Raw genomic sequence first — 288,358 nt, forward strand, 5'->3', positions numbered from 1 at the left:
AAATCCATGCTGACTATTGGTGATCACAGCATTCCTTTCTAGGTGCTCAAAGACTGTTTGCTTAATGATCTGCTCCAGAATCTTCCCTGGTATTGATGTCAGACTGACTGGGCGATAATTATTTGGGTCCTCTCTTTCCCCCTTTTTGAAAATAGGGACAACATTTGCCCTCCTCCAGTCTGCCGGGACTTCGCCTGTTCTCCAGGAATTCTCAAAGATGACTGCCAGTGGTTCTGAGATCACAGCTGCCAGTTCTTTTAATACTCTTGGATGCAGTTCATCTGGCCCTGGAGACATGAATACATCTAAAATAGCCAAGTATTCTTGTACTATCTCCTTAGTTATTCTGGGCTGTGTTTCCTTTGCTGAATCATTTGCTCCAAATTCTTCAGGTCGGGCATTGTTTTCTTTATCGGAGAAGACTGAGGCAAAGAAGGCATTGAGGAGTTCAGCCCTTTCTGTGTCCCCTGTTTGCATTTCACCATCTTCTCCTCTGAGTGACCCCACTGTTTCTTTGTTCCTCCTTTTGCTATGGACATACCCATAAAAGCCTTTTTTGTTGCTTTTAACCTCTCTAGCAAGCCTGAGTTCATTCTGTGCTTTAGCTTTTCGGACTTTGTGTCTACATGTGCTGGCTATTTGTTTGAATTCCTCTTTGGTGGCTTCCCCCCTTTTCCATTTTTTGTACACATCCTTTTTTTTTATCTTAACTCAGTTAAAAGTTCTTTAGATAGCCACCCTGGCTTCTTTAGGCACCTTCCATGTTTCCGTCTCATTGGTATTGCCTGACGTTGTGCTTTTACTATCTCCCTCTTAACAAACTCCCAGCCATCATGAACTCCCTTTCCTTTTAGTATTACTGTCCATGGGATCTCACCCAGCACTTCCCTAAGTTTTATGAAGTCGGCTTTCTTAAAGTCAAGAAATTGAGTCGTAGTATGCTTGGCTGCTACTTTCCGCTGTATAGTAAACTTCAGAAGAGCATGATCACTCGCGCCTAATGATCTTTCCACTTCTACCCCACTAACCAGGTCATCAACATTGGTTAGGACCAGATCTAAAATGGCTGTTCCTCTTGTTGCTTCTCCCACTTTCTGGGACATGTTATTTCTTCAGACTCACCATTTGCTACTTGCATCCTTCCTCTTGTATACTGTGATGTTGGGATTTGCTTAAGGATCTCTGTGGACAAGGCAGCAAGAGGAGAATAGCAAGGATGAGGAAGGTTTCTCTGTATCTGTAGGTCCCAAAGACCAATACCTGAAACAGCTCCTTAAAAGTATTCAACTGTTACTACACTTGTAGTAATAACCATGAGCACTAGGTGGCAGCCTACTAAAGTTCTTGGCTGTTGGGGGGCTTTGCGGTTCCTGAGCAGTTCATATAGATAGATAGATAGATAGATAGATTCTTTATTGTCATTACACTAGTGCAACATTGCACAAGTGCAACGAAATTGGATGCCATCCCTTAAAAACAACAAAAGCAAAACAACAACAACAATCAAACAAACCACCTTCCAACCACACCCACACCCACCCCCAAAAACTCCCAGATCTCACTATCGAGTTACAGCATTCAAAAAGGCCACAGCTCTTGGACAGAAACTGTTTTTCAGTCTATTTGTCCTTGACTTGATGTTTCTATACCTCCTGCCAGAAGGCAGTAGTGCAAACAGACTGTATCCCGGGTGAGATGGATCCTGCAGGATGTTGTTTGCTTTCCTAAGGCAACGGGAACCGTACAGTTCTTCCAAAGGTGGGAGAGGGTGACCAATAATCCTTTGGGCTGTGGTTATGACCTTCTGGAGCACCTTCCTCTCCCTAGCTGTACAACTGGAGAACCAAGCACAAATACAGTATGTAAGTATGCTCTCTATGGAGCCTCGGTAGAAGCACACCAGCAGTCTCTCACTCAGATTGTTCTTTTTTAAAAGTCTGAGGAAATAAATTCTCTGCTGGGCCTTCTTCACCAGAGCAGTGGTATTTGCGCTCCAAGTCATGCCCTGATCCATAGTCACTCCCAAAAACCTGAATTCCGCCACCCTCTCCACCCGTTCCCCGTTGATATACAAGGGCTGAATGTCCGCCTTTTTTTTCCTGTAATCCACCACCAATTCCTTGGTCTTAGCCGTATTAAGAGCCAGATTGTTCTCTCCACACCAAACACAGAGCCGCTCCACCTCGTCCCGATAGGCGGACTCATCCGCTCCTGAAATGAGCCCCACCACCGTAGTGTCATCAGCAAACTTGATGATTTTGTTGCTGGAGTAGATGGCTGTACAGTCATACGTATAGAGAGCATAGAGCAGGGGACTCAACACGCAACCCTGTGGTGAGCCGGTGTTAAGGCTAAGGGCTGTGGACACATGTGACCCTACTCTAACCCTCTGAAAACGTTCTGACAAAAAATCCAAAACCCAGAGACAGGTGGAGTTGGGGAGTCCAATCGTCTCTAGCTTGGACACCAGTCTATGGGGGAGGATAGTGTTAAAAGCAGAGCTAAAATCCACAAACAGCAGCCTCACATAATTCCCCGGCTGCTCCAGATGGGACAGAGCAGCATGGAGAGTGGTGGTGATAGCGTCTTCTGTGGATCTATTTGCCCTGTATGCAAACTGGTAGTTGTCAAAAGTTGATGGAAGACAAGAAATAATATGACGGCGCACCAGTTTCTCAAAACACTTCATGATGATTGGAGTCAGTGCAACTGGTCTGTAGTCATTCAAACTACTGATTGTGGATTTTTTAGGCAGAGGGACAATAGTTGACGACTTCAGGCAGGGTGGGACAATAGACTGGATTTACGTATACGGTAAGCTAAACAAGCTATAGCTTAGGGCCCCACTCTCTTGGGGGGGCAAAAAATGTAAAGGAAAAACAAATATTAATATGCTTCTTCTGAATTGTATTTCAGTTCAACCATTACTTCGATAAAATACATATTTTGTTATGTTCAAATGGCTTTAGATACCTATTAGGTCCATAAATTACAATATAGCACATATTCAACACAAAAAACAGCGACAATTTGTTGTTGACAAAAGACAGCTGGACATATGAAGGGCCCCATTACCTTCAGTAGCTTAGGGCCTCATCAAACCTAAATCCGGCCCTGCTCCTATCCCACCTGAGTGAACTATGCAAGTATAGATGCTTTTGTGGTCTGGGTGGCTATTCCCTGGGAGATGGCTGCATCAATGGGATAATTTCTTTTCTCTGAAGAGAACCAATTAGCATTTGGAAAGCAGGCTACGATGATACTAGTGGGGTATGCAGAGAAGCTGCCGATTTCACCATTCATTTTTGCCTCATTTCCACCACAGTTACATTGAGCCACCCCATTGATAGTCAATGCATATTCTTTCTGGTTTTCTTTCCCTCAATTAATTAAAACTTTTACATTGTATCCCACAGGGACTGGGTTTCTCTATGTCTAAGAAAGGGGAGAAATATCTCTTACATATTTATGACAATTTCAAGTCAATGCATTTAATAATAGTAGCAAAATGACTCACATTCTTACAAGCAGTTCTGCCATTTGATTTTGCAGTTTTCCAGAACTGTTAAAAATTGGAGGAAGTTATAGTCCAAAACAGGGGCATGGGTGGCACTGTGGGCTAAACCACAGAGCCTAGGACTTGCTGATCAGAAGGTCAGCGGTTCGAATCCCCACGACGGGGTAAGCTCCCGTTGCTCGGTTCCTGCTCCTGCCAACCGAGCAGTTCGAAAGCACGTCAAAGTGCAAGTAGATAAATAGGTACCACTCCGGCGGGAAGGTAAACGGCATTTCCGTGCGCTGCTCTGGTTCACCAGAAGTGGCTTAGTCATGCTGGCCACATGACCCGGAAGCTGTACTCCGGTTCCCTCGGCTATAAAGCAAGATGAGCACCACAACCCCAGAGTCGGCCACGACTGGACCTAATAGTCAGGGGTCCCTTTACCTTTTATAGTCCAAAACATCTGGAAGACACCAGTTTGGGGAAGGCTGCAATATGCTCCCATGCAAAGAGGTCCACAATGTTGCAGTGTGAATGCAGATGTCTTAGAATGATAGAATCGTAGAACTGTAGAGTTGGAAGGGACCGGGAGAGTCATCTAGTTCAACCCCCTGAAATGTAGGAATCTTTTGCCCAATGTGGGGCTCAAACCCGTGATCTTGAGATTAAGAGTCCCATGCTCTACTAAGCTATCCCTTTTGCTTCTCTTGCAAGCTTCTACATCCACTTCCATGGAGAGGACAGGTGTTCATACAGAGAGTGTGCTTTGGCACACTGGATTTAACCTGTATATAAGGAACCACCACAACAGGACAATTACATGGAGGTAAGTTCAAGGTAAGTCTACTTAAAAACCTGGCATCTTTTCCTTTACCCACAAATTCCTCAGCAATTGGAACTCACCCATATTACTTCCAGTTCTGTGACACCTGAACAGGCATACCAAACCCTGTTTTATACAATGTCCAGAAGAAACGTTTGGGTGTAAAAGTCTGTATTTCTTTGCCCTGATATTAAGGGCAATGGTTAGTTTGATGCCTTGCTCATTTCCCTCAATGAAGGCTATATACTTGCAGAGGAAAGGTGTATTATATGCAATAAATGTGTTTAAAATAAAGAATTAAGCCACAGCTCTTGCCATCTACCAAAAAGAAACTTCAAAGAAAGTCTTTTTCAAAGAAATGCACTGGCATTTCTCAAAGGAGTATTGGTTGGTTGGTCGATTGCAGAGTGGAAAGTCTGGAAAGTCTGGAAAAACACAAACCACGAGGAATAAATGGCGGTACCTAAGCAGATGATGTGAGGCAAGGCAGGGAATTTCATGGTAGCAGATATTGCTGCATAAAACAAGCAATCAGGCAGTAAGTGGACAACAGGTGTCAAAGAAAACTATAAACACCGACAACTGGGAAGCACTGGCCTGTGAGCGCTCCAACTGGAGAACAGCATTTACCAAAGGTGTCATGGGCTTTGAAGATGCTCGAACTCAGGACAAAAGGGAGAAACGTGCTAAGAGAAAGGCATGTTTGGCAAACCCACACCATGATCAACTCCCGCCCGGAAACCTATGTCCCCACTGTGGAAGGATTTGTGGATTCAGAATTGGCCTACACAGTCACTTACTATTCATGTTAGACAATCTTACTCGGCTAAGAGTGATCACCACAGAAGAAGAATCAGGTGTCAAAGAAAAGTTCTTCTCCTGAGCCACATCTTCATGTTGTTTATTTCAAGGAACAGAGGAATTCACCAGATTTCCAGATTTCACACATTTAAATTCCCCTCCTCCCTTCTCGGCCCATCTAGGCTGCAGCTGATTGCAAAACTGAAATGGAATATACAGTCTGCACAGTCAGTTCCCCACTCATTGATCTGATTGATTTATATGCCACCTTCACACATTGAAATGTGCCCAAAGGGCACTTATCAAAATATTAAGCGGGGGAGGGAGGAGAAAAACACATCAATAAATTCAAAGAGGAGAAAAACCACCATAGGGTAGCTTCAATATTACAAAAGAAACAATAAATATAAAAAGAGTGAAAAGAAAAAAGTTAACAGCCAATAAACCTCCAGTGGCTGATGCTGGTCTTGCTGTAGTCCAAGAAACCTCAGCATCCTGGTCTAAATACAGTTTATAGAGGAGGGGTCTTCTTACCAGGCTAGATGCCTTTCAGCAGTCTTCTTCATCTCTCCTCTAGAGGAGGCTGATAGCAGCAAAAGGAAAAGGCTAGAGAGGACTGCGGTGGTGTCTTCTTCTTCAGCCTCCTGAAGGTTTCAACTGCTGACACTGGTCTTATTGCACTCTAAGGAGCCTCGGCAGCCTGGCTTACAGTTCAGGGGAGTCCCTGTGTACTTTCCCTGAGCCATTTCCCATTGTTCTGGCTGAGCGCTACAATGATGAACCAGCCAGTTGATGTCTCCTCAGTGACTAGGTAAAGGTACCATATGCAAAATAGCCAGGCCAGTTTCAAGGACAGCAAGGCTGGGTGGTGTCACTCAAGTTTCCTCTTATTATTTGTTGGTTGTTGTTCATTCTTCTGGCTGATGTTGCTAGGGATTCTGACTGCTGATTGCCTAAGTGCATTTCATGGACTCCATGCAACTCACAAACTGTTTCTTGGCTGTCAATATACCTGCCTGCCCACACCCGTCCACCACCGTACACAATCCTACATCATTTTAAAACTCATACATAATGTGAAGACCAAAGCCAAGAGAGAGGGGGGAGAGAAATCTAAGCATCAACATGTCTTCAAAGACTAAGAAATATGGAGCCTATTCTCCTAAATGTTGTAGGAGTTTGTTAAATCACTGCTTTGTCACCTAATGAATTGCATCAAAAAGTAACAGTTGGTTGATTATTGGCTGCTGAAAAACTGATTTGTAACTAACAGGAATATAAAGGAAACTCACTTTGACATGTAGGTACAGGCTCTGCAGTTCTCTAACTAGGAGGAGGGGAAATTGTTTCTTTCAATGCGTATTGTTTAAAATTTGCTTCCACTGCAGAGCCAAAGTTGTTAACAAGAATGCACAATTCTGTGCACTTTATTTAATTGGCAAATGCCTTACCATTCACCTAGCAACATACTTCTTTTTGAAGGATTATGAAATTTGCATGAAGCAAGCTGTTGAGGTACAATGTTTGGCAAGTGAAAAATGTCACAGCTAACAGGCTAATCTGTGGTTTCTCAAAGGCAGCCACAAAGGATTTGTTCCCCAAGGTGCTGTTTACCTCCATTGACTTCTGTGCAATATAATGGCACTGAGACAACTACAGTATGTCTCAGACCACATTAATAGCCACTGTGAGAATTAATGAAATCCTTGCTGATTCACTTTCTGAAACTTCAGCACAACTCAATAAAAGCTCAAAGTTATGATTAACAAAAAATCTCCTTCTTCTCCTTCTTCTTCTTCTCCTTCTTCTCCTCTAACAGAGGACAGTATGCCAGTTATCTCTCTCTTATTTTGCAGTATTATTTAATATTGTGCACAATTTTTTGCACTCCAGTGTCTTCCACAAATTATGAAAATATTGTAGTGATTCTGACATATAGAAATCCCATTTAAAGGCCTCTAACAATGTTTAGACCTCATGACAAAAGATTATTGATATCTGCCATGGGTTAAAGATGATGGACTAAGATATTTTTAGGCCAGGGGTTTCTTGGTGCCAGGTCAGAAAATTCTGACAGCTAATTTACTTGGTTCAGTAAAGGCTGAATGAGCAAAGTTGGGCTGGCTTTTGCTGTGGTTATTTCTGCTTCATCTGTAACCTTCCAAGGATAAAATCAGCAGCTGAATACCAATATAGTTTACTGGGCTTTTAACGAGTTCTGATTACAGATATTTCTTAGCCATTTAGCTAGCATCCACTGGCTACTTAGCTAGCAATCTCTTTAACAGATAGGAAGTCTGTAGACCAAATCTGGCCAGTAGGTTTGACCAACTTTTAAGTAGTCTAGGAGGATTGGTAGGTACTTAAAAGACATGGGGCACAAGCTCAATTTGCATATGCTACAAACACTGCCAACCTAGCAGTTTGAAAGCAAGTCGAAGTGCAAGTAGATAAATAGGGACTGCTCCAGTGGGAAGGTAAACAGCGTTTCCGTGTGCTGCTCTGGTTCGCCAGAAGCGGCTTAGTCATGCTGGCTACATGACCCAGAAGTGGTCTGTGGACAAACACCAGCTCCCTCGGCCTATAGAGCGAGATGAGCGCTGCAACCCCAGAGTCGTCTGCGACTGGACCTAATGGTCAAGGGTCCCTTTACCTTTTACAAACACAGTATGTGGATTGGACCTTCCACAAAGTAAGAAGGAGGTTGTTGGGGTCTCCACCAGCCCTTTGCTTTGCAGCATGCCTAACTGACAGCAAAGTAAAACAAAACAAAACAAAAAGTTTATAAATGGGAAGGATGTAAAGCTTGGGCTGCCTGGGTGGCCCCCTAATATTGCCTCTGTTTGACTCCATTAAACTTTTCCTGTTTAAACTCTGCAATCTCACAACATTATAACAACAACAACAACAAGCAAAACAGTTGCCAGTTTTTCTGCACCAGGGACACCTGTTGGTGGTACCCTGAATATCACTCCCTGGTGATTCACAAGTCTCTCTGCCACTCACCTGCACCACTTTGAAGGAGCTACCTGTTTCCAACTACTTTTCTGCTGTTTCCTTTGACAACTGAAGACTTCTAAAAGCGATGCTTGTGTGCTCACTCACCATCTCCAGCAATATTGTGCATAGCCTCCCTGCTGCAGTTTAAAGTGGGGTAGTAACCTCATTATCTCCCAGCAACAAGGCTAGCCCTGCTATTTTCCATTCTGTGGAGATGCTGGTACCTCGTGGTTAGCACAAGGATAGCCAATGCCTTCCAGTTATTGCTGGACTCCAACCCCCATCAGCCCTAGCTAGCATGGCCAATGGTCAGGGATGTTGAGAGCTGTACTCCAACAACATCTGGAGGGCGACAGGGTTAGCCACCCTTGAGTTAGTGCTTTCAGTTAAGTTCTCAGAGATATAGAATCCCTGCAGGTAAAGGACAACGCTCGCCAATCCCCACCAGGATGACTTGAGAATTAATCCTCAAACCTGCGAACTAATTTTAGATCACCTGACAAGGGAAGCAAATTATGCAGGATAAACAGGGCTGCTTGCTAGAAGTTAAATGCAGAAGTCCTTCATGGTACCAAATGAAATTGTCCTAGTTGGGCTCGAGGTGTCAGGCTTTCAGGTGGTTTCGATGACTCTAATAAATCAAATGTTATTTTTGGAAGTGCTGCACATTTAATGAGATTATGATTTAAAAGATTAAGACTCCATTCATCCTCTGTGCCTCTTACCTGGAACCAAGCCCTCCCACCCCACAGGGCCTTGTGAGTAAACATGCATAGAATTGCTCTGGGAAGCATGAAAAATGAATATACTGTTGTATATTATAAGCAATTATGGAACAGAAGCAGTAAGGAGGAAGCTTCTAATTAAAGTTGCAGGAGAGCTTTGTTAAATGGGATTTCTCAGTAAACAATTTAAATAGATCTTGGCAGTGGGAATCGGCACTGTTGATAAGTGCTGTATGAGACACTGTTTTGCTGAACAAACCTGTGTACTGGAAGTGCATCTCATTATTTTCAGTTATGCTTCCTCCAAAATAAGGGTGTTAAGTACTGCAACAGCCGCCTAAAGAAAATGAAAGAGCTGGGCTCTGAGTTATTGTTCATATTGGGAATAAGACAGAAAAGCATATATGAAGTTAGATTCTTAATTTGCCAGAGTGCAAATCTCAAAATATCATATATAAAGAAGTCCAGGGGCAGTATCTACTCATAACTTTTATAAAACTACATGTCTCCAGGTCTTATGCTGAAGGATGATTTAATATTGTACTGCTCCACAGTTTCCAAAATGCACTGCTAAGTCTAACATTTTTCATTGTTTATTTAAGAATCTATTATCTACATGGTGTGGCTATAAAAGGCAGATTGACAGCTACAATACCTACATTCTTTTGTGAACCATATATTAGCATGCTGTAATTAGATTATTCATTGGTGTATAGATATCAGAAAATGCATTTATTTCAGATGATCTAGTCTTTTCAAAAACTCCTCTAAAGATATTAGGAATTGTGTGTCCCAATTAATATATATCCTCTATGCTCTTAACAATTCTCTATGGTCTTGTCATGGAACACAATGTGCCCCTCACAGAAAATACATGTGTTCCACTGAGCTCTCACAAGCAAGAATCAAGGGCACAATTCAACTAAAATAAACATTTTTAAGCCTCACTGATTTCAGTGGGGGAATTATGTATGTGCCTAACAATGTAGTATGGAAATAAAGGATATTAATAAGTGCTAACCTTGACTCTAAACTCTTGTGTTTTTGGTCTAGCAAGAGTGGACACCTACAATAGGAGCACATTGCAATGTGCCATAGTAAGTGCAGGAAGCTGCAAGCAGGTGGTGTGTTAGAAATATGCCTTTCTTCAGACATGGTGCTATCCAGATGTTTTGGATAATATCCCATCAACTCCATGTTGAGGCTGAAGGGAGTCATACTTCAAAACATCTGGAGGGCACCAGGTTAACGAAGACTTGTTTAGACATATTGGCTGCCTCACTCCTCTACGAATCAGAATGAAAGGAAGATTCTCTGAACCCATCGTGTCCTCTAATCTGCCACAAATTATGTTCAGGATTCTTACTGAGCTGCAATGGCTTGCTTGAACCAGTCCCACTGATGCAGATCCTATTTTCATAAACTCTGGAAACTAGCTTTCAATCAAATGTAGCTTTTAATTTAGACTGGAAGCCATATACCGGTAAGCCATGAAAGATGTGGCTAGGGAAGGATGAATCTGTCCATTTCAGTTGTTCTCAGTTTTTCAATCTTAAATACTGTTCTCCACATTTCCAGGTCAATTTGTGATTAATTTTTAAATCATCATTAAAAAAATATGTGAATTTATCCAAAAGTTCATATTTTTGTCTAATATGCACATTTTTGCAAGCAATCTCCTCTAATATGGTGCTTTTTTGTATGTGCTTTTCACTTATTCATGCATTTTTATGGAAATCATTTACCTAATATAGGCATTTTTATATAAATTGCTTGGTTGGAACACTGTGTCACAAAATTTAGAGCAGTGCAAATCCAGAAGGATAGCTTTGTTTTGGTTTGCACAAAGTGAGAATTGGGTGGTTTTTCATTAAAATGCATAGATAGATAGAGATATATCTCTTCCCCAACCCTCAGTGTGGCATTGCTACTTAGTGATGTCTGTTTTCAGAGTTAGAAGTCCAGATACAGAGATGACACTAACTATACCATGAAAATTACAAACAGTTGGTTTTTGCTAGGTCATTGCAAAAAATAAAAATCACCCCAAGACAAAGAGGTAAATGAGAAATATATACAGTATGGGCTTGGGAAATGTAAGAACCAGCAGCAAAACAAGCCTGACTCCAGTAACATGTTATTGTCATAAAATAAAAAATAAGCGAAAATATAATAATTATTAGACTTAGCAGACTACATTTTCATTTGTAGATGTAGGTCTTTGTTTCACCCTCTTGGAACCATCTCCCAAAACTGCAAAGTGTTCATGTGACACGGAACCAGCTGGAGAGCTCTCACTCCTCTTCTCTTTCCTGAGCACTAACCACTAATTTGAAAGAAGCCTGTGGGAGAGAATATCTCTGGCATCTTGCTTTGTCTGCAGAGAAAGAACAACAAGAAGCTGCTCTGGAGCTATGTGTTGTTTTTGCCTTTCTTGAACATTTTAGAATAAGGTTTGCTCAACCCTTTCATTCCCACTTGGAAAAGAATTTTACTTACTCTGTTGAGAGCTGCTTAGTATTCAATAGAACAACCATTTTTGACCAGTTCCCTAACAATCACTTTTAAATAGCCATTTTACTTAACTTTACTTAACAGTTTGTAGGAAAGTGCTGTTTGGTTCCCATTTAATAAAGGAGGGTGCAAGACCTGGGGGACTACAAAAAACCCCACAGTTGTGGAGAGCCAGTGTGGTGTAGTGGTTAAGAGCGGTGGACTCATAATCTGGTGAACCAGGTTCACGTTTCCGCTCCTCCACATGCAGCTGCTGGGTGACCTTGGGCCAGTCACACTTCTCTGAAGTCTCTCAGCCTCACTCACCTCACAGAGTGTTTGTTGTGGGGGAGGAAGGGAAAGGAGAATGTTGGCCGCTTTGAGACTCCTTAAAGGGAGTGAAAGACAGGATATCAAATCCAAACTCTTCTTCTTTATGCACTCCATGACCAGACTTAAGGGAGCAATTCTTACTCTCTACCCCTCAGCCTTTAAGAGTTATGGAGCCATTACATCCACAGCCCTGACACACATGGCTGCAAGGGTAGAAGGCAATCCAGCAACTGGGCCTGATGCTGTCATTCAGTGAGAGCCCTGTTCTTAACATAGAGCAGTAGTTGAATCCAGCAGTTGGTTTAGCAGTGGGGGACTTTGGGCTCTCAAATTTCAGTGGATCCCTATGCAAATGCTAAAATCCAGTGGCACACCTCCCCCCCCGGTACTTCTTGCACTCCATTCTACAGCACTGTTGTGGTGCCCCCTGCAGCGTGACACCTAGTGCGGCCAAACCGGTCAGCCTACCATAAAACCGCCTCTGGGCTTAGGGCACTGTGAGTATTGTGCCACGTTTTGTCCTGTTACACTGCTACTGCTTATGCAAGAAAACTAGCTTGCACAAAAGTGCTAACTCTCCTGCTTCTTATGCTAACGCTAAGTTGGATCTTGACCATATATCTCAGAAGGAAGCCTTTATATCTGGATAATTTTAACCTGACATCTGATAGAGTCTACCTCTTTAGAACTATGAGCTGTCTGGTAGATCCAAAACACTAAAGGTTTGGTACAGTGGTACCTTGGTTTCAGAACAGCTTAGTTTATGAACAACTTGGATTAAGAATGCTGCAAACCTGGAAGTAGGTGTTTTGGTTTGTGAACTTTGCCTTGGAAGCAGAACATGTTCCGCTTCCTGTTGAGTGTGTTTCATCTGTAAATTGAGTCCCCCGCTGCTATGGGAAAGCATGTCTTGGTTATAGAATGCTTTGGTTTAAGAACGGACTTCCGGAACGGATTAAGTTCGTAAACCAAGGTACCACTGTATTTTACTGTTTTATTGTATTGCACTTCAGAGAGTAATAGCAAATGACATATTTCAAAGTTGCAGCACGACTGTAACATTTAGGATGCAATCCTATACACCCTTATCTGGGAATAAGCCTGTAGGGGAAGGCATGATAGCTGGTTGCATTACTGCTGCTTACTGGACAGTAGAGGGGGGAGGGCAAGGCAGTATCAAGGTTGGTAGGGTGCAAATGTGTTGGCAGGGAGAGCACATTGGCTCCACTAGTTTGTTTGCACTGCACTGACTTCACTGCCAACTCGCCCCTCCCCTTCTATCTCCCAGGTAAAAAGCAGCAACACAACCGACAGGTCAACTGACTGGCAGCACCCCACCATGCTCGTATAAACCCCATTAACCTCAATGGGGCATATATTTGAGGGGGAATCAGTGGAGTCTAAAGCTTGGGGCCTCATAGATCAATGAGAGGGAGCACATCAATGTTGGCAAATAATAACTCCAATTCAGAAAAGAATATTCAGCCCCAGGTGTCTTAGATTTTTAACAAATATTCAATGGTTAGAATACTCACTTAGAATAATTTGATCTGTTAAAAATTAATCAAGCAACTTGTTTGATTTTTTAAAAATGCTAACAGTTTTTAATATAATAATAAATATGGGTACTTAGAAAAACTTTGGTGGCAAGTAACTGCTTATAACAAGCATTCCTCCATCTTTCATAAAGACAGCAGCAAATGCTTCTTCTCTGATGATGCATGCAGTCTGAAAAAGGGAAATAAATATACTTTCCCCCTTGAGTATTATCATTAACTGATTCACACTCCACCTTTCAACAAAGTATTAGGCAGTAATGATAAGGAAATAATAGCATACCACAATAAAAGCATAATAATCACCCTGGGGTGTTTTTTTTAAAACCTATTATTTAATTTGTATACAGATTTCTGAAGGTTTGATCAATTAATTAATATTTCTTTTGCCCTGTTTAAAAGACATCTCATGATTGCCACATAGTGCCTACACCAAACTGGTTTTAATAGGTGCCAAATATTTAAAGCTGTTTTCAGAATTGGTTGGGATCTGTAGAAGCTCAGCGTCTGTGAAAAGCACCCTGCAGATGAAAAGGAGCCATCAAAAACTCCTGACTTTAGAACACCCAGCAATGGCGTACCATCAACAAACAACAACACAAGTCTGAGCTTTATCAGCCCTCAAGATCTACAGGACTGAACCTGAAAGAGAAAGCAACACTGGGGATTTTTTTAAAAATCCCAAGGAACCTATTTACTTCCAAGAAGTGATTATAAAACTACATGTATAAAAAGTTTTTTTTTTTAAGTGAACAGTAGGAAAGGATGGAAAACAGAAACTATATCTGCACTCCACCTCAGATTGGATCAAGTTAAGGCCAAACTGAACATGACTATAAGTGCAAGTTGGCACTGAATGTTGTTGGCAGCTGCTATTTGCATTTTGAAAAAGTGCACAGCCAGTGCAAAGATACATTTAATGCCCTGTCTGGCCATTAACTGACATCATACGATTGCTATGAGACTAAGCTGTGAGAAGGTGATTTGCTCACCCTGTGCGTTGCATAGATAAGCAGGGGTCTAAACCTGGGCTTCCCACACTCATAATTATTTCAGCTGATTCATGCTCTACACAGAAAACACATTTGCTGTATGAATTATATTTTTTTGCAGTTGCAAACTTGGGTTGCCATATGTCCTGTTTTTCCAGGACATGTCCTCTTTTTCATGGGTATGTAAAATGAGAGTTGTCATAGCGATCCATAGTTAAAAGCAGAAACTGGCCAATGTGTCCTCCTTTTTGCTCATCAAAATATGGCAGCCATATGGGTACAAACAGTGGGATCATACAATTGGCCGTGGCTTGCATGTAAATTCCATTATATGGTTACAGAGATGCCATTCCCAGTTATACTTTAAAGGAGATGAAGGTGTTTAGCCACGGCATTAGGTGATAAAAAGGAAGCAGATGCATTTGCTCCATGAACCGTGAATCAATGCTAAAGAGCTGTTGCTGGAATGCAGAGCCAGCTGTGTTTACAAACCGGTGACAGAATCAGGCACGACATTCTCATTCTAGCCACAGGTCATTCTTCTCTTTTTGGCCTGCTGGGATCCAGAGCTTTATTCTTCCTCTGCTCTTCCTACATAATTTACGAATTCAGTGTTGATAGTAGAGAGAGTCTGGGAGGCCTGTTATGTATGATTTATTATGAGTGCAATGTTGATTGAAGACTCCCATCCCACAATCTCATCAAGAGGCACATTTTTGTCTGGAACGGAATTGCTGAGATCAGTGAAAAGGTGTGAGTTAAGACAAAATACTTTTCTGCCATGCATTTCTAAACCATCATAGTTTTCTAGCACAAACACAGGATCACAGAGTTGGAAAGGAATCTGCATATCATCTAAGAAGCCACTTTCTTTCTCATTAGGAGAGAGGAGGAGAAGTGCATGTCGGGAGGAAATGAATTCCACACTGAGGAGCGCACACAGCAAAGGTCCAATCCCTCAGTGAAATATGACTCAGCCCTAGGATATCCCAGCAGCAGTTCTGCCTATGATATGTATGTTCATTCTTCATAACTGCAGCCAGGGGTGGTTGAACTGAGTACTCGCCTGGGTTAATGTACTGTTTGCAGTGAGCTAGGGTAGCAGTGTGGGTAAAACCTCAGCACCTAGGACTTGCCGATCGCATGGTCGGCAGTTCGAATCCCCATGGCGGGGTGAGCTCCCGTCCTTCGGTCCCAGCTCCTGCCCACCTAGCAGTTCGAAAGCACCCCTAAGTGCAAGTAGATAAATAGGTACCGCTTTATAGCGGGAAGGTAAACAGCGTTTCCGTGTGTGCTGTGCTGGCTCGCCAGAGCAGCTTCGTCACGCTGCCCACATGACCCGGAAGTGTCTGCGGACAGCGCTGGCTCCCAGCCTCTAGAGTGAGATGAACGCACCACCCTAGAGTCTGTCAAGACTGGCCCGTACGGGCAGGGGTACCTTTACCTTTACTTTACCTTTAGGGTAGCAAAAAGCATCTGTAACATTTTTAAAAGGTTTTTAAAGTTGTTAGGGTAGGGACACAGGTGGCGCTGTAGGTTAAACCTCAGAGCCTAGGGCTTGCCGATCAGAAGGTCGGCGGTTCGAATCCCCGCAACGGGGTGAGTTCCCGTTGCTCGGTCCCTGCTCCTGCCAACCTAGCAGTTCAAAAGCATGTCAAAGTGCAAGTAGATCAATAGGTACCGCTCTGGTTGGCAAGGTAAATGGCATTTCTGTGCGCTGCTCTGGTTTGCCAGAAGCGGCTTAGTCATGCTGGCCACATGACCTGGAAGCTGTACGCTGGCTCCCTCAGCCAATAAAGCGAGATGAGCACCGCAACCCCAGAGGCAGTCAAGACTGGACCTAATGGTCAGGGGTCCCTTTACCTAATGTTGTTGGGGTACTAGCTACGGAAATGACTTTCCTTCAAGTAGCTCTAAATTATCTTTCTTTTTCAATTTCAATTTCGATGTCATCTGTGCTAGGTAAAAATCTCTGGACTGAAGCTTTACTTTGAGGCAATGTTACCAAGAACGTAGCACTTCAAATAACATAAACACTATCTAAATGATAATAAAATAATGATGATAAAAAGTAAAGTCATAAATTGTAAAAGGTAAGCTGGATACCATTTATACTTATACTTATTTTTAATTAAATTTATATTCTGCCCTTCATCCGAAGATCACAGGGCAGTTTACAATATAAAAACAGAAAAATACATACCACAATAACAAACCAAAACAATACTCACACACCCCAGTTTAAAAGGCCTGGAATGTTTCATTGCCTGGTGCCTAGGGTAAATATATTGTTACAAAAGCCCAGTGCCTATCCCTGTCTCTGCCAAGTCGTGGCAAGAGCACATGGGATCTCAGGTGCCTCAGATAATGTTTGCAAGGTCTGGGCCAGTTCATATGGGGAGAGTCGGTGCTTGAGGTATTGCAGTCCTGAGCCATTTAAGGCTTTATAGGTCAAAACCAACACTTTCTGCCTGGAAATGGGCTTATCATTATTATTTTTAAAGATTTTAAAACATGACTTGCAGTGGGTAGGAAACATTCTAATCACCTGAGCTTGCATGAAGCGTTTGAGAATGTCTGTATCTGAACCTGGTCTAAATGTTGAGTGTAGAATCATAGAGTTAGAAAGGACCTCAGATTTAATCTACTCCAACGTTTCCTGACAATCCAGGAAACTCACTTATACAGCTTCCATGACCATCTAGCCTCTGCTTAAAATTCACTAATGAAGGAGAAACTGAGGCTGCCTGTTCTTCTTAATTGCTTCTTCTCCGAGCTAAATGAGTTCCTTCAACCTTCCCTCATAAGAGTAGTTGGTCTCCAAGCCCCTCACCATCTTTATCACCCTCCTCTGGACCTGTTCCAGTTTCCTGATACCCTTCTTAATCAAGTGATGTACATGGATAGGTGAATCAGGCTTAATGGTCTTTCAGAAGGAAAGATCCTTTAGACATATGGGCATCAAACTGGAGGATCAGCTTAACTTTTATTTTTATACGTTTAAGTGTAGCAGTTAAGAGTTGGGATGTGAAGATTATAATATTATTGGCTTCAATGCACGCCAAACACATTACTAATCACGAGAGGATTACTGGTGGGAGGTTTTGAATTTGCATTTTGATCTTAATGGGCAAAGAAAATACACCAGACGTGAATTTCAGTAAGATGCTTTTAATAACCAAAATAATAAACTCTGCTGCTATTTGCTGCTTTTGTTCTGCCTGTTAAGCACCTTCTGTAGTGGTAGGGGAGGGAAAATACATCAGGATACCTTAGAATCAAGGTCCTCTCAGAAGGTCACCTGCTCCTGACTTAACTTTAACAAACATGATTTGAAGCTTCCTGAATTTCCACAGCCTGTGCCCTTTGGCAGAACAAGAGCAGGCTGCTGCCAATGCAGCTCAGTGCCAAGCATGTTAATGAGGCATCTCGGCGTTTTATTTTTTATTTTTTTGTTTGACAGGCAAAAAGATCAAATCAGTGGAAAGCTGTTTTCCAAAACTAAATGGTGGTGGTGGACCCCACAAATGGAGATTATGGTGGGAAAGAGGCCCTGCTTCCCGTTCCCTTAGTAGCTGTGCAGAAAAGGGAGTTGCAGCATGTGTATCTCGCTCACTGGTGTCTGTGCTCAGAATCCGTAAGAACTTTCAAGCAACAGATTCAATGCACCTAAAACATAACTTCTTTGGACTCCAGCACAATGTTCCTGGAAGGATTTTCTCAGAGAACCAAGAACTTGCTTCAATATGGTTGCAGTATGATTACATTTTGCTAAAGGGCGACCCCTGAGAGTGGTTTGGTGTAGGGTTACCAAAGAATGATGTCAAAAATGCTAGAGTGATCAATTCTAGTGCTTTATCGTAACCTGTGCTGCCATTACAGATTCAGGTCGGACATTGAAACATGACTCGTCTGTACCTGAGAAAATGTTTATACATTACTTATACAAAAAAAAAAAATTTAAGCATATGTCAGTTTGGTCAGAACCTCCTATTAGTCCACCTGCAGAGGTGGCAGATTCAGGTAGGTATCCGTGTTGGTCCGATGCAGTCGAAATAAATTTAAAAAAAATAAAAAATTGTCCAGTAGCACCTTAGAGACCAACTAAGTTTCTTCTGGGTATAATCTTTCGTGTGCACACACACTTCTTCAGATACACTGAAACAGAAGTCACCAGACCCTTATATATAGTGGGAGGGTGGGGTGGGGTTTTTCTCAGAAGGGTAGTAGGAATGGGTATGGTAAACCTGTTGATGACTGTTAATGACTGCAATTAGTCCTATAGGAAAAAGCAAGGGATAGTATGCAGATGACCAAAAATAGCTTTAGCATATGTAATGAGACAAGAATCCAATATCTCTGTACAGACAAAGTCTCTCCATAGTTTTCAGTTTAGTAATAAGTTGTAACTGAGCAACTTAGTTTGCACAGGTGGCAAACATCCAATTTTTATGGTCAGAGCCTAGCATCCCAGGCCAACAGATATGCACAGCATCAAAGCAAGCCAATTAGCAAATATCAAAGCAAGTGAATAAACATATATGAGCTCATTCTTGCCACAACTACCAATTGGTCCCGGGGTAACCTTGATGACCAAGATGGAGTTTACAGGCCTTCTGGAACATCTTCACAAGTTTACATTGCATAAGCCTGCCTTCTTATACAGAAAACATCTCTCAGTCAACAAATATTTACACTTAATTAATTTCCTATTGTCCCTTTAATGTGAACACATTGGAAGATAGAAAATTTGTCCGCTGTAGAAAAATGTCAGAAACAGAGAGATGTCTTCCTTGTTTTTAAAAAAGCTTGTTTCTGAGAGTGTTCACACTTCATAAATATTGGATTTCTGCCAAATTCTGGGTGTGCTCATGTAGCTTTGACCTTGCCTCCAGCCTGCCTATCTAGGAAAATGGCAGCACTGCCACTACCAGGAGTGTACACCGTCCTCAAGACACAGGGAGGAATTCAGCATCATACTAAGGCAATCATTCCACCCAACATCGCTTAGCCCAGACACTGAGGTTCTCCTCCGAGGGTCTTCTGGTATTTCCTTCACTGCGAGAAGCAACGTTACAGGGAACCAGGCAGAGGGCCTTCTCACTAGTGAACCACTTTAAGCTTGTTTTCCGCTCAATTGGCGCCAAAGGTCATAACAACTAATAAGTGGAAAGCTGATTTGACAGGAGTGTTTTGACATGCAGCGCTGACAAAAAAAGGACTTGAAGATCCAGCATCCCAAGCAAGCATCACTAGCAGAACTAGCAAGGAGCACAGGATAGACAAGAGAAAGGCGATACCCCAGCACTCTGACTGGAGAGCCTTGGCACAATAATTCCCTCTTATTCACAGCTAGACCTGTCTGCTGCAGAAATCTTCTCTCTATACCCACCCTGGCACTTTCTTTATATGGCAAGCTTGGGAAGAAATGTTTCAGTTTTTGAAGACACACTGCCTTTAGGTGTGTTGTTAATCTGGATATCTGAAGCACCACAAAGTGAACTTTGGTACAGGCAGCATTGGAGAGATCCTGTTTTGGCTTTGATATGCCCCATGTCTGTTTGAACTGGCTGTGCTCCTGCTCTAGGTTTAGGATTGATCCAAATCCTTTGCACACCTCTAGCATATATCTATTTATCCTTCTTCTGAGAACAGTGTGGCATCTATGGCCCTCCGAACGTCGTTGGGCTGCAACTCCCATCGTTCCTATGGGCCATACTGGCTGGGGCTGATGGGAGTTGGGAGTCCAAATCTTCTGGAGGGATGTAGGTTCTCCCTTTTGTTCTAAAGGTTCATAATGGCTGAAGTATTATCACTTTTTATTTGAGATATTGAGAAACATCTTTCCCTTAACCTCAAGCAAATGAAAAGGTGCATTATACAGGGGATGCAGGAGGGTCCTGGGTGTACACCAGTGTTTCCCAAGCTTGGGTCTCCAGCTGTTTTCTGACTACAATTCCCATCATCCCTGCTAGCTAGGGATGATGGAGGTTGTAGTCCAAAAACAGCTGGAGACCCAAGGTTGGGAAACACTGGTGTAGAGTCTTGTGGCAAGAGAAAAGAATGGCAGAGAGGAGCATGCCATTCCTATTAAAGTGCCAGGGGACAGCAAGGAGGGTTCTTTTGAACAAAGGGTTGGGAATGTTCACATTATATATATATTTGAATGAAACTCATACATAGTTGCTTCAGTTTAGCCATGTCTGAAGTCAGAGCAATAGCAGCAAGCCAGTGCTGCTGGGTTATTCAATTAGCCCCACGCTCACAAATATTATGACTCACATTGGCACAAAAATGACCATTGCCAGTAATCAATACTATTTATTACTTTAAAGCCTCTATCCATAAAAAATGGGAATTCAACTGATTCTCAATAAATAGCGTTGGATTAAACGGTTGACGAAATTATTTAATAATATTTTTCAAATCTAGAGCTTGGCAATAAACTATCAAAACACATGCTACAAGGTATAAGGTACAAGGTTCAATAACCATCAGTTCCTGAGAAAGGCTCTTGGGTAGAAGGTTGGGGGGGGGCTGCCTGGTATCTTGGAGTGATAACAGGAAATACTCATCCAGGTGAATGAATTGAAAATGGATGGGGAGTCTATGACCCACCAGATACTGCTGGATTACAACTCGCATAATCCCAGACCATGGACCATGTCATCTGAAATTATGCCTCTGAGTAGCAGTTGCTGGGAAGCACCAGTGAGCAGACTGCAGCTGTGCTCATGTCCAGCTTGCAGGCTTCCTAAAGGCATCTGGTTAGCCAGAGAACGGGATGCTGGACTGGATGGGCCATTGGCCTGATGCAGCAGGCTCTTCTTATGCCCTTATTTATTTGAAAGCATTTATAAACCATTAATATTTTAAAATCTCTAAGAGTTGGAATGCAACAACATCTGGAGAGCCAAAAGCTCTCTGTCCCTTTAGCGGAAATAACTTTTATATTACGTGTAGTATTGTGGCATGCCTCAGCAAAGAAACCACATATGGCTCACTCATCTAAAGAACTGGAGGTGTTGGGCTTGGAGCCTGCAATCCTGTGCACATTTACTTGGAATAGGTCCCAATGAACTCAGTGAGACCTCTCTGAAAAGATCAGGCTGCAATTCTAAATATAAATATTTTATAAGAAGCCTGTCTTGGAAATACAGGTAAGTAGTATTGGTTTCAATAGGACGTTCGTGGCAGTTTGCTTTGGACTGTGTTGCTGTAGCCTTAATTGGGAATCAGGAGTGTTGGATATGAAACTCCTTGACTTTTGCATTAACTATTTTGTATTTCACATGTAAAAAATACATTGGGCATAGTATATCTTCTGTTTTAAAGTAGCTTCCTTTGTCCTGTCCTACATTAATGGCATGCACAGTGCAGAGTAAAAGGAATATACTTAGTCCGTTGTCTTTACTCTGCATATGTACTGCTGAACGTAGGTAAGATGACATAATGCATCTTCTGACACTGGTCTAAGCACATCTAAATTGTCATGCCAATCATACTATCCGCCTCTAGGTTGACTCATTTATTTGGTGAAAAAATGTTTGCTTCCTGGGGAAAACATTGACAAGCCAAAGTGAATGAAGGTGAATGTATTGTAGAACAGGTAGTGTAGTCATAAAGATGAACATGAACAATGCCATTTTCAAAGAAATGCCTCCTTAAAGATCCTGAAGGATAGCCAGATGATTCTGGGCTCCAGAGAAAATATTGATACATAGTGTATTGATAGTTCTTCTGCTGTTTCTTTGAAATACTTACTTTGCAACCATCAAAATAAAACACTAGGTAGAGATCCATCCAGGTCTAAGCGTACCAATTTAGATCTGTGTCATCCCCACCATGTTTATTAACAAGACCAATAACTACAGATTGATCCACCTTCTATTATTTCTGTTTTCACAAGCAAGATGATCAAGACATTACCCCTTGCCTCATACATACTTACATGCTACAAGAAACCTCTAACAATCAAATAAAATAAACCTATCATTAGAGGTTTTTAAACAGAAGCTGAGTGGCTACCTGCCATGGATGCTGGAGCAGATTTCCTGCATTGGCAAGGGGGTTGGAGTAGACGGCCTTTCAGACCCCCCCTGCCAACTCTATGTTTATAGGATCCTTTTAATTTTCCTTCTGAACTGGGCATTTTTGTTGCCCATCAGTTACTCCCGCCCTTCAAGCAGATCACAGTTAATGTGTTCTACAACTTCATCCCCTTGAAATCAGGTAAATGAATCTTTCCAGAGTTAAAATGTAGAACTCTATCCTGCATGACGATGACAAGTTTTGTTGTTTTTCTCCATGTCAGAGGAACAAGACGAACAGAATATGACAGAGATGTGAGCTGAACCAGTGTCTCACTTCACTGCGCCAATTAGTTGTATATACCTCTGTTCATAAGAATGCTGAACCAGGAGAAACTATACACTGCCGGTGGAAAGAACTTACACTTTAGTAGAGGACTCACACAGCCAGGAAAAAGGAAGGGATGGCGCCACATGACGTATCTCTTTACAAGTAAAAATAATAAAAAAATTATCCTCTTCGCCTTCCTGATCTCTTGGTACACACAAGTACCTTGTTGATCAGCTAGACCAGCTAGGCTCCTTTATATCACATCTCCCATTTGAGAGCCAAACTACATGTTATGTTAAATATACAATCATGTTCAATGTAACTGTCTGTCTTATGGGTTTTCTGGTGTCATAGTATGGGAGGGGGATTGGGATGGTGGTGTATGGAGAGAGGGGTATTATTCTGTTCTGCTGGGACATGAGGCCTACAGAGAAAGTGGGAATGACTATTGGAGGCTCCAATGGGTCAGGCCAGGAATATCAGGACCTTGGACAACTCCCAGTGGGCCCTACTAGACAAGTTTGCTGTTTCAGCAAAGATTTACAGGCAAAACCCAAAATAGATATACAGTACAGTGGTACCTCGGGTTAAGAACTTAATTCGTTCTAGAGGTCTGTTCTTAACCTGAAACTGTTCTTAATCTGAGGTGCCACTTTAGCTGATGGGGCCTCCCGCTGCCACTGCGCCACAGTCATGCAACTTCTGTTCTCATCCTGAAGCAAAGTTCTTAACCCGAGGTACTATTTCTGGGTTAGCGGAGTCTGTAAGCTGGAGCGTCTGTAACCAAAGGTACCACTGTACATTAAATGCAATTGCACATTTAATGTAACATGCAGTCTGGCCACTAGATGTGATACATGCATGAATCTTGTCTCATTTTCCGAGTGCTAAGGTCATGTTTGGATGGATTTTGTTTGCCGTTTGCTGGACAGTTAAAAAAAAACCAGAAGTCCTCCGTTAATAAGGAACTGTCAGATGAATATACATTTTGTTCCTCTGTAATGCATCACCAATACGCATGGTGCATTATAGAGGAACAAAAGCAAAAGAAGCAGACGAGGACTCGAATGCCTTTCATAATTTTGCAGAGGGAAGAAATTGGGTGAGTGCTGCCCCCCCCCCACCCAGCAATGTTGTTTTGGCAACCAAGTATCAGGAACGAAGAGGCACAACCCTGTCTCAAGCTCAGCCCCATCTCCACTGAGATGCTTGCCTCTGCTTCAGACCAAGTTCCAGGCTGCTGCTGAAACTGAATTCGAGAGGCTGCTGTATTTGATGGCTATCAGAGACAAACGGGCTGCAGAATGACACTTTAGGGTCATTCTCACCTTCCTCCATGAGCAGCATATCAAGAAGTTGCTATATAGGCTTTCTTGCTTTCACCAGCTTTTTAATCTTTCTGGTGTTATTGATCCCAAAGCAGCAAGGGATGTAAATCACACAGGACCCGGGAGACTGCACTGTTATCAGGAAAACAGAATGCTTATGAGAGACAAGCCATGTTAAAAGATACTACCTGGATCAGCTGCACTTGTTTTGCAAGGGTGTCCACCTCACACACCCCGTTTTTGGTGTAAGCCTGTAATGCTCTAAATGTACTCCTAGAATGCTTAAAACAGTAATGCATTGCTATGGCAAATGTATACCATGCAGGTAACACATTAGTAGACAGGGATCCACCATTGCCTGCAGCTTTTTGCAGCAAATATTTGGAATATTTGGCCCTTTGCATACAAGCTTGTGAATTGGGATTTAAAATGGCCATACCTGCATGGGTGCAGACTTCAGGCTTGTCTGATCGTCTTTGTTCTTTCTAGAACTCCAAGCTCATTCTACCACAGCCATAGTTTAAAAACAAAACAGGATGTCTCTGAATGCATTCTGAATAAATAACACCCTTCCCACAGTATTATAACTGTACTGAGTTCACAGAGTTGTATCCAGTTGCTCCAGCTGAAGTGACTATTAATGGAAGAGGGAGGAGGGAATGTTTGCTGATTCTCTGCCCACCCGCACCCCCACACTGCTGTGTCCCAATCTGTTCTGGATTGCTGGGACTCCCCGGAATAGATGGTGTGGGCATTATGGGAGGGAAGAGTGAATTTGCACCCTCCCCTCCTATTCTTTTGGAAGGTACCTCGGGGGGGGGGGGAGTTGAAGGAGAACCATTTGGTTTCCACTTACAGTCCTTACACACAAGAGTTAACATAGGAAGTTGCCTTATACTGAGTCATACCATTGCTCCATCTAGCCTAGCAATGCCCAAACTGACTGGCAGTGTTTCTCCAGGATTTAAGGCAGGAAGATCACGCAACCCTAACTGGAGATGCCAGGGATTGAAGGTGGGGCGTTCTGCATGCAAACATGTGCTCTGCACCACCAGCCTACAGCCCTTCTCCTATCCAGCTTTCTTCATTTCAGCATCTTACTTTAGGTGGGAAAAGCCATTTTGTTGTAAAACAGCTGGGATTCAGAAACCCTTACCAATTTACTGCACGCTCAGAGATCTGCCAGTAGGTTCCAATCTGTCTTTTGCCTACGCCTGCTGTAAGGCATCCCCATTGAAATTATCCACAGCTAGGGCTGCCATATTTCAAAAAGTAAAAACCAGAACACCCCGAAAGTTGATGAAGACCCAAAAATTGTAGACCATCTGCTTTGCATGCCAAATGTCTCAGCTTCAATCCTCAGCATCTCCAGTTAGGGCTGGGAAAAGATCCCTGGCTGAAACCCTGGAGAGCTCCTCCCAGCCAGTGAGTACTGAGCTAGATGCAGTAGAAGTCAGCTTTCTATGTTCCTAGTTGTGAATATAGCACCACCATGTTCTTGAGCAGCTCACACTAATTTCAGTGGAGACTGGGCAGGAGAACATCACAAAACATTCTGGGTCAGACTTGCCTATATCGGGTTCATTCTGCCTCCTTTAATGGCACAATCGGGAGCTTAGGCAGCTGCCTCACCTTGACTCTTGATGGGGCTTCTGCTTTTGGCTTTGCTGTCATTATTTGTCATGTAATAGAAGAAGCAGTAGAAAGATCCCAAGGTCAAAGCTCCCATTTGGATTTTCACAAAAACTGGCTGATTGAGTAAGCATTCCTGGGCTGATTTCAATTGACCCTCATTTTGAAGATCATTCTCATTCTCCCTCCTTCTCAAGAGGCATGGAGTGGTGGGGGCAGGGGGGACAGGAACATAGGAAACTGCCATTGACCCTTCAGTAGCCCAGTACAGAGTGGCAGTCGCTCTCCAGGGTTTCAGACAGGAGCCCTACCTTACCTGGAGTTTCCAGGTATTGAACTTGGGCCATTTATTTTGCATGCAATAAAGGTGTTCTGCCACCTTGGATGCTCTTTGCTATGACAAATGGCTGAATCACAGAGCAGGTTGGCCCAAGACATTTTGCTGCTTGCAGCAGGACAGCAAATCTCCTCTCTCTGCACCTCCAAGACAAGATGCACAGTACCCAAGGCCAGCCAAGTCAATTTGGCACCTGAGGCCGAAAATCCCACAAGCACCTCTCCGCTCCTGGGTCGTAAAAAACACAATTACAGCTAACTAAATGACTAACCACTTGGTGCCCTTTCCTGACACCCAAAATGCGGCTACCTCACTCAGGGCCGCCACTACTTATGAAGGAGCTCGATCCGTAATATTTCCCTTCTTCCTCCCCCCCCCCCTTTTTCCCCTTCCAAAATCATCCTCATCACCAATAACAAATGTAAGGACTGACTGGTATTGCTGCGCGAGCTAATTCTCCTACCGCTTTGGAAATAAACGCATAAAACCCCCTTTCTCTCTTCAAGAATATACAACCCGCTCCACGCTGAGATCAAATAGAAACTAATCTGAGAAGTGTGTTTCGAGCCTTCGCAGAGGGCGCCTGCCTCCCAGCCGCTGCCTCCTTCCCAAGCCAGGAGGAGGGGCGCCGCTCTCTATGGCGGCCTCGCTCCCTCCCCCTCCCCACGAAGTGCGCACGGGCTCCCCCTGTCGGCCGCCGCGCCACATTCACCGCGCGGAGGGAAAGCGGGAGAAGGGCGAGCGGGTTCCCCCTGAGGGGCGCGCGGCATTTCCCCCCGAGAAGAGGCGAGCGAGAGCGGCGCTTGCCTGCGAGGGGGGCGACGACGAGCGCTGCTTCCCTCCTTCGCTTCACTGCTGGAGAGGTGGCGGCGGCGGCGAGCAGCAGCAGCAAGCAGCAGCGGCAATAGACACGGACAGCAGGTTGCAGCCGGGAGCCGACGCCTCGCCCGCGCTGGGGACTCAGGCAGGCGGACTCTCATGCGGCGGCGGCGGCAGCAGCAGCTCTTCGCCGGCCGCTCCAAACTCCGTGCCTGCGCGGCGGTGGCAGCGGCGGCAAGCGCTAGCTCCGGCTCCGTCCTCCTTCCTCTTCCCGCCTTGGCGACCCGCGCGGGGGCCGCCGCCCCGTCTCTCCAGCCCGCCAGCCCGGGGCGGCTGCACCTTCCTTGAAGCCTGGGAGCCCCCACTCCCCCGCTGCTCTTCCCTATGGGGATTCGGGAGTTCCCCAACGGCACGGCCAGGGGCAAGACCGTCGCCATGTGAGTGGGGGGCGAGGGGGGCGCCGGGGGGCTGGGCGTGGGGGGCGTCGCGCGCAGCAAAGGTTCCCTCACGCAGCCATTCCCCTTCTCCCGGGGGGCCGCCGCTGCGCCTTGGCACCAACCCGGTGAGGGAGGACGAGGGACACCGGGAGCAAAGTTTTCAGCCTCTCCTCCTGCTTGCTGCTCACTTTCTCCCGGCCGCGCTCGTCTTTTCTCCTCCTCGCTGGGTCTGAGAAGCGGAGGAAGCGGCGTGTTTGTGTGGAGAAGGGAGGTGGTGGTTTTGGCGCGGAAAGGCGGAAAGTTCGCCCGGAGCCTTTCCTGGCCAGCTCGGCGGGGAGCGGAGGAGGAAGGCGCGCTCCCTCGCGGCAGCTTCGAGCCCCTCGGGGTGCGCGGAGAGCGGCGTCGCGCTGGGCTCAGTCCGGGCGGGCTCGCAGGAGGAGGGGCTCGGCGCCTATTGACAGAAGACCAAAGTAGACCACGTTTTCTGAGGGGGGGGGGGAAACCCCTCTACAAATCGTTGTACTAAGCGAAATAGTAGTAGAACTCGCCTGAGGTTTGCGCTTTGTGCCCAGTGCCCTCAGCGGGGAAGGACCGCAGCCTTGGCATGCAGAAGGTCCCGGGTTTAATCCCTATCATCTCCAGGTAGGGGTAGCAAGGACGCCTTCTTGAAACCTTGGAGAGTCGCTGCCAGTCCGTGTAGGCAATACTGAGCTAGGTGGACTGGTGGTGGGGCTTGACATAAGGCATTGCAGGGGGTTGGACTAGATGACCCTTGGGGGTCCCTTCCAACTCTACAATTCTGGGATTCTAAGGCAGCTGCCTCTATTCCTCTTTGTTGCATTCTTAACACCTTGTTCCCGGGAGGGTTTGCATTTATTACATTCGCCTTTGCCGTACCTTCTCCTCACCCACCTCTCTTGTCTCTGCCTCTAGTGGCATGAGGAGATCTCCAGACGTCAGCCCCAGGAGGCTGTCAGACATCAGCCCTCAACTCCGGCAGCTGAAATACCTAGTGGTGGATGAGGCGATCAAAGAGGATTTGAAATGGTCCCGATCTGTGGAAGACCTCACCAGTGCGACCGTGGGGCTCACCTCCATTGAGGAAAGGATTCTACGGATTACTGGCTACTACGGCTATCAGCCCTGGGCTGCCAGCTACAAAAGTAAGTCCCTTGTTTATTCCCTGCCTCCTTCACAGCAGCAGTCACCATTCTCTCTATATTGCACATACACACACACACAGTCCTCAACTTTCTGTCACAAGGAACCTTCTCAAACTGCCTGGGGAGGATTCAGGTTGTACTCTGGAATTAACCCCTTGTTTCCTCTTCTAGGAATCAGTGGGTTGTATTATCAAAGTAGATGAGAGATGGCCTTTGTTATTTGGCTAGTTTATTGTCAAGTTCTTTTCCACAGCTGTCTTAGAATAATAGAATTGTAGAGTTGGAAGGGACCCCCAGGGTCGTCTCTTTCAGCTCCCTGCAATCCTGCCCACAGCTGTCCTTGGGTGGGCTCGAACCACCAAACTTTCGGTTAACAGCCAGATGCACTGACCCATTGCACGCTTATGTATATGCCATGCATTTTATATTTTTGTGTCAGTATAGCAAGACTGATAACAGATGGGTGGGTGGGGGTGAACTTGCCCTCTTTCTGTGTGTGTGTTGTTTCAAAAGGATGTGGGGACATGAGGAGTTAAATGCAGATCAACTGAACTTTCCGGTTGTCTTGGGGGGGCACTGTGGTGATTATTATATAAAACATATAATTCTTCAGATTTAGGAAAGGATTTCAGCTTAGTGGTCAAGCTTGGATCAAATGCGAATTTTATGAAATGTCACTGTGGCATAAAGGGCTTCTTTACGAATAAAAATTGTTAGATTAAATGGCAAAAGAAGCTTTTGTCTTCAATACAGGGAACTGATCAGGAAAATGTCATACAGCTGGATGATTTAATGAATTGTTTTCAACTTCTAAACAGATTTGCACATATTGTATTATTATGAGTTTAGGGTGCTAGACTTCCCTAAAACCATGAATCAAGCAATGATTAAAATATAAGTCAGGCCAGCTTCCTTAGGAGAGACAGGCCATTAAAGGGAGAGCAAATGAAATGGGCTGGTAACAAAGTGAAGAATCTGTGTCAGACTCTCCCCCTCCCTGAGCTCTGAGATAATTAGCAGAGACAAAGCAGAGTGGAGAGTTTAGGATTGCAATTGGTGGTGATGTAACCTAGGAGGGAAACGGTTGCAGGCTGTGAAAGGCAGCAAGCTAGAGCAGAGGGTCAGAGAGCCATGGCTGATTTCTGTTTGGATCCAAGGCTGCAACCATGAGAAATACAAGACCTTTTTGGTGTGTTAATGCTGTGAACCCCTCAGTTGTAGGCTCAGGTGGTATATATGTGTAAATAAACCATATATCATAAAGACACCACAGTCTCCGCTGTGCCTCATTTCCAAAAGGAAACACAGACCCTGGGTAGGTGCTTGGACCCCTGGAATCTTTCACTGGTCTGAGATTGGGGTTGCATGTAGCAGTATTCATCAAAGCAAAGTGGACTTTCATGCCTGAATCCTAACCTCACTCACCTGGGAGTAAACACCATTGAAGTTACTCCTGAATAGACATGGTTAGGATGCCGCCATAATGCTACTTACTGTATTGGCTTGAATATAAGCCACACCCGAATATAAGCCGCACCTTTAAAATTGGAGGGGGGGGGAGAAAAAAATCTGGAGTATAAGCTGCTCCACTCCTCACTGCTCCTGGCTGCATAATGGGCGCTGGGGGGGGGGGAGCCACGCTCCATTGCCAGTGGCCTTTCCCCTTCCTCGCTCTCTCCCTTTCTTCCTGACCTTGGGAGGAGAGGATGGGGGACTATGTGAGGGACAGGCACCGCTTTGCTTCGTTCCTGGCACTGTTTGCCCTGTGCTCCTGGCTGCATACTGTAATGTCAAGAATATATGCCACACTTTAACTTTTCACGGTCGGAATTTGAGAAAAAACTGAGGCTTATATTCAGGCCAATACAGTATGTTAATTTTGGTGCTAAGGTATAGTTCTTTATTTCTTAATACCATTAATGTAATAAAGTGATTAGGTTTACTCGTGATGGATGGGGTTAAATCTGTATTTGTGAGAATATATTAAAGAATATATTGAACAGTGGCTGGGGAAACCCAGCCAGATGGGTGGGGAATAAATCATAAATTATTATAATAACAAATTCTTATAGGATTCTTTTAACAACCACCACCACTAGTTAATGCTGGAGTTCCTACCAGGTTGCAGTCCTAGACCCACTTACGAGGAAGTATGCCCCATTGAATTTAATGGGACTTCTGAGAAGAGTTGTATTGGATTGTGCTATAAATGTGTACAATAATCAATACAATGTATTACACTACACTGATCATGATTCATGTTTTCATATTTCCAAAGTCTGACAAAATATTTCTCTAATATCTCAGGGCACTGATGGTTGTTACAGTGTGCCTATTTTGTGTGTTTATCATACAAAAAGACAGGAAGGTTCCCCCTCCTGCTCCATTTTACGAATCATCTGTAAGGGGTGCCAAATTCCATGTTATGAATTTTCTGCATTTGCATGGTGACATCACAATAACATGCCTCCTGAGTTGTCCAGGAGGAAACATATTCATTCTTCTCATTTTCCTTTCTCCAAACATGTTGGTTCAGAAGATGCCATGTTACCAGGAGGTAAGTCTGGAATTTCTGCATTCAATAATGGTGCAGCTTGGTTGTTCAAGAGCCCGCCCTCTCAGCTCTGAAATATGGAAACAGGGCTTTATTCAAATTAAATAACCACTCAATCCCTTGGAAAATGGCTTGTGGAGTGTCACAAGTTTCTGTTTTGATATCTGCATGGAGTCAGTGGCTGAAACTGTTTAATATTTTGGAGTTGGATGTCATTAACATGCTGATGATACCCAGCTCTGTTTTTCTATCAAGATCCAGGAGCTAAAGCTCTCCCGTGAGCCAGTGTCTGGCAACTGCAATGGACTAGATGAGGATGTATAGGTTGCAACTGAATGCAGATGAGGCATAAGTGATGACAGTTGGGGATCCTTGGAGAGAAAAAACCCAGTGATGGGATTTGCCTTCTTTTAATTGAGTAGTTGTGCATTATAGGGGATCTTTTCAACCCTTTCTTAGCTTGGATTCTAAGAATTCTTGGTTACTGCTTCTACCTATCATTTTTACTGCGCCCTTTCCTGATGTACAGGGACCTGCCCAATATCTTACACACTATTTGTAATATGAATGGACCACTATAATGCATCCTGTGGGGCTGACGTCTTGCTAATGCAGCACTTCACTTATTTGAGGGAGTAGGGCAATGGAAACAGATAAGATCTGTGTAATTGCTGTACACTCCTGGCAAAGATGAGTCCATAGGAGAGTCTGAAGCTAGCTAGTATGAGTTTAGAGCAGGGGACTGACCAGCAAGGAGTTTGTACCCACTTGGAAGCCATAGGTCAGAAAACAAAAGTAGTCAGAAACAAGTCTTTCAGTACCTTGGACAGGCCTCAGGGAAGAAACTCTGGTGGAGACAACTTCTTCTTAGAAGGACTAGCTGCTGAGCTCATGTAGTTTTTCAGCTTGACTACCACCTCACCAGGCTCTGCCCCCTTACTGGAAAATGGAGATCCTTTAAGGAGCAAATCTCTGGCCTGGAGCCTGACATTTTGTTGTGTCTCTGTTGCCAAGCACATTGCCTGTGGTGGTGAACAGATGGCACACAAGGCCTTTTGTGTGTGGGTGAGGAGCAAGGATGCTGGTTCTGTGATGGTTCCTGGATCCTGGACTATAGTCTCTGGGCATCCTGGCTGAAGGGTTTTAGACAGGGGTCAACAAACTTTTTCAGCAAGGGGGCCAATCCACTGTCCCTCAGACCTTGTGGGGGGGGCGGACTATATTTTTTTTTAGGGGGTGCATTTCTGAATGAATTTCTATGCCCCACAAATAACCCACAGATGCATTTTAAACAAAAGCACACATTCTATTCATCTAAAAACAGCAGGCAGGCCCCACACATAGCCCAGAGATGCATTTTAAATAAAAGGACACATTCTACTCATGTAAAAACATGCTGACCATCCGCGGCCCAGATTTAGAAGGCGATTTGGCCGGATTTGGCCCCCGGGCCTTAGTTTGCTTACCCATGGTTTTAGGTTCAAAGTGTCAGATTCCTATGGTTGCTGGACTCAGCTTGAGTTTCAGTTCCCAAAACTGGTGTTTGTGTGGGTGATATTCCTGACACATCTGATCTCTAGCCCTCAAAGTCAGTGCCCAAATCACTTTTGGTAATCTGGATCTTGACCATTGCAATGACACTGGAATATTTTTCTTTGAGCCATAATTAAAGGGGGGGGTTCACCTTGGCCTCAGTAGACGTATAAAACCTGTGCCCTACTGGTTGACTTTGATCTTCAAAAGAGGCTTCCCTTGCCGGGTTAATTTTCACTTTTTGAGAGGTGGTAGAATTAAAGTCTTGAGGAATTTTTAGTGGGTTGTTTCAAAATGCTCCTTTCAGAGCTTGAATTTTCTGTGTGTGGCTTTGTTCCTATTGTGCAATAGCCCCTAAGCCCAAGAGAGTACTCACTCCCCTGAGATGTGGCCATTTGTTTTGCATGGTTCTCAAGAAAGGAAGAAGTCTAGAGGCTACTGAGGCCTCTGAAAGACACCTCCCATGACAAGCAGCCCATCACGACCCTTCAAGTCCTCCCTGGAGAAAACCTCAGAACGTTGGGAGCTATGCCCATGTACGTGCTGCCTCCACGAGGGTGTGTAAAATACCACTGGGGATTCCCAATTTGGATGATTGTCATGCAAGGGACTACAGTGCTTTCCACCTCCAATGTTAAAGGTGCTAGAGATCTCTTGGGATTATTGGAGATTAATATCATCCACCACCCCACTTAAACGGGCCCTTCAAACAAAAATATGGTGAAAGTAGATGATAGTGAAACTTTGAATGACAGCTGAGAACCAGCTTGACAGAAATGCCAATCCAGGAGATGCAGGAAGGAAAATACTGGATAATGTCCACCTGAAAATGTGCCATGTTCCCTGCATTCCGCATCTCTCTGCAACAGCAGCATGCTGCAACCAACAGAGCTATCCAGGCTGTTTTGAAACTTAATAAAAATATAGTAAAAGGGGGAGCAATTGTTTACAATTGAAATCTATCTTATCCTAATATCATTCACAGTTTTGGAATTTTGCACTGGAAGGGATGGATATTCTAAAGGATTGTGAGTGGTTGTTTTTACCGAGTGCCTTGATATGTAGCTGTAGCTTGATGCAGCTGATATACTGGTTTTGACCCATTATCGTGAAGGAGGAAGTGTTGAAAGTGTGCTGTGCAGGATTTTATAATTGTTCATAAAGAGTTACAGTTTATTAAAAATGTTGCTGGAAGATACGTAAGAACTTATAACTTCTTGGATAAAGTGTTGTTTGCTTTGTTGGCAAAAACTGGCTTGCTACTTGTACCTCTGCAGTAATTACTGCCTTGCAGGCTTTGTTCTTTCAGTCTTAAAATGAGTGGTACCTTGTCTCATGAATGGCCCTATTGCCCATTAAGAGAAATATCTTTATTGGTGTTTCTGCCAGATTGGACCTTAAGGGAGGGCCAGCTTCTGAGCTAGTTGTTAATGCTCCTTTCTGACACGATGACTAATAGTCCAATTGACTTCATGTTGAGCAACTGTGGGTAGACTTGCTGAAGTAAGAAAGATCACATCCGTGGCTCAATTATAACCTGCTTTCTGGGATTTAAAATTTGTCTTTGAATGCTAATTGTAACCAAAGCTTAATGTGCAATGTTAATTCTCCACAGCAATATTTTAATGGCATCTGTTTCTTGGAATCTGTTTAATTTGGCAGAAGTTATGACTAAAGAAGAGGTAGCAATGCTTTTGAATTTACATAGCTTTGAATTCAAAGCTATGCAAATGTTTCATCATATTGTTGAGATATGTTTTGCATATTACACCTGAAAAGTGCTATGTGTTCTGAGAAAAACAAAGAATCACCTGCACTTTTTCCCCCAAAATTTTTTATTGGTTTTTACAATATTATAAACAAACAAACAAACAAACAAACACACAAGACAAACAAACATAACAAACATAAATCATAGCCTTATTGAAAATTACAGTTATTAACTTTGTTAAATGACTTCCTCGCTTCCCCTTGGTTGAATTTCATTGCATGTCCTTGTAACGGTTTTCCAAATCCCAATTTTTTTGAAATTTAACTTAAACATTAACATCCTTAAATCTTCTCCTTATAGAGTTAAACATATTAATTTATCACTTAACATAAATAAAATCCTAAGCCCATTAAGTATCTGCAAGCTATTTCCGGTTAGTTTAACTTAACAAATTTAACTAAATAATCATTAAATTTATTCCATTCTTCCTGATATTCCTCCTCCTTCTGGTCGCGGACTCTGGTTTCTCTTCAGATCGTATAAATCTTTCACCTTTTAAGAATCACCTGCACTTAACCACAACCATCAGAATTACTATGCAGAAATTAGCTGTGGGAAAAGCAATGTTCACCTTTCTGTGATTACACAGCTATATTGTACAGAGAATATACAGTGGAAATCAGAGGAGGGGAGCACAGAGGGAGGAACATGATTGGGAACAGCTGGCATTGTGGTGCAGTTCTGCAAGTGACCACTAACTTGTCTGTTTTGAGTTGTTGGGAGTTGGATGAACTGTAGACTAGAAAGGGTATATGTGGCGTGCTCAAGTATCAGTTGTTGTTTTTTTACATTAGCTTGGGCTGTAATGAATTCAGTTTGTGAGTTGGGCATAAATAAGTGGCAACATATGTGATTGTTTTTTATATGGGTCTGAGCCATGTGCTTCCAAAACTGGTCAGTCTTCTGCTGGGTTTGAAAAATGTTTTATCATGCTAGTGGTCATTCAGACTATAACTCAAAGAATGCAAATTTTCTCTAAGAAACCACTAGCTTAGTGTAATATACATGGAGGGAAGGTAATTTAAAAAAAATAATGGAATAAATTCAGTCAAGTTTTATAAAGGAATTGGCATGTTATATCATACTTCTTAGGATCCCACCTGTCTGGTTTTTGACCACAATAAAGATAGATTGAAAGGTTGATTGGGATCCACCAAATCAATGAGACTTCCAAGTTAAAATGTTTAAAATTGAGGTATTAAACTAATAGTATTTAATAAGCACAGAACAATCATAGTTCAATTTGTGTTCCTTAACTACTTTCTGTCACATTCCTGGCATGTACTGTGCCCACTATTTTGCATGTAGTAGAACATTAATCTGATTGCTATCTAAGCAAGAAAACATGAAAATGGCATGAATCCTCATAATATGATTCCACGTTAAAACTTTGAAGGCAATTAGAAATTTCTTTATGAAAAAGTTTTTACAGTGTGCATTGAATTCTGGAGATTGTTGTTGTTTAGTCGTTTAGTTGTGTCCGACTCTTCGTGACCCCATGGTCCAGAGCACGCCAGGCACTTCTGTCTTCCACTGCCTCCCGCAGTTTAGTCAAACTAATGCTGGTAGCTTCGAGAACACTATCCAGCCATCTCGTCCTCTGTTGTCCCCTTCTCCTTGTGCCCTCAATCTTTCCCAGCATCAGAGTCTTTTCCAGGGAGTCTTCTCTTCTCATGAGGTGGCCAAAGTATTGGAGTCTCAGCTTCAGGATCTGTCCTTCCAGTGAGCACTCAGGGCTGATTTACTTAAGAATGGACATGTTTGATCTTCTTGCAGTTCATGGGACTCTCAAGAGTCTCCTCCAGCACCATAATTCATAATTCTGGAGATTCCCTATTAGATTGTTTTTAAACTGTAGGTCATGCAGGGATGGAAGTAATCTACACTGGTCTTCTGCCACCTGGGCCTGAGAAGCAAACGGCTTCTCCATCTGCCACCTGTTGGAAAGTAGCCTGCAGGCTGTTGCTGATCTATCTGAGAATCTGATAGTTGTAGGGAATGCAGAAATTCAAGCACTGTGCTTTTGTGTGCTTTTGAATACACTTTGTGTGCTTTTGAATACACTATGGTTTCATTGAGGACCTCTTCAGATAGCAGAAAAAATGTAGCTGCCTCCCTTTCTAGTAATGTTCTGCCATATATGTTTTTCCTGCATATAGCTCAACTGTGTTAGCTTATACTAAACTTAAGGGTTCTTTAGTGTATGTATTGGGAGTTGTCATAAAGATATTACTCACTTTTATTATAGGTTCAATCCTAAATATTGTTCATGCGAATAAGTATTTTAGGTGAGGTATGCCTTTAGCTATGTCAGTATTATGGCTCAGATTATAGACACAATAAAATAAGGATGCAGAGGCTGGAAAATGATGCAGCTGTTTAGAGTAAGCAAGAGGGCAGGGAAGAGCTTTGAACCATCTGTTCCTCTTCTGCATACCTTTGCTTGCTGCTTGGAGATAATGGGCACGCATGGGCTATATTTTTTCACTTGGGGGTTCCACTCTTCTTCATGAGCAGTGTGAGCCTCCGGATGTAAGGCTTCTTATATTGCCAAAATGGCACCATCCATGCACAAGAGGGGAGGTATCAGGAAGTATGAAGTAACTTGGCAGAAGTTTTTAAAAAACCAAAACACTTTGAGAGGGGAGCATAAGGATGGAGAACCCAAAACAGCCAAATTAGACCTTTAAGCTATGGGACACTGGATGAAGGAACAGAAAACCAAGGGAAGAATTCTAAAATCCTGGAAGAGAGCATGGATGGGCGCTTGAATAGTACCACTTCATATTGCAACATTTTCTTGCAGGTCACACCTATACTTGTTTCTAATTGTACAGGTGTTGTGAAGGGCAGGATACAGGATGGCCCAGAAGGAAAAGCAGAGAGCTTTGGATTGGCATGCAGTAACTTGGAGTGTTGTGTTGCCAATCATAGCATCATTGATGGAATATATGAGAGGCCTTGGGATGCTGCAGTCCACATTCAGAGTTCCAGATCATAGCCTTTGATATCCCAAGCCTTATAAGGTATGGTTGATGGAGTTGGATATGTTTAGCCTACAAAAGAGGAAACTGAGGGGAGATAGGATAGCCATCTTCAAATTTCTAAAGGGTTGTCACATGGAAGAATAGAAGCCGGACCAATGATTTTAAGTTACAAGAAAGAAGATTCCAAATAAACACCAGGAAGAACTTTCTGACAGTAAGAGCTGTTTGACAGTGGAACGGACTCTCTTAGAAGGTGCTGGACTCTCCTGCAAAGGTTAGATAGTCATCAGTCATGGATGCTTTAGTTGAGATTCCTGCATTGCAGGATGTTCGACTAAATGACTCTCAGGGTCCCTTCCAACTCTTCAATTCTATTATTTTATCTAGGCTTTCATAACCCCCAGATTTGATTGCTGTAATGCACTGTATGTAGGGCTGCCCTAAGATTGGCCAAGAAGCTGAAGCTAGTGCAAAATTCAATGGCTTGAATACTCACTGGGACAGAGTGTTGCCACCATGTCACAATGCTGCTGAAAGAATTGTACTGGCTGCCAGTTAGCTACTGAGCTTAGTTCAAGGTGCTGGTACTGTTGTATAAAGCCCTACATAGCTTAGGACCAATGGAGACATATAATTTGGATAAGAAAATTGGCTTCCAGGTGGAAAAGTCAAAATTAGAAACAGAACTGTTAGAACCCAAAACTAAGAATTTGTCAAGAATGTATAATTTGCTGTTGAAATGGAATACTCAGGATGAAACGGTGAAATCTGTTATGATTAAATGGGCACAGGATGTTGGATATAATATTATGTTTGCTGACTGGGAACAGTTATGGACCACAGGTATGAAGTTTACGGCATGTAATGCCTTAAGAGAGAATATTATGAAAATGATATACAGGTGGTACATGACCCCAGTCAAGCTCGCAAAAATCTATCATTTGCCCGATAACAAATGTTGGAAATGTAAAGAAACGGAAGGTACATTCTTTCACCTTTGGTGGACGTGCCCAAAGATTAAGGCTTTCTGGGAAATGATATATAATGAACTGAGAAAGGTATTTAAATATACCTTCCTGAAGAAACCAGAGGCCTTTCTCCTGGGCATTGTTGGCCAATTGGTGCCAAAGAAGGACAGAACTTTTTTTATGTATGCAACAACAGCAGCAAGAATACTTATTGCAAAGTATTGGAAGACACAAGATCTACCCACCCTGGAAGAATGGCAGATGAAGGTGATTGACTACATGGAATTGGCAGAAATGACTGGCAGAATCTGAGACCAGGGAGAAGAGTCGGTGAAAGAAGACTGGAAGAAATTCAAAGACTACTTACAGAAACATTGTAAAATTAATGAATGTTAGAAGGATGTTGGATAGAAACTAAGTGGTTTCCAGCTGTAATGTTTTAAGAGATATGAATTTTTTTTACAAATGGGTAAAAGTTTAATGGTAAGGATTTGCTGAACTAACAAATCGAACTGGAATACAAAGAAGGGAGGTATGAGGAGGTCCGAGGAAATAAGTGTATGGAAGATATGTTATTGAAAATCAATGTGTGTTTTTAACTGTTTTTTATTTTGTATGTTTATTTTTCCTTTTTCTTGTTATATCTTAAAAACTTTTAATAAATATCTTTTTTTTAAAAAAAAATACATAGCTTAGGACCAGGACACCTAAATGATCATATCATCTCTTATACACCAATCTGATCACTTCATTCTTCAAGAGAGAGCCTTCTGCAGGTATCTTCTCATCAGGAAATCTGCATGATGTAGGACTTGGGTCTTTTAGAGTTGTGGTACCTACCCTTTGGAAATCTCTTAGTACCTGAGAAGTATCTTCTCTGTTGTCTCTTTGGCACCTACTGAAGGCTTTCCTTTTCTTTTTCTTTTTTAAAATGATATTTATTAGAGGTTTGAAAGTTACAGGAAAAAGAAGAAAGAAACAATAAAAAATTAAACAAAATAAAACAATACCTTACAATACATCAAAAAAGAAAAGAAAAAAGAAAAAACAATACAGAAAAACAACCAGAAAAACAAAAACATTTAAAAACACATCCAATATTTCCGTGTCTTTACCTTTCATTTACTTGTTTCATCGACCTCCTCACACCTCCCTTTTTTGTATTCTAGTTCAATTAGCTATTTCAGCAAATCCTTTCCATCTTTCTCAATTTTCGTTCTATAATTTATCTTAAGACAATGTAACCTTAATTTTTCCACTTTGGTCCATTAACAATCTATTTTTATTTAATTCTTTATAACATTTCTGCTAAAGCCATATAACTTCATTCCAGCATCCTTCTAACATTCATGAATTTTGCAATATTTCTGTAAATATACTTTAAATTTTTTCCAATCTTCTTCCACCGACTCTTCTCCCTGGTCTTGGATTCTGCCAGTCATTTCCGCCATGAAGGCTTTCCTTTTCAACAAGCCTTTTAAGTGCGGATTCTTATCCCAGTCAGTCTCTTTGCTGAATTTTAAATTGTTTTTATATGTGTTTAATTGTTGATGTTTTTATTGTTAGTAGCTTTGGGGTGTTGCATGGATGGAGTTCCTCAGTGAAATGAAATCAATAATAAAGTACTGCCTTTTACTATATTAAAAATGGTAAAACATTTAAAAATAATAATGGTATGAGTTGCAGTTCCTTTTCCTCAGTGAAAGAGAAATGCTTGAAAGCAATCAAGAATGAAATTGTCAGATATACAGTGGTACCTTGTGTTACGTACCATCCCCCTTACAAATGCTTCGGATTACGTTCTCCACTAACCCAGAAGTAGATGCCCCTTGCTGCGAACTTTGCCCCAGGATGCAAGAAGAAATCGCTCTCCGTCGGCGCAGCAGCAGCGGGAGGCGCCATTAGCGAAACCACGCCTCATGTTATAAGCGGTTTCCGGTTACAAACGGACCTCGAGAACGGATTAAGTTCGTAAGTGCTCAAAGCCCATTTATTTTCTAAAACTAGGAACTGCAAAACATATAATCATTCCCAAACTATCCATTTTCCTTATAAACTAACTCAGTGGCTTATTTAGGCTCCTTAACAGTAAGAAGGAGTCCTCATGGAACAGTGTGGGTGGGACTCAGTGGTGGAGCATATGCCCGCGCTGCCCAGGGCGGGTGTGCTCCCGAGGGGGCTGGGGCACGGAGGGTGCCCTCCCAGGTGCAGGATAGACACTCAGGTGCACAGAGTGGTACACGCGCCCTGCAGCTGGGGATGGAGCGAGCCGCACCGCCCGCCCGCAACTCCCAAGCCTCCCCCTCAGCTGTCAAAACGAAGGAGGAAGGGGGGGGAATGTCACCAGCAAAGCGGTGCAGCTCCCCCCGACGGCTTGGGATAGAGTCACGGGTGGGCGGCACACCAAATGTCACCCCCCTCAGCGAAGACACCTGGGGCGATTTACCCCCACCACACACCCCTTCCTCCACCCCTGGTGGGACCTCTAAGTAGAGAGGAGTAGGGTTGCAGTGTTAGTCATTTTGTATTACCGCAGTCCTGATTCCAGCTCAGTAGTGGCACCCCAAGTTTGGAACTTGCTCCCTTCTGAGGGATGAATAGTGCTGATTTGGTTGGGTTTTCTGTTTCAGTTAAAGACCTCACTATTAGCCCAGGGTCTTTACTGGAGTTTAGTTTACTATCAGAATGGATTTCAAGTATTTATCCAGTTGTGATTTGTCCACCTACATTTGATTTCTCCATAATAACTCATAGCAGCTATAAGTCAACAGGGTAGATAGAATATGGTACCGAAGGTTAAAAAACACACACCATGCCACGGAATATTGTATCCATAAAGCAACAGAAATAAATGATCAAGGATATGCAAGCTCCATTGTAATGACTCAAATATGCAAACGAGGCATCTTGATCCCCATCATTTCTGAATTCCTGTTGTTCACATTGCTACCCTTAATATATATGCTTTCCTTGCATCACCTTCAAATTTCCCATGAGACGGGATTCACTGACTTGTTAAAAACTTCTTCACTTTTCACCCTCAACAAGAGAATTGTGAAATAATGTAGGACAGAGCCTCAAATGTTTGTTTAGTGGTGTATGCCTTGTTTAATGTGTCCTAGAAGAAAATGTTGGTGTGCTGTTTCTACAATTCTCTTCCACTTTTTTGTTTGAACTAATATAATTTAATTCAGTTTTGTTGTGTTTTGGATTGAGGTTGCAATCTCAGGATGAGAAAGGGGGAAAGGGAACTTGATTGAGCTAGTGGCAGCCTATCAGTGTACCAAGAGCTGTATAAGCTCTTTAGTCCCATCAAAATTACCCTTGTGGTGAATTAAAACCACTAAAGAATTACGTTATTTCTATGGCCTTTTGCAATTTCTGATCAGGTCAATCAGTTGATTACTTTGGAGAAGAGTGTTAGGTTAGTAATCGGAAATAAGTTTATTAAAACATGTTTAAACAATTTCCCCACAAACTCAAAGCACTTTACACTAAAAACAGCAACACAAAAACAAACAAATCAATATCTGATTGCTTAATGGTTTTGTTTAACTGCTTGGAAGATTCTGGTGTGTGCAGGCATAGGAGTCTTGTTGGGTTTTTTAAAGTTACTTGCCAAAAATGCTGTTAACGCAAAACACTGGAAATCTAATGGTCTGTATCAAAACTCAGTGATTGAAAAAAGCACTCTTGGTAGTCGCAATGGACAAGCTAACTGTATTGTTATGATTCTGGAATGATTTTGCGAATAATGAACTGTTGTAGCAATGGGATGCTTTGGCGACTTATTGGAATAATTACTGTAATTTGCCTCAGCTCAATAAACACCTCTCTTTCTGTCTTGTAACAAATACAGTATGTAAAATAATGATAGTTTTAGATAATGCTCTTTTTGTTTCTTGTTTATTATTTTGTTTTGCTTATTATAATGGCCTCAGACGTGCTTGCTGTTAAAAAAGGGGAATGTAAATGTGCTCAGTGCTTTTTACACATAAAATGAGTCCACCAAGTGATACTAGAACTTTGCCCTTTTTGGAGGGTGGGAGTCTAACTTGTTCTGTTAATAGTATATGGTTGAACATTTAACTTTTCTTTGTTTCCTTTTTGCTAAAAACATTGTGACAAACTGCTGTAGCGAATCTAGTGACCCAAATCTATAAGCAGCTGGACTAACACAGGAACATATCATAGGATGGGGCATGAAGTGCAGTGATGGTTTGTCAGAGGGCCAAACAAGATGTGGCATTAAACATATATTTGAGTTTAATATGCAAGCAGCTGCTAGAGGCGGGCTATTAATTTCTGACATTGCAGTGTGTCAACCTCCTTTTCTCTGTTACCATGGTCCTGACAAAGCTTTGGAGCTACTATTTGTGTTCAGAGAAAATCTCCTACTGGCAGAAACACAGAGCTTTCATGATAATAAGCAAAATGAAATATTTGTGAAATTTGCTGGTGCTCCTCTCAGCAGCCCTGGCTGGCAGCTGACATATTTATGTCCCAGGAAGATGACCCAGTGTCTTTCGAAGGGGCATTCTGTGACATAAGCTTGGCAGCTACCAGCCAGTAGCTGTAGGAAGAAGATCGGCCTTCACCACAAAATATTTGATGGTGGGGGAATCAGAGAAAAATACAGGGCAGGTTGGTTCCTCCTTTTATCCCTAAATCTCCCCCAAGTCCTATGCAAAGACTTCCAGTTACTCAATGAAGCTCTTCCCCCCCCCCATGTGCCCCTATGTCCCCAATTGGCTGGGGGGAAGGTCAGGAGAACAGCACATGGGGGAAGGAGAGAGGGGTTTCGGTGGATCTGGATTCTTGTGCAGCTGGAGCATTCATCATGATGCAACACAGAATTCCACCCAGTGTTTCTAGAAATAGGCAGTACTCTGCAGATAATTCATTCTGGAGATACTCGCTGGTATAACTCTGATCTGTATTAATGTAAAGCTGATTTATTGTCCATAGTCGGCTGCAAAAGTATTAAAAGTGCACCTGCACACCATTATTCTTATTGCTGATGGATTGCAGGAGCTCTGCTTGTTTTGTTGTATGTGGATTATTTTAAATTTTTTAAAAAGTAATCAGTTTTTTAAAAAATGATTTTTTAAAAACGAGACTTCAATGAAGGTTAAGCCACAAAAATAAAATCTTGTGTTCACAACATGAGAGTTCAGTATTCACATCTAATAATAGAGGCTGTACATAGCTATGATTATTAGTTAGCCATTGACAGTCTTAATCACCATAATTAGTCGAATCCCATTGTAAAGCCACCTTTACTGAGTTTATGCCATTGCTATATCTTGTGTTAGAATTCTGTAGGTATGCATTGTGTAATGAAGTTCTCCCTTTTTTTGTCTGTCATGAATCTGCCACCCTCAGTTTCATTGGATGATCCTGAGTACTATATTAATTTCTCCAAACCATGTATAATTTTATATTTTCCTGTCCTTCCCTTCCCTCCCCCCCCAAAAAACCCCCTGTATATTCCCAAATGCTGTGACCTTTCTCATAGTGGAGTTATTCCAGCCCCTTGAGCATGTTGGTTGTCATTTTCCACACCTTTTCCAGCTCTATAAGAAACTTTTCTTTCCAGGAAAGTTTTTTGCTTTTACAAAATATGGCTTGTTTAAAGGAGGCGATCAGCAGAATGGAAGGGGGCTTTTAACTCTTTCTGGGCAGACAGTGGCACTGAGACCCACCTGAAAGTTCCGCAGGTCCACTGGTGCGTCCTGGTCTACTGTTTGAGAAACACTGCACTATTTCCTTAATATGACTTTCATTAGTGGAATATTCATTTAGTGTGGATCCTAGTGCACATTGTAACCAATTCTTTTAAAGGTGCAAAGGGAACTTTTTTTCTCTTCAGAGTGCATATATACAAATGCTTTTTCTAAAATAAATAAAAATCAAAAACCTCCTCTTGAGGACTTTAGCTGTGCATGAGGCCCCATTCTAAATCCAGCTTAAAATCACAAGTTCTTTAGTGAATAGTAGAATGCCAGGATCAACTTTAAAGACAAACAAATGAAACCAAACAGAAAAAAGCTGGGTTGATGTGGCAGCCTTCTGGACCTGCAGCAGGAAGCTGGTGTTTGAGTTTTTATTTTTCTCTGCTGGTTGGTGGGTGAAAGTATAGTTTTGTTTTTTGCTGATGTGCTGCCAGCATTGTTATTGCTGTTAGGGGTAGGGTTTGTTTTTTCTGTTCTATTTATAATTCATTTATGTATATATTCTTCATTGTAAGTTGCTTGGAGACATGTTAGGTGGCAAGGGACAGATAAATTTAATAAAGAAATAAAACTTAAAGCGATATGGAAGTCTCTAAATAATGGAAACTCAGTAAGCTGAATACTTCAATGGGCATGCCTCTCTGATTTCTGCTACTCTATTTTTTATGGTCTCTTTACAAAATTCAAAAGTAACTAAGGAGGATACAAACCTTGGCACACATACCCTGGAGTTAGCCCCGCTGAACACAGCAGAGCTTACTTTTCTTGGTAAACATGCATATGATTGTGCTATTAGAATATTCCTCTTCAACACATTTCCACCAAAGGGAAAATATTATGAATAAATGTAGGTGTACTAGAATTTCCAGGTCTATATCCCTCAGCAGTTTATATGTTCTGGCTGCCTTTCTGCCTGTGCTAGCCATTGAGTTCTTGTTCCTAAGGCAACTGCAGCCAATTATTCCCACCCAAAGTACCTTTAAAATGTCTTGAACTGTGTTGCAGATCAGTCTTCTGAATGTGGAATAGCATCTTTTAATGGATGTGCAAGATAAAAGCAGACTTATCTTCCTGCATACATCAAGGAATCATTTCTACTTGTAAAGAGCAGTAGTGAACAATAGTTTATGCAAAAGAAAATAAAAATGCTTCCCTCCTATTCCTGGCAAGGATGGTTAGACTGGATTTATCTTCGTTCTTTGTGCCAATGATTGGGAAGGTATTTAAGCTCAATTTATCAATATTATTATTATTTGTATTCTTTTACCTGCCCTTCACCAGAGAGTCCTGGGGAGGATTACAGCTTATAAAAACACAATGCAATGAAACAATAAGCAACAACAATGCCACCCATGACCCCAAAAGAATACTCCAATACAACACATTACAAGGAGGACAACAAAACCAATTTTTCAATTTTCAAAGGACAGGGAATAAAGTAGGGCATCTTCAGCAGCTAATAGAAACAGATGTAGCTCTGTGGGGAGTTATCCATTATTTTGGTTCATCACCAAGAAGGCTCTTTCACAAGTCACACACACAAATCTCTGCGGGCTTGGTGGAATTACCAGAAGTGACTCCTCCACTGATCTTAATTCCCTATAGAGAAAGATACTTGGGACCCAATTTTTTTTAAATCCATAAGCACTAATGTGAACACCTTGAATTGGACTTGGAAGCTATTATGCAATCAGTGTGGCTACTTCAGAACAGGTGTTATATGCACTCTTACAGATGCATGTATAATACATAGTGGGAACTATTTATAGAACCATACCTAATCATTCTGAAATCTCAGACCACTATTAAGTCTACCAGTTGGCATACTCACAGTGAGAATCTGGTTTCAATTTTTGAATAATGGATTATTTTTACTATTATCTACTTATACTAAATAGAGGAGGTAAGCTACATTTAATGAATAAACTAGAAAAAAGCATTTCATATTAAGTAAGCTCATGTTACTCACTGAAAAGGCCATGAATGTCTGTTGGGAAATAAAGAGGCAAAAGGGTAAACAGAGGAAATGAATGAAAAAGACAGATGTAGGATAAAATCTAGACTAAAGCAGGGGAAAATAGTTTCGTATACAGTTCTTCTGCCTCTGTTTTATTTTATCTATTATATAAAGTGCAGTACAGGTCTCTGCAGAGTTCACATTACTAAACAGTAACATTGAGTTAATGATTTTAGGTCCTGATCTTAATCTCCCTAATCAGTCAAAATTTACACTGAGATTTTGTAGAAGCAAATGAAACAATGACTTGGGCTCAGTATACATATGTTAGAGGTATGGAAGCTGCAACAGCATGTGTGCAACAGCACATGACCACATGTGCATCTGCATACGCTTGGAACCATGAGGAACACTCCAAAGTCCCCTGTTCCCTTTGGACAGACAGATTACCAGTCTGATCCCTCCAAGAAACGTATGGCAGCATACATGGGATTAACCCCTTTTATTTCTACAACAATTCTTTGAGGTAGGTTCGGCTGAGACATAAATGACTCATAGTCACCTAGTGAGCTTAATGTCTTGAGCAGGGTTTTGGATGTGGTTCGATGGACACAGTTACTACTGTACCACATTGTTAAGAAACAAATATCACAAGGGTCTTTAATTTTTTTTATTTGCAATCTAAAGTAAAAAAAATGGTTTAACTCATTAGATTATCATCCTACAATATGCATTTCTTATGTATTTATTATACATGTATATAACTTCCTTTAAGAAAGTTCTCAGGGCAGCTCAGTGGCACTAGCAAAGCTTTGTCACTCGGCCAAACCATATCTGAGTCAGGAGATCCATGAGTGTGTGTGTCCTTAAAATAACTACAACAAAAATCCTCCTTCTCTCGTAACTGCTTTAAATTTTGTTGCTGTCACAGCACTGAAGGGGATGTATGTTTAACCTTTTCTGCAGCATTTTCCTGATTTAAAGCTCACCCTTTGAAGCTGCTATTAGCCCTGCTGGGGGCAGTTGTGGTTGGCGGAGTGGCATAGACCTGCTTTCTGAACACTGAATTGACAGGAACTAGTGTCTCTTCCCATTCCTGAAAGGGGAAGGTGCAGGAAGCTCAGTGTGATGCTGTTGCAGCAGCAGAGCCATTCTGGCACTCCTACCACCACACCTGCACTGTGCTGAGCTCCCCATACATCACTCCTCTCCCTCTCAGAAACCAGCAGTGACACTTGGTATTTAGAAGGCAGGTAAGCAGTGCTGCCCCACTGATGCTACTGGAAAGGGACATAGTTAAGATAGAAATACTTAAATATTTTCTGCTAGATGACTAATAGCAGCTTGGGAAAGTGTTCTCGTTCTGGAAAATGGCATAGGCAAAAGGGTTAAATACCATCATGGGAAATTTAAACCAATTTTTAACACATTAGGAGACCCATTCATGGATTTCCCACATTGCCTGTGGCTTGAGTCTTTATTGGCAGAATTGCTCTACCTTCAATGAGAGCATTTTGTAATCACAGTCCCAACTGAAGAACTGGCTGATTTCTTTTCCCCATCCTAATTGCTACTTTCTTTCCAAGGTGGAAGAAAAATCAAGTAACTGTGCAGAACAACTACTTCTCTACATGGTACATAAAGTTTCCTTTCCTTGTATAGTTGCTTTTAAATTAGCCTTTTCCTCTAGTCTCAGCAGTGAACAAGACAACTTCAGCGTGAAGTTATTTCAAAACACATTTTAATTTTTGACTGCAGTTTTTATGGGGAAATAAAAACAGACTAGGAGCTGTGATGGAAAAGCCCATGCACTGTGTTTTTAAAACAACCTTTCTTCTCCCACCTTTTTTCATGGAGGGGCTATAGGACAGTGGTAAAATTTGCCTGCTTTGCATGCACGAGGTTCCAGGTTCAGGTGCCCGCCACTTCCAGTTTGTTTGTTTGTTTGTTTGTTTGTTTGTTTGTTTTTAAGGCTCACATACAAGTGATGAGAAATACCCTGTTTCTGGAACCCTGAAGGGCTGCTAGCAGTCAGAGTAGAAAATGTTGCACCCAATGGAGAAATCAAATAACCTGGGTTAAGACACCTCCTTGCATTTGCTGTGTTCACCAGCTCTGTAGAATGGAGATGGACAATCATTGTCATGATGCAAACCACTAGCAGTGACCTAGGCAGTGACTTCAAGGGAGAGATGCCAGCTCAGGAAGGCTGAGATAAAATACGTATTTTTAAGTTAATTTTTAATAATAAAAAATTGAGTTTTAAATATATTTGAATATGAATTGAAATACAGAGTTCCATGGAATTTTTTTTACTTTAAAAATTGCAGATTAATATAGAAACAAGACTTACAAATGAGCACATGCAAAACTGACATGAAATGGAAATACAGTGATCTGTCCATCCCTGTGTCCAGCAAAAGAATGTAACCTAGGAGGAATATGTAAGAACTGTGTTAGCACCAAGCACTCAGAGAAGAAGTAATTTGCTCCCTTGGACCTGTCCAGGGTTCTGAAGGAGCTGTCTTTGATTACTCTTGTTTCCCTGATGTCACACTTTCAGCTTTACAGTGAGCAGACAGTTCTAGCTCATTGGCCTCAGACTGTTTTCTATCCAGTGCCAGACTTTTCCTCCTTCAAACCTCATGGTAGATTCATCTTCAGTAGGACTGGACAATCATAGACCTGCTCTGTATCTCTAGAGTCAGCTCTTCAAGTTATACAAGGACACTTCACAAGTGTTAAAAACTTGTAGGTTCGACAGGGCAGGGGTGCCATCTGTTCACTTGAGTTGTAGTAGTAGAACCAGAAATGTCTAAATTCCTGGGTTAAAATCAAGGTGGTTTCCTTGATGAACAAACATGCCTGTGCTTATGTGAATCTAAGGTCAGGTCAAGGACAAAGGAAGTTCTTTTGGTTGCACAAAAAGTGGGTTGTGAGAGCAGAAAAACAGTGACTGTACTGAACTTCTATGCTCTTATTTGAGGTAGAAGAGATATTTAAACCCTAAGTTCTTGTGGCCTCTCTGGATTGTTGATAGCTTACATTAAATTACTCAGTTAACAAATAAGAATAACATTCTTATTTCCATCATAGGGCCTGAAAAGCTGTGTAGCAAAAAGGAAGAGTGAATTATTGCAGTGACAACCAGTCTTCTTCAGGTTTTGGGGGTTTTTTTTACAAATGGCCTAAAAATATTCACATTAAGTTGTACTAAAACATATACTAAAGAGCAACTACTCTTAATAAAAGGCTTTGTGGCAAAGTTAGTATGATTCTTCACTGAACCTGATGTAATTTCTGTCTGTGTGAATAGCAGTAACCTACAATGGTTCACTGAATATGCTAAGCACTTGCAACAATGGACTTGTTTGTGTGAATTCTTCACATATAATTTCCACTTCTTGGTGGCTGAGTTAGTATTAAACAAATGGAGGGCTTAGGTGTAGCAAATGTTTAATGCCTGCAAGGTCCTTTGGATGTATGCTGAGCACTGATCAGGTTTCTGCTAATCCAAAGAGTACATGAGATATAGCTTGATCAGCATAGTGGTCCAGTCCAAAATGGAGGCTGTAGTTCAGTTCTGTAGTGTCCTGCTTCCAGCTGGTATCTTTCTTTTGAGGAACAATTCTATTCATTTGCAGTTTAGTGCTTCAGCATTAAATCAGCCCTATAGGAAGTTGTGACCAGGAATCAGCTTTGAGGGCTCCCAGCTGCTCCTGAGGAAACAGCATGGGATATGACACAGATGGCCACTTTGGAAGTGTGGAGGCAAATCATCGAAAATTAGGTAGCTTAACTTGTGTGAGTGGAAGTGCTTTGTGCTAGCACAAAGCCACCACCATATACAACTCAATGGTATTTGGCTAGAACTGTGTTGTATAAACAGTAGCTTGATCTATAAGTTTGTTCTGGTATAAGCTTTTGTGTGCATGCACACTTCTTCAGATACACTGAAGCAGAAGTCACCAGACCCTTATATATAGTGGGAGGGTGGGTTATTTTTCAGAAGGGTAGTAGGAGGTGGGTGATTGGCTCAATGGGTATGGTAAAATGGGTATATGGGTATTTTTTTATTTCGACTGTGTCAGGTCAACACAGCTACCTACCTGGATCTTGATCTATAAGCCCTTTCATTTTTATTATAGTTTGTGCTCTTTTAATTATCAGATTAAAAGGTTGGACTATAGATGCAACAGAGATGGGGAGATGCAATACGGGAATCAAAAGGAATCTGTTTTCAAGAAGGACAGCAATAAAGAATGTTTGCCTGTCTTTTTTAAAAAAGGCAGAATGTTTCTAATTATCTAGTTTCTTTATTGAGGAAAATGCAGTATAATCTGCATTTTGATTCTTATATTCCATTCTGTCAAGCACAATCTGGCATAGCATTGAATAAAAACAGCACTCCCCACCCCCATGTTGTAGGAATGCTTGCATGAAAAACGTTGTTTTTGATCACTGAGGCTTATAGGCTAATGAAAGGTCTACTTGGTCTACTTAGCTATGACCACTCTTTTGTCCATAACATACATTAAAACCCAATGAATAGCCCAGTAGACATAAGTCTCCCCAGTGATGCAGTGGGATAGTAAACAATCCAATCCACATGTAACACTAAGCCATGCCATGGCTTAGCATAAACAGGCAAACAAGCAGGTTCCCAGAGAAAAGATCATTACTGATTTCCTCTTTCTTCAGTGTCACTGCCATGCAGCTGTAAAATAACCTATATTACATCTGAGTCTGGGCTTATCTCCAGACAAACCATGAGAGGTGGCCAAGGTTTGTCCTATGACTTACCCTTTGTGGTTTGTTTGGGTGAGAAGATGCTCAGTACTGATTTGAGTCCACCACCACCACCTCAGCAATACAATTGGATCCCTGGATGCTTTAAGCTGAAGTTCAGCATCAGCTGGAAATGTTACTGGAAGTGGGGAATTATCTCAGTCTTCACATAAATTGCACATACTCTAATGATGTTCTGCAACACAAGCAACAAGTATCTTGGCAAAAAAAATGCAGTCTGAAAAATGATCACACCCTACTGAGTGCAACAGAGCTTACTTCCTAGTGAATATGTTTAGGATTGCAGCCAATGCACTACAAGGACCATCTCTGCAATAAGAGCTCTGCACAGTAACAACTAGTGCCAGTTTAGAGAGCTCTAGTCAGGATGAGTCCTTTGTATTTTTCTGTGGCAATGTTAGGAACAGAAAATTAGGAACAATTTTCTGAGAAGTAAAGATTGTGTCTGCCCCATATTGGCAATACCATCACAAGCAGCTCTGCAGTGTAGAGGGTTTTGATGGAGCTAGGGCTTCTGCTACCAGACTACTTCACTTCTTCATTATTTTTCTTTTGGTTGCCTTGGTTACTACAGTTAAACTCATTCTAGGTTTATCAGGCATTCTTACCTCTGTATCTTTTTGTTGCTTTTTTAATCCTTGAAGATTTTGTATGGAACAATCCTATATGGGTTATTCTTGCAATAAAATTGGAACATATGTGAGTAGACAAATAATGTTTACTGATTTTTTCTGATTTCTTGTTTTTCTGTCTTCCCAAACTTGATTTGCCTTTAACAAACTAGTTTTGGAAGAAATAAGCTTCCATTGAGGAATAAAAAGTTTACAAGGCTTTTCTTAAACTACATGTTGCTTAGAATAGGGTGATGCATGGAAATGTTGAGAACTGTAGCTTTGAAGAAAGTATATTTATTTTATTTTAAAATCTTATATCCCACCAATTTTTAAGAAGAAATTCAGGGCAGATAACAACACAAAATCAGCAGTAATACAAAAAATATTTCAAATCTTAATCATTGCTGTGAAAATACACTGGGAGAGATCATAGAATCATAGAATCATAGAGTTGGAAGAGACCACAAGGGCCATCGAGTCCAACCCCCTGCCAAGCAGGAAACACCATCAGAGCACTCCTGACATATGGTTGTCAAGCCTCTGCTTAAAGACCTCCAAAGAAGGAGACTCCACCACACTCCTTGGCAGCAAATTCCACTGTCGAACAGCTCTTACTGTCAGGAAGTTCTTCCTAATGTTTAGATCATATGGAAATTTGGGGTGCGGAGTCAGTCCTCCAACACCACCTTCTAGGTCCTGTCTCTTAGGAACGAATAGAGACAGATTCTCCATTATGGCAACAAAGAGAATTTCCATGCCAAAGACAGACTGAAAAATGCTTGGAGCTGTGCCACCCAAACTCTCTCTCATACCTTACCCCAAAAGGGACATTCAATATTAGGTAAGGTAAAGGGACCCCTGACTGTTAGGTCCAGTTGCGGACGACTCTGGGGTTGTGGCACTCATCTCGCTTTACAGGCTGAGGGAGCCGGTGTTTGTCTGCAGACAGTTTTTCCGGGTCATGTGGCCAGCATAACTAAGCCACTTCTGGTGCAATGGAACACTAAAACCAGAGCAGCGCACGGATACGCCGTTTACCTTCCCGCTGGAGCGGTACCTGTTTATCTACTTGCACTTTATGGCGTGCTTTTGAACTGCTAGGTTGGCAGGAGCTGTGACCGAGCAACGGGAGCTCACCCCATTGCGGGGATTCAAACCGCCAACCTTCTGATTGGCAAGCCCAGGAGGCTCAGTGATTTAGACCACAGTGCCACCCGCGTCCCATCAATATTAGGTTATAGTTATCCAAATCAGAGGAGTCCAAATATGGACCCCCAAATATTATGTGTGTAACAAAATGTATATAATACTTGACAGAGGCCACATCATTGACTCTTTCAATATGTAAGGTACCAAGTCATTGCTTGCAGAAGCATTTGTTACTCTGTACCAATCAAAATAGCTCCAAGCAATTTTACTTGCATGCCGAGAACTCTGATCACCACAGTCCCTTAGCCTGAGGACCAAGATGTGAGAGCTCCACTCTAGGTTTTGTTTTGTTTTTTAAAAAATAAATTATTCTTTGAAGTTTGTGTTTGATAACAAACTGTTTTGTGACACTTGATTTTATGAGTAAGAAGACTAATTTCCATTTGGCTCTTTATCTTACTCAAAGACCCTGGGATTATATGGGCTTAAAATCTAAGTAAATAGATCCTTCACCTCTTAGGTCATGTGGTAAAACTGATTACTTCAGGGAATGCATTAAGCTTCCATTCTTTGTATGTATTTGGAGTTGAGATGCCTCATCTTTTCAGATGGGTGGGCATAACAGAGTCTGCCCTTACTCTCCCACATCTCTCCCCACCCCAACACTTTGAAGTCATACTGCTTCCTTCCTCTCCACCCCCTGCACTTCAGGCACTGACTCTACATATCCAGGTTAATGAAGGAACAGTAGTGTTAAATTCTTGATATACTTCATGCATGAAAATTAATAAAAAACTATGTTACAAGGAGGAGGAGGAGGAGGAGGGAAGCTGATCTGTGTACTCCCAAATGAGAAAAAACTTTTGGAAAGGCAGCTTCTGAATCTTTGGCAGCAATCCATTTTAGAAATTAATTTTTAGGATATTTTCATTTGAAATTCATTTTTTATTAAATGTATAGCCTGGTTAGGGCAAGTTACAGCAATTTCACCAAAGCCAAAGTTTTGCCATGATGCATACTCTAAATTCTTGTGCTTCGCTTCCCCTTCGTTTTAAAGCAAACCTTGCAAGGACTGACTGAAATCAACATCTCAGCATAACTGTTTATATAAGTAACCTGAGGGATGAGGCAGAAGTATCCAGAGCCTCTGAGGAGCATATTCAGTCTTTGCACTACACAAAACAGATACAGTCACTGCAGTGCAACTGTTGAATTCACTGTGTTTTGACATTGTTACTGTACATGTATAAAACTATACTTTTAAAATATAATTCTTAACTGATCATAGATTGTAGGTAGTTTGTAGGCAGGTGTTTAAATGAGTGGAATTGAAACAAAAATACATTTTTTAAAAAATCACAAGTTGTATGAGCTAGCATAAAACAAATAAGCTAAGGGGGCTGAAGGCTTAAGCAATGCAGACATCAGGTAAGGCTCAGGTTCCCAAACATTAGTTGCTTCCACCATCCACTTTCCATTAAATTTAATGAACAATGATGCCTTACCCTTAATAAGAGAATGAAGGTGTACCGCTGTGCCTATCCTCTGTCCTGCTGATGAGACTGATTTATTACTTCATGTTGTGTCTTGCCAAGGTTACAAGAAGTTACCTCAGCACTGAGAAGAAAAGGAGTGAGAGAAGGCAAGGGGAGAGAAAAAATACTACTAAAATTCTGCTGTAAAATCATTTACAATGCAAACTTACATTTGCTGATTGTGCAAATGCAGAAAGACATTTTATACTGCAACACAGAAGCCCAGTAACACACCTTATTTACAAGCTTTGGTTTATCTAGTGTGGCAGTAACAAGACTGGGGAGGAGTGCTGTTTTAGAGGCAGTTCAGAAGGGGAAATCAGAGATGCTCTAAACTATGCTTTAAGATTATGGCTTGTTCCAAACATGGTGTTGTACAACTGCTAGAGTTGGTGTTCAGGATTTGAGTTAGCCAGGAAGTTTTATTAGCAGTTTTATTACCAGTAGAACAACAAAGAACAGCAAAGCAGATTTTATGTCCCTTCATCGTTGGGAAGCCCTTTGTCAGCAATGAACAAGCCCCAGACCACGTTCCTTGGCATACTCTGCAGTCCTGAACAACAGTAAGATTTCATATCAATAATATTAAGCAAGGAATAAACCACAATTTCTCCATTAAAGAAGCCACAATTTTAGCACTTGGAAGAAAGGCACACTTGTTCATATCTCTGCTTATTAAGCCAAAATATAACCATCTTGGTTTTAGAACCAGGCTACTTACAGTTTTGCTACTGCTATGTGCTCAACAATGATTTCAGTCTAAAGCCAACCTCAGCAATACAGTAATTGTATTCAGTTACAATAATCTTTAATTATACCCATCTCAAGAACAGGTGCAGATGAGTCAGACCTTTAACATGTTGGAGATTATAATAACTCAATCTAAATTATTTCTACATTTCAAGGTTTCAAAGTCCTATAGTTGCCTGGCAACTACAGAGGAAAATGCAAGCATGAAAATGCTTTTAATTGTGGAAATGGCACTTAAAATGTTAAGAGTTTCACATGAAATTTTATTTGATTCCCTGATTCTTTCATCTGGATTATTTGCTTTAGAGCTCTGTTAATGCAAACCTATATCCAAAGACAAAAATAAATAAATCTCAGCAATAGGCAAATATGGTAAATTAATATTGTGTGTGCAAAGCTGGGATGGTGCATAGAGTAGCTCATATTGACGTAACTGTAGCAACATCTTAGTATAGAAAATTGTCTTTTTATATGCTGCTATCTGCAGTTTCAAACTGTCCTACCCATCTTTTATCTAATTTTGCTTATAGGCACTGCTGAGCTACAGCATCAATGGCTGCTTCTAATCCCTGCCATTGGGACAGCTAAATCCTCAAGGATCCTGTGGTTGACAAAATGTCTAGGATGCTACATAAGGGAAGTGATACCCCGTCTACTCTCAGTAAAATCACATACAGTGGTGCCTCGCAAGACGAAATTAATTCGTTCCGCAAGTCTCTTCGTCTTGCGGTTTTTTCGTCTTGCGATGCACGGTTTCCCATAGGAATGCATTGAAAATCAATTAATGCGTTCCTAGGGAAACCGCCTTCAGACCAGGTCCGGGGACAGTCTGAAGGCTGGGGGGGGGGACAAGGGCTTTTCTTCTCACCCCCAGCATTTTAAAAAACCCTGGGACAGCGGAGGACTTCTCCGCTGTCCGGGCGATCTTAAAATGCTGGCGGGCGGCATTTTAAAATCGCCCCGGACAGCGGAGGACTTCTCCGCTGTCCGGGGTGATTTAAAAGCCCCTGGGAAGGCAGGCAGGGGGGGACAAAGACTTTCGCCCCCCGCCCGCCTTCAGAAGGTGTCCCCGGGACACGGGGAGATTTTAAAATGCTGGGGGTCGGCAGCGAACGCTTCGCTCCCGACCCCCAGCATTTTTAAATCTCCCCGGGACAGGGGGAGATTTTAAAATGCTGGGGGTCGGCAGCGAACGCTTCGCTCCCGACCCCCAGCATTTTTAAATCTCCCCGGGACAGGGGGAGATTTTAAAATGCTGGGGGTCGGCAGCGAACGCTTCGCTCCCGCCCGCCAGCATTTTAAAATCGCCCGGGGCAGGCGGGGGGAAGGCAGGCGGGGGGGGAGCAAAGACTTTTGCCCTTCGCCGGCCTTCAGAAGAGGTCCTCTTCTGAAGGCCGGCTGTGGGCGAAAGTCTTTGCTCCCGACCGCCAGCATTTCCCTATGGGCTTTCGTCTTGCGATGCAAGCCCATAGGGAAATTCGTCTTGCGAAGCGCCTCCAAAACAGAAAACCCTTTCGTCTTGCTGGTTTTCCGTCTTGCGAGGCATTCGTCTTGCGGGGTACCACTGTATCTTCTCTACTCAATTCTGTGTTCCATGTCACCTTTGAGTAGCATAGCACTACTACACTTAGAGGATGTGGCTGTTACTTCCCTAGAAGAATCAGCATACCATTTCACGACACCAGAACAATGCCACAAATGATTATGTTGTGTTTGTGCAACATCCACTGCACTCCATTCTGAATATGTTTTTATCAGCACTACTGCTTATAGCTCCTCCTTTGGTCAGTAAGTGTGTATAGGGTTTGCCATCAGTAAGGCTCTGCGTTACTGTTATAAATGGAGCTGTTCTTGTCACAGGAACAACACAAATAAATTCAAAAGCATCTGAAGAAATCCTGCCTTTCTGCTTCAGATCACCTAGACAGCTACCAGTAGATCTCAATCTACCATCTACTGCCTCTGGGTTATCAATTTGAAAAGAAAATATCTGATTCATTTATTTGATCTGTGTGGCATGTAAAATCAACGATTAGCCTCACAGAGCTTAATTGATTGATTATCTTCAATTTGGATTTCAAGTAATTGGTTACATGAAATAGTTGGTTACATGAAAGAAAAAAATAGATTTTTTAAAAAGCATGAGCTAAAAATAGACCCTTTCATGTCAGATGCACCTGAACCTACTTATGTTGGGATTACTCTCCAGCCTTGGATATCAGCAATGAAGCTTTGATCCTTCATATAATTTCTGCTTGAAGGTGTAATCATCTTTAGAAGTGCTGCTTTCTTCCAAAAGTGCATATTGTTCACCTCTTCAATAGCTTCATGGAGAATGATTAAAAGGAGGAAACATAAAAATTGATATTAAAGTTTGCCATTGGCTCTGATGGGAGCGATATCTTGAAACCAGTAGTGGTGTGTATTTGAGTCAGACAGATCCATAATCCCAACATCCTTTTTATTTCCTTGTAGTGGTGCCCTGGCTCAGTTGTTGGAGCAATCTGGATCTGTTTGCTCCGACATCACCTGTCTCCTTTGCATATCCTTTCTATTTGTTTTCTGGATTGCATATGTTAATCTGTTATGGGTTGAAATAAAAAATTCCTTCCAGTAGCACCTTAAAGACCAACTAAGTTAGTTCTTGGTATGAGCTTTCGTGTGCATGCACACTTCTTCAGATACACAGATATACTGTGTATCTGAAGAAGTGTGCATGCACACGAAAGCTCCCTTCCCACAGAGGTGCATCCAGAGATATACCTAGGCTCCCTTGTGCCCTAAAGCAAGGAGATGTTTTAGTGCCCACATCCCTTCCAGAGCAGTGGAGGAGCAGCCTGGGGAGCACATAGGAATGTGGGCTCCTAGCCACTCCTAGCCAGATTTAGAGGCATGGTTTTTGCCCGCCCCACCCCCAGCACCTTCATTATACTTCAGAGAATGCTGAAGATGCACCTCTTTTGACTCTTGAGGTCTATATGTTTAGGACCCACCTTTATTTTTTGTAAGTTGCTTTAAACTGTTTTTACTATTGCATTTTAATATTAATGTTATGTTTTAATAGCTGTAATCCACCCTGGGGCCTTAGGGTGAGGGACCTTAGGGTGTAATCATCATCATCATCATCCGGTCTTTTAGACAGGGACTTCGACTAGAGGTCCTGGGTCCTTCAAACTCTTACCTATGACTTTGATGTAGGAAAGAGGGAGTTGTAGGAAGGGACAATGGATGATTGGATTATAAATATTAACTAAACACAACTGTGATTTATTTCATTTCGCCCTTCCAGCTGGTATGAGCTTTTTTTATTAATGATGTTATTAATATTAATGTTTTCAATGTTATACTGCTGTAAAAGCCTGACTTTGGACTTAATGGTCTTGCCAAATAATAGCGTTGATCACATTATTTTAATAGGCAACAGATGTATTCAGAATTCTGATGCAAAGGCAGCAATATTGTTCCTAAAAATGTCAATAGTACAAAACACAGAAGGAATTAAATCAGACCTTTTTTATATAAAAAAACAACAACCCCCCACCCCACCCTAAATCCACGAAAATTGCTAGCAGGGAATTTAATGTTCAGAAAGCAAAATAAAGATTTATAGAAGGGATTTGTGCTTTTATGCCTTTAGGAAAGCATTCAGAGCAAGTCAGAGAAGCAAAAGGCAACAGTTTGCTGCTGCTAATTCCTTCATCCAAACTGACCTTTGTAATCTCTGAATTTAAGCTGTGATTCAAATCTAATGCCTGAGCTTTTGACAAGTGAGGCAAACCCTGGGGATTTGTTGTTATTTCTTTAAAATATTTCTACACAATCTCCTTTATGCTTAAGGTCACTCACAACAGCTTGTGCACCATGTGTTGCTGGTAGAACTGGGTGGAACCATGGATCCCGTATTTATCTTGTGCATGTGTTTTGATTAATTTAAGCAGTAGTGCTGCTCTTCATTCCCCATTTCCTGAAGAATTTGGCTGTCATGCCTGAGTGCTACATATCAGGGTATAGGCAGAAAACAAGTATTGTAGCTCTCATCATAGGCTGAGGAGCAAATACCCGGAAGTCCTCTTCACACATAACTGATGTTGAATATGATAATGATTTTCATCTTGTGTAGGAAGAGACAACTGGACTGATTTCAGTTACTCTCCCTCTTTGTCACTGATCAAACACATGGAGGATAGTATCCAGTCACAGTGGAGACTGGGTGGGGAAATGGTATGACATATCACAGAAGGTACGTGATCATTTAGAGGGGAAAGACTGTTCCATCTTTGGGTGGTTCGAGTGGAGAGTGATTTATTTACATTTATATATGAAAGTTTAGACCGCTGTATCAGAAAATACCTGGGTGGTGTACAACTATAAAACAGCTTTAAAAACAATGCAAAAATCATTAAAGGGACTGGCAAATAATAAGAAGAAGACAGTTCATTTTTTAAAAAAATAGAGTTAAAAATGGTGCATCTTTTGATGAAAGTGAGTTTAATCTTCAGTGAAGTCACAATTGCTATCAAACCAGTCAGTATCACTTAAGATTCCACAAAGCATTGGCATCTTACCTTGGAATTTTTTTATTATTATTAAAGAGAAATACAAATATGTAACTGAATCAGAGGAGAGGAACAAGCTACACAACATGTTACCATACATTCTGTAAACCAGCAAACAATTTTTCTAAAATGAAACAAATGCTCTACATTTATTGTTTTAAACTTCTTTGATTAAATACTGGGCATACTAGCAGAGTAGGTGTGATGTTTTAATAGAAAATTATTTGCCAAATTTTAATCAACCATTTTTTATGGTTAGAACCCATTTCTTATTCTACAGATCCCCCCCCCCAAAAAAAATTAACATTAGCTCTCTTAGGTCATGCATTATGTAAACAGGGGTATAACCTAATAATAACACTTCAGGGGCTTCTAGTTTAGTGTGGGTCATTATTCAGCTGATACCTAAATAATTTCTTTCCAACGTTCAACATCCACACCAGACAGGGATCTATGTACCTTTCTTATTGCTGCCTATCCAAGACAAATCTACACCTGCCATTTTTAAAATACTGATGGTATTAGCAGCCATTTAGATGCTGCTCTTAACTGTGCCTCTCTCAAGATGGGACATTCCCATCATCAAAATATATTGCCAAAAATTACCTTCCACTTCTCCTACTTTAGTATTTAATTGCTCTCATATTTATATATTTATATATTTATTGCCACCAATATCTTACACATTTTCCCAATTTATTTTAGCAATGCTAAGTAGAATGAAATAACTACTTCACTCATAGTTTCTTCAGCAGCAGCAAATGTAACCAAATAAAAGAAAATGGAAACTTGAAAATACTGTACTCACCAGCTCCATGTTAGTTAAACATATCCTCTTTCCTCCGCTTTTCCTCCTCAAGCTTTTCTTTGCACAGTGAAGCACTACTTGCAAGTTGTTGCCTCAGATGCTTTCTGTCTTTTGGATTCGCATGCACTCTGGGCCTCTTCCACTGTGTCTGGTGTTCTTCAACTTCTGTACCTGGAATTGCAGACTCTTTCATTGCATGCCTCATCAGCTCTAGCTCTGGCATATTTTTATCATTTATATGCAACATTAACTCAAAATATTAGCTGCCCTTTTGATTTGTCATCTTGACTTTGCTGAGTCCAAGTGCTTTCTTGTTTTGAACTTGTGGTTGGGTTTTTTTTTACTCAGATCATCTTTTTCACTTTACCTGAGTGACCGGGATTTGGGGGGGGGGCTTGCTAACCCCATAATTTGTTGTGACTGATGATCCATAAGTCCTGTCATCCCATACTTTTGTGCATTTGAGCAGCCTGGTTTAGTTATGATGGCAGGAACATATAAAAACTTCAGCAGGCAATATTCCATGTAGCTAGCATTTTGTTCAAACCAGGTTGCCTCATCTGTGTATGCAGTGTTGTCTAGCAAAGAAGGTCAATAGGTTAGCATTCAAATGCAGCTGGGGGTCTAATTTAACCATGAAGGCAATCTCATGGAAAGCTCCATAGCCAGTATGCCTGTCTAATATAAATGAGCATGATAATTCCTTTACTTCACTCTCTACATGCCCTGTTGTGTCCCAGAATAACCCATAGTCAGAATTAGCCATTCATAACATACACTGTATTTTCCCTTGCTACATTTTGGATGGCTTGAAGCATGAACTAAAGTATACTCTGTCAACAGCAAGCACTGATCAACCAGCTGCAGTATGTTGGATAGCATCTCAATCTTTGCTATTGATTCTGCAAATCTCAGTTGCATTCTGCTTTAAACAATGCTCTCTTTGGCTGTTGGTGCTCATGACCTCATCCGCAGTAGTAGAGGTGAACCCTTTTGACTCAGTAAACATCATCCCATTATGGAGCCAAGTTCGTGATTCACCAGTGCTGGCAGGAAGAGATGAAAAGGCAACTGAGTACCTGCTGTTCAGAACCATTTACTTCCACTCCTGTCTACAAGGAGCCTTCTGTTGAACTTCTTCTGACTGCTTTAAGTCACCCCTTGTTATTTCTCACTGTCACTCTGCTCCTCCTCCTGCTCTTTGTGCTGTGGACTCTTTTTGGATAATATAAATAGCAACTTTTTATATAGCATTTTCTTCAACAGTCAAAGCACTTACGTTTTCTTATGACAATGAAAACATGGACAGCAGCCGCCTTAACTATTCTGAAAATTGGAAGCAGCTAGATCTGTGCAATTGAGAAAGTACGATGGACACAGTGCAACCGTGTATATATATATTAGCTTCCTGTTAGCAAACCGGTAAGCCTGAGAGGTAAAATCAAGTATACTGGCAATGCACAAGTTAAGACAAATATCTTCTTGGATACTGCAGTGTGGTTTAATTTAACTAGGATATGATGGCCTGAAATCCTTGCTGAATGATTATGTACACACTTTGTGCTTTTCAGTTTTTAACTTAGAAATCTGCTGTACACAGAGTCGGAGACCACTTGTCCATCTAGCACAGTGCTATGTGCTGCAAATAACTCCCTGAGGTTCTTTCAACCAACAGAGTCAGATACTAATCTGGATAAAGTTCTTACGTATGCAAGGCATGTACTGTGCTACTATGCTATGTCTGCTCTTCAAGGAAAAAGGAAACCCAGTGAAGTATTTTTGCTAAACGTCTTCTTTCCCTCCAAAAGGGAAGGTATTAACTTAGAAAACCATACTGGGGAAAGGCTTAGGCCATATCTTTTCCTGGTGCTGTGGTCCCAATCTGACTTGCATGTGTATGTATGTGTACAAGTGTGTTTGTGTTTGCTGTTAACTTTGAAAACAACTGCAGAAGGTTTTTGTCATGGATCTCATTCCTCATATCTAGTTGTGCATTTAGTGTTTCAAATATTCTTAAATATTTATATACAGCCCACTCATAAAAAATATCAAGATGATATACAAAAGTATATAGAAATACAATAAAACATAAGACATAAAAAGGACTGGCTCATTTTTTTCCATGAGAGAAACAGTGACAGAGATTATTATTTTTCCCCATTTCTTGTTAGAACTCCTATATTTAATGTATGAATAGGCCCTAGGAAATCTCTAGGAGTCAGCTTGAGACTTAGAATTAATTGTTCTGGAAAATACTTAGTTGAACAAATGTCTGATTTCAGCTGACTCCTGAATGGGCAACAGTCTTAGTAATTATCTCCTGAAATGCAAGGTTGCGCCTCTCAGGTTGCTTTCTTTAATACATAATGTTAAAATAATTTTATTTTAATAATCCACTTTTCCAGTTTTAATTTAACTTCAGATAAATGGTGGCATTCTAGTTTTAAGCTAACAGAAAATTAAAGTTTCTTGAGACATGCAATGAAATTTTAAGTAGCCTACTCCCTATTCTCTATTGCTGGCTCTGTTGAACTGTAGCATCACAAGAGAAAAAGTAAATTCTGACTAGAGTATAACTAGGCTGTTTTACATGACATGCTTTGTATGTGTCAAAAATTTAATGCCCTTTTCAATTGGCTGTGAGTGATGCTCTAACTTACAAATCTGAAAAGATATTTTAGAAACCTTTGTCATTCCTGTTCTTCATCAGAGATGTTAGTGGAGCTTTAACAAGTATTTTAGATGATATTCCTGCAGTGTTTTCTGTGCAGATTTGGCATAATATTTTTTTCTAGAGTCTTTGGGAGCAGTCCTAACAAATTACACTCCAGTAGCAAAAATATCCACTGAATGTAATGACATTAAGGTTGTATCCCATGACACAGTAAATAATGTTCACACTTACTAGTTATTTTCAGATTGATCCCTGGAGACAGGGAGGCCCCACCAAAGTATAGAACAGGATAGTTGTAGATAAGAAAAATACTAAACCAGATGCATGATGATATAACCAATCCAACCTGATCTGGATGCAAGCAGCCTTGTTTAACTACATTTTTCAACTAACCAAGGAAAGTTAAAGAGCGTGCATTAGAATCCTAAATAAGGGTACAATTCAGTGGTTACTGGAAGGGCATCCTAGGGACCATAGGACTGTGTACCTCTCCCTCTCCACAAGTGGTAGACATAGTCAGCCCACCCATGAGGCAAGGTGAGGTGAAGCCTTGGGTGGCAGGATCCATGGGGGGGGGGCAGCAGATCTGGCTTCCAAGGAATGCATTCCACAATGCTGCTGTTGCTGCCAGCTACATCTGCATCCTTCTGGCAGCCCTTCCCACCCAGTGCTACCAATACAGCTGCCTCTTGCCAAATAGGTCTCTGTTTCCTCCCACCCCTAGGGAGGAAATGGCAGGCGCTGCTTTCTGGGGTCTCCTGGAGTCTACATTTGGCTAGCATGATTCAGAATCCCTTCCCCACACCACACCATCCCCTGTGACAGACTATGATTTCCACTTCAGCCGCTTGGGAATGTTGATTTTTTCTACCCCTCCCCAACACTTTGTTCCCAGTGTAGATCTTCATTCACCCCTTCTTCCCTGGCAAGAGGGAGGGGGCACCATTTTGTGGTTTGCCTCAAGCACAAAATTTTTGTTTTCCTCTTTGGGGGAGGAAAATCATTTTCTTTTTTAAAAAAAAATAAAACACTGCAGAAAGAGGGGAATGAAAAATGCAGCTTCCACCAGCAAGGCTTTGGACTTGGCAGTTCATCAGTTTCAGGTTCACCCTCTCCTGCCCCCTTTGGTTTGCCTTCCCCAAGTGATATGTATTCAGAACAAATTGAAACAATGATTTAATCCTTAGTAACTCTGAATTGTTTTCTCGGTGTGCAAGAAAGCAGTGGAATAAATTAACAAGCCTTCAAGGTCCACTTTGAATAAAAAGGTAACATATTTGTCGTGTGTGTGTGTGTGTGTGTGTGTGTGTGTGTGTGTGTGTGTTTTGAAGGATGATCCTACTCAGAGAGAGGCTGTTTAACATTATTTCTTTCTCTCTCTCTCTCTCTCTCTCTCTCTCTCTCTCTCTGTGTGTGTGTGTGTGTGTGCGCGTGTACACACACATAGGTACATATCCTTTCTACCTATTGTGTTCTATTTGAGGCTCCTTGGGAAACAAAGAATGATCCAGGACTTTATACATCACAAATGGAGTATTACTGACACCTATGGTTGAGTTTACCCAAGTGCTATCCCTTACAAAATTATTTTTTCCCCTTGTTTTTCTTGGTCTGAAACTTCCAGATCTGCAAAGGCAGCACCTGGTTCTAAGCGGCAACATTGCACTCGCCTGCTTGGTCACTACCGCCTCCTAGTCAGCCATGCTACTCAGCTGTTCATAGCCCTCCCCAGCCTGCTCCGAGGCTCTCACTTCAGTAAGAAGGTCAGAGGGGAGAGCCAACACCCCTGCTCTCCCCTACAAAGAAGCTAAAGTCAGGGCAAAAAAGGGACACACACACCCCCAGTTACTTCCTCCTGCTGGGTCTGAGCCTTCTGATCCAGGCCTGATTCTGACACTGCAGCAGGGCCAACAACACCCCACAACAACAACTGATTAATTTTAGAAGCCGGATGTTAGATCCCACAGATTTATGGAGTGAAAGGACATTAGTGACTGTGCTGGATTTGAGAGCAGCTCTTCATTGCAATGAAACAGAAATGCAGACACATAGTTTATATAACAGGGATAAAACAACTAACGTAATGTGCATTTGCCACATGATAAATGAGCCACAAAGTACTACTGAACATATGTTTGAGTTCAGAATTAGTAAAAGATCTTGATGGATTATGAAATATTGTCACAATCAGGCACTGGGACTCACAGGAGACCATTTAATTAAATACTGTGATATAAAACTCTTGACTTACACCATATGTTTCTCTGTCCCATGGTGCCCATTGTGACTGGCAGAGGCTCTTTAAGGAAGAGATATTTCCCCGCCCTGCTTTTCTGAAATCCTTTTCTCTGGAAATATAAGACACTGAGCTTGAATGACCATTCTTTTCCTATATGGCATGATTTTATTTCTTATATGAATATTGAGGCACACAGTTGCTCAGTGCCACCAGCATATGCAAATATATGGCTCACCTAGGACTTTACAGAACCTTTATTTGCAGTAATGGAGGAACTCACAAGTGAAGAATGCTTTTATTTTTAGACATATTGTTTGCAAAGTGATTTTTTGTAAATGCTTTATTATCCCTTTGCAGTTGTTCTGCATCTTTGTACTTTAGTCCTTGCAGGCTGTGACGTGTTGTGGTTCACAAATTTTATTTTCTTTATTTTTGTTATGTTTTCAGTTTTTAAAACATCAACAATTTTTTAAAGTGTGAGACATAGAACCTAGAACTTTAAATAAGCAACAGAGTTCCCTTTTCTCCAGCATCCATAGCTCTCCACCCTTTACCCTCCTCTCACTTGTGTCTTCTTCCCTTCTTCCCATCTAAAGTAACTCAACCTCAATATTGTAAACAAAGAAAAATGTCCTATCTCTGAAATGTTAAATTTTATTATCCATTGATCTGCCAGTGCCCTTTTTAAATCTTTCAAGTAGCCCAATGAGAGCTGTTTTCAAGGAAAAGACTACTACTGCTACTACTACTACTACTATTATTATTATTATTACAAACGTCTTCAGTCTGTTTGCATGTTGCAATATCATGTTGCAATAAGAACAATGTGTGCAAAAGGCAATTCTCTCTATTTTGGAGATAAAATGAGGTCACATCTTTGGTTCTCTGGGTAATTGCTCTAACTTCAGTGAACTAGCCCTGAAGGTTCTTCACAAGCCTCCTGCACTTGTGACGATAACAGGAATTTTTTTTAATAGAAAAAAGTATAAGGATACTCTGCTTCTTTCCATGAACGTCCAGGTTAAAGGGGGAATGCACTTTCTTTAATCTGTCCTGACACTTCCTGCTGCATAAGAAGCTCCTGGGAACATGCAGAACTTTCGTGCAAGCTTTTGCCTCATATTTTAGTGACTGATCAGATTTTATCTGTAATTTTAGTAAAGCTTGTGCATTATGTACTCTCTCTGCTTTTGAATAACCAGAAAGGAAATACACAGCTCCATAGATGCGGATGGGATTAGCCAGAGATCTGCAGTGCCATTTTATCAGAAATTCAGATTTCTTCCATTTCTGTTATTGTCAAAAGAGTTTCCTTTTATAGGAATGATTCATTGTATATCTGTCAGTCACAAGTGGCTTTTTTCTTCAGATAACATACCTTGCTTCCTGCTGCAACTTGACAGCTCTGCTTATCTACGCATATTCTTTGCTGCAAAAACAACAGAGTCTTGTGGCACCTTAAAAAGTTAATTAATTATTGGCTAGGCACTTAAAAAAATTCATTTTATCAGATTTCTGAAGTGTCATCCTAAATTAGCAGGTATGCATAAGAGGGAAATGTAAATAGTGAGTGAAAATGAAATGCAAAAAGTACAGAATCTGACAACTTTAATATCTGTAAAATAGGCAGAGTGTCCTTTCCGAAAGCATTGGTGATAACACAAACATCCTGGCATTGTTATGTTAAATATCATTACAGTGGTAACTTGGGTTACAGACGCTTCAGGTTACAGACACTTCAGGTTACAGACTCTGCTAACCCATAAATAGTACCTCGGGTTAAGAACTTTGCTTCAGGATGAGAACAGAAACCGCGTGGTGGCAGCAGCAGCAGCAGCAGGAGGCCCCATTAGCTAAAGTAGTACCTCAGGTTAAGAACAGTTTCAGGTTAAGAACAGACCTCCAGAACGAATTAAGTACTTAACCCAAGGTACCACTGTATCTGGATTCAGGAACCAACCATCCACAGCACCTCCATCTAGCCAAGGTGCAGTTAGTTGACCCTTATCCAGCAGACTACCAAGTCTAGACACCAGTATTCTTGCTTAGTTTTTCAGCCTTTTAACAGCAGCGAGCATTTTCCCTTAATGCCTTTAAAGCCAGTTAAAGGGATGTGAACACTGCATGCTTTTCCTGCAGTGGTACAAATAATGGGTTGTGATATTATAACTAAAACACCAAAATATGCTTGTCAAGTGCAGCAGAAGGTTAGTTTAAACATCAGATTTTAATTCTGCCCTTTTACTAAAATGCCAAAGGATAAATAAATTACAGAAGTAGAAACCCAATCATTTTAACTTGAATCCAAATTGGCCCAAATCAGTAAAATCAAGAGGGGAAGATGCTGGGGCAGTCTAATTTCACATGTGCATGATTTCACTCTGCTTCTTGCTTCTGTTACCTAAGCCAATAGTTCTCCGTTGACTGTTTACCCTCTGCTTTCAATAGGGATCTTAGGTCTCTCTCTTTTTACCCTCTTCTCTCAAAAGGGAGATCTGCCTCTCACACAAATACATTGATAATTGTGGTCCTACTGTCTGTGGCCCTCTAAATGTCATTGGACTCCAACTCCCATCAGCCCCAGCCAACATGGCCAATAATTATGGGAATGATGGGAGTTCTCATCCAACAACATCTGGAGGGCTGCATGTAGTCCATCCCTACCCTAGGGAAACACTTCATTGTAAAAGTTTACCAATGTTGATCTTGTGATAATTCTCTAATGCCATTTGGACTTGAGGAATCGGCACAGCCTGTGTGTGACTTTCTGCTCTAAGCAAATGGAGATCTCTGTTTTATGAGCATATATCAATTTTTAACAGTTTAACTGCCATACCTTACCCCATTCAGGTAAATTTGGGAGAGATGCCGAGAATACAAAAGGCATAATAAGTCCCAGACACTGAAAAATCCCTTTCCTCAAAGGCTCCTAAGTTAAGGTTACCAGACATCCCCGTTTCCCAGGGACAGTCCCCGGATTTACAAATCAGTCCCCTGACAAAATCCATCTGTTTAGTAGGAAGTTGGAAAGTGTCTCTGGATTCATTAAAAAAAATCTGGTAACCTTATCTTAAGTGATAGTAATAGTGCAGTGGATTTCAGTCTAAGTTTGAAATGCTGGATAGCATTGCTGCCAGAAAGATACGTAGTCTGTGCTCAGAAAATCAGCACATGACTTTTGAACACAAGATGGCACCAGAAGACTAGGCTTTCTTGACAGTGTGCTTTTCTCCTACTGTGTGTTCTAATGTATTATTGGTTTGGGGCTTTTTTGTTTGTTTTATTTTTGTACATTATAACATTTTTGAAAGGTTTGTTTTTTGTGTGCCATGTGCATGCTCTTTAGTGGAACTTTGACGCAGGGCAATCATATTTTATGGAATATGGCATATAAGCAGTGCTCTTTTCCCCTGGGAGTACTCAAGGGTACGCAGTACCGGCGCACACCCCAGAAGAAAAGCACTGGTTAAAAATGTGATACTTACTGTACCAACTTCATGGTGAATACAGGCACTCTTTTTTCAAGAAGAAAAGCACTATATACAAACATATTCTAAAAGTCAAGAAAATCAATAGCGGCAACACTGAAACTGTAAAAATAGACACATGGTGTTATATATATATTTCACACAGTGGCTGCTTAGAGTTACAGATATGACTATCTTAAAGTAGCACCACTTAGCTGTGATTTTAACACACACTAATATGCAAGTAATGTTACACAATGTGGCATTTCAGTAGCACTATACACAAGTTAGCCCTATATTGCATCCAGCTTATATAGGTTGGGATATGTGGTCCACCATATTGCATGTATATTTCAATAATAAAAGTAGACAATGTGGGTACAATATAATAATAAATGCATTACCCAAAGTGGAGAAACATTAATGTTAGAAAATCTAGAATAGAGTCTCCAATGTTATTTAGTATTTATATACTCTTCTAGGTACTGGATCCGAAAATAACAAATGGGTGACCAAGCATTCATCCAAAGTGGTTTCAATAAGTCATTTAATAAATGCAGTCATTCAAAACCGAACAAAACAAAATTGGAAACTTAAGTTTTGTCTTGAGGGGAAATGTTCAGATGGAAGAGATCTCAGTGATAGGAGACACAAGACCCAGAACAGAGGCAGTAATAATAATAATAATAATAATAATAATAATAATAATAATAATAATAATAATTTATTATTTATACCCTGCCCATCTGTCTGAGTTTCCCCAGCCACTCTGGGCGGCTCCCAATCAACTGTTAAAAACAGTACAGCATTAAATATTAAACACTTCCCTGAACAGGGCTGCCTTCAGATGTCTTTTAAAGATAGGATAGCTGCCTTTTCCCTTCACATCTGAAGGGTGGGCGCCGCTACCGAGAAGGCCCTCTGTCTGGTTCCCTGTAACCTCACTTCTCGCAATGAGAGAACCGGGATGAGCGATGGGGGTGGAGACACTCCTTCAGGTATACAGGACCGAGGCCGTTTAGTGGCATTTAGAAGAACTTGCACTAGAGATTCTTTGGATCCAAGCCAGTATATGCTTGCCATATACTGTCATAGGAGCCATAGGTCAGCCATAGGATAAAACTCCGAGGGGCCAAGGTCCCCTAAAATATTTGAGTGAGTAGCCTCCCCAAAGTTGATGGGCATTACCATTCATATGGTGTGTGTGTGTTCCTTGTCATGTGATTGATTATGCAGGATGGGGTTTACTTGTCCCCTCTCCAAAGAGAGAGAAAAATACAGCATCCTTAATGTAGTCTACACATTAAGAAGTGACCAGCGGTGACTTAATGGTATTTTAAATCTAGGAACATGCATGCCAGGTAAGTAATATGAGGGTGCCATAATAAACATGCAAGCAGTATTAGATTAACACATTTGTTCAGTTCCACCAGGATTATAAAGTTAAGAAACCACATAGCACCCCTGTCAACCAGAAACAAAATTCAAAATTATAGCAATTTTCCTTGCAAGCACAATCTCCTTCTCCCTCTCAAACTGGTTTCTCTGGCAAGTGGATTGATTTGTTATGTCAGCTTAATGGTTCATTGGTGCTCTCCTTGGTGGCCAAGCTACAGAATGCCTAAAGGAAGTCTCTGCATAATAGGTCTGCATGAAACTTGATCGTATTTTAATTATTCCCAGTGCTCTTTTAATCACATAATTTTCAGTACAAGTACCAATTATGATGGTACTTCAGTACTTAAGACTATTATATTACTTAATGTAGCTGCATTAAGTAGTACAATGTGCATCAGATCCTTCCAGGTTTTACTGGGTACAGATGTGTTGTACCAGCCAGCACCCTTTTTGGATTTCATTTTGCTTTGCTCCTTGTGCCGATCTTTATTTCCCTTTCATGTGTGCTTTTCATTACTTATTCCCTCTTTCACAAATGTATGCAAGTGGGTGTTCTTGAAGTGAGATTGTTAAGTGGCTGGGTATTTGGTGCCTACTAAACAAATCGGAAAAAGAAATTAAATTTTATATAGGATGGCTCAGACTCATTGACTGTGATGTTGCATTAGCAGCATTTCTGAATGAATGGAATTTCAGCAGAAATGGAGAATGCTATGGGACATTGGCTTGAAAAGAGCCATGTCTCTTCATAGGCGTCATAAGAAGGCTTGTCTCTCTTTAACAAAGTGCAGGAAATATTTCTTCATTCTTTCCATAAATACATTTATATGATTTTTACCAAATCAACATATTCAATACCATACTGAGTTTTGTATCTGCTAACTAGGAAAAGAACAAGGTGTTTGCAGAGGTAACTGCTCCCTCATTGCTCAGAGCAGGCAGAGCAGGTAACTGAAAATAGTAGTAAGAAGGAGCTGCAGGATCAAGATGGTCTAGGAGTCAGTAGTTAACTGCTGTCTGTTAGTATATATATATTCCTTCATAAAGAAGAACCCTAGTACACCAAAACTCATGTAGCCTAACAACTCTAGATACTCTGCATGCCTCACTCTCTTTCTTTTTATGGAGCAGCAAAGTAAAAAAAGGTAAAGGTAAAGGACCCCTGGACGGTTAAATCCAGTCAAAGGCGACTATGGGGTTGCGGTGCTCATCTCGCTTTCAGGCCTGCACGGAAACACTGTTTACCTTCTTGCCACAGCAATACCTATTTATCTACTTGCACTGGCATGCTTTCAAACTGCTAGGTAGGCAGGAGCTGGGACAGAGCAACATGAGCTCACTCCATTGCAGGGATTCGAACCACCGACCTTCCGATCGGCAAGCCCAAGAGGCTCAGTGGTTTAGACCACAGTGCCACCCGCGTCCCAACAAGCAGCAAGGTAGTATTATGGTAATACACTTTGCTGTCATAGTGTGTCTTTTGCAAGCAACAATGCAGCCAATGAGCTCCTTCCAGTGGGGCACCATGCTTGACAACATCATCTACCTTGGTTGATTGCCTTCACACAGCAATGGTCCATAACGGGGTGGGCAGAGGCAGTAGTGTCCTCTTGATGACACTATGCTTATTGGGATGGGGCAAGCTAAGGTGGTAGTTGTGAATCTGGGGGGGGGGGAGTGTCACATAGGGAGGGATTATCACAGTACTGTATCTGAAAACAAAAGGAAACCCAGCCAGATGGGTGGGGTGTAAATAATAAACTATTATTATTATTATTATTATTATTATTATTATTATTATTATACGGAATGCCAAAGGTTAAGCATTCTTTTTGTTCTTCTAGCCCAGTATTGTAATTGTATAGTGAATTTACTATATGATGCATAGTTGCCAGGAATACTGGTTTACTGCTGTTCAGGGAATTCTGCTCTTAAGCACTCTTGCTAAATATTCCAAATTACATCTGCTGCAGAGTACAACTGTGCTGTCTCTTATAGACACACTATTTAGGTAATAAAAAGAGCTCAGTCACATTTTTAATTAGAGCTGTCAAAAATGCATCTTAACTACATGCCCTTGGCCTTCTCAAAATATGCTGCAGCAATAAAAGTAAATCCGATATAATGAAATCACTTTTATGAAACCAGGGGCTGGTTCACACAGGTGAGGCAAGAATCCTGTATACATAAGTGGCAGAGCAGTGGACATGTGTGTGCCATGCCCCCAACCACACAGAATGTATGACATGGCACATATTTGCATACATCTATATGCATGTAGATTCAGTCCCATGATCCCTTTAGGATGAAAGGATCATGGGAATCAAGCATACACATACAGTGGTACCTCGGGTTAAGTACTTAATTCGTTCCGGAGGTCCATTCTTAACCTGAAACTGTTCTTAACCTGAAGCACCACTTTAGCTAATGGGGCCTCCTGCTGCCGCCACGCCGCCAGAGCCCGATTTCTGTTCTTATCCTGAAGCAAAGTTCTTAACCTGAAGCACTATTTCTGGGTTAGTGGAGTGTGTAACCTGAAGCGTATGTAATCTGAAGCATATGTAACCCGAGGTACCACTGTATTTGCTCCATAGTTCAGCTTCCATCATATGCACAGGAGGAGCATACGTCTACTGGTCTAGTGCACAACTGAGTACAGGCTTTCTACCAATAGCAGAGTGGTGGTGAGGTTGCATAGATGCACTGGGTCAGTTGTGGCACTCCCACCAGCAGTGCACTACTGCTTTCTGTTTCTTAACCTGACCAGGCTTGGTACACTCTGAGTTAATTGGTTTTAATGTACCTAAGCCTTAACGAGGTTAAAGAGCATTGCATTTCAACATAGCATAGAGGGGGGAGGGGTCTGATCCTGTTGAAATGAATAAGATTGTGTTCTGCATTATTCCTGACGGATTTATCCTCTGTGCCCACATTTAACTTGTGCAAGACCTTGTATCTGGCAAGATGCCCCATGGCAATTGCTGCATCCCAAGTTGCCTGAACCCTAGGCGTTCTACTGCACTAATGCAATTTCAAAGCTGGGTAGGCTGTCAAGTGTTAAAGAGCTCATTCTGCAGCCTCCAATAATAAGTAGAATTAGAGTATCAGCAACACTTAAGGTCTAAGCTACATGCTGCAAGCCTCCCATTAACTGATGCAATGATTATTATGAGATTAGCACATGCAGGTGATTCAGGTGTTGCAAACGGTATATATAGGCAGCAGCTTTGTTAACTTCTCTTTAGAAAGACTTTTATAAATGTACACTGTAGTTAGTCAACGGGACTTTATAATTAGGCTACTAGTCAAATAATGGATCCTTTAATTACTCTGAAGTTCATTTTAAGACGATCAGTGAGATTTCTAATGAACTTCTCTGAAGGTCTTCAATACTAGGAAAGCAGTTGCAGAGGGAGCATGGATTAAGGGATGAATATATGTAATATATAACACTGATCATGTGCTATAATTTTAGAGTTATCACCTGAACATTTTAATACGTTTTTATTTATTAAATTCCAATACTGCCCTTCATCCAATGATATGCCCTCATGTTTAGTGCTTTTGCACTTGCTAATCTGTAGATAGCTTTTTCTCTTTTTTTCATTTGTTTGGTAGTTAAAGCAATGATGTTGCAAAAAAGGTTAAGAATTGCTGATAAGTCATTTTTCTGGAATAACTTGGTTGTGTTTTGCAGTCAAATTAATGTATAACAGGGAGTTAATTGAAGGTATAGTCATGAAATCAAATGTCTTATGCTAGTATACTTTCCTTCACATTCTGGGTGGAGTTGTTTTGTTACAGGAAAAGTAAGTCTCTGATTAAAGAAGTACCTATTTCCCCACAATATTCAGTGTAACGTCTGAATCGACATTGCAAGGAACATTGGATCAGTTTACCATAAAGGATGTATCTAATAGCTGATAAAGGATTTGCTGCATGTAGCTGCCTGCAGTCATCTCTTGAATCTACTCCTCATGAGTAGCCTTCCCAGGTGGAATTCAATTACCAGCAAATTCAGGTTGTACAATTAAAGCTAATTTGGAGTTCTATGATGTATACAAATTAATTGATCAAACAAAATACACAGTTTGGGAATGTATGCACACAGATTTTATAACTACCTTGACATCCAGTTGGGAAGGTATGTGTACATGATTATAATACAACATGTCCTTAAAGGTACCTGGCTGTCTCTAAAATAGATTTTCAGTTTGTCATGCATTGGACAAAAATCTTATTTGAAAACTAAACTGTAACAACCAGCACAGTCCTGAAATAGGCTATGTTCTGCAGTCTGACTGCATTTCGGTAGTAAAAAATATATTAATTCCGGTCTCCCACTGTGGCTTCTGTGGAATGAGCAGTTGGAAATTAAAAATGACGTCTTGTTCTTTCCTAATCAGGCCAGTCTTCAGAATTCAATATTAAACTTAGACATAATGCAATAAAGCTTCTCTGCATAAATTTCATTTCTCAGCAGCTGCTCTTACAAATAATATAGCAGAAACTGTCTCCAAAATAAAAGAGGTGTTCTGGATTTGCACTGTAGGGTTTCCCTAAAGGCTAGAGGTCCAAGGTAAAAAATAATGAAAGCACAGTACTAATGCTTGCCGTTCAGCAGAGGGGAAATGAGAACATACCTGAAACTGCTTCCATGGCTGTTTTTAATATGATGTGTCCATCCTTGATTTGTCAAGGCTTTAAATTGTAGAGAAAGTATGGGCTGTTACACTGAATCTTAGCAACCTTTGCAACAGGAGTACAGTACTTAGTTCTTCAGGTCATTGTGTTTTGTTTGTGGACACCTATATACCTGGTTTGTTTGTTTTATTTATTTATTTTATAGCCCACCCTCCAAAAAGTTCCCAGAATGGCTTACTCAATAAGTTAAATTACAGACCCTCCATGTATATCTGTATTCCAGGGACAGTCCCAGATTTACAGAAGCCATCCCGGTTTCTAATTTGATCCTGGAATGTCCCACTTTTCCTTAGGACGTCTCTATTTTCATCAGAGAAATGTTGGAGGTTATGGAATTATGTGCCCTCCAAGCCAAGGAGATAAGTATATAGCCTTTAGAAGACACCTGAAGGTAACCCTGTATAGGGAAGTTTTTTTTAAAAAAAAAGTTTAATGTTTTATTATGTTCTTATATATGTTGAAAGCCACCCACAGTGGCTGGGGCAACCCAGTCAGGTGGGTGGAGTATAAATAATAAAATTATTGCCACTATCATTATTATTAGTATTGAATAGGATGTCCCTATTTTCATCAGAGAAAGTTGGAGGGTATGAAATTATGATAAAGCAAATGAAACAAAAACATGAAAACATTTAAATATAAAAGAAACGCATGAAAAGAGTAAATGGAATTTTTAAAAAAAACCTAAGCGGCATAGAGAGGATTTTAAAGGCTGGGGAAATAAAAAGGTCATCCAATTTACATTAAGGTGAACCTCCTCAGGGAGAGGGCTCCACAGTCAGGGTGCCACCACTGAGTGGGCCCTTTCCCCTGTAGATAGCTGCCATAATGGGAGCACCCAAAGAAGGGCCTTGGTGTTATAGGTAGACACATATGGAGGCAGCAGCGTAGCATCAGTTGTTGGTGCCCGGGGGGGTGTACCTGGTGGGGGAGGCAGCATCCCAACCCTCGCTGCCAATGCTGGCAGAGCGACCCCACCCCCACTGGAACAAAGCAGGGCGACACAGCAGGGAGCCAAGCGGGCCAACGCAGCCCTTGGCAGGTGGAGAGGAGCACCATGCTGCCCTGGGGACCCCTATGGGGGGGTGCCTGGTTCACACTCCCACAAAAATTTGTGCCAGGGGCCACAGCCTCCTGGCACCTACTCACACGATGCCCCTGTGCACAAGCAAGTGGTCCTTGAGGTTCTATGTCCCAAGCAGTGAAGGGCTTTAAGGGTCAAAACTAGCATTTGAACTGAGCTTGGAAATGAACTGGTAGCCAGTGCAGCTGAAAAAGCGTAGGTGTCATTATGTAGTCCCAGGTCCAGTGAGAGGTGTGGCCTGTAGAAGGGACATGGCTCGGGCAGAGTCCTGAGAGCCAGACAGATATCCCTGGAGGACTACATTCTGACTGAGGTTCCGTACACCAAGCTGAAAATGTCAACAGGCTAAATTTTTAAAGCAACAACTCTTTAGACCTTTTTTTCAATCCTCTGCATGCAAAATGAGTAGAATTTTCTCAGAGATAAATCAACCAAATAATCTGAGCAGAAGAACAGAGAGAGATAGTTTTATATGGAAATTTCAAACTCTAAACCTGTGCAAAATACCAAAATTTAGAGCAGCAGTCCTGTTTTGCTGCATTTAACTCATCTAACTTTTATCCTGAAAAAAGGTGTTTTAAGTGGTAAATACCTAGCTAAAGTGGAACTTTTAAGATCACATGTTGAAGAACAAGAAAGTTCAAGGATAGTAAAATAAGACCTTCATCAGGATGACAGTTCATGATGTGGTATGTGAGCTTCTGAGTGACATGGAATGCTTTCCTCAGGCTCAGTGCAGTTAAAAAAAAATGGGGTTATACATATAGCTATACGTTGATAAACACTTCTGTCTGCAGCCCTTTTCAGTTATCAATACCAGTATTAAAAGTTCAATCTATACCTGGTTTTTAAAAAATAAAGATTGCTATACAGCTTTTTATGTGTAGTCAGAACAATTTCCCAGAGCTATTTGCATGATATATTAATAGATAACGATATCTTATGCAAATATATAGTATCTTATGCAAATTTATAATCAAATGACAAAGCAGTACAAGATTCATTCACTTTTCTCATTATACTGAGACCTGCTGGGCCAGAGTCCTTTGTGGGCAACCACAAATAACAGTTGGCTTCCAAATCAGCTCATGAGGAAGGACCATAGGGCATCTGCTTTATAGAAGGTCCCTAGTTTAAGCCCCAGCTTCTCCTGGTAGAGTTGGCAATGCCCCCCATCTGGAACCCTGGAGAGCTGCTGCCACTCAGTGTAGACAATACACAGCAAGATAGGCCAAAGCAGCTTCCTATGTTGTGAGTTGCATTTGCACATGACATATAGTTGTAGAACTAACAAAAATATGGAATGAATACTAAACTGGTGTGGATGGCTCCCTAGCTCTTGCTAGTTCTATGTATCCAAAATATGGATTTGAATCCACAAAGCAACTTCCTGGTCACAGATGGCTTAGCAAAAACTATTGTGCATTTATTATTATTATTATTATTATTATTATTATTATTATTATTATTAAATTTATATACCACCCTAAACCACAGAGGGCTCAGGGTGGTTCACAGAACAGGTTCAACATAAAACACCACAATATATATAATAAAAATAAATATATAATCAAAATAAAATAATATATAATATTTAATCAAAAAAATTAGACTTATCTAAGTAATAATTAATTTCAGTTGAGTCTGATGGTAAGAAGTTTTAGTATTTAGTGAAAACCCAGGTTTTGACAGCAAAATGTTGTACTATGAAGTATTTGTTTTAAATGTAGCAGGACTTATTGCCTGTATATCCTGCCTTCATTTTATGGATATTATAACCCATCTCCAGTCCTTTTGAATATTTGGCTAATGGTATGGAAACCTCATCCATTCTGTCAGTGCTGGGAACAGTGTAATTTACCATATGCTTAGCACCTAAGGGCAGCTTCCATGCTGGAAAAAAGCTAAGCTGAAATTTCAGATGAATGCAGTATTCAGGTTTATTATTGTTGAATCTAGAATGCCTGATTCTGCTGATGTCTAACATGATAATTCACTGAGCACAACTGAGTCTGGTCCTTAAACAATACATGCATTATGTTGACTGCTTTGCTGATGCAAGTTTTTAAGGAGGTCATGCATAAATCTTTAAGTTAGTATTTTAAAACTCTGTGTTGTTAAGCTTCTCTGCCGGCATTCAAGCAGCATTAAGGCAGCTGTTAATACGTTACAATGCTTCTTACTGAGTCATGCACCAAGCAGCCAAAGCAACAATCATGCTGTCTGTGTGATTCATATTTTCCCACAGTTTTTATGCCATCATTCTGGTATATAAAGCAGGTTTTCAGAGTGACAAGATTCAAATGTATTTTTATATTCCAGTGTATAAAGAGAAAGGAGATTGAGGAGAAGCACAGGAATGTGGCATTAAATGGAGCAATGGGTTGGAGAAGGAGTGGGAGGTGGATGCTTGAAGAAGACAGGACTCCTAGTAGCAGGGTGGAGAGAAAATATAAACTTAGAGATAGCTAGGGAAATGGGCTAGCTGTTGGAGCCTGGTGGTCAGTTTGGTCTTTGCATTCTGCTGCAACTTCTGCATGTCTAAAACCACCATTATGTTCCCAAGTGTGAAACACATTTTCCTATACATCTGGAATATTGTTTCCTTCTCCTCCCATGTGTACGGCTTACTGTGGGAACAAGGATGTACAACCAATCAGTGACTGACGATGCCAGCTTTATAATATTACAGGCAAAATGTGAACCTTTTGTTACTGATCAGGCCATCTTGTGTGACCAGGGCAGGCCCTATGATTAGGCAGAGTGAGGCAGCCACCTCAGGTGGTAGATGCTTAGGAACAGCCCCTGGTAATTCCGTTCTGTTGCCACATGGCCTCCTAGCTTAGCATGCTGCATCAGGTGGGCTGAGGGATGCTATCCCATCCCATAATCAGTGTTGGCATTAGATTCAATTGCCAGTCTGGTAAGCTTCTGAATTAGGAGAGAGTGTCCTCTTGTCCTTCACCTGAGACAAAATGTCTTGGGATGGTCCTGTGTGTGGCTGGCTAATATTTCAACTGTGTATCCATCACACTGAATGTTAATCTTGTATACAGAAGAATGTTTGTGTAACAAATATGATAGTTGGCATATGAAAAGATCTTAAGGTTGTTGTTATATTTTAAAAATGAGAGCACTGTGTTCATTCAATGTGAGTTGTTAAAAGCTTTCTCAGGATCCCTTTTGTCAGGACTTGCATTATAATATACTGTAGAAGAATTGCTGTATTGATGTTGAATAGTAGCTGCGCTTCACTTATTGACTGGCACATGCTTTCTCCATTGCATACTTTGATACAGAAAATAATACAATTTCATTATCCTTTCCCAAAAAATGAATGATTATTCCTATCATCTGTTTGTCTATCCATCCACCCACCCACCTCAGTATTTTTTCACTTAAATAATGCAGCATACCCTTTCTTGATGACAGTGATGCTTGCATGCAATATATCCTGGTATATAATGCAATTCTGAAGAACTAATGATTCAGTACTTGCCATAATCAAAAAGTAAAATTGAAGTGACTGCTAGAGTTAGAGAGGTTGTGAGACTGCAGAAATCATGAATCACTGTGGTACTACAACATTATTTGGGAAGAATAAGGATATGTATGGACAGGACTTGGAGAAAAATCTCTTTACCTTCTTATGTCCAGTCATTTTTTAAATAAGACCAATGTCAAGAATGCAAATCATCATGCTTGATCCTTTTAAGTGGAGATGCCACTGGTAAAATATAAGACCTTTTGTAGTGTAAAGTTTGTGTGCTAACCCTTCCTTTGTCTCCTTCCTTTTATAAATTAATATACATGGACAGCACTAGTTAGCTGAATGAAAATTTGAAATCATAATATAGTGATCTCACAATCAGAAGAGGAGTTAAATAAAAAGTACACTCATTTTTAAAAGAAAGAAAGATTATGGCCATAAGATAATTATCAAATATGTTGGCAACCAACTGTCTCAGAAGACAATGGAGAAGTGTGTCATATCAATATTTTATGTATGATGATCTTATTTAGAAAATGGTGACTACTTCCTGAGTAGTTTACTATTTTTGCATGTAGTTTCCTACTGTTATGTCTACATTGGCGAACAGCCTGAGCCACAGTCCCATTAAAGTGATTTAACTTAGTTTAAGATCATTGTTAATTACTTCAGTGCATCTTGTTCTTCAAAGATGGGGAAGTGGGTTATGTGCTGCACACTCCCAAGACCCATAGCAGCTCCCTGTAAAGCAATGGAAGACAAGCAGAGCCACTAAGGTGGCTTATTGGCTAGCACAGGGAATGGGGCTGGTTTTGCAAAGAGGGGATCCAGAAATTCTGCACAGCATACATTTATCTCACCATATGCATCTCTGCCCTGTGATCAGTGACTAGTCCTATCATTACAACTAACTTCAAAAAAATTAATCTGACATGTCAAGAATTATGAAGTACAGATAAAAATTGGCAATGGTGATAAGTTAGTTGCTGATATTAGACACCCACTCCTTATAATATGGTCTAAACTACTAGTGGAATAGGTGGCAACAGGTGGCTTGGATGCTGGTGCTCACATTCCATAGAGTGCCCTTGTTCCTTTGTACATTGTATTGAGACATATATGTGGAAGGTGATTAAATAAGAAGAATAGTTTAAGCATGCTGCTGCTGCTGTTGCTACCTCAATACCAGTTATGATGTGTTAGCATAGCTGCCAAGTGTCCCTTATTTGAAGGGACAGTCCCTTATTCCAGCGCCATGTCCCACTGCTGTCCCTTATTGATGGATGTCCCTTAAATGTCCCTTAAATGATGTCCCTTAAATTTCAAAGGAAGCAGCTCCTCTCCCTCCCTCCCTGCCAGCCAGGGATGCTCCAGCTGTGTTGCTTGGCTGTGTTGCTCACCCAATAAGAAGTCTAAGAACGACTGGGGGGTGGAGCTTGCATGCCTGGTGTGTGGCTAGTTAATGCAAGCTGAGGGGGTTTTTGAATGCTGGACACCATTTTGTTGCACGTGCTGCTGCAAACTTTGCAGTGCAAAGCCAGGCCGGGGAGCCATCTTAAGGTGAGGCTGCATAGGCCTTGTGGTGCATGTGATTCAGATTGTATTCAGTTGAACCTCTGGTTACAAAGTTGGTTGGACAGTGTTCTTGAGCTACCAGCATGAGTTTGACCAGACTGCAGGAGGACAGGAAGACTGGAGTGCTTGGAACAGGTGAGGCTTCAGGTCCCTTATTTTGGCTGCTGGTCCCTTATTTTCAAATCTGTAAGTTGACAGCTATGTGTGTTAGGAAATACTGATCTTTGCAGTACCAGTAGGAAAAATAGTCCTCCCTGAAAGATCTCCAAGAAAGGATTTTGAACCTTACATACTTCATGAATATCTGTAAATGGATCTGTGCCACTATTCTTGCTCTATAGTGTGAACACATTGGCTTTAAAATTTAGTTGCTGCATGTATAAAGGACTGATCTCCTCACATACCAGCATTTCATTTGCTGGCCACAACCGTTCTGACATGCTGCTGGCTGTGGCTTTACTTCATTTTCTTGCATTTGTTTACTTTAGTTTTTCAGCTGCTATTTGGAAACTCCAACCACAAGGGGGACAGACAGCTGTCTGAAGTAGGAACAGCAGCACAGAGGAATGCAACCAGCAGGCGCCTGGTTAATTGGAGCCCAGTGGAAAAAACTGTTGCTGGATTTTATGTAAAAACAACAACATGGATCCCCCCACCCCACAAAAACAAAAAAAAATTCCTATGGTATCTTTGAAACTGTTAGGTTTGAAGAACGGAGCAATGCTGTAGTTTTTGCTTTCTATTTTGTAATTATATATATTAAAAAAGACTGGATTGCAAAAATAAAAATTCCCAATAAGAAAAGATATACAATTTCAAATAAATTTCAGATTTCTGCTAAGAAATCTTTTTTTCATCCCAGTAGGCTGTTGATCATGTGGAGTCAGGGATCCCACACAGTTCATTCTTCTCACATGATGCTAGTACTGTATAAACAGAGGCACACTGAAGCTGTGGGGAAATCTCACAATGGGGCTCATATGCCCATCTTGCAACAGGTGTGCATGGAAACAAGGCGCGAGTAAAACTGTGTGCTTGTAAATACATGGAAGAAACAGAGGCAGCTATGGGAAACCTTTTTTTTGCAAGCATAATTGCTTCAGAGTTGGATCTAAGTGCAGTAAGTGTGTTGGCTCCACTAAAGTGTTAATTAAACAGCTAGTTACAGAAAAACCGCCTTTATGAACATATTGAATTGCTTAAAGATGATTTCATTTTGGAATGAGAGTGGTCTACTTAGAAACTGGTTGTGCAAATACAGTAAAAGGTTCCATTTTTATTGCGTTCAGAGATAAGGCCACACACTTAAGCAGCTACCGAATATCTCAGCGAAGACTACGCCTACCATACATACGTGAATTGGAAGAACACCAACTATGTACCTTGGATAGTGTTACATTGAGGCATTCTAATGGATTGCAAAGTATCCCTGCCCTCGTGGAACTCAGCTTCTCAGACGAACCTTACAGTTCCTGGATCAGCCTGATAGCAAGGGCTAACCTACTGCAGAGATTAACTGGGTTAACAGGCGAGACAAACTCTAAGCCTCGCAGCTGCCTCTGAGGACTCGTTCTCTTCTGCTGGGCCTGGAAGGAACTCGTCGGTCTTTCTGGGCACTTGCGGGAATACCCAGCCAAGGCTAAACTGCGGCTGTTAACGGGGACAGCCTTTCCCTGAGCGTGTGGAAGAGCCCGGCGCTCCAGCCCCGCCGCCGGTGGAGGGAGGGTGGGCGGAGGGGATGGCTGGGCTGGTGACGTTTTGTTTGCTGCAAGTAAAGGAGAGCGTGCGGGCGAGGAGGCGGCGAGAAGCTGCTGCAGCAGCAGAAGGTACGCGAGGCCGGGCGAGCCAGGCAGGCAGGCAGGCTGCCGCCGAGGCGGGCTGATAGCGGGCCGGGGAGCCGAGCGCTCAGCTCCAGCCGGCGTCAGGATGTAGGCGCTCGGCTGGCGGGCTCTTACTGGCGGAAGGGCTCATCATGAAGAAACACTCGGCCAGGGTCGCCCCTCTCAGCGCCTGCAACAGCCCCGTGCTGACTCTCACCAAAGTGGAAGGTAATTTCGGCGCACCAGCCTCTGCAGCAAAACTAGTGCTCCGAGCGGGCTTCCTCGAGGGCGAGACGAGCCTTGGGAACGCGGCATTCCTGCCGGCGGGAAAGCTCCCGCCGGCGCCGGGCCGCGCCGAGCTCCTTCGGGGAGGGTTGCGCTGGGAAGCTGAACACCTGCTCTGCGGCGGCTGGACGGCGGCGGGCGTGGCGGGGCTGAGGGGACGCGGGGCTGAGCGGCGGGCTGCTTCGCCTGCTGCAGTCTCCGCCGCTGTGCCGGCGAAGGGCTCGGGAGAGGGAGGAGGGGGCGCTGGACTCCCTCAGAAGGGAGCTTTCGCCAATGCGGGCTTTGGGGATGCCCGTCTCCTCCGGCTCTTCTCTCCCTCCCTTCGCCTCTCTCTCGGGAGAAAAGTGAGCGGAGCGGGAGCCCCCTCTCCGCAATAAGTTCTCTCGTCAGGTACGAGGCGTTTCCTCCGGACGGGAAGGAGCCGGGGGCGCCTGAGGGAACTTGGTGCATTGGCAGGGGCGCAGCCCACGTCGCCCGGCGTCACCAGTGGGAGATGGAGCATCATAACGCTCCGCTTCGGGGTTTGGGTGGAGAGAAGATGTGAGGTAATTTTGGCGGGCATCCATTCCGAGGAAGAAACTCCGCGTCCTTCTGTTCGCCGCCAGCCAAAGATGCTGCCCTCAGGCTGCTGCGCTCTCGCCTTTCTTTAAGAACTGTCTCCTCCGGTGTCCTGGTCCTTTTGGGGAGAGGGGAGAGCTTTCTGGAAACGCTTCCGGGCGGAGGATGCGGGTCTGGATATAGGCGAAGCCCAAACTCTGCCCGCAATTGTATGAGAAGGCGTCGGGTCGCCTGGGCTCACCGAAGTGTGTGAAGCAGCTGTGATGCCAGGTAAAAAGGACCCGTTCGAGCCAGGCAGATGGATGATGCCAGTGGTTGGCAGGGGAGCCTTGCCGTATTTCAAGTTGGGCTGCTGCAGCAGTTCCGAGAGATGCTCTGCTGAGCTGAGGCAACCGCACGGCTGAACTTGGAAGTTGGCTTTCAGAGGCTGGCCGGCCTGTGCCGTGGATACAGGGAGCTGGGAGAAGAGGGGCGTCGCGAGAACAGCCCGTGAAAAGCCCGGGCGGGGAGAAGGAGATGCTTTCAAGCCTCGGGCAGGAGGAAGAAGCTGAAGGGCGCCTGTGAAGGGAGGGGGGGAAGGATGCATGGGTGAATCAGGGATGGCGAAGGGAAAGAGAAAGATGGACATTATGAAAGGCGAAGAAGAAGATAGAGGGGCCAAGGGGAAAAGTTAACTGTTGCAACTGTGATGGAAAGTGCTGATTCTGCCGTTAGAAGCATAGGGTGGGGTGAGGTTTGACCTTTTTACTATATGGCTAGACATAGGAGCCAACTCCTAGGGGCCGAGGTCCCTTCTCCCACCCCGCCCCCCCATAAAATATTTGAGGGCGCTGGGCCCCTCCAAAGTTGATGAGCATTGCCATTCAAATGGTGTGTGTGCACTGCATCATGTGATCAACTGTGTGCACGAAGCTGGCACCCCTGTGGCTGGAGGAGCATTTCAAGAAATCTTGTTTACTGTGTTTTTGTTTTTGTTTATTCATTGTTGTTACCTGGCTTTTAACTGCTTTAACTGTTTTGTATTTTTTTCCATGTTCTAAATTGCTTAGAGTCTTCATTTTTCTTTGGTATAAAGTGATGAATAATTGAAACTAGTAATAGTAGACTTTAAGAGTAAGGAAATCAGAAAAAGAGAATGGGTCAGATTATAATGTTGGGGGAGGCAGGGACATGGCTCAGGAGAGAGTAAGAAAAGGTTTGAGCCTTGCAACCCTAACTCTACATGTCTTGAGTCAGAAGTAAGTTTTATTTATTTCACTGTGACTTACTCCTAGCATGAAAAGGTACGCAGGGCTGTAAATGTAATTTGAGTTGCAAGGGACTTGATGGACCCTTTAGTCTGACTCACTCAATTGTCTTTAAACAACAACAACAAAAAACCTCATGTAACTACAGTATTCCCCTCCCCAATGTCTTTCCCATCATTTCCTGAAAATCTCTGAAGAGTATTTTGCAGCCTTACTATACAAGTTATTTATTGATGAAGTGCTTTTGTAGTTAAGAAATGGTTGGTAAAAGAGACAATGACGAAGTGAGAGAATTCAAGAAAGGATAACTTCTTGAAGGAAAAAACTGGAATGTACAGAAACAAGGACAGAGGCAGCTTATATGTAGGTCTTGTACTGCACGGCTAGAGGATGGAATAGAAACCACGATAATTTATCTTTGAGTGTTTAAAGAAGGAAAACTAGATTAGCACGTAGAAAGTAAGTCATTGCTGAAAACAAATAAGGAACATTTGTTAACATTTGTCTATTCAGAAGCAAGTGCTTTTGAGTTCAACAGGGATTATTCCCAGATGCAATCATATACCGTATTTTTCGCTCTATAAAACGCACCAGACCACAAGACGCACCTAGTTTTTGGAGGAGGAAAACAAGAAAAAAAATATTCTGAATCTCAGAAGCCAAAACAGCAAGAGGGATCACTGCTCAGTGAAAGCAGCAATCCCTCTTGCTGTTCTGGCTTCTGGGATAGCTGCGCAGCCTGCATTCACTCCACAAGACGCAAACACATTCCCCCTTACTTTTTAGGAGGGAAAAGTGAGTCTTATAGAGCAAAAAAATACAGTAAATATAACTGGGAATAATTCCCATTGTATTCAGTGGAGATTATTATTTCTGAGTAGACAGGTACAGGACAGTGTTGTAAGAGAGAGAATTTTTAAGCTTCACTGGGCTGGAAACAAGTGTTCTTTTTTGTCTCATCACAATACTAAGAACTCTTCCATGGCCATAGAGATTAAAGGTAAGAAAAATGGGAAGAGTCGTATTGTCACTTTTTGAATGGTCAGCTTCATAGTTATGTCAGAACGTTGTGGTTTTTCTCTGTGTTCTGCAACTTGAATTGTATTCACGTGGCTTTTGTGTGTGTTGGCATTGATTAGTGGCTAACTTTCCAATACCAAACATAGGAAGAGTTCTGCTAGATCAAACCAAAGGCCTGTGTAGTCCAACATGCTAGCCAGATACCAATGAAAAGGCCAAAAGCAGGACAATAACACTCTCTTGCTTGTGGTCCCCAGCAACTGGTATTCAGAGATGTACTACCTCTGATACAGAAGGTAATATAGACATCCATGAATTTGTCTAGTACTGTTTCAACATCCTCCAGGCACTGAACTGAGCTAGTAAGTACCTGACATCTTTAGCTGTTGTAAGTCCAAATCCTGCTGTCATTGTAATCATGGGTAACACTGTAATCATGAGTAAGCGGCCCACCCCCCAGGTTCCAAAGCTAAAAATAGAAACTCAGTAATGAATAACTTCAGGATCTGTGGAATTTAGGCACATTTAATTACTTCAGGCATTTATATACTGCTTAATATGCAGAATTTAAAAGCCTTTTGACAATTTCTTCTATCAATCAGTGTGCTACTCTTGTTATTTCACACAGTGTACAAAATTTTATCAACAGTATATTTTTCTTCCTGGAAAATATGAGTGAAGAGGTTGCTTGAGGGATGATTTGCTTCAAGAGGGAAGAAGGTTCGTGTAAAGGTAAAGGGACCCCTGACCTTAGGTCCAGTCGCAAAAACAACTCTGGGGTTGCGGCGCTCATCTTACTTTATTGACCGAGGGAGCCGGCATACAGCTTCCAGGTCATGTGGCCAGCATGACTAAGCCGCCATTTACCTTCCCGCTGGAGCGGTACCTATTTATCTACTTGCACTTTGACATGCTTTCGAACTGCTAGGTGGGCAGGACCTGGGACCGAACAACAAGAGTTCACCCTGTCATGGGGATTTGAACTGCTGACCTTCCGATCGGCAAGCCCTAGGCTCTGTGGTTTAGACCATAGCGCCACCCATGTCAAATATGAGTGAAGAGGTTGCTTGAGGGATGATTTGCTTCAAGAGGGAAGAAGGTTCATGTACTCTGTCCTATTTCACCTCAGCAAAAGCATGAAGCTATTATGGTGGTGGTTTTTCTCACTAGAATGGTGCTAGAATGGAAATGCTTAGGATTCTGCAGTAGGAACTTATCAGGAAGTCAGCAGCTGCTTCACTGGTTGCCCCTCCCATGGCCATTGTAAGATTGATCCAGTTCTAGACAGAGGAACTGGATCCTGAGTGGATGTGGCACCTACCAGATGGAGTGCCTAGAGGAATCTTTCATTGATATGCATGCCCTTAATGCCTTCAAGCATTTCCCTCTCTTTGCTTGTTCAGTACCTTCTTTGTCCCCAAAGGGAGATGAGAATGTCCTGCTCTTTCCAGTACACAACTGCCATTTCAAATTATTCCTCAATACCCACTGAGCCTGTAAAACCACCACTTCACATACCTGTGCATTATTCTTCAAGGCAGCAAGTATAGTCTTTTTGTGTGTGTGTCTACCTCTGTAGCACATCATATATATATATATATATATATATATATATATATATATATATATATGCTTTCGTAGATTTTCACGGGTACAGGAATGCAGGTTTTGGTGTCTTCGGGTGTCTTCCCGTGTAAGAGTTGGGGTGTCTAGGCGACGTTTCGACGAGGTCTCACTCGTCATCTTCAGGCTGGTGCTTTCGGCTTCTTGTTACTAGAACAGAGCAGGATCTCAGTGTTTGAGTTCCTATAAATACTGTTGAGGGGGTGTGGTGTATAGCCTCCAACGTTCTGGGCAGAGAGGGAGTTCCCAGGTTAGTGTGCCTTTTCTTCTTTTGTTCCTTAATTACTTGAGGGATATCTTGAGTGATTTCTAGAGTGATATTCTGAGTACCACTTAGGAGGGTCATTAGGTGTGGATTAGTTGCTAAAGCTTTCGTGTCTTGACCTCTTGAGCTTGTGAAAAGTTTTTCTGAGAAGATGGCTGTACTGCACTTAGTTGTGCTCTGGCTTGGCTTCGTGTATAGGGGCGAGCTGTGGTTTTGTGCCCTGTGCCAGCCAGATCTGTGTAGGGATTGCAGGGGGGTGCAGCATCCGGAGGTGCCACTATGGTTTGGCTACTGGATGGTGTCTGTACTTTATCTGTGGAGAGGGTCTGGGTTTGGGTCTGGTGTGGTTGATTGGAGATGGCGTTCTGTGTGTCTCTGGTTCTGGTGTCGGTTTTTGTGGGGAGGGCTAATTTCCAGATGTCTGGCAGGCGGGACGTGTCGTCACGCTTGTTCATGTTGTGAGGGTGTTTCTCTATCTCGATGGCTTCCATGATTATTCTCTTGTGGTGATGTTCCATGTTAAAGAGCAGATTCCAAATTGCTCTTTAACATGGAACATCACCACAAGAGAATAATCATGGAAGCCATCGAGATAGAGAAACACCCTCACAACATGAACAAGCGTGACGACACGTCCCGCCTGCCAGACATCTGGAAATTAGCCCTCCCCACAAAAACCGACACCAGAACCAGAGACACACAGAACGCCATCTCCAATCAACCACACCAGACCCAAACCCAGACCCTCTCCACAGATAAAGTACAGACACCATCCAGTAGCCAAACCATAGTGGCACCTCCGGATGCTGCACCCCCCTGCAATCCCTACACAGATCTGGCTGGCACAGGGCACAAAACCACAGCTCGCCCCTATACACGAAGCCAAGCCAGAGCACAACTAAGTGCAGTACAGCCATCTTCTCAGAAAAACTTTTCACAAGCTCAAGAGGTCAAGACACGAAAGCTTTAGCAACTAATCCACACCTAATGACCCTCCTAAGTGGTACTCAGAATATCACTCTAGAAATCACTCAAGATATCCCTCAAGTAATTAAGGAACAAAAGAAGAAAAGGCACACTAACCTGGGAACTCCCTCTCTGCCCAGAACGTTGGAGGCTATACACCACACCCCCTCAACAGTATTTATAGGAACTCAAACACTGAGATCCTGCTCTGTTCTAGTAACAAGAAGCCGAAAGCACCAGCCTGAAGATGACGAGTGAGACCTCGTCGAAACGTCGCCTAGACACCCCAACTCTTACACGGGAAGACACCCGAAGACACCAAAACCTGCATATATATATATATATATATATATATATATATATATATATATACACACACACACACACACACATACACACACACACACACACACACACACACACACACACACTGAAGCTGCTTCAAAATTTAGGCTTGGTGTCCCTTCATGTGGGACACTACATGGGAAGGGGGATGAAACAACTGTCTAAAAGCTTTGTGCTCTCTTACATTTTCCTGCTCATTATTTTCAGATTTCTACTTACTCCACAATGAATATTTGCCCCTAGATCACAGTAGGCGGAAATTCTAAAGCTCCTCAGTCTTTAGTGATTTCTTCCAATTTCTTCCAATGGCCATCAATATTTCTGTCTTGGTGGAAACATTTTCAACATTAGTTTGTCCACCACAGAATTTATATTCATTTTTTTCAGGTATATCCTAAAACACACCCAATGTCTTCTGTGGTGCTTGCACATTGCAGTAGTTGTGGACAAACTGTCCTTCAGAGAAACTCCCCACCATTATTGATATTCTAATTGAGAAACCCTGGGGTTTCCCATAACACAGGCTGGAAATCATTTTTGTACAGCATAATGTCATGCATGTCTACTTGGAAGTAAGCCCCATTGAGTTAAATGGTGCTTACTCCCAGATAATTGTGCATAGATAGAATTGCAGTCTCAGGTGCAGTCACTAGAAAAATGTGAGTAATATACAACCTGCAATTCCTATTGTCTCCCTTACTATCACAACTCAGTTTCCGGCTGCTATGTCTACCAAAAATAATGGTCCTATTGTAGGATTTCTGCACATTGATTTGAAATACCTTTATTTATTTAGCTTGGGATATTTTTTCTTAAAATAGTTTACAAAGATTAAAAACAGCACCAGCAAACAACAGAACTGATTTAAAAGAGGTTTCAAGTTCTTGGTGAAGAATTGCTGTCCTACAGCACCTGCCATCATGCAGTAGCATTAAAATGTGGCATATGAAGACATCCGAACTTTAATTTTAAAAAAAATATTATTAAGGAGGTTTGTCCTCCTTGATTTATCAAAAAGCCATTCCTTTTCTATCATTCTTCTTATCAGTGACAAGTCCTGGGCTTGAAATAAATTATCAATCTTCCTTTTGCTTGGGATATTGCTTCTTTAAGGATTTTCTAAATGTTAAAAAAAAGTTTAAATGAACTTTATTTTATTTATTTATTAAATTTATAGATCATCTTTATCTTCCAAGGAGCCCAAGGTGGCATACATGGTTCTCTCCCCCACCCCCCACTTCATCCTCTCATCAGCCCTGTGAGGCAGGTTAGGCTAAGAGATGGTGACTGCCCCAAGGTCACCCTGTGAGCTTCATGCCTGAGTGGAGATTTGAACCCTAGTCTCCTAGGTCATTGTCCAACACCCTAATCATTACTCCACACTGGCTCTCCTAGTACTTCTAGTACTGAACAATTACCCTCCACTTCTCTATGGCTCATCTGGTACCTTGGAGTATTAATGAAGTCTAGCTATAGGAACTTTAGTTGGGAGATTCTCTTTATCTGACATCTTTGGTTGGTCGGCATCCATATGTCTTGGGAGATAATGGAGAGGGGAGAAGTCAAATTGTTAGTAGGTTACAGCGCTTGCTGTGACTGTAGAGACTAATATGGGAGAGACTTTTTTTGTCGCACCTGGGGCAGATGAAGGCATCTGGTTGTGCTGCTGGAGATGCACAATGGCATTTCTTCTCTCTGCACTCCTTCCAGTTGTCATTACCTGACATTAGATTAGATATTAGATATTTAGCTCCTGGGAAATTTAGCTTTACTACCCATCTGCCTATGGGAATCAGATCAGCATTGACCCAGGAAACCACCTGGTTTGTGAAATTACTCACCACTTTCAAGTGTTGCTGTGTTTAAAATGTCACTGATAGAGAATAACAAGGAGAAAACAAAGTGTAGAAGTTTACTACCTGCTCTTGGTTCTGCCTGTTGTTAGTTGGGGTTATCTCTATGAATAATTAAGTGCCGGTAAATCAGTGCTTCACACTGTTATGAATATTTGAGGGGGCCGTTTGCTGCATGCTAATGGGCACAGGCAGAGAGGCCAGGTTTAGGGCTTCACCTTTGAATGACATAGGCCGTGGGGGAAGTCCTTGGAGTCTGTTAGCAGGGAGAAGGAGGGGCAGAACTCCAACTGAACTGGGGATGACAGGCTGGAACAAAGAGACACAGAATATGGCTTTTTGCTGTCCTTGGAATCTGATGCTGCCCTTATGGGGAAAGCCAGACCCTCATAGGATGTGAATACTCTGCACTCCCTCCATCTAGATGCAGGTTGTACATATGTGTAAATAAAACCATATATCAAAAAGACACCATCGTCTCTGCTGTGCCCTATTTTCCCAAAAGGGAACACAGACTCTGGAAAGTGTGCCTGCAACTCATGGAATCTCTCACCGCTCATGGAGATTGGGGTGACATGTAGTAATACTTTAAATATTTCTACCTTTGGGGTGAGGGCAATATATAGTAGCTCTTTCTCACATGGCAAATGGTTTGGTTGTGCTCCTACTATCTCTTTGTGCCTAAAATACAGCTAGATTTTCTATGCGATTCACTTTTTCACATTGGGCTTGATTCTTGTTAAGAACTTGATGACTGTAAAACAGTCTGAGTTTACTAATGCTTGGGGTTCTGTATGTAAGCCCATAATGGTCAGATGCTGCATTGGAAGGGAAAAAAGAACTGTTATAAATTAACTCTGTGTCTTTTGACATCATCAAAGTAGTTTATGTGGGACTAGCAGTGAGTTACATGTGAATGCATGTAAGAGACCTCAACACCTTTAAAAAAACTTTCAAGAAAGGAGATTTTTAGAGTGGGTAAAATATGGGGAGAGGGGTAATATGGTTCCCCACCACCATCATTTTCCAACTCTAAGCCACTTACCCTCCCACAGGGTTCGAATAGCATGCCTAGCTTTGCATTTTGCATTACTATACCGTTATCAGCAGTGTATTGTAAAATAAATTGCAGTGAGACTTACAATGCTTAGGAAAGCACCTTTGTCAAAAGTTGTTGCTTATTTATAAATCCAGAACTCTGTTTGTACTTCTTTCCCTTAAACAGATACTTTTAAGGTCTTGAAATGGGGTTCTGTGTCAGGATTCACTGGGGAATTGCATCCTGACTGTTAACAGGATCAGAAGCCAAAGTTAGAAAGGAGCCAACCATCAGCTAGGTGGAGGCCAAAGGCAAGCAGCCAAGACTGGCAAAGGTTAGGTTACAGAGACAGCAGCTAACAAGCAGATGTGCCAGAGCAAGCAGAGTAGTAAAAAGAAGGCAGGTGGCCAAGTTGCAAAGGCAGAATATAGGAAAGGGTGCTGAGCAGGTGCTTAGTCTGGCACATTGATCTCACTAGGAACCAAGATGCTCAAAGATCAAGCTGAGGTTTTATACATTGGTTGCCTGGGTCTCCTGATAAGGTGCTGAGTCAACTGCTAGGGCTTGTAATGCTATCCAGGTGTCACCTTTAAACAACACAGGTCAGCCTGCACTCTTTTCAGCAGACATACTGTCTTGGTGAGACAGGCAACAAGACACTAGAGCCTCACTCCTGGGTCACCTGGCTTGAGAGACTCGGCATCCTTACACTGTGTGAAATAAGAAAACTAACTGTTGTCCCCTGAGGCTTAGCATCAGTGAGTGTTCACACATAAGAGAGAGTGTGTGTAAACTTTGGTAACACATATAACTTCCACAAGCAGTTGAAACATATTAAATAAAAAAGAAATTAGTTCTGTTTTTCTTTCCTGACACACAGTCTCTTATTATTTTGTTGTGCATTTGAGCTTCGTGCCAAATATATCCCTTTATCATCATCCAAGTTTCATTATTAGTTCAGTTTTATAGCTGTTTTTCATCCTCATCCTGAAGCTCCCAATTCACTGTGCATCTTTATTTCATCAAACTTTCCACAAAGATTCCATTTTATTTCCCAATAGCATATTGACAAAGCCTTATTTTATTATTCTGAGATACCTACCCGAGTACTTCTCACCCATTGTATTGTCTACAACTGTAAACTTTTTGTATTTTTCCCCAATCTAAAATGAGGGCAATAGGTCCCAGATTTTGTTTATCTCAGCCATAAAAACAAGAAGCTCTACTCTTTGTCTCCAGTGTTCTTTATTCTAAGCTGGAGAGCATTAGTGATATTTAAATCAACTTTGCTTCTTCATAAACACACAGCAGCTATTTAATTAATCCTGGATAATAAGTGCAGATTTATACAATCTCCCATGGGGCTGATCAAGTAACCACTGTTTGATTTATCAAGAGCTAGTACTTCAAGCACTGTTTACAAATGAAACTCGGAACAAGAGAACTCAATTAAATTTTTGTGTTGTACATGTTACACACATACATATTGTAACCAATGACTCTTTCTTTCTGGGAAACCTGTAAAGAGAATGAGAAGTGGCTGGTGTATACTAACCGTTTTTGTCTGCTATTTCTTTGTTCCAAATAGACCTTCCTAAGCTGCCCTTTGAAATTAGTTGCATCAATGCAACTAATGTTTTTCCTTAAATTAGGTAGAGAATCTATTACTGGCCATCAGTATGTATGTTGCTGAGATTGTACTAATTGGGGTTGCCATGCGTTCTCTTTTTCCAGGACACATCCTCTTTTTCAGGGGTAAAATTTGAGACAAATTGCATTTATTTGCTTTGAATGGCCATCACAGTGTCTTCTTTTTTTGCTCTTCAAAATATGGCAATCCTAGTACTTCCTGTTGTCTCTTCTGTTAAAGATGCCACCTGTAGAGTGTTTGAAATTTTTGCTTTCCATGATAAATAAAGATTCAGTCAAATAGATCTTCTGACTGATATGTGGCACCAATTAAAGAATAGTAATAGTGGTGATTTTAGAAAGTATAATGGCAAATACTAAAAGTTTACTTGATGCAGTTTTAATGGTCTCCCTAGTAAGTGATGCTAGATGTCAAATGAAATGTAAAAAGTGTACTTGCATACTGTGTGGAATGTTCTTCAGAAATAGTTGTATTAATGGACATGGGGTTTTTAAAGGCATTCTCAAATTAAAGGCTCACTTAGGGAATCTGGTTTCAAATATTTCTAATATGGGACTGCGTCTTACATTAATAACAAAAACATGATGTTACTAATAACAAACATTAATCATTTTGTTGTTGTTGTTTAGTCGTTTAGTCGTGTCCGACTCTTCGTGACCCCATGGACCAGAGCACGCCAGGCACTCCTGTCTTCCACTGCCTCCCGCAGTTTGGTCAGACTCATGTTTGTAGCTTCGAGAACACTGTCCACCCATCTCGTCCTCTGTCGTTCCCTTCTCCTTGTGCCCTCAATCTTTCCTAACATCAGGGTCTTTTCCAGGGAGTCTTCTCTTCTCATGAGGTGGCCAAAGTACTGGAGCCTCAGCTTCACGATCTGTCCTTCCAGTGAGCACTCAGGGCTAATTTCCTTAAGAATGGAACCGGCAAGCCACTCCAGTATCCCTGCCAAGAAAACTCCATGGACAAGAATACTTAAGAGAGTTCCAATCCAGCTCTTAAGGCAAAATAATATATTTTTTAAAGTTTGCACAGATATGTCAGACTACTCTCTGTGTTCATCATCCTGTCTTTAGAGTTAAGATTTTTCTTCTAGTTACTAAATAACAAAATTAATTATGTTGCTATTAAATCTGGCTTACTAACTGGGATTTATTCTTGTATAACTCTGCACAGGAATCTCAGCCTCTAGCTGTGATCCTTTTCAAGCTCCTTACTTCATGTTTATCTAATATTAATCACATAGACTTGACTGAAGCAACTCTCATGATGCTGTTAGCTTCTCTGATTAAAAACAACATAGGATTTGGAATTCTTCAACATTTATTGTGGGATAAGCTGTTCATCAGTTTTGTTAAAATACATCTTCTACTGGTGATTCTTACAATTCAAGGGCAAAGGACCCTCCCTTTGGTGTGTGCACTTAATCCTTCCACAGTGTGTGTATACAATCAGTCAGATAGTCAGGACTCTCAAAGCTGGCCATTTGTTTAGTCTCTGTTAAACAAAGACAAGGGTACATGAAACAATAATTCAAAACATCCATTCCCACTTTGGTTAGTGTGTTTAGTCCAATGGCAGCATGTTTATTTTTGCAAGTAATGTTCCTGCCCAGTAGTGTACTGCCAGAAAACGATGCATAACATAGTTTTGCTAGCTTTCCTATGCTATGTCTGGAAATATCTGGATAGATAAGATGCATGGCTCACCTCCTCTTTCTACTACTGTTAGTTACAGTGTCTTTTGATGGCATAGGATGACACAGAACCAGTAGTGCTGATTGCCGTCACTACATGCAGCAGGAGTCTGTGGCCCTCCAGAAGTTGCTGCACCATAATAATAATAATAATAATAATAATTTATTATTTGTACCCCGGCCATCTGGCTGGGTTTCCGCAGCCACTCTGGGCGGCTTCCATAGAAACCAAAAATACACTAAAATATCACACATTAAAAACTTCCCTGAACAGGGCTGCCTTAAGATGTCTTCTGAATGTCAGGTAGTTGTTTATCGCTTTGACATCTGGTGGGAGGGCGTTCCACAGGGCGGGTGCCACTACCGAGAAGGCCCTCTGCCTGGTTCCCTGTAGCTTTGCTTCTCGCAATGAGGGAACCGCCAGAAGGCCCTCTGTGCTGGACCTCAGCGTCCGGGCAGAATGATGGGGGTGGAGACGCTCCTTCAGGTATACTGGGCCGAGGCCGTTTAGGGCTTTAAAGGTCAACACCAGCACTTTGAATTGTGCTCGGAAACTTACTGTGAGCCAATGTAGGTCTTTCAAGACCGGTGTTATGTGGTCTCGGCAGCCACCCCCAGTCACCAGTCTAGCTGCCGCATTCTGGATTAGTTGTAGTTTCCAAGTCACCTTCAAAGGTAGCCCCACGTAGCGCGCATTGCAGTAGTCCAAGCGGGAGATAACTAGAGCATGCACCACTCTGGCAAGACAGTCCGTGGGCAGGTAGGGTCTCAGCCTGCGTACCAGGTGGAGTTGGTAGACAGCTGCCCTGGATACAGAATTGACCTGTGCCTCCATGGACAGCTGTGAGTCCAAAATGACTCCCAGGCTGCGCACCTGGTCCTTCAGGGGCACAGTTACCCTATTCGGGACCAGGGAGTCCTCCACACCTGCCCGCAACTTCCATCACCCCTTCCCAAGCTGGCTGCTGCTGCTGGGTATTGAAATCCAACAGCTGGAGGACAGCCGGTCTCCCATGCTTGTGCTACAGAGGCTGCATCAAAATCTATGGCATTGCAAAGAGGGAGAAATATAATATGCAATGTGCCATAGCATCAGGTAATTGGGCAGATGCTTAATATGACCCAAGAATATGAAATTGGGTGTGGGAGAACAAAAAACAAGGGAGGGGGACAGGTTCACATATAATACTAAGTCAAACCATGCCTTGGCACAAGTTCGCAAGTGTGAGGCTTCTCAAAGAGGAGATCACAGCTGCTGTGCTCCTCTCACAGTCCTGCAGTTGCTGCACTGCTGTGATCTTAGCCATGCCATCCACAAGCCAACCTCGTGGTTTGTCTTGCTTGAGACAAATCACAAGTTGCAAACCCAAGAACAAAGCTTCAGAAGGCACTGATCTGCTTACATGAACACCTCCACAGTGGGATAAAATATATTTATGAAGGCATGAATTAGGTTTGGGATAGGAGAGAGAACTGTATTGGAGTGCAGTTATGATGCCAAATCAGGTGACATTAGGAATAATTCACAGTAGGAGGTCAGATTTGGATTTGAGCTGGCCATGGTTTTCAGGGAAACATAACTGTAGGCTACTTCCATTCTTATTGTATAGGTTATGGGCTAGTGTTCAGTGAGTTCAAGCAATACTTGCTAAGATGGTTGAATCTTTCATCTTTCTTCCTTGCTTCTATCCCCTCTACTTGTTTACTTCTTTTGATTCTATTGGCTTACTTAGTCTGGTATCGCAGTTGGACATGCTTTACTCTTTCAAGAGAGTCAAAAGCTTGTACTGATAGAAATCACAGATATCACAGTTTCCATTCCTGTCATTGGCTGTGCTGCTCTGACATTATAGATGGTCTTACACACCAGGGGCTAAACAGTAGGCTGTACAGGGATGATGGATGATCCATTTGATGCTGAAGTGTATTTATGACATGGTATAAAATCATATCATTGGAAACAGGCAACACTTGTTTTTTTCATATTACTGAATAGGTAAGGAAGTTTTAATGACGCTCACTGCAAACAGAAAGACATTTTGGGGAGCCCAGGTACTACTTCCCAAAATGGTGCTGTGTGTTTTGTCTGGCATGTGCTTTACTCCTTCCAGTAAAAGATCAGAAGAGCATCCTTGGAATTCAACTCCTGATGTGTGAGATCATTTTCACAGTAAAGTGATACTTGAAGTATTGTGTGTCACAGTATTTCTGCAGTGTAAACACCTTTGCTAGTGTATTTAACACATGGCTGAAAAGTACACATAGAAGAGTTGTATGTAACACTTGGACAAGTAAGGTTTGAATACATATGTTTTGTGATTGGTATAGCAAATTTCAAGAGAAATTGTATTTCCTTCTGCTCCTAAATGGCCATGACTTCACTGGGTGCTTTCTAAAGATTATTTAAGAAGTGACTCAGCTAGAGCAAAGCCAATAAAGTCTGAGTTACAGGTAAAAGCTCAGTAAAATCTGCTGTTAGTAATTCTAGGATTAATTTTCTCCAAATATGTATATTAATAGTGTGATATGCCTTCCTCTTTTGTTATGTTTTTTGGTTCTACTCCAATGATAAATTCAATCAAACACATAGTAAATATTACATTTGGACTGGCTATAAGTCTTTCAATACCTACTTGCATTTATTGTGATTGCTGGCTGGTTTGGCAGTAATATCCTTACTCATTGTATTCTAGCCTTCATTCTTATTTTTTCAGGCTCTTTCTTTCTCTGTTAGAACTAAATAGTTGTATGTTTGGCCATGCCCACCAAACCATAAAAAACTGCAGTGCCTAGAATTCTTTGGAGAAAAAGTGCTTCAGGTGTGCTTTAGAAGTATAGCATGTATATAGCTGCACATTCTCTACTTGGGTAGAGAACCAGGCATGAAATATCTCAGGATTTGCTGCTTGTAAAATAAAACTGTGCAGAATATTCTTTGCTGATTCCAACATCCTTATCTCGTCTTCTCCCTTTTTTTCCGCAGGGGATGAGCGTTCCCATGATTCCCCAGCCCCAGCAGAAGCCCAGGCACAAGCTGGGATGGAAGCTGGTGGAAGAGGGAGCCGATGTTGCTGGACATGCTCTGTGACCCAGCTTAAGAAAATTTTCTGGGGTGTATTGGTGGTGCTTGGCGTCTGCTCCTCCTGGTCAGGTTCAACCCAGCTAGCAAAACTGACCTTTAAGAAATTTGATGCGCCCTTCACTTTGACATGGTTTGCAACAAACTGGAACTTTTTATTCTTTCCTTTGTATTACATTGGACATGTTTGTAAGTCAGCTGAAAAACAGTCTCCACAACAAAAATACAGGTAAGGCAGATTCATGGCTTTACTTGTGCTGCCTTATGTTATTTTCATTGGTATTGTATTAAATTCTCCTTCATATTGTTGCAAGATATGATTAGGAATTGTTTGATAAACAAAAGAAAGGAATGGAGGGGGTATGGGTCAAAGGAGAGAGAAATAAAAAGGGAAATAGCAAAGGTTTGGCGTTGGGGAAACAGTCAATGTAAATGAGATGTCTTTAAGTGTGACAGTATTATTGCTGCTTCAAAACATCATGCTACCATCACAGATAGCACCAATGTATCCTTCACTTGATATTTCTAGTGGTCTTCAAAAAGTGCAGCCTGCATTTAGACAGAATTTTATTCCATCCCCCCCCCCCCGACAGTTCCTTACCTGATTTGATTTGTGTTTTATGTGATATTTCACACAATGTAAAAACTTCATCTGAAAAAGTTGTGGAATCTACTGGGAGTTTAGTGCACATTTTAGTTTTAATTGCTTCCAGGAAAATATCATTTGCAACCCTGTTATTCCCCACCCCCACCCCTTCAAAAAAAATTGCTTGTTGACATTTGATGCAGTTTGCCAGGATACCATTCTTTCCAGACATTTTCATGGGGGAACAGAAGTGCACATGTACATAAAGGGGGAGGAGTGGTGCCATGTCCAATGATGTCTGCTGTTATGCCACACCACATCCCCTGGTAGGTATGAGAATTAGTGTGACATGGTAGTATATCTATCAGAAAGCCACAGTTCCATAATACAACCAGAAATAAAGTGTAAAGGGAATGTCAGAAACCAGAACAGAAGTGCATTATAACCAGGAAAACTACAGCAATAATTTACATATCTGAATGTGGTGTGGTAGTAATTATTTTCTTACACAGCTGAGAGGTTTCCCATTTTATAAAGCATAGAACCTGCTGAGACTTTTTTCATATTTTATCCTTTTCCTATTTGATCTATACATTTTTCTAAGATTTGAGTTTCTACAATATATTTTGTGGTCCAGATTTCTCTCTCTTTATTTGATCACAGAGACGTTACTTGTGGACCTGCCGGCAAGGTCCATCAGATGGATTGATACAAGATACAGGACCTTCTCAGTAGTGGCCCCATAACCATGAAACACTCTCCTGTGGGAAGTGCACCAAGCTTCCCCATTGATTGCTTTAAAATGGACTCTAAAACACTGAAACATTTCCATCAAAATTGATAAATGACTATTATAGATAGATAAAAGAGTATTTACTCTACTCTTTAAGGACAGGTTGTTACAATGTATAAAAGCCATAGCAGAAACTGGTAAATGAACAGGTGGTGTGTAGGGAGAAGGGATGAATGTATTTTGAAATGATAGTTGGAAAAGTTATTTTATTGGGTACAGCAAAGGAGGGAGGAAAATAGAGGGGACATCGGGGGGGGGGAGTCAGCTTTTTAAATTTGTATTGAATTTGTATTGACTTGGTGACAGTTAAAAAAATTGGAAAATCAATAAAAATAATTGGTAAAAAAAAGGACTCTAAAGACCTGGCTGGTTACATCCACTTTTAATTAATTTGAGGTTAGCCTCAGCTTTATGTTGTAATTTCAACCACAGCTGCTGTTTTACTGCTTTACTTCTGGCCTTCAGATTGAATTGTTTTGAGACTGCAAATTTATCCTATTTTATTGGTTTTATTATTCTTATTGTGTGACGTCTTCTTGGAGAGGTTGTGTAGCCCTGAACTGCAGTATATAAATAAGATGCTCTGCAAAGATTAGAAAGATTTCAGTAGGTGAGAGATCTCTGTTTCCTGGATCTACCTGAACACATGCATAACAGTGCTAGGAAGCAGCCAGAAGATCTAACCTAATTTAGGACTAACCTAAATTCTGTATATACTTTCTTACTGATTGTTAGTCAGATACATTACATCCATTATGTCCATATTACTAATATGTTGTCTAACAAAAATCAAATGCTACTTGGCTGCTGATTTTTCTCACCAGGACATTCATTGTTTTTGCATTTTATCCAGAGAGTAGTACATTTTCTTCTATTGCCTCATCTAAAAATATTGCACTGCTTAGAGAAAAGTAAAACAAAAGTACATTGTAGTAGGACTGAGCAAGATGTATACCAAGCTCTTCTTAGAACATTGACTCAGAGGTCTCACATTTCCTCAAGCTTAGTTTGCGGTTGTGAAGAAAACCAAGATTATGTTTACAGTCAGGTTCTTAGAAATCCAAAGGCCAATAAATTGACCACATGATTGTCTATGAAAGGTAGACAACATTTGGAGAAACAGCTGGTAGAGTTTTGAAGATGGTATTCCAGTCTTGATTGTGGAACAATGCTAGAGAACAAAATGCCGGTGTCTAAAATCTGTTGAATAGCTCAGCTGGTCCTGCTGATAATGCCAAGGTTGCAGGTTGGATCCCTGACAGCTGCATATTCCTGCATTGCAAGGGGGTGGACTAGATTATCCTCAGGGTCCCTTCTAAATATGATTCTCTTCTATTCTAAAATGTCTCTATTCTGTTTACTTTCTAGCATTTATATCCAACTTTTCATCTATCATGGAACTCATTGCAATATAAATTTGGTTCCCAGGCACTGACTAGACCCAAACATCTTTAGTTGCAGCAAGATTGGCAGCCTCATGTTCCTTCAGAATGTACCCTGGGAGTCAACAGACCTGGCACAATGGTCTAGCTTCCCCATTGCATAGCAACCTACCTAGCACATTTCAAGCATTATCCATGTTCGTAAGACAGAACTCACTCCATATAAATCTTATCTACCAAGAGTAGACTGGAAATTTCTCTTGGTCTCACCTTTTACTTCCACCTTCCTAATTACTCCCCAAGGTGCTTATTTTTTGTGTGTTGGACATGTCATATCCAAAGTGTAAAGCTTTGCCCCTAAAAGTGTGTCCCAGCCCACATGCTAAAGCTTGGTTGACAAATCTACCTGCTCCATCAAAGTCCTTCCTCTGATTCCACTGGGTTAAATAAAATGGGCATTATTTCCTATAAAATTTTATCATCTATTGAATATCATGGGTAATTTTTACTCCTACGTGCATGAGATTCCTCGTTATGTTTGTCTCCAGTAGGCCATTTAGAGAGTAATTGTTTTGATTCTTGTTTTTATATATGTATCTGAAATATTGCAGGCTAGTCTTCTTGCCTTCAAGCCAGGCAAGCACCTCCAAACTATTTAAAAATATTACTAAGAGTGTCTCTCAGTAAGTTGCATACATGTTATTTATTTAGCCCAGCCCCATCTGGTGCCCTTCAGACATTTTGTTGGACTACAGCCATGCTGACATGGACAGGTGAGCAGTTATAGGCCAAAACATCTGGAAAGGACTAGGTTGGATAGATTGGTTTAGCCTTTAGAGCTGAAAACTTATTTATTTTTGCAGCCATGGGGCACTACACTAATCTGGGAAATCCCTGATTTAAATCTCACTTCAGCCATAAAGCTTTACAACATTATCTCCAGAATGCCTAAGAATGCCAAATTCATAAACAGATTTACAGGCAAAATCAAATCATAACACAACTGTGACAGTGATCCTCAGTTCTTGCCAAAAACCTCCTACAGGAAACAGGCTGAGAATTAACTACACAGAATTACATTATTCACCATTTCTTCCTGCTTCTCAAGAAATCTCAAAGTCATCTACTAGTTCTAGTCAGCTGACTATGATTAGATTATGGGATCTGTTGAGGTCATAGCTGGGAAGGGATAGCTTTGGAGCAGTTTTATTGATTTATATGTCCAAGTACGTGAGTCAGTACATTACTATGCCAGAACCTGGTTTTCAACTGACAGTATACTATGCTGGATTGATATTTCTGATTCTGCCTGGTTGAAATAGATGATAGCATAACTAAATTAATTAATAAGGCAAAAAATACATTAATTTCTGATACATTTTTAACAGCTTAAGCAAGGGTTGTCCCAAAGTTTTCTGTTACATAATGGTCATTTGGTTTGTTTGTTTTTGGTCATCTGTTTTGTACACCATATGAACTCTGTTTTGAGAACAGCCATGGTGTCTTAGGGCTGTTTAAAATGTTATTGAAGAGTTACTTGATGCTTAGAATAAATGGCCTATGAGGTTTACCAAGATGATTCACTCATATAATATTTTATAGTGTTGTTGGTTTTATAGAGGCCTTGGCTTTATGGATATGTTCAAGGTTATCAATTACTTTATTGACTACTTGAATTTTGACTTGCATGAGTATTGAATTTTTACAGGTGATAGAGTGACCATATAATTGTCTAAACTTAGAAATGTCAGAGGTTCTCTGTCCTGCTCCTCACCTAACTTAGTTCTCACTGAACTTCTCTTTGTAATGGTTCTAAGTGTTAGGCGTCAACACAAGGGTATCAGTCACTTTGGAGCTCATTATTCAATTATTAAGTTGTCAAATGCTTAGACTTTTATCAGCAATTGCACAATTATGGCTTCCAGACATCCTATTGTAAAGTTCTGTTTCCAGTTCTTGCAGGTTTTACCTTCCATTTTGTGGTTTATATTCTAGTTTTAGGATGTTAAAGCTTTGCTGTTTTTATTTCTCTAGTTTTGGTCTTCAGTGCTATTCCAGTTCAGCCTTCTCTAACCAGGTCCAGCCCCCTGCAATGTAAGAATCTCAACTAAATCATACATGAAAGAGGGCCATCCAGCTTCTGCTTAAAAACCTCCAAGGAAGGATAGTCCACTACCTCTTGTGGGAGTCTGTTCCATTGTGAAACAGTTCTTATTGTCAGAAAGTTTTTCCTGATTTTTAGTTGGAACCAGTGGTTTTCCCCCCAAGGGGTACTCAAGGTTATGCAGTACCAGCACCTCTTTTTGTTGTTGTTGTTAAAACATGTGGTACTTCCTGTAACAACTTCATGGTGAGTGCCGACACCTATTTTTCTAGAAAAAAAGCACTGGTTGGAACCTCCTTTCTTGTAACTTGAATCTAGCCTGGTCATTGTGTGTGCACACATGTATACATGAGGGAGAAAGACTGCCTAAAATAAGAACTAAAAGTACGGTAATTGGATTTTTATAAGGAACTTTATTGGAAGCTTTAAACCTGCAGCAAGTTCAAAAGTTAAGTCCTGTTCTTGGGGTTTCATGTCTCTCTCTGCCTAAATTGTAACTGGAGCAAAATAAAGCTGTAATCTATAGATAGGTGACTGACTGGTATGTTTTCATGCAAGCTTATTATCATAGTATAATCAGAGCATTTTGAAGTTTTCATTTAATTCACTTAATTATGATTTAAAGGCACTGTTAGGCTATTTTGGTAACATGTTATTAGTTTAGTATATAAAGTTGATGGCTCTGTTTCTCAGCCTAAACATCTTAAGGAAGACAGACAGTTCCAGTGGCTGCTGCAAGTCATAAAAGCCCATGTGACAGATAGATAGGTCTAAATTCTGCTTGTGATCAGCTAAATAATTTCTATTCCTCCTTCCTCTGAAGATGGAAGGATTTAATTTCAACCACAACTGCACAGCATATTTAAATCGATGTAGTTCTACAGCATCAATGAAAGTAAAATGTGTTTTCCCATTCAAGTTGCAAACGTCTCATGTTAATGTACAAACATCTCAGATAGTTGAAATACAACAGAAATACAAACTGCTTATGAAATTGTTTACTGTTTTGATAACCAGCAGTCCTCCAAGTGTTGTTGGACTGCCTGACCACTTTGTGGGGGCTGACAGGAGCAGTAATCCAACAATACCAAAGGATCATAGGTTAGCCACCCTCCGCCACTCTAAGGCATACAGCAGGTGATCCTGACAGAAATTGCACAAAAGGACAGCCAAAGCTTCATCCAGTCAGTGTGGTCTGGTGGTCAGTGGAGACAGCAGGCGAACTTAGGAAGAGTCTGAAGAAGAGCCAAAATCTCTTAAAAATGGAATTTGTGAGAGTAGTAGTATTAATAATAATAATAATAATAATAATAATAATAATAATAATAATAGACTCTGCATTTAAAGATAGCAATTCTTGAACAATATTTGGGTGGCTGAAGATGCAAAAAGGGCCTATACATATACAGACTATAGGATCCATCCACATGAAAGTTTCACATAGCTTACAAACACAGTTTGAATGTGTTTAAACTTTTCCTCACACCTTTACCCAAGTGTGGGTACAAAGCAGAAGCCAGGGCAGAGTACACAGGGTACATTCCCCTCACCTTCATAGTTATGTTTAACATAATGAGTGAAAAGGGCCTCAGCAATTATTAGAGAAGCACAACCGGTATATCAGTAATATAGATAAGCAGAGTTGCAGAAAAGATTCAGGTCCCAGCATATAGTCTGAAGACTCATGTGACCACCATGCCAGTGATGCTGAGCAGGTTTGATTCTAGTCTGTGCTTGAATGGGAGACCACCTGGGAAGCCCATGTTATGCCTTGGTTTCCATGGTGGAAGAAAGGCGAAATAGAAATGTAAGAAAATAAATAAATTTTATTAGCATGATTGTGGGGGGAAGTGGTGGTTTTAAACAATGATAGAGGGTTTTTTTTGTTTTTTTAAAATGATATTTATTAAAAATTTTAAAATTGCAAAGAAAAAAAGAAGGAAAAAACAAGAAAAAGAGAAAAAGAAAGACAACAGGAGATAAAAGTAACAATTAAACAATACAAATCAATAGAAACCAAAATCAAAAAGAAAAAACAAAACACACAATCAAAAAACAAAAATATACAACAAATTTAAAAACAAATCCAATATTCCCAAATCCTTAACTTTCATTAACTTATTTCATCGACCTCCTCACACCTCCCTTTTTTGTATTCTAGTTATTAATTATCTCAGCAAATCCTTTCCATCTTTCGCAATATTCTGTCATTAAATTACCTTAATCTATTTTAACCTTATCTTACCATAAAAAACCCTAAAACTTAAAACTTAATTCTTACTTATACCGAATTCTTTTAACCATAACATATTCTTACATAATTCTTTTTAACATTTCTGCTAAAGCCACATAATTTCATTCCAACATTTTTCTAATACTCATTAATTTTACGATACTTTTCTAAATTTTTAAAACTTTCTTCCAATCTTCATCCATCGTCTCTTCTCCTGGTCTCGGGTTTTGTCAGTCCTTTCTGTCCCATCCATCTAGTCCATCAACCTGGTGACCTTATATCCGAGGCTCTTAGGTCTTTTCCATGTCCCTTCCGCAGGTCTTCTTCATGTTTATACCTGTACTTTACTTTGTCTTCTGCTCCTTTCACTCTGGGAGACTACAACTTGACAATATTTTTGTCCCTTCTCGACAAGTCAGCCCCTTTTCCATGGTCAACACTGAAATCCATGTGATATTTAAAGGCATGTTTCAAGGCCCCTCCAAAATTAGGGGCCCCCACAGCTCCGAGCTCCCCCCGGCCTAAAGCCAGACTTGAAAAGTCAAAACATCTCTGCATAGGGGGGTCCATCCAGCCCCCCATCTCCAAGCCAAGCAGAACTCCATCTCTCCAAGTCTGACTCTTTCTAGGTTCATTCATCAAGTCCAACGACTCATGTTCCTGCTGGGCCACAGCTCCCTCCATCTCTGCCACCCGAGGTCCAGCAACAGCCTCCTCCCTCATCTCATTTGTCAAAGCGCATTCCTGGATTAATTCCTGAGTGGGTTCTATATAGGTACCCACTGCCTGTCCAAAATTTCCTATTGCAGCTGTCATCAAATACATTTTCTCATGTAACTGTTCCAATACAGCACTTGTCTTGCAAAAGGCAAGCACCAAAGCCTCTGAGCACATTCTTGTTCAAGGTCGAAGTCTGGTCCCACGATCTTTAATCTTTTACAACTGCAAAACTCCCCAGTTCGACTTTAAAAACAGTTTCACAAGCTCCCTCTAGGGGAAGCAATTTCTATTTGTATCCGTCTTTTTTTCTCCTCTTTTTTTTTTTTAAAGGCAGATTTAGCAACAAAGTTTTCCTTTTTCAGATATTTTGTCAATATTTTGTTCCTTTTAAAAGCGAAAGGGAACAATGGAATATGTTTCTATTCTTTTAACTATCTGTCAGAAACGTTTGTCCATAGTCAATGAACTTCCCCAGAACGTCTGTCCTGACACCCCGCTCCCAGGTTCAAGAGGGTGGGAAATTGCCTTTCTTTACTCTCTCTTCTGCAGGTTTAAACAGTCTAAAAAAGGTTCCCCCCTCTTCTCCTGCTTCCAAGGGGGGTTCAGTAATTTTAAATGATGAAAATTTAGTCCTTTACAAACGACTTTCTGAACTCTAGCTTGCCGTGTCTTTGCTTCAATCTATCTACAAAAAGCAGAAGGCGGACTTCCTGTTTAGACCTTCCCGCTTTCGGTGCCTAATTAAAAAATTTTCACAGTCCAATTTTCCGTTCTACTCACAGGCAGTTGTTTGAAATCCAATTGTCCACAGGAAAAAGTCAGCACTCTCCGGCAACAGCAATGCGGCTTCACTCCGGGAAAGAAGCAGTCGATTCAAAGCACCGCGCCACTCACCCCACGTCGCTCCGGATCTCCAAAACAGGGTTTCCCCGCGAGTGGAGGGGGTGCAAAGGTGCCAGCTGAATCCCACGTCCACAGGCTTCTCCCGCCTGTGGTTTTTGATGGGTCTCCGCCTCGCCGTGGCGGTTCAGACCCTGTTTTCCACAGAGCGGGTTCCTCCCGATCGGAGGAAATCCGCCATTGCCAGAGGCACCAACCCGGAAGTCTGATGCAATGATAGAGGTTTTACTAGATACTAGAGGTCACTGAGTGGTTGAAATGGCAGTTTAAAACAAACTTTGAATATAGTGTAAAGAGAGCAGGAAAAATATTTTTGTGTTACCTTCTGTGTTGTACTCATCTCTGCTATATCTCCTTGGTAAAACTGTTTTTAAAAGAAAGAAAAATCCTCAGTGTTGATCCATCCCTGCTTTATTCAAACATCTGCTGTTTAAAACCACCATTTTCCTCTCAGTGCCTCTCCGCTCCTCAACTTTCTTTACTCAACTTTCTGCCATTGTTTTAAATCACTGCTTTCCACCCTCTCATCCTTTCCTTGGGGCTGATGGAAACAAAATGTCTAAGTTGTGCTCAGGCGATAAAGCAAAAATAGTGGGTGAGGTAATTAGACAGCACCCAGCAAAACATCTTATACACACACACACACACACACACACAAATCCATCCACACAATGTGCTTCAGTGTTTCCATATTTGGATAACATACCATTTTGTGTTTGTTTTCCCCCTCCTTTATCACATTACCCATGAATCAGAAAAATCCAAATTGAATTGGGGACAGGGCAAGAGTGCAGGCTGTCACTTGAATGAGGTCAATGTTGTGTGGACAGTACTAAAATATGCAGACATGGGATGCATCAAATCCGCTTTAAACTGTTGTGTGTGGTGCCTCTCAGTTCCATGTTTTTCAAACCTTCAAATCAGCATGGAGCTATACCCATAGCAAGGCTCTCTTCCCTGCAGCACTGTTACCATTCCCTCATTGATTACTTAGGTGCAGGACAGGATGTCGGCATGCTAAAGGGAAGAGCTAGATTTTTTTAATCTTCTGGGAAGATCTTTAATGAACTCCCCTAAAGGAATGGAACTCTTTAGAAAGATATACAGTAGTTGGTTAGGCATTTACCGTATTTTTCGCACCATAAGACGCACTTTTTCCCCTCCAAAAATGAAGGGGAAATCGGGGTGCGTCTTATGGGGCGAATGCCTGCAAGCCTCGCGCGCCCGGCAGGAGGTCCCACCGGGTGCGCGAGGCTTGGGGCGGCAGCCTGTCGCCGAAGCACGGGGAGCCCTCTGGAGGGCTCCCCCTGCTTCGGGCGAGTGTCTGCAAGCCTCGCACACCCGGCAGGAGGTCCCGCCGGGTGCGCGAGGCTTGGGGCGGCAGCGGACTGCTTGCCGGCATGCAGAAGCTTGGGGCGCGCTGAGCTCAGCCCGCCCCAAGCTTCTAGGTGCGCGCAAGCAGTCCGCTGCCGCCCCAAGCCTCCCGCACCCGGCGGGACCTCCTGCCGGGTGCGGGAGGCTTGGGGCGGCAGCGGACTGCTTGCCGGCATGCAGAAGCTTGGGGCGCGCTGAGCTCAGCCCGCCCCAAGCTTCTAGGTGCGCGCAAGCAGTCCGCTGCCGCCCCAAGCCTCGCGCACCCGGCGGGACCTCCTGCCGGGTGCGGGAGGCTTGGGGCGGCAGTGGACTGCTTGCCGGCATGCAGAAGCTTGGGGCGCGCTGACCTCAGCTTGCCCCAAGCTTCTGGATTAGCGCAGGGGTCCGCTAGCCCTGGGAGAGGCGCCCGGCTCTCCCACGCTAGCAGAGACCTTGCCGGCACGCAGAAGCTTGGGGCGCGCTGACCTCAGCTCGCCCCAAGCTTCTGGATTAGCGCAGGGGTCCGCTAGCCCTGGGAGAGGCGCCCGGCTCTCCCACGCTAGCAGAGACCTTGCCGGCACGCAGAAGCTTGGGGCGCGCTGAGCTCCGCACGCCCCAAGCTCCTGGTGTAGCGCAGCGCACCTGGGGGGGAAATAAAATTTTTTTCCTTTATTTCCCCCCCTAAAATCTAGGTGCGTCTTATGGGCCAGTGCGTCTTATGGGGCGAAAAATACGGTACTTGAATGCTCTGCTGTTTTAATGTCTGGAATTGTTACTGCATCTTAGTACTCTGGTGTTGGCACCTTGCCTACACTGCAGCAAATTCCTCATACTTCTCAGCAAGGAAGATTTTGCTTTTCTCTTTTTCATTTGGATCACTTTAGCAACTTTTATGTTGATCCCTTGAGGAACACAATGGCACTGCTGAAGACGGCATTTATTTTGCTCTTGGGATAAGAACCAGGCATACCACCTTGAGCAACTTGGAGGAAAGGTGGGGGAAACTAATATTTAAGAAATTCTGACTCCCACAAAGTGCTAATGGCAGACTGCACTCCATCACTCCCCCCACCCACCACACAAATGCTTTGCATTTGGATAAATACAGTGAAAAGCCCTCATTACTGAGTATTGAGTGATGGTGCATTTGACTCCTTTATGCAATTCCGTAAGCATTTGCATTTACATTATAGTGTTTGATCCACCTTCCTGTTCACCCCCCCCCCCAGCTAAATGAGAGTATTACTGCACCAAATATGCTTTGTTAGCAGAAATAAGTGGGCCTCATCCCTTTGATGACCTTGCTATACTGTCAAGAACTTCATCACAAACAGAATCTGACATGTGCTCTGTAATAATGGAACCTTGAGACCTTTTGTTCACGCAATAATTTAAGCAGTGTTTTTCTTTCTGTTCTGCTGTGTTATAAAATTAATTTTCCTGCCATTCTTTTGAACCTACTTTGCAATGAAGTGATATTGTGTAATTTGCATTTCAAGAAGGCTCGTTGGTTCCTTAGCACACAGATCAAATTTGACTACATTCACATAAAGATGTCTAATACAATTTACTGCGTGCAAAGGGGAAAGAGGGAGTTAAGATCTGTGTTTCATTTTTGTTACATCTTGGAATTTCCTTGAAAACTTCAACTCCCCTTTAAAAAAAAAAGCTTGCTTAATATTCATGGTGAACCAAAAGGGTTTTTAATGTAAGTTAGCTTAGGAGCTATCAGTCCAAGTGTGTCACTGAACCTTCTCTGCATTCTTACAGCCCCATCTGTAAGGTCTTTGAGATACTTTTGCCATAATAAACTACAGAATTATTGTTTGTGTTCATTGTTTGTTAATGATACCTTGTGGGTTGATTGAACAATTTCAGAGATTGTTCTGGGAGAAACGGACAGCATACGCTTATAAACTACTTCAAGACCTAACTTTTGTTGCCCTTAGAAAAGCTTTTACTGCCCTTCATTTCCAAACAATGCCCTCACCCTTTTTGGAGGGAAAGTAGAAAGGGGTTCCCTATGCACAGTAGACATGTATCTGTAGGTTTTTCAAAGTAGGTTCTTCAAATATTCTTAAATTATTCTGAGCAACTGAGTCAGTCAAGACTCTGACAGCCACATTCTGCACTAGTTAAAGCTTCTAAATTGTTTTCAAGGGCATTACAATAGTCTGACCCAATACTGCCTTCAGGCAGTGCTCTAGCATCTGCCCAGTCTCACCTGATTCAAGTGACAGGGAGAAATAAGAGTTGGGTGTCATTCACATATTGATGGCACTTCAATTCCTGAATGACCACTCACTGCACAGCTTCATATGGAGGTTAAAAGGCATGGGAAATAAGTTGGAACTTTGCAGGATGCCACAACACAACTCCCTTGGGGCCAAGCAAAAGTCCCCTACACCGGTCACTGGAACTTGCTCCTCAGCTAGGAGTGGAACCATTATATTACTGTGCCTTCCTCTCCCGAGCCACCAGGTCAGCCCAGGAGAATATGTCGCTCCCAGAATAGGGCAGAAAGAACTAAATAAATGCCACACATGCAGTGGCGTAGCGTGGGGGGTGCCAGGGGTGCCAGCCGCACCGGGCGCAACACCTGGGGGGGGCGCGAGTCCAGAGGGAAGGGACAAGCAATCGAGGCTTGGTTGGGGTGGGGGGTCATCGTCTCCGCCACTGCTTCTGTTTTCCGCTGCGCTGAGGCGAGCTGGGCGCGGCCAGGCATGCAAGCGCAGCGCCTGGCCAAGCGTTGCAGCTTGGGGAGCCGGCGCCTTAGCGCCTCGCGGTCGGTGGCGCAGCCGTTGCCCAAGCCCGACAACTCGTGGAGGGCGCCTCTCTCTCTCTCTCTCTCTCTCTCTCTCTCTCCCTGGAGGGGAGGGGCTTTCCCTGCTCTTTGTTCCGTTTGAGCAAACACAGCAACGAAACAGAGCAGGGTGGGCAGTAAGACCCTGAGGCAGAATGCAGGAAAGCAGCCACTTCCTCTTTTCAGGTTTCCCTTCTCCGGTACCTACCCACCCACGTTTATTGCGAGGGAAATCTAGCTGACTGCAGGGAAGGGGTTGGGTGCATGTAATGTGTGACAAAGGCATCAGGTGTACGTCTTGGGTGGAAAGGGTATAAGGGTGGGGAGGTAGAGTGCATTTAAAAAAACCAAAACATTGTGGATTTAAACAAGGAAAATGTAGCATAATCTACTGTTTGTAAGGGCCCTTTGGGATTGGTTTTACCCATCTCAGACAGTTAGCTCATAGTGTAAATAAAGATGGCTGTTGTTTACATTTTTTAAATAAAAGCATCAACAACGATCCTTTTGCACGGTCTGTTGTGCTGTGTTGCAGAACTTTTTGCAGTTGCAGGATTAGGGATGGTGTTCTGTGCTACAGTGGCGTAGCGTGGGGGGTGCAGGCTGGGCCGGCCACACCGGGCGCAACATCTGGGGGGCCGCGCTCCACGGGTTAGGGGGCGCAAAATCCACGGGTTAGGGGGCGCAAATTACTTGCCTTGCCCCGGGTGCTGACAACCCACGCTACGCCACTGCACACATGTATTAATTTTCCCAAATGTGTCTTAATTAATTTATGAATGTTCTATAATGGAACTGGCAATAGAGGGAATTTGGAAGGATACAGTATCTCCTTTAGTTCCAACTCTTCTCTCATCTCGTAACCTGAATGTTTTGTTTTTCAGTCCCAGTTGAGGCTCTGCAGAAACTTACAAATAAAAATTAAGGTTTTTCAGGTTTGAAAAGTAAAAGAAGTTTAACTAAGTATTTGGTTTGATTCTACAGCTGCTACAGAATATGAAACATAGAGGGTCTGATCATTTTCTTTTCTTGTTTTAGGGAGTGCTGTCAATTTTTTGGAGATAATGGCTTGACACTGAAGGCATTTTTTACCAAGGCAGCACCCTTTGGTGTTCTTTGGACACTCACAAACTACCTGTACTTACATGCAATAAAAAAAATAAACACCACGGACGTCTCCGTGTTGTTCTGCTGCAACAAAGCTTTTGTGTTTTTGCTTTCGTGGATCGTTCTCAGGGACAGATTCATGGGAGTGAGGGTAAGTGATTATTGACCTGTTTTTCCACCACTCAACTTTTCAGGAGTTTCCCTACTGGGAAAACATCGCTATAACAGATTGCATTTTACTCTTTAAAGTGGTTCTTCCTGTGTTATTTCCTAAGATTTTGAATGTTCATTCCAAAACAAAGTTACTGGTGAACATAATCATTTTAACTTCCTACCTTAAGTTATCACTACCTGATACATGAATATATGGAGTTACATTTATTGCTTTTCTATTCTAGTTGAAAAATATATATTAAAAATAAAGTGAAGCCTCCTACAGCCAAAATTTAGACTTTGTGCTTTGTAGGCCTTACTAATGATTTGCATATTTTAAGAGGATTTCGTGCTTAGTCAGTTCTGTTGTAAAGCAGATTTATCTCCTACTAAGTATAAATCTCAACCCTTCCTGGACTACTGGCCTTCACTAAAGTGCTTTTCAGATGGTCTTTGAGTATACAAATGTACATGCTCACAGGGGTCTAGGTTAATACCTCCAGTTCCCATCAAGCCCAATCAGCATGACCAGTAGTCAGGCATGAAGGGCAGGGTGGTCGAGCAATATGTAGGGGGCAAAGGTTTGCCATTTCTGTTATAAATAAATAAATAAATAAATAAATGCCTATGTACACTCATAACATGCACACACACACCCAAAAAAAGAGTAAGCTGAAATGTGATTATAAATTCACCCTCTTTCATGGCCATCAATTGATTTTAAAACCTAATGCAAGCATGTTTAAAGCCAGATATTTTCTCTTTCCACATGCAGAGCAACATAGGAAAGAAGCTCAACTGTGTATAGCATTATGATTTCAGTTCAAGAGTTTGAGGCTAAAACTTTCTTTTCTAATTTGTAGGTAAGAGAGCTCAAAAGTATTGCAAGATAACATAAGTAACAAAAAGAATCATGCAAAATTTATAATACATGGTGCATAATGTGTTTGATAGATTTTGCTTTTTGAATAAAATTCTTTATAAATTGTACTGATAAAGAAACAACATAAAGCTCATACATATGAATACAGTATATATTTTTGCAATTAAGGAAATTAAATTTTGGCAAATAAAATAAACTTTCATTGAAACATAGAAACATGACTTGTTAGCCTGTTGTGCTATGCTATCTTTGTATGTAGCAAAGTGTTACAACATTGCTATGGTCAAGTTAACTATTCCTTTTGCACCTGTCGGTGGATGTTATTTTCTTCTGTAATGTTGCCTCTATGCCAGTTACACTATTTCCCATGAAAAACATCCATCATTGTATTAAAAATATGTTATTGTAAATATACATGCATTGTTATTTATTTAAAACATATATATTTAAACTTTCTGCCTCAGAAGAGAAGCTCAAGACAGCTTACATCACAATCATAAATTATTTCAAAATATGCACGCTACAACAATCAACACACAGGAGACAGCAGGTTTTTTTAAAAAAAACTATAGCAAATCAATAGCAGCAAAGGGGGGGCAAAAAGGTACAGCTTTTATTGTACTATACAGTACTAATATAGCAGGCTAAATAGGGGTAAATGGGTGTTAAATATGCAGAAGATGAGTGAAAACTCTAGACTCCATAAACTACATCCATGGGCAAAATCTGAATCAAGGTACGTTGCACACATTTTGAACTTCTGCATTTTTTGCATGATGAGTCCAATCATTATTTCAATACATTCTGTACCTTTCCCATTATTTTGGGCCACCTTCCACCCAAATTAGACAAAATGAGTGAACATTTTAATCCAAACATTGAAAACCAGAAGGCTGTCACAATGGGTTTTAGTGCTTTTAAATACATCTTGACAAATAATTTCAGGAAACCTCAATGGCTATTGGGTGAAGTTGTTCCTAAACAGTGGAACCAAATACTCTTTGTGAGCATATGGTCTTGGTTACTATGATGAATCTAGAATTTTAGTTTGCACCTTTTCCCACTTATTTTCTACTAATGATGTGACAGAACCTGAGTTGCCAGAAAATTAGTAGTAAACACAGGCCTCAAATACAGGGGGGCCGGGAGTGGAGGAATGCTCTATGCTCAGTTGAGAGTTCAGTCATACATAATCACCCACCCACTTAGGTCAAGCTGCCTCCAAAGGAACTGAATGAAAGCAAAGAAGGCACATTCTTCTTTCTTGGGTGGGAGGATATTTTAGTTGTGCTCCACACTTCTTGGAATATGTCTCACAGACATCAATGGGGATCATCGTGCCAAAGATGATTGTTTGAAAGCTGTAATGTTCTTGGTAAAGCTGAATTAACATTACTTCCTTCTCCTGGAACATTGCCAGCTTTCCCTTGAGTAAATGATAAATTAAAGGTAAAGGGAGCTCTGACTGTTAAGTCCAGTCGCAGATGACTCTGGGGTTGCGGCGCTCATCTCGCTCTATAGGCCGAGGGAGCCGGCGTTTGTCCGCAGACAGCTTCCAGGTCATGTGGCCAGCATGACTAAGCTGCTTCTGGCGAACCAGAGCAACGCACAGAAACACCGTTCACCTTCCCGCCAGAGCGGTACCTATTTATCTACTTGCACTTTAATGTGCTTTTGAACTGCTAGGTTGGTAGGAGCAGGGACCAAGCAACGGGAGCTTAACAGTAGCATTTCAATATTCTTCCTGTAAAACAATGCCTATATCTCTAATAGTAGCTTAGAATCAATCATACTATTGGTCCATCTAATTCAGTACTATATAATGATGATGATAACAATAATTTATTATTTATACCCCACCCATCTGGCTGCGGAAGGGGAGTTTTGTAAGCCCATGGCACAGATCCCACTCCATCCTAATCCCCCCCTAGGGGCTTGATCAGGCCAATTCACCCTCCCCCCACACACAAACACTACTTTCCTCCACACTGTCCTTAACTGATGCTTTAACATTCTGTACACCCTGGAACCAATTGGTCCCTATAAAGTTGTTGTTGTTTTTTTAATGCATTTTATTCAGTTTGCAAACTTATATTCTTCCACAGCATCCTTGGAATTCATTTTTAGATGACCCTCCTTTGCTTCCAAACTGAAAGACACTAAACTATTAGTTCTATTAGAAAAAAATCTTACTGATTTTGAGGCAACTCAGTTAATAACTGACTGTAGCTTACACACAATGAATAGTTTTAAATTTACAGTATTTTCACTTTTCTGAACTTGTTAAACGCAATACTCTTCCTGTGGCTTTCTTTTAAAGCAGGGATGGCATAACTAGTTGTGGCCCTCTGACTCCCCAAAAAAGAAAAAGGTGTGTGTGTGTTTTTAAAAAGTTATTGGCTGTGATGCCATGTAAAAAACCACAAGGACCCTCCAATTCCCCCCCCCCATTTAATTCCCCTCCCATTAGATCAATTGATCCTTTTCTCTCTCTCTCTTTCTGACTGCACCCACAAGTACCCCACTGTGATATTGTCATATCAAAAGGCATCTTTTCCCTCACCACACCCACTTTTACACTTTGGCCGCACCAACCTTTACATTTCAACCACAACCACTTTGAGATGTAGTGCCTAGAGAATTGAGCATGGCTGAAAAAGGTTAGTCACCTGTTTTTGAAAAAAAAGATATTTTTAAGATTGTTACTAAATGTGCAGAAATAAAGACATGAATTAAGTTTAAATTAGGCATGTAGTCATAGAAAAAAAGTTATGAGAGCAATAATTTATGGGAAGATGGGAATCAAGTAAGGATTAGAAATTATAGAATGTTAGAGATACTGAAAATATTGAAGAATAGTAAGTATATTGAGAATTCTAAAAATATTAAAGACTGGGTCATAAAGTAGAATGGAAAAGTCAAAAGGTTTTATCCTATCTTCTATTATTCCAATAATTTATGAATAGAGACCATTTTTCAATACATTTATCATTCTGTGTGTTTTGTTTGGCTGTTTAAAATCCTATTTCAGATGCCCTTGCTGCAAATGTTTATGTTCCCCTATAGCATACACAAAAGTTTAGAGATGACTAACCAAACAATTGAGATTTTGATACTTGCAGTAGTACTAGTGATTGCAATACCCTGTAATTTCTTTGTCATGGAGCATGGTACTTCCAACTGCAGAATGTGAATCAACATGCTCTAGTGACCGTAAAGTTACCCAAGGAATATTGTACAGGGAGACTGTACTTTAAAGAACAACACTTTTGCTTGCTATGTTGGGATTTCAGAGAGCCCCACTGTGACTGTTTTTTCACTTCTTTTGCTTTTTTAATACAAGCAATTACTGTTTAAAAGTTCTTAATGCAGTGGTGCCCCGCAAGACGAATGCCTCACAAGACGAAAAACTCGCTAGACGAAAGGGTTTTTCGGTTTTGCATTGCTTCGCTAGACGAATTTCCCTATGGGCTTGCTTTGCAAGACGAAAACGTTTTGCGCTTTTTTCTTAAAGCCGCTTGAAGAGGCGCAGTTGCGACGGACCGTGCTTTGCAAGACAAAAAACATCGCAAGATGAAAAGACTCGCAGAACGAATTATTTTCGTCTTGTGAGGCACCACTGTACTGGTCACAGTCTTACAAAAGATACAAATTAGATGTCTTCTTTGTTAAGGTAGTCCTTTTTCCTGGGCTTGAGAGAACATTAACATGTTGCTTCTCTGTATCCAAACAGATTGTGGCTGCTATACTTGCTATTGCAGGGATAGTCATGATGACTTATGCTGATGGATTCCACAGTCATTCAGTTATTGGAATAGCACTTGTTGTGGGATCTGCATCAACATCAGCCCTCTATAAGGTGAGTATGCTTCAGTCTTCTGATGGCGAGAAGGTAATAAATGGGTTCTCTTCCCATTTTATATCTCTCTGTGACATGAAGATCTAGTATGTAATTTGGTAAGCTGTGCTCATTTATGCCTCTTAAGAATCTTACAGTGTTATTTGTTCAGATTGTTGAGAATCTATTCAGTCATGTTTTAGACAGATCAGGGTTGTTTCCCTACTGCGCATAGTGAAAGGCAGACATAAGAATAGTGCATGGAAGAGAAATGTCTGCCACCAGCTGGTGATTTAAATCCTTTGCTGTCATTTTTTCTGCATTTGATCGAGACGAGCTCTTTCCATTGCCTTCTTTCCATTGCTGCCTTATTTCGGTGGAACAGCTATCCGGCAGGTTTCCTGTGGGTGTTAGGAGAACAGCAGCTGAAATTTAAATTTAGAACCTTCTGGTCCATAATTGAGTCAGCATAAGGAGCAGAAAATATGGCTACAGTAGCTAGCTCTGTTTGCAGAAGCACTTCTGCTATTCTGTCTATAACACTCCTTCATGTAAAATCAGAATGCTGTCAGGATAACATAAAAGAAGAGGGCTGGAATGAGGGATGTAGACACCATTAATACTGACTGTATAAAAATAGGATACTAGGCACCAGAATAAGCAGGGCTCTTTAGTACATTAGCTACATTATTGGGGATAAATAGCCATATGAGCTTCTTAGTAGAGTTGGGGGGGGGGGAGTTGATTTTTGCACCAAGACTCCAGAACAGAAACTTTATATAGTGTTCTCTTCATGACCTGAAGCAAGTCTTCTGAAAGTAAATGGGGGCAGCAGATGTCATCCAATGTCATGTTAGCATATCACTCCTAAGCAAAGTTGTCAAAATTAATTTTCTGTGTATCTGCTGTTCATCTGAAGGCTTGCACTCATTCTTCTTACAGTGTGTAGTGAAGAAATAGCCACTGTGTAATGCCAACAATTATACCTGGCAGGTCCTGGGGGTGGTGGATAGTTATCACAGGCAGCAATCAAAATATGCCATTTAGAGAATAATGGTTTCAGTATCAAGAACAGTGGAAGGTGTCCTAGCATAGCCTTGAGCTATTCAGTGCCTTGTGCCACTTTGTATGATACATGTCATAAAGGTAAGAGGAGGAGGAGGAGCAGCAGCAGCAGCAGCACACTGCTAACTCAGTAGCCTTCTGAGTGCCAAGTGCACTGAATCAGCAAATCTGTCACTCACAAGCAATACGGGAATCTATGGCTTATGCATATGCTAGGCCGAATAGCAGATCCAGAGATAGCATGAGTGGCACAATCCAAAACAGGGTCTATAGCACAATACCCTCACATTAGTCAGCTTTCTTCCTTGAGGGACCTTTGCTCCCATTTCTGTTTCTACTTTCCAGTATTAAATCAGCTGAGGTTGGAGCAATAATATTGTTGTGGAAATCATAACAATAATATCTGCTGTTCTTCAAAGCAGTGCAGAATGAATTATGTATATCTCTTTCCACTGGCAACAACACTTTATCTAAACTGCATGTCACCTTTGGGTGAAGCAACTCCCCATTTTTTAACGATGCCTTGTGGTAAAAACACAAAGCTGACAAAGCCTGAAGCTACTAAGGATTGGCATTTGCAACTGCAGGCCTATCATTGGCAATGGGCTTTAGAGTTCCTGAGTAATAAATATGAGGTAAAGGTTCAGTGGACTATAGGCGGTTTGCATTAAAGAATTGCATCAGTTTAGTGAAATTAGCATCCTAGCTAGAAAGTTGCTACATGTTAGTTACAGTGGTGCAGACACATACACAAGACCATGTAAGATAATTTGCAAGTTCCTTGGAAGAACCTAAAAACAATTTGTATTCATTACCCCTAAGTCTTACACTCATCAGGTTGGATGCAGTCTTATGTTATTTGCATTTAGATCCCCTTAAAATCAGTTAAACATGACTTACATCCCATAGGTGTTAGTGGGAAATAAGGGCATTTTAATATTGATCCAATCCATTAGGATTGCCACCAGTTCCCTAACATTCCCTAACATTGCTGCCATAAAGGTAAAGGGATCCCTGACCATTAGGTCCAGTCGTGACCGACTCTGGGGTTGCAGCGCTCATCTCGCTTTATTAGCCGAGGGAGCCGGCGTACAGCTTCCGGGTCATGTGGCCAGCATGACTAAGCCGCTTCTGGCGAACCAGAGCAGCACACGGAAACGCCATTTTCCTTCCCACTGGAGCGGTACCTATTTATCTACTTGCACTTTGATGTGCTTTCGAACTGCTAGGTTGGCAGGAGCAGGGACCAAGAAATGGAAGCTCACCCCGTCGCGGGGATTCGAACCGCCGACCTTCTGTTTGGCAAGCCCTAGGCTCTGTGGTTTAACCCACAGCGCCACCCACGTCCCTTAACATTGCTGCCATAGCAGGTAATTAAATACCTGTTCTCAGGCTGGCATAAGATCATATAGATCCTTAACGACCCCAACACATTCCCAAACTGAGCTGTTTTCAGCCCCATCTCCAGTGAAGCACTGATGACATGGTGGCAGTAAGCCCCAGCATTCATAGCTATTTCTTACTCATTCACAGAATACAGAAAGCACTAACCTGCCTTTGCATGATGGCACAACCTGTATATTCTCTATCCACTACGATGTTAGCACAGGGAAAACATGATTTAAATAGGAAATTATATGCTTTGAGTTAAGGTTTTAAAACCAAATATAGATGAAGACACCTGGTTTTCAATCTGTTTATCTTTCTGTGTTACAGGTTTTGTTTAAGCTTCTCCTGGGGAGTGCTAAATTTGGGGAAGCTGCCTTATTTTTGTCAGTGTTAGCGGTCTTCAATGTACTTTTTGTTACCTGTATTCCTATCATCCTTTACTTTACCAAAGTTGAATACTGGAGTTCTTTTGATGACATTCCTTGGGGAAGCATTTGCGGATTTTCAGTCCTATTATTGAGTAAGTGAATGCTGCGTTTCTGATAATCTTCCAATAATAGCAGTGCCTCTGACCCCCTGCCAGACCAGCATAGCCAACTGGGCTGGATTGAGCCCTGCTGAATCAGGCCAAAGGTCCTTCTAGTCTAGCATCCTGTGTCCCATGGTGGCCAACCATGCACTAAGGGAAGCCCCACAGGATGACAGGAGCCCCCTCCTGCTGTTGTTCCTCAGCAACTGATATTTTGAGGCATTCTGCTCCGATTCTCGAGGTACCATACAGCTATTGAGAACCTTATCCTCCATGAATGTGTCTAATCCCTTTTTAAAGACATCTAAGTTTATGGCCTTCACAACACCTTGCTTCTGTAAGTTCTGTAATGTAACAGTGTGCTATGTGAAATACTTCCTTTTGCCTAACTTGAATCTCCACCTTCAGTCATCTTTTTCAACACCCCAAATCAAATTGCATATCTGCTGGAACTTTTCCTTTTTATGCAAGAAGTTAGACATGAGGAACGTCTTTATAAGGGCAAAATCCAGAGAATTTCGATAGATTTTAATCTTTACACTTTTTACTAGCAAATGTTCACGCTGGTATAAATGAGACTGCTTAAAGTGAACTAATTAAACCTGCATGACTAAAGAGGATTGGTTTTACAACTGCTCTCTCAAAAGTGAAATAATTTTGTTTCTTATTTCAGCATTCAATATTTTATTAAATTTTGGGATTGCTATTACATATCCTACCTTGATATCTCTTGGAATTGTACTAAGTGTACCTGTAAATGTCGGTAAGAATGCTTTTTAAAATTTTTTAATTATATGCACATTTATGTATAGAATATACTTGGTTTATACTTAAAGAACTACAGAGTTCTTATTCTTCCTGTATGCAGGTAATATAATTTTATAGTATTGGTCTTTAAAAAATTAAGAATGTCAAAATAAATTGATTTCAAGCATTTATCTCTAATTTTCTATTGGCACAATATTGAGGTTTTATGCATGTCCCATTTATTTCAGTGCCAGGTGTGAAAGTGGTGGTTTGAAAAAGTAAACTGATTGATTCCTAATTATATGTTAATCATTAATCATATTCAAGAAAATGCAAAAAATAGCCATTTCAGTAGACAATATGAGCCTCGAGAGTATGAACGCAAGTTTTGAGGAGCACTATACCCATAGAGCAATCCTTTCAAATGTTTTGAAATAAGGTATCTAAACCACATGCAACAGGAGAAGACCAAACAGGCTTCTAGGCAACTTATTTCTTTATAGGATTTATATTTCACCCTGCATCATGTATGAACTTGATTTGAGGAAAAATTAACTGCCACTGCTTGCATAATCTAACCCAAATGCAAGAAGCAAATGAATGAGAAATGCTTTATACCAACAAGAGTACCTGCAAGAATACATGCCCTTGAGCATCCATGAACTAGTCCTTTGTATCCAGGCCTATGCAATATTTAATACCACTGATAATGTTTAGTTTCATCAGTGCTGTTTGGTTGCATGTTTGGGGCCTTAAAGTTGTGAAACTGACTTGAAATGCAGGCTCTTTGCTATTAGTTATGTGATGTTCTGTTGAGTATGTGATACTTTGTACCCTTTAATGATATTAGTTCAATGTTTCATGCAGTTGTTGATCACTACTTGAGTGACATTGAATTCAACAGTGTCCGCGTAATTGCCATTGTCATCATTGGCCTGGGCTTCCTGCTGCTGCTTTTACCAGAGGAATGGGATGAGTGGTTGATAAAGCTCCTCACTCGCCTCAAAGTACGAAAGAAGGAAGAGATACCGGAAGGAAATGGAGACATTGTTTCAGGATTACAAAATAAAAGCAGGAGAACACGCCCATCCATGTCATCATTCTCACATTAATGTTGTTTTTTTATGGAAAGTCTTAACGTTGTATGCTATAATTCACAGATCTTTTCTTGCAAAGCACATATGTTCAATACAGTGTACATAGATGTACAGTTTTGATAATAGAGTCTGAGGCATCACGTTTCAGCATGTCCAAATTGCTTGCACTGTTTCACATCAGATATTTCACTTGAGAGAACTCATTTAAAAAGGCAAAAACAGAATTCTTTTTAAATGAATGTAACGTATAAATGAATTATATTGAATATATTGTTTTAATGCTCAATCATCATGAAAAGCAGGGCATATAATTTGAACATTAAGTACTGAATGACACATCGCACACTGTGATTTACAAATATATATAATATATATAGAGAGAAAAACATGCTATACTATGTCATAAGCTTATTTTTTAAACAGAGCTGTACTCTATAAATGTTTTCATATAAACCAAAAGAAAATCTTTTGGTGGGGGGGTGGGGGAGAAAATGGTGGGGGTGGGAATTGCTGTGTGAAGATTAGTGCCCTTGGTGCCAGAGCAGAGGCCGGATAAAATGTTAAATTTTGCACAAAAGCATGAAGGTGAAAGCAGTCAAGAGTATCAGGGCACCATTAGCCAGGGATTTTTCCTGTGAAAGCCACATTGAAGTGAATAGCAGGTGTGCAAGAACATGGCAGGCTTCTTCCTGCATGGTGTCTTGCATGACTCCCATCCATCTCAATAGAGTTTGTGCAGGAAAAGTTCTCTGGGGTAGTGCATCCAATCTTTATAACTGTGCATGATGACTGCAATCCATGCTTTTTCTCATGCAAGGGAAAATACAGTGCCTTCTACAGAAATCTAGTCCATTGTCTGTGTAGAATTAGGTCACACTGCAAGTTGCTTCTGCATTGGTCTTTACAACATGAAAAGTTTGTTCTGCAGACACAGTGCTCTTGAAACTCCCAAAGAAATCAATGAGTGCCTGCTTCAAGCCACTGATTAATGGGAGTGCTGAACACTTGGGGACTTCAAGGTCTCTTGCTAGGTCAGATTTGCTTCCCACTTACATGGGTCTTGAGGTGGGACTCTCCTCCTGATCTGTATTTCTGTGAGTGTGAAAAGAATCAAGCCCTGCATGTAAGAACCTTGCTTAAAAAGCAACAATAAAGCTAGCAGCCACTTACAGGGAACACAGTTTATGATGTATACAAAAGGGGACTAAGAGGTGAATTGCCACTTGCTTTTATTACATTGCTTTGAGGGTGGGGTTTTTTAAAGAACACACAAGATATTAACATCAAACCTAACACTTTTTACAAAACTTGTAAGCACCAAGCTGTTTACTTCTACAATTTAGGTTCGCCATTAAATTTCTATCTGTGATAGACTATGTGATATGTACAAAGAAAGAGGCAAAGGTTATAGTTTACTATTTTTGAAGTTTACATTGCTACATACAAATTAAAAATGTTATTTTGAAATGTTGCCATAACCCAATGGTACATGCTGTCTCTGTGGCATTTTTACATGTCAAATGGAGGTGGTGTTCACTTCTCAAATTTTTATTGAATCAATTTCAGATTCAATTATTTGCTTGACAAAACTAATAAAACTACTGAAAGTTCATACCAAGTCAATGGCTTCTGCTTCTGTTTCCCATCTTCTGGTGAGATACCATGTTATTTTTACTAAGAAATATTTTACTTGTGTGGAAGTGACAAAAGAAAAGAAAGGGATAACAAGCCCAGTGCTGTGACCCTGAAAAATTCTTTCTCCAGGTTGTTTCAGCTACACTGATTTTGTTTATATCAAAAAAGACTTAAGTGGGAAGAGCAGTACTTCAAGGGGGTCATGGAGATGCAGAGCAACAGATCTGCAGGCACAACCATAGCCCTGCCAGCTCTTGCTGTATAAGGCAGAAGATGGGGTGGGCGTTTTCTTTTCTTTTCAAAACTGCATCAGCTCCAGTCCAGAGTAGTAGATGGGGCCCAGGAGCTGGACTGGCTTACAGCAAAATGGATCCATAGCCCAGCCCAGATCCAGCCCCAACCCAGACCCTGTAACACCCCACTTGGGAGCCATCCCCTGGACCAGGGGTCTGCAACCCGCGGCTCCGGAGCCGCATGTGGCTCTTTTACATCTTTGCCGCGGCTCCGGGGCGGATACTAGCGAGGGGAGGAGGCGCATTGTGCGCCCCGACACTCCCCACTATGGCGGGTGCTGTACTGGCTGTAACGTCGCATGGGGGCGGTGCATGCGTTAGTCACGCACCGTCCCAACGTCACCTTCCCGCCCGCTGTCAGATCGCGGCTCCGGAGATATATTTGTTTTAAATGTCGCAATGGTTTTGCGGCTCCCAGGTTTTTTTTTCTTCAAAAACTGGTCCAAGTGGCTCTTTTTGTCTTAAAGGTTGCAGACCCTTGCCCTGGACCAATGTCTCCTCCACTATACTTGCTGAGGTCACAGTGGGGAGCTCTGTGGTGGCAGAGGCTAGTGGGCAGGGCTATTCACTGAATCCTACACATACACACCAGCATTATGGTTAGAACTGCAGCCTCAATATTTTAAATACACTTGGGAATAGTTAAGGGAATAAGGTGTACCTAATTTTTGCTAGAGTGCACCCATATTTTTCTAGGTTTCAAGACCTACCAGTGTGTCACTGACCAGAAACACTATGCATAGCCAACATTGTGCTAGTGGTAGATGTAGGATGCAGATAAGGACGACCTCCCCAAAGATCTAGATACCAAATAGTAATACAAATTTATCTACACAATTTATTATTTCCTCCCATTGTCTTGTACATTTCTTAAATTAAAAGCTAGGTTGAAAATGTTATCCAGGACATGCAGCCCAGCCAGCCATGTGAGCAATGAGTTATGTAACACCCTGTTAGTCGGCAAGATTTAGGTGATAGGAAAAAAGCCTGAATGTGGTTGTTCTATTTGTTAATATTTCAAAACCTTTTAGAAATTTTTCTAAGCAAGTGTGCTATGTATACATACTGTCTAGAGATTTTACATATCTGTAATTCCCCCTCCCCTGCCCACCAAAAAATAAAGATTGCCAGAATTAATCTGCACAGTTCAAATGAAAACTGTGAGCCATTTGCTTATTCAAGTGTGCATTAATTCATATGGAGTATGTGCAACTAAGATCAAAGCAAGGGTGTTAATATTCTGACTCACTCAAAACAGAACAGTCCTCTGTTCAAATGTCAACAGAATAGAGCATTTATTTTGTTCTTGCATGCACTAATGAAAATTAGGTTTACAAAACAGAACAGGAAAATGTGTGCAGTAATTAAACTCTTTTCTACAACAATTCACCAGGCTCATGGATTATTTTACTCTTATTTAGAAACTCTGCTCAAGTCCTGAACACAAACAATAAGTAGATATTCCTGAAAACAGTGCTACTTACTCCCAAGGAACTTGAGAGCTGTAGTAGTTTGGCCCAGCAGCCCAGTCCAGCATCCAGTGCAAGAGTTATGGTATGATGCTATGAAACACCTCAGCCCTTCGCTTTGAAACTGGGGGCCTGCCTGCCTACCTTCTTTGCTTATACAAGAGAATTGGTGGTTGCTACTGTGCCTGTGCCCTGGAGAAGCCTATGCACTGTCCAGTTGTGTTACACAAGGAGGGCAGAGAAGATCAAGATGGAGACAGACACAGGTGAGAGCTTCAGCTAAGAGCAGCAGTCCAGCTCCTACCACAACCTTGTGCCATCAAATTAGTACTTACTGGGAGAAGAGGGAAATCTGAGGGCATGAGGCTCCTAGATGTTATGCTGCATGCATAGCAAAATGCCACTTAACTGCAGTAAAACAAGGCTTTCTTTGAGCCACTACAACTACCACAACTACAACTAAACTAGTACTGAAAGATACTGTAGTCGGTGGTACTCCGTGGTGTATAGGTAATTTCCTATGGCAACAAGGAATTTTCAGTGAAAGCAATGGCATTAATTCAAAGACCCGCACATCTTTTCATATACTGATACTGCATTGTTAAAGCACAACAGACCTGCACTTAAAATGGCTAGTTTATTTAGCTACTTAGCCGTCTTCAGATTCTTATTACTCAATGTTATACAATGGATATAAGGAGCTTCCATTATCTAAAAGCCATTCTCAGCGTGAAGACTGCCGCTCAGCATGCTCCCTTACCAAAATAGTTTTCAGGGCAATACAATAGGCACACAAAAAATGAGGCAGCACTCTGCTTGGAAGTTTTAATGCTAAGCAGAGCAGAGCATGATAACTATTGAAAAATTAACAGAAGTTTAAAAACTCTAATTGAAAATCCTAAAGTGCATCCGAAATTCAAATTTATGTAAATTAAAATATACCGTATTTTTCGCCCCATAAGACGCACCGGCCCATAAGACGCACCTAGTTTTTTGGGGGGGAAATAAAGGGGGAAAAATTTATTTCCCCCCCAGGTGCGCTCCGCTAATCCCGAAGCTTGGGGCGTGCAGAGCTCAGCGCGCCCCAAGCTTCTGGGTGCGCACAAGCAGTCCGCTAGCCCTGGGAGAGCCGCGGAGCTCTCCCAGGGCTAGCGGACCGCTGCGCTAATACAGAAGCTTGGGGCGTGCTGAGCTCAGCGCGCCCCAAGCTTCTGGGTGCCGGCAAGCAGTCCGCTAGCCCTGGGAGAGCCGCGGAGCTCTCCCAGGGCTAGCGGACCGCTGCACTAATACAGAAGCTTGGGGCGTGCTGAGGTCAGCGCGCCCCAAGCTTCTGGGTGCCGGCAAGCAGTCCGCTAGCCCTGGGAGAGCCGCGGGGCTCTCCCAGGGCTAGCGGACCGCTGCGCTAATACAGAAGCTTGGGGCGTGCTGAGGTCAGCGCGCCCCAAGCTTCTGAGTGCGCGCAAGCAGTCCGCTAGCCCTGGGAGAGCCGCGGGGCTCTCCCAGGGCTAGCGGATCACTGCGCTACACCAGAAGCTTGGGGCGTGCGGAGCTCAGCGCGCCCCAAGCTTCTGGGTGCGCGCAAGCAGTCCGCTAGCCGTGGGAGATCTGCGCGGCTCTCCCATGGCTAGCGGAGCGCTGCACTAATCCCGAAGCTTGGGGCGTGCGGAGCTCAGCGCGCTCCAAGCTTCTGGGTGCAGGCACGCTCTCCGCTAGCCCTGGGAGAGCTGGGTCTCCCACAGCTAGCGGATAGCTTCCTGAAGCCTGGAGAGCGAGAGGGGTCGGTGCGCACCGACCCCCCTCGCTCTCCAGGCTTCAGCGAAAGCCTGCATTCGCCCCATAAGACGCACCTACATTTCCCCTTCATTTTTGGAGGGGAAAAAGTGCGTCTTATAGGGCGAAAAATACGGTACATTTTTTTTGTTGTTGAAAGCAGTACTTGGCAACCTTTTTAGCTGCCACATTCACAGTAAGCATAGTATGATATGAATATGTAGACTTGCTTATGGGGTAGGCTGCCAGCCAGAAGAGGTAGTACTGAGCTAGATAAATGAAGTTGCTTTGTTATGTCAGACTATTCATTGCCAGACAGCCCCCCATGATACATAGCTTGGCTCAGGGAATATAAGTATAGAGTTAGTTTGACTAGGAGCTTTCTTTCTTTAAAAATGTCATCATTCACCATTGCCAAGGAACTTCTCTTGAATTCACACGAACAAGAAGCATTATGTTAGTGTAATATTCCAGATAGATTCTGTAATGAGAGGGAAGTCTCTGCTCCAGTGACAACCCTGTGGTGTAGGCTAATAGTCTTGAGGGATCTGTCCTAGTCCTTTCGCTCTGCTGCCACTGCTTGCTTATGCACCATCAAGGCCTTACCGTGGCCTCCTCAAGATCTCTCGCTTGGCAACTTCAGCCTGTCTCCCCTCCACTTTTCTAGGCACATTAACAATCAGTAGCATAGGCCTTGAGTGTGTTCAGCTCTAATTAAGCAGTTTATTCAAATGGAGTATGTATTAAAAAAGGGAGAAGTGGGAGAAATGGCAAGTGTGCAGCTCAAAATACCAGAATATTGGTCTAACTAATCCTACACTTAATCCAAACTAACACTGCAAACTTACTCTCAGTGGTCACCTCTGGCACTGGCAGCTTTGGGCATGAGCTGCAGGTTGGGGAAATCAAGAGGGGCAAAGGCTGAATGGCCACAGACCCCTTTTTAAGGGTTTAGGTTTTAGTGACAACTGGTAGTTTCAGGAATTAGGGGAGATGGTAGGCAGCTCCTGGGGGCAGTAAAAGAGGGTTATCAGTGGTAGAAATTACCCCCTGGGTTACACTATATTCTTGCCAGTCAGGATCTAATCAATGACTTTGTGCACTGGAAGAGGGATATGCCGTCTTCACTAAGGTAATGGGGGAAGAACACCAAACCTGGCCAGATTCTAGCATATCTATCCTGAGGTTTTTGTTCCTTGTGTAAATTTAACATGGTTTCTCTGAGAATAACTACTATACATAGGAAGATGCCTTACATCCTGACAGAGTATTATCACCCATACTATCAATTCTGAGCAGCAGCCACTCTTCAGGGTCTCGGGCAGAAATTGTTTCCCTCACCTGATACCTAACCCTTTAAACTGGGGGTGTGGGGATTGAAGATGGGGTCTTCTGTTTGCAATGCATGTGCTCTGCCAATGAATTATGGTCACTTCCCTAAATAATGAAATGGAATAAGCCTGGGATATTTATTTAATTACCTATATAAAAGTTGAAGCTAATTTTTAATAATGCACACGTCTCATTCTTCCTTTAGAAAGCTCAGAGGAGCTTACATGAGGTATCCAGTGGTCTCCAATCCATCAAATGAAAAGGTATATAATTTGGTAGCTTCATCGTTGCTATAGGACTTAATGTAAAACATTAATTGGGCCTATTCTGGCCACCAGGAGTTATTTATCTGGGAGTACATAGGACTCATTGCAACAGAGAGATGCTATTTTCATGTAAATCATGACAGGGCAACTCATTCTATAAAACAATGAGGGGGGAAAAAGATCAGAAGGCCATCCTCTTCCAGACAGGGGAGCTTGTCTATAGAGTTACCCACTCTGCATTTTCTCCAGCCACAAAGTATCTGTTGGGATTCGCAGGATACTGAGTAAGTCTGCAGGCTTCAACAGGCTGATGCAATACTCTGTGAAGTGCTGGGTCAGAGTGACTCAGCAGGAATGTGATTAATGTGATTGGCTATCACTTGTTTTAAGAGGAAAGCCTGTTCAACAGTAATTGTGGTGGTTGTGCTGTGGTGTGGTGGTGCTGTGGTGGAGAGTATTCGTTTGCCTTAAGGAGCAGGTACTCTGTATGAACTGTTTTTGTAAATACTTGTATATAGCACACATTAAAAAGACTGCACTGAAAAGAAACCTGGGACTCTGAGCGTTTCTGCTGAAAGCGCCGCGAGGAATACGCGACAGGGTTATGGGCCCAGCACGCTTCCGCTGCACAAGAGTACAGGTGGCAGTTATCTAGCCGTGGGTGCTGGAGGTGAGCTGCAGGGATGGAGCAGTACAGAACTGGCGTGTTGCTGGAGAAGCTGACGGCCACGAACTACAGCACCTGGTCGGTCCGCATGCAACACTCCTCAAGCGTGAGGGCCTGTGGAAAGTGGTGGAAGAGCCACCGCAGCCCCCTGAGGAGGATGAAAAGGATGAGAAAGCTTTGGCTACGATCATCCTTGGAGTGGACGACAGCCAGCTAGTCTACGTAGCTGATAAGGTGACGGCAAGTGAGGCGTGGAATGCGTTCAAGGCTGTCCATGTGCGAGAGACAGCTGGCTCACTGATAACACTGACCAGGAGACTGTACTGGTGTCAGAAGAAACCGGGGGACTCCCTGGTAAACCACCTAAAATTCCTAACAGGCTGTTTCCAGGAGCTAGCCTTAAGAGGGAGGCTTGTGGGGGAAGAGGACAAAGTCTTTATAGTCCTGAGTTCCCTTGATGACAGCTATGATATGCTGGTCAACTCCCTCGAGTCGGTAGAGACTGATAAGATGACTCTGGAATACATTACTGGATGGTTGTATGCAGAGGAGGACAGGCGTGCAGAGCGAAAGATGACCTCAGCCCAGCTGTTGGAGCATCCCAGAGGGAACAACAGCCGGGAAGAGCAGAGGTGTCGAGAGCCGGAGAAACAGCCAGGAGGAGCTGCTGCAGACCAGCCGGTGGTCAGCAAAGTCAAAAGGTGTTTTTGCTGCAAGTCCAGTGGACATCTGCTTCGGGACTGCCCGAGGAAACAACAAAAACAGCAGAAGCACAGGAGGCAGCAGAGGGAGTCTACCGCTTGGGTGTCTGCAGATGGTCAAGAAAATGAAGAGCAGTGGGTTCTGGACAGTGGAGCTTCTCAGACCTTTCGTAAAAGAAAAGGATTGCTAACTGATGCTAGGGCTTCAAACAAAAAACATGTAAGTCTTGCTACGGGCCAGAAAGCTAATGTGGTTTGTGAGGGGGAGGTTGTGTTCCCACAGCTGGGACACACATTCAGGAATGTGTTGTGTGTGCCTAGTTTGCAAAACAATCTCCTGAGTATTCCAGACTTGGCAAAAGCAGGCTTTGAAGTAAACTTTGTGGGAGATCAGTGCCAGATAAAGCAAAATGGGGCAGTGTTGGCAAATGCTAACCTTAGAACTAATATGTATGTACTGCAGTGTGAGTCTAAGGTTGCAAATGTGCAAAATGTCCCAACCTATGATATGTGTATTCATCTCCTGCACAGGCATCTGGCTCATGCTAGCTTTAAGGTGCTAAACAAAACATTGGAGTTGTGGGGGGGGGATGAAAAACATTAAAAGTTGTGATAATTACACTGCAATATCTGCAAGGAGGTTAAAAGCAGGGCTTGCCCAGTAGCAAGAGCAAGCCAGAGAGAAACCCCAAAACCACTGGAGTTGATTCATGCTGATGTAACTGGTTCTTTTCCACCAAGTGTCTCCCATAACAAGTACTGTTTGATCCTAGTGGATGACTATCCTAGATTTGGCTGGGTCTATCCATTAAAGCAAAAGTCTGAGGTTGCCCAAACTTTGAAGTTCTGGGTAAGAAGGGTAGAAAGGCAACTTGGCGAAAAGGTGTGCTCTATTCAGACAGACAGGGGAGGAGAGTTTATGGCAAGCTCCCTAAGAAATTGGTTGCGTTCCCAAGGGATTAAACTTAGGCTTACCAATGTGGCAACGCCTCAGGAGAACGGAGTAGCAGAGCGTAAGGGAGGTGTCTTGCAGACACAAATGAAAGCATTGTTAGCAGATGCAAATCTTCCAATTAAGTACTGGGCTGAGAGTCAAGGGTACTAGATTCAGAATTACTTAGGAGTAGAGGTTCAGAGAAATGAAGAGGGTGTCTACTCTCTGAGTCAGAAGGAAAAAATCGAAAAGTTACTGAAGACATATGGAATGGAGAGGGCAAATGAGGTTGACACTCCCATAACTACCCAGTACAAAAATGAACCAGAAGGACAAAAATGTGAGAATGCAACAGCATTTCATTCTCTGTTGGGTTCTCTGTTATATTTAAGTTGTTGGACAAGACCCGACATAACATTGGCAGTGCACATGTTAAGCCAAAGAAGTGCAGACCCGGCTCAGAGAGATTGGGTAGCACTTAAAAGAATCCTAAGGTATCTGAAAGGCACAAAAGATTACAAACTGATGCTGGATACAGGATATGATCAGCAAGTGTATGCATGCGCTGATGCCAGCTGGGGGACAGAGAAAATGGAAAGTCTACCACTGGCTATGCCATATATATTGGAAATGCCCTGGTTCACTGGAAATCCCAGAAACAAACATTTGTTGCCACAAGTACTTGTGAAGCAGAGTACTCAGCCATAAGCGAATGTGTGTCACAAATAGAGTGAATAAAAAAATTCCTTCCAGTAGCACCTTAAAGACCAACTAAGTTAGTTCTTGGTATGAGCTTTCGTGTGCATGCACACTTCTTCAGGTATCTGAACAAGTGTGCATGCACACGAAAGCTCATACCAAGAACTAACTTAGTTGGTCTTTAAGGTGCTACTGGAAGGAATTTTTTTATTTTGACTACGGCAGACCAACACGGCTACCTATCTGTAACAAATAGAGTGGTTTGCTTGCCTAACAAAAGAGCTGGAATACCTTCTGAAATGCCAATCACTGTGCTAAGTGACAACATGGCTGCACAACAGCTTGCTAACCAACAGAACTTTAAGAGCAAGAGTAAACATATTGCTATAAGATACGGAAATGTGAAAAATGCTTTGGAAATAAATGTGTTAAAGGTACAGCACTGTAACACAAAATGTAATGTGGCGGATTTGTATACAAAATGTTTGGATGCTCCTAAATTTCGAGACTTAAGAGAATGATTAGGTCTCAAGCCTTTGACTTAAGGAGGAGTGTTGGGATTCGCAGGATACTGAGTAAGTCTGCAGGCTTCAACAGGCTGATGCAATACTCTGTGAAGTGCTGGGTCAGAGTGACTCAGCAGGAATGTGATTAATGTGATTGGCTATCACTTGTTTTAAGAGGAAAGCCTGTTCAACAGTAATTGTGGTGGTTGTGCTGTGGTGTGGTGGTGGTGTGGTGGAGAGTATTCGTTTGCCTTAAGGAGCAGGTACTCTGTATGAACTGTTTTTGTAAATACTTGTATATAGCTCACATTAAAAAGACTGCACTGAAAAGAAACCTGGGACTCTGAGTGTTTCTGCTGAAAGCGCCGCAAGGAATACGCGACAGTATCAACAATATTGCTTTAGGTTTATGCCCCACAGACAGCAAATTATCAACAAGCCACCAATTTTCTACAGAAAATCATACAGCAAAATAAAAAGAAGAAGAACCTAAACAAAGCAAGTACATGTATGCCAACTAAAAATATAATATTGTAAGTGTCTGTCTTGGGAGTTCAAAAGTGGCATAGTCCTGCAGTGTTTTGGAAGGCTTTTAAGAATTATAATCATTCAATACTTTTCAAGATCAACCCTTACCTCAATGCTGTGAAAAAGCCACGCAGTTCAGAAGCGCAGCCCCTTGGTTCCCATGGAAACGAGCCAGCACTTCTTACTGTTCCACTAGTAGAATGTAAAGGTGTGTGGGGCTTACAATCAGTTTAGGAAACTGATAAATTATTAAGACACTGGTTGCTTTGGTTTCAGTCACTAGACCAAAAGACCATTCTGTCCAGCACTTGCCTCAAAACAGGGTCAGCAGCAGCCAAGGGTAAAACATTGGGGGGGGGGGGAGAGATAAGCCCTGCCCACATAATCACATGATGCAGCACACACACAAACACACTATTTGAATGGCAATACCCATCAACTCTGGGGGAGCCAGCCCCCCTCAAATATTTTATTTGGGGGTGTTGAAGGGACTTTGGCCCCTAGGAGTTGGCTCCTGTCAGAAGCTCCCCCTCCCTCAAATGCCATAATCCCATTCACAATACTAGAAGTAAAGAGCAGGAATCAAGCTTCACCACCAAGATACCTGCAGAGCAGATAGATCCAGTTCAGATGCATTGGTCACCCTACAATATTTAATCTGACTTGGGGAGGTGGGCAGAATCGGTCCCAAACCCCATACTGTGATCATTTAGATCAGACTTTAGGCTTGAGGACCCATTTTGTAACTGAATTGAGAAAATCTACTCAGACTTGGGGAAGTAGCTGTTTTTCATTGGTCCTTCATGGTGTAGCCCGGAACTCCTCGATTCCTGTGGTCCATGAATGCTTCTCTCAGGGATGAAATGCAACTCTCAAGCCACCAGCTTTGCCCTCCTTAAACTGTCAGAATATGGGAAGTCTGGGCTCCTATGTTGCTAGATCAACCATAGGCGGCGCTGCGTCCAAACTAAAGCCGCCAGCGCTGCTGCTAAATCAGGAGGAATTAATAAAGTTGTTCCGTTTTGTAGCCGTTTGGGGCCTCGTCTCTGTCGCGACTCACAGAGGTGACCTGACAACTACAAAGCAAAAACCTCCTGCAGAATCGCTGCTCGGATGGCGGCGGCAGGCAGCCCTTGCGCGACAAAGGAAGGCTGCGCTTTCGGAGCCTCCCGAATTCTCCGCTTCTGTTCCTTGTCTCTTAACAAATTCTGGCCTGCCGTGACTTCGAAAAGCGCGCATAGTTCATCACACACACCAGGAAGGATTTATTTTTTTAAAAAATGTGGAATTTCACGAGCAGCACAATTGCAAGCACGGCGGGTGCCAAAGTGGCCTAAGGACAGTCCCGTCCGTTTTCTACCAAAATCAGCTGCAAATGTCAATTTAATTGGTCTGCTTCCATCCTCAAAAAAGCCCCACCTGCTAATGCAGACGCCGCTGCTTTAACACTGAAACTTTAAAAAAATACATGGTGGCAATTTTGAAGATTTTCACTCGATTGCCGAATTATATTATTGTCATTTATTCGAAAGCACCAGAATATTAACGGCTAAATTAGAACTTCCAAACCTGTGGGGCGCACGAAACGGAACTGCAATTCATGTCTCTTAGGTCACTGCTCTGTCCCAGGGCTTCATTCTGAGCCCATTTGTTTTCCCGCCCGCAGAGCAGCACTGAAGGGGGCCGGGCAGTAGCCTAGCAACAAAGCCGCCAAGCAAGCTGCGTAAGTGCGCACGCGCAGCCAATAACGCAGCAGGCGGAGAGAGACACCCTCTCTTCTCCGCCTCCGCGTTGTCATAATAAGCTCAGGCGCTCCATGTTAACTGCGCATGCGCTTCCGGTTTGTGTGCGTTCGTCACCTGGATGAACATCCGGGCTTTTCACGCTCAGCCGGAAGTGCGGCGGGTAAGTGAGGGCGGCGGGTGTAGAATCCTCACCTTGTCTGGAGGTCGGGAGCCTGGCTTCAAGCAGAGGAGCGGCCGCTTCTGTCGGGTGGAGAGAGCCTTCTGAGCGCGAGAAGGCGGGGAGACCCTTCTCAGCCCTTCTGCGGGTGGAGAGTAGGAGGTGACTCCCAAGACTGCAGCAGCCGAGCGTGGAGGGCAAGCAGAGCCTCCTCCGCGCGCTTCCCCTGCCTTGTGCCCACTTGGCACCGCTCTCCAGCCGCGGCGAGGGCGCGGGACTCGGTCACGCGGCGCCTTCCCTGCAGGCGGCTCTGCGGGGAGGGAAACGGCGGGAGAGACCGCGCGCTCTCCTTTCGGCGACTCACGGCAGAAACTGGACTTTCGGGATAGGTGTCCTGGGGAGCCCCGTTCTTTAGCCCCGAGTTCAGCAGCTCAGGTTGGTCGCGTGCAATGTGGCAACTGCCCAGCAATACAATGTTTTTTGGGGCTTCTTAAAACTCTTCATCTGACAACCTGGGATTATTTTATGTGCCCAATGCAGGTGGCAAAGTGTAGGGTTTCTAGTGTTCAGTACAGTTTTGTACGATGAACCAGTCTTACATGGTGTTGGTGTTCTTGAAATACTAAGTAACAGTGCACTGTAGACATTGTTGTCTGCTTTTAAGAAGATCCCGTTCCGGAGAGCTTATGAAATGGTGCCTCCTTAAACATAAGGTGTGGCAGTTTGTTTTACTACAGTTAAAATCTCTGGGCTTTAGACTCTGCTGTGAACCAAACAATGCCAACCCTGGAATCTCAGTATATTTATGTAATAGTAAGGCAGACTGTGGCCCACACAATTGCACCCTCTCCAAAGGTTCCCAAAACATAAGAAGCGCCTGCTGGATCAGACAGATGGCCCATCTAGTCCCGTGTCTTGATCTCTCATTGGCCCCAAAGCAGGACATGAGTCGAACAGTGCTTTACATGCTAGAAAAAAGCCAACTCTAACCCTAGTGAGCTCCACTCCTGTGACCAGAAGAGGTGGTGGCAGGTAAGGGCTGCCAGCAGTTGCACCAATGTCCTTATATATAAGGGAAATATATGCAAAGTATGGTAAAGCAAAGCTCAATAAAGCAGGCTGTGCCTGAATTTAAATCACCTGAATCCTGGTCAAGAATTGCTCTCTTAAAATGTGAAGACAGTTATTGCTGGATATGGCAAAGAGATTTCAGCTCTTCAAACTCTTTCTAGGTTCTTCTGTCTCCACTGACCACCAGACCACATTGACTGGACAAGGCTGTGACAGTGCTTTCGGGCAATTACTGTCAGGATCATCTGCTATATGCTACAGGGCGGGGCAGCTAATTTTTGATATTGTTAGATTACTGCTCCTATCAGCCCCCACCATGGTCAAGGATGATGGGAGTTGGTAGTCCAACAACCCCTGGGGGGCTGCTGGTTAACCACCCCTATTTTAGCTGTTCACAGTTATACTTCAGATAGCTGACATAGGCCTTTAACTACTTTCTTGTAACTGTAACAATGTTGACATGCTACATACAAAGTATCAGGCTTCACAGCTATGATTGCACCCTTATGAATACAGTGCCTTTATAAATACAGTGCCTTTCAAAATACTTAAAAAACCCACTTAAAACATTTTACATTCAATGTTAGACTCAAGTAAAAACAGTTTAGGTACAATAAAGTGTAGGATTGGATGGTGACTTGTTAAGTTATGTCAAGTAGTTCAAGAATAACAGTGATATTTTGTTTCTTGTGACAGAAATGACAGCCCCATCAATGAAGGAAAGGAAGGCTTGCTGGGGAGCTCGGGATGAGTATTGGAAGTGCTTAGATGATAATATGGAAGAGGCATCAAAGTGTGAGAAACTTAGGTGCTCTTTTGAAAATGTGTGTCCACAACAGTGGGTAAGCAGCACAAATCCCCCCCCCCAATAGTTCTGATAGGACTGAGAAAGACTTCCTGTCTGAAACCCTGAAGAGCTGCTTCCAGTCACTGTAGACAATATTAGGCTATGTCTGACTCTTGTAAGGTGGCTTCCTAGGTTTCCAGTATGTACTTGTCTTTGCCAGCAATGAGATAAACCCTATAAACTGGCATAGCACTGATAGGGATGTAAATTGTAGTGTTCTGTATCAAATACCTCAAGGGTTGTGTGAGCATCTCAGAGATATCTGCCTGACCAATTAGGTAGGGTTGATTGTGGCACCCCACATTTCACTGTAAGAAGACATTAGAACTGTTTGGTAATAGAACTAGGGGAGAATTCTCCCTTAAGGGAGTTGAGGACCCTGAAATGTTCAGAGTAGATTAACATGGTTACATATCCAGATCTGAAATGCTGCAATCGAAAAGAGGTCCTTCCTGTTTTCATTAAACTAGAATTTTACTGCGTCAATCTCATTTCCTAACAGTGATCTTGTTCAAAACAGGTTAAATATTTTGATAGAAGAAGAGATTATCTAAAATATAAAGCAAAGTTGGAAGCAGGAGAATTTCAGCCTTCAGAGACAACTGAGAAGTCATAGCTACTCATCAGCTTTTATAAATACAGCCATGACAAAGGAGCTTGCAGAAGAAGAGCACTTGAGTGATACTTAAAAGTGTCAGTATCAGTAAAGGACAGTGATGGCCTATGAATAATTTCAAAAGCTATACTTGTTTATCTGGCATCGGTGTGAAGGCTCCTAGCCCCTATGTACTTTGAAGAGCATGGTGAAGAGAAGAGGCTCCCAACCGCACCTCACTGAAGTTGCTACTACCAATAAAGGGCAAAGTGGTGCACTGTATCTACTCAAATGTTACATTGTGAGTTCATTACCAGTTTCTTCTTTCAAGTACTTTCCTTTGTATTAATAGAATGCTTACATCCATTTTGATAGTCGATCTTCACAAGTGAATAAATAAAATTAGCCAAATGCTAGTTATTGTGCAGTCATGCCAGTGTACACATTGAGTCTGTTTGCATATTAATTTGATAAAATAGAAGCATTGCCCCAGCAGCTCTGTGTATGGTTGAAGGGAACCCACAAACTTGAGTTGCCACCCTGCTACAAAATGGTCATTTGGAACCCACCTAAGAAGAATATAAAGAGATTTTTTCAGCAACATAATCTACACCAAGAAACTTGCATACTGAAAGAATATTTATCATCAATGAATATTTCAATACAGTCATGGTTTAAGGCATTTGAGTTCTTTTAAAAAATGAAGGCATGCAAAATACAAAACTTATTCTTTTGTGCAGTATCTCTACTCCATGAATTTCTTAGCACCATCAGCAACAGCTTTGACAAGATTCATGTATTTATCTTCATTCTTTTCCCTTGACGATCTGTTGCCTTATATATTCCCAAATGAGCAGAGCTCCACTTACATGGACATTAAGTGACCGGATAACTCCTTGCTGAGGAATTTCTACACAGGTGTCCAACTGCTGAATCAGATTTGCGGGGATTCCCTCATGCTCATTTCTGACCAGAAAAGCACACAAACATGTATCACAGTTAGCAGAGGGGATGCAGGTCAGTCCAAGAGCATCTACTCAGCATGCAAAAAGATCCAGGTTTAAACAAAATAAGTATCAAAATAAGATGATACTGGGTAACAAGACCCTGCTTGAGGAGCCACTGCTGCTACTGGGCCAGATAATGTTAATCATATATTTAGTAGAGAAGACAGCACTGTGATACAGTGATAACATTTCCTCAGTCCCCTTTCATAACTAATATTGCTTTTAAGACAGATCAAGTGCAGTTTTTAGGGAGTGAGACTCCTGCCTCATTCCCTAAAAATAGTGCTCAGTGCTATTATATGGTGTAATTAGCTCATGTGTCACTGTTTTACATCCATTTCAAGCACATGAAAAATAAGCCTACAGCCCTGTTGAATGGGGAGGACAAAAATATCTGGAATGAGTGAGTTCTACATCAGGGGACCATCAGAAATAAAACTACAATGATGGACAGTTGGGTGGTTGAGGCCTTCATATATTTCTATTCTAGTCCTATTCAGCCACTACAGTAAATGGGAACAACAATTATAGCTGATCTTTTCATTTCCCTCAAACTCTACAATTCTCAGCTTCCACTACCAAAAAATTATTTAGAATCATGTTATATTTAAAAAGTTTTGTTTTTTTTATTTACCCCAGCAGCAAGAGGGATTTCTCTGGAAAACAATATTCTGTCAGATCACAACTTTTAGCCGTTTGCTCTACACCTATTATAGTGTAGCCTTCCATTTTCTTCTGCTCCAAATAATCAGCAAGCTGGAATGGCTTTACCTGCACATTTATTTTTAAAAAAGTGAGATTAGTTTAGAAATGTTTGAATGCGGACCTCTATTAATATACAGTACAAATAGCTGTATCAGTCAAAATATGTCAGATTTTGATCAGCTGAAAGGCTAACATCATGTGGACCGATACAGTATCTTTATAAGATTCATAAAGCCAAACAAAAAAAGCAGGGATCAGGTTGGGAATCCATCTAGTACAGCAACTCGTTTCCAACTGACAGCCAGATGCCTCCAGAAATGCCACAAACAAGCTATGAAGACAATAGCCCACACTCCAGCAATGCTAGCCAGAGATATATTCAGGAACACACATGCTTAACGTTCCCATTGAAATCAAAGAAATGTCAAAGTAACTGTAGTAGAACAGCCAGAGGCTTAACCCAGTCAATCACAGGAAAGAGTTGTAAAGGTAGCAGACTAATACATAACACTTCAACACTACCATAAAGAATTTTAATCCCATACAGTGTTAGGCAAGCCCATTCATGAAAAACTGAGGCAAGTTAAGTTACATTAAGTAGTCTACAAGTAATATACTCTTTACTCACCTCAATAAGGGAAAGCCATTGTTCAGCAGAAACACTGAGGTACTGAAATTGCTTGTCATTTATATAATGAAGGCTGCCAACAATGAGAGCCGACACCCCAAATATTTCACATGTACGACACAAGCCTACAAAGAAGCAGAACACTTTCATTTAATATGAGTCATATTTCATTAATTGAATGGCGCACTTAGATGCTGAAGAAGGGCATTCATGGTGGGTCTATCAGGCTATACAAAAATACAATAGCATGACTCACTCTTCCCTTAAAGATCTTAAACTAAGCATCCTCATCAGCCTATAACATGGCTCTGCAAACAACTAATTACTAAAAGTGGCTAAAGTACACTAATTTATGGTAATGTCAGGGGGGGAAGTGAAAGGCACTTCTCTTTTGTGCTGTAGTTTGAATGATTAAATGCAATTTCCATTGGAAATCCTTTATATAGAGAGGTTGAATATATAAAGTTTCCTTTTAAAAAAATGTAAGTCACATAACATACTTTCAAGTACTAGTAGTTTCAAGTGGGTAAGATCTTACCTCCTAAATTGGTAGGTTTATCAATGAGTGAAGCCACTACAATCAGTTTATTGTTTGCTTTTCCAAGTTTAGTAGCCCGATCTTGAAATACAAGCTCCAGATCAGGAGTACTGTCCTTCCAAGGAATTATCTTTTTTTGAACATCTGTCCATTGTCTTTGGCTGCTTGATTCAGCTGAACTCAAACCTAAGATTGAATATTTAGTTACCTGAATGCAACAAACTCTGCTGAGAATCCTAGCATATTAGAAATTAAATACTGAGGGCAGACAATATTCTTCATAACCATTTAACATTTTGTGTTGTTAAAATACTGCACAATTAATTTTAAAAGAAGTATATAAAATATACGTGACTATTTAAGCCAGCGCTAGTTATTTACCCAAATCTTGCTGAGACCAGTCACACTGCTTCAGATCAAGAAGTGAAGTTCGAGAATGAGAGAATGGAAATGTTGAGCTCAGTGGGATGTCTGTGAATGCTTTAAATTTAGATAGAGAAATCAATTCCTCTTCTGCAATTTCTGAAAGATGCGGCAAGGTGTAAAATATTGTCTGAAAAATAATATTTGGAAAATTGAACTAGCACTGAAAATGCCGAAGTATACTAGCCATGAACCAGTCAAAGTGCCCTATTATAATAAGAGAAACAAAATGATGATTCGGTCTGTCCTACTGATATTTCAGTGTACAGTCGTACCTTGTATCTTGAATGCCTTGGCTCCCGAACAAATCAGCTTCCGAACGATCGAAACCCGGAAGTGAGTGTTCCGGTTTGTGAATGTTCTTTCGGAAGTCGAACGTCCAACAGGGCTTCCACGGCTTCTGATTGGCTGCAGGAGCTTCCTGCAGCCAATCAGAAGCAGCGCTTTGGTTTTCCAATGTTTAGGAAGTTGAACAGACTTCCGGAATGGATTCCGTTCAACTTCCAAGGTATGATTGGGCTTAAATCTCATTGACTTTAATGGAAGGCAAGCATATTTAGAGTACAACCCCACCTGCAATGACAGTAGGGAGATAAAATGGACATATTATGGGTATATTAAGAAGATCTGCCATATCCAAAACCTTCCCACTCCCCTGACATTGGAGGGAAAATACCAGGAGTTGGTGTACTTTGTGCCTTTCCACCTTGGTCAGGAGGACTCTGGATTTGGTGGTTCTTCCACCATAAATTCTCCACCCTAAGTGAACTGCTCTGCCCACCTTCTCTAACTGCATAGTGGCACTCCATAAAATAAGACATGTTCCAAGTAAGTAGTCATTTCTCAAAGCACAGCCTTCTATATGAGGTTCAGGGTTGCATACATCCTGAAATTGCATCTGTGAAATTCAGACCCTGGACTTTCATTTTCTTATTTAATGTCTGTTTCTAGCTTTTATGAATGTGTACAATATTGGATAAAATTTCAAGAAACAGAAGGGGCTTAGTGAATTTCCAAATATCTGGGATGTGTGATTTAAGGGTCCTGTAGCAAAAGCTGAATAAGGAAGCAATCATGTATTATCTGGAAGTAAGTCCTGTTGAGAACAATGGGGCTCATGCCTGTGAAGACATGCACAGGACTGAACTGTACATTAGGCAAAGTAAGCACACATATAAAAACAATATGGTGCAGAATTAGGATGACTTTGGCAGTGAGTTTGATGTTTTCAACACACACACACACACACACACACACACAAATGCCTTTGCTTAATAACCCAAGGTCATCCAGTTAGTTTCTTGAATGAGTGGAAATTTGAAGCCATGTCTCCTTGATCACACTAGCAGTGTCATCAATTAGACAGATCTAAGGTTGTTTTTTAAAAAAACAAATAAACAAACCACTGAATATTTATGTACTTACCTCAACACAGTAATCCTTAAGTGGATGAAAGTTTTCAAAGAAAAAGTGTTTTTGGATGCGCTGCCAATTCTTTTTAGCATTCCTGCATTGTAAGGATAATATTATGATGTACGACAAGAAAATGTCTCAATAAGCCTCTTTTTAGAAGGTTACCAAAAGGCAATCCTAACCATGTATATTCAGAAGTAAGTCCTAGTTAATTCAATGGGGCTTACTCCCAGATAAGTCGGGTAAGGATTGCAGCATAATTCTTCTTTTCTATTACGATTTGGTCACTTTCCAACTAGTAAGCACAAGGGTAATTATGAGGTATTACACAACATCGCCTCGATCAAGGGAATTTCTTTGTGGTGCAGAAGCACTAAAAGAGCTCCACGTGGTTTCAATAGAGGGACCTGATCTCCACATGGTTTCCTTTCACACTAAGCTGAGGTCTCTCCACTGAATAAATCACATTTGAGCATACACATATCTGTGAGTTAGATTCTATGGCTGCGACTCATTGATTCATTGATAAAACTCAATTGTTTTAAGCAATATGCATCACAATTCTTCCAGCCCTTTTCTGTGCTGAAACACTTGGGGCAAATTACATATTGCAGCTGCTTTTTATGGAATTTAAACAGTAGTTCCATGATTTGGCAGTGGAAGCTGCTGCAGAACAAACAGCTGGGATAACTCATTTGTGGGTCTGTGAATCACAACACACACACACACACACACACACACACACACACACACACACACACACACACACACACACACACATATATATATATATATATATATATATATGTTATCAAATTTATATCTTGTCCCATTTCAGAGGCTCTGGCCAGGTTAATATAATATAATATAATACAATATAATGAATGAAACATATTCAAAGGATAAAACCTTCTTCCCCAGACCGTGCATAGTTCAAAGTTGCAATTCTAAGCATAATCACCTCAAGAGTAAGATCCACTGAACTCTATGGGACTTTCTTCTGTGTAAAAATGCTTACGATTTCATTATTATTTGTGTTTATATACAATGCACTATACAAGAGCAATCCTACTTTATACAACTACACGGTTATTACCTGCCTTATTTGGTTCACCACTCAACATTCTTCCAGACATTAAGTCATATATTAATGCAGCACTTTCAGATCAATTTAACCTCACAGTCTCCCAAAGAATAAACAAATTGCCACACTATTGGTCTCTCCGTTTTACTCCACAAACCACCAGTATCTTCTATCTAATCCATCAATAATAATATGGAAGTGATTGACCTATATTCAAATAAGTGGAGTGCAAGTCAGTTTATTAAAATTCAAGAGACAAGCAGTCTAGTTTTCTGTTTCACAGGCCAGGTATGCTTCTGATGAAAAGGAGATCCCCAGACATTTTTCATAATTTCACTTTATCTGTTCCTGCTGAATTTGGTTTATTTTAAAATGTTCTACCTTGTTCAAATGAGACAACACAACTATGGGTATAACAAAGTGCTCCTTGAGAAAATTAGATTCATCCGTAAGTGGTCTAGAAAGCGTTTTCACTTTGGAGCACCACTAGTTTCATAGCAGTATTTTAAAAGAATTATGTGCTACTAACCCTGTTCCATGCATGCTTTCTGCTTGATTGAGACTACATTCAATAACTGGAGCTAAAGCTTCAAAATCTTCCACACACAATGCTTTGCACATTCCCCAAATTTTCTTAAGGGCAATTAAAGCATACAGTCGAACACTGAAATTGTGATGGAAGCACCACTGTAGAACAACGACGAGGGCTTTCTTTAAGGCTGGTGTCTAGAGGGAGAAAGGCATTCCTTTAGTAGTTCATTCATTTCTTGTAAGAAGTAATACAACTATATGTAAGAAGTCATATAACTATAACTCATCTAATTCCTAATGTGAAACAATTTTAAATTGACACGGTAATGAGCGGGAAGTTCAACTAAAGTTTTATCAAGAACTCCTACATCAAAACATAAGATTTACTCCAGCTTTTAGTCCATATAAAATTATTCTTCTATGCATAGCCTTCAACTCTTAGCTAACTTGCAGCATTATAAACCAACATATAACTCCGCAAATGTAAATTAATTTAAATAAACAATAAAAAATTATTATTATGATGCCAGGAGGGGTAAGATGAGTAAGGTGCGGAGGAAATGGATACAGAAAGGTTTTTCTCCTTTTCTCAAAATACCTGAACCCAGGTCATCTAATTAAGCTGAATGGACAAAATGAAGTACTACTTCACAGCATATAGCTGAACTATGGGATTTGCTACCACAAGATGTGATGGTCACCAATATAGGTGGCTTTAAAAGGGGATTAGACGAATTAATGGAGGACAGAGCTATCAGCAGCTACTAGTCATGATAACCATATTCTACCTCCAGAATCAGGGGCAGCATATCTCTGAATACCAGCTGCTAGGGCAGGCATAGGCAAACTCAGCCCTCCAGATGTTTTGAAACTACAATTCCCATCATCCCTGACCACTGGTCCTATTAGCTGGGGATGATGGGAGTTGTAGTCCCAAAACATCTGGAGGGCTGAGTTTGCCTATGCCTGTGCTAAGGGATTAACAGCAGGAGAGACAGCTACTGCACTCATACCCTGCTAGTTGGCTTGTAATTGCTATACAGTGGTTTGCCACTGGTTTGGAGTAGATAGGTCTTGGTCTTTAAAGTTTCTGAGTGGTCTTGAAAGGCAGCCCCGTAAAACACATTGCAGTAACCTCAACAAGATATAGTTAGCGGATTATTATTATTTGTTCCCTACACCCCATTTCTTAGTTTCAACCAAAAAAATGTACCTTCTCAGATATGTTTTGGAGAATTACGTCAAAATGTGACATCACTGCTAAAAATGTGCAAATGCTTGTTTTAAGCTGGTCTTCACCCTGGAAAAATAAGCCATGTGTTAGTATCAAGGTTTCCCAATGCATGTAGTTCCTTATAGTTTAATTACAGCTTATCAACCAAATTTGAACCCAGAAACAATCATTCATGCCTGCATATTACAGCGGCTTAACTGCTTTAACACAATTATTACATATATTATCAGCGTCAATATATTCAATGGTAAATGTTACCCCTGTCCCTGGAATCCACTTAAGAAAAACAAAATTAATACTTGAAAAGTACTTGAGGACTCAATAAAAACATATATGATTTATTCACAATTGAACAACTAAATACCTTACTACTCACATAGTTAAAACAATCCCAGAACTTTTGAAGAAAATGAGGTAACTTATGTAGAATCAATATGATATTCCATTCTATTAAGTACTTTACTGATGCTTGATTATTACTATGTCCAGCTTGTAGAATCCTGTCAATAGTTCTTGTTAAAATATCCTAGATAAAATAACAGGTATGAAATCAATTATATTGTAAAGCTACTTCATCAATCACACACACACAACTCTTTCCTTCCTAGGGTTTTAAAAGGGTTTTCTTTCAAAACAGACAACAAACAAAAAAAATAAAAAGCAGTAAAAGAGCAAATGAATCATTTCAATTTAGCCAGTCAATTAAGAAAACTAATAGTACAGCCACAAAAGTAACCTAACTTCTTAATTCTAAGCAATTCTTCTTAGGGGAATTATATGCTGGAAGGAAGTCTTACATACTTGTGGTACTATGCACCCCATTTTATAAATAAAAAAGCTCTTTTATTAATTAACTTTTCCTTCATAAGTAATAAAATAAGTAATAAAAACAAATGCTGTGGAAAAACAGTACCTCATGAAGTTTTGGAAACAGAACTAGCAATGTCTGCCACAGTCGATTTTTAATTCTGTGTTGTAAGGAGTTCACATAATAGCGGTTTTTTGATTTGGACATGAGTTCACCCTGCAGAGAATATAAATTTGCTCAAGCTGACTGCTTTGGTACTTTAGTTTCTGTCAGTTCTGGTTGAAAAGGTTAATCACAAGGGAGAGTCTAGCTCAAAGGGACAGCAGATGCAGGATACTTCTTCCTAGCACCTCCAAGCTGGATGAAAGATCACTGAATGCAGCGATTCCCAAGTAAGGAAGACCCTGTACACAACTCTCATAAAGATGACAGTACTCTAGCTGCAGAAATAGATCCTGGATTTGAATGCTGTAGATACCTACAGTATACACAGAATGCAAAAAGGAGTTTTGGTTCTCAAAAGCGACAACTATTCAAGTTTAGTGTAGCTCAATCTAGTTTTGGAACTGGTTCCTTCTTCAGGAGCAATCTTACATATTCTGAAGCAGCTAACACAATGATGCTGTATATCTTGCCCCATGATTACTGTATTTTTCGCTCTATAGGACGCACCTTGTTTTAGAGGGGGGAGAACAAGAAAAAAATTCTCCCCCTCTCTGCCCAGTGCCCCTTCAGCGAAGCGGCGCTGCGCAGAGAGGGGGAGAATTCCTCCCCCCTCTTGTTTTCCCCTTCTAAAACAAGGTGCCGTTCAGCTTGGAAGCCTGGTGCGCACCGACCCCTCTCACTCTCCAGGCTTCAGGTTCCTTTCGACCTGCTCTTTGGGGCTGGCGGGGGGAAGCCCACCAGGTCGGGGAGCAGCGGAAAGGCACGCAGCGGAGAGGCTGCTGCCATAGTCGTGCATCACCTCTCCAGCTGGGAGAGGGTCGTGGAGCTATGGCTTCTTTAGCCCCGCATGCGCGCTCTCCCGGCTGGAGAGGTGGCGCGTGGCTAAAGAGGCTCCTGCCATAGCCGCGTGTCACCTCTCCAGCCGGGAGAGGGTCGCGGGGCTATGGCGTCTTCGCTCCATAGGACGCACACACATTTCCCCTTCATTTTTGAAGGGGGAAAAGTGCGTCCTATAGGGCGAAAAATACGGTAATAGGTGTCATATAAGCAGCAACTTTTGGATAAGCTGCTTCACTCACACATCCCAGGCTTTCACATTTTCCATCCATTATTTTCCATCTTATCTTTATTACAAGCTACAATGACAGCAAAGCAAGCAAAGAAATGAAGGGCATGATTGCCACAAAATAGTAACAGTATGGAAATAACCTCTGTGAGGGTAGGGGGGCTGCTATGTCCCCAGCAACCAGAGCAGTCCAATTGTCAAAGCCAAAACATATGCACAAAGCACCATAAACAGATACCTACCCTATCAAGTAGTTTCATCACAAAGTCTTCTATAAACTTCTTGTGCAATGTATTTGTCTCATCCAGCAAGCACAGAAATTTGATGGCACAAACTCTCACATAATGGTCATCCCTGTTCGTACTGTAATACAATATATTACTTTATTATTCCTCTGACCGTGTGCTCCCTTCTTTTGCATGAGTCACTCCCCATTTCAGCTTTATATTTCAGTGGTGCAAATATATACTTAAGGGAGACACAATAATTGACCCCCCCCCTTCTAATTTGGCTGGGCTTCTAGGATAAATCAAACACTTGCATTTTTACAGGCAGATGCCCTACCAGGATCAAGTTTGAAACTGTAGAATTAATCTTGTTGAAGCTATCCAGCATGATTTATGCCATAGATCAGGAATGAGGAATCTGAGGCTGGGGGAGCCAAATGTGGCTCTTATAGCAAGATTAAGAATTTACCTAGCTCAACATGCTGTTTCTGTTTGACCATATCATGGAAATAAAATCTAAAGAGCTATTTTACACATGTCCAAAAGGCTTGGGACATGCCTAGGAGGATTTTTCACTTCCCATCTTCAAATAGCAAACAACCTTTGAAACTCTCCTCAGTTTCAAAAGCATGGAAGACTGCTGTTCAAAACACACAAGCCCAGAATTGCACTGGATGAACAAAACTAGTTGTGCAGTTCTCTGGATCCTGGCTACAATGTTTGTAAGAGCACAGTTTCCTTGTTATTTTCTTTTTCACGATGACTTCCTAGCACCCTACTGTTTAGATAATTTTTTCTGAAGCACAATTCAGGAAACAATGATTCAGAAGAAACAGAAGTGGGGAGATGAATGTTATGAATGGTACAGATACAGTGAATTATAACTATTATAAAACCAGGTGACAAAATACCGACCTTTCTGTAACAACATTTGCTGCACATTCATCTCCAAGATTTTCTATAAAAGCACATACTTCCTGAACGAGTCTTGATGTATTTAAAAGGAGAAGAAAAAATAGATTTTTTTTTCAATATTTACTTATTATAGTTTAAGGTTCCCTGCCATCAGAAATCCACATAAAAGGGAGAAATTTCTTTGTTCTGCATTATTAACATAAACATCATAATCATAACAATCCCCTTCACCCCCAGCCTATACATGGATGATACAATAAAGCAGGAAATTTGTGCAGAGCTTCAGAAACTAAGGTTTGCTGGAAATGTAGTTCTCTACCCTGAGAAATTTCCTTAATTTCTCCATGTTAACATCTCCATGTTTTTATTTTTATAGACTTGTTATAATTTCTATTATATGAAAAGTCTGGTATGTATTGTTAATATCTCTGACCCCCATTTTGTCTCTGCTTCAATATTTCTAACCTGTTTCCTGTGAAGATTTTGTTTATGCTTCATTTTGCATTTAATAAAATAAATAAAAAATAGATAAATTCATAAGGACAACAAAAAGTCTTGTGGTACAGATCCATGCAAAATAATATATAATAAATGTGTCTTTAAGATGACAAAGTGTCTTTAAGATGACACAAGACACTTTGAAGTTCTGCTTGCACAACAGGATATCCTCTTCCTCTTCTCCCTCCAGGCTCAAGATCTCCTGAGGAGAATCCCTAAACCCTCGAGCCAATACAGTCGTACCTTAGAAGTTGAATGGAATCCGTTCCGGAAATCCGTTTGACTTCCAACGTGTTCGAAAACCAAAGCGCGGCTTCTGATTGGCCCCATCAGAGGTTCAGCTTCCAAAAGAATGTTCGAAAACCGGAACAATCACTTCCAGCTTTCAATTCTTCGGGTGCCAAAATGTTCAAGAACTAGGCTGTTCGAAAACCAAGGTATGCCTGTATTGGGGTTATGCAGAGAGATGGAGGCAGTAGAAGAGGAAAGGGAAGCCCCACTGCTCAAGTGAAACTTTGTTCCCCTTCTGTATAGACACCATTGGATAAAACCCTTTGTTATTTTTGCTACAACAAAAACCAACTCTGGAAATTATTACATAAATCAGCAATACATTTCCCAAGTGCAACACAAAAGTAACATTGCTTTTGTTTTTACCTTTGATCACGCCTGAAAACAGTTCCAAATAAACAGGCCTCTACGACAAGTTCACTGTAATTGCTAGCATTTGAAAAAGCCTTTTCAACAGCATTTGGGTCATCGGAAGTAGGAAATAGCCAAGACTGACAGCAGTAAGTCAACAACATATTAAAGACGCCAGTCCTCGTTGAAGACATTTCAATCATCTGAAATATGATCTTAAAGAAGGGGGGAAATCATTTCAATCATTTACCGGTTTTAGCATATTTTAAATCCCTATTTTAGCATCTTCTGATCCCTGCGCCCCTTCCCCACTGGAGGCGGGGCTTCCCTCCTCACCAGAGGAAGAACTGCTTTGCAAGATCTTCGGAGGCTCCCTGTAACACAACTGCCCTTCCACCTCTCGCCTCTGAGCTGATGGCAGTTCCCTGACAGGTACATAGGAGGTGGCCTTGTACCAAGTGAGACCATTGGTCCATCTTCCTCAATACTGTCTACACTGAGTGGCAGCAGCTTTTGTAGTTTCAGGGAGGAGTTTCTCCCAACCGTACCAGGAATTGAACCTATGACCTTCTGCATGCAAAGCATATTCTTTACTGCTGAGCTACATCCCTAGATTTAGTGGTTAAAAACATAACAGCAACCAAACTTCCATATACTTGCGTCATGCAAGTATATGCTTTCACCTGGGGGAAAGCTCAATTAAAGATTATGAGCAAGTTTTGAAAATCATAGTTCTTAAACAAGATAGCATAAGATTTTGCCTGGGCACAGGGCCTTTTCACATGAGCTGCCATTAAATCAGAAAGTCTCTAATTGATCGAAGAATCTCTGAACTGGGAAACTAGGTTACCAGCTCCAGAACAACCTAGGATATTAAACCAGATTAAAACAATGATTTGATTCAGGCTTCTTCCGGTGTTAGTAACAATAGTTTCCCAGTTAACCAGGGGATTCCAAGTTTAACCATGGCTCAAGGGCTATGTGCAGAAGCAGAACACTTGTGCACACCTCAGGTTAACAAACTGAGATACGATAATCTGAACACAACTGCCAAGAATAGAGATTGCAGGAAGAACAAGAAATGTAAAACATTTACCTCTTTTATCCTGGTGTATGCCTGACTTTTGTTCTTTGCTGCCGCAGCAAGAATTTCAGGATCAAACACAAACTGAACAAAAGCTTTTAGATTAGGCCAAAAGATCAGCTGTGTGTTACTAAGAGCAAATATAATTTTCCATGCTAAGTCAAAAGCCTCTATGCACAGAGATTCAGAGGATTCCATAAGCTAAAGACAAAAGAAGTAGCATTTAGTTTTTCATAAAATATAAAGCCATGTAATAAATTCATACATTGTTTTAAACCCTTTACCTTGGAAACGACTATTTTCATGGAATGAAACACAGGTAAGATCTGATCAGAAGGAAGAATTGTCACTGCTTCCAGCGCAGACTGTAAAATTCCTGTGCATTTTTGAACATCTGGCAAAAAGTGCTCTATATATTTGTCCTTAGAAAGCTTTTGATAATTATTTAGAACAAAATGAAGACAAACCCACTGATCATGTATATAACACGCTACAATTTTTCCCCATCCTTGATGAGATGCTGGCTCTTCAAGATAACTGTAATAAAAGTTGAAAAATATTTCAGTTCACCTTTGCTTTTTTTAAAAGAGAGAAATGTGTTGTATTGTACTCCAAGGAAAGGAATAGACTAAATTTAATGTCTAGCAATAGCTCAAGACCCAATAAAATTAATTAACAACACAAACCCCACAGACATAACTGGGAACATACTTCCAAGCTCACAATCACATAGAATTTAACTAAGGCTGCAATCCTATCCTCACTTACCTGGGATTAAACTTCATATAAATCAGTGGGACTTACTCCTGAATAGACATGGTTAGGATTGCAGTCTAAATCCTAAGAGTAAAATGCTTACGTATTAGGAAATGGGATAATAGGAACACATCTAGAGCAGGAATGGCAGAAGACTAAAGAAGCCTTTAAGGTATTCTGCTTTTTTATATATATAAAGGTAGGATTTAAGAAAACAGATAGAAGTTAGAATAGTAGATTTCTCTCCAATTAAAATTTGTTAAACAAAGTGATTAACACAAATACCTATCTTTTTCCATACTGCAAGGCTTCTTTAATACATGGTTAAGTTGAGCACAGGAAATAGTTGTTTTTAGGGTTTCAACAGCTGGGAGAGATTCAAGCTGAAGATCTGGCTTCTGATCAATAATTTCACAAATCACACTTAGCGATGCCATACTCACTACCTTCTGAATCTGTTCCCCAAGTTTTACCTCCTGAAAGCGAAGTTACACAGGTAATTTTCAAACTCTTACCATGTGTTCTGATAAAGTATGGAAAAAAATAAACATAAAAAATTAATAAAAATAATTATACCAGCCTGAATATAGAATAAAAGGTCTGTTCCACATAGGAGCATTACCCTTTGACTCTTAAATATATTAAAGAGTTTAATTTTAAAAACTCAAATAAGTGACACATTTTATATGTAGCTGTTCAGCAAATGAGGTAGATGAAGAGAAGCCCCTTTTCCTCCCCCAGCATATATTCAGCTGCCAGGTGGTTTGAATAGAGTAAATTAATGTTGTGAGGAGACACAAGATTGAGACAAAGGGATGTGAACAGGGTCTGTACAGCGAAAGTAGGATATGAAGACTGGGCCTGAAGGAAGGTGTTGCCTTTGGGTTGGAGGAAAGCAGCAGGCTGGGTATGGAATTAGGCAGGGACTCTATTTCCTTCTAATGTCAAATTGTAAGGATTTGTATAATTGCCACGTGAACCATCTAACACAAGATGATTATCAGAAAACATGGCCACTTTTTATTTCAAGGTTTTCTTCTTTTTATACCTATTGCCCAAACTCTTGATATCCAAGCACAAATAGAGAAGTGTGTGAGTCTCACTTTACATTCCTTTTCACTAGCTACACTGAGGTATTTTGTACTGGTTTGGAGCCAAAGCGACATCACAAATTCTTTTTGAAACTTCCCACCCACTTTCAAAAGCAATTTGCCATTAGACATGGAGGGCACTTGGCTCACGTAATCAGTTTCACGGCTCTTTGGACCCTGGCCCTAATAAACTGATCCGGTCTTATTTCAATACAGCACTAAAAATGGTGATATCTGACCACAGTCTGTTTTCATTACTTTTAGACTACACATCAGAAAACTGGAAAACATTAGCTGGTAAATGTATCTGTATCTATTATGGCATATCTATAGAGTATCTGGTTTTCTACTGTAAACAGAAGAGGGCCACAACATTTTTAAATCCAAGCTGCTCTCCTCTGCCTTCAAAAGTAGTACAAAGAAGTATTTTGTGAAAATATGTGCACTGTGCCTAAGCATTATGACTCGACTTAAGACAAAATTACCTTTTCACTATTTCCCTCTTGAACACTGCAGAGAGAGGTATTTATCAGAGAGGAGATGAAGCTGCAGATCGATGGTCCTTTTCTCCAGCCATTGACTGAGCAAATGTTCATCAGCTCTGACAACACTTCTAGATATAAATTACAGCGCTGCAGATCTGAAATCTGAAGGGATATGTTATTACAGGTGTCAATTAAAATAATACCGAGGAGATACAGTCTCCACAATTAGTTACTTTAATATTAATGCCAAGTTCCAAAGTAGCTACTTTAGACACGCTTAGTATAATTTTTGACCTTTCTTTAACTGGCATGTTGCCTCCAGGCCGCACTATGGACTGCCTTGAAAACAAACAAACAAACAAATCTCTGTTTCAAAAGCAGATTGCCATATGACACAGAAGGCTATAAGATACATTTGGGCATGCAAAACTATGTTGATGGTTAATTAGATCCAGATCTAATCATTCTTGTTCTGCAGAGAGCTCTTCAAAGCATGAACAGAGTCCTAATGTATGCACGAATGTGCAGGCAGCATGCAAGAGCAGGTCACAGAATCAAAGGTCTGCATGTCCCCACCCATCCCCACATTCTGCTCAAGTTATGACAGGCAATTGCTTCACATTAATCTAACAGCCTCAATGGCCTGGTTTGCACTAAACCTTAGTTAAAAACCAATGTGAATACAACACCAGCTCCTCCATCACAATAACTTGTCAACCAACATACTCATTTTAACTGTGTGACTGGATCTGTACTTTTGCATTTGGCTTCAAATATTTTTACATGGCTAGAGAGAAATTTTAAAACATCTGTTTTGGTAAATGCTTTTCACAATGTTTGTTGACAAAGCATTTCTCTTTTAAATATTTTTCTGAACATTCCAAATGAATACACTTTCACAATATTGCTACCCTTCTGAATTAAAATAATAATAATTCCAAGCCAATATTTACACTAAGTACTTACGGTATTTAATTCATTTGCTGTAAGTCTTCTGAGGAGAAAATCCAAAATACTTTCTGTGGCAGTCATAAATGAATTCTGGAGAAATGCTATTATCCCATCTGTATGAAGATACATTTAATTAAAATACTGGTAGTACCATTATTCCCAAAGCTGAACAGTAATCCTGCAACTTACACAGGGGTTGAATTCCGGGGATTGCCCCTAAAACCAAAATTGTGTCTAGCCAAAACTCACTGGGTTCAAGGGCAAGTAGGATTGCCAAAGTCCAGGAACCCTGCCTGCTTTCTGCCCCATTTTATTTAGGGTTTAGGGTTTTTGCCATGTGCGTAAAAGCTGCATGCGCACAAGTTAGATGTTGCAGGCTTACAGTATCATACACATGTGATGTAGTACACAATGAAATTACCACGGTAAAGCATATAATAGGATATATCATTCAAAATGACAGACACCCCCCCAAATGACAGTTTGCAGTCCCTAAATTGCATGCTTTTACTAAAAAAAAAGTAGACTGCATTATGGATCACCCCCGTTTCCAAATGTCTGGCATTCTAAAGGCAGCTCTTGGGGCCATTTTGAACAGCAATTTTAAAGAATTAATCCAAAGATAAAGCATGCTGAAAGGGGCTGATAAAATCAAGCTTTCCCACCCTCTCCCTTCCTCCGCTGCCCTGAAAAGCTTCTCCCTGTGGACAGGAGTCCCTGTTGAATGAGGCGGAATGTGGGGCAGAGGCTGGGATGCCGGGTGTAGGGAGAGATCCCTGAAAAGTAGAGGTAACTTCTCCCTTTCTCCCCACCCTCCTGTGCCACAGGGCAGCCCTTTCAGCAGGGTCCCAGGACCTTCAGTAAGGACTTTGGGGTGGGGTGGGGATGTTGGGGGCCTGCTGATGGGAGGATGGGGCAGCAAAGCACTTCTACCAGCCCCCTTCACCTTTACCAAAGCTCTTGATCAAACCCACAAAGATGTTGATAACAACAATTAAATTTTAGAAGTACTTTTCATTCTGTATGCCTCATTCTGAAGAAAAATAGAACCCCTACTTATAAGGCAAAACAGGACAAAGATTACCAGGTCTATCAACACTAACTGTATACCACACAGTAGCTTAATATGCCTATTTTTTTCTGTGGTATCCAAGTTAACTCTGAATTTAGGTGTTTGTTAAGACTATAGTAATTCCTTATTAGATGCATTCTGGACATTTTTAATACGGCCATTTGCTTTTAATGTGAATTCCTGTTTCAAAGCAACTTCCTACAATTTGTATTTATGAGTCTATTAGCCTAATTTTGTTACACCAGTTAGAAGGGCAAGATTCATAAGCGCAACATACTGAATATACCACTAACCAACTTGTGGACTGGAACATTTGATTGAACAAGTCTGCAGTAGCTTCAATAGCAGCTGTAGGCTTTTATCGGTTTTCAGTGATGAGATGTAGGGATTAGTGCCAAGTTTCAGCAAGACATCTAGTAGAGGGTTTAGGAGAGCCTTCAGCTCAATCCGTTCTGTGCTGCCATTGACACTACACGAAACAAACATTAAAAAGAAAAACATATTCCACTGTCTGTATTGCTGACTTCTGGGAGATAAACTGCATTCACCTTCCAACTGAGCAAAAAGCAGGAGAACATGCCTCAGCCTACATTGTATGCTATCAAGCAGGAATGGTGTCACATTTGAACACCCAGTGCTGGCATTGTTTATTTAGTTATTTTTAAAGAGTGGATAAACCAAACTTAATACACAAAATGTTCCAACATTTGTTTATACTCTGGGAAAACACAACAGTGGTTAGTAACAGATGACAGGAGGTTTTTTTGATCGCTGAAGGCAGTTTGAAAGACAGAAAGCTGCTTGTACTGGGGTCACATAACCAACTTTTGGCTCGCCCTCCGTCTCTCTCATTCTCTCTTGTATTATTTAGAAAATCTGTAAAGCCTGTTTGACCAGAGACAACAGCGGAACAGAAGAAACACATGCAATGTGGTCTCCCAAACCACTTTCAATTGTCTTAAAAAACAAATGACCAATCTTATGGTGCCAGCCTCTAGGTAGTAATCAATGAATAGACAGTAAGTCAACACTCCACCAATCCACAGTTGCTCATAGGAATTATGAACTCAAAGCTCCTGAAATACCTCTGAATACACTGGCTGTGTCACAAAAGTTTGTTATTATCTGTACAAATTACTTTGTCCACACACACTGAAAAGAAACAATAAATTTCTATGCAAGATGTAGGCAAGGTAATCCACAAAACATTCAAGCAAACATCTCTGTGCTTAAAGCCAATTTGTGAGCTGCCTTACACCAAATCTGACCAACAGCTCATTTACAACGAACTAAAATGTCATTGTTAAGAAAGTGTTTTAAGAACCCAATGATTTTTTTGGTGCTATTTCATATATATACAATCTTTACATTATGCCACTTAGCTCTAACCTTTCCTTGGATGTAATATACTAAGTCTAATAGGACAAAGCCTGCTCAAGTGACTTGTGGTCCACATCCAAAGCAAATGCAAAAAAACAGGGTATCTACCTGTATACATGTTTCATCTCTTCCACATCTGCAGTCAGCAGAATCATCGTAGCAACAAGTTTAGCTTCAAACCAGTCAGGCATAAGGCAGTCTTCTGCAGCTGTAAAAAAATAATACTAGTTTTTACAATGTGGCAGAGCACCCCCAGTCTGGGGCCCCGAGTCAGCACCGCTGGCTTCTCCTGTGCCAGCAAAGTCATTCTGGAGGGAAAGGGAGAAGGATCAACGATGGTAAGGGGCTTTGCTAGAGAACACATGCTGAGATAATGCATTCTGTAGCTAAAAGTCTCTGACAGAAGTGTCACGCACAGAAATAAAATGAAATAAGTAATGAAGCCGATTGTTTTTATGAATGCTGTTGTACGATATGCTTTGAAGTAGACTCTTTAGTTAATAGAACACAGAAGCAACTGAGATAAGAATTGCGCTTGTGAACTTCAGTCATTTTAATAATTTACCAGGACTTTGGAAATCCTATTACCAGTTAAATTAGTGAACAATATGCCTAGTGATTTTAATGAGGGATAAACCCCAAGAAATGAATACAAAATGACTAGGAAGCAAAGAGCTACTTTATATATGCTGAAGGGCTTGTGCACACACAGTGGGATTTTTGACATTTTTGCTTTGAACAGCATGTCACACCAGTGCTTTTCAAACTCCTCTTGGATTCAAAAGTGGTTTGCTAGGAGGCATGTAATTCATCAGATCTGAGTCTTTATAAATATTTGCAAAGAGCTTCTATACAAAAGCAAACTTGGTGGCATTGTCCCAGCAGTAGGGCAGTGAAACCCACAAACAAAGGATTTCAGCATAATTGGGGATACTGGTAAGGTGTGCAGAAATATATTACATTGCAATCTACCTCTGATCTTCGACCCCTCCTCAAAAAGCACCACCTTCAAAACAACATCATGTATAAACCAGCAAGTGTTCCAAACACTTTTATGCAGAGCTAAATAATCCTTAATCCTTAGGAACGGAACTATTTAGCAAATGTGCTCATCGCTTACATAAACAGTATTATTTATAATATTTATAAAACTACTTACAATTGGCTATAGGTGTTTTCAGATAATCCTCCACAAGGGATTGTGCATAAACACTTAATGCAGTTTTGTCTTGAGGCACATTGCAGTTTAAAGGCTTTCGAAAGTGCTTGTCATTTACATGCAACCAATTACAAAGCTAAGAAAAACAAAATGATTTTTTTATTTATTTTTGTTTTATTTGTTAAATTTATATACATCTCTGCATTCAAAGATCACAGGGCAGTTTATAGCATAGAAACACAAAAGGCTTAATCGTAATCATAATAATACACATCTAAAATGCCATAATGACTAACCAATTTCACAATAGTTTGCTTTCACTTCTCTCACCATTGTCCACAAAACAGTCCCTCTGCCTAATGACTCCTCTGGTTTCAGAGATACAATGAAGTTTGCAATATCTGAAAGGGACACTTTCTCCTAAGGAAAGAAATGTAAGTAACATTCATTTGAAACCAAGAAAAACAATATTTAGGTTCAGAGTTGTGTTAATCATTTTGCATTGTTACACATCTCTCCCTACTCCAAACTCCTTGAAGCTTAATAACAAAGTACCACAATGCAAGTGTTCTACGCAGAGCAGTTCCAATAGAACAAAGTGCAAGGTGCAATATGCAAAGATGTCATTGCAAGTCTAATATAGTACTTAGGATAGTCATGCATTTTAATGCCACAATGGTGTGTTTAAGAATGCCCAAGCCAATGGCCTTTGTTTTCTGAAAACTTGGCATCTAAAAAAATGAAGCAAAGGAGGAAAACATTTCACCTGAGATTTAAGAATGGTAATCAAATGATTCTAAAATTCTGTATCTTTTAATCCAAAGAAGTAGGCAAACCTTATCCACTAAAGCTTTATAAAAGCACTCAGCTATATTTGATGCCTTTCCCAGTGCAACTATATTTCAGAATAGGAAGACTTACTACATCTGTCAAGAGTATAGCTGCTTTAAGAAGATAGCACTGAGCAGCTCCCCGTAGGAGAATCTGATGGGTGATCATGGTGCACTGCAGGACATCTCTGCAAACGGATAAGATACATGCTTTGAAAAGTTAAAACAATGAACTGAGGACTAGTCACACAAACAACACTCAAAATGGTACCTCAGAGCTAGGAGTCCTTCGGTATCTAGTATTCTATATGCTGGAATATTTGCCAGTGCCATGGACAGAAACAAAATTGGAACAGCACACCAGTGCCTATTGCTCATCTTCTGTATAAACTTTAACAAAAAACTACCTTTAAAAAATGGAAGGAAAATAAGATTTTTGTTAAATCATCTAACATAAAACAATGCTTTTTTATTAAAAAAAACATTTTTATTAATTTTCCAATAAAAAGCATCCAATTAATATATCCAATCATAATCCAGTTAAAAATAAAAAACTAAAATAAAAAAGACCAAATTATAATCCAAATTATAATTATTAATTTTTCAGAGCTCCCCACAGTCTGGACCTCTGAAGCATATCTCCACATCTCAGTCCTGCCTCTCCTCATTGTTTCCATATTTTCCACATCTAGATTTTAACGCTTTAAAATTCTAACATAAAACAATGCTAACCCCAAAAGTAAGCCCAGCAGCAGAAAGCCATTTTTCCAAGGGGGAAAATAAATTACATTCCCTAAATCCAAATGATCTCTTCATTAATTCCAGCCTCAACAGCTTGTTTGACCGTGGGTTCAGATGTACGTGACAGCAGAGAAAAACATGGTAGTACAGGCGGTAACCGTTTTGCACACGTCCAATTGCTGCATGACTGCCAACGTGCAGGTCCTTTTGGACCCAGAAGAAGGGCGGAATGGGGACAGAGTGAAACGGGGTAGGACAGGCTCCCCCAACATGCACAGGGGCCAGGAATGCAACCCTCACACAAAATTGTTGCTGTCTGTACAACACATAGCAGGTGCAGGACAGAGCAGCATTATGACACTACACATGCTGACTTACATGGGCAGAAGAACACCACAAACCTACTATGCACTGTGAATGATTCCTGAGTGTAAACGCTTTTACCATCTCCCTCAGATACTGACCCCAACCACCATGGAAAGCATAACTAAAGGAAAGTCAATGTAGGGCAGTGCTTAGAGTGTATGACTAGGATCAAGGATCCTAGCTCAGCAATAAAGCTCATTGGGTGACCTTGAGCCAATCAGTCTCTCTCAGCCTAATGTTTCTCATGGGCTTGTTAGGAGTGTAAGATGAGGCTGGGAAGAGACACACGGCACCCTGTATTTTGGACAATGAGATAACAATATAATAAATGAGAAAAAAGTAAAGGTCCCTTCAGGACCTCCTATCTCCAGTCAGGTTAGGAAGGAAGGAAGCAATTCAAGAACAGAGGTGGCTCTGTGCCCTTGCACAGTAGTTACCAGCTTCTCCAGTCTTTCCACCCATACTCAAGGGGAATTCATGTAAACAAAGCTATGAGAATGAAGGCTAGGCACTTTTTGCATTAACTGTGCTAGACTCGTGGCATAAGCAGGGTGGAAGTCTAAGTGAGATGGCTTTATATGCTGGGCATACACAGCCACTTCCTCTCTTTCCAACCACCTCCCTACTTTGGCCACTTGGCATGAATGAAGTGGACAGGTGACTTATATGCAATTCCAAATCAAAATATTTTAAATAGGGGGCATTGGGAGCTGTGCTGTCTTTCTCCCCCCAGAACTATTGTGTCTTATGAAGGGGTGGGGAGGGATGCCTAATGGACAAGAAATAGTCACTTGCTGGCTTTCTTCTTTGTTGTAAGTTTGGCCATTTCCTGAGCAGATTTTTATGCTTGTTGCCTGTGCTGGGGCTGACTGCATTGATGTGCTTGTTGCAAATCTGTGAACTTCCTGGGGTCTCTGGAGGCACAGGAGTGTGTTTCCTTATTCCTCCTCTTTCCTTTGCAGCCGCTGTGCCTATGCTGCTGCATGCACAGCTCAAATTCCTGCTCTTCAGGTAGAAGCTCCTCTGTATTAATGTGATTGTACCAATTATACTTGGTTAAAGGTTTTGCCTGTAAGATAGTCAAGCCAGGTGCTTGGCCCTAGCTGAGCTAAGGGAAACAAGTTCCTTCCAATAATCAGGTAACTGGTATGGATTTTTAAAAGGGGGGGGGGGGTCGATCCAATGTTGGAGGTGTAAAAGAGAACCCAAATCTAGCCTTAAATGCCATTAAAAAGTGTTGTTCTAAAAAAAATTAAATAAACATACTTTTTTCTTTTTCAGGGAGGCTTGTGAAAAAGGTAGCCAAGAACATTTGCAATTTCATTCCTAAAGGAGGACAGGTTCCGATAATCTGACCTGATAACCTGTTAAATTAAAAACAGAGAAATATGGTGGAAGAAATTCAAAGACAAAACTGTGAACTTTATCAATTAAACAAATACAGTTTACATACTAGTAGAACCTCTATACAGATATTTGTTACACTGGAGTATAAAATAACTCACAGGTTAATTGACAGAAGTTTTCATTTTGTTAAAAAGGAAGGCCACCTTTAATATCAGACCAATATATCGGAACAAAGCTAGCCTCTTTCATAAGCAAAAATATTCTGAGCTAGTAAACCACTCATTAACAGAGCAATTCTAACCCCTGTCAAAGGAAGGTACATCCATCCCAGAAACCTCACAGTACATCCACAGAAAGCTGTGTAAGTGTATGAGCAGCACCAGCTGCTACTGCCATAGCAAGGGCCAAAATGGAATAAGTTGGGAATGTGTCCCCTGTACCCCCTGCAGATTAGACCCCATAACTACACTAGTCTGAAGCTGGTGTAGTTAATTTCCCCTCCCATTGGTTTCAGTGGGTGGGACAATTTAAGGGTAAGGAATACAGAAATAAAAAGGCAGAAAAATGCTGAAGCCCTGGTTACATCGAGCCTCTGGATGTGGCAGTGGTTCTGCCCCAGATTCCCACTTCCACTCCAGAACTTAGAATTGCTCTACTTAGAAAAGCTTCCATCCCAACAAAAGAACATCCTCCTAACACACCTAGGAAGGTTTTTTTTTATATATAATTATAATCCTCATCATTTAACACTAAAAATCTAGACATCTGAGAGAAATGTTTTCTGTACTTGCTTCAGTTCTCTCTCATCTTTTGTGGGATAGGACACTTAGAACTGCCTGCAGTACTGTAAATGTAGGTGCACCATATATTTACATAATTCTATGGCAATGAAACCTGGTGGGATTTTTTTCAATCCCTGTCCTCAATGGAGGAAAATCCATAAATAGCTGCAAATATTCAGCCCTATGTAAGTGGCATTTTAAAATCTGTTTATCTTTTAGTATCTATAGAAATTCAACAAGTTGTCAATGAATAATTTATTACCTGCTATAGAGAGAGCTTTCCGAAAGAGCATCCATTAAAGGGCCAATAATAAACTAAAAAAAGAAAGAAAGTGTGCTTGTATTAAAAGCTGTAACACAGACAAAAATGGTATTTGTCCTGCAAAACATGTATGTATGTTTAATCAGACCTGTATTAGTAGAAAAGTCAGTATGAAACTGTAAAATTTATTTCTGCTACAGAAAAACTGTGGATCTGGCTTTACAACACATTCAATATACAAAATGGGTAAAGAAATTATGAATCAGCCTTATAAACATGCTAAAGAAAAAGATACTCCAAAAGATTTATATATATGACAGCAGGGAGTAAGAGAAACGAAAGTATTTCCTGAACTGTATTATGTAATGAGGCTATTCCCCTAAAAATAAAAATAAAAGTGCAGATCTGTTACCATTACAATTAATCACCAAAAATGCTATGCCTAGAAAGATTCTACTTACTACCACTTTTCCTGCATCTCAAAAATGAGATGAACCTTATTAGGGTAATGGGAACAATTGTTGCTCTCTGCCCTTATAATCAGAGCAAACCAGGCAGTGTATGCCCTAGACACTGGCGGACAAGCTGGTGAGCTTAAGAAGAGAATTATGTTTTCCTTATGTTCCCTTCAAGAGCAGCGAACTTTCAACATCCCACCCCCACCCCCCAGGATAATACAGACAAAGGAGCAAACTTCAGGAGGTACAATACAGGAAATCTCAGGAGGAGAAAGGGAAGAAAACTTTACCTCTGAAAATCCTGGTGACATAGGGATATGTTTCGTTTGCCAGATGTCAAGAAAGTGAATTACACCTTCCTTTGTCAATGTTTTGTTTTCACTCTCAAACATTCTTTTGTAAATGCACATATGCCACGATGGGTGAAACACCCAACTATCTGTTCCAAAAAATAGAATTTTTACAAGGGTACACAATGACAGTAATCTCAACATATATTTTATCTGTATGCAGGAAGTAAGGAGGGAGGGACACATATTATTCATATGTACCTTTATAGGTTTTCACAATATATTTACATCTAATCACATTTTAAAAAGAGTTTTAAGAAACTGTCATTTCATTGTGTAGCACATCCACCTGAATCTGGCTGGGAAGACCCCTGTTATCTCCAGGTCTCTCACCTTTCATGTTGACTTTTGTCCTAATATGCCCTATACAACTGAGGGATAATTCATGCAATTAACTGCCAAATTTTTTCTACATTATGTAAATGTGGCAGGGCCTCTCACACACCTCTCATCCCATGAATATGTGAGTAAGAAAATATTAGCTTGCAACCCTCCCTCCACTGTGGTTTTTCCCCTCCAACATGGTTTTTATGGGAAGGAATTGCAGAAAGATTACTCTCAGGCTACACACATTATGTTGAATGTTCAATGTGGGGTACAATTCTGATGTCCCATTGTTCTGTACTGAATTTCTAAACTGATATTGTATGAACTGGCCTTTAAACTGCATCCATTTAGAAATTATCAATGTTACAGCCTATGACCTGAAAAGGGCATTATTTAGGCTGTTGAGCAATCAAGTGCCAGGAATTTTTGCAACATATAAACCAATCCTTTGATTCCTGTCAAAGTTATTGGCACTTTTCTTTAAAAAAAATAGCCTTACCATTTTGCTCTGATACTGCATGTTCATATAAACTATTTAACTTTGGCAATACTGGCTTTATAACATGTATCTAAAATTGAAAAACAGACATTATTACATTAATTTGATTTACTCTGTAACTGAAAAGTATCATAACTACAGTTAAGAGCTAGAAACTGACCTCTGGCATGAAATCATGTAACATAGTGACTTTACGATAATAGAAATTATAACACAGTGTCTCTGTGTAAGCAAGATTCAGCCCCTTGTGAACAGCAAATCTATACATTCTGATGCTGTGATCTACTTCAGTGGAACTTGGAAGAGTTTAACTTAAGACTGAGATGTCATTTTCATTTTTTAACTCATTTCCCCATAAACATGCAAAGGGAAATTGATACATTCAAAATGCATGGAAGATTTTTGTTTAAGAAAAAAATAGTCTCTACACTTCCTGACTTCAGCATTCAGCATTTGTTCACTGTATAGAACAGCCCTCTGTTATTTTGCGTATTCATAGCAACAATAAAGAACAGCGACTCTCAGCAGCATTTTGTAAAAATGTTACATATTTACCTGATTTCCTTCCAAAGTCTCCATAATTAAGATGTAATTTTCCCAAAACTGAATAAGTTGATCATTTTTTTCTGCACACCACCAGAACAGACATGGTTCTGCAATACAATACAAGCAAATTGGAGGCATTTCTTCTCTTCCCTCTAATCAAAGGGAACATATGAATGATACTACATCCAGTTTAATGTCACTAGCATGAAAAGGCTATTATACCAAGCCTATAAGTGGCAATAAAGATATCTCTTTCCATGAGAACAGTATGCACTGAAAGCACAGGCTGAAATCGTTCAGTATTAGTGGACAAAACTTTAAATGGACAGCAAAAAGTATGAATGTAGGTCAAGAGCATGACCCTTTTCTTCCCATGCAGAGGGGAATGCAACCTATTTCCATGGAAGCCTCCTCCTATCTTGGCACACTATCACTGTGTCAGGCATAATATAACAGGGAGTGCAATGCAGATGTGATACTATTGCAACTCACATCTTACCATCCAGCAGCTCCACCACCTGTCATCAAACTGGCCACTCATGTATATCACAAGCACACCACATCCGATGGGTTTTTGTTTTGAAAAAGGCTCCTCCCCATAAGTATATCTGAGGTGTGGAACAACATTAAGTTACCAGGAAAGACTGCGATAGGATTGTGCCACCAGATTTTTAAGTGTCTTTCTTCTATCATTAATGTTTATTTCTAACCTTGGGTTTTGCTTTCATTAGCATTTCTCTTCCATTCTCAGTGAAAAGGTAAATTCATGCTTAATGAGGTATTGCATGAACAATTAAGCAACGGCCTTCACTTTGGTTACTGTTTCGCCCATCCTCCTTCACAGTCAAAACATTTTTAAAAGGTTGTTATCTCCCTAAGCAGTATTTGCAAGAATAGACAACTGACAAGAAAGGGTGGTTGGAGATAGAACTATAGCTCAGTGATAGCATGTCTGCTTTGCATGCAGAAGATCTGAGTGTCCATTCCCTTGTATTTCCAGGTAGGGCTGGGGGAGACCCTTGGCTGAAAACCTGAGCTGCTGCCAGTCACTGTAGTCCATGGGTAGGCAAACTAAGGTCCGGGGGCCAGATCTGGCCCAATTGCCTTCTAAATCTGGCCCACGGATGGTCCGGAAAATCAGCGTGTTTTTACACAAGAACAACGTGTGCTTTTATTTAAATGCATCTCTGGGTTAATTGTGGGGCACAGGAATTTGTTCATTATTTTTTTCCAAAATATAGTCCAGCCCCTCACAAGGTCTGAGGGACAGTGGACCAGCCCCCTGCTGAAAAAGTTTACTGACCCCTGCTGTAGACAATACAGTGGTACCTCGGGATGCGAACGGGATCTGTTCCGGAGCCCCGTTCGCATCCTGAACAGAACGTAAGATGCAACTGCACGTCTGCGCATGCGTGGGTCATGTTTCACCGCTTCCGCGCATGCACGTGACGTCATTTTGACCGCCTGCACATGCGGCAAAACCCGGAAGTAACGCGCTCCGTTACTTCCGGGTCACCGCAAAGTGCAACCCGAAAATACTTATCCTGAAGCGTATTTATCCCAAGGTATGACTGTACTGAACTAGATGGACTGATGGTACGATTCAGTAAAAGGCAGCTAGCTTCCTGTGTGGCTCTAAAACACTATAATTCCATAGTGAAGGTCCTCTCATTTTGTTTGCTCATCTAAATAAGTTTATAGACACCTTTAGAGGCACACCACTGTGGTTTTGCTATCCACATTTGCTATGATAGACAAACTCCTGTTTTCGCTAAAGCAGAACCAAAGAGACTTGCTCACTTTCTACCAGTCTCTTAAATTTAACACTACTCTGAGCATCTCACCAATGTGCCATTCAAGAGGTTTGGGGGCTGCACCTTTTACGTATGACACAACAATCTGGGGCTACTTAAAACTAAAGCACAAGTGAAGATGACACTTCTTGTGCCTTAGCAGTGGATACAAGGGACATTTTTACAAGATACAGCATTGTGGCAAGACGTGTGTACGTGTGCCCAAGTTCTCTCTTTGACAAACGCTTGAAGGAGACCTGTTCTTTTATTACATCCCAGCTAAAGCACACAAATGTTATGCACTGATTGTAATCATGTACAGATGCAGACAAGATAACTGGCAATGTAATTCATTTCAGAGTGTGAGGATCATGGAGAAAAGGCCTGTCATTCACTTGCAGTCTATGGCTTGCTGGTCACGGCTATCCTCTACCATATGAAAAATTCAAAGTCAGTGCTAACCCATATTTAGAAAGCTCTGTGGAGCCAAGATCGGATATTATACGTGGCGAATAATACACATGTCCAGCCTGCCATGGGTCACACAGCCGACCAAGGCAAGGCTTTCCTCCATAACCTACCACACGCTGAAGTGGCCAAGAGAAAAGAGATTGGTGTGTGTGTGTGTGTGGCATGGCATTTGTGGAAGCAAGTTAAGCAAGGATGCTACATCACCAGGGCTGTACCATTTCCACTGTGCCGGTTGCACCTGCACTCCAGGCGTAGTTTATCAGAGACATCCACTGCTCGCTTCAGCAAATACCGGGCTCTTTTCCTGCACAGGGCATCGCTCTCCGTCAGCCCCTTTTGCACCACTTCCCAGAAACTGCTGCACTGCCTGGCGTCGAGTAGCTGAGCAGCCACCTCCACCTGCGCGCTCGCAGGAAACAGCGCGTCCGAGAGGGCGCTCAAGACCAGCAGGGTCCGGCTCACCCGCTGCGGGGCACCCTTGGGCGGCGGCGGCGGCAGCACCACCAGCCCTTCCCACACGAGCCCCAATGCGGCGCTATTCCGCCCCAGCGCTGGCAGCAGCCTCCCGGCCGCCAGCAAGGCTTTATCCTCCTCGTCGTCCTCTCCATCTCCCCTCAGCAGCTTCAGGGCCGCCGCCACGGCTCGCCCGAGCAGCGCCGGCTCCTCCAGCCAAGGGGCCACGGCGGCCAGGACCTCGACGGCCGCTTCCACCTGCAGCCGCCCGCTCCCCGCGCTGCCTTCCAGGGCCTCCAGCGACTCCCGCGCCAGCCGCTCCGCCAAAGGGGCTCCGCCAAGCGAGGCGCAGCAGCGCAGCGCCCCGCACGCGGCTCTGGCCAGGCGTAGCCGCTCCTCCGGGGACTCCCCCGGCAAGGAGGCGCCGCCGAGCAGCACCGGCAGGCAGCGGCCCAGCGCCGCCTCCCAGGCCACGCGCCGAGCCGCCGCGTCCCGCTCGTCGTTCCGCCCGCCCGCCGCCACCCGCTCGAGAAGGAAGCGCAGCGTCTCCGCTTGCTCGACAGAGAGCGGCCCGCCTTCGGCGCCACCGCCGCACACGGCCCGCAGCAGCGCGCCCCAGTCCGGGCATTGCGAGAGCAGCGTGTCGGCTAAGACCGCGTCCATGGCGGGGAGCGCGCGCGGCCTAGCAGGCCTGTCCGACGCCTTTCCTCGCTCTTTCTTCTCCCAGCAGCCCTTGCGTTTAAGGTGGCTGCGGGGAAAGCGAGGGCTAGCTTGATGAGAGGCCTGCCCAGCAGTCGATGCTGCGCTTTTCGCACGGGTTGCCTTTTCGGTACCCCTGACAGGCAGAAATTCAGCAGGTGAAACCACACAACTGCCCGCATTTGTCGTCTCGCCACCCCGTCACCGTGCCGGGTAATGAATGGGTTTCTAATGTCCTTGGAACCGCTTGCAACCAGGACTGGGTCAAAAATTTGAACGTTAAGGCTGCGGAGTGTAAACTAAAGGACAGCTTGCCTGGGAAGGCGGCGTATATGTCATGTGGGTTTAGCAGGCCAGTCTTCAAATCACTTATTTGGTGATTGCACATGCAAAAGAGCTGCACCAAAGTATAGGGTTTGTGCACTGCAGCCAGTGACAGTTAAAAAAAAGTTGTTTTCATTGATTTTCAAAAATAACACACACATAACAAATACTTCCCCTCTGTACCCCACTCTTCCCCAGACTACAGAGTCTTATAGAAAAACGTTTTCCAAAGTTGTGATTGTAAGTCCCGTGGTTGCCAGCCAGTGACAGCTTTGAATTGATCAGTAGGCTGCACCTGCCAGAACCATTCTCTAAATTGATGCTATAATGCTGAAACAAGACCTGTTGATGGGGAATGACAGCAGCAGCAGGAGGTGGCTTTTGCCCTCTTTGTGTTTGTGTGCTTCCTGGAGGCATAGACTCACAGAGTTGTGGAGTTGGAAGGGATCTCGAGGGTCATCTTGTCCAACCCCCTACAATGCAGGAATCCTGCCTCCAGCCATCCCTATCATATGGACCACCTTGGGAAACAGGATGCTGAACTAGAAAGGCCTCTGCTCTGCTCAAGCAGAACGTTTATGTCAGAATTTGTGCTCCACAAAATTTACCTTGGTGTGACAGCAGAATCCAGTAGTGTTCTAGGCCCTTTTCAAAAACTTGCACTGCATAACTAAAGCAAAATCTTAGGATAAACAGACACATGACTGTTGTCCATTCATGTCCGAAACACAGAGCATGAGGCTCCTAATCTCAGGGTTGTGAGTTCAAGCCCCACGTTGGGCAATAGAAAGAAAGAAAGATTTCTGCATGGCAGGAGTTGGATTAGATGATCCTTGGTTCTCTGATTCTGTGCTGTAATTTTGAGGGTAGGCTTGCACTCGGTGTTCTGGCTAAATCAAAATGCTGACACAAGTGGGTGTAAGGGGATATTAGTGGGAAGAACCTAATTCCTATAAGAATTGTCCACAGCATCCTTGTGAGGTTCTTCCCACCCTTAGAGGAGCAGAGCAACTCATGAACTGGATCATACTAGTTCATTTGCACCCAAACATATGTTTGTATGTGCAACTAGTGAAAGGCTGTGCTGGATTATTCATGCTGGAGCAAGGTAATTGTTTTCACTTGCTTCACTGAAAGGCAAGCAACTGGGTATGTTGGCCTTGATACAGAATATGTATTTTATTTTTGTTTTGTTCTGTGCATAAAGAAGGTGCACTCAGATTTTTGTAACATAGTAATTTACAGTAAAAGATATGATTTCACTTTCTCTGTGTCTCACATGATAGCAACATTACTATAAATGCTGATATGGCAAACTGACATAGTGACTAGAATAAATTGCCCCAGAGATAACCGTATTTATATGAAGTAGAGTGATTAAAATTGAATTAATATAGCACAAAAGGAACATGATACCAAATGGCATTTAGGGGCCAACACAAATATATTTTCCCATGAAAACACATACACATAGGATTTGTTTATATGACCTTGTTAGATTAGCCATTCTTATCCTTCAACATGGAGAAGGCATTTTACCATAACAAGCTTTTAAATGAGCATGTGACTCTCATAGCAATCAGTAGCCTCTCAACAAGAAATTCAAGAGCATGGCATCTGTCCCATTTTGTTCTCTGCTATTCTTTTTATCTTTGAAGTCTGTTCTTTGGAATTCGTTACAAGCCCGTGACTGCATTAGAAACAGCTTGCTGTGTTTCTCTCAGAACACCAGATGGTGCTATCGTCAAGACTTCCTACTATTTTGCGTGCGCGCGCACACACACACACACACACACACACCCATAAAAGAACAGGTGAATGAAAATAAAAGTTTAATAGCCTTTCAGAAATTTATAATCCTTAAAATAAAAAAGAGATAATTTTGATCTGTATCAACCTTTTTAAAGAGCCTCATAAAACTGGCCCAGGACCAAGAATTTTGTGCCATGAACGTGTAGCAAAATGGAGACAAAATTTAGACAAAGGCTATTCAACATTGATTTAGTGTTTGAGGGGTGTTTTATTAAACATTTGGAGCACCTAACTAGCCGTGTCAGCAGAACATGAACATTCATGAACATTCAGCAGAACCTGAATGCTTGGACTTCCACTTGTGCAAGAGGGCTTTATCCCCTCGTCTCTCTTTAGACAATAGAATTGTCTCTAGTGTTGGTCAGGAGAGCCCCCAGAACAGTGCGAAGGGGGCAGAAGAGTGGCGGGAAGCTGCAATGCTTTCACGAATGGAACAACTGGGAGTGGAATTCTACCCTTGGGAACTTACTCTTCCAAAGGTGCTTTAGATCCCACATGTTCTCATTGGCTCATTGAACCGAGTCAGCACAAGCCTTGATATTATACCACATGCTTCTTTGTACAGTGGTACCTCAGGTTACAGACTCCGCTAACTCAGGAATATTACCTCGGGTTAATAACTTTGCTTCAGGATGAGAACAGAAATCGTGTAGTGGCACGGCAGCAGGAGGCCCCATTAGCTAAAGTGCTGCTTCAGGTTAAGAACAGTTTCAGATTAAGAACGGACCTCCGGAACTAATTAAGTACTTAACCCGAGGTACCACTGTACTGTGTGGAAAATAGCTAATACTGAAATGCCTTTTATGGAAGTTACAAAGATAAAAACATACTTTTCAGACATCTGCTTATGAACGACCTGCGGACTGTAGCTTTTCTATACAAACCATCAAGTCCCATTTCTTTTTAGAAATGCTCTGTATAATGCATTTTCTGCATTTCACAAGCTCATGCAACTCCCATCATTTTTTTTAAAGTTGCCTATTTTTAGAAAGGTATCAAATAAACATGCTACTTCACATCTTGACTCTTCACATCTTGACTCAATAAAGCAAAACACAGTATAACTAGGGCCTAACCCTCAGGGCCATCTGGGGGCAGGAGCAAGGGGTGGCAGCCCTGATCTTTGTACTTTAATGCAGGGCACACCTAAGTGCTAGCCACCAGGAGGAGAGCTTGGACAGTTAAGGCAGCAGTAGCAGCAAACAAAAATGTAAGCCATGGATGAGAGAGAGAGAGAGAGAGAGAGAGAGAGAGAGAGAGAGAGAGAGAAGTCATTGCCATTAAAGTGACCACAGAACAAAAACAAGGGATGGAGATATGCTACCCACAAAGCAATGCTATATGCCAGTGGGTGTAGAAACAGCCCTAGAGTAAATTATATGTTGTTATTTTTCTGAAAGCCACCCTGAAAACCTTCTGATGGCAGGAATCAAAATAAATGGATGAATGAGTAAGGATTTTTGTGTCAATATCACATTAGTTTGGCTTGTGCTTCAAACACCAAACTTCAAAGAATTCCTTGCACTTCCTCTGATCCCTTTGAAAGTTTTTTTCCCCCAGGGTAAACATACAAGTGTCTCATTTGTTTGGTTGGGGATGATGGCCTGCAAAAGAAAGGAAACCCCCCCACACCTGCTAACAAATGCAAAAGCATTAGAAAACAGAGCCTAATGCAGCACTTTCCCTTTAATAAGTGGCTAATCCTCCCAGTTGGCTCATATACCCAGCAGCCTGGGCCCAGCTGATCCTTGCCAATTGCTTTGAAAACTCCTGACTCACTCCAATATCACTTAGAGTCTCCTTAATTGAGCATCAGAGGCGGGCCCTTGATGGATGCTATAAAAAGGCTTTCTTTGAGCCTGCTCTCTTCCTTCTAGCATTTTAACTCAGAATAGGGGTGGGGAACCTTGTTCAGACTGAGTACCACTAGCAGTGGTGAGCTAAGGCAAAAATGGGGAGGGTTGGAGAGGAGGTGTGGTGTGAGGAGAGTCCCAAGGACAAGACAGAGAGGCCTGAGAGTGGTGATCACATTTGGTTCCAGGGCCTGTGATGTCCCACCCTCAAAGGCACCAAGATCAGAAAAATTCCGGGATCCAAGAGCAGCAGTTGTATTTTTAAGGAATGTTCACCCTACTAGTAAATGCATTTACTGTCTATTTTTAAATTCAGTGTACAAGTTCTACTTTTTCTTGACCCACATTTTATACTTACATATTTAAGAGCATGCTACCCCATTTACTAAACTATTACAAAAATGCTAGTATTAACTGTAGTCTGTTAAGTGCATTGGGGTAGCAAAGTCCCACAGAAAAACTTGCTGTTGACAGTTCTGCAGATAGCCTGGATAGATAGCACTCTTCACGGATGAGTTTCGTCACTGTTAGAGGTATGGCCAAACAGTGCCTGCCACTGTGGAAGGACGTGTGGATTCAGAATTGGCCTACACAGTCACTTACAAACGCATTGTTAAAACTGTGTTTATGGAAGACAATCTTACTCGGCTATGAGTGATCGCCAGAGAAGAAGCCGCCATTACATTCTCCTGCTGGGATGACCAAGTGCCGAGAAATATGGCTTCCAGCATCTTTTGTAAATGTGCAGAAAATTACATTTTGGCAAGTGTAGCTGGTCCTACAGAGGTAAAGCATTTGCAGCTGCTGTTTGGCAGAGTGAGGTAGCTGTGAGACAGAGAACAAGGCATGTTTGAGGGGGGCACACACATGCCCTGCTATGCATCCCCCAAGCAATGGATTTTTTGTGTCATGTTTTCACTGTATCATTGTTTATTGGATGAAAGGATGGCTGTCATCAATGACATTTTTCTGACTGGCACTTTAAACTAAATGGTTTTATGGCCCTTTGGCCAACCATTCCCTTTGTTAGGTAGGTTACTGGTTAAAAGCCTTGGATGGTTGGCTGATGGTTCAACAATGGGCGAGGAGAGGGTTTCCTGATAATGAGAGAGCCATCAGAACTTAGCTTGAGGGTTCTCCTGTTCTCTGAGGGGAAAGGGCAGTTATGTGTGAAAGGAAAAGAGAATGACCTTGAGTAGTTAGGAAACAGCAGCAATTCCACAGTTTGAAAGAGGATTGGCAAGAAAGTGGTCTGTTGGCCTTGTGGGTGCAGCACCTCTCTCTGGAGTTAATGTGGGGTAATATCTTGCAGGTCTACTTGCTGTTTGCTTCTAAAATATTTGTAAATAAAGCAAATATCACTATAGTTTTTGTCCTAGGGGCAGCCCTAGGTGCAACAACATGAAACCTGTAAAGCCCCGTGTCTGTTCAGATCTTTTATGCTCGCCCACATTCCGTCTGAAGACTGTGACTAAATGTGGATTCCACAACTTCAACATGTCAGGGTTCCTTCCCCACTGCTACAAAACCCTTCTTTTCTTTAAGAACCAGTCTGAATCAGGTTTGGAGAATTCGCTCACTTGCTTTTCTGTGAAATTTGTTGGGAAAGATTGAGGGCACAAGGAGAAGGGGACGACAGAGGACTAGATGGTTGGACAGTGTTCTCGAAGCTACAAACATGAGTCTGACCAAGCCGTGGGAGGCAGTGGAAGACAGGAGTGCCTGGTGTGCTCTGGTCCATGGGGTCATGAAGAGTCGGACATGACTAAACAACAACAAAAAATAGTTCTTGCCTCACCATAAGTTTTGGATAAATCTCCTTTGCTCTTTCAGCAGAAAGAAACCAAACTCAGGTAGTGCATCTGCCCCAGAAATTTCTCACCGCTCGGGGAAGTTGGGAGTGCAGGAGTTGACAACAGAAACAAATCTGAAATGTTAAGGATTGAATCTGTGGAATGCCTATGGGCATAACATAGTCTACTGAAAGCGGTTAACAAGTGAGTGCTTTACAACACATGTTCTACATCCTTATATTTGAATGCACCACAGATACTGAGATTGTGCTGGGAAAATTAACCATAGAGGGGGAGCAACTGAATAGCTGGTAGTGGAGCAACCTTGTAACGAAATAGCTCAATTCAGAGTAGAGGACATAGCAAGAACAGGTTGAAGGCTCTATGGTAAGAGCAGGACCAGAGGAGCTAGGCAGGAGAGCTTGGCTAAGCCTTTGCTAGTTAGCATGGGGTTTTGCATAGTTTATATAAGGAACTTTAGGCTGCAATCCCAAACCCATTTACCTGGGTGTAAGACCCATTGACTCCAATAGAGTTTAAAAGGCATCAGGATGGCATTGCTGCTGCTTTAATTTTGGCCTAGGCTAAACCAACCAACCAACCAAGAGTTAAGACAATATATTTTTTTAAAAACTAAACTCATTCTGTATTTGAGTTGTTTCTATTAACAAACACTTCCATTTTATCCATTAAAAAATCAAATAAAGGGAGATAATGTCTGTACAAAGAGGTATCTTTTCACATAGCAGGCACCTTTATAAAGCATATTTGAAAATTAAATGTAAATTAAATGCAACTCAGAGCTTTCCCACATGATCAAGGAGCAAAGCCTCCTCAGCCGCTGTATATCCTATACAATGGGGATGCTCCTGCAAGTCCCAGCAGCTTGGTAGCTCTCCCAAGTGCAATGATTTGGGGGAAAGGTCAGGAGTGGATAGTCATCATGTTACATGTAAAGACATGTTGAATGATGCATATTCCAATGCTGGAGCAGGGAACGCTCAGCCTTCAAATTCCACAGGAACTGGTATGACTCAAGGCTTCTCTATTTATTTATTTATTTATTTATTTATTTATTTATTTAGCAAGTGCCCCATCAGACATTTTCCACCCTCCCTTCCCGGCTCCTCCTCCTTAAAGTTTGCAATTTAATTTTCTTAAAGGTTTGCCCGCCACGAAGATCTGGGTTGTGGGGCACAGCATTGTCCATTGGGCAGTGGATTATGCCTGGTTGCACAATGGGGGCCATAACCTTAAAATCCACCCCAACGTCGGGCACGCGTTGGGCTTGATGCCCATACTGAGTAAGGCCGTGGCGGCGTATGGCCCTCCAAAAGTCTTGATTTTGCACCTGGGAGAGAATGGCCTAGTTGAACAAAAAGGCATTGCCCTGACTCTTGCTGCAAGGCCAGATATAGAAAGCTTGCATGCCTTGTACCCAACAATGACCACCGGCTGGTCCAATCTCCTCCCCCACCTGTGCTGGCGAGGGTTTCCAATCCCTCTTGCCTCAATTATATGGTGGAAAAGATCAACAGGGCCATGTGCAATACCATGCGGCTAATTGGCGGAGTCTCTATTCCATAGGGCAGATACGGCTGGCCTATTCAGAGCGGATGAATTGCATCTGACCCCACTTGGTAATGACCTCTGGCTGCACGACTTGCAACAAGTCCTCAGGGAAGAAGAAGAAGAAGAAGAGTTTGGATTTGATATCCCGCCTTTCACTCCCCTTCAGGAGTCTCAAAGCGGCTAACATTCTCCTTTCCCTTCCTCCCCCACAACAAACACTCTGTGAGGTGAGTGGGGCTGAGAGACTTCAAAGAAGTGTGACTGGCCCAAGGTCACCCAGCAGCTGCATGTGGAGGAGCGGAGACTCGAACCCAGTTCCCCAGATTACAAGACTACCGCTCTTAACCACTACACCACACTGACTGGGTAGACAGCAGGGTTTGATGGCAGAGCATGGGTGATTGTTCCTTGGTTGTGGGACACTTGGTGGCAAGGCCCTTAGGGGGCCTTGGGTGGTGGTTTTAGGCCTTGGCAAGGTATCCTTTAGTCTATCATCAAGTTGGGGGGATGCATTCATGCTCTCTTCCCATGCGACGATGCTTGCAGGGCCTGTTAAAGGTCAAAAACCGGGAGTCCCTGGCCCTAGAGCGGCGGCATGTAGGTCAAACTCCCGGGCCGAGGTTAGTGGAAGGGCATGCTGTGTAAGTTTGTGCTTTACAATCCCCTCCCTCTGCACCTCATCAGCCTGCGTATCCTCAGCCAGATGGGCTGAGAGGGTTACCTGCCAAGGCCTATGCCAAGTTTCCCACTTCTGAGGCTCAATAAAATTGTGGCCAATTTGAAGCCATACTCTGGTCTCTTGTCTCATTCTTTGGGGGGAAGGGGTAGGCACCACAGACAGGGTTTAGCCGTGTGTCTGCAATTGTTTCAGATCCAGTGGATTTGATGGGATTTCTGCAAAGTTTGCCTTAAGACTTGCTGTCACTGTCAGTTTGCGCTTGGTGTTGTTGGGCGTAGAAGGATACAGCCTCCTGATCATTTGGATGCAATGGAAGATTAAAATAAAGCAGCATTGCAATTAACCAGTATCATGCTGAATTTTGGCAGTGGTGCACCAATGTCAGGGACCAGAATCTGCTTTGAAAGCCAACATCAGGCTCTGGAATGCAAACCCTGTATCACATTATCTGGGAATGTGTTGCTTTGTAGATGTAAGGTGGATGAAGCTATCTTCCCTGCGTATTGGGTAACCCAAGCAAGCCAAGCAAGCCTTGCGTAGCTGAGATTGGGAAACATGTCTTTAGGGCAGACTTTGGCCTCAACAGCTTTCCTGTGCAATTTACGCAACATGCTAACTGCAGTTTCCCCAAGAAGGAAGGGCAATTATTTTATTTCTTAGCTACTCCCACTTATGACCCAATAAGTGGGAAGGAGCCAAAGACACTTAAGTGAAATGAATTAGTATACGTATAGACTTTGAAGAAAAGTTGGAGCACTCTAGCAATTTGGACTGCTGTTGCAATTACAGCTACAATCCAGCAGGTGGTAGAAAAACCATAATCAAAGAGGTTTCCACTGGATGTAAAGAAGGTCAGTACAGTACTGATCTCATTCCATTTTAAAGCGACTTTTGGATAGGGTGGAAGAAATCAAAAAGTATGTAGCAAGAACCGAACTGTTTGAGATATGGGGCAGTGCATAAAGACACCCAAGTCAAGAAGAGCCATCCAAAATATTTGTAAAAATGAAATACGTTTGATTAGATTTTTAGTTAAGTTTTAATACAAACATGATATCATGTTATTCAGTAAACATAATGGTTGTAGGGTGGATATGCAGCTGCCCACCTCCTTTTAGGGAGGCTAGGTGAAAAGGGGGCAAGACTCCTACCCTTTAATAGATGTGAAATAACTTCAGTTTGACATGCTGTTCGACACAACTATTAAAGCTGCAAAAATTCTGTAGTTTCTTGACTCTGGATACCCTAACTCCCTTAAAGTTATGGGAGTTCCAGTGCATAAGTTTTGGTTCCCAGTGATAGGGGGTAGAACATGCAAGGCAAGGGGGAAGGGGTCTGTGTCACTGAAAAAAGTGTTGACGCAGGCACCATCCAATAAATGCCATTTATGGTTACAAATCATTGCAGGGAAAATATTCTGTCTTTAACAGTGCAATCCTGCAGGTCTACTGTCAGAAGAAAGGTCAAGTGAATAGACCTTATTCCCAGGTAAGTGGATATAGGATTGCATACTTCCCGTATAAGACAGATCCTGTGTGACAAATTATGAGCAACTGTTTGTTTACTATTCTGGTCTTTATTGTTTGGAAAGGACCTCAAACTTTTATTTTAGCCAGTTCATAGGGGAAATGGTCTTCTAAATCTTAAAAGGTCTTGTGTCTGGAGTTGAAGAAAACTAAGCAAGCCAAGTTATTAGTCACATCAAATACTTTTAGTTGCTTCCAAAAAGCAAATGTATTTTAAAGCTATAGGAGCTTTGGGGTAAACAGTTTAAAAGGGGAAAGGCTTCCCATACCTTTAAGTTATGTAAAAGAGATTTCTAGACCAGGGTGATGGGAAGCTGTACCTGCTGAAATCCCCCCTTTCCCACCGGTAAAAGGTGCTGCAGCCCTATATTTCACCAGGTCAGCCTGGGGGAATTCCAAGCATTCACTCCAATAGATGCTTGATGGAGAAGAAAGATGCCTAAATATTTTCTGTGATGTTACCACCCTCAAGAGTTTACAAAGTTCTGCCTCTTGGATGAATGGGCTTAACTGAATTAATCATGCTGCTGAAGAATGAGAGCTGTTGTACTGTGTGACACAGGTACTAAGGGCAACTGGCAAACCACCAGGGAAATTAAACAATTGCTTCAAAATATGAGGTCAGCAAGTGAAACAAGGAAAAATATAAATAATACAGGCATGGTCAAGTAGCGCATTAATCGGGGTGTGGTTTGGCTATGTCTTGACTATTTACTTTCACCATACTTTCACCCCAGAGAAGCTTAAAGTTTGCTAAGGGGGCTGGAAATTGTAGCTCCCCAGGATTCTTTGGGGAAAGTGATATGCTGTAGATGAGAATGGGCTGCATTAGATGGCTTTTGAGTTTCTTCCAGACCCGAAGCCTGGAATGGTCTTTATGCAACCCTTGAAAATGGTGAAAGTACTACAATATATCCAAAACAATGGGAGAAATTGGAAGGATCTCAAAAGAGAAGGCAGACAGGGACTGGAAGGTGTTTAAAAGATACTTGCAAAACTATATCAAAAAATCAGAACTCCTATTAGAATAAACAAGTTTCGTTTCAAATATTGGAATACTAAATAAGATGGATAACAATGTGTAATAGAAAAAGAAGTATGAAATTAGGTTAAAGGTGTGTGAAAGAAAGTAATAGAAGTGGAAAGAAATTGCAATTGAGTAGATTGGAAATCTAACACAAAGGGTGAGGGGTGGTGGATGGTGATGGGAATTATCTGTGGGATTGAGTGTAGGTATGTTGTATGTTGTAGGTATGTTGTATGAAATGTATGTTTGTATGTGTATTAATGTTGAATTATTTTAACAATAAAAAAATTATTTTTAAAAAAATGGTGAAAAAAATAGAAATTCCATTAAAATATGGTGGATGCTTGAGGCAGGGGCGAAACTAGGCTTTGTTTCACCTGGGTCGAAGACCCAGTTTGGCACACCCACCTACCCACATTTGTGTAGACACACACACAAGTTGGGAGACTCAGTGGCACCCTCTGGAGGCTTCACCTGGGGCAAAGCACCTGGCTACCCCCTGCCCCCTCCGTAGCCACAACTCTGCTTGAGGATCAACTCCTAAAGTTGCCTGAGTGTAACACAGTTACATTGGCCCCTTTAAATCTCTGCAAAAAAGCCACAGCCCAAGCAAACACAACTCTCTTCACACATGAAGGCAAATGCCCCTTCCTTTTTATTATCTGATGCATCAGGCACTCTGCCTGTGAAACCTGTTTACTGTGGGCCACCAGTGCCTGCGTCATCATATTTCTGTTCATGAATTATGCTAGCTTTTAACAACAGAGATAGTTCATTTGTATACGACTATCAAATGATCCAATCAGTTCATTTTCATTTAATGTGTGGTTCAAATGGGCATTAGATTACCAAATTATGAAGGGAAGGGTCTGAGCCATACCACTCTGTCAAGGGGGTCTGATTCAGAGGGAGGTCTGGGTTCCTTAGTTTCATCTGTTTGGTTTGTTGTTTTGTCAGAGTCTATTCCTGATACTGTAGCAGGTTGTAACCAGTCAGAAAGATGAAACAAGAGCTACTAATTACCAGGTTTTAAAGCCTAAGGGTTGGGAACAGAAGGCATTCCACATGGCTTTAATTTAGGGGACCAGATGCCATGATTTAGCAGATTCTAATTCAATCCTGCACCTCAGAGACAGGGCTCTTTATCCCCAACTGGCCTTGCACCAGTCCATGCAAGTGATGGGTGCTTCAATAGTCCTTATCATATTAGTAATATAGGGCTATGTTTTCCTCGCAATATGTACACCTGAAATCTAGCTTCGGTCATCAAAATCACCTGTTACATCAAACAGCACTTAACAAACTTTAACTCTTTCCACTGTGGCTGGTCATTATAAGAACTTTGTAACTAAAGAACTAGTGTCTGAGGTTGTACGACAGGGTTAAAAAAAAACCATGAAGCTTCCTTCCCACTCCCTTCTCAGGAGAACCTAAGCCAACAGTTCTAACAGACTCATGTACAGAAAGTCAACAGCCTGTGAAGCAAATCCCTGTGTCAAGAACCTTTCTCTGCAAACTGCCTCTAGGGTATCAGTGTTCAAATCTAGGTATTGTTCAGAAAAGATGTCATGGCAGATTGTAACCACCATGACGTGACAAAAGGAACTAGACAGAGAGAGGGACAGAGAGTCTTTCTCAACACCTGAATAATTCCATTCAACTCTCTCAAACAGTACTGGTCATTTTGTGCTTGCCTGTCCATTGAATAACACAACTGGGGTAGTATTCTCTCACCTCAAATGGGGTATTATTCTCCCACCACTTTCCTAACCTGCTGCAACCCCTTGTTGTAGGGGGGGTAGATGAGGGGAGAAGACGACCAATCACTTTCAAAACTAGTGCACTGTACCTCCAAGCCCACCAGCCGCCATGTTTCTTGGAAGGCGGGTGGAGAAACAACCAGTGAGCATCTTAATAGAATGGGGGTGGGTGGGAGGACGGGGGGTTATTTAATGGGTGGAGGCAGTGCTTTCCCCCCCCCCCTATAAAAACATGTTTAGGGGTACTCTCATTTTCCTACTCATATTGAAATTCTACCCCTCTATGAGGCCAAACTTAGTTTCACAAAACGTTTGGGGGTATGCGTACTCCTGTACCCCCCAAAAAAGCACTGGGTGGAGGAAAAGGTGTGTAAATTAGACTAACACAAGCATGTTCATGCTGGTGCAGAATCTATTTACTTGCCTTCTTCTTTGTTAGTTTTTTCTCAGAGGGAATTGTGATTTTATTCTAAAGTTGGCGTGCTCTGCAAGGAATGACATATTAATATGGGTGGCTATTTTATATGAAGAGAGAGAATATATTCAAAGTGCACTTTGGGGAAGCTACATTTAAAGCAATGTCAAACCATCCTTAACATTTCAGCAAATTATTTATGGAAGCTAGAGGTCACTGCTGTCACAATTTTAAAAACCAGAGAGCTTTCTTTTTCGAGGCATCTTATTTAGCACCCATTTCTGAAGCAGAGTCAGAGAGCACCGTTTAAATAATAAGAAATACCGAGTGGACATTCTTTCATTCTCTAAAACATAGAGTCGAAATGGGGGGAAAGCGAGCAAGCGAGAGAGAGAGCTGTTTTGTCAAGATGCCTTGCGTTTCTCCTTAATGTACCCAGCGAGCCAATCTTTAAACAGAGGATTTGCTTTCCTCCAGCATAAATATAAACCTTAAAAGACCATAATGACTTTAAACGTTTATATTCTTTTAACTGGACTTGTGTTCTGTGGAACACACAGCAAAATCTGTCACCTAACTGTTTTGGGTGAAGGAAAAGAGCTATTCAGCATGAAAGATTTAGGAATGTCTGTTGACATATTAAGGAAACAACCTCGGGGGACAGCTGACAAGGCTCCAAGAAGCATTACCAAGGGAACAGTGACGCAAATGCATTCCATTTTTACAGGCTGGCATGCTGCCAGATTCTCTCGCCTGATGTCTGATGTAATGCTAAGCCCTATCTGGGTTAGTGCTTAGCTATCAACCACAGCAGCTCTCTGCTGCAATCAATATTCTGTAGGGCTCTTTTTCACAAGAAAAGCAAGACGCAAAGCAGGTTTCTTTAAAAAATGGAATGCCTCCAAACACATAAGATCATGAAAAACATGATAAGAAAGTCTGTAATGATCAAAGTGAAACATTACTGGTGCTTTTGCATATGTGGCCATGGGTTCATAAATCTCTGCATAGAAAGATGTGGAGGCTAGTTTACAACCTCCCCGCCCTGCAAAAAATGAAAATAAAGAATGAATGGAAGCCATTTCATTGACTTCAGCCGACTCTCAACCAGGAAGAATAGAGTGCTTGTGCTAGAAAGCACAGAAAGACGAGAAAACAAGCAGCGTGAATCTGGAAAAAATAATATTTGTTTTGTACTTAAAGCGTGGGAAAGGAGGGTTCTAATGTAATCGTTTTCCTGTTCTAACTCCATACCTCAAAGTGATAAACGTTAATTATGCTTTGTAAAAGCCAAGACATACTAGAATGCCTGTGGAGCTGGGTGATTAAAATTTGGACTGAAAGGAAAAGGATATAATGAGAATTATTTCACTCGGCGGCTGTTGCCCCATGGAGTGCCCAGTGCTGCCTACTCCTGGTTTTGTCAAAATCTCCTTGAGTTGGGATGTTGTCTTGCATACGGAGGAAAGTGTGTATTGTGAAGACTCAAATCTCTCTGTATTTAATTTCTTTGGTGTAAATCAGAGGTGAGAAGATAAAGGAGAGTACTTCAGCTAATGATACGGTAGCTTTTCTCTATAACTATTTTGGAAATGTAGCAAAGCATTTCCTTGAGGTCACAGAGGGCAGTGGGGATTGCAATAGCTAAGAGTTTTAATTTAGAGTTGGTTTGTTTTGTATAAATGTTTGCAGTCCCATGATGAAAGCATAGTTAATACACAATCTTGTTGGGTTACCAGCTTGTCCACCTTAAATCAAACTGCAAGCTACAATAGCTGCAATTTGCCCTTTTGGTCAAGTTGATAGTGTTAATGCTCGCTTACTAATTAACTGACCAGACTCTGTTCTACATTCCATTGGTTGGCCTCAAATTAGCATCTGGGAATCATTGGCTTATTGCGAATGATAGAAATAAGTCACTAGGCATCTCCCTTTTCTCTGAATTACCTATGCTGTGTTCTCATTATGCTTTGTTTCTATGCAAGCAGAGGATGGCAGAACACAAAGCTATAGTTTGCTATGTTTGAAATTTTGCAGAAACAGGAGTGTGATGCTTCAATATTAAACATTGTCCAGCTGTTTATAACACTGAAATCATCTTCAGCCCTCTGACAGATATTGGATGTACTGTAAGAATAATGAAAGTCTGCAAAAGAAAAAATTATCTCGGTACCAAACCTCAAACAGAAACAGAATATTAACCGAGCAGGCTGGCAGTCTTTCCCTAAGATAGAAGTGCAAATAAACCACCCAGAACTAAAAGCTAATTTATGCTTTTTATAGAAACAAATATTAGGGGAAGCACATAAGAATATATGTTTCATTGTACACTGTGCTTATCTAACACCATGCAATTTTAAATTCCTTGGATGCAGTAAGAAATCTAGGGCATACGAAGATTAGAGTTTATTCAATATTGCGCTCTCGGCTTTATCCTTTCTGTAGAGTCTCAGTGTGTAGAAGTTATATCCTGGTCAATGGAATAGCAGCTAACCTTCTTGATCCTTGAGACACCTTGGAAGCATTTTGTCCAAACTGAAAATCCCAATGTCAATTAAACATAACCTGGGGTACCACTGACCAGGTAAGTACTCTGGGGGAACCATATGACATGTCCACATTTGTTCATTCCCAGAGAAATTACATCTGTACCCTTCAAGAGAAGCCCAGGCCTGTATGAATACTTTCGCAGCTAACACAGGGACTGGCCAGGAAGTAGCTGGATTTTCCCACATTACCTGACTGTGCATCACCACAGTTTTACTAAACCATGTATTGACAGGTAGCAAATAAAGAAACGAGATTCAAATTCCATTAGAGATGACAGTAACCACAAACCACATGCTGAGTAGCCCAAGTTACTCAGTGACCCTGCACAAGCTTATTCCATTCATTTGCAATACACACAGAACTCTTGATCGCAGTCATTGTGCTAAACTGTGCTTCCATTACACCTATTTAATGTGGTCCATGAAAAAGGGTTCCTTCAGCTGAAACCTGGATCTGCTCATCTAATGGTGCAAAAATTATTTCATTCAGTTGCTTCTCTCTTTGTCATCACCTGTGTTGTAGCTGGACTTCTCCCAGTTTTTCTCTGTTCAGATAAATGAAGCAACTGAGTTGTGTGAAATGTGTGTGTGTACACCCACACCCACACCCACACCAATCATCGCAAATAAATGAAGTGGTTTTCAAAGATAGGAATAAAAACTACATTAAAACAATTTCAACAATAGTATAGGCAAGGGGTGGAGAAGCTCTGACCCACAAGTTAAATTTGGCCTGCCCATTTGGCCCATGAGGATGTTTTCCAAGACCCACCTGCCCCACACCTGATACATGTGACATCATGTGTGGGGCAAGTGGAGATGTGCCTGGTCTTGCTCACCTGTCAGGGTGCCTGTTTATTGCAGGGGGAGGGAAAAAGATCTGGTCTGCTGAGCCAAAAAGGTTCCCCACCCCTGCTATGGGAAGCCCAAGCAAACAAATGAGTTTTTAATAAACGTTGGAAGCACATAAACAGTCATTGCCTCTGAATGACAGGAGAGCAGGCATTCCATAACGTAGGTACCACTACAGAGAAGGACCTTTGCTTGAGGTTGCTGCCAGATGACATTATACAGGTTGCGGCTCCATCAGCTAGAACTTCTCTGAAGATTTGTGTGCATTGTGCAGTCCTCTGTACAGTATTCTAGCCACCAAATTCTGCACCAGCTGCAGCTTCTGAACCAAGCTTGAGGGCATATAGAAACAGCAAATTTGGATTTTTGGCCCACTCTTTACTCAAGGAGCTCAGGAGAGCATATGCAACCATTAACCCATATTGCCTTTCCTACAGCCCTCTGAGGTAAGCGAAGCTGAGAGATGGCAGCTGAACTTACTCAAGGCCTCTTAGCAACTCAAGTGTCATGGCTGAGTAGAGATTTGAACTTGACCTTCCCATACCCAGCTTTTAAGCTTCTGCATCAAAGGAAGCCTCTCCAAAAATCACTCTGTCAAAGTGATGCCTGGTCACCCAGCCAGTTGCCCATCCACCAAAACACTTAGCCTGCACATCATTCATGTCCCGTTTCCACAGCTGGATATATTGGGCATTACAGACCCACAGAGCCCTGCCTGCCTTCTTTGCTTCACAGCTCGGAGGTCCGTCATGCTGGAAGTCCCCAGCCTCCCAGCATGACAGAATCCTGCTCTCTAGCAGATGCACAAATCCCAAGGACACTTCGTCTTGCAACTCACACAAATCCAGTGGTTGTGATGCTGGCACAGTGAGGTTGCAATTCAGAGGGAAAACTTGAAGACTCTGAACGAGTCTGCCTAGGTTTCTGAGTAGGCACGTAGTTGACTCCAGGTAAGGGTGTGCTCAGAATATTAAAAACAAGATACATATCAGTCTCAGTGCCCTGAAGGGTGTGTTGCCTTCTTAGTCTCTCACACAGAGAGAATGCTCCAATTAGTATGACTCAGGTGTTATCATGCAATGCTTCTTACTCATAACACCCCACCTCGCTGGTGTCATTCTGATATTATGGCATGCCTCGGAGAGAAACTATTTGAGAAAGACGATGATGTCAAATAACAAGTGGTAATTTTAGACAAGTCATCTGGGTGCACGGCCTTAAATACAGTGGTACCTCAGGTTAAGAACTTAATTCGTTCTGGAGGTCTGTTCTTAACCTGAAACTGTTCTTAACCTGAGGTACCACTTTAGCTAATGGGGCCTCCCGCTGCTGCTGCGCGATTTCTGTTCTCATCCTGAAGCAGAGTTCTTAATCCGAGGTACTATTTCTGGGTTAGCGGAGTCTGTAACCTGAAGCATCTGTAACCTAAGGTAAAGGGACCCCTGACCATTAGGTCCAGTCATGGCCGGCTCTGGGGTTGCGGCGCTCCACTGTATTATTTTTCCTACACACAGCCTGCTAATGTGCATCGCTTACTTTGGTTCTCTGTAACCTACGTCCAGTGGAGTATTCTGTGCAGGAGGTGGATTGGATAAGGATCTTGTACCTCCTGAATGGCAATGCCACCCAGGCATGGTTCCTGTACCATTAAAAGTCTGTGGCAGACATAAATTCAACAGGAGCGGTTTCTCCTACTGTCGATGCAGTGATGAAGAAATCTTCACCTGTTGGGGTATTTTCATGCCACGTGAACCCCTTCCACCTCCCCAGTGACAACCTCACCAAAAGACCTATAATTGTATAAAATTACCATGCAAATCCTGATTTGCATTTCATTCCTGGCAAGGCCACAATCAAGACAGGAATGTCATTTACAGGGAAGGAGGATGTGGCAACTGTTTGCAGTGTCCTCTGACTATATCACACACACACACACACACACACACACACACACACACACACACTTACCCTTTCTGTTTGATGTCATCTTCCTTCAATTGCAGACTAAACACATGTCTTTCTCATGCACAAGCAAAACAAACCAGGGTGTGGTTTGCTCTCCCGCGCGACAGAAACTTCTACTACTACCGTGTCAGGTGAAGCCCTGTAATATTCCACCTCCAAAATTAGAATAACTGCAGTGTTGTGACAAAAGCTGACTCAATGGGAAGTTGGGTGGACATGTGAAACGTCCATGCTAATAGGAAGGTCAATGCTGCCAACTGAGAACATTAAATGGACACTCCCTTTAGGGTATGCCTTCTTACACCCACAAATCCCGGCTGAGAGCTGGTTGTTAAATACAAGTCAGCTCTCATACTTTGAGGTGTGACAGCACCTTGTATTGCTGATCGTTTAAGTTTGGTACAATTAAGGAACTATTATGATAAATAAAGGAAGAGACTGTGTAGCAGTAAGAGAAGGAGCTGTAAGGTCCCTTGGATCAAATCTCACCTCAGCCATGACCTTCATGGGTGGCTTGAGGCAAGCCGCTACCAGGTTCTAAATCAGGGATTCCCAAACTTGGGTCTCTAGCTGTTTTTGGACTACAGCTCCCATCATCCCTAGCTTGCAGGACCAGTGCTTAGGGATGATGGGAATTGTACAGTGGTACCTTGGTTCTCGAACGCCTTGGTACTCAAACAACTTGGAGCCCAAACACTGCAAACCTGGAAGTAAGTGTTCCGGTTTGTGAACCTTTTTTTGGAAGCTGAACGTGCTCCATTTTGAGTGCCACGCTTCCGTTTTGAGTGTTACACTTCTGTTTTGAGTGTTACATTGAGGTCTGTCTGTTTTTGCCATTTATTTTGCGTTTTTGTGCCTCGTTTCTTGTTTTGTTTTTGTGACTGTGTGGAACCCAGTTCAGCTACTGACGGATTGATTGTGTGACTGCAGTACATTGTTTATTGCTTTCATTTTATGGATCAATGGTCTCATTAGATTACTTTCTATGGGAAAGCACGCCTTGGTTGTGAAACGCTTTAGTTTTGGAACGGACTTCCAGAACAGATTAAGTTTGCAAACCAAGGTATCACTGTAATCCAAAACCAGCTGCAGGTCCAAGTTTGGGAAACCCTGGTCTAAATGAAATGCGCCTGTTTCCCCCCTTTAATTAGGGCAGCCAAGGCTTAAGCCTACCCTCTGCCATGAGCACACAAAGGGCTCATCCATATGCCCCATGATTTCTAGGCACAGACCCTCTTTCCCTGGGAAACCCTGCTGTTTGCTGCTGAATCAGAACAAACGTAAATAAACAGAAAACCCGACTGATGTTTGCTCCAGTTCAGCGCTAAACAGCAGATTTTCCTGAGGGGAAGTGGTGGGTGGAACAAGAGGAAGCGTACAAGAGTCTTAAAGTTCATCCCAAGAAACTTCCAGGAAGATTCCACTGGTGTCAACAGAAGTTTCTCTTCCAGAGCAAATAAAAGCTTGTGAGGTGAGGGCGCTTTAGCAAAAGAAGGGTTATCATCCCTCTCCTGAATGTCATTCTTCCAATCCTCCCCCTCCCCATGGCTGCTGTCATTAAACAGGCACATTAAATGCAATTCTCACAGAATGACCCTCTCTTTCCAGAACTGTCTTATGCATATCTACTTAGTCACTGAGTACAATTGCTCTCAGGTAAATAGGTATAAAATTACAGCCTTAGTGCCGAAACAGATGCGATGTGATCTCACGGCCTCAATTACCACCTGTACTATATGAATGATGACACTTGCCTACCATACATGGATACTGTGAGGATTGCTGACCTAATGGCAGCATCAGCATGCCCCAGTAAACCAAGACAGGGATCTATAGCCTTCAGACTGCAGATCCCATCATCTCCTCATTGCCCATGCCTTAGGACTGAAGGGTGTTGGCAGAGGTGCTGAGTTGCGCCCAAAATTGGGGTGGGGGTATCACCATGTATGTCTGTTGCAGCTGATAAAAAATGGGTTTTGAGTCCACAAAAGCTTAGTCCATGAAAGAACATAAGAGCCCAAGTGGATCAGACCAAAACATCCTTTTTCCACAGTGGCCGATCCAATGCCTATGGGAAGTCTGCAAAGGAATGTATGAGGGCAACAGCAACTGCAGTCCAGAGGCAATATGCAGCCATCATGACAAGTAGCGACTGAGAGTCTTAACCTTCATGAAATTGTCTACTCTAAACCCCCTTTAATGCCAGCCAAGATGGTGGCCATCACTACATCTCATGGTAGCAAATCCTGCAGTTTAATGATGTGCTGAGTGACAATGTGCTTCCTTGTGTCTGTTTTGGATCTTCCCACATCCAGCGTCATCAGATGGCAAATAATACAGGTGTCGGTCTAGAAGGTGCCACAGGACTTCTTCAGGCAGAAAGAGATGCCAAAATTAAATCAGAATTGACGTAAACCTATGCAACAATGCTACAGTTTCAGGTAACATCTGGGGGGGGGGCAGCTTCCTCCTCTGAGTGCTGAACTGAAAGTGGGAGAAAAGGTGTCTCTAGAGCAGGGGTAGGCAACCTAAGGCCCAGGGGCTGGATGCGGCCCAATCGCCTTCCTCAATCCAGCCCATGGACGGTCCAGGAATCAGCGTGTTTTTACATGAGTAGAATGTCTCCTTTTATTTAAAATGCATCTCTGGGTTATTTGTGGGGCATAGGAATTTGTTCATTTTTTTTCTTTCCAAAATATAGTCCAGCCCCCCACATAGTCTGAGGGATGGTGAAATAGGTTGCTGACCCCTGCTCTAGAGCAGTGTTTCCCAACCACTGTTCCGCGGCACACTAGTGTGCCGCGAGATGTTGCCTGGTGTGCCGCGAGATGTTGCCTGGAGGGAGGTGGGCGAGTCGGGCGGCGAGAGGCGGGGCGGCGGCAGCGAGGAGAGGCCGCCCAGCGCGGGCTCTCGCCGTCTGCCTGCCTGGCTGCCTGTGAGCTCGGCGGGCAGCGCCTCCGTCCGCAGCGCCCGCCTCGCGGCTCTCATTCCCTGCCCCTGCCAAAGCTCACCCAGCCAAGCCGCGCTCTCCTTCCTGCCTCGCTTTGCTGCCTCCTCCCCCCCACCCCCAAAGCTTGGAGGTTCCCCGGCAAGGGGGAGGGAAAAAAATTGAAACTTACACTTTCGTGCGTCCCTCCCGGCGTGACGCTGCGCGCTGACGTCACGGGGCTGTAATGGTGGTGTGCCTCGAGATTTTTTTCATCAAACAAGTGTGCCTTTGCCCAAAAAAGGTTGGGAAACACTGCTCTAGAGCAGTGTTTCCCAACCACTGTTCCGCGGCACACTAGTGTGCCGCGAGATGTTGCCTGGTGTGCCGCGAGATGTTGCCTGGAGGGAGGCGGGCGAGTCGGGCAGCGAGAGGCGGGGTGGCGGCGGCGAGGAGAGGCCGCCCAGCGCGGGGCTCTCACCGTCTGCCTGCCTGGCTGCCTGCGAGCTCGGCGGGCAGCGCCTCCGTCCGCAGCGCCCGCCTCGCGGCTCTCATTCCCTGCCCCTGCCAAAGCTCACCCAGCCAAGCCGTGCTCTCCTTCCTGCCTCGCTTTGCTGCCTCCTCCCCCCCCCACCCCAAAGCTTGGAGGTTCCCCGGCAAGGGGGAGGGAAAAAAATTGAAACTTACACTTTCGTGCGTCCCTCCCGGCGTGACGCTGCGCACTGACGTCACGGGGCTGTAATGGTGGTGTGCCTCGAGATTTTTTTTATCAAACAAGTGTGCCTTTGCCCAAAAAAGGTTGGGAAACACTGCTCTAGAGGATGATTTGCAGTTTGAAGATAAGCTGGGAAGCTGAGTGCTACAGTCAGTGGGGAAGAATGCACCCAGGCCATTGTCCTTGCAGCGGACAGCAGCATGGGAATCCTCACAGCCGTCATGTGACTTTTAGGTGCAAGACATGCTGATCATGCCTGACATCAACAAAACCGAAAAGCCTCTGTCTGGGAACACCCTGAGTCAGAACTTGTCCAAACTAGCTGCTCACTTTCTGGAAGTGCTGGTTTGAGGCTCTGGGTTGTGTACATCAGACAGGGAGACCATTTAAAGAGGGTGGGGACAGTTGCTTCCCCCCCTCCTCACCCCATTGTGCTTCAGACCACACACCATTATTCCTCAGGAGCACCTCTGCATTGCTGGTGACTCTGTGGTATAAAAAGTAACCGCAGCAAATGCTTTTGAACATACTGCAGTTCAGTTTCGCAATTTAACCCTGAGCGAGTCTTTGAACCTTGCTGGGAATCGCCTCCAAAAGGCCAGCTTCGTCATGCTTCTGCTTCAGTTGTCATCTAGCACAGGCCATTCCGTCAGGCTATAGGAAAGTGAGAGAGGAGATTGCACCTGTGGCCGTACCGTCCATTGCATCTGCTCTGGGAAAGATGGGACTACAGGTCTGCTCTGTTGGCTCTGCTGAAAGACCAGCACCTTTTGGCTCCAAATTGCTCCATTCCAGCTATTCACTGCGAGAACTTTGTAACTTAAACTAGTTCTTAAACCTTGCTTTTTTCTTCCTCCCTCCCAGTACCTTTTCCTTTTGTGTCATATCTCTTAGATTATTAATCGGAAGGAAGGAACTGCCATATCTTTGATATCGGAAGCTGCTCTGGACACCCTTTTCAGCTAAAGAATAGGATAAAACTACTTTAGATAATACAGATTATAGAGGGAGGGGCATAGGTACTATGCTTTTGCTGGGGGTGGGTGGAGAAGCAGGATTTGTGGATTTCATTAAAGAGCTCCTTCTCCACTACCCCCCCTGCCAAATTCCAAGCCCTGAAATAAAATATAGCAGAGTTTGCCCCCAATTCCCCCCCCCCGAATAAAATGAATCAGCTAATCAAACCACCTCCGTTTGAACCATCCAAAGATTTCTGACTCAGTAGCAAGTTCTGCATTTAAACTGAGCACAAACCATTGTTAGCTATCCATCATTATCCTTTCTGGAGAAACTGCCCCACTGATTAAGGAGACGAATTCCTTTTGCCTTATGCGCGCCTCTGATATCCTGTGTGGTATTTCCAAGAGAAGGGGGCTGGGGGGGGGGGCAGGAGGGGAACAAGAAAAGTGGGAGGAAAGGGAAAGAAAACATGGTCTCTCACCCAGGCTCATTTACTATGTGCCCCTGAGGAAATTTGTTTTGAAAATATCTGACACTCACTGTAGAATCTGATTAATTCCCAAGGCAAAGATTTTACTCTTCAAAAGTACTTTCATGAGTTCTGGGGATCAGTCATGTCTGGCAGGGATGATTAGGCAGAAAGAGAAGCAAGTTGCTTGACTCCATCAGAGGCAATGAAATCACCTCCAGCTTCCCTTCGGTTTGGTGGTGGAATCTTAACAAGACACCCAGAGAGCCCCCTTCCGACACACACACACACAGTGGCGTAGTGTGGGGGTGCAGGGGGGCCCGGCAGCACCGGGTGCAACATCTGGGGGTTAGGGTTAGGGGGCGCAAATCCACGGGTTAGGGGGCGCAAATTACTTGCCTTGCCCCGGGTGCTGACAACCCACGCTACGCCACTGCACACACAGAGAGAGAGAGAGAGAGAGAGAGAGAGAGAGAGAGAGAGAGAGAGAGAGAGAGAGGCAGAGTCTTAGCTAGAAGGGTCTGATTCATACAACCATGTTGGTGGGAAGTACACTGCCATTTAGGAATAGATGACTCTGGGATGGTTTCTTTCCATTTCTCATTTTTCCTGTCTTAAGTTTGGTTCTCCACCTTTGCTTTGCAAACAACAAACCAACCAATAAGAACAATAATAGCAATAATAAACAGTTTACACTTATACCCAACTTAAAATAACCGCCAACCCCAATTAAACATTTAATCCACATCAACCTGAAAACAAAAGCAAAATTGGATCCTTTTAAAACATTTACCCAGTTGTCCCAACCCCAGAGTTGTTCCAGCAATGTCTCTCCGACCTCCCAGGAGCCTCTTTTAGGAAGGACACAAAGTGTCTTCAAATCAGTGTGAATGTAAGTACAAATATGCATCCATGAATACAAGGGAATAATGCAAAAACGAAATTAAAACAACAGCAACAATAAAAAGTACTGTGTATTTTGGGTCTATGGACCGCAATAAAGTTGTGTGTGTGTAAATAAGAGAGTTTGGATTTGATATCCCGCCTTTCACTCCCCTTCATGAGTCTCAAAGCGGCTAACATTCTCCTTTCCCTTCCTCCCCCACAACAAACACTCTGGGAGGTGAGTGGGATTAAGAGACTTCACAGAAGTGTGACTGGCCCAAGGTCACCCAGCAGCTGCATGTGGAGGAGCGGGAAAGCGAACCCAGTTCACCAGATTACGAGACTACCGCTCTTAACCACTACACCACACTGGCTCACACAGTGCCATGCATTCCAAATTCTAGTACAATAGGATGGTGGATTTTTACTGTGGCCCTTATGGCTAACATAAAAAATACGTGAGTGCAAAGTCAAAACAAATTTATGTGATTTTTTTAATACCATGAAGAAATATCATTTTGAGTCACTATTTCCATGAGGGCTAAATATCACACTTGTAGTCCAACGGCACACATTATAAGTATCTCCATTGTTTGGAAAATGTAAATCTAGATGCAATGAACAATTGGCCAATTAATTTTTAAGCTTTTGTTTTTTTTATTTCAATATACAAGTGCTTTCAACTTGCTTGGACAAAGGGAAGCGAATGCTTCAGAAAATGGAAACTCTGAACAAGCAACATGCGGCTAATAATGTACTGACAATAAATTTATAACATTATATTGTTTCACAGTTCATAAACAGCAAACATGTAACACGTGCATAAAGTCACAAATAATAGGAGTCAAATAAATGTTCCATGAATAGAAAAAGTAGGCGTGGCCAGTCACTATCAAAGAACACTAAGATGTAGGCAAAATGCCTTTCAACAGTCAATATCCTGCAAATATGCGGTGATAGGTGCTCCAAACGTAGAAATAAGGTATTCCGAGCACAGCAAAAGACAGCAGCAAACAGAACAGTTTTTCCTGGATGAACTGTTTCAAAGATGATTCTCCATCAGCAAATAGATTGCCCCCACAGGTACATCTAATAGCAATGGATCAGCAATCACTTAAAAGTAAATGGAAAGTCAGATGCTGATCCCAGACAAAGGCACTAAAAGAACAAACGTTATTGAAAAACTTTAAAATATACTAAATTAAAAGTTAGAAAACAAATCTTATGTGTAAGGGTAACCCTGGAAGGCATTGGCTTATCACTCAACATCCAAAAAACCAAAGTGCTGCATCGACAAGTACAAAATAACCCCTTTGCGGCACCACAAATCCAACTCAATGGTGTAACGTTGGAAAATGTCAATCACTTCTCCTACCCAGGTAGTTATCTTTCCACAAGGGCCAACATTGATGCCGAAATCCAGCATCACCTGAGCTCTGTGAGTGCGGCTTTCTCCTGATTGAAGTGCAGAGTGTTTGAGGACCGGGACATTCGCAGCGAAACCCAAATGCTTGTTTACAAAGCTATTGTACTACCAACCTTACTGTATGCTTGTGAAACATGGACCACTTATAAACGCCATCTCCAACTCCTCAAAAGATTCCATCAATGGTGTCTCCAGAAAATTGTGCACGTCACTTGGGAAGACAGGTGAACTAATATCAGTGTACTGGAAGAAGCAAAGATCACCAGTGTTGAAGCAATGATTCTTCAACATCAACTTTGCTGGACTGGTCATGTTGTGTGGATGCCTGATGTTCATCTTCCAAAGCAACTACTCTATTCCGAACTTAAAAATGGAAAGCGTAATGCTGGTGGTCAACAAAAGAGGTTTAAAGACAGTCCCAAGGCAAATCTAAAAAAATGTAGTATAAACACTGACAACTGGGAAACATTGGCCTGCAGCGCTCCAGTTGGAAAACAGCCTTTACCAAAGGTGTCATGGGCTTTGAAGACACTCGAACTCAGGACGCAAGGGAGAAATGTGCTAGGAGGAAGGCACACTTGGCAAATCCACACCGTGATCAACTCCCACCTGGAAACCAATGTCCCCACTGTGGAAGGATGTGTGGATCCAGAATTGGCCTCCACAGCCACTTACGGACTCATTGTTAAAATTGTGTTTATGAAAGACAATCTTACTTGGCTATGAGTGATTGCCAAAGAAAGGAGGAGGAGGAGGAGGAGGAGGAGGAGGAGGAGGAGGAGGAGGAGGAGGAGGAGGAAGAAGGCGTTGGGAGAAGGAAAGATATACTTTGCTGCCAACTTTGGTAATCTTCAGGCAACATTTGTACAGGGTTTGCAACTTGATAATCCTCATTGGCAGTTAAGAATCCAGTGTGCAAAGCAGATCTGTTCAGGGCAATTCTTGAGATGGTTGCCACAATTTTTTGCTCATTATAAAAATTGCAGGAGACAGAACTGGTTGTTTTCCTGGGAATGAAAAAATAATTGAGCCTGCAATTAAAGTCATTAATTCATTTTAAATGACTCAGGTAGCAATCCTTTACATGCTTACCTGGAAGTAAGTCACACCGAGCACAAAGGGACATACTACTGAGTAGGCATGCGCAGAATTGTGTTATTATTTGTCCTTGCCTCTGTTGTTCATTGTTAAATATGGTCTGTATTTTACATGTATCAAGCAAATACAGTTTTGAAGAAGTAAAAATGTCTGCCAGATGTTCCTGAATGTTATTTTCTGTTTCTTTCTCTTCTTTTTAATGAAGAGTTCCTTGCAGATAAATAAGACAGCCTTCATTAGAACAAAAGAAGATACCTGCTGTCTGAGGCCGGGGGCCCATCTAGCCCAGCATTCTGTTCTTACAGTGTCAATTAGATGTCCATGAGAAGCTCATAAGCAGGACCTGAGTCAAACAGCATTCTCACTTCCTATGGTGTTCAGAAGCATTACTGCCTCTGACTGTGGAGGCAGGGTACAGCCATCATGGCTGGTAGCCATTGATAGCATTATCCTTCACCAGCCTGGTCCCTCCAGAGGTCTTGGCCTACAATTTATAGTCCAAAACATGTGGAAGGCACCAGGTTGGCAAAGGCTAGAATAAGGCATAAGGCATCAGACGACCAACAGCTAGCTACTATCCTACCTTCTTACAGATCAACATCTCCTAGCTCAGTCCTGCAGGATCCCTTAGGTCATTTTCACATCTAAGGTTTGAATTCTCCTTGGTTTTAAGCTGATTTGTAACATGAATGCAAAAGTAGTTGGTCTAAATAAATATTCACTCCTCCCCCCTTGTATGTTCTAACCCGCTTTAACAATGTTCTTATGTGGAATCAGTGGATTGTATCCAAAGCTGCTCCTACCTAGAGTAGACCCACTGGCATGAATCATGAGTAACTTAAGCCCATTAATTTTAATGGGTCTACTCTGAGTATGTAAGTGGATATAACCCAGTAGACCAAGATGACAGGCTCCAAAGGTACATTTGTGTCCTGTATGTTAAGCAAACAAAAAAAAACACAACCTCTATGGCTTTCCCACATGTTGTGGTTGACCTAAGAAGAGCTTTAGGGCAGAGGAGCTTATGAGTGGGGCAACTGCTGTGTATGCAATTCAATAATTGGAGTTGCTGGCAAGCTGTAAATCTTGTCGTGGGTGTTTTTCTGTGGGGATGGTCATGTGATAATGCCTGTGACATCATTGCTGGGTGCACAACAAAGCCTTCTCATTGCTGCACCATGCACTGTTGCAATTTTGATTAAAACTTTCCCACTTCTTTCCACTTCATAAGCTGTTTGCTCATTCATGAACTTCCTGCTGAGGGGGGGGGGGGCTACCCTGTACCAGGGCTGGCCCCAGCCGCGTCATAGTAGCAAATATCTCACTGCCTTTGACTAAGACAGCTTCCCGTCTGCCACTATTTCACAAGCAGGATTCAGCGACTACCGGTAAAATCAAGTTGCACAATCCAAGTGCATTTGGCACTCTTGTGCAACAAACCTGAAAAAAGAAAAAAGAAGCTGGACCTTTCTCATTCAAGAAAGTCATAGAGAAATGCACCAGAAATGGTGGAGTAACAATTGTTTCTGTGACGTCTCATAACCTCTTCATAAACAAGTCAAAATGGATGCTCATTAAACAGTCAACATTGTCTAACCTGCTTTGTGCAAACAAGTCGTGATAGATGCCAAATGAACAGGTCTTCTGGAAACAACTTCATACTATCAACACTGTAAAATAGTATTTACCCAATATTTTATTAGATTAACTTCAGTCTGGCAGGTAACAATCTTTTATTTTTACTGTACATTGTGGCCACCTATACCTGAAGAGCAGTTTTGTGCAATTTGAAATCTAGTTCACCATATTCTGAACAGTAGCTTGCTCTGTGTTCCTCATTCCAACAAAGTTGTCTGACTCTGCACATGCCTAGCTTGAATAGCTCTGGATCAAAGCCAGAAAATCCCTTTTCTATGAATTGCTGATGAAGAGGGAAATTCTGAAATCTTGTCATGAATCAGAATCTTGCCATGAATCAAAACCAGACAAGGGTTGCTGTACCCACAATATCCTATCCACTGAACACTGGGGGAGAAAAGAGATTTCCCTCTTGTCAACTTCCATGATTTCACCAGCCATTGTTTGCATAATTTTAATCCTTAGAGCAGGGCTGGAGATGTTGTGGAACTCCAACTCCCATCAGCCCCAGCAAGCATGGTCCATGGTCAGGGATCAAGAGAGTTACAGTCCACCAACGACTGAAGGGTCACAGGGGCCCCACCCCTGCTTTATAAGCTAGAACTCTGCTTTTCAAATGTTGATGTTTTAAGGATGTCAAATTATTGGTAGGAGCACTTTTTCTGAAAAATTAAATCGCTTTATCTTAAATATACGTGTGTGTGTGTGTGTGTGTGTGTGTTTATATATATGTATTCCTTCCCAGATGCTGGGCAGTATCTATGAAATGAGACAGTTTTCCTTTCAAATTTTTCCAGGAAACAGGAGTTCTCTTCCACATGTTACATTTAATGTAACTCAAACAAATGTTTTAGGAAATTCCTACTAATTCATTGAAATGGTGACCTTGGCAATAGAGACATGGAAATTTGACTCAGAGATATTGTATTTCTTTTTAACTGTACAGGCGAGCGAGGACTTAAGAGCCGACTTGCTCAGGAAGAGAGAAACTCATGTTACGCATAAAGGACCTGGCAGGCCCAAACACAGAAATTTCCAGAAGTGTTTGCGTGGCAAGAACTCTGTGCCAATCCACATATTTTAGCTATTCTGGCCGGATGCCCAGAGTACAAGAAGGTTGTGGAGCTGCGCAGTTCGCTGGCTTCCCTGATGAGTTTCCATCCTGCATGGCAACACTGGGTAATTTTGCATGCCAAAATGTCCTGCTACTTATATTGTTACAAAATACCAGATGTGCTTAATAAAGAGTAAGTGAAGCCAAACCTAGGGTAATCACATAACCTATCATTAACATTTTCTAAAAACAAAACAAAAAAATAAATATGCAATCGGAACGCCAGATTACTGTTTTGCTTTGTTTGCTTTACGCCCTGTTGTTGGAACCCCCCTAGGGTGATGGGAACAAGACACGGTAGGAGTAGACAGTTCTGGAGCATTTGACAACATTGTTTACAATCACACCCCTGCACATCTGAAACATGTGTGAGAAAAGCAAAGGCTAAGCAGATTTCCTTTGTGATCAGCACGAGGACTGAAAGGGAGGGGCTGGGGAAAAGGCTGCAGGAAGAAGTCTGCACAAAAAGAAAAGAACGAAAGAAAGAAAGAAAGAGAAGAAGAAGAAACATGAAGTGCTAGGGAGTCATGTTTCCTTATCCCATGGAGAGGAACAGAACAGAACAGAACAACAACACTAGCTTCATTCTCTGTCCCTTGGACATCCATAACTCACTCATGGGCAAATAGACCTTGTTAGATGAAGTTTGAGGACAATCAAATCTGCCCAGCCAGCTGAAGATCTGGCTTGTACAGGCCAGGCATCCAGTCACGAAGGCAGCTGCACACACGCACGAATGCCTCCCATCCACTTTAAAAGGGTGTTGCACGTGTGTATCTCTTCAGATGACCCCAGTTTCAGGAATAACAATTAAGGGTGCAATCCTGTACTGTAGATCTGCTAGCTAAGCAGCTTGCGTAATCAGCAGAAGCCCCATGTCTCTCTTTGCAGGAGCCTAGGCCTCACCACCAATTAATATGGGGGACCTGGGTTACTTCTGCTCTTACACAGTTAGGAAGTCCATCCTGCCTGCCTCATCATTTAACTACCTATCTGCTTTACATGAAGAAATACAACTTGGTCCCCACAAGGCCCCTGCTGATATATTCCCCAACCCACAGAACATCTCCTGCCCCTTGGGAGTAGGGGACCGTAGAATGCTGCTTTACGCTGAGTCAGGCCATTGGTCTGTCTAGTTCAGTTTTGTGTACACTGGCTGGCAGCAGCTCTCCAGGGTTTCAAGCTGCGGATCTTTCCGAGCCCTACCTGGAGACTGAAGCTGGGGCCTTCTTCGTTGCACAAAAATGCACCCTGGCCTTACAGCACATTTATTTGAGCCTACTGCTAATGCTTCTCTGCCTAGAACCCCAACAGATGCACTGCCTCAGAACTCCAGGCACAAACAGCCAGCACAAAACCCCACTCCAATGACTGGGCTGTGGTGGGTAGACTGTATTTTCGTGTCTTTGTATGTTTTCCCTCCTGCCCTTGCCTTGGATCTAATGGTTGTTCTGCAGCAACAGTATATCTCCACTCGTGGTACAATGTAACTGCAAGACTGCTCTGCAAACAAGTAAGGTACTAGCCTCTGCTTTAGTAGGGAGAAAGCAATCCAAGAACAATGTTTTCATAGGCCCCCTTTAAAAAACACATAAATTTCCTCTAATGTAACAGGAGTACCAGAAAATACACAAATCACTTCTTCTTTTTTTAAAGGACTCCTTTGGGTATAAAATGTATGTCAGAAGGAAATGGCCATTTTCTCCCAATGAAAGGGTTTGTGGTTACAGTTAACCATTTTAAACAAAATAAGCAGGGAAAGAAAAAGACAAAGAAATATCTATGTTTATCTAAGTCGTTTTATTACAGTTATTATCCAGACTGGCAAAATTGCACAGATCTGAAACTCGTCAAGAATCTTAATTATAGCATAAAGGAAAAATGTGTTTAGTTTTTTATTGTAGAAAAGTGATCTCTTACATATGATGAATGACAAGGCTATGCTATGTTTGGGGGAAAGGAAGGTGTGAATATTTGCACTCAAAATGAAAGCCAGGAGAAGCTCCTACAAAGCATACAAGTGTTGCTGCATGACAAATGCAAGGCTGGTGATGAAAATGAATCACAGCAGGTGAACCAGTTTTGATAGGGTTGAGTCATCGCAGCCCAGAGGGAGCAGAGTCAACTCCTTGACTTGTTCTCACAGTTGCATAATAGGATGCCAGCCAAGCATTCAAGAATGCAATAAAGGTTTCTTCATGGAGACACAAGTCCAGGTGGAAGCAGTGTGCTTTCCTTGGAAATCTTAGGGCCTCTTCATGCTAGAACCCTCTTAATTTGGGGGCCAGTGGCATAGGGATGAGCACGTTCTCTCTGCTCCCCTCATCACCATTTTGATCACAATTCATGAGTTGGAGGGAGGCCTTCTGAAGTAGGGCGCCTCCTATAGTCTTGGAGGATCCCTACACAGTTGAAAATACAAGTACAGGGAGCTCCCCGCTTCTGAAGATTGTCCTCCGTCTCATGGAGAAGAGTTGAGAACCCTTCTTCAGCCTGAGGTCCACATTCCTTTTTGTGCAAGCTTCTGGGGGCCACATGCCAGTGTTGGCTGGGGCAATGAACATAAATATCACCTTTGTACAGTACAAAGTTTTTTGTGTTTGATTATGTTTTTATATGTGTTGGAAGCCGTCCAGAGTGGTTGGTGCAACCCAGCCAGATCAGCAGAGTATAAATGTTGTTGTTGTTGTTGTTGTTGTTGTTGTTGTTGTTGTTAGTTTCTAGTTTCTAAACACACCCAATAATCTATCCTTCATCCAGCTAAGCAAGAGGCATTATCAGAGTTCAAGGACACATTTCAGCCAGGTAAAAACACTCCAGAAGGGTGTGAATCAGGTCACTGGGTAGGAGGGTGGGATGGTGGGGAAGGCGCATGGCCAAGAGATGGCTGTAAGGGCCAGATACAAAGACGTGGAGGGCCTCATTCCGCTCTCAATTCCCCACCTGTCATGGAGGGTGATTAGAATGGTGATAGCGGGGCAGGCAGCTCACTCACACCTTGTGTGTTAACAAGAATACTGAATGCTGAAAGAGGAATTTTATGTCCCAGTGAACTGATTCATGATTGCCGTTTGGGAATGGTGTGCTCATCTCTAGATTCCTGTTTTTGCAGGCAAACTGCGGCAAAGTGAGAAGCAGTACAACAACCCCACTCCTCCCAGCAAACTGCAGTGTGTGTGTGTGTGTGTGTGTGTGTGTGTGTGTGTGTATGCATACCTGGGTTTGCATTCAGAAATTATGCTGATCATTGTGGCTGCTTTTATTGACACCTCAACACAGAGGGAAATCTTGTATACAATATGCTTGTACAACTGAAGTGGTCACTATTGGATTGTGCCTATGACATTGTCAATGAGAATGCTGACACACACATGCACATAATTTTCTGTACTTTAAAATGGCTTAAATGTTCTTTTTTTGTGAGTGTTGGAACTTTCCAGGAGGAGCGTATCTCTCTGATCTATTGCACAAGTGCCCGTATGGCTCTTCAAAGCTGGGGGAGTGGAGAACTGACAGCTGTGCTCTCTGCAGCAACGTCCTACATTTCAGCAGACATCCTTCTTTATTCCTTTGGAGAATTTGTGCCTCCCTTCGACTCCAGCATAGAGTGCACACCTCCCATTTTGTGTTTGTTTCTTTGAACTTTCAAGCTAGAGAGGGAAGGTTTAGCCTTCTTTCCCTTCCTCTGTGCTGCAATCTCCACGAAGATTGTCCTCCTCTAGCAAATTACTCTTGAAAAAAGCTCCAGTGCTTTTTCCAAGCCTAATTGTTGTTGAGGAGGGGTTAAAAAGTGTGTGTGTGTGTGTGTGTGTGTGTGTGTGTGTGTGTGTGTGTGTGAGAGAGAGAGAGAGAGAGAGAGAGAGAGAGAGAGAGAGAGAGGAAGGAAGGAGGGAAGGAAGGATTGCGTGTGAATATGGATGTGTGCGAATATAAAGTGTGGATGTGTATGAATGCACCTCTCTGTGTGTAGATGTATCCAAATGGGTGTTTAAGAATGAGAGGTGACTTCATCCACTTTTTCCATTTCCCCATTCATTTTTTTTGCATTGGCCCCACCCACGACTGTTCTATCTCCTCCTGCCTGGCTATCAAAGATTAGGCACAAGGGAATGCCGCCCTTGGGCTGGAAAGGATTCCCCACCCATGGTTTAAAGGGTCATGCTGAATTTTCTGTAGCAGGAAAGCAATCTGCTTTGTTGCAGCAGGATCCCTCCCCTCTTCTCCTTATTGCTGTGCACAGTACATACTGCTACAAAAAAAGGCACATTTTTGTGTGTGAAGTGGCACACTGATCTGCAAGCTGCTGGCATTACAGAGAACACAGCTAAGTCCGGTGCTGGCCCTTATGTTTTGGGGGACCCTCAGAAAGAGAGAAACCCAGGGCCCCTTGAGAGTGTGAAAGCATGTCAGGCATAAAAATTCACTTAATTCCATAAATGAAGCTGCAAGGAAAGTATGGATGAATGCATCATCATATATTCATTGTGGTCAATTTTTTAAATTACAATTGGAAATGAGACTATTGCTTAATACGTCATATCAACCCTACACCGTAAATACATGAACACAAGTCCAAAACGAAACAAGCTACGACCTTGATATGTGATGCTCTTACATAAGCCGAGTCAATTCTCTAGTACTCCATTTGACCTCCCACCCCCTGCAAAGCCACAGCTGACAAGTTTGTGCACGTAACTGACTACAGGACTGCAGCCTGAGATGCTCTGGATTTGAATACAATATTACAGAAGTCTGAATAGGCTAAACTAGAAGCACTCCATTATTCTGACCAGTAGCAATGGTTTTAGTTTCACAAGTGATGAAAGATGCTCAGGCTCTGGCCTGGAAGATTACCCAGAAAGCAGAGGAGAGGTCAACTGGGTGTGTCGGGTTTCTTTGCCAGACAAAAGACACGGCAACAAAGAGGTGGATCACTTACATATTTCCAGTGAAACTCTGTCCACATTGACTTAGGAAGAAGTTGCATAGGCTCCATGCTATAGAACTTGCTACGCAAAATGCCACATAAAGCTGCAGCAATATAGGCAAAATACACTTTCTGAGTGCACACACACACCTTGATTTTTAACACAACATATTACATGGGAACTAATTATGGAGCTCATCACACAGCCATAGCCCTTGTTTGAAGTGAATCACACTGCCAAGGACATATTCTACCTGTTCCAGTCTTTAAACAACTTCAGAAACACTTTAAGAGTAATCCAAAGAGGGCTCTGTGTGAGTAGCTTGTATAATGTTCAAGTTACTGAGTCAGAACCCTTGAGTCAGATCAGATAGCCAGGGAAACCTTGATCAAAAACCACCTCTCTGGGGGATCTAAGAACTGGGACAATGCAATCCAGAGTCTGTACCACAGGGTCTCCCAGGCTGTGGCTATCGACAAGGCGTCCTAGTTGGCTTTTACGGAAAAGAATAATTATTATGTGAGCATAACAAACAGCAGACAAAAATCACAGGACTTCTCAAAACAATGAAAATGGTACAAAATGCGATTTGTGAATATTTATTTAGTAACTGCCCTTCACCCTAAAGTTCCAGGGTAGGTTACAGCATCAAAACACAATGTTACAAACAGTTTAAAACAACTTACAATCACAGAAATAAGGCGGGTCCTAAAAAGATACAACTCAGTTTCTTTAATTCATTATATATCATTTCCCAGAAAGCTTTTACCAGTGTACATGTCCACCACATATGGTAAAAAGTACCCTCCTTCCCTTTACATTTCCAACACAGATTTGAACTTGTTTTGTACATTTTCACAATTTTACTCGGTGTTAGGTACCAACAATACATAAACTACCTCTCCCCAAACCAGGAGAGGGAGCTCCCTGGATGCAGAGTAACCAGGTCAACTGTGTGACCACTGTGGCAACATCATTTACAGAGAAGCAACTGGCTTTTCTTCTGCACAAGGCAAGTAAAGGAGATGTGCACTTCTAGAATACTGCTGCCATGTTAATCCGTTGCTAACGCTCATTGCAAAGAGGCTTGTTGTAGTAGGAGAACTTCCTGGTAGATTATTATATCGGCATCCTTTGAAACTGTCATTCACTGTTGCAATTAGGCGAGATTCTTCAGATTCTTCAAGGCCCAGTCGTAGGTTGTCTACACCCAAAACATTTAAAGTGTGTGACTTTCTCCCAACAGTTATGGGAAATGTAGTTAAGGGTGCCAGGAATTGTTGCTCTGGGAAGAAAACGAAAGTTCCCAGGCTTTCTTTGAGGAAAGCCATGTTCTTTAAATGTATGGTGTGTGCGCAGCCTAAATAAAGACCATGTCACGGAAGTCCTGTGTGTGTGTCACCACAGCTGCATTATTTATTCACCTAAGCAAAAGCTGCTTCTGCTGCTACTGTTGCTGCCACTCTATAGTTAGTATGTGATGTCAGCGGATTGTTTGGAACCCTGGAAACTGGCAGGGAGCCACCTCTCACATGATATATGAAATCACTGATAAATGCTTCTTTTCAGCGAAAGAAAAACAGCTTAATAAATGCAGCTCTTTTCGGCTTTCATCTTTCCTCCCACCACTTCTGGGATTTGTCTCTCTGTGGCATGGCTCAGTCGAGTCTGTGAAGTGGAAATGAGTGCTCAGAATCACAGATCAAAATTAGGCATTTGGTATGCTCAGGATGCTGTCCCTTCCCCCCCCCCCGCCCCCACCTCCTGGTCAATCTCCTAAATCTTGGAGTGCTGCCAAAGCCCTAGTGAGTCAGACAAAAAAGAGAATTGGTACAGCAGAGGCTTTGTAGGGATTCTGAATTTCTGGTATGCGGCTTCGTTTTTATTGTTTTCGGGCTGCTTTTTTTAAAAAGAAATATAAAACTGATATGCAGGAGTCACATTCAAGAGCAATTCCTTTGCTATAAAAAAAAGAGAGGCATTATTGCCAAGTCAATTAGAATCAGTAACAAAAATCAGTCTCCTCCCATGCCTGGGTTTAGCTAGACAATGTTATGTTGAACACATATACAGAGAAGCTTCTATAAGAGGCCATTGGCTGCCATGTCTGTGAAAATAAGAATAAAGGGCCTTTGACAAAGGAATACTGTTTCGCCTAGGCCAGACTCTGCCCTGTTGGAAGATGGCACAATTCCACCAAAGGCAACTGAGTTGATTTATCAAGCTCTTTTATACCCAAATTAAAATATACATTTATAAAACTACAACTTCACAGTCTGGCACTTTAAATGCATCCACATCAGTAAGGCCATTTGCTATAATAATGAGCGAGAGGGAAACGAGTGCCTCCAAAAAAGGCTCTGTTCCCTCATTGATCATGGCTTTCTGTGAGTGGATTTGTACAAAAGCCACAACTTTGGTTAGAGTAGCAGCATGTTATCAGCAAGTCCTATGAATAATGCTTCTGTGATGGATTTGTCTTTGTTTTGTTTTGTCATCTTAAATGTTACCTGTACAAATTAATAACATGGTTTTCCCCCCATATAACGCTCCATGGCAAGAACATACTGTTTGTGCTGATGGGATGAGTTGCAGCATGGTAAATGAGGCATGAGGCATTTTAAACTCAAGGGTGGGGAAGAGAGCTAATGCATAGGCCTTAAAAACAGGCAAGTGAGACGGATGGACTGAGATTGGTCATTTTTGTAAGAATGATACATTGGGGAGAGTTGCAGAACTGGAACCGTTCATTCGTTCATTTTTTTTAGTCTCATAAATTTTCAGTAAAATTCTTTACTGCTGCTATTAGTTGTGCAACTGGACTGAGTACATTTACTCCAGTGCTACTGCAGACCTATCAAAGCAAAAGTGGATAAGAGACTGTATCGTGCATAATTACTGAAATACCAGTAGTTTCTTGTAGATGGGAAATGTTAAGGGCCAAAGTACCTGTAACACTGCAGCTGTGTTACTTTATGCTGCAGAGAATCACAGATCTCTCAGGGAGGGGCAGCTGTGCCAACATGTCCCAAACCCTTGTTGGTTCTGTGCATCGCACATGGCTTATGACTTTGACTGCTTACATAAAGCCAGTGCTTTTTTCTGGGGGGATGTAGGGGTACACAGACCCTTAAACATTTTGTGAATCTAACGGGAGAAGAAACTACAAATTTTAGTTTCTTCTCTAGCATAGTGAATTGTCAGTTCTGTTGCCAGGGGCAAATGAAGATGTTATGACACCCGGGGCAGGGCATTGCTATGTAGGGCGCATGTGCAGTGTCCCTACGTACGATGCATGCGCAGTACGTAGCGATGCTGCACATGCACTGTACATAGTGGTTTGCCGCCACCACTGTTCCAACACCATATGGATGGTGCCGGGATCCCTCTGTTGCCGCTACAGCTGCAAACAGAGGATCCTTTACACGCAGCTGTAGCAGCGATGGAGGGATCCCACTGCCGTCCGTACAGCACTTGAGCAGTGCCGGCGGCAAACCACAATGTACAGCGCATGTGCGGCGTTGTTATGTACAGCGCATGCATGCAACGTCGCACAGGCGCTGTACATAGCGGTTTGCCGCCGGCGCAGTGATCCTCTGCTCGCGGCTGCAGCCTCGAATGGAGGATCCTCCACATGCGGCTGCAGCAGCGCGGTGGCTGCTCGTGTTGCCACGAGCCCCCGCAGGGTGCCTTCTTGTCACCCCCCCCCCAGACAAGGCACCCAGGGCACACCACCCCCACCTCCCGTTGCGACGCCATTGTTGCTACCCCCGATGGCAGCCTCATTTCCTGTCACAATGTTTCCTGAGTCTCAGTGGAAAGTGAGCATTTAATGTGTGAAGTAGAAGTTGGAATCTAGCATGGTGATTGGTCAGTTTCGTTGTATTTACTGTATTTATTTTTCCTGATTTGAACTATAAAATGGTGGTTTTCTTGAGTCAAAATGAGAGTATCCTCAAACACATTTTTTAAAGAAAAAAAGCACTGCATACAGCAAGAACCTGTTGACAACTGCAAAACAAACATAGGCTTCATCACTTCTGATTACGGCCTATACTCAGGTTTCAATTCAATTTCCAAAAAGACAGCCATGTTAAATGAAAACAAGCAAGGAAGCTTGTAAGTCTGTTACCCTTAGTAGTATCCATGGCTGTCATGGTGGTCGAAAGAGAACTGAGCAAGATCACACTCAGGCATGCATAGAGAATCCCAGATCTCTCGAGGGGAGAGGCAGCAGCACCAGCCTGCCCAACATTCTTCCCTACCTAGCATGTGCCATGAGTTGGTTCTCTGCAGATACAGGACTCGTATGAGGAACTGCAGAGAGCCATAAAGAACTGGCACCATCTCCTAGGAAGTCCTCCAGCACAAGCTTCATTGAAATGCATGGCAACAACACATGAGCTTGGGAATAGTTGAGGGCCATAGCTCAGTGACAGAGTCTCTGCTTTGCTTGCAGAAGGTTCCTGGGTCAATCTCCAGCATCTGCAGGTAAGGCTAGGGATGTTCCTCTGTCTGAAAATCTGGAGAGTTGCTGTCAGTCTGTGCAGATGATGTTGAACTAGATGGTCTGACATGGTACAGTAGTACCTCAGTTAAGAACTTAATTCGTTCCAGAGGTCCATTCTTAACCTGAAACTGTTCTTAACCTGAGGTACCACTTTAGCTAATGGGGCCTCCTGCTGCTGCCGTGCCGCCACCATGCGATTTCTGTTCTCATCCTGAAGCAAAGTTCTTAACCCGAGGTACTATTTCTGGGTTAGCAGAGTCTGTAACCTGAAGCGTCTATGACCTGAAGCGCCTGTAACCCGATGTACCACTGTATAAGGAAGTGTCTTATGTTTCTAGTCTGTGTGCAACCCTTACTCATTTTCTCAAGTCTCATGCAGGAATACCTTCTGGTGGATTTCACCTCAACTGGCTTCCTTTTTCATTCATTTTTCAGGGCACAAATACACATACCCAAACGTCGCTGCATCACAAGGTAGTCCACAGTGCTCCTTCTGACATGGGATCTTTGTCTCTACCTTCTCCTAAAGGCAGGTTCAAAGGATGAAGATGACACACAACATGTGGCCGCTTGCTGTGTGGGGGTGTCTAAAAGCTACCGTTGAATCAGGCCAATGGTAAGACAGCAGCATCTATTAATGTGGGATGTTTTCCTGTAAAAAGTTTACTTTCCAAATTCCTAGCTGGCTTTTAAATGGATGCCACACACTGTTAATCACTTTTAAGTCCTCAGATATAATTATTTAAGGGCACCCGTCTTTAACACGCACTTTAATTGGCTTTGTGGCATTATTTTCCACCCATGAAGAAGCTAAAGAAAGATTAGGAATTATAATTAAATTCATGATCCTCCACCCACCCCCAACCTACCCAGATTTAAGACACTGTGCAGGAGGGACGGCTTCAGAGCAGGCAGGGATGGGAGAAATTAGAGCAGGAAATAAGAGGACAATGCACCATACGAGCTGCCGCAAGGTGTCAGATCTGCATGAATCCTTTTCTTCTACTGTCTTAAATACAATAGAGCCGGTTGCTATGGAAACAGGCGTAAAAGCACCCACACAGGCAAGCAGGCAAAGGCTAGAAATGAAAGGGAACATAATATTTTTAAGGCCACTTATAAGGAATGATAAAGAAAGAGATTAGCTGGATTCATCATTTGCACCCAGGGTATAACACCTTGTGATTTATGCTACAGGGAGTTAAATGAGGATGTGCAAGTTATATTGGTGAATTATAAAGTCTGCAGTAAAGTGAATTTAGCAGAATATTGGACGTTTTCTGCAATCAGCAGCTAAGGGATGTTTACTACAACTATGCTAATCAGAATTCGTCATCCAGAACGAGAAATGCTATGCAATGCCAATGATCATAATGCTGTCAGGAAGTAACAATGATTTATTTTCCTGCTGCTATGAGATGTGAATAATTTTCTACATCTTTAGGAGCGGGAGGGAGATCAAAACTGATTTAGCTGCAGTCTTAAATAGATATGCCCTAACGCTTAGAAATAGACCGCATTCATCTCTTATGGATGAGATGCATGCTTGTTGACCTTCAATGCAGGCTGTTTACTTCTAATTAGCACTTAGCTTGTACTCTGCTTCCTTTCGCATACAATCTCTGCCCCCTAATCCCAGATGTTTGGGAACAGTGATGGTTAATGTGCACATGCTTAAGTACACTCTCAACGACTAGCATTTTACATAGGCCTGCCTTTCAAGACATGTTCTGGACGCCGCTATGGATGAAATGAAGCCATCATTCTAGGCAACCTGTCAGTATGTCAACAACAAATTGGAGAGGTAAGTAAGCCAAGGAAACAAAACACCTTCCCACTATTAAGCAGCTGGGGGAGGGGAGTAGAAAGGTGGATCGGTCCACAACTGAGGATGTACCATGGCAGCTTGGCCACAGCTCTGCCCACAGTGGGCTGGTCTATGATGCTGCAAGAAAGGAAAGCTCACTGTGAATAGTAAGCAAGGCTATTAAGGACATTTTGAAAAGACTTAGGTGCATAGAGCACTGCGTAAACAAAGGGGAATTTGTCCTTACAAATGTGCTCAGATCAATCCTTTGCTCTTACAGATATAGGTGAAGGAAGATTAACAAGAAACTAAATAATCTATGAGACGTCCCACTACGCTCTATAAAGGGAGGGTACAGAGGGGAGCACCTTCTAAGTGAGTGGTGTAGAGAAAATGGTTTGGTCTTGTTTGCTTTGCATTGCAGTGCCGGCACGTAGCGTCCGCTGCTGCACTTGAGAGACCTGAATTGCTATTCAAGTCACAGCACCAGCAATAAAAGTTAGAAGGATGAAGCCCAAAGGAACATGTTTCTTGTGACTGAGAAACTTTGAGTCTGCTCACCGCACCAGAATAATGATTAGTGCATGTCATGCTCAGCTAGAGAATACAGTAGCTGTCACTGTTGCTGAAGCCCTTCTCCAGAGCCAAGCAAGAGCTGAAACCCCCAATTCACAGAGGATTCAAATTACCATAAATAATTAGCTTCCTGAAAAATAGCTTCCAAAGACTTGCAATCAAGTTGGAGTAGAATCATGTTTGTCTCCTCCAAAAGACATATTGGCAAAAATTCCTCGTTGCATGTAAGATGGCAAACACCTTTTTTCCTGAATCGGTGCAAAGCTTTGTTCTGCTGTATTCAGTTATTCATGAACAGTGAGCACAAAGATCACCTTTCTGAACACACACACACACACACACACATATACACACAATGATCGGAAAGGGGTGTGCATGGGATTCTCTGCACTGCATATAAACTCTTTCACTTTTGAAGACTCTGCTATCAAGCCTCCCAGCTTAAGATTAAGTAGTAATATTTGGCCTCCTTTTTCTTTACTTCCAATAGCAGAGCTAGCTGAACGTAACATTGGAGACCCTATTGCAAGGTTGCTGCTATATGGATCAATGTCATTTTCCAGGGCCGTCTTTAGCATATGCGCCACCAGGGTGCAAATATCCGCCCAGCGAGGTCACTGTACTCCACCGCCGGCCCCGGGCCTGAGGGAAGTGCCTTCCTGCTCCATCCCCACCAGTGAAAGGCAGTGACCTCCCGCGTTTCCCCTTCAAGGGGGAGGCCAAATTTCGTTGTGTCAGGAACCTGGCGGGGTTTGTCTTGTCGAGACCCCGTGGCAGCAACATTGCATTCTCTTGTGCTGTTCCCCCAGGGTTGCCTTTGCAGTTTTCGCATTTGCTCCTCCCAGCGGCGGTCGCCTGACACCCCCCAGAATTCGGCACCCAGGTGCCCTGCACCCCTTGCACCCCTGGGTAAAGATGGCCCTGTCATTTTCACATGCGCATATGAAGGTGCAGGCTGCTTCTGCTCCACTGAGAATGTGTCCTGGGGATGATGTGCTTCAGCCCCTTCATGATAAAAGAACACACACTGCAAGCCCTGTGTGGTGCTTTGAAGTCCTGAAAATCCTTACCTGACATCATTGTCACATCAGGTGACTGACAGGTGAGCAGCCCTGACTACCTTTCAAACCTGGTCCACAATAATAATAATTAATAATAATAAATTTTTATTTATACCCCACCCTTCCCGGGTCAGAAAACCAGGCTCAGGGCAGCTGACAACAGATTTAAAACACTTAATTGATGAACAAAAAACAGCATAAAATACACAAGGGGTCCCATCTCTGAATTAGAGAGCAAGGCAGACTCTTGGAGACTCTCAGCCCAAGAGAAAGAAAGAGTGCTTCATAACTGAGCATTGCCAAGGAAATCATAGCAATACATGCTTGGATGAGGAAAAGAAGCCATTTGAAAAGAACAACAGAATGAGCAATGGTCACAAGGGAAACAGCAGCCAGCATTAAATACTTCACCCACTGTTGGTGACTAGCATACAAGAAGGGCCTCAGTGCATATGGCACAGAATCAGTAGAGGAAAGTCAGGCTGGACAAATGACATGGCCCAGTCACGGGAAACAAGGTTCCTGAAAAACTGGGGGCCACTGCTATAGACTAGTCACCCAAAAGCATCTCCTTGGTTGTCATGCAGACATTTCCTCCTATAACTACAAAAGGGCCTGGCAAGTACCTCAAACAAATCCAAGGGATTATTCCATCACTTTTGTCATGTAACACGTTTTGCTGCTTCTCCCCTACCAGAGACCTTCCAGTCAGTTTTTGGTTCTTGCTGTGCAAGTGCAGTAGTCACGTTGTCTGGAGAAAGGATAGCAGATCAGGTATTTGACAGAGCACAGAGCAAAAAGGAATGTATCAGTCAAGAAAGCAAAGGAATAAAGCTTTCCTGGAGAAAGAGAGCTGCTCTTGGCAGCGGGTGAGGAATCCACTGATGCACTTATACTAGTGCCATCCATATAATGTTCATTCTGCACTTGGGGGAATCTATTAGTGGGACAGCACGTGTGTTGGAACTCCCTGCCTATTGTCATGAAGAAAGTGCTTTCACTATTAGACACCTGCTGAAACTTGTTTTATTTCAGCAAGCCAACCCAGACATATTTAATGTGTGCTCGTTTTTTAAAGTTGTGCTGAATTTGTAATAAAAATTTCTGATTAAGCAGACTATATTTTTCCCTAAATGAATAAAATAAATATAAACAAGTAGCTTATATATCTTAGTTCAGTAGCAGAATTTTTTTCATGTTTTCACACACGTGAAGTAAACAATATTCATTAAAGAAATCTTTAACACAAATGTAAAAACTGCTTTCACTGCATCCTTTTTCTCTTCAGTGGGTGCCTTCAGACCGTCACTATTTTGCAGGAGAGATTTGAGGGCATAGCTTTCCAAATTTGAAGTGGATTAAAGAAATCTGTTGCTCTAGCACAACAAATCCTTTTTCTTTCTTTTCTTTTTTTTTTTTTGAAAAAAGGAAGCAACAACACCTTTTGTAAGGTGATGGGGCAATGCACTGAAAAGTGTGAGATGAACTAATGACTGACAGGAAGACATGTAAACAACCCACAAGCAAATCAGACTGAGTGCAGGATGAATGCTTCATTGTCATATAATGGCTCCAGGGGGAAAAAAATCAGAATGAATGCTCAATAAAGATGAGATATAATCTAACCTCCACATAAGCTTTGTGCAAGCTAATTTGGATTTCTCAGTAAGCAGGTTGTTTGGAGGGGGCCTATGTCACATTAATTAGCCGATGGCACAAATTGTATACATGATGCTAAAAAAATAACTTTTCAGTGTTTTGTTCTGGAAACTGATTGGAAACAGACTCAGGCTTGTAGCTAGACCATAATATATAATTAAACTTGGATTTATGTTAGAAAATGCACAGCCTTGTTGTGCAAATATCTTTGCTCATCTCCAGTCCCTTATCGTTTCTAACATTGTCCTTGCATGTTTTGTCAGCTTTACAGAGTGCAGGCTGAGACAATATACTCTGTGATTCTTGGAGCTGGCAAATCCATACCAGTTGTGGCAGATTCTCCCTGTTCTGAAGCATGGAGTGCTCTCTCTGTTGTTTGGGAAAGTGAGGTATAGGGATGGTGGTAGCCTTAGAGCAGAGGTCAGCAACCTTTTCAGCCGTGGGCCGGTCCACCGTCCCTCAGACCATGTGGTGGGCCAGACTATATTGGGGGGGGGGGGAATGGACGAATTCCTATGCTCCACAAATAACCCAGAGATGCATTTTATTTTTATTTTTATTTTTTATTTTTTATTTCCAATAATATTTATTAAGTTTTAAACAAATACAACACATACTGTGAAACCAATAAAACAAAAAGAAAAGAAAAAGAAAAAAGAAATATAACAAATAATAACCAACAATATAATCACAAGCAGATAAACAGTAAAAATTAATTAATTAATTAAACTTCCAACTTCATAAACATATTACTTGATTTCCTCTAATCTCTTCCCTCTGAATTTCCTTGTAACTGAATGTAGCAGTTTTCCATTATCATTATTCAAAAAACAAAATTCCGATTATAATCAAATTTCTTAACTTTTCTTAACATTCTATATCTCATTTATTTAACTTATCCTAATTTAATCCTAGGCCTATTTAGTACTTTCAAGTAACTAATAATCTTTAATATTACAATATTTATTCAAATAATCTTTAAATTTCTTCTAATCTTCTTGATATTCCTCTTCTTTCTGGTCACGGATTCTCCCAGTGAGATCTGCCAGCTCCATAAAGTCCATCATCTTCATCTGCCATTCTTCCACAGTTGGTAATTCTTGTGAAGATGCATTTTAAATAAAAGGAAACATTCTACACATGTAAAAACATGCTAATTCCCGGACTGTCCACGGGCCGGATTGAGAAGGTGATTGGGCCGCATCCGGCCCCTGGGCCTTAGGTTGCCTACCGCTGCCTTAAGGAACTGCATCCAAGTTAGAGTGTCTGGAGTCAGCACTGCTGCCGATGCCTCAGAGAGGGAACAAGTAAAGGTTCATGTGTACTGTTTATAAGCCGCTTGAGTCTGGGTGCAGAGAGGCAACCGTGTCATAGAGAGAACTGCCATATAGCAGATAAATCTGTATTGCTGTCTGTGCCGGGCTCCCAAAACAAGAGAGCAGTAGTAAGGTTTCTCTTTTTGGGAAATAGTAAAATAGTGAAAGCTTCCTCACAGCATTCAGAAGAGAAAGACCATATAATGTGCACAATGGTTTGGAAGTGCCAGAAACAGGAAAGGATGCTTCCTCCTCCTCCTATTTTTGCTTGTGTGCAGAGTTTATGTTGCTGATGTGCTGGTTAATAATCAGTCCACTGTGCCAGTGAAACAATTATAACCAGCAGGTTAGCATTGCACTAGACTATAAATTAGAGACACAGTCTTCCAGTAAATTTATAACTGATGGCATTAAACTTAATCCTCAGAGAACACGTACATTGCAATAATATACGGTATGTTGCAATAAGCCGTCTAAAGCTTTTTAAATTTCTTGCATGACAATTAAAAAGCCAAAGTGTTACTGGAAGAAATTATCCGGTAATTAACAGCAAGGTTACTGCATACGACTAAGAGATGCGTGTTAGTGTTATCAGAAGAGCATTTTTTTAAAAGTAATGTGACTCTTTTAATAGATCTTCACACAAAAACTGGCTGCACTAAGCCTAATCCTTGCAGCCAACAGATGGCAATATGAATTTTCTGCAGGCTGCAGGATCAGGTCCTATGGGTTATTTTATGTGGATAATTTAAGAAAACTGGGAAACAAAAACACAACTGATTCCAAAATCAATTGTTAAATATTTGATGACATAATTAAGCCTTATTAATGTAGTGGCATTTATTTTGCAAATTAAAATTCCACAGGAATTCATTTTTATCATGTTGGGCCTCTATTTGTCATATTTGTTTGCTAAGTATTTGATTAATATTAGATGTTGAAGAGCTAAGAAAAATAAGTTCATACTTTAGATATAGTAGCTATGTGGAAATAGTATTAATGAGTTAGTATTTATGATGCATACGAGTTCTAAATATTACTTTTGATATTTTTATTGCCACCCAGGACAAATACAGTTCATTACAAATGAGAAATTGTTTAATCTCCAAGCTCCATGAAATAATCAGCAGAACAAATTATTTTAGTGCTACTTTTGTATTCCTCTCCCTCGGCCTTCTTCATACTTCTAAAAAAAAACATTTTTGCTTTTGTTTCCATTTGCCCATCTTTCATCTCTCTCATCTCTTCCATTTTGATTATTCTTGTTATTGCTGCCCTTGCTGTGATTTTTATCTCCTCCTCTTATTTTTTTTATGTTTATGATTGTATGGGTTTGTTTTTAAATTTATATCATTGTACCCCTGCCCTGGATATCACATTGTGATAAAGGCCAGATTAATAATGTTTTAAATAAAATAAAAAGGAAAAAGAAATATCCTATATAGCTTCTGCCAGAGCCCTGATGCTAGCAGATTGATAGCTGTAAGAAGATCTCATTTCCAAGCTTGGCTAGGAATGGAGTTAAGGGATCAGACAATGGATGAAGTCTCCTTTTGGGCAATGAGACATATATCCATGGAAAGTTAAAATATGGGCTCCTCCAGATGACTGATTTATTGAGCACTCATCCTGATTTTTTCCTTGAACAAAGCTCATGTGGAGGTTATACTGCGCTGTCCTCTTTCTGCAAGGAATTCTACTTCTTCTCTGGAAGATTTGTTCCTCAGCAGTGGGGGGTGCAGGGGGGTGCAGGGGGGGCCGGCAGCACCGGGCGCAACATCTGGGGGGGCGCGCTCGCACTCTCAGCTCTCTGCCCCTACCTGGCTCACTCACTCTCTCTCACTGCAGTGCTGGCTGTGCGAATCCGATCCAAGCCGTCGGGTCACTGCCCACTGTGGAGGGGGGGTGCCAGGCGTGCGGTGCGGAGAGAGAGCGAGGGACTATCTGGGGGAGGGACAGTGTAGCGGCCGCCCAGCGCAGCGCAGAGCGCGGGAGAGAACCACACCAGACCAGACCAGGCAGCAGCAAGAAGAAGCTGGCAGCGGCGGCAGGTTAGGGGTTAGGGGGCGCAAATTACTTGCCTTGCCCCGGGTTAGGGGGCGCAAATTACTTGCCTTGCCCCGGGTGCTGACAACCCACGCTACGCCACTGTTCCTCAGCACAGGTTTTTTTTTGGGGTGTGCATCAAGGTGCACAGGGCAAGGAGAGGGAGTGGAAGGTCCTTGCATGGGCAAGACAATTTCATTGGCTACAACTAGGGATGCGGTAAATAGTTCACTTTTGGGTTCTCTTCAGCTGCAGTCAGACAGCAATTTATTCAGTTTTCATAATGTTTCCTTGCCTGATATAACCAGTAAAACTAGCAAAATCTAGCAGAAGATTAGTGCTCGTTTCCATGTTATTTGCTTCCAGGAAAAAAAAAACCTGTTTGCAACCCTGCTATGCTGGAAAATCGAAAGACTTTTGCATTGTAATTTCATCTGACAAAACTTGAGTCAATATTCTGGCATACAGTTATCTCCACCATAACACAACAGGGAAAAAGAATGATAGGATTCAGGACAGAAGCACTAAAATTATAATCAGGAAAACTAACACAATAATCCCTACATCTGAATGCATCCAGAGTTGCTCAGTTCTTCACATCATTTCCACATCAGTTTTCAAATTCTATTTGATGGAACCCATCAACAATTTTAGTGTGAATTTATTCTAATAAACACATTTTTGCATGCCATTTTGATTAATATAATATTTTTTTCAATCAGTTGTTTATAATGCAATATAATTCTGCCCAACCCTGATCTCACTGCCCTCCATGACCAAAATCTGAAATTATGCCCCAGCCAAAACTTTAACCAAGTCCAATCCCCCCCTTCCAATGCTGCTGGTTCTCACCCAAACTTTTTCTTTCTTTACCATCCTCGATCAGAGGGAGGTTGCACTTTCCAGATGCCTAAAAACTGCCCAGGGGACTCTGCAGGTAGAAACAACCCATGGAACATGTTGAACTGGTGCTAGGATTCATCAATAGCTAGTCATTATTTTTTAAAAGGTTGAAATGTCTTAAATAATACCTTAAAATAACACCACAGTAGCTAAGTGTAGGACAGAATTCAGGCCTGTTATTTCCATTTCATTACTGAGTTTACTAGGTTTCAACACGGCTTTCCATAAAAACAGAGCCATTAACTCCTGATCTCACGTATATTGAAGGAGGGAAAGAGCCTGCTCAAGACTGAAAGAATTACCTGATCTGTGGCAGGTAATGTATGGTTTGCCACTGAATCTCCATGTTCCATTTGCCAACATTTTTAATTTTATCTGGATTACCGCTGAGTCTATACTAAAAATGTAAAACCTAATTTCCATTCTAAACGGGCTCCCACGTTTTGTTTTTAACAAACCCAAACACAAAACCAGTTCCTATTGTCACTGCAACCAGAGCACCATGCTTGTACAACAGCATCTGCTGTTGCTTCCCATTTGTTGTCTCTAAGAAGCAGCAACTGCCCTGGCTTTTGGCACTAAGAGGAAACAATATTTGAGTCCTTTGGCACAGTTTGCTAATGGTGCTTTTCTAAACCCTGCAGCATTAGCATTGCCAAGTCTAAAAAAAAAAAAAAGGCAACACCATAACACAGCTATGTCTCCTCGTATCTTCTAGAAGTGTTTCAGGGACCCTGATATCCCCAATGCATGCCTTGGATATTTTTAGTTTAATTTCATTTTCATTCATTTATAGCACACCTTTTTTCCATCATGGATGTCAGGAGCGCAGCCTATACTCGAGTAGGACTCATGCAGAGACACATGCCCGACTGGCATGTTCTCTCCCTCCTGGTCAATCATTCGGGAGCTTCAAAAGCTTTCTTCTGCCCGAACATCACAGCGGCCGATGCCAACAGACATCGGCACACTTAGGGATCCACAGAGTCTTCACAACTTGCATGACAGACCTCAGCAACTCAGCATTTTGGCTAATCTCCTTTATTTACATATAAACACACACAGAGTACTGCAACATGGCTCCCTCTCTCTCTAGCATCAGACAGCAAAGAGAAAAAGAACAAAGGACAATATTTCCACTTCATGGAACACAGTAACACAAACATTCTGTCTCCGTCACTTCCCACTCTGGGGAGTCAAAACATATACCTTCATGTGATAGACAAACATCCCATGACTTCAATCACAGAGCAGGAATTCTAACATCAGAATGCAAGGTGGCATGTATGCAGTTCTCAGGAAGCCTCCCATCCAGGCACTTACCTGATCCAGACCTGCTTATCTCTCTCAGATGTGTGTGTATTTGTGTGTGTGTGTGCCTTCAGCCCATAGGGAACAAAAAATACTTTCCGGGATAGAAATATAGAAAGCTGATGCTACTGAACTGAATCAGACCCTTGGCCATCTAGGTCATTATTGCCTACACTGACTGGTGGTGTCTTTCTGGAGTCTCAGGCAGCGATATTTCCTAGCCTGCCTTGGAGGTGCTAGGAATGGATGAAAGCATGTCCTCTACTACTCAGCTTACAGCATTTCCACTCAAATATGTCTGGAAAACAGTCCAGAGGACAGGGAGGTGGGTGCTTTCGCTTCTATTTTCAATTAGCCGTGGCTTATTGTTTCATCTGAAACTGGTTAATCTTAACTACAGTGCAGGGAAACAAACTAGAATCATAAGATGCGGTTTATTTGTTTCCCTAATCCAGCTTTTCCAGATTCTGAAGTAACAGTAAACAATGGTTAGTTCAAAAAAAGGAGGATATCGTCCATGCAGCTTGGCTGGAAAGGGATGGGAGAGCCGAGAAACCCTAATGCTTAACTGAATAAGGCCAAAGAGTCACCTCTATTAGGCTATGATCATTGCTGACTTTTTGTAATTTAGGTGCTTTGAGCCTAATTCAGCCAATGTCCCTGACATTGTATGCTGACTAGGAAATAAACCCCATCAGACACAGGATGACACTATGACTCCTGTTAAAATCAGATGGACTCCATCATGGCTAAGTCTCAGGAAACCCATGCAAATATCTCCATCTCAGTAAACCGGTAGACAACACACCTGAAATGTTCCTGGGAGCAGGACTCTCTCTAACAACAGAAACAAAATATCATACTCATTTTAGAGCTTCCCATTTTAAAGGCAAAAAGATATGCTCACTCTAGGTTGAGCTTGCCTTATGAAACAAGCCCACACTTCATCAACAAAAATCTTCCACGTATAGTCTTGTCAAGCTTTCTATTAAATCAGTCAACTTCAGTCTATCCCAAATCCTGCAGATAAGATCTTCCAAAGCTGCCTAGATCCATCATCAGCTTGACAGGCCATATCCCCTTCCTTCAGCATAAATCTCTTCTCTCCAGTACCTTAAAAATTCTCTTTGACACTTGTGGGAACTTTCATGCTATAGCCCAAACATCCTACACACTGTGGCTACCTTGGCGTCCTCTATGTACAAGCCAATCTGTACTAGGAAATGTGGGTGCTTTCCTATTTGGCAGCAGTCCTATTCCTCGAATGCTGTTTCTTTATACTGTGCATCAAACTAGACAAGATGGGAAATGCATTATTGCTTTCCCATTAATAATAATAATAATAATAATAATAATAATAATAATAATAATAATAATAATAATAATAATAATATTGTTGCAGGAGCTTCCACCCCACATCAAGATCATTATTGTGGTGTCGAGAGTGAATTATTCCCCTCCCCAGCACCATTCAGGTGGTCTACAGGGCACCTGTGAAAAACACTTCACATTTTGGATTGTATAGCATTGTATGGAATTCAAATTGTAATACAATAAAACACAATATAAGAAATAAAAGAAGCAATAAGTTGAATTAAAAACCATGCAGCGGCTTACAACTGTTACAACAGGCAGAAAAGAATATTACCATATTTTTCGATCTATAAGAAGCACTTTTCCCCTCCTAAAAAGTAAGGGGAAATGTGTGTGTGTCTTATGGAGTAAATACAGGCTGTGAGGCTACCCCAGAAGCCAGAACAGCTAGAGAGAGCGCTGCACAGCTCTCACTGTTCTAGCTTCTGCCTTAGCCGCGCGAAGCCTCCACAGGGCAGCGGGGAGCCTTCATCCCACTGCCCTGCGGAGGCTTCACATGGCTATCCCTCGCTTTTGCAGGAGGGGACAGAACGTGTGGCTCTGTCCCTTCCCCCACCTCCCAAAAAAGCCCCCAAGAGCCACGCTCCCTTTAAAGAGCGCGCGGCTCTTGCAGGAGGTGGGGGGAAAGCCAGGAGGCTTGCTTTCGCTGAAGCCAGGAGAGCAAGTGAGATTGGTGTGCACTGATCCCGCTTGCTCTCCTGGCTTCAGGGATAGCCCCGCAAAGCCTCCTGAGCGAAGAAAAATTCTTGTTTTCCTCCCCTAAAAACTAGGTGCGTCTTATGGTCCGGTGCATCTAATAAAGCAAAAAATACGGTAAGTCATCCACCAACACCCTCCGCAATTTTCAAGTAGTCTCTGAGGGGCAAAGTTTGGGAACCACTGTATCAGAGGATTCGTGATAGGTGCCAACTCCCTGGGGCCCTGGGTGCCTGAGCACCCACAAAATTCCCCATGAAGGGGCCAGGCACCCACAGATTTCAGTGCCAAGGCCATGCACACTGCATTGCACCTATGGCCCAGGCACCCACAGTGATGGGGCCAAGCGGGCACTCCTGACCTCAAGTGTGCCAGTGTGCCACATGAGTAACTTCTGCCTTTGCCCAGACTGCTGGGTAAACTCTTCTGACTCTCCCCCCCCCCCACTTCCAGGTTCACAGCCAGGACATGCAGAACAGAACCAAGGCAACCAGAGGCAGAATTTGAAAGCTGCTCCCACCATTGGATGAAAATTGTCCTGGCAACAATGATCTTTCTGCCAGCATGTGCTGTGCGCAAGATGAGATTGCTGTGAGTGAGATGATGATGCAGCTGTCATAGACTCCTATTGACTACTAGTGCCTATGATATCACTAATGGAAAAAAGGCACATGATCCCTTGCCCTGCCCTGTGCAATCTTCTGTATTTCAAAGGTTTTGTTTTTGGTTTTTGTTTTTCATTCTTTTCAGGCAGAGCACTTCCCCTGCTGTTTTGCCTGATTGCACATGTAGTCCTTTAAAACAGAATAAAAGCCATCCTTTCCCTTGCAGCAATTGCCTTGCAGTACAAGGGCCTTTTTAACTAATGGCATCCCTGTCTACGCAGACCTATTCACACACACACACACAAACACACACACACACACACTCCATGCTAGACCCTCTCCAATTCAGTAGGGCTCCCATCCTATCCATTTCATCTAACCAGTTATTCTGCTATCAGTGCCGAATGAAGGACTCAGTAATAGAACTGCTAAGAGCATGTGTGTGTGCATACTCTAATTGCTCTGACAAAATTAGAATCTGTAATCAAAGTCCAAATGCTCATGTTACAAATTATACCAGTAGCTCTAGTATAATGACTGGGCAGTTCTCTCACATTCCAAGGGAAGACTCTCCTCTAAACCAGACTCTGCCTTTGCTGGCCCTCTCAGTATATAGAACCTCTTTTAATCCCTAGATAAAACCTTGCATTTATTAGCGATCTCAGATATGGTTTGTGCAATAGTAAGTCACAAATTTCCAGCAAGATTCAATTCCCAGAATCTGATCTGATAAACATCAGATCGTGCATCTGATAGGCATCTTTAGGCAGAGTGGAGAAGGTAGGAGAGATTTATTTTTTACTTATTGGATTTATATACCGCCCTATATCTAGAGGTCTTAGGGTAGTTCACATGAGGGTGATTCAGATGTGACCCTTTCAGGTGCTTTGCGGGTTTTGGGTTGCACCCAGGCATCTTGGGGAGGAGAAAAGACATAATGGATGATCCCCCCGTGATTCCTTTCTGAAAACGCAACAGCCACAAGAACTGCTATTCAGTTCTGCTTCCATCCTTAAATGAAATGAGCAGGTTCCTTTCACAAGAGGCACCCCCCCCTGCACCTCCCAGCCAGCCAGCTGCTCCAGTAGGGCTCCCCCTCCACTCCCTGCCCCGTGATCTAGGGAGGAGGAGGGGCAAAGGGACCTGGGGAGCAGTGGGTTGGTAGCAGGCACAATGGCTGCTTCTTCTTGCTCTGACAAAGCTTCTCAAGAGTCAGGTGCCATCAGTTGTAATTACCTGACATTAGAAAATAAATGTGTGATCCTCTTTGACTTTTCAAATGGTTTCTGTTATGTGCTAAACTTGGCTCCTAGAACAATAGGCAGGTAGGATCGTAGAATGCAACAACTGATTGGTCTGCAGGGGAAGACCAATCAGGGTCCAGGAGGGAAGCAGAATCAGCCAATCAGACGGGACTCATTGTGTAAATAATGTATATAAAAGCCTGAGGTTTGGGGGGAAATGCAATCACTGTTTTACATGCTGCAATAAAGAGCATGAAATCACCGTAGTATATTTCAGTTTCCCTCCATGTTTTACATCATGGTGAAATCTCATCTTTTCAACAAGTAAGTAAATAAAACAATACTAGCACCAGCCATTCATCTGGAATAAACTCCAGCAGATTGAGGCCTAACAAAAGAAAAGCAGATGAGAGAGAGGGAGAGAGGGAGAGAGAGAGAGTGTGTGTGTGTGTTAATGGCCACAACTGCTGCTGCCTGCTTTTTACCCTCGCAGGCTGTACTTGAGAGCCATCATGTAGCTGATACTTATCTAGTGTTTCTATATTCAGGACCACTGGGGAACTCTCCAGAAAAAGAACAGCATCTTTTTAGTGCTGTGCACTGGACTGATTAAACAGACTGTGTTGTTTAACAACCTATTTCCCTTTTCTCTGTGGAATGATAAAAGCTTGAAGAAGACCTCAGAATCATTGCTCAATTATGCTTCTTTGGGGTCGGAGCTATGCTAGAAACAAAGGATCCTGGATCCCATAGGCAAAAGCCTATTTCATAAACCCAAAGGCTGCCATTATAAACACGCTTTCCAGGAAGTAAGCCCCATTGAGCACAGTAGGGCTTCTTCCCAAATAAACAAGAACAGGGTTGTACTGTGTGGTGCATCCAAACCCACTGACGTCAAGTTTCCCCAGCTTTGCACAAAAATGGGCTGTCCTTTTTCTACTTTTTGCTGATGTCAAGAGAGAAGTGACTGGCTACATCAGATTTACTCTTGAGCAATTTCAATGGTAATTCATCACTGGTACTCCTGTGTTGTGCTGTATAAGCATATCATCATTACTTGCCACACAGAATCTAAGCTAAGAGCCTACCACTGAGAGAGGATATTAAGAGAGTCTAAGTGTCACACTGGGAGACCCTACTATGCTATGTAGACAATTTTTTGCAGCTAAAATGATTGTAAACAAGAACACATCTTGGATTAATAATAATAATAATAATAATAATAATAATAATAATAATAATAATAATAATAATAATATCTTTATTGTCATTGCCCCCTCTCGGGGACAACGAAATTACTTGGCTGCTCCATCCACCCAGGTAAGGCACTCCACACAAAATCAAATCAAAAAATGCACATCTTCTGTAGAAATGAGTCAAAATAAACCGGGGTGCTTCAAACTTAACAGAACTGCTGCACAAGAAACACTTTGGTATATGAATTAACATGCAGCCCTGTTGTTATATATGATGGTGACATATACAACATATGCTGTCTTAACATATGCAACATATGCTGTGTTGATGTGTGCTGTGGAAGAGGATAGGAAAGTTTCATTTTAAATTCTTCATCCTTTCTCAAGAGCAGCTAGGACAAAAAGGTCTATCTTCTACAGCAAAGGTGAACAAGTTATTTTTATTTTTATTAAAGATTTTCTTGATTTACAGAAGTATGTGTAATGTCTCTCTCTTGTATTTTTTCTATGTAACATTTTTACAAATCAGTTTCATTTGTTGAGACATTAGGAAGAAAAGGGGTGGAGGGAGGGAAGATGGGTGGGGTTGGGGTTGGGTGGAGATGTTTCTATGTATTTTGCTTAATGTATGTAGGGTTTGGTGTCAGCGTTGCTTGTGCATGTTCTCTGCTGTTCACTTGTGTTCCTTTGGTGGTGATAGAGGTTGGGGTTGGCCTTGTTTGTTTGTGATTGGCTGTGGTGATCTTTGTTTTCATGTGTGAGTGGGGTGTGTGGGTGTTTTGGATCAGGTTAGCCATATTGATTTGTATGCTGTTGGTGGATTATTGTCATTGTCTTGTTGGGCTGTGTATGTGATAAAGGGGAGCCTTCTGTTTGTCCCCGTGTCAGTTTCAGTTTATTGGTTAATCTTTCTAGTAAGGCTGTTTCCCATACTATTTGGTACCACTGGTCCATGCTTACTCCTGACAGGTCTCTCCAGTGTCTGGTTATGGTGTTTCTGGCTGCTGAAAGTAGGTGGGTTATGAGTTCTTTGTGATGTAAATGGGCATTGTTGTCTTGGAAGATGTTTAGTAGGGCCAATTCTGGGGTGATTTCTAATGCAAAGGTGAACAAGTTGAGGTTTGGTGGGCAATCAGAACCCCAGCAGTCATTATGGTGCTAAGATGTCAGTGACTTTAAAATATGAAACTGCACATGCACAGAATCTTTTCACATGGCTGCAGAAGGGGCATGGACTAAGATCATTGCATCCAGGGTCTAAGCGTACCCTAGCTGCACCACTGATTTAGAGGATAGAATAAAAGCAGAAATTGAGGGAAAATTGAATTATAGTTGTACCTGAATGTGAGGTGTTGCAATACAAGATGTGAGTAGACCACTGTTACATTGTCTTTTAGAATATAAACTGCTTTGGTTCTAACCAGAGTCTGCAGGAATACAGTCTTCTGGGATATTAGCAGTCTTCTGGGATACAGATAAGAATTTTTGCACTATCATGTGAAGTCCCCCTTAGCAAGTTAATAGGAATCATTAATCAGTTCTCAACTGGTAAATTCAAATCATTCCCCTCTGCCATTTATTATCCTTCTGCAGTCAAACACATCCATAATATTTCTTCTTCTTCTTTCAGTATTTTGTCTATTACTCAGATACTCATTAGGATATGAAGTTAGCCTATGGCAACTCCTGCCACCTCATCCTTCTCTATCAAAACAACAAGAAACTTTAATTGTCATTTCCCAAGCACTACAAGTGACACAATTTACTCTAAATAATTTACATTACATATTAATGAAAATGCTGAAATATAAATCTGCTCTAATTTAAATGATGAATAAATGATAATAATGCTCTTTGTAATAAACTATAATTCCTATCTTGAAAAATTATTACATATAATAACATTTTCCATTAAAAAAAAAATGATTGGGAAAGGACAGACTGAGGAATAGAAAATACGATTGGTGCCGCTCCTCTAGGTCCCAATCCTGCAAATACAAATGTGAGGATTTTCAGCCTGCAGATACTTATTAGCCTTCTGAAGGCAGCCCTGTTTAGGGAAGTTTTTAATGTTTGATGTTTTATTGTGTTTTTAATATTCTATTGGGAGTCGCCCAGAGTGGGTGGAGTATTATTATTATTATTATTATTATTATTATTATTATTATTATTATTATTATTTTCTCTGCCTGTAAGAAGCATTTTCTCCCTCATCGTAAAGGTTGCCATCTTTTCACTAGCCCTGCTTGCTTCTGTGTCTTTAGCTGGCTTGACATTCAGAAGTTTTCGCTGCTGTAGCTACTCTTGGCATTGACAGAAGTCAGGGTGGAGAACCTTTTTCATCCTGAGGGCCACCTTCCCTTCTGCCTATGTTGGAGGCTGAACAGCTGCCATGGGGACCCTATCCTCCTTGGGCAGTCGTTGTTCCCCACTTGTGACCTTCCAGGTTTCCAAATCACACTGGCAGCTCCCCGCTGCAGGCCAGTGACAAGAATATGATAGAGCAGGTGGGACTCCATCCCTGCTGTCTCCCTCACACAACAGCAATTGCATGCCAACTTGGGGAGTCATCTGCAGAAGGTTTCAGTAAAACACTTAAGCTTTCTCCTGTGGCAACAAATTTTGGGTGCTATTGAAGGGTAGTAAATATGTTATTGTTGTTGTTTAGTCATTTAGTTGTGTCTGACTCTTCGTGACCCCATGGACCAGAGCGCATCAGGCACTCCTGTCTTCCACTGCCTCCCACAGTTTGGTCACGCTCATGCTGGTAGCTTCGAGAACACTATCCAACCATCTCATCCTCTGTCATCCCCTTCTCCTTGTGCCCTCAATCTTTCCCAACATCAGGGTCTTTTCCAGGGAGTCTTCTCTTCTCATGAGGTGGCCAAAGTATTGGAGCCTCAGCTTCTGTATCTGTCCTTCCAGTGAGCACTCAGGTTTGATTTCCTTAAGAATGCATGGGTTTGATCTTCTTGCAGTCCATGGGACTCTCAATGTAAATGTAATATAATAATGTAAACATATATTTACATTTATTATTACATTTTTAAAATGTATATTTTTGCCATATGTGGGGGTACCACATCATGTGCCAAAATGTCTCAGACTAGCCTTGTGCTCAAAAACCACTGCCTCAGGAGAAAGGGAGGGGAAGCCCTCCATTTTTCATAATGTCCTCAGACAAACTGAATAGGCCTGCGGGTTTCATCACATTTAAGGTCAAGGTGTATCTGTGGAAGTGAAGAAAACAATGCCGGTTAATCCTGTCTTAGCCTGTAGCCAAACAGAGAACTTCTGTCTTCTGAACTCCCTCTCTGGCACCTTTCATGTGCACTGAGATCACACACAAAATGTTTTTAAAACCCCAAATCCATTACTCTTCGTACTTTCAGAGAAGTGGCGGGAGGCCAAAGTACTAACCACCAATTCAAGTGCAATAATTCCCAGAAATACTCTGCCTGGAAGATCTTGTTGCTATTATGACATGTCTTTTTTTTTTCATAAAGAAGAAAGACAAGATCAAAGTCTGCTGGATTAGTTATTATTTATATTGGCTTGACAACAGTGAGTGGCAGCCAGACAACTTTGTGTTCAATATGGTAAATCCACTGTAATCCAAATAAGTTTATAGTGATGGTGATATTTAAAATAACCCCTTCAACTGCCAACAGGAGAAATAATTAGCAAATGACACAGTTGTTACTTTATGGCAAGAGATGGGTGCAAGTGAGATGTGTTCACACACTTCTTTGGACTCACTGTCAGTCACCTGTTCTGCGCTGCAAACAGATTTTGCAGGTTGTCCAAACAATACCAAAAAGGAATAAAAAGGAAATGCAAGGCAGCAATTCTATTCACACCTATCTGGGAGCAAGTCCCGTTGAAGAAAAACTGCAAATATTTTCCCATGCGCAAACTATTGGTTTGTGCATGTCACATCACTTCAAGGTCATTAGACTGGTGGGATTTTGATTATTATATTTAATTTGATTTTTATTATTGATATTATAAACTTCTCCTCCCTTTTCCACCCCCAGAAACTGTGCACTCATCTTTTCCAACATCAAGCATGGCTTGATGAGTGGTATATTCTTCTCAACACAGCAACACTTTCTGCTAGCAGATGTACCCCAGCCCCCTTCCTTGCATGGCTAGCAGTGCACTAGAAAGACGCTAAGAGAAAAAGTCTTCCATTTTCTGCTTGGCCCTGCCAATGACTTGCTCTTTGACCTCAGTCAATTTACAAAACCTTTCTGTGTTTCTGTTTCCGCATCTGGAAAAAGGCCCTAATGACATATGCCTGCTTTATGTGGGTGGTATGAGGATTAATTAAATGCTTGTGAATCACAAGAAGATTCTGTGCTTAAAAAATGGCACACATGTGCACAGTATTATTTTACTGAAAGCATGCATAGTCATTAAGTACAAAATAGTATCTTGTGCTTACACAGCTTTCGCATACCTTTTTGGCTCCATTGGTTACAAACTTTCCATGGCAACTCTGGGTCTGATGCAGATGGAATGTTGTACTGTAATGGTGCTTACAACCGTTAGCAAGAGACACTTTGTAATGACTGTTTTGTATCAGCAAACGATACTCCATGATTATTTGGAGACAAGGTTTCAAGATTAGGCTTTGGTTATGATCACTAGCAGCATTGTCAGATTAGACAGAAACTGTAGGAAATCCCCAGATTTGGGAGGGGAGGGCTTCAGGATGACTTGTTTACAGAGACTTAAGGATCAGTTGGGTTCTGGAATGTTCTGAGGAAGATTGCCCAACAGCGACGGGGAACCTGTGGATCTCCATGTGTTGCTGGACCCCAACTCCCATCAGCCCAAGTCAAAATGGTAAATGGCAGAGATGATGGGAATTATAATCCAACAACATCTGGAGGGCCACAAGTTCCCCATCCCTTCAGGACAAGAGGCAATTATGGCAAGGATCTTGTGGATGAGCAGGATGGATAGCTGACAAAATAAGATCATTTATTTATTAAAATATTTATATCCTGCCTTTCTGTAGTATGGCCATGGCGTTTTAAAGTAACATAATGTAAAGCAATATTGTCAATTTTCAAAACATTCTAATAGAAAAAGAAGAAACGACAGAAATTGAAGGAACTGCACTTTATTACTCCCTCTCCTGGCTCAAAGTCTCTTGGTATACAGAACTCATGGTGATAATTTTCATGGTTGATGAAACTGCTCAGCTCTGATCCATCTCAGGTGCCACCAGAGGAGTATCAGAAGCATCCACAATCTCCAGTGCTTGGATGACTTCAGCCTGCTTACCTTGAAGGGAATCACCGGTACTTGTGAGCTAAGTTACTTGTGAGCTAAGTACTTGTGGACTAGTGAAAGTCTAGGGCCCAGAACCCCTTTCAGTTAGGCTTCTTTCCTGGGTATGGTAATGAGACAGCTTTAGTAGGCATTGGTTCTGTATAAGAAAGAAAGAAAGAAAGAAAGAAAGAAAGAAAGAAAGAAAGAAAGAAAGAAAGAAAGAAAGAAAGCCAAGGTAACCATGTTATCCCATAAAAAACATTCCAATATCCACATTGGGGCAATACCTTTATTAGGTCAGCCAAAATATTACGAAAGTGTGCGAGCTTTTGAGTTCTCCGGAACTCTTCATCAGTCTAGACAGTAACCAAAACCATCTAAACTGACAGGTTATAAAAAGTTGGCCGGTGCTGATGCCACAGATGGAGTCAGAAGTTAAACTTAAAGTGGAATGTGGGAGGAGACAGCAGACATTCAAAGGAGTCCTATTAGGTGTATTTCTTGAGATCCATAAAAGGAATAATTCTCTGATGGCACTTCTAGACCTCCTAAGTTGCATCCAACATGGTGGACTTCTTGTTTACAATGGCTAGAACAGGGGTCAGCAAACTTTTTCAGCAGGGGGCCAGTCCACTGTCCCTCAGACCTTGGGGGGGGGGGCTGGACTATATTTTGAAGAAAAAATATGAACAAATTCCTATGCCCCACATATAACCCAGAGATGCATTTTAAATAAAAGCACATATTCTACTCAGGTAAAAACATGCTGATTCCCGGACCGTCGAAGGCGGCTGGGCTGGATCCAGCCCCCGGGCCTTAGTTTGCCTACCCATGGGCTAGAATTTACTGGAGGGTTATTAGAATAACTTTATTTAGAGAGACTCACTCAAAGAGGGATTCTTATTAATAATTACCTGCCTAAGGTCCTAGGACTGGTTACAATATTAAAACACAACAATTGAAAACTGTTCAAAACAACATATAATCCCCCCCCAAAAAAAATAAGGTGGGTCCTAAAATTGACCCCGCAAGCCAGGGAAAAGAGGTGTGTTTTCAGCATATGCCGGAGGCTGTATAATGAAAGATGCCTGGCAGGATGATGAGAGGAAGGTCAGCCCCTCAAGGTCTGTTATTTAGGGGTCAGTACTGGCAACAGCACTAATATCTCTAGGAAGCTGCTGGATGAGATCCTCCAGAGCTTTGCAGTTGCATGCCATCCATATGCCTATGACACACAGCTCTCTGTTTTTGTAACTAAGCAGCTGGGAGCTGCTGCCTCAGTGCTGATTCAAGTGTCTGGAGGCTGTAGCTGAGTTAAAACATGTTGAAGTTGAATTCAGGTAAGAAAAGGGTGATGGCAGTAGGAAGACTGGGTGCCCTGGCACAGCATATCTTCCTTTGATCAATAAGGTAATTGTTGGAAACGGGAAATTGCCCCATAGGCTTCATTTGATGAAATTAAAGAGCGACATTTATTAAATAGTTTCTTATCATATGCTTGCAAAATGTCTAGAACTCCCTGCTAAAACAGACCCTCATATGAATTCCTTTTTTTAAAAAAAGCTGCAGTCGAACCTTTCATATAATCTTGTATGTAAACATTCTATTTGATGGGTAAGCTGGAAGTTTATTAAGCTGAACATTTGTTAATTGCTTTGCAGAGCCGGTGGTGAAAAGTAGGTAACCAACAGTGCCAACAAGAAATATTAGCATTGTATAAGTTTTAATTCTACTTCTTTTAAGCAGAGAGGATATTTTAACACCCGCTTTCAAAAAGTTAATAGCTACAGTAGGAACTGCCACTGAACCTTTAAAAGGAAATTCTACAGTTAGGTTGGCAACACCAGTCTATGACACCCAGGATTATTCTCTGCTCTAGAGACCAGGACGCGCAAAAGCATGTGAGAATATCAGTTTACAGCCCTGCTCCTAAATGAATAACTATAAATAAATATAGGGCAGGTGTTCCCAAACTCTGGTCCGGGAGCTTCATTCAAGTGCTTTGCCTGTAAAAATAGAATCCAAAAGCAGGCAGCGTCTAGCACAGCACTTTACGATTGTTACAAGGGACACAAACATTACTAAGTGATCCTGGGAGTTTGGGAACCAGGCAGTTTCCCGGACTCTCCGAAGAGTGCAGTCACTTGCATGCTTCTTCCCAGGCCAAGCTTGCTGGTGTAGCAATCTCCAAACCAGTCCTTCCCGGGTAACCCTTGCTGACGCCTGCGGCTCTCTTACTGCGGTGAGTCAGGCAGGCAAAAGCGCGCGGGGGGGGGGGAGACACCCCAAAGCCCCCAATCCACCCCTTGGCCCTTTGCAGGCCTAGCCTGTGGCGGCGCGCCACGTCACGCCTTTGCCCTTTCCCCCGGGTTGCGCAAGGCCGCGCGACTCTCGCTTTTGCAAAGCGGCTGCTTGCCAGGAGCTGCTTGGGCCGCTTGGCTATATTTGGTTCACCACCAGGTGACCCGTCCAGATCAAGAGCGGAGCCGGTCGGCACGATTCCTTTCTTGGTCCTTCTCCGGCAGGCCCGAGGGGCCGAGCGAGGGAGCTGCTCTCCCGCCCGGGCCTCGGAGGAGGAGGGGCCGCCGCCACGCCTGCGCCGCTCGCTCGCTCTAATTATAGCGGGCGCAGCTGGTGCAGTTTCCCGGCCCGGGGGGGGGGGGGGCTGGCACCACGCTCGTCTAACCCAACTGAGAGTGGGAAGGGATCACGGGGGTCATCTGATCCAACCCTCTGTTGTTGTGACATAAGTACAAAAAGTTGCTTGGAGTGGGTGTGTACCTAGGCCTCTTCTGAAGGTTATGTGCTTTGGCTCTCTCCCCCCCCCCCCAATGTATTCCCAGAACTACCTTTTAAAAATGAAATGGGGAAAAAACATTTTATTTTGAAACAAAAAGGTCAGTATGTGATGTAAAGAAGAAAGTTGCACAACTCAAAAAACGAATAGGCTTAGGCATACACTTACAAGTACAGCGGTACCTCGGGTTAAATACTTAATTCGTTCCGGAGGTCCATTCTCAACCTGAAACTGTTCTTAACCTGAAGCACCACTTTAGCTAATGGGGCCTCCCGCTGCTGCCGTGCCGCCGGAGCCCGATTTCTGTTCTCATCCTGAAGCAAAGTTCTTAACCCAAGGTAATATTTATGGGTTAGCTGAGTCTGTAACCTGAAGCGTCTGTATTGTAACCCGAGGTACCCCTGTAACTACAACAGGGCTTACAAAATCAGAAGGCCTTATGTGTGGATCTATACGGCATATGGCACATAATTGCAGCAAATCCCAGGCATGTTACTCAGAAGTAAGTCCTACTGCATTCACTGGACTGGCTTCCTAGTAGTTGGCATATCTCTGTCTGGGGAAACAATGGATGAGTGTGCCTTTGGGGGTGAGGTCAAGCTGTTGGAAGTCAAGCTTCCTCATCATTGTGTTCAGAATTGCAGTCTCACTTGGGCATTGCTGCAGGCACCTCACACAGAAGCATATCGATCAGCTCACGTAAGCTGACTGGTAGCTTTCCAGTGATTTGAGCTACTATTTTTTTTCTGGTTACTGTTTATCAGGCAGAAATCTAATAAAATTCGGCTTTCCCTGACATGGATATTCACTGTCTTTTTACCTGTAATGCAACACTTGCATTCTGAAGTTATTAGTTAGCTGAGTTATTATTATTATCTAGCAAATTTGTAAAGCACTTAGCAGAAAGTATCAAAATGGTGAATTAAAACCACAAGTTCTGATCTCTGTGCATGCTGAAACAGTTGCAAGTGATCAGAGGCACAGCTGGATAGCTCTGTCGGTAGAGCATGAGACTCTCAGGGTTGTGGGTTTCAGCTCCACATTGGGCATTGCAGGGGGTTGGACTAGATGACCCTTGATCTCTTCCAACTCAGCAATTCTATGATGACTCAGCAGACGTCGCTGTGGCACATAAAGTATAAAACATGCTAGATGAGTCCTACACAATCTGAGTTCGCAGCCTGTTTTCAGAATTTTGATCAGATACAGTCATCTAGACTATTTGGCCTGGTTTGTCCCAATAGAATCTGTATGTTTTTTTCACCTCGCAATTGGACAGGTTGTTCTTCGTAGAGGCAGATTTAACTACCCCATTGTGGAGTACTGTGGTTGCAGGGCAGAGAGGGAAACCAGCAGCTGTGTGGAATAACGCTTGGGATGGCAGACCTGTAAGGAGAAGGTGAACTTGGTTGTGTAAACATTACTGTTTGAACTTAGGACTTTGTCTGGCACAGTGAGCACCTTGAACAAACCTTAATCACAGAGAACACATGGCTAGATTACAGCTCAGGTGCTTGCTAAGGAAATTAATCATTTACTAACCTACACAATCTCTTTATTTTCAAAGTAAGGGTTTAAAAACCTTTAAAAATCACAAGACTGCAGTTCGGTAAAGCACCTCTGATGCTGGGAGTTGGTTCTAGGAATGCTAATGCAATGTTAGCATGTTTTCCAGTGACTGGAGCTCTGGCTTTTGGAACTGCCAAGATTTTAACATCTATTTTTCATTAACTAAGGGCTTCACACATTAAAAGGGATAGGTTTTTAAGATGTGTAAAAGTGTGAGGAATGGCAGCCAATCATGGCTCCCCAATTGTGCCCCTGTATGGCACACCCATTTTTCCAAACACGAAGTCTTCCCCACACAAGTAATAGCCAGAGTAGCCCTTGCACCTCAGTCTACAACCCATTTAAACTGAAGTACTTGTATTTACACTAGATCATACCCCAGTCCTAGATCATATCCCAGTCCTAATCATGTCAGATGTAAGTAAATCCCATTCATTTTCAGCGTGGCTTGTAATATGGTTAAGATTGTGGCATCAAGCCCATTGTCTTCACTTAGAACAGAAATCCAAGTATTTTTGTTTTAGATCAGTCTGTTGACTCATACATGTGTAATTTTTCAGCCTCAGATCTTAATCCATGTAATGGGACTAATAGTAATCATAGATCCTTTAAAAAAAATTCCAGTACATAGCCATAACTGTTTGGGGAGGTGTGTTTGTTTATTTGTTTTGGGAAATGTGGCAGAAACCTCAGATGGGTAAGAGACCGTAGCTTAGTGGTAAAAGTGCAATTTACCCCTATAAAATGGGGATGGAGAACCAGAGGTCTCTCCCCAGGCCACACTCTTACTGGCCCTACTCTGCATCCTCCTTATATGCTTTTGCCCAGCCGGAATACATCTTTGGTATCTGATAATTCTTCTTTGCTTGTCATGATGAAGGATACAGAGGGCAGTGTGGAAAGTGTGTAGAATCTAGCCTGCTGTACAAAGGTGAAATTGGTTGCCCCATCAGCTTTGGCCTATGGCTCTCCTTGCCACAGGGATGCTGCCCTTGAGATTAAAAGGATTCCCCATCCCTGCTATAAAAAGTTCCAGATTCAATGTCTTGCGGCTCCAGTTAAATGGTCAAGTAGCAGACAATGGCTTCCCCATCTCCTGCCTGAGACCCTGGAGAGCTGCAGCCAGCAGAGAGTAAATAATGCTGAGTTAGATGTACTAATGATCTGACTCACTCTAAGGCGCATTCATCTGAGTTGCTTATTTTTTAAACAAAAAACATAGCTGGTTGTTGTTGAATTACTAGGCAGAGTCCCTACACCCTGTTATTCCCACTACCTCCCAACCTGCGAAATTCATAATTGCTGATTGTCAACAGCACTGTGGGATCAGGAAAACTTCCCTCTTGTTTCTTGCCTTTATTTCAGATGCATCTCCTTAAAGGAGGATGGCTTCCCCCACCACTGTGCTTAAGGAAGAGACAAGACAAATCTTCAGTTTTATGCCACGCTCTTAATTTTCCATGGCACAAGCAGATTGCAGTCCTTGAAGTATTTTTAATTGAAAGCATTTGAACTTCAGGCTGCATAAATGTGTCTAGGACTGGGTGGTTGGGGAAGCCCAGATTCTCTTTGTGTTGACAATCTTACCCTAAATGTACACAAGTAAATTCCAGTTTTCAAAAGGATGTATTTCTATGTATAATTTGCAGCCCAGGCATTCTAAGATAAATTGGATTTGCAGTCAGAAGGTGCGTAACTGAAATTGTTAAGCCAAGAATATGCTTAGCATACACTTTGCTTTACACTCCTATTAGCATATCACCACATGGGTGGGAGAGGTAGGAATATGCCTTTCTGAAGTGATCTGCACCACTATCAAATCTGCCATATGAGCTTGTAAATTCAATTGGACAGAGGACTTTTTTTCTGACAAATTGTTTTCAGGATTGGGGTGCCATGCTGCAGGTCCCAAACCAGTTCGTTTCTGTAGTAATAGCTGCACTGAATCCAGCAAGACTTGCTTCTACAGAAATGTGCATAAGATAGAACTTTAAGTGGGTGAAGGACTGGATTTTAAATTGTGTGAAAGCCTTAGAAAAGTATTTATAAATTTATAAATGTGACACTGATTATTTATGGTCCCCCCCCCAAGTGCAGTAAAACTGTATAAGCATTGTGGTAATTTAAAACGAGGAGAAATATATATATTTTAAAACATATTACTCGTTCAACTTGTTGCATGATATTAAAGTGTCACTTATAGGTTAGGAATTTGTTCAAGATAAAAAATATCATGATAAAAACAAATGCTTTCTCAGGATTTCTGATGACAACAGCTTAACCAAAGGCAGTCAATGAGTTAATAGTCCAAGTGTCCCAGCTCCAGTCAGGAATGATGAAACGGATAAATATGTATTCCATTCATCTGTTAGAATAGCCTGACCTTGGTCTATGACTGAGGAAAGGCGTGTCCTCTCAATCTGCAGTTCTTGAACAAAGGCAAGCAAATGAGGGTGACTCAGGATTTCGTGTGGCCTAGATGCAGCGAACGTTTTCTGAATGATTACACATCTACACTCAAGAATTAGGAAGAGAAACCTATTACCCTTTAGCAAGTAAAACTATTTTATAAGCTGTCTGCAGGATTTTTTCCTCTATCTCTAAATAACCTTGTCCATTAGCAAGAGGAGTTTGAAAAACATCTGACTTGCCTGGTCAGTAACCTGTAACAGTAGATTTGATAAAAATCAAGGGCACTTTTATATGTAACGGTAAGAAGAGTTTCTTTTACAGCCACCTTTATTTTGTAATCTCAGATACAGGTAGGTCTACTAAGAGTGGGTAATAATGGGCCATTCAATTCTCCCCATTGCTTTCATGCACCTCCTAGCTATTTATTAGAACTCTCATCTGCTAATGTCCTTTAAAAAAACAAAACAAAACAAGAAAACCCTAGAGTTGCAGTCTTTGGCAGGAGCAAGCTTTAAATAAACTACTTTTCAAATCTTTCCATGCAGGCAGTCCTAAATAGTCGCACCACAGAAGCAATCCCATTGAAATTAATGGGCCAACCTTTCCACATAAATGCAATTGGTTAAAGTTAAAAAAAAAAAAATCATCGGCTTATACCTGTATCACTTTTTACCATTTAATTATTTATAGCATTGCATATACACCATCAGCCAAAGAATACCATGTAACTGGAACTTTTCAGTTCAGTCTGAAGTGCAGGAGCCCTTGAATTTTTAAAACAAATTTAGTCCCACTGAAGTCATTGGCTTAAAAACACATTTTGACTGGGCTATTTGTGTAAACTGTCTTTAGCTGAACTCATTTCCCCACTTTAAAAGTGCAACTTTTAGTGTTAAGCAACTTGCAACCCCTTATACCTCTGTAGAGTATTGTATTTGGTGCTCATGCAGAACTCCTATTTAAATAATTAAATTATATATTAAAATATCCAGTTCTTATAAAACTAAGAATAATATATCATAATCATACCTTAGCCTTTCCAAATATTGTGCAAAACCAGTAACGTTTCAAATAAGTTTTTCTACTTGGTACTTGTTTTGATTGGGAGCATCTAGGCTGCATCTGTGCATAGTAGTTCATGTTTCTCCACACCACATTATTGCAAGGAGAAAGTCAAGTACCCCAATGCTATATATATTTAGCCAGCATTTCAGTGCTAAACTTATTTATTTGGACTGAATTCAAGGATTCTTCCACTTCCATATACTTAGGATAGTTGTTTGCCACCAGCCTTGTTTGTTATTTATATTAGGGTTTAACACCTCCAGCTAAAAGAACCTTTTGCAAAGCTGCAAGGTAGACAGTGAAATCACCTGCCCTCAATGACTCTCTCACGTCAGCAGAACACTGTGTCTGTTCTTCTTGGTAGTAAGGTGAGAAGGCTTTGGCCCTAGTACAGAGAAAATTTCCCAGGATCCTGTTACCATAAAAAGCCATTGGGAGAACCCTTCCAAATAAACCTCTTCCTAAATGTGATTTCGCAAGATACATAGCTCAAGGCTTCATAGACCACCATACAATTGCTGAGCTTCTTTCTACTTTTATGTCAGAAGGATGGTCAGCCCTCCTGAGAAAAAAAATAGTACACTTACAGTTACGCTGCTGTTCTGCTCTTAGCCTAGGTTCTGTTTTTATGTCTAGCAAAAGGCAGCAATCTCTTAAAAATCCAGTTGATTTGGCTACTATGCACCTCAGTAGCTGCAGTATTTTTTTAAAAATGAAAAGGGTAACAAAAACTCGCAGAAAGTGTTTAAAGCTCCTAGTTTCATTTTATTCAATGCAAAAGATAAAAAATAATAGGAAAAAATAGTAATGTGTTAGTTTAGTAACTATAAACAATGAAAGCATAGTGCAGGTGATATTTCAATAAAAGTAACTTAAAAGTGTAAATGAAGGTGAGATTTTAACAATCACACTCTCCATTAAAACAACATTTTGCTTTATTGCTATACAAATTATCACCATTAAAAACTTCAAAAAAGTAAGGGTGCAAAGCCTGACTCCATTGAAATTAATGACTCGGTTCACATTAGCTGCAATGGAATCAAGGTTTGCATTATTATCAGAGATTAATGGTAGTACTGTTGCAGCTAAAGCACTTAAAAAAATGTTGTAGCCAAGAAAACATATAGTAAATATAATGTGTTCCACTGTGGTGATGTCATAAACTTGTCAGGAAACAAACTAAAATTACAACAGGCCCAATTGATCCAAAAATCATGTACTAGTTTATGACGTTTTTGTATTATGAATTTATAATGCATGTTAGAACCGGTCACCTTAACAGGTTTGGAAGGAGTTGACTGAACAGGTGGAGAGCTTTGAAATGTGTTCCAGCTGTCATCATGTGGTATGACGAGGCCTAAACTTTCCCACTATTTAAACTACTTTAAAGAACATACAGTGATATTACTGGGCTACAATATATGAAGACACTTATTCAGGATATAAGTGTAGTAAAAGAGCTTTTGTTGGAGATCTAGATCATATGCCTTTCAATACCTTGACATGCCTGAATAGTCTTAGCAAGAAAAAAGTTACTATCATCCCCACTTCAAGTTAAGAAGCTCAAATCTGAACTACATGCCAAGACATCACAACGAACTTTCCAGGAAAATTTTGGTATGGATATTCTCTTACCTAGAATGCAGTTTCTCCATACAAATTGGTATAATACATGAGGTATCATGTCAAAGAGATTCTTAAGAACTTGTTACCATCTATCAATTCAAAATCCAATTTTTAATAAAGTGCCTAAATACATATTTCCACAGACTATAGTGGTTCCAAAGAATCCTTTACAGTTGTATATATGTGCGTTTTTTTTCCTCTCGAACTGTCTAAACATGTGTTTTACATAAGACACCAGTCTGCACTATATGTATTTCTATCATTTTAAAGAGCATTGAATTGGTTTATCATGCAAATCTTGTTATTTAATTTACACTGACCTGTAATATGGAACACAATGCTAGTGGGTGTACTTAAAACACTTCAAAAAAGAAAGGTTACTGTGCATGTGCAGTTTGGATTTCCAAATGTCATGACCATTAAAAAAAAGAAGCCTACCAAAATCTATTCTGCATTCAAAAGCAGTCTGAACATTAACACATAAGAACAGTCTGACCCAACAGCATCAAAAACTGTTAAACCTAGTTGAACAGATTCTCTCAACATCAAAATGTATAGTGTTATTTGCCACAGAGATGGGGACCGTATAACCATCTTTCTGCTTCAAACAAGTCTATGTGACATATTATAAACACTTAGCACAAGGGCTTGCACAGCAGTGTTGCTAACACAACTGTAAACAGCACAGAATCACTACAGTAAGGCTTAACTATTTCTAGTAACTGATGATTTATTGATTAAAAATGTTGCTGTCTGATGCAAAAAAAAAGTGTGATCAAAATAGTAATTTTACAAAAGAATTCTTGAAAGTAGTCTAAAAGGCAAGAAACTGGAGTTGATTTAAATCCCAAGCTGTTCCATTTAGATGAGAATTAGTTCTCTCCAACACAAGTATTATGAAATTTCAGGTAGAATTTTTCACTAATCTCTATGCTGCCGTAATAGGCAAGCCAGGTAAAAGCCTCATATGCTGCTGTTATTACCATACTGTTATCTGCCACAACCTGGCAACATGTCAGCAATAGTAACAATCACAACATTATCATACTTGATAAGCAAGATCAAAGCCCACCTGCACTATATTAAGTAAATAAAAAATAAAGAAATCTGCTTCAGAGTTTTCCACATGAACATGGAGGAAGTGGTGATGTTAAATGGTGCTGAAAAGGTATGGATTTGTTTTTTTAAAAAAATGGCAGTGCTATTCTGTCTGCACCAATGCACAGTTAGACAATAAACTAACTTATCACAAAAATTCTGCAAGAATATTACGTAATTGAATAAATGCAGTTTTGCAATCTTATAACCAACCTCTTGAACTGTGGTCAACTCTGCCTTTAAGAAAAAAACAAACTCCCCAATTCCTAATGCAACAGCGCCTCACTTAGCATAATGCTCTGAAGGCAACTTCCTTATGGAAACAAAACTACTTGAAGAATCTGGCCATTTTTGCAGCAGCAGCAGCAGCAAGGGAATGATGTTTCCAAATGAAACCCCTTGTGCTTTCTCACCTGTCTTTGGACTGGACTGAGTGGCATTCCCACTTTAATCCTATGAACACCTTTAATGCCATGTTATCTCTAAAACCTGCATGCCTCCAGCATGTATTAGTGAGGGCAAAAAATAAGGAACCACCAACAGTAAGGCGTTCTTTACAATGTCAGATGTATTTGGCATTTTAAAAAAGAACAAAAAAAAGGAGAGGAAGAAGAAGAAAAAACAAGTGCATACAAACACAGCTAGAAGCATTTCTGGTTTGCCAAGTGCTCTCTAAAAAAAGCAGCGCAAGTCACAGCCTACACTGAAAACAGTAACTCACCAAGGAAGCACAACAAATAATTGCTATAACAAAAAAAAAGAAGGGGAAAAAGTACATTAAGTACATACCTTTCGTCTTCAAAAAAATATAGAAACACAATGTATTCAAAAAAAGAAATCAAAATTATACAGCCATGTTTTATGAAGTCTACATTTCCCTTGTCTTGGAGATATATATATATATATATATAATATATATATAGATATTTATAGGTATTTATAGATATATACAATTCAAGCAGTTTTGTGTTAAGGTTGACGTTGCATTGAGAAACTGGGAAAGTCAAGAGTCCCTCTCTTTTTTCACTTTCACATCTCCTGCAAGAATGGTTGCAATCTCGCCCTGCATAAAGGCCCAAGGGACATTGGAGCCCACCAGAGGGCACTTCTCCCCACTGGGACAATAGACCTCCCCACTAGCTCCTTGCTGTTTGATGCTCTGTCTGGAGCAAGGGAAGCAAAATTTGTGGGATGGGACGGAGGGGCACTGCACAAAGTGGGTGTCTTCCAGGCGCTCATGACACAGGGTGCAGCACAGGGGGACGCTAGCTGCCAGCGAAGAGTCTGGGAGGCTGGCGGGGTGCACAGGCTCCATCCCTCCGGCATTTGCCCCTTGGCTCTGCACCTCCCGGGTTGGCCTTCTTTGGTTCATAGGGGATGGCGAGGGCGGGCTACTGCTATTCCTCCTGGTGGTGGAGTGGACCTGGTTGGCATCTTTGGAGGCATGGTTCCCCCCAGCATTGTCTGCAACTAAGATGAGTGCCGCCATCGGGGACTGGCCATTCTGGACTGCCTCGGGTGGCGTGGTCCGGTTGGAATGAGGCGAAGCGGTTGGCGGCGGCGGGGACATGAAGGACGCAGCTGCCATGGAGATCTTCATCCCTTCTGACGAGGTTGGTAGCCATGACTGCGCCTCACCATTGATTTTGGGAGGTCCGGCTTCACCTTCAGGCTCTGGAGAAGGCTTTCTCTTCCTCGCAGCCCGGGCCCCTATGGAGCAAGTCAGGAGATATAGTGTCGCAGAAGCACAGCCACAGAAAACGTGTGCAAAGCGGCAGGGTCAGGATGCCACAAAGCCCGGTCAAGCCAAGCACTTGGGATTCGGGCCAAGTTGCTCGCTGAATTCTAACGGATCAAACCAGCTTAAACCCCCAGTAAATTCAGCTTATCTGGGGCTGTGGATCGGCATGTGAACACGGCGTGCCAGCGCTTACACTACAGTACATGCTGCATGCATTCAAATGTGCCCACACTGTACCACCCTCCCACGCTGGCTGCCGGCCAGAAGAGCCGCTCGCAAGCTTGGTAATCTTCCACTCGCTCCGAGCCCATTCAGGCTCAAGGCAAATCTATGCCCCAGCCGAGCTGCAGCCGTGAGGGGCGCGCGGGATCTGCCGAGCCCAGATAACTCCTGCATCCTCCTTATTTGCACGCCCAAAGCGAGCGCCTCGGAGCATATGCGGAACATATGGCGCCTGGCTCAGGAAAATGTCTGCTGTTGCTCGGAGCAGCCCTGCGCGCCTCAGCTCCCTTCGCGAAAGAATGCGGCCAGGGCAAGGGAGGGGAAACCCTCTGTCAGTGTCTGTCAGCAAAGAGCCCTGACTCATCCATGTTACACCAAGCACGCCGCTGGGGTTTCAGCACCAGGAAGTTGGGCCGAAATGGCGACCCTGGCTCGTCTTTTCCATGAGGGAACGGGGGGGGGGGGAGAGAGAGAGTGCTTCCCTTCCTTCTCCCTCAGAAACCCACCGCCAGCCCCCCTCCCCCTGCTCAGGCCAAGAGCGCGCCCCCGCCCGCCCAGTTCCCCCTCAGCGCAGCTCACCTGACTTCGCCACCGCGCCGTTGCTGTCGTAGCCCAGCAGCCTCCCGCCCGCCATGCCGGGCTCCTTCTTGAACTTGCTCTCGTAGGGCACCGCGTGGCCGCCGTGCTGCAAGGCCAGCAAGGTGTCTCGCACGGTCTTGGGCTTGCCCATCCACTCCTGCTCGGCGCTCGCTGCTGCCGCCGCCGCGCGGCTTTTGCTCTCCGCGCCGAGCTGCTCCAAGTTGTCCGCCGAGCCCCGCGCCTGCTGCTGCTGCTGCTGGCCCTTGTCCTTGCCCTCCAAGTCGCTGGCTCCGCTGCCGCCGCCGCCGCTACTGGACGACGACGAGGACACCGAGCCGGGCCGCTTGTGCCCCCCCACTTCCCCGGGCTGCTGCTGGCTCTGCTGCGCTTGCGAGACCGACACCTGCAGCGGGGTGGGCGCTCCGGAGATGGCGGCCAACGAGGCCGCCGCGGCCGCCGCAGCGCGGCTGTTAATGTTGATGGCGGCGGGCAGGGAAGCTCCGTTCATGAGGGGCACCAGGGTGGGCGCCACGGCGTGCGTCCGCCGCGGGTTGGGGCTCTGGCGGTTGAGCTCCGGCGGCTCCTCGGGCTTGGAGAAGCCGTTGGGCACCAGGATGCCGTTGACCTGCCGGCTGCCCGCTCCGTACTCGGGTCCCAGGCGCGGCGGCCGCTCGGAAGGCGCAGCGGCCGCCAGAGAGTAGCGCTCGTGGGGCTGCGGCGGAGCGCGGGCGGCCGCCTCGGCTGCAGCCACGGCGGCCGAGTGCATCTCCTTGGCGCTGAGCGGCTGCGGCTGCTGCTTGGCGTGCGGCGGCGGCGGCGCAGCCCGGCCTTCCTGGAAGCTGTGCGCCCGCTTGAGCTGCCGAGCCGTGTCGATGACGAACTCCACCCGGTCGGCGCCTTCGTAGTTGACGCAGCCCCTGCAGACGGGCTCGGTGAAATCCCAGATCATGGCCCAGGGCATGCGGGGCAGGTCGCACAAGTAGCACGACTGCCTGCGCGAGGCAGCCGCCACCGCCACCGCCGCCGACGACATGGCCGAGTCCAGGGGCAGCGAGCGCCCCGCGTCTCCTCCCCTGCCTCCTCTTCCCACCGCTGCTCTGCGAGCCACCGGGGAGGCTCTGCGCTCTGCAGCCGCTGCAGTCTCTTGCACCGACGGCCGCCTCCTGCCGCCAAGTGCCGCTCCAAGACGAGGCAAGGGCGAAAAGCTTCTTCCCGGGCCCCGCTCTCCTAGTCCCGCAGGCTGCAGTCGCTCACCGGGACGCGGCGAGACGCATCGCCCAAACCAGGCGCTCTCCGACCCCCCCAGTACAGCGCGCAGCTCGCTCTGCCCGCGCCGCGCTCTCGCTACTACAGCGCTGCCCGCCGGCTGCCGGCCGCCCAGACACTCGCATTGGGGCGGGGACTCCAGAAGCCGCCGCCGCCGCTGGTGCGCTCTGCTCCAGTGACTCGATTCTTCGACAGTGCCCAGGAGCGCCTGCGTGCTCGGCTCTCCCCCTTCCTCCTCCTGCTGCTCATTGAACTTCTGCCAAGACAACAAGAGCTGCAAGAATAACCAGCTCTCTTCTAGTCAGCACACGGGAGGAAGGGAGGGAGGGGGGAGGAGGAGGGAGCGGCAAGGCTTTCGCATGTGAATGGATGCAAAATGGGGAGCTGGGGGCCTTCCTCTTCTCCTGCCTTCTTCTAGGCAAGGCTTCCATGATAGTAATGTTGGCTGGACTCCCCCCTCCCCCAATGCACATTTTGCTTCGCATTATTATGGCACTACTTGTTGTTTCAAACAGGGTTTTTTTGCATAGTGCAATGGCCGCGTTTGGGAATCTAGGTTACCATTTGATCCTTTGGTCTAATTCGAGCTTCGACGTTGACTCTCATCGTGTGACCTTCGGCAAATCGCTCGGGGTCTGATTCTCTAGATTGGAAAGCTCTCCCTTTAGCTCAAACCCCTGATCTTCTCTTGCCTCCTCCCGCCCCCTGTAAAAAGGCTTAATTATAGTACACGAGCTACAGGAAGGGATATTGTGAGAGGATTATGAGTGAATCTTTCGGAGAGCAGCCACTCCCTTCAGTTGCATCAGGATTTATTTATTTTTTAAAAGCCTTGTGCAGATTTACTGGGAAGTAAATCCGAGGGGTTTTTTTTCCCAACACCACTCAGATCGCAAACATATTTACACTGCAATCCTAGAAATGTCTACTCAGAAGTAAACGCCACTGCATTCACCATCTCTGGCAATTGTGAATAAGATGGTAGCCTTACCTGGGAGTAAGTCCTACTAAATTCCAAGAAGGGTAGGCTCCAGCATGCCTACAGAGCACCACTAAGAACGCATAGAATCAGACAACCTGAGGCTACGATCCCAAGTATACTAACTTGACAGTGAGAACCATTGAAATAATTTGATTCACTTGCCATATAAATGTTATTTCAATTAAGACGTATGAATGCTTTTCCAAAGTCGCTTCTTTACGGTAAAGACTGCAACCTGACCTAGTCATCCATGTACAATTTGCCAGCGCAACCCTATGTGTTTACTCGGAAGTAAAGCCCCACTGATTTCAACGAGTCTTGTTCCCAAGTAAGTGCAGAGGATCGGTGCATGTGTTCTATTTGGAATTAGCAGCAAGTGGAATATTTATATTTCGTAACAAAACGAGGCATAGGAACAAATCCCTTGCGCCAGAGAAACCCCACGGGGGGGGGGGGGAGGCACGAGAAACCTGCGAGGGGGCGACGGTTTCTAGTATTGCAACGCAGGCAATATTCTCAAAGCTCATAAATCTATTATGCTTCATCACTGCTTTGGCTACGCTTGCTGGTAGCAAAGTTCATTATGAATTCATCTGTTAAAAAAATAAAAAAAGCAATTTCTTTCCGAAATGGGGACATCCCGTTTTCTTTCCTGGTATTTTTAACCATGAAACAGGAGCAGTGTGTGCTGCGCAGATGGTAGAGGTAGAGCGCGTGCACCCGCACATCTCCGTGTAACATTCTCCAAACAATTGCTTCCTTCCCTCCCCGCGCAACCTTCAGATATTCTTCTTCCACTACGAATAATAACCAAAACTTAAAAACCCCAAACGAAACCCCGTTTCCCCTGCAGGAAAGGCGTGATCCTACTGTGTGTGTATATGTGTGTATATGTTAGTGCCACTGTGTGCGCGCACAATCCGTGCCGAGTAAACAAAGTGGAAGCGTTTCCCTAAAACTCTTGCGTCTAGGTCACCATTCCCACAGTATTGCTGTTGCTGAGTTATGTAGGTTACAAAGGGGAAGGGAGGGAGAAGGGAGCTCTGACGTTCGCATTTTGTTCAAGGGCTTCTGCTACACTCGGCGTGCGCAGCCGCAGTCGGGAGACGTGACTCTATGCCATTGGCACTCGATGCCTTGTTAACGAAATGCACATTCCAGGGACGGAGAAAGACTTACAGGCAGTACCGCCGCTGCGCCGTCACAGCGCTAAGCGCCGCCCTCTCTGCTGCTATTTCTGGGCGATGAGCGCTCCCTTCCTCCCAGGCTTAACTTTTACTTAAGGTAGTATGAAAACCTCCTTGTAGGCTACCGTGGAGGACGGGTGCAAAATGGCGAAATGTGCTGCGCCTTTCTCCCCTAGGTCTTGCACGCCTTTGCTGCTGCCGCCGCTTTTTAATCGAGGCGTAGCGCTCGTCTTCCATTCAGACTTTGCTGAATGTGAGAACGATTTGGCATTGCAAATCCAAGTGCTACAACCTGGCCAGCTTGCACATTTTTGTTGCTGTTGCTGCCACCGCCGCCATAAGACCGATTTCTCCCTGCTGCTGCAGTAGCAGCAGCAACAGCAACAGCAGTTCTTCGTACCCTAAGCCTGCTTTACAGTTACAGACCCTCCTGGCGCGTGAGCCGATTAGCAACTGCAGTTCAGCCCGCGCTGGCCTTCAGGCTGAATTTGCAGTATTTCGCTATTAACTCTTCCGCCATCCTCAAACTCAGTTACATGAGCTGTCAACTTTCCGACCTCCTTTCTTTTTCTTTTTTTGCAAACGCCCCGGGCAGATTATTTTTTAAAAAACCAAACTCATTTGAACTGGAATGAGCTGGTTGTGAGTTGGAAGAGCAGAGTGTAGATTATTATCTTTACAACTGGATTGGCAAAGCGAGGGGGAGAGGAATCTTGCTGACGCTTCTGCTGTGTTGCTATTGAAAATGCAGTTACTGTTTGAACAGCTTTTCCTAATGAAGCGGAAGGGTTTGTTTGGCTTCCCCCGACACCCCCACCCCGAGCAAACCACCCTCGGTTTTATTGACCTCGTTAGATCACATTAATAAACCTGTTCCGAAATATCGTGGAAGGCATTTAATCCCGAGTCAACACGTTCCGTGTTGTTTTTCACAATCATTTATATATGGCAGGACTCCCGTGGGGATTTCCAGAGTCGATGCTGTCGATGCGCTTTCAAGGGCTGCCAGCCAATCCCATCAGCACACAAACCAGTGCAGTGGGGTTGCTGAAGGCTACCCGAGCCTTGTGCAAAAGAGATGGTGCAAAGCGCCCCCCCCTTCCCACAAGCAATTCCCTTCCCCGTTAAACTGGAGGAGACTGCAACCGGTGATACGTTAAGAGAAATTCGATCCCCCGTCCCGCCCGTGCAATGAGGGGTTAATGGTTTCCTGCCCTCTGATGCCTCCCCAGCGAGGCTAGATGAAACGTAAACATTGCCCTTCCTTCTTCGCCTAGTTATGCTTCCCCGCACAGCTCTGAGCCAGTCATCTACGCCCACTCCCGCTCCTTCCCCTTCGTGGCCCCGTCAAACAATGCGATCGTTGTCCAACCTCATAAAACAGCCTTGCAGGATCATTTTGTGTGTGTGTGTGTGTGTGTGTGTGTGTGTGTGTGTGTACGAAATGAAATCGGCACATCTATATAATATTTACATTTGCGCGGGCGCTGTTTAACCAGGGAAGCCGGGATCTCCCTGAGAAATGTATTTCTTTTCACAATGGACGGCCATCAGTAACGTCTGGAATTTCTCTGAAAAGAAATGGCAACTGCGGCACCGCCTCCCTTCCCACCTCAGCTTCATTTTTTTTTTTTTTGGACAGGCAAGAGTTAACGCGGCTTGTTTTCAGTTCCAAAGCCGCCATGCCTTTTATGTTCTGTTCTGCCGAATTCTTTGTCAGCTGCGTTCTCTGCCTTCCTCCTCCTCCCCCCTCCCGAAGAAGCTGTATACTTTTAGTAAACAGATCTTTGTTTTTGTCTTCCACCCTCTGCCCTCGTTCTTTCTCCTGAGTGAAATTGGATCCTTTCCAAGCCGGCTGCAGCAACTGCTGCCTACACATAAAGAGGAGGGGAGAGGGAGGCATAGGGGAGAGGGAGACGGGTTTCTAGGGTGAGGCAATGCGTCTGCAATTCACAGAGACAAGGCTGGAATTGTAATTGCTTCCATCATGTGATGGGCTTATGAAAGAGGAAGTTCGGATGTTTTAGTCACGTACCTCTGTGCCCTCTTGCTCAGCCTCCAGGTTCTGTAAAAGGAAAATTGCATGTGTAGTTTGCCTATACTGGCGAGGAGCCAAGAACTAGCGTGTTTGAGCATGGAGAGAAAATTGTGACGGTTCTGAACTGCTAGCGAAAACAGGGAGGGAGAGGCACCTTTTTCAGATGTGTACGGGGAGGCACGCATCGGGTTCCTTTAATATAGTATATTGACAAACATCAGACACAACGCTTGTAGGCTTTGACGGAAAAGGTAGAAAAATATATAGTCCACATCAGCAAAAATGCTTCCACACTTCTTGTCCTCCTCTTCACCTCAAAGCCTGACTATTGTTGTTCTTTTTAAGGCGTCGAATGCATTCCTAGAATCAAACAAAGGTCCTTTTTTGTTTGGGGAGTTTGCTCTGTAAAACTGAGCTGAATCAAAGTCCTTTGAGCTTAACCCCTGCAGGGCTTCCATTGTTACATGGGAGTTCTATACAGTACAGTCATACCTCGGGCTACAGACTCTTCAGGTTGTGCGTTTTTGGGTTGCGCACTGCGCTGAACCCGGAAGTACTGGAACGGGTTACTTCCAGGTTTTGGCGCTCATGCATGCGCAGAAGCGCTAAATCTCTCTTTGCGCATGCGCAGAAGCACCAAATCGCAATCCGCTTGTGCGCAGACGCGGCGCTGCAGATTGCGAACACTGCAGGTTGCGAACGTGCCTCCCGCACAGATCTGTTCGCAACCCGAGCATCCACTGTCTTTAGGAATTGTTACTGCTAGAGGACACCTAATGGTAGTTGGCTGTAATACCATCCGCCTGTTAAAAATGAAAAAAGAAAGACCTTGCACAACTGCTTGAAAAAGACAAACATACTAAACAACTCAGATTTTGCTTTTGGCTGAAATATAAAATGGCAGGATGATTTCTGTAGGGGACTATGGAATCGCTTAATGATGTTCTACAGAAATGAAACAACCCTTTGAATAAAATAACAAGATAGCCCCTGAAATAATGGATATAATTTGCTCAAGCAGTTGGATCAGTTAGCAAAGCAGTTGATCAAGATTTGGCTGTAATACAGAGGATTCTGTAGCTTCAAGCTGGAATTGGAAAAATAATCTCTCCCTCTCCCTCTTCATTTTGCAGAGGGGCAATCTATACCTGACTTCTTCCTTTATTGTAACTGGATCCAACATGTTGGGGTTTGGGACAGGCTTTTAAAATTAGGCCCAGTGGAACAGCTGCTTCTTGCAGAAAGGTATTCACCATCCCCACTACCTGCTCAGCCAGTTCCCCTTGATGGCTTTTATATACCATGAAGGGCAAGGGCATACACATCATGGGATCTGTCTCACTTCTCCCACAGTTCTGTGCACGTCCTCAAGATCCACAAACTGAAAAGTATCCATAACAACTAGATAAGTTAAGAGCAAGCTGCAAAACCTAGCTCTGCAATAACCGTGGTTTGTGTTCTTATGGCATCCAAGTCAGAATGGCTATGATCATTTTGGCTGAAAGGCTTCTTGCACATTGGTCACAGCATGTGGTTACCAGATGTCCCCGTTTCCCGGGGACAGTCCCCGGATTTACAAATCTTTCCCCGGACAAAATCTGTCCCCGGAATGTCCCCGGGTTTCATTTAATGTCCCTGGATTTGTATTTTGAGTGTTGTAGATTTATTAGTAGGGAATGAATGTTGCGTGATTGGTTCAACGGCATAAGACACATCATATGGGGACTTCCAGCAAGGCAAAATGTTGGGCGCCATGGCAGTGAGCAGCTCCTGAAGCCAGCCAGAGCCAACCGCGCTACCAGGCTGGCTCCGGGCTGCTGAAACTGCTGCTGCCACTGCCGAGAGGGAACCGGGGACGCCCGGTGCGTCAACTGGAGGAACTGCTGACACCCCCCATGACCCAAATCGAGCCAGGAGCAAGAGCACCTGGCCAATTGCCCAGCGGTGCCCGGGGCCAGTAAAAACCCGGGAGCCGACTCAGGGAGAAGGAGGAGAGGAGAAGGAGAAGGAAGAGAGAGAAAGAGGAAGGAGAAAAAAAGGGGGAAGCCCTGATCTTGCTGTGTCGCTGCTGCTGAGGAGGAGAGGTAGGAGAGCACTGGGTGGGCAAGGACACGTGGCCAAGCCCAGACCCAACCCGAACCTACTCCACGGCGGCTAGAGCTCCAGACCAGAGCCCAGAGGAAGGCTGCGTGACAGAGGAGACCACAGAAGAGAAGATATTACTTCTTTCTTTTTTAAAAAATAACTTTTTTTCTTTTTCTTTTTAAAAAGTGTCCCTGGATTCTTTGAAAAAAAATATGGTAACCTTATATAGCAGGCTGTTGAATAGACCTCACTACCATCTTGTGGGCCTGGGTGCAATAGGCCCCTGACCACCCAATTCTGTGCAGATACAATGGTGGTGGAGAACAAAAACGTCTTCATCACTACCAGTGCCACAGAATGAGCCCTAAATGGGCTCTAGGCCATGTTCGATCAGGCTCATCCTGAGTTTTCCACCAATATCACTCTATATGTTGTCCCATTTGTTTCATCACTCCAAGTTCCTCATAGAACCAGGGAATTTACGAGTGGGTGGTCAGGAGCAATTGTGCCAACTCCTCAGTCTATTTCTGTGTTCTAAAGGCCTTGAACGAAATTACCTGCTAAGTGACAGGGAAATCCCTAATATTTGTCAGGAAACCATTTGGATACATAAGTCCATTAGGAGGGACCATCCTAGTCGGTACTCTATCCCTGGAGAGGCTTAGTGCTCCAAAAGCCTAAAATGAACCTGATAGTGACCATTTCATGACAACAAAATTACTGAAAGTTCCGCCACACCCAGATCACTTTCGTTTTATTGAGCACCAAAAATAAAAATAATAGCAGATTGAGGTAGGTAGCCATGTTGGTCTGACACAGTGTGTGTGTGTGTGTGTGTGTGTGTAATGTTCAGTAGCACCTTAGAGATCAACTAAGTATATATATATATATATATATATATATATATATATATATATATATATATTTGCTTTCGTAGATTTTCACGGGTACAGGAATGCAGGTTTTGGTGTCTTCGGGTGTCTTCCCGTGTAAGAGTTGGGGTGTCTAGGCGACGTTTCGACGAGGTCTCACTCGTCATCTTCAGGCTGGTGCTTTCGGCTTCTTGTTACTAGAACAGAGGTATATATATATATATATATATCTCAATATCAATAACAGATTGATGCTGCTTCCAGATAGGTGGCTCCTAGCACTAATAATATGTGGTCTTCAGTGACCTCTTCAGTGAGGCCATCGTCTTCAACCGAAGCATCAAGAAGTATACATTGATCTTTTTATTAACACCAAAACACTTTCACCACTTCGCTCTCTCACTCTCTCTCTCTCTCTCTCTCTCACACACACACACGGACAGATAGATAGATTGGTAGGTAGTATGGAAGCATATACATGTGTGTGTGAAATGATATTTAAAAAAAGCATTTTCTAAATTAGCATTTTACTGTTATACTGCTATAACACTCATTTAAGTGGTGTTCCACTAATATTAGAGAGAGAGAGCGAGAGCAAGAAAAGTGTTTTACTGCTAATTAAAAGACCGATTAAAAATAAACAGGGTGATAACATGGTGCCTAGCACAAAAGGGATGGTGCAAGGGTGCTCAGCTGTGATAGGTTCACCTGCCTGATAGGTCATTGTCCACATCACACTGGCCCTATAAAAGGATGAAAGAGTAGTGTTAAGGGCATCTTCTTGGGAGAGACCAATGGAAGCCTTGAATTCCTCAGGAATTTCTGACAGAGCACTCACATCATGAATATTAAAAGTTTCCCAATGAATTTTTATTGTGTCCCAATAGTTTTTATCCTGTCCCTGTAAATCTCTTTGGGGACCCTTTTTTGTGAAGCAGTACATAAACTGAATGAATCCAATCTAATCCCAGCAGCCTGGGAGGCTCCATCATCACTGCTGAGGGACCCCATCCCCCAGCTAGTTTAGGAAGGGGGAATGGTGGGGACAAGGATTTACAGGTCCCTTCAGTAAATCAACAGAATCTCTTTCAAATACTTGAATTCAATCAATATTGTGTTTAGTATTTTTACACACACACACCAACTTCTTGAGGAAAGATAGCCTTTTACAAGTCTATCAAATGGCTTTAGGATCTGGTATGCTGCTTTGGCTAGGGAACAAAAGGATTGTGGGGGGAAATTGCTAATTCAGATGTAATGATTACACCATCTGTTTTGCTTAGACTACTTGATTAAGTCAACCAATTGAAGTCACTGGATTGCAAAGGATCCTCTTGGGAACAGTCCAGCTGGACTGTCTCCTGCAAAAATCCTCATTTAAATGAATGGGAGCGGCATACACTTGCATAGTTCCTATTTCTTTTGAAATGAGACCTGTGCAAAAGATCTTCACAGTGGTTTTCCCATAGTCATCTGTTCAATTCATAGGATAACATATATCCAATAGATGCCAATCCAATTTTTCTTTGGCAATCATAAAGGAAAGAGATTCTACACCATTCATGAGAAGCAAGTTCCACAACCATATCTAACCTGATTCCTTTCTTCTGAATGGCGTTTGTGACTTTGGGATACAAGGGGGCTGCATGTTCATGTTTTAGATTTCCTCTTCTGAAAATAAGTTAACTTTACCCCCAGCTGCCTCTTTTTTCTAATTAAGTTTCTGGGAATAACCTCCACAACCCTTTTACAAATAAACAGGAAGCTATGGAATCTGTGACCCTCATGTGACATAGTTCTGGCTCTATTCATGACTTTAAACGCGTTAGTTCAATAGGCCAAAAAAGAAAAGCCTCACAGAAAATGGGAAGAAGCCAAGAATTTATCAGGAAACACATTACAAAATAAGGGGAAAACAGGGAGCTAAGAATATCACTTGGCAGATGCATTCATTTTGCAAAGCTCTTCAATTAAGTTTTCATTAAACAAATAAGTTTTTATTTTCTCAGAGCGTAACGAAAATAACAGCAGTATTGCATTTAATTTTTTAAAAAGTTTAGAACAGTCATGTTTAAAGCTTCTGTAATCATGAGAGATTTTCTACTTTGGAGGACCCAAACTTAGAAGTCTGTTGTTCTGGATCTTAGAAAGTTTGGAGAAAGGGTCACATTTCTATCAAATAGTTTTGAATATTCCAAGCCAAAGACAAAACTTTCTCAGGGCCTTTGCCAGAAGTGTTGAGCTTTTTCCAGTATAAGAGTTCCTGCATTACTAATTTGTTTCCCTAACTGCAGCAAAAATAAGGATAGGCCAGTTTCAGATGAACAGTGTCGAAACTACTGGTGTCCCTGTGGATCAGATGCAGAGGTAGTAAGCAGTGTAGTGCTTTACAAGCTTAAAGGAAGACATAGACATCTTGAAATCAAGTAAACGTAAGCAAACTGTTGAGAACCTGGCTTTCTACGATCGCACTGTGGATGCACTACAGGCAGGTTTTATTTAATCATTTTCTTTATGATCCCCACCTCCTCCTTTCCCTTCTGTACATTTTGCCATACCCTAAATCCATTGCTAGCAACCCACCCTTAAGGCTTCTCAGTGTCTTATGCTTGCTTATCAAGTGCCATGGCACAGGGACTGTTGCATACCTGGATACAAGGTTTGGAGAATATCACCATGACATTTGCAGCTTACACAAATCTAAGTATACAAAAATCACAAATGAATGAACTGGACCAAAGTCAATACAGCAAACAACAACAATAAAAGAACAAGGTGTCATAAGAGTGAAAAGTCAAACGCATAAGAATTAAGATTGAGGGTAATTAGTTCAGAATAGCTTAGTTGAAAAGAATCTGGGCTTTCCTTCTGAACACAAATTAAATTTGAATGATCTGCAAAAAATTACAGCAAGACCGCAATTTACGCACAGTTAACTTGTGCATATTCAGCTTTACATGCATGGCAATAATAATAATAATAATAATAATAATAATAATAATAATAATAATAATAATAATAATTTAAAAGGGGTGGAAAGAGGACAGAGTTCCAGGAAAAAAACACTTTGGCCATCCCACCCACCACTGAACCCAATGTGTTTTAACTATAAATGATTTTGGCTTTAAGCTCAATCCCTGGAACGATCTAGCTACTTCTTGCAGATTGATAGTGGCTTCCCATTGGAAGTCCAAATCACGTCCTTCTCAGGAGGAGTGGCTAGCAAAAGTATGGGACACTGCATTGTCAGGACACCTGACATATAAATGGAGAGTCCTTAATGGTTCATCAAAAATGGATCCTTTTAACTCAATATGCCATAAGTTTTTTCTCCTATGCTAATTCAACTGAACAGTCCACTAAACCCCCAGTTTTACAGAAAAGTATGTGGAGAGGTTTTATTGTGAACTGAATTGTCCCACCTTTTTCTCCTTGTGCAACAACTAAAAGTGATGTTGTATTTTCAGTAGTTTATTGGGGGGGTTACCCCTCCTCTGTATCTGTGTTTTATTTTTGAATTTTTATGCCAAAAAACTTTTAATAATTTTCCCCCAAAAAAGAACGAAACCCCTGCTCAATGGCGGGCTCACTGTATGACGCTGTTTGATTGAGTGTTATATCGAAAGCATGGAAGTTACCTCACTCAACTTGATGCAGTAAAAAGGAAAGCTTTTCCAGTTTCCAGCTGATGCCAGATTTAGAGAAGGGATTTTAACAAGAAAGTTAATGGACAAGTCAAGCAGTTTGGCAGATATATTTCCCCCTAATTTTACTGGCCATAGTTCAAATCCCCACTTAGCCATGTAGCTCACTGGATGATTTTGAGCCTGTCCCTGCCTCTCAGCTTAACCTACCTCACAGGGTTGTTGTGGGGGTTAAATAAGGAGAACCATGTACACCACCTTCATCTCCTTGGATAAAAATGTGGGATACAATAAATAGGTGCAAAACCAGGAGAAGGTTGTTCTTTGTAGCGTTTTACAGGACAGTCTCTCCTTAATGATCTGATGTTCTCTGGCTGATCCAGCAGGAACCTTTATTGGTGTGTTTCTGCCAGCAACTGAAGACTTCTTTTTAATTCACCTGAGCATTTACAGACTATTGATCACCTGCCCACTCATTTCTCTCCGCTATATGATGTTGTATATTTTATGTAGTTTTAATCATATTTGATTGTTTAAATTATGTTGTACACCACTTGGCTATACTGAGTGAAAATCAATATAGACATCTTTGTATGAAAATAATTTGTTGGCATCTGCCTGTCTTGAGAGACAACAGAGTGCGCCTCCAGGAATGAAATCAAACTGCTGTGTTAGCAGCACCAAAGTGACCTCCCTGGGGCACAAACCTGGGCAGTGTATATGGCAGTCCTGAGCTGCCCAGGTGACAAGACCCCACTCTCAGCCTCACTGGTGTGGTTGAACAGAAAGCAGAACAATATGTTTGGCATCAGCTTGGCTACAGGAGTTGCTGGAAGGAGGCGTACAAGGCGCCATCAAACCATTTTTGGGACTCGACTCTAGATTTGTGTAGGGTTTACTCTTTAGCCTTTAAAAATAGGTTTCAAACAGGAGGTTTCCCATCATCCAGAAACTCAGTTGGTTTCTAACCTACCCATAAGGTTTCAACAGTTTGGGTTCAGGTAAAAAGGTAAAGGGACCCCTGACTATTAGGTCCAGTCGTGGCCGACTGGGGTTGCGGCGCTCATCTCGCTTTATTGGCCGAGGGAGCCGGCGTACAGCTTCCGGGTCATGTGGCCAGCATGACTAAGCTGCTTCTGGCGAACCAGAGCAGTTCACAGAAATGCCGTTTACCTTCCCGCTGGAGCGGTACCTATTTATCTACTTGCACTTTGACATGCTTTCGAACTGCTAGTTTGGCAGGAGCAGGGACTGAGCAATGGGAGCTCACCCCGTCGCGGGGATTTGAACCGCCGACCTTCTGATCGGCAAGTCCTAGGCTCTGTGGTTTAACCCACAGCACCACCCGCGTACACAAGTGCTATTTCATAGGGACCACTATTCACCTTCACATGATCTGGATGCAGGAATGGAGAATATTGCTACAGCTTTCGCAAAATTAAAAGAATAGGATTAGAATTTAAAATTCCATTAAGAGAATCAAATGAAAGATGAAAGACAAATCAAACACATTTGTAAACAAACCTATAATTTCACTGGCCCTTTGCAACAATTATAAGTGCAAAGTAGGGTGTTTAATTGTGAATAAATAAAGTTATGTGTATGATAATAATAGAGATGGTTGGATTACATTACATATGTACTTTCATAGAGACAAACAGGGTAAGAAATTCACTCTTGCTGAATTGGAACAAATTCAATTTAGAAATGAATCAACGCCCAGACTGCCAAGGAAGGCTGGAGGCATTATATTACTGGACAGCTAGCTTTTCTAGGAATATATTTGGGGAATAATGAAACATTACACAGAACCGTGTGGAGCATAACTCTGACAGCCACATTTGTTAGAGAAAATCTGCCTAGGAAGAGGACAAAATGAAGCAGAGAAGTGGTGTGGGGAGCAGGTGATTACCCCTTTCCACACCACACACTTTCCCTCTATAATTCTCTCCTCAAGTCACACACCCTCTTTCCTGCAGATTTCTAGGCATGTTTTTCCCTCTGCATGTGGGGTTAACTTGGGCTCTTAGTGAAGTGGAATTAATGGTTTTGGCCCACAAGCCAACCATGGTCCTCTTGCATAACTAGGGTAATATTCTGGCCTCTCATATACTTCAAACCTTGGATCTATGCTGTGAATGCTTTATAGTTTTATAGAATTTATATAGATAGATGATAGATAGATGATAGATAGATAGATAGATGATAGATAGATATAGATAGATGATAGATAGATAGATGATAGATAGATAGATGATAGATGATAGATGATAGATAATAGATGATAGATGATAGATGATAGATAGATAGATAGATAGATAGATAGATGATAGATAGATAGATAGATAGATAGATAGATAGATAGATAGATAGATAGATGTTGTTGTTGTTTAGTCGTTTAGTCGTGTCCGACTCTTCGTGACCCCATGGATCAGAGCACGCCAGGCACTTCTGTCTTCCACTGCCTCCCGCAGTTTAGTCAAACTCATGCTGGTAGCTTCGAGAACACTATCCAACCATCTCATCCTATGTCATCCCCTTCTCCTTGTGCCCTCCATCTTTCCCAACATCAGGGTCTTTTCCAGGGATTCTTCTCTTCTCATGAGGTGGCCAAAGTATTGGAGCCTCAGCTTCACAATCTGTCCTTCCAGTGAGCACTCAGGGCTGATTTCCTTAAGAATGGATAGGTTTGATCTTCTTGCAGTCCATGGGAAGAAAGATAGATAGATGATAGATGATAGATGATAGATGATAGATGATAGATAGATAGATAGATAGATAGATAGATAGATAGATGATAGATAGATGATAGATAGATTGTCATCTATCTATCTGATGATAGAGATAGATGATTTATATACTGCCCTTCATCAAAAGATAAAAACACAAATAAATAGTTCAAACAAAACAAAAAATAACAGCCCCCTCTCCCACAAACACATTTAAAAGGCTATAGAATATTAATCAGCCCAAGGCTTGGTTGAAGAGGAACACCCAAACAATTCCTTTGCAGCCACCACACCTTGAACTTTCCTGCACCTTGACATCAAGAGTGGCAAAGGTGGGCATGTCTCACCAAAAGTGTCTGGGTGGGCCAACCTCTGAGGCTCAGAGCACTCAATTACACCTGCAGGCTGGGGATTCCCCAAAACTCCTTTATATCCAGTGAGGAACCTTTTTTAGTCACATCCTGTTCTAGTCAACATTCCTGGAGGAGGAGCTCCTGTTACTGGTGGGCAGAGCCAGAGGCAAAAGTGGGTGGACCAACAGAGGTGACTCTTCCGTTTAATCAGTAGGCTACATTCCATCCATCCAAAAGCCAGAGGTTCTACACAAGCAAGCAGTACCATCTCATGTTGAGGACACACTCCAGACTGGTGCTGGTGAGGGATGTGGCCTGGAGAAGGGGTGGAGCTTGAGGGAAGAGTGCCAAGGGCTGTATAAAGCTATTTAGATGGCCCTATCTGGCCTCTGGGCCTGAGATTGCCAGCCCCTGCTTTAGGCTGTTTGTGCATGTTGTAGGGCTTTTTGATGTGTTTCAATTGATATTCTTCCTTGATGCAGAACCCCAATTTCTAGAGAATGAACGAGAATATTTTCTTTGCTTATACTTAAAAAGCTGTCTCGCAGAAGTTATAAAATTATGGCTAACGCATCTCTTGAAATATTAAAGCTACTTATGGATTTTCCCTCTTGTTCTTCCATAATATGCATATCCTTAAAAATTCTCTTTGATTTGAATTTTGGTTCAAGGCTAAACTTCTGCGTAAGTTGATCTTTCTGATCTTCTTGAAACTCTAAGAAAAAAGAGCAGAGATTCATGTGAGATTTATGCAAGCCCACACTACACACAAGGCCTCTTCGTACAGGGATGCATAATTTCAAAGGGCAAATCCAGACAAAGTTTGAGAAGCAGGAACCCTGCTGCAGCATACTCAACACCCACATGTGCAATGGGGACTGTGTTGGTCACTGCAAGGCCAAATAGCCAATTGGGGAGATGTCTACCTGGATCAACAAAGGCAGTGTAGTCTTGTATAGGTGCTGGCGAAAAGCTCCACTCTATGTAGTGTTCCTTCTCAGAGGTAAACGGCCTTCTTCAGCAGTACAGCTTTAGATGATGAAGTTCTCAGTTGGTATCTGGTGGTGCTGATGTGCTATAAATGGGCAAATAAGCTAATCAATACATAGAATCGTAGAGTTGGAAGTGATCTGGAGGGTCATCTAGCCCAACCCCCTGCAATGCATGAATCTCAACACATGGTCCCCCATCCAGTTTGAAACCATACTGGACCCTGCTTAGCTTTGCAAATGTGCTAGCAGTTTCATTGCTGCACCACTAGCTTGATCAAGGCAACTGATTGAGTGGAGGTGCTCCTGGTAAAAAAAGGTGATGGGCCCTGGAATAATAGCTCCTGTTAGGATACTCTTTGCAGAATGTTTGCAGTTTGGGGGCACGCTTGGATTCGGCCGTTGAATGCACAGGTGATAGGAGTACCTTAAGCTGTTTTGCCAACTGTGTCTGACCAAGACACCATCCTTATAAATTCAATATAGAGAAGGAAGGTAGAAAGCCCATTTATATATTCTCTCTGTGGTTCTTCATGGGTTAAAAGTGGAATAGAAAGAAAAGGTGGTGTTTAAACAGGGTGGGGCTATCTCCTTGGGGAGAGGCAGGTCGGTTTTCTGCTTTGAACATGGCTGCCAGGCTTTTCTTCCCACACATTACTACACTCTTGTAGATTCCACATCTAAATAAACCCAGAGGGACTTTTTATGAGTCATAATTACAGCATAAACACACAGACTCACACTGTGATAACAAATGCCAAGGTAGTAGAGAAGATAACAGGTAAACACGGATACTTCTTTTTCACCTTACTCTGCTCTTTGAAGCTAATGGCAAATTTCCACCTGCCTTGATCTCTTTGTTTAGTTAAGAGCAGAAGAAATATATTGCAATACAAAACACAGTCAGGGTTTTACAGGAAAACATTGACTGGAGGTTATTTGCAATTTATTGCCTCTTGATTTATGGGTGGGTTTTGGATGAGAAGCAAGTAAGGCATCAAATCTTGACACAGTGGCTAGGGTGTACAATCATGTTAACAATGCACCCATGTTCGTTTTAACATTGAAACAATTCATTTTAACATTAAAATAAAAATGAATATGGACACATTTCTTCTTTCGTTCTTTGCCTTTATTTTACACGGGGACTCAGAAATTTGGCAGTGGGAGTGGTACGTTCCCTGCAGATTTAATGCCACCTGGGTGAAAAACACCAGTTTGCAGCAACAGCAGCAGGAGGCAGGGCGAGTTTCCACTGAAATCAGTAAGGAAATCAAAGAGGAAGGCAATTGAGAAAAAAAGATAAAACAGAAGAAGGCAGTTAAAATAAAGGGAAACAGAAAGGGTGTGACTTTCAAAACAGTTGTTTTCATTGCATGGCCAAAGGTCCATTTTCAGGAGCAATGTAGATGCTGGATTTACCATGGAGTTTGAACTGGCAGAGCGTGAAATGATCCAGTCTACTTGAAATACTTTTAAGTATAATTGGATTTCAGCATATGTTTAAATCTGTCCCCCTGATAGCAATGGGGTGGGATTCAATCATGTTTAGCTGTGCATGGATCATGCCCACTCTTTGCACAGGGATTTTTATTTATTCTGTTTTGTTGCCAGTTCCTCTCCCCCACCCCCTTCCCTTACTGCTCTCGGAAGTGATACTAAGACACAAAAGAAAGCTACATTTTGCCATTTAATTTAATTTAATAGAAGCTAGTGTTTGCACAGAAAGGTCTGCAAGATCTGCAACGACTCAGTTAAAAAAGAAAGTTCTGTTGGTTTTAAGACAATAATAAAAAAAACACCAACAGAAAATGTTCTTATGATCTTCTATCCCTTTCCATTTCTACCTGGCAGTAAACTCTGAAATACTGTTGTGCTGTAACCTTTTTTTATTACTCTTATTACAGTTTTGTTTACAAAGCTAAACGGACAACCCACATGATTAAAGGAACCGTATTGCTGTCACACAGCCCCATCCACAAATTGCCTTAGCCCTGGAAAAATAACAAGGCTTGCTCCAGTAGTGTAATTTGAAACTCTGGTTTCTAGACAGCAGATGTGGCTGTTAAATACCTGGGCAAAGTCTGAGGTCATAGTGTCTAAGAAATTAACAGGATATATTATCTCTTATCAAAGGACTGGGGAACCTCACATGCGGGGGGACAAATGCCAGGGACTTTTCTTAGGCTGTGCCCCGGCCTATGTCCTTGCTGAGCACTTTTGTTTGGCTGGAACGTGTCAGCGCCGAAGGGAATGGTGAAGAGAATATAGGAGCATTAGAAGCTGCCTTACTTATACCAAGGCCACATTCACACCATACATTTAAAGCACCATGATATCACTTGAAGCAACTCATAGAACTCTGGGAGCCATGGTTTGTTATGGCTGCTGAGACTTCTTAGAAGAAAATTTCCCCCTTCCAGAGCTACAGTTCCCATAGTTCCCTATGTTAAATCAATCTCAGAACTATAGGAATTGTAGCTCTGGGAGGGGAATAGAGGTCTCCTAACAAGTTTCAGTACCCATAAGAAACAATGGCTCCCAGAATTCTTTGTAGAAACCATGACTGTTTATAGTAGTATGATACCACTTTTAATGTATGTGACTGTGGCCCAGGTCAGATGATTGATGCATCTAGCTCAGTATTGTTTACACCAGTAGTTCCCAATTTTTCTGTCTCTCCTGGATGCCTTGAGGATTGCTGAGGGTCTTGCAGCTGTAATGTGCTGTGCTAGATGCTGTGTTCTTTTTAACTGTATTTTTATTGCTCCTTTTATTTCTTATACATTATTTCCTTGCGTTACAATTTGAATTCCATAGGATGCAACTGATAATACAATCAAATGCAATGCAAGAAATAAAAGAAGCAATAAAAATACAATTAAAAATCAATATGTATGTTTAATACTGGTACATCACAGACCACTGGAATGGAACTTGTGAACCACAGTTTGGGAACTCCTGGTCTACACTGACTGACAGCTACAACTCAGGGCTTCAGGCATGAGTCTTTCCCAACCTTGCCTCAAGATGCTAAGAACTGAACCTGAACATGCAGAACTGGTTGTGGTACTTCTGGCAGTGGTTAGAATAAAAATTGCTAAATGTTGGAGGTCAGCTAGTGGGCCTTCTTGGGAGGGGTAGATAAGTACTATTTGGACCATCGCCCATCTCTGAGCATTTGGTGTATCACCAGGCACTGCAAAACATGACAGATTTGATAAGATCCAGTTACAGGAATAACTTCATAGATCCTCACCTGCCTGCAGCACACCACAGGATAATGGTTACCTGCCTGTGAATTTGCCTGCGGATTGTGTTGCTTAGTGATAGTTGCATTGCAACAGGAAAATAGATTTCGCGTTTGTGTGTACACTGCCGTTAAATCACACTGCAATTGTGTCGGGTTGGAATTGATTTATTGTTTAGAAATGTTTAACAAATACATCTTTGGGGAGGGGAGAATTGAACCGGGAACCTTTTGCATTCAAAACAGTTTCTCTGTCTCTGAGCTGCAGCGGTTCTCCCACAGAAAATGAACAAACTCATTTAATCATAGTCTGGGGATCACTTATCTATATTACCTTTATGTTGCCTCTTCAGTAAATGCTGGCTCATGTTTATAGCAGAGATACACAAAACACAGAAGCCATGAGGGGGAAGTGTAATGGAAAGGTTTAATCAGCAGGAGACTGAATGACCTACCAAAGAAGAACTTGGTCAGATATTATCGTAGAACTCCTATTAGCTCTCACTGCCAGCAGCTCACTTGTCGTCGTCTTCTTCTTCTTCTTCTTCTTCTTCTTCTTCTTCTTCTTCTTCTTCTTCTTCTTCATTTGTCAGGCATTGATTTACTCTGCTATTTTTTCCTCCTTAAGAAAAAATTAACAGTGCCCTTTACATCTATAGATAATTTCCATTTACTGTAGGTGGTTCTTTTTGATGCCAAAGACCTCTTTGTACACTTGCAACAACAATCAATGCCATCGCCTCCCTTGAATAATTAAGGTCTACAGTCACGCTTCATCTATTGACCCTGTGCAGTAGACACAAATATAATTTTGAGATAGAGGTTTTGGATAAGGCACAAGATCTCCCCAAAATATCAATGTATTTGATACCTGTCAAGAAAGCATGGCCTTATTTTACTTATATTTGAGAAAGAAGCTCTGGCTTTATCCTTAATGACCATTATTAGCGCTGGCCAAGAAAGCAGCCCTAAATGCAACAATACAGTAAAGCATAACAAAGAAACCTTCAAAGGATAGTATGAATCAGCCTGTTTCAGAGTAAGGATTCCCGTGAAGCAATACGAATTAAAAAACAAAACAAAAAACTGCAGCCATTAGAGAGGCGAGATGAAACAAACATTGTTGTCAGTCAGACAAATGGCTTGTGACCAAAGTCCTGAACATATTCATTTGAAAGTAGATCTCATTGATTTCAAAGAGGGTTACTTCCAAATAACCATCAGTTTGTGCTTAGGGCTCCAAGCATGATGCCATACTTGCTTACATACCATTTTTAATTCCATAAAGTGGAATGGTTTGTTGTGATTTGAGATTGTAAGTCTATAGGAAGGGCTTGGTGATTTTTAGTTGTGTCTGTATTGCACTGTCTGCAGTAGTATTCTCTAAGTGGTGTAAATTATGATGGTTATGGGTTGTATCCCAAGTTATGTGAGCAGAAGGCCATTCTGGCAATAGGGCTTTCCTGCCCCCTCCTCCCTGCTATTAGCTGCCTCTGTCCAGGGGCACCGACTTATAAAAAATATTGGGGGAGCCCGCGAAAGCTCATGAATAATAAATAAGCTCATGAATATGCAGATAAAGTGGCGCCGCCTCCTCGTGAGCGAATAGGGGAGAGCGTGCTGCGCCTATTAATCAGCTCCGAAGGAAATTGGGTGGAGCTTTTGCTCGGGAGGGAGGGCAGGAGGCATGCAGCCCGACCCTGTGCATTTTGGGCTGGGGGAGGGGCGGCGGTGGCGCTCTGCTGGAGGGGCGCCCGAGATTATTGGGGGGCGGAGCCCCCCAAACAAATTTTTGAGGGGGCTCGGGCCCCCTCAGGCCCCATGGAGTCGGCGCCTATGCCTCTGTCTCTTATTTTCACCCACTCCTGCTGCATCCTTCTGCACCTCATCCCAGACTTCTATGTGCCCCTCCATCCCCATAAAATGCTTTGGAAACCCCTCTGCGTGAGCAGATGTTTTCTTGTGTGACTTTTGATAGACAACTCTACCATTTGAATGTACGCTCACCAACAGCAGGCAATTTCTGTTCTCACATTCCCCCTCTTTCCGCCTCTTTTTGAGAGCAGCAGCAGGCAATTTCTGTTCTCACATTCCTCCTCTTTCCGCCCCCCCCCCAAAGGATGCTCAGTACTTTCAGCCAATGCATGTCAATTACATACTAGAGCAAAAAACTAGAGGAGGAAAACAAGAAAAAAAATATTCTAAACGAAACAGTGGATGTATGATTTTTGTGGTTCATGCTGTGGCCACAGACATGTGATCTGACGGTGAGTTTGGGGTAGCCCAATGCAAAAATCCTGAGGATCCATGTGGATCCGTGCTTTGTAACCACGTTTTTGCACCACTGCGGCCCCAGGCAACAGTGGGTGCGTGATTTTTTTGGTGCAAGCTGTAGCCATGGACATTCTATGTGATCAGATGGTGAATTTGGGGTGACCCAGTGCAAAAATCCTGAGGATCCGTGTGGATCCGTGCTTTGTAACCATGTTTTAAGTGGGGAGGGAAGGAAAAGCACTCAAGAGACAGGGAACACGCGTGGGGTGGGTGGAGAAGGATGCTGTTAATAATGCAGAAGAGGAGAAGGCTCTTATAAGAGGAGTGGGGAGGAGAGAGAGACAGAGAGCCTGCTTGAAAAAACGTTGCTGTTATTTAGCGAGTGGGGAGGAGAGAGAGACAGAGAGCCTGCTTGAAAAACCTTTGCTGTTATTTAGCGAGTGGGGAGGAGAGAGGGACAGAAAGCCTGCTTGCTTTAAAGGAGCCAACCGGACAGGAGCCACTTACACTCGTGTAAGCGGCTCCTTTCCTCTCCTGCTTTGCTCCTTTAAAGCAAGCAGGCTCTCTGTCCCTCTCTCCTCCCCACTCAGCAGCTCTTCTCCCGCTTTGCTGTTTCAAAGCGAGCCACAGAGGAGGGAAGAAAGGGGAACCATGGATCCTCTGCTCACGACTGCAGCAGATCCCCCCGCCATCCGTAGGCATTCGCTCCATAACATGCACAGACATTTCCCCTTATTTTCTAGGAGGAAAAAAGTGAGTGTTATGGTGCGAAAAATACGGTACCTTCTGGCTGCCTGAGAATACTTTATAAGTCCTTCCAAGGTACGCTGCTCTCGGACCTGGCTGCAGCCAGCAAGTTAGACTTCTCTGTCACAATCTGCCTAACCTTTCTTCAGCTCTGGGCCTATTCAGATGGCTATTTTATTTTGGAAGTATGCAGCAACATGTTGTTGATGCATTAGTAGTGCACTTGAATTCATACTGGAGACACCACCCCACTTTATCAGTTGTTCTGTGATGCTCTCTGATGTTTCTGCATTATTGCATCCACATGTGAACTCCCCACCCCATCACCCCTTTTTTCTGAGTGCAAGTTAGTTGTGCTAAGATGCCATGCTACTGGACTTTCCTTTTGGCGCTTTTTAAGTTTTCCCTGTACAGGTTATATGATGGCTGTGCTAAATCATCACTCATCTCCAGACACAAAAACCAAAGGAATGCCAGTATCCACCATCAATAGGAAGTATATGGAAGCGGCTACATCACAAAAAGCAGTTACAATCTGGTATATTGCTAAGGTGCTCTTGTACTATAATGCATTAAAAATGGTGGGGGGAGAGAACATCATTTTCCGTATAAAAAGTTATGAGATTTTAACAAGAAACAACAGTACAGGCACCTATTGCAACAGAAGCGGTATAACTACCCCAAAACATTTCCAGCTGCTAGTTGTATTGAAAGTGCAGTTGCATATAACTGCTCCAATATCATCATGAGCACGATATAATGATGAATGCACAATAAAAAGGACTCATAGCCTTCCTTGCCCCCTTTTTGGTGAGCTGTGTTCCTGGAGTTTGATCCGCTCACCTGGCTGCAACCTGAATGAAGCTGTTATGGGACCATATCAACCTGCTTCCTAGATTCCCAGGCCCCTGCTGGGGGAATTTTGCTATGTCCTGACATACATCATGCTATTCTGCCATTTCAAGGCCATTAGTACACACAAGAAGAAGGCATTAGCACAGATTACGCCAATAATTTTTCACCTGCTTCTTATCCGCCTAGCTCAGTAGGAGAGCACATCTCAGGTTCAATTCTCCAGACAGGAGCAGCTGCCAGACAATGTAGGCAGCATTTAGCAAGATGGAGCAGTGGTCTGGCTTGGTGCAAGACAGCTTCCAGTGCTCATTCTTTCCCCTATTTGTCTCAGTTTTGATGATAATCTGATCACAAATCCCCTTTTTAAGACAGAGGCAATGTAAGCATTGAAGAATTCAAGAATGGGCTCTGTGGATTGAGAGTTTGAGGAGATTGTCTATCGAGAGTAATTAGCTTATTATTACTGCAGAGTCTTAACATTTCCATTTGCATGTCCAGTTCTAATAAAAGCAGAGAAGATTGCAACACACCTTTTCATTGACCATTGACTACCAGATGCCCTGGCGGAAACTGCTGGAAGCATATAGTGGTTTAAGAAAGCTGCTGCAGTGCATGGCTTAAGGATTCATGGTTGCTGTGAATGATTGTGTGGGCCTGACATAGGAGATGTTGCCAGACAGACGGTACCACCAAATAAGGAATAGTGTGATGCACAGAGCAGGCAGGCACCCACATGGCAGCTGCACTTAAATGGCACCAATGCACAGTACATATTTGTGTATGCCATATACAGATGGCTTGCAGGTTGAATGCAGAATGTGAATTAGTGTCTTGTGAAGGCTGTCTCTTTAACAGCATATAAGCAACATGCACCCAATCTGTGGGTCAAAGAGCTGCACAAAGAGAGTTCAAAGAGCTGCACAAAGAATCTCAGGACAAGGAGGAAGGGCTTGCCCTTCTCAGAAAGAAATCCACTGACACAGATTCCCTTTGCTGTAATTTCTCTAGTGCACTGCATTCTGCGGCTACACTCCGGATCGCTATTATTGTATTCTGAATCTTATCAAAGTCACTGGAGACACAACACACGAGCAAGTAGCTCTTTGGAAACCGCTCGACTTCCCCCAATGCTGTAAAACTGTTTTCGAAATAACATTGTTACTCTCCTGCATACAAATTCATTGCTGCTATTTAGTGTCTTTGTTTCAGTCCAAGTGTTCTGTGCTTGGTATGGTTAGCTGTGCAATGACAAGGGAGCTGCCCTCCCTCTGCAGATCTGTTGCTTGGTAAAGGGAGCCGCCAAAGATACTGCAATGTCATGTCTTTTTATCTCCACGCCTGGATTGCCAAAGAGCCTCCAGGAGGAGTGAAGGACAAGATCGTTGTGAGGAGAAGAGGAAATAGCTCAGATCTTCTTCTTTTCACAAGAGAGGCATGCAACGACTTGTGGCAGAGCGTTTCAGAACATCTGAGCTTTAATCTTCATTTTCAGTTACTCTCACTGCAGTTAACAGAAGCTTTCAAAGCAATTTCATATAAAACTTATTCTTGATTCACTTTACAGTATATCCTAAAGGCATGTCTGCAGTACACACTGAAAGCAGTTTAAAACCGTGCCGTATTGGTGGTGCATCTTAGACCCAAGCCCAGCACTTGCAGTATCCAAAAGGTAAACACAAATTGCCCTGCTTTTCTCTATTCCTCTGTTATGGGAGAAAGGGAGAAAATGAGATATATCACTAACAACCCATTGACATTACTATCATCCTGGCATGTTCTGACTGGGCTGAGAGCCCACCAAGATGGGCAGGAACCAGCTTGGAGCAGAAGGTGACCAGCAACAGGTAGCAGGGTGCAGTGGTGTTGCAACAGGGGTGCAGGAGGGGGCGGTGTGCCCCTGGTGCCATGTCTGGGGAGGTGACAAGAAGGCACCCCACGGGGGCTCGCCCTGCCACAGCGGCGTGAGCAGCCATCGCGCCACTGCAGCAGCATGTGGAGGATCCTTTGTTTGCGGCTGCAGCCGCAAGCAGAGGATCCCAGCACCATCCGTATGGCGCTGGAGCAGTGGTGCTGGCAAACCACTATGTACAGCGCATGTGTGGCTTTGCTACGTACAGCGCATGCGTCATACAATGCGATGCCCCGCCCTGCCCCAGGTGTCACAATGCCTTCATTCGCCCCTGGCAGGGTGTGGTCCTTAGGAGCAGATCTCAGCACAGCCAATTTGCAGGCAACTGGCCAGATTCTGACACCAGAGGACATAGGAGAAAGAGTTCCCAGGGACAGCAGGGGGTGGTTTAACAAGGTCCATAGCCATGTAGGGCCTGGCAATGACTCCCAAAGACCAATGTCTCAATTCAGGAACTTTTAAAGGGGCTGCCAGTTCCAGATTCAGAGTCTGGTAACTCCACATCTTTCTTTCCTCAGGGAGATGTATGGTGGCTTCAGGCACTGCAACATCGCCACAGTACTCCTGGGCAAATTGCTCCAGCGATAGTTTATTATCAGAAGGGTTATTACTGGAAGAATCTGGAGCCAGCAAACAAAACCTCATTGAAGGCAAAGGCTGCTTCTTTCCTCATATGCCTTCCTATAGTTCACACCGTGTGTGTGTGTGTGTGTGTGTGTGTGTGTGTGTGTGTGTGTGTGTGTGTTTTAACTATCAGCTGTGGTTGCATGGGTATGCAACTGCATTTTAGGGATCAGTTGAAGATTTGTTGAGTGAATCAGGGGCTCAAACATTTGTTTAGTTTGACTTCTCTTTGGGTTCAGCTGTGAGCGAAGCTGGCTCTTATTTCAGCAGGCTTTTTAATTGAATTCCAATTTTCTATTTTTAACTCATTTTTAGTCTTATTGTACAGGATCTCCTGTACACCACTTAGAGACAACTGCGATTACTGCAATGCATTATACATACGGCTGCCTCTCAAGATGGTTTGGAAACTTCAAGTGGTGCAGAATTTGGTGGTCAGGTTGCTCACGGGGACAAGACGGTTTGAGCATATTACACCAATCCTAGCCCGACTGCACTGTCTGCCAATTAGTTTCTGGGCCCAATTCAAAGTGCTGATTTTGACCTATAAAGCCTTAAGTGGCTCAGGACTGCAATACCTGAAGGACCGCCTCTCCCCATATGAACCAACCTGGACCTTTTGTTCACCATCTGAGGCCCTTATTTGTGTAGCTTCCTCACAAGAGGCCCAGAGGGTGTCAACATGAGAACGGGCCTTTTCTGTGGTGGCTCCCCACTTGTGGAATGCTCTCCCCAGGGAGGCTTGCTTGGCATCTTCATTACATATCTTTAGGCGCCTGGTAAAAAATATTACTTTTCAACCAGGCTTTTGGCTGTTGAACATTCTATGGCATTTTAAATGTGTTTGTGGGAGGGGGGTTATTTGTTTGTTTTTGTTTTGTTTTGTGTTTTGTATTCTCATTTTGTGTGTTCTGTTGTGAACCACCCTGGGATGAAGCACGGTATACACTTCTTCTTCTTCTTCTTCTTCTTCTTCTTCTTCTTCTTCTTCTTCTTCTTCTTCTTCTTCTTATTATTATTATTATTATTATTATTATTATTATCCACCTAGACCCACAATTGGGTTGATCTGATAAAGAGGGAAGGGAATGATCTGTGCTTGTCTGTGATATGTGTACAGTTTTATTATAGGCTGCTGTACACTACCTGCTCTGCTAGATTTTGCAATGGAAGGTATCTTGTTGGAGTGTCAAGCAGAGCTCTCTTGCATGTGGAATAGTTTTCCAACAGCAAAGGAGCCCTACCACACTCCTAGTAGGCCAAATGTCCAGTAACAAAGGTAATTTTGCATTTTGGAAATGTACCTTAAGCCTACCTAAACTGATGCATTTTAAACCCATGAAGGAGTGAGGCTTATTGCTGTAGTTAGGCCTTCCATGCATGTTGTGATATTTCCAGTAGCTGCAAATGCATAAACTTTCAAGAGGTTTTGTTATCATGGGCTAAACTGGAGGGGAAGAGAACCTAGTTAACATGGGCCAGGTTAGCCATTACTTTGCCTTAAAGAACTATGGTGTAGAATAGGGCCCCCAGCAAAAGTGTGGCTTCATTGTAGGAGAATTATTATATAGATAAGGAAACAGTTTATTTACAGATGGGAACAAGTGGAACAAGAACAGCCACTTCCTTCTATGGGGATAGGGTGGAGAAGCGGACAAAATTACATGGTGACTTGGTCAAATTAATACCATAATATGATTCACCAGAAGCCAACAAATTTGTGGAATCTGGACATATGTACTCTCTCTTAATTTGTCCTTAATTTCCATGAAAAAATGGTGTGTTTGGTGTGTGTGTGTGTGTGTGTGTGTGTGTGTGTGTGTGTGTGTGTGTGTGTAGCTGACCTTCAGTTCTGTCCAATTATAATATGGTATACTAAATCAAAGAGCTATCTATAATCAGAAATTGCCCTGCTCTTATTATGAACCAGAGTCTGCAAAGGAAGAACCTCACAAATCTTCTGTGTAATCAACTGTTCTGTGTCATCAACATAAGCATATGGCTGTGGTCCAAATGTAAATACTCTTGAGTGACAGAATTTATCAAACAGAATGTGAGGGCACTGCGTCTTTATTCTACATGAGGAACATGAGCTGCCTTAAATTGAGTTGGACCATTTGGCCCGTACAACTCGGCTACACTGATTGGCAATGGCTCTCCAGGGTTTCAGGAAGGGTTTCAGTCCCAGCCCTGCCTGGAGACGCTGATGACTGAAGCTGGGACCTTCTGCATTCAAAGGAGATGCTCTGCCACTGAGCAACAGACCCTATTTGAGCTGTAACTCCTAGTGTTGGAAGATATAGAGCCACTAGTGGCTTGGTCCATCTCTCCTAATCCTAAGCACAACTCTGGAATTAAGGGCTCTATGAACTTGGGTGTTCTTTGGGCATTTAAACACTCTACTTATAAAAAGCAGAGGTAGCCATGAGAACTAAACCATACAGCACACACAGAAGTGAAATTCCTCACCCATGTAACTCCACTTTCCCCCCTCTTCCATTGTGCTATACCTTAGAGATGCCACAAAGATGAGCATGCAATTCAATTTTTTCGGTTTGTAGACTATGCCCCCATTGCAAAATTTTGTGGGTGCTTGTGTAATTTTGTAAAACCAACGCAGTTGCAGAACAGCTTTCACCGGAGAAGCATACAGCTCACCGCATTACTGTTACAACCTCTTGCATTTCCACTTCTGTTTTCTCCTCCATGATAGGATCTTCCTTGAAGGACATCAGACGATAGCCTTTTTTTCAGGGAAACTGATGGACACACACCGGCCACTTTCATTGGTTATCAGTTCTGTTGGTGGTAAGCAGAAATTACAGAACTGTAGAGTTGGAAGGGACAACAAGGATCATCTAGTCGAACCCTCTGCAATGCAGGAATCTTTTTGCCCAGCTTGGGATTCAAACCCACGACCCTGAGATTAAGCATCCCCTGCTCTATCAACTGTGCTATCCCACTTGAGCTATGCAGAAGGGCTGTGGCTCAGTGGAAGAGCATCTGCTTTGCATGCAGAAGGTCCCATGTTCAATCCCCAGCACCACCAGATAGGACTGAGAGGAACTCTTGCCTGACACCCTGGAGAGCTGCTGCCAGCCAGAGCTAGGTGCACTAATGGTCTAACTTGGAATGTGCCTACGTAGTGACAAGAGTTCCTTTCACTGCTATTCAGAAGCTGTTAATAGGAAGCAAAAGGGGATCGGGTGATAACATTATAAATATTCGTAAGATAATAATAATATTATTATTATTATAATAATTTATTATTTATACCCTGCCCATCTGGCTGGGTTTCCCCAGCTACTCTGGACAGCTTCCAACAAAAGATTAAAAATACATTAAAACATCAGCCATTAAAAACTGCCCTAAACAGGGCTGCCTTCAGATGTCTTCTAAACATCAGATAGTTGTTTATTTCTTTGACATCTGATGGGAGGGCATTCCACAGGGCGGGCGCCACTACCAAGAAGGCCCTTTCATCTTTCAGTGATTCACCCCTTCTGGTTAGGTCGATTTGCCCTTGTCCCATTATATTCGTGTCACCTTGATGGCCATGTCAGCAGGCTTGAACTCTCCAAGAGTCTCCATTGTTCACAAACACTCCTTATCCTAAGGACATAAGAAGAGCCTGCTGGATCAGGCCAATGATCCATCTAGTCCAGCATCCTGTTCTCACAATGAGTTATTGAGTTGTTGTTGTTATTTTGATTATGGATTTTGTGGTTTTATATTTTTATATTGTTTTGTAAACTGCCCTAAGACCTGAGGGTAGAGGGCGGTATATAAATTAAATTAAAAATAAATAAATGAACCTGATGCCTATAGGAAGCCTGAAAATGGCACATAAGTGCAACAGCACTCTGCCCCCTCTGATTCCCAGCGACTAGTATTCAGAGGCATGCTGACTCTGATAGCAGAGGTAGAACATGACCACTATGGCTACTAGCCACTGATAGACTTGAATTCTTCCCGCAAAATACTGATAGTCTGAGGGCATCTGTAAGTAGGCAACAGGGTGACGATTCTGTTGCATCAGCTTCTCAGAATTATGATGCTGGAGGAGACCCTTGAGAGTCCCATGGACTGCAAGAAGATCAAACCTATCCATTCTGAAGGAAATCAGCCCTGAGTGCTCTCTGGAAGGACAGATCCGGAAGCTGAGGCTCCAATACTTTGGCCACCTCATGAGAAGAGAAGACTCCCTGGAAAAGACCCTGATGTTGGGAAAGATGGAGGGCACAAGGAAAAGGGGACGATAGAGGACGAGATGGTTGGACAGTGTTCTCAAAGCTGCCAGCATGAGTTTGACCAAACTGTGGGAGGCAGTGGAAGACAGGAGTGCCTGGCATGTTCTGGTCCATGGGGTCATGAACAGTTAGACATGACTAAATGACCCCAAAGACTGCTCCAAGCCCAGATAATTGAAGCAGCAGCAGCAAAAACACGACCCTCTTAGCTTTCTCTCAGCTTTCTGAATGCCAGTCTACAGATAGTCACATCCACACAATACATTTAAAGCACATTCCCTGCCACAAAGAATTCTCAGAACTGTTGTTCATTAACAATGCTGGGAATTGTAGTTCTGTAAACTTTACACCTATGCTGTGGATAAGCTGTCTTTGTCCTTTTGCCAGCTTGGATGGGTGTTATATTCCAAAGGCTGGAAGAGAGCTTTCCAGCCCATTAATGATCAAGTCTTTTGTTAGACCTCCACCACCCATTACTTTGTCAGGCAAAACTAGAGTGATAAAACCCTTCATGTCAATCATGACAGCCAAACATCTCACTATGAGATGCAGACATTTACAAAAGCTTAGGTGAACTTCTCCCCATCCAACCCGTTCAGGAAGCAGAGCACAGAATTGTCCAAATACACTTGAAATGGCAGATAAGATCACTGGAATCTGTGAACCTGGGACTAAAACCTTATACAAATAGCTGTACTGGAAAGAGCCGGTCATTTGAAATGACCTTAAGAGTCTTATCTTAAAAACAAAAAACAAAACACCTTGAGTGGTACCCAGACAGGGACAGGAAATTATTCCCGTCTGAGGCAAGAGGCTTCAATTAGCCAGCCCCATTAAGAACAGGAAACACTCACCCACTTTGTCCAGAATATCTCGGGAAGCATAGAAGAGAAGGTGAAAAAGGCAACTATCACAAACAGGCAGCCACCCAAATTTCACAGCAAGAAGGATCTATTTTTACATTGCCGCTGTCCATAGAAATGAAAACAAAATGCTTATGATAACATAATGTCATTATTTTCACAATGCCACCAATTTCATAATGGACTGGTGTCTAAATCCAAAGATGCAGACCCAAACTACATGTTGCATGCCAACACCATAACAGAAGTGACACCTTTTTGAACCAGAAAAAGTCCCTTCCAGTGGTTGTGATTTGGAACAGAGAAGCAGGGAAAGCAGGGCCAGCCCCAGATTTGAAAGAGTCCTGGTGGACTCCCTCCTTTGTTGATGGGTCTTGGAAGAAGAAGAAGGAGGAGGAGGAGGAGGAGGAGGAGGAGGAGGGGGAGAAGGAGGAGGAGGAGGAGGAGGAGGAGGAGGAGGAGGAGGAGTTTGGATTTGATATCCCGCCTTTCACTCCCTTTAAGGAGTCTCAAAGCAGCTAACATTCTCCTTTCCCTTCCTCCCCCACAACAAACACTCTGTGAGGTGAGTGGGGCTGAGAGACTTCAAAGAAGTGTGTCTAGCCCAAGGTCACCCAGCAGCTGCATGTGAAGGAGCGGAGACGCGAACCCGGTTCACCAGATTACGAGACTATCGCTCTTAACCACTACACCACACTGGCTCCCAATGGAAAAGATACTTGACAGTGGCAGTAAGCAGAAGCAGCAGCAACAACTCTCCAAGTGGCTGCCATTTACATTTCCCACAATTCCCCAGAGCAATGGGGCATTGGGGGCTTTGTGGGGGCTACCCAGTGGTCCATGACAGGCATCAGCAAAGCTCAATGGGCCCTGACAAGACACTGTGAGCACGAAAGCTGCCCAAGGATGCCAGGTGTTGATCCTGGTCGTTCTTAACCCGTTGCCCACCTGCCATTCCCTCTCCTCCTGGTTGCAAATAGCAACCACCTAAAAGTAGTTTTCCCAGTTCAAAAACATGCTTCCATTTTGTGCATTTGTCCAAACTTGATCTTGTGTCTTAGAATGAGACAAATCACAAGCCTGTAAATCCTGGCTTAGCTGTGAATAGTGTGGCGGTGGCAGGACTAGGGAAGAAGCAGATGTGATGTTCACTCCAGGAACCTACATATTCACTCATTCACAGTAAACCATGGTTTGACTTAGTGTTGCATACAAACTGGGCCTTTCTTACAACCACCCTGCAAAATATGCAAGTATGCAAATCCTTGAATTTCATTCAGGGCTGAAACTGAATGACCGTGGCTTGTCTTGTTTCTCTTTAAGCAGCAAGTGCATACTTTCTCGGGTGTGACTAATGCAATGCTTAAACTGGTAAAGTCTATGATTCTTGTACAGAGTCAGAAATTTTAGACAACCACCTATTTATACATTTGTAGAAGAAAAGTATAAGGGAGATGAAAATGCACAAATGTACATTTTTATCCTGACTCTACCAAAATAACATCCTGCTTGAACATATTCTAAGGAGATGCATCACGGAAATTGTTAATAATATATTTGGAAGGGAGAAATGAAGAAAATGATAGCCCATTTTATATGCAGTGGCTCATTAGGAGAGTGTTATAGCTGCAATGGATTTAGGAGGAAAGCTGTCACTAAGAAACAGCAAATCTTATTCAATCTGGAATGTGCAGGGCTGGGTTAACCACTATGGACACATCTTCACTATTCATGTAAAGCTATATCATGCCGTTGGCGTCTCCCAAACTATCCTGGGAACTGTAGTTTGTGAAGAGTGCTGAGAGTTATTGGGAGACTCCTCTTTTCCTTACAGAGCTACAATTCCCCGAGATGTTGTAACAGTCAGTCCCTGTTCTGAGGGAACTTTGGGAATTGTAGCTTACTGAGGCGAATGGGGTCCCGTAACAACTCTCAGTGCCTTTAACAATCTAAAGTTTCTGGGAGGGAGACCATGAGGGCCAGGATCAGTGCCCATCCACAGACCAGAGGGCTGACCTAATAATAATAATAATAATAATAATAATAATAATAATAATAATAATAATAATAATATAATTTATACCCTGCCCATCTGGCTGGGTTTCCTAGGCCACTCTGGGTGGCTCCCAACAGAATATTAAAAACACAATAAAATATCAAACATTAAAAACTTCCCTAAACAGGGTTGCCTTCAGGTGTCTTCTAAGTCAGATAGTTGTTTATTTCCTTGACATCTGATGGGAGGCTGTTACACAGGGTGGGTGCCACTACCAAGAAGGTCTTTAAGAGACTTTAGATATCCAGAAAGTGATGTGGGGTGCATAGAAGAGGTGGACTGACTGCAGAGGCTCAAAAAGACCTTGGTTCACTTCCAGGCCTTGTCAGAGCAATGCTGACTAGCACAGGAGCAATAATACTTGACTTGGACTAGAGAGACAGTGACTCTTTTTTACCAAATCTATTTGGCCCAAACGGGGAGGGGGGAGCCAGCAGACATCTTACTAGCCTTCCAAAGTAACGTGACGTGTGATAACTGAACCATACATCCTAAATATATTACAAAAAAAGATGGCATTTCCCATCCTTCCTTGTGCAGAGGATAGCAAATTTAAAAACAACAAAGAATTGCAAGTGTGCATCAAGGAGCGGGTGCTTTTGTTTTGTTTTGTTTTGTTTTTTTTTGCGCAAGGATGACACGCAAATTCGTGAAGCGTTCCATATTTTTAAAAAAAAAAAAAAAAAAAAAGGAGCGGGTGCTTTTGAAAATGAAACATTAGCTATATATCAACCTGTATACAGTATGTGATAAATCAATCCTATATTGTACATCTGAGGAAGAATAAACTAAATTATGAATCTCATTTGTGGGTTTGAAATACTCTGCACAGAAATACTTCAGGGCAGAGGGATGGAACTGAAACCAAACTCCAGAAATAATAATAAAAAATATCTATCTTTTTGTAGCTTTCATGCCATTTTTCCTTTTCTACATAGAAGCCAATGTGAGAGCAGATAATGTTTACCTAACTGTCTCTTGTTCTAAGGTTCTTGTCATGAGAATCAGTTGACAGCAGCTGAATTGCAACTGGCAAGTTTGGCATGTGGCCAAATGGCTGTTCTACCAAGTGCTTGGCTCCCAACTCAAGCAACTTTTCAAAACTGCAATGCCAGTGTACCTGTTTCCACCAGTTTTGCAGCATTGTGGCAAGCTGGCATGGGAGGGAAGCCGCCACATGACCATGTCAAGCACTGCTGAACTTGTCATCGAGCCACCGAACCCAAAATAAAACTCTGAAAGGGCCCTGAACAATATGAGCATGCTTGTGATGGCCTGGGACTTGGGCTCAGACTCGGAACCAGAAGAATCTCAGTCCACACTGGATCCTTTGCCCCAGGCAGCATCTGAACCAGGTCTAGGGCCTGATTCTGAAGAGTCCCAATCTGCACAGGTTCCCCTGCAACAAGCACCAGCTGGGCCGAGTCAGGGGCCTGAGCCTGCCCTGGCTCCAGATGCGGGGATTACCTCATTGCCTTCAGCTAGGCAATCACTTACAGCTGTTCCACTACCAGTTGGGTCAGGAGAGGCTGAGGCAGCCTCTGGGTCTAGTAACCCACTGACATCTCCCGAGCTGCAGAGACTAAGGTCTGAGAGAAGGAGAGACCTGAGTACTCACAGGAGGAGTGCTCGCCTTCGGGCGAGAAAAGGACCGGCCGTTACCCCAACAGAGATAAAAGGCTGTCGCAAAACCGAAAATAGTGTCCCGGTTTGCAAACTTTACCTTGGTCTAAGAACGGAAGCCAACAGTGGAAGGGCACCAGCGGCAGGAGGCCTCATTAGGGAAAATGCACCTCGGTTTAAGAATGGATTTGGTTTAAGAATGGATTTCCAGAACAGACTAAGTTCGTAAACCAAGGTACCACTCAATGCAGCTGAGTGACTATACCATAATTTGCCACCAGGCTTTAAGGCTCCTCAAGTGAGATTTTTTGTTCTTGCCTTTTTTATACTCTAGACCAGTGTTTCCCAAATTTGGGTCCCCAGCTGTTTTTGGACTATAAGTCCCATCATTCCTAGATAGCAAGACAAGTGGTCAGGGATGATAGGAATTGTGGTCCAAAAACAGCTGGAGACCCAAGTTTGGGAAACACTGCTCTAGACCATCCTGTTTGACTTTATGTATAGAACAAAAGGTCATCTTCATGACCGGTTGGGATTGTTCATCGACTGCTTTTCTTGTAATATAAAAAGTATTCATGGTTTATAGTTAGGTAATGCTGCTTTATTGTTTTCCTTGAGGAGTTCAGTTTGTGTTTAAGATGAGAGGAGGGGAGAAACAAGAGTTAATCAGGAGGAGGAGGGGAACTCCATTCTTAAGCAGGCATGCTTGCCTTTGACATCCCCAGCGCACTTACTCCTCCTCTTTAAAACTCCATTATTTAGCGGAAGGACACACATGCTGAGTCACCGGCAAAGGTTAATAAGCGCAAGTGTTGCAACAGCAGACACCCATTAGAGGAACAAAGGAACTGTTGACAGTTAATAGTGCATAGCTAATTCTGATTAAAAAGCTAGACTGGGTGCCTTTAAAGGTCCTATAGTGAAAGGGGTTCAGAAAAGGGCATTGGCAGAATGAACTCCAGGAAGGATTCTGACTGAGCTTAGGCATAACATTTCTCCTGATTTTGTGTTTCAGTAGAATCCATGAGACATCTCTGCGGAGTGCAGCATGCATTCCACCACAACGCGGGCGAAGTCCCATCTTTCTTCTGCTTGAAGTACCTTGATGCTCTGCTAACAATTCCAGAGGGATTTTATAAACAACAGAGTGAGGGTTGGTGCAAACAATCATAATTATTAGGAGAAACGCCGCAGTAGAATGCATGGAGAAGGACTATCATGAACTGGGCAAGGAACTGCCAACCCCAGCTCAGATTGGGGCTACTGGTAAAAGTGGCCATGGAAAGGGCTGCTGGCTCTCTTCATATATAACCCAATTCCCACGAGCCTTTCTCCAAGTTATCTGAGAACTTGAACTTGCATGGACAAGTCTGACTATAAGAGCTGGATTACAGACGACACATTAAATTATATCTGGGTCTCAGCTTTCAACGTCAAGGGGTGGAGGTGAGGTGAAAGCTATCAAGCTTGACAATGTTGTGGCTGGGGATGGGGTTAGTAACACGTGTCCAAATGCAACGTAAGGAACAATTGGCAAAATTCCATCACTGGGCATGTGGGACAGGGGTACCATCTTGTCATTCACCTCAGGCAGCAAAATGTCTAGGACTGACCTGCCAAGAGGAAACTGTATCTTCATGGCACTTTTAGGGGAAGGGGAATCAGGGCATTCATTCAACTGACCTATCCTCCCCCCAATTCAAGTCAAACGATGCCCAGAATTTAGCTTCAGCCCCTTATTCCTGTCAACAGGAGGCTACAAAGGAACAATTGAAAAGTGCTACTGGCAACAGTGGCGCCAGTGATGGATTTTTCAATGGCATATTTTGTTACTACTTTAAAATATATTATTTCATACTTTCTGTTTAGCACTATAGCACCAAAGCACTGGGTTCGCCTCTGAAAGAGCACACTATATGGGACTCTTGTGCTTTGTAGAAGCATTTCCACTTGAATTTATGCAAGTAACCTTAACCCACCCAAGAAACTTTAATGGAGCCAGAGCAATAGATTGCACAAAATGTTTTGTAATGGCTTAACAAGGCTGAATACATTTTGGAAAACTGGATGTCAAGATGACAAAGTTTCAGATTGGCCTCCTACTTAAAACGCCAGCTTTCTTTGCACAGGGATTTTATTTGGTTTGATTGTGCAGAGGAGCACTCAGCCATGGGAGCACTTTCCTATAGTCTGAAGACTTACAGTCCATAGGCAGATTTGTGACAACTAATATTCTGGGTGAATAAAAAAGCAAGGATACAGCCATTACTTACTGAGAGGTCACAACCACGCCATATACATCTAAAACACATCTGAGGCACATGGCTTCCTCCAAAAGAATCCTGGGAACTATACCTGAGACCTGTGGGTATAGGGTGGTATACAAATTGTTGTTGCTGTTGACCCCGCCCCCCACAGAACAATGATTTCCTGCTCCTTTAACAAACCGCAGTTCCCAAGATTCTTTGAGGATGCCATGGCTTTAGATATATGGTGCTGATGTGACCTTGGCTTCTGAAAGACTAGCAAGAGAAGAAGAAAGTATGGCTCAAAGGAGGGGGGTGGCTTTGTTCATGGGTGCCCCTCCCCAAATAAAAAGCATTAAATTGGGGAGAGACATGATGGCACTTGTTTGAAAGTGGTTGTCACAGTCTGGTTTCCTATACACACAAGCACTGGATCTGCCATCTCAAGAGGCTATGTGAGAAGATGAGTGAGAACAAAGGGTAAACGGCCTTTAAATGGAAGAGAAGTAATTTCTGATTGAAGCCAGCCAGATGATAAGATGCTATTAACAGAAGTAAGTTCTGACGGAAAGGCCCGATAGTTGGGAACTCGCAACTTATGTAAGGTTCTTATGTAAGGCGGTCTATGATTCATTTACACAAAAAGTGTCAAAATTCAATGCCTCTGATGGAGAAAATAGAAGCAATAAAAAGTCATCTGGAAGGAAAGCGTGATTCATGCTTAGGACCAGCTCAGCCAGAGCAGAAATGCAGGGATGGCCCCCTATGAATGAATCTCTTTTTTAATGAAGCCAACTTTGCCATGAAGGGTGTCGTTACTTCCAAAGGAATATGCTTCACAGAAAAATCTTACAACTGGGATTTATGGTAATAGTCCTGACTCATCCAGGTAGTCACACTGAAGCCAACACAATATTACTGGAAGTTCAATGTGGTTTTGTAAGCTAAGGCTGCAGGTGAAGAAGAACCTGCAGTGCTGAACATTTCTTTTTCCTTTTTGGCAGTGAGTCAGTATGAAGCCCAGGTTTCTCCTTATTAAGTGTAGCAATAATGCTGTCAGCTTTGCCTGTTCCTGTAATAACAACCCCCTGCCCAAAAATAAGCCAAACTGGAAGACAGGCTTGAGATAATGAAAAACGTATACTTAAAGTAGTGCAATCTACATGGTTTCTAATTCAGCTCATCTGAATATCATCAGCAACATGCTGCAGCCTGCAAAAGTCTTGATTTGCCAGTCCACATGGCTGACAAAGATCATTAGATCAATTTCAATCTGGCTTCACTGAGAGTGGCGGCTTTAAACCTGTCCTGGGCAACGTTGCACATCCTCTGAAGGTCCAGGTCCTCAGTTTGGCTGGCACTATTAAATCTGACATGCAAGGGGAGTGCTATTAAATCTTCTGTGGCACTCAGCACCTCTCATTAGCTTGGGCCGGTATGCCAACTATGGCCCTTCCTGGCTAGAGACAGTCTAGCCTGGCAATTTATCCTCCAGCATCACCATGTTTGGACTACTTACAATGGGTGGCACATGAGGGTGGGGCTGCCTTTGGAAACTGCAATTGGCTTAAAGTGTGATACTGGGACTGGGACAGAGTGCAGCAGATACCACATATGCCACCTTGAACTCCTTGGAAGGAAAGCTGGGATATAAATGCAATGAATGAATCACATTTCTGCTTGTACTGCAGGCTACTCATCATAGGAGCAAACTCCTAGGGGCTATGGGGGCTTCAGCCCCCACAATAAAATATTTGAAGGGGCCGGTACCCCCACAAAGTTGATGGGCATTCCCATTTAAATGGTGTGTGTGCACTGCATCATCTGATCAATTATGCAGGGCAGGGCTTCCTTGGGCCCCCACAATATTTCAATCAAGTTGGCACCCCTGCTAAGCGTATGAGGTAGGATATCCCTGGTTCAAATCCCAAACTGTAAACTTACTGACTGGTTTTTGTGAAGGCACTCTAAGGCTCAGCCCCCCCTCCCAGAAAGAGCTCACCAGGCAGGGCAGAGTTGCTACACAACTTCCAGGGAAGTGGGTTGATGTTGGTTACTGGGAGGGAGAAGAGAAGGAGAAAGACAGCAGGAAGTCTCTGAGGAGGAACACCAAATTGGCTCTACCAGTGTATTTCCACCACCTCAGCCCCTCAGTCCCTGTCCCTCTCCTTCTCTCTCTCCCAGTAAGCAGCAGTAGCTCACTTGCTGGGAAGCTAGTGTCACGCCTCCACTCCACCTGGCAAACTGCATCTGGCCCACATTATTTTATGACTGACTTAGTTTAAAGTACTTATATGTCATCTTTCAGGGCAAAACCCTCCCAAAGTGGCTTTTACAACTGCCAATATAGCTTCCCAAATGTAGCAGGAGCACTGGGCTTCTAAGTAATTTACAGGACAATCTACTTGCAGTTTTTTCCAGTCTCCCCAATGATATTCCTGTTATCCTCCATACTGCTGTGCCAGTGTTGTATTTTCTTTCCTGGGTAAAGTCCCCACCCTCTACATTTTGTCAAGCTATGGCTGTGGGACAGAATGTGGGTTTCCATAGTGTGGAGCCCTCCAGATGCTTTGGGTTACAACTCCCATAATCCCCAGTCATTGGCCATGCTGGCTGGGGTTGATGCGAGTTGCGATCCAGAACATCTGGAGGGTCCCTGGTTGCAGAAGGTAGGTGTGGAGCATTCTGCTTCACAAAGGGGAACTTGTCCATTCAACAGTCATAGAACAGGGTGACCTTGCACTTTTACAGGGCCACACAGAGCACAGTTCGTTTTCTAAACAGTGGTCTTTGGGAACATGTTTCTAAGAAATAATAAATTATGGCATCTGTACAAAAATAGGATCTCAAGTACTTTCAGAACTGAAAATTAGAGGTACAGTAAAAAGGTAACCTCTAGGATGAGGAAGATGACTCTTCAGTACTCCATTCAAATTGGAGGAAACTGGCATAATTGGTCTTGGGGTTTCAGCCATGTCATCAAGGTTAGCTGAGTGATGTTTGATAATTGTTGGCTTCAAGATGCCTACAGAACCTGTATCTCTAGCACAGTCTGTTGTCACTGTCATTTCTAGTAACATGAATTTACTGTATACTGAATGCTGTATATTCACAACACAGTGGTACCTCAGGTTACAGACGCTTCAGGTTACAGACTCCGCTGACCCAGAAATAGTACCTCAGGTTAAGAACTTTGCTTCAGGATGAGAACAGAAATTGTGTGGCGGTGGCAGCGGGAGGCTCCATTAGCTAAAGTGGTACCTCAGGTTAAGAACAGTTTCAGGTTAAGAACGGACCTCCAGAATGAATTAAGTTCTTAACCTGAAGTACCACTGTGCTCTCTGGTGTTTGTGATGTTTTGCTGGGCAGTTCCTTGAAAGCTTGTTTAGGCTACAACTTGCTGATCTGTCCATCTCCACTGTATTCATTCTAAGGATTGGTAAGACTGATGTAAGGCTATGTGATGGTCACTCCTTCCCAACCTCTGTATTCAGTGCTAAAATACTAGTAAGTGGTTTAAAAGTACAGTGTCATGGGTTTAAATTTATTCTTCTGTTCAGCTTCCTTGTTGTTACAGAACCACAATCACAATATTTGCTTTGGGAAGTGTTTCAAGACCCATGGTTGGCACATCTATTCACTGCCACAGTGTTTCTGCCTAACTTAAAGATAAAACCAGGCCATTCGTTCAAGTGTGGTGGCACAGAATGAGCTCTGGAAGAACCACACAGTTGAGGCACTCTCCAAGAAGGTGCCCACAAAGTACGGCTGTGAATGGACACCATTCCATGCTCAGCTTCCAGCCCAATAGTCCCCCAGAATCTGCTGTTCTTTTGGACAACAAGGGGTATGTGCAGATTATTTACACGCACTCCACACAAAGGCAAGCATGCAGGAGCTAGCAAGATACTCATCATGTCCAGGTGTTTAAACATGAAATGGCCTACTCATGTTTAAAGAGGGAGTGGGGGTCCAATTTTAATAGCAAGAGGGACAGACAGCTGGGGGAGGCTGAATGCTTTTGACCCCTGCCTGCATCTACTGTCACTGTAGACCAGGATTAGTCTATTTCGGGTCTATGTTACCGTATTTTTCGCACTATAGGACGCACTTTTTCCCCTCCAAAAATGAAGGGGAAATGTGTGTGCGTCCTATGGTGCGAATGCAGGCTTTTGCTGAAGCCTGGAGAGCGAGAGGGGTCCGTGCGCACCGACCCCTCTCGCTCTCCAGGCTTCAGGAAGCTATCCCAAGTCTTGCAAGCCCGGCGGGATGTCCCGCAGGCTTGCGGGCAGCAGCCTGCACCCAAAAGCTGGGGACAGCGGGGAGGCGCAGAGCCGCCACCCCGCTATTCCCCAACCTGATCTGGAGGCTGGCGGGGGGAGAAGCAAGCCTGCTTCTCCCCCCCCCAGCCCCACAAGCTCGGGAGATAGGGGGATGGCGAAGCGCCGCCATCCCGCTATTCCCCGACCTGATCTGGAGGCTGGGGGTGGGAGAAGCAAGCCTGCTTCTCCCCCCCCCCACCATCCCCACAACCTCCAGATCAGGTCGGGGAATAGCGGGATGGCAGCGCTCCGCCATCCCACTATTCCCCGACCTGATCTGGAGGCTGGGGGTGGGAGAAGCAAGCCTGCTTCTCCCCACCACCAGCCCCACCACCTCCAGGCTTCAGGAGAGCCCCACTGCCAGCCACACAAGCTCGGGGGACAGCGGGAGAGGCGCAGCGCGCCCTTCCCGCTGTCCCCCGACTTGGTTAGAAGGCTGGGGGGGGGAGCCTGCTCCTCCCCGTCGCCAGCCCCGCAAACTCGGGGGACAGCGGGAGAGGCGCAGCGCGCCATCCCGCTGTCTCCCGACATGGTTTGGAGGCTGGCGGAAGGCTTCCTCCTCCCCCAGCCCCGCAAGCTCCCAGAGCGATGCCAAAGCTGCGCGCAGCTTCGGCATGGCTCTGGGTCCCGTTCTGGGGGAGGGGGAAGCTCGGGCTTCCCTGCCCCAGCCCCGCGCCTGGCGGGGGGGGGGATAAAATTTTTTTGCCTTTATTTCCCCCCCAAAAAAAATCTAGGTGCGTCCTATGGACCGGTGCGTCCAATAGTCCAAAAAATACGGTAATTTGGAGTACAGGTGAAAACACTCTGGGAGAGAAGGAACAGACATCAGGACCTGCATGCTAAGGCCACGAACATGGAGTTGTTGATTTGTTCAATTTATAAGTGAATATATCATTATAAACTATCATGGCTCACATCATCAATTAAGAACATCACATAACCAAAGCAATTACAATTTCAAAAGAGGAGGAGGAGGAGGAAGAGGAGGAGGAGGAGAAGAGCTTAAGACAAAACAGAAAAAGGGTTACCAGATTGCCAAAAAGCTATTAAGAAGTTATGTTCCAAGGAAATTTGCTTCAAAGTAAGTCATGCATCTAAGATAATGAGTGTTAATAAGATGTTTGGAAATGTTTGCATGGGGTAAATGTACCTTTAAGGCAATTCTGGTGTTCTGTTCAGGGGAGCAGCAGAGCGAACAGTTGGCTCCTGAGCACTGAGTAATAAATTAAAATGTCCTATAAATCAAGTGTTTTACAAAAGCATGAATGGCTGATTTCATGATGTGATTAAAATCATCAAGGGAAAAGCATTCCAGTCAACAATACTTCAAAGTTGTGCACCTGTACCTTTGAAAGTAATTTTCATGATACACTTTCCGCAACTTTAAAGGCCTCCTGATCCAATTTAAAGCCATCTCTTCCTGTAGTTTCAACCAATACTACTGCCTGGGTGGTAGACTTTGACTTGGGGACTGAAGTGGCCCATCGATTCTTGGCAAACTAGATGTGTTGCAGGAGAATGAGGGTCAGAATCCCTCATGCTTTGGGTTTTGTTTTGGGGATGCATTGAAAAGCAGGGAAGTGGCACTAGAAGCAGGCGAGCTTTTTCTTCCATGCTGTTTCCCCTGATCTAAATTGTCCCCTCTTTAAAAAGCTGCTATTAACTTTGTGAGGAAAAGATATGCCTGTGTGATGATATCTATGAATGCTTCCATGAGGGATTTTGTTGGGGAATTGGTGCTCCTTGTGCATCCATGATTTTCACAGGGCCCATCCGATGCTACTGACATCAAAATACCATCCTGTACATTTTTTTACATTTAATGCAGATTTGCTCTTAACTCAGAAAAACTGGTAAATAAAAATAACCAATTATATAGATCAGGCATAGGCAAACTCGGCCCTCCAGATGTTTTGGGACTACAGCTCCCATAATCCCTGACCACTGGTCCTGTTAGCTAGGAGTGATGGGAGTTGTAGTCCCAAAACATCTGGAGGACTGAGTTTGCCTCTGTCTGATATAGATTCAGTCGCAGCTGCTATGGAAGCTTATTATGGAGGGGTGGGCAGTTTGTCATATGTGTGCTAATGTTTGGGGGGGGTGAGCTGTAGGGATGGGGAAGCAATTTGATTTGGTGAATCCATCAAACTGGCATTTTCCAAAATGACATGAGAACCAAATAAAGCTATCTTAAAAATTCACACTTATCTTACTTTTGCAATGTAGTTCTCCAATCAAGGACGTGGGTGGCACTGTGGTCTAAACTACTGAGCCTCTTGGGCTTGCCGATCAGAAGGTCGGCGGTTTGAATCCTTGCGATGGGATAAATTCCCGTTGCTCGGTCCCAGCTCCTATCAACCTAGCAGTTCAAAATCACGCCAAAAAGTGCAAGTAGATAAATAGGTACCGCTCTGGTGGGAAGGTAAACTGTGTTTATGGGTGCTGCTCTGGTTTCACCAGAAGCGGCTTAGTCCTACTGGCCACATGACCTGGAAAAACTCTCTGCGGACAAACGCCAGCTCCCTCGGCCAGTAAAGTGAGATGAGCGCTGCAATCCCAGAGTTGTCTAAGACTGGACTTAACCGTCAGGGGTCCTTTACCTCACACTAACATGCTGGTGAATTATCAAGAGTTTAACTGGGTTAAAAAATAATCCTGCATAAATGTGAATAACGTAATTTAAAATGGAGAAAATTAGAAATTGAGAGAAGTCAAATTGACAGATACTTCCAGCTTCAGAGGCCACTAATGCCAAGTCCCTACTTTTGTTTCTACAAGTTAGCTATTTTGATTCTGCTGACCCAAACCTACAAGTGTGCCTATTTCTACTCATTGTTTAGTAAAAGGCGAAAGATTTATACGATCTGAGGTGAAACCAGAGTATATCTATTTCTACTCATTGTTGTCTGCTGAAGACACATCTAATTTTCAATAACCTGTTTCAGAGGAACTGTTTTCTCATATTTCCACATTGTACATATGGGGGACTAATTCAGTGACTGTAATTAAGTAACAACAACAACAGTGACGTTGTGCAAGCTTTTCCTTTTGCATGGGTCTCAAACATACCAGAAAAATACGGCTAAAGATAATTTTTTAGATAGCACAAAAAACCTGAAGAGAGATGTTCATTTTACACTGTTTTAAAACCTAAGGCAAAGCCCTTTTCACACAGCTGGAAAAGCTTGTTGCAAATGTTTATTCTGAAATGTAAAAAACTGAAAACCCAATAAAAATTATATAGAATAAACATGACCATATAAACCTTACAAGTCTGCAATATGGGATGGGGGAGTGTCTTTCTCATTTGTAAAATGTATTTACTCTTTTCAGGAAGACTAACTTTCTACATGTATACAGCTGATCATCCTTTTGTGTCCTGAAAATCCATATTTCAACTGGACCAATGCTGATTTTTTTGGATGGTGACCACTTGAATCTTAGCTTCTTTCTCAATTGTCTCCTTTACATTACGGTTCATTTTGATTGTGACCCTGTGCAATACCTATTTATGTCCTGATCTCTATATTATTAAAATGTATTTTTTAAAAATAAAAACAATAATTATATCACTTCTATAGTGACAGAACAAGCCAACCATATGTTAATATAACCATACAGTGGACAATCTATCAAAATTTTATCATACCTAGGGAAGATAAACAAGATGGAAAGTGATTAATTGTAAGCGATGAAGGGAAATTTGTATAGACAAGCATCACCTACATGCAAGAGAAAATAATATCACCACGGAGTCAATGAAGTCTGAGAACACCTGCTGTGTTTGATTGAGGATTGTTAGCGTCCCCATTCAAATTTGTATTCATTTTCTGGAACCATTTGTTAAACATTTGGGGGTAGGGGTTCTTTTCCTATTGCACTGGCTCACATGTAAGCTTAGCATTACAAGAAGAGGCCTAAGTGAGCCTCAGGCTCATGTGCTCTCCCCTCCACCGTTGATGCAGCTGCGTGGAGGAGTTTGGAAACTTTTGCTACGTTTTACATTACCACAGTTTCGTACGCCATCCTACCCAGATAAACCGGTTAATCTTGACTATGGTTGGTGCGACCATGTTGGAGTATGCAGACTCAACTAGTGCAGCTCATAATCTAAACCATGGTTTAGCACTGCTTTGCAAACCAGGCCCAAGTATTTACTGAATTGTTAATAGACACTACCTACGTAACTCGGAAGACACAGACAACAAACATTTTTACTTTTTATTTTTAAAAGGTTGGGATTGGGATTGCTTTTGTAGGAATGGAAAACAAACAGGTATAAAGGGTACTGAAGGATAAGCAAAGGACAAGTTGAAAAAATGCCACTCAACTCTTTCTAACATTCAGAATACAGTGGTATCTTGGTTCTCAAACGGCTTAGTTGTCAAACAAATTGGCTCCTGAAAGCCGCAAACCCGGAAGCAAGTGTGCTGGTTTGTGAACGTTTTTCAGAAGCCAAACGTCTGACACAGCTTCCGCTTGAGTGCAGGAAGCTCCTGCAGCCAATTAGAAGCCATGCCTTGGTTTTTGAACGGTTTCAGGAGTCGAATGGACTCCTAGAATGGTTTAAGTTCAAGAACCAAGGTACCATTATACTTGCAAAAAAAAAAAAAAAAAGGCAGTGGGAATTCCTCTTAAGACTTCACCATCCCTAACCTCAAGCATGGTGACTGGAGAGCACTGGGGGAGATTCTAGCCCTGGACTAGAAGCTAGAGCTATCAATGAGCAAAGCCCAGCTCCCGTGTTCCCTTGCCTTCTCTCTCCACACTAGGGTTCTCCTTATATGTCATTGTAATTAATTGTAACGCTTTGGAAACAGGTTGTCTGGCTTTCTTAGAAAGTGTTTTGAACTCTGGATCTGTTTGAGTCAGCAGTGTCCTTCCAGAGCTGCCTTGACCTGCTCCAGCCCAGCCCTGATTTGGTTCAGGATTCGGCCAAATAGGTCGCACAGCCCAATTACCACAATAGGGGGAAGGGAGAGTGTGCTACTGATTCTATGTGGCTTGCCCTGTACTTGCCTGTTTTTGTTACACAGGTATTAAAAAAAGGAGTGTAGCAAGGCTCCTCATGTCCCCATTGTGCCTCACCTTTATCAGCAAAGTGCAGTTTCACTATTAAAAATATGTAGGCTGCAATATACCTGAAAGTAAGTCACATTGAATTCAAGGGGATTTACTTGTGACTAGACAGATATAGGATTGCACTGTAAAAACTGATGGGAAAATCATAAAACATAGAGCAGTAAATGAGAATATTAAATATTGATAAGCTAGTCATGGCAATAGTGAGTGAGGTGAATAGAGATTTCTGGAGTAAGGCTATTACAAAGTGATATACTGAGGCGGAGAAAGCAAAAGAGAATGTTTCCTGTTGTTCTTAGGAAGTCTGCTCACCCTCACTGGTGGGGGCAGGGTTGCAGCCAAGTCCTGGGCCCACAAGTAATCTGACAAATGGCAGGCTGGATCACCCAGCTGTTGGCTATTGGCCAATGGTGGCAGCCCTTGGATGGGCGTTCCCCTGGCAGCCGGCCCAACCAGCCAATGGGGACATTTGGGCCCACTCCCAGGGGTCATTAAATTGCAGCCTGCCCAGCAGACTTTCCTGCCTTTTTCATCGGAACTTTTGGGATACTTTTTGGGTCACCTGTGTGTCCGTTCGTCATTTCCCCCGCAGACTTACCTATGCCCTCAGTGTCCCCTCAGTTGGGCCGTTCCATCCATCCAACAGCTACCGCCACCTTTTCTTGATGCTGTGCCTGCCTTTGCCCTTGCCTATTGAAGGTTTCAGCTGAATCACTCGGGGACAGTGAACCACCTGAGCGTCAGAAGATACTGTTTCCTGTTGTTCTTAGGAAATAATGCAGGGATGGCATAATGGAAGCACAGGAGAGATCTCAGGGCATGGATGGGTGAGACAGTTACCTGGGTCCTTGTGACTAGTCCCTCTGATTGGATACAGGCTGCACTTGCAGAAGTGTGCGCATATGTGCTTCTTCCTTGCCCCTTTCCCCCAGGAGCCCATAGTGAAAGCTCAAATCAGTGACTTATTATGTGCTCTGCTTATCTTTTCCTACTGAGCCTATAGCTCTATATGGAATCCTATGGAACTAAGCTATATGACCCAGACTTATGAGTTTGTCATAAGGTTTCACAACACACCATTTTGACGCAAAAAAATCCTAATATATTTATGCATCTTCAGTTCAGGATGAAGAAATGTTTCTTAAGCTGAAGTCCAACACAGCATCTTAACTGCAGCAGATTGTTCCCATAGGGTAAACCAGGCTGTGCAACGTGTCTTACTAAGCTGAGTAGCTAAAATTGCAAATATGTATCCATGCTGAGGGCTCAAGCAGTTGATTAATCAATCAAAACATTTAATTTACTAAAAAGATGATATTGTTAATTTGTCAATTAGATAGCTAGATCGATAGACAGACAGACAGATAGATAGATAAATAGATAGATGATAGATAGATAGATAGATAGATAGATAGATGATAGATAGATAGATAGATAGATAGATGATAGATAGATAGCACCATCCCAAGATAGGCATCCCTCCCCACTATTCTTTCTCACATGGGAAGGGATGCCTATTCTAAAATGATGTGTGCATTATTTCAAAACAAAGCGTGTATACTTCTCGCTCTAGAAATATTGTTTAACCCATATGCAAATTTAATCAGTAGACTATAACTCATATAATTAGTCTATCTGACCAACCATTTTCTAACAATAAGCTATAAAATCTACTCCCTCCTCCCTCTTAGATTTCTCATTGTAATGGCAGAATGCAATTCAAAAAACTCAGGGTGCTTCCAGATGACCTGTTTATTGAGCATTCATCCTGATTTATTTGCAAGGAGATTAAATGATGTTCCTATTTAATGAACATTCAGTTTGATTTATTCACAGGAAGGTCTGATGACGTTGCATTCAAGCGTTATCCCACACTTCCTGGCACACTTCCCCGTCACTTTTCCTAAAAAGTCTGGTAATTTGAGGGAGAGAATTTGTTGCACCAGACCACCAAATCCATTTTAAATGCCCAACCTGAATTTGCACACATGTAACTGAATCCCACCTGAAAATGGTGACAGCCTTTACCTCCACCCTTTACCTCATAGTTGGAGATATGCTGTAGATGGACACAGAGGAATTGTGCTTGATGAGAACAAGAAATATCACAAGATGGCATACCCCAAGGAAATAAATTGGCTTTGTACAGATGAGTGAGTTCCATTTGCCTCAAAGGGCTGGTTTACAGAACTGATCAATTAACTCATTATCTTGAGCAATGGTGAGAACTGTTTAGACTGACATTGTAGAAGTCTGTTTTCTTGGATTTAGAAGACAAGGACTTTTGTCCCTACTCTTTGCGTATGCCTACGCACACAGCAAGGTTTTTTTATGGGACTGGTTGTTC

The 288,358-nt window shown here is 42.6% G+C and overlaps 4 protein-coding genes and 4 long non-coding RNA genes across 14 annotated transcripts; 3 read left to right on the forward strand and 5 right to left on the reverse strand.

Annotated features, from left to right (window-relative positions):
* The first annotated feature begins 26,965 nt into the window (after window positions 1-26,965).
* On the forward strand, window positions 26,966-123,400 carry SLC35F3 (solute carrier family 35 member F3). 4 transcript variants are annotated; one of them, XM_081186224.1, is made up of 9 exons: window positions 26,966-27,136; window positions 28,070-28,299; window positions 30,836-30,856; window positions 98,005-98,329; window positions 112,013-112,232; window positions 116,851-116,976; window positions 119,737-119,929; window positions 120,612-120,701; window positions 121,553-123,400. In XM_081186224.1, exons 1-9 carry the CDS (start codon window positions 27,084-27,086, stop codon window positions 121,795-121,797), a joined length of 1,503 nt encoding a protein of 500 aa, XP_081042350.1. In that variant the 5' UTR covers window positions 26,966-27,083; the 3' UTR covers window positions 121,798-123,400. The 4 variants fall into 4 exon arrangements, with proteins under 4 accessions (XP_081042350.1, XP_081042351.1, XP_081042352.1 ...); XM_081186225.1 differs by lacking the exon at window positions 30,836-30,856; XM_081186226.1 differs by lacking the exons at window positions 26,966-27,136; window positions 28,070-28,299; window positions 30,836-30,856 and adding an exon at window positions 82,435-82,704.
* LOC308582787 lies at window positions 107,198-134,304 on the reverse strand. Of its 3 annotated transcripts, XR_014005843.1 has the most exons (4): window positions 134,152-134,304; window positions 132,691-132,774; window positions 111,799-111,881; window positions 107,198-107,377 (listed from the first exon to the last, which is right to left on the reverse strand). It is a non-coding gene; the product is annotated as an uncharacterized lncRNA (long non-coding RNA). The 3 variants fall into 3 exon arrangements; XR_014005844.1 differs by lacking the exon at window positions 107,198-107,377 and having other exon boundaries at window positions 111,719-111,881; window positions 134,152-134,301; XR_014005845.1 differs by lacking the exons at window positions 107,198-107,377; window positions 111,799-111,881 and adding an exon at window positions 122,773-122,874 and having other exon boundaries at window positions 134,152-134,298.
* LOC308582796 lies at window positions 115,039-116,856 on the reverse strand. The gene is made up of 3 exons (XR_014005855.1): window positions 116,735-116,856; window positions 115,250-116,479; window positions 115,039-115,071 (listed from the first exon to the last, which is right to left on the reverse strand). It is a non-coding gene; the product is annotated as an uncharacterized lncRNA (long non-coding RNA).
* A 55-nt stretch (window positions 134,305-134,359) lies between the features above and the next one.
* On the forward strand, window positions 134,360-137,289 carry COA6 (cytochrome c oxidase assembly factor 6). Of its 2 annotated transcripts, none has more exons than XM_081186245.1 (3): window positions 134,360-134,487; window positions 136,252-136,397; window positions 136,923-137,289. In XM_081186245.1, the coding sequence occupies exons 1-3, from the start codon at window positions 134,412-134,414 to the stop codon at window positions 137,016-137,018; spliced, it is 318 nt and encodes a 105-aa protein (XP_081042371.1). In that variant the 5' UTR covers window positions 134,360-134,411; the 3' UTR covers window positions 137,019-137,289. The 2 variants fall into 2 exon arrangements, with proteins under 2 accessions (XP_081042371.1, XP_081042372.1); XM_081186246.1 differs by lacking the exon at window positions 134,360-134,487 and adding an exon at window positions 134,494-134,919.
* Window positions 137,290-137,618: 329 nt separating this feature from the next.
* On the reverse strand, window positions 137,619-166,894 carry TARBP1 (tRNA guanosine 2 -O-methyltransferase TARBP1). The gene is made up of 30 exons (XM_081186196.1): window positions 165,847-166,894; window positions 163,377-163,474; window positions 162,822-162,891; window positions 161,936-162,084; window positions 161,188-161,240; window positions 160,063-160,160; window positions 157,961-158,096; window positions 157,781-157,877; window positions 157,190-157,279; window positions 156,860-156,995; window positions 155,809-155,908; window positions 154,614-154,789; window positions 153,264-153,361; window positions 152,298-152,459; window positions 151,007-151,197; window positions 150,250-150,502; window positions 149,978-150,166; window positions 148,897-149,096; window positions 147,742-147,813; window positions 146,842-146,962; window positions 145,474-145,584; window positions 144,937-145,086; window positions 144,540-144,626; window positions 143,325-143,521; window positions 141,724-141,805; window positions 140,257-140,428; window positions 139,876-140,061; window positions 139,338-139,462; window positions 138,639-138,775; window positions 137,619-137,963 (listed from the first exon to the last, which is right to left on the reverse strand). The coding sequence occupies exons 1-30, from the start codon at window positions 166,745-166,747 to the stop codon at window positions 137,804-137,806; spliced, it is 4,797 nt and encodes a 1,598-aa protein (XP_081042322.1). The 5' UTR covers window positions 166,748-166,894; the 3' UTR covers window positions 137,619-137,803.
* Window positions 166,895-226,488: 59,594 nt separating this feature from the next.
* LOC308583485 lies at window positions 226,489-229,211 on the reverse strand. Its single transcript, XR_014006249.1, has 2 exons — window positions 228,734-229,211; window positions 226,489-226,813 (listed from the first exon to the last, which is right to left on the reverse strand). It is a non-coding gene; the product is annotated as an uncharacterized lncRNA (long non-coding RNA).
* Window positions 229,212-234,096: 4,885 nt separating this feature from the next.
* IRF2BP2 (interferon regulatory factor 2 binding protein 2) lies at window positions 234,097-242,415 on the reverse strand. Its single transcript, XM_081188933.1, has 2 exons — window positions 239,766-242,415; window positions 234,097-238,933 (listed from the first exon to the last, which is right to left on the reverse strand). Exons 1-2 carry the CDS (start codon window positions 240,796-240,798, stop codon window positions 238,227-238,229), a joined length of 1,740 nt encoding a protein of 579 aa, XP_081045059.1. The 5' UTR covers window positions 240,799-242,415; the 3' UTR covers window positions 234,097-238,226.
* A 486-nt stretch (window positions 242,416-242,901) lies between these two features.
* Window positions 242,902-264,780, forward strand: LOC308582795. Its single transcript, XR_014005854.1, has 3 exons — window positions 242,902-243,297; window positions 264,045-264,127; window positions 264,601-264,780. It is a non-coding gene; the product is annotated as an uncharacterized lncRNA (long non-coding RNA).
* The last annotated feature ends 23,578 nt before the right edge of the window (window positions 264,781-288,358 follow it).

Source organism: Podarcis bocagei (assembly GCF_964188305.1).
Source record: "Podarcis bocagei genome assembly, chromosome: 3".
NCBI lineage: Eukaryota > Metazoa > Chordata > Lepidosauria > Squamata > Lacertidae > Podarcis > Podarcis bocagei.

Coding starts and splice junctions, on each gene's coding strand:
- TARBP1 (XM_081186196.1), bottom strand. CDS start 166,747: ATGGACGCGGTCTTAGCCGACACGCTGCTCTCGCAATGCCCGGACTGG. Junction 150,503..151,006: donor TGCAGTATGGAAAAAGATAG/GTATTTGTGTTA, acceptor CTTTTATTACAG/TTATCTTGAAGAGCCAGCAT. Junction 137,964..138,638: donor AAATCCCTCTTGCTGCTGGG/GTAAATAAAAAA, acceptor TTTTCTGGTCAG/AAATGAGCATGAGGGAATCC.
- SLC35F3 (XM_081186224.1), top strand. CDS start 27,084: ATGGGGATTCGGGAGTTCCCCAACGGCACGGCCAGGGGCAAGACCGTC. Junction 28,300..30,835: donor CTGGGCTGCCAGCTACAAAA/GTAAGTCCCTTG, acceptor ATGTTGGTTCAG/AAGATGCCATGTTACCAGGA. Junction 119,930..120,611: donor ATTTTCAGTCCTATTATTGA/GTAAGTGAATGC, acceptor TTCTTATTTCAG/CATTCAATATTTTATTAAAT.
- IRF2BP2 (XM_081188933.1), bottom strand. CDS start 240,798: ATGTCGTCGGCGGCGGTGGCGGTGGCGGCTGCCTCGCGCAGGCAGTCG. Junction 238,934..239,765: donor CGGCGCGGTGGCGAAGTCAG/GTGAGCTGCGCT, acceptor CTTGCTCCATAG/GGGCCCGGGCTGCGAGGAAG.
- COA6 (XM_081186245.1), top strand. CDS start 134,412: ATGCGCTTCCGGTTTGTGTGCGTTCGTCACCTGGATGAACATCCGGGC. Junction 134,488..136,251: donor CTCAGCCGGAAGTGCGGCGG/GTAAGTGAGGGC, acceptor TTCTTGTGACAG/AAATGACAGCCCCATCAATG. Junction 136,398..136,922: donor ATGTGTGTCCACAACAGTGG/GTAAGCAGCACA, acceptor TGTTCAAAACAG/GTTAAATATTTTGATAGAAG.